Source organism: Mugil cephalus, chromosome 15 (genome assembly GCF_022458985.1).
Source record: "Mugil cephalus isolate CIBA_MC_2020 chromosome 15, CIBA_Mcephalus_1.1, whole genome shotgun sequence".
Taxonomy (NCBI): domain Eukaryota; kingdom Metazoa; phylum Chordata; class Actinopteri; order Mugiliformes; family Mugilidae; genus Mugil; species Mugil cephalus.
The window spans coordinates 11,332,790-11,617,702 of record NC_061784.1 but is presented as its reverse complement, the minus strand read 5'-3'; the positions used below and the strand labels follow the sequence as shown (position 1 = coordinate 11,617,702).

The window sequence follows — 284,913 nt, the reverse complement described above, 5'->3', positions numbered from 1 at the left end:
AAATTCACACCGAGTCTTTGTGCATGATTGACCTACAGATTACTGAAAAGAAAATTATACGCTAGGATTGTACGCAGCTAATGATAATAGAGGTGAAGCTATGTATGTGTTGCGTGTGTGCCTGTCAAACGAAAGAAGCGTTTGACTTGTTTGGCAAAATTAACACTCGTGCTGTCGTGGTCTCTGTGTCCCTGTGCCTCACGTACGCGTGAGACTGGATGTTGTGACACCAAACCGTATAACAGAGAATTTAAATGTAAACTGAAACGCTGCTCTCATAAAAAATTAGTTTCTGAGCCACAAAGAATTAAATCAGACAATTTTCCACTGGAGTAACTTAAAACTAAAGTAAAATGTCACAAAGATTTGATGCCATGCTCATTAAAATGATCCAAACTGGGTCATGGAAGATCATGTAACCTTCAAGCAAGTGACACAATTCATGCTTAATACCATTCAAGAGCAGATGTTTGAGGAGTTTACACAATATGCGCAATAAAGAAAGAAAAAAGACAGAAAAAAAGCACAACTAACCATAGCCCCTCTTTTTTTAATGCGGGAACTCTGCGCAGGTGCAAAGCGGTGCCGTTATTTAAAAGCACGATTAGAAGGCTTTTCTCCGGCTTATCCTTTTTCCTGTACCATCTGTCTGTTCTGTCGAAAGCTGACACAATAATTTTGTAAAAGCTCCGACTGAAGTGTCACCTCAGAACGCACCAAAGAGCCAACGACGGCGGGATGCAGAATGTTGTTGAGTTTAACCGATGAGCGTCAAGCCGGCGTACAGTGGATGTACAATGTACGAGTAAAAAGTTCCTGTGAGTTCCTGCAGTGGAAAAGGGCTTTTTGTTGTTTGCCATTCAGAATACAGCATATAAAACCTCGCTGATGGCCCTTTAATCTCTATTTTGCCTGAATACCTTCTCAAACTATTACCACAATTAAAGCATTGATTAACCTGGCCCTACTCTATTTTCTACAAACGAACCAAGGAAATGGGAAGCCAGCGTACCTTTTTTTCTTTGATTGGCTTTCTTTTATGGTATTGTCCTGCTTAAAGGGGATTGTTACACAAAGGACTGGAAAAATCCATGCTTTTTTTTTTTGGTTTTTGCTTTTCACGTACAGTACGAGTCCGATCGTTAATTCGCACTCACCCTTTAACACTCCTTCTGTGACGTGACGTGACGGTGGTGCTACATGAAGCATCACTTAAGGCCTGTCCCTGCTCCGGCGGCGAGCACAAAGACACATACGTGCTGTGAAAGAGTGAAAGAGAGCGAGGGCCGGCGCCAAACGCGATGGGCCATGGGCTCGACTCGTCGCGAGCGTCAGCAGCATTCGGAGCTCTCGGAAGATGAGGAGAATAGACCTGTTATTGGGCACCGGAGTCAGAGTCAGCTGTTTCCACCTGAGAGGTGCTAAATCCATCCTTTCTGCCTCCCACAGCCTCTTTCACTGGAAATAAGGTCATGCTACTTTGAAACACTTCCAGAGCTGCAGCTCGGTGTTTGCACAATACCTTTTTCTAATTGGAGTCATGTGAGGGCTGCGCTTCCCCTCCGCTGCAATCACTGGAGTTGCAGGATGATAAACAACGTGTAGACTGTCGACTCTTGATGTAGCGCTCGTTAAATACGGGGGGGAAAATAACATGCGCCGTTGAAGAACAGTTGTGAAACAAACGGAAAAGGAGCGAGGACTAATCAAGCAGGAGCTGTTCCCGGCGCGTCGCTATTACTGCATTTACCAGGCACATCCACCGCAATAAAGTGCGCAGCCGAACCAAACGAGGGTTTTTTCTCGTCCCCCTCTTTTCGCAGGATTTTAACTGCTTTCTTCTTTCGGCTCCCTTCTATTTCCTCAATATCCTTCCTCTCGATTGTGTGAAGAGTGGCATTAAATATAAATAGGGGGAAGTGATGGGATGAGGAATCTAATTGTTTAGACACCATATTGAATTTTAGAGGTCTCTATTGAATTAATAGGGCATGATTTCATCATTAAAAATTCATGACGGGATTGCGCGGATGTTGGTTTTAATCCCGCAACTAAAAGGCCGGCGGGCCCAGGCTAGCAGAGGCACAAAGGGAAATAAAGTCACCTAAAAGAGAATTTTTCTTTTTTCTTTAGGAAAATAAGAAAAAATTACTGACATTATTTAACTGCTGACAGAGTGCTCTCAAGGGACGATTAAAATAAAAAGGGGTGCAGCGCAGGGGGTAATCAAACCCAATTCTTCCGAATCAAACTGAAAGTTCACTCTGAAGTGCCACTCTGCGCAAAGACGAGGGCCGTAACTTGCGTCTCCCTCCGGATCTTATAGATGTGCAGCACACGCACGACATTTCCCTAGCGTTACTCACATTTACACACACACTGACTCAGAGGTAAAGGAGACTTGTACCCTTTCTTCTATCCCTTTAGGAAGGGATTGCAGGCAGCAGTTCCTATTTATCAGACTGCCAGCCATCTGAAATCAAATTTCCCCTGAAGACACCATGAAATTACAGATATTTTCTCTCCCAGTCCACCTCCCTGCCAAAGCCCACAGGATAAATATCACAACTCTAAGCCTTTCAAGCTGCTATAAGCTGGCACGCTGATGACATTTTGACCAGCCCTGTGTTTCTCCCCAAAGCCTCACTCTAAGTCACACGTGCACTCTCTTTTCCCTCTCACGCACACACATACAACTTTGCACGAGCGTACACTGTGTCCGGAGTTTCTCCTTTTTTTTTTTGTCTCCCTCTAGCCCCTCTCCTAGTGACAGGCTTAGCAGTGCAGTGATCCATAGTACTAGCCGCCTGTTTATCCAGGCTAAGTGCTCTTTGCTGTGCCACTCCACTTTTCTCTGTTGTCTCAGGCCTGTTTGATTGATAAATATTGCAGCCAGCAGGCAGAGCCAGCGCCTGACCTTAAGATAATGGAAATAGTTGGTGAAGTATATGACAAACGGCTAACCGCTTACATACCCTTACCACCAGTATCGACCATGTTTTGGGAAACAAGCGGCAGCTGAGATGGATGAAATCAGGACAATTCATAGTCCGGCTCGGCCTTGCTTAAATGCCTCGAACGTCCATGGTGTCCTAATGGTGATTTACCCATGGACTGAGAAAGACGTTTGAGCACATATCCGTTTGTGTTTGTTGCCCAGTTCATTTTTCTGTTTGTTTGTGGTGGAGGTGGTGACCCAGTAGCTGTGTGCTTAGGATGCACACCGCATGGGTGTTGGCACTGTCAGCAGAGAGGCCTTTGGTGGATCGATGGCACTGGACCTTTGCTGCATGTCACCGTTTCCCCCCATATTAACTGTCTGTCTCTATTATAGCTATCAGTAAATAAAAACTGTGACTGGGAATGCCTTGAATGAAATAAATGAATGGAGATGATTTGGGTTAACCTTTCAGTACTGAGCAAACAGCAGCTTGTTAGATGAACTTAAAACTAAAATGCTTTTTTTAAGATTGTGACCATATGCATGGTTTTGTACCTTTTTTCATGCTGTGGTGAAGATTTTTTTATGATGCTCTTTGTCCTATTACAGAGGTAAGCAACATATGCTAAATCAGGGGTCTTCAAACTTTTTTCAGGCCAAGGACCCCAAACTGATGGAGAGATTAAGTAGGGACCCCTTAACTACTATATGTGTTCTATATTAAACTCAGCCTTCTACAGTTTATACATATACATTGTTATTATCATTTTGCATTTTAAGCTGTAAAAATAATACACCGCTTCAAATATTCTTTTTTTTTTTATCCCCAAACATGTGCAACAGTAGGTTGGTCATGCAACTGCCATACATATATGGATAAATAATTGACAGCTTAAGAAAATTATTGACACATTGTATCAGTGAATCACCAAGCATGGTGATGGGAGTGAGCTGCACTGTTAGCTTCTCTTCTTTAATCTTAAAAATTAAAATAATATATATAAAAATGTCTAATCAACCATAGGTATCTAGGAAAATAATAAAATGCAATCTGCACTACTGTGTATCATCCTAAGTGCCAATCCACATGATTAACAGAGAATAAATGTTGCTTATTACCCATTAGCATCCCATTACTCTTGTTGCCAATCCAGGTTTTATGTTTAGTACCATCTGAAATGTCTCGTTCCAAACTCTCATGGATTTTGATTTCACCAATCAATAGTCCAATAGCCAGTTGTCATGTGTGTATTGTTCAGTGTTTCACTGTCGAGATTTAAGCCATCTGGATGGGTACAGGTTGTGTTTTTTATTCACACTAATAAAAAAAATAATTGCCAAGTTACCGTTCCCATGTTCTCATGTGTGATTGTTAGTGATTCTGTGTGAAGAACAGGTTTTTGTGGCTCAAGACCGATCTATAGACTGACCTAAAAATAAAGCGCTTCCTCCTGGAATATCCTCCACCACGTCCTGCCATTCTGAACGGAAGAGATTCAACAGGGTGTAGAGGTGAAAATGTCTTTTCTGCAGAGGAAGTCACCCATGCTAACCATGGCATATCAGTGAAGTCGTCAGAACTTACAGACCTCTACCAGCAACTCAGATGTGGCGGGAAAAGAACCCGTGGCTCCATACAGTCCTGGCTGCCGGTTGAAAGAGCTGCATGTAAGACATGACATCATTTGCCGAGAGACATACATGAGACATACAAAAAAGCCCCTTGGTGTACCCCGTGCGCCGTGTGCGCGCGTGTGAGACAAGTCGAAAGAAACAAAGGAAAACCCAAGTTGAGTGACACAGCGGGAAGCTGCAGTTACATACTGAGCGATGGAAAGACTTTAGATGCTTCCCAACTGTCTCTGCGATGCAAGACGTACAGCGATCCCTTGAGGGGTTGCAAGCTTGGTATCGAGACAATGTAGCTGGAGCCTAAAAGGACTTATTTCAAATGTCAGACAAAATGAACACGCAATTGTGTTCAAATGTTGTTCGCTGATCCATTGCCATATATACACTGATGGACCTCGCAGACCCCTACATCAGAGGAAGGCAGTAGAAAGCACAAAATGTCTCGTTTCTTGCCATCTACTTTTGAAGTAAATTCTAAATGTGGCAAATCTGTATTTTTGGATATGGACGTATTTCTCATAAAATTATGAGAAAAGAAAAAAAAAATGGATGAATAAATGTAATCTAGCCCAAAAACTGCTGCTCAAGTTTAGTGATTTACTCACAAAGCGCCGAGTGCGCCTCAAGTTTAAATGATTACTTGTCTAATGACTTCTCGTGCTAATTACCTGATAAAGCATTTAATTAAAAAGTTAAATGATTTTTGGTTCTCAACGTCGGAAAACAGATGCAGAACGAGACAAGGTATCCCTTCTTGTTTTCAATTCCGTCCTGGATTGAAATTGAAATTGAAAATTTGTTATATTTTTTGTGTTTGGGCTGGTGTTTTGAGTGTTTTTCTTAAAGGATTTACACCCGTCTCTGCACCAGAAATGTGGCCTCTGTGGATCAGGCTTGTACCAGGATGCTCAGGAACAAGTCTGATCCACAGAGGCCCCTCCCCTCAACCCAGAGGACCCAAAGGCCCCCTCACTGACAACATTCTGTTTCCAGACACCACAGGTCACCCTCAGAAGACCCATGTCCATCCACTGATGTGGCACAATTGTAGGAGACCTACACGGTATTAGGCAGTGGTCATAATGTTATGCCTGATCAGTCTATACGTGTAGGCAACTCAAAGTAAAGCAATATGAAAATGAATGAAACTCTGCTCACTTCAACACGCTCTCTGCAGTGTGGTGGTGTTATCACTTTGGTCTAACCTGCTGCTGCACTGCTCCACCTGCAGGCTCCGAGTTCCCCACTGGGAAGTCATTATCATCAACCCCCACACTGCTCCTGTTTGGTGTATCCATACAAGAAGTTATAAAGACAAAACTCTTTTCAAGAATCATTCATTACTATCAGGTAATTAAACAAGGTCAGTATATCTAAACGGCCCACTGAGTCACTGGTTTATTTACTTGGATCGGGTTACGTGTCTTCAGAAACCCATTCCAGCGCGGACACACAATATTAAAATTGCATCAGTGTTTTAGTCACCGGTGATCCTCTTCCTGAGTCATCAAAATAACCACTGAAATAGGTTCACCAAGGGAAGTTGGAAAGCTGAACCCGTTCTATCAAATTTCCCCACAGGAGAGATGGGTCTGACTTCCTCTTATATGGGACTCATTTGATCTGCAATCTCATCCCATATTCTGTTATATAATATCTCTGAGGCACATGCCAGGCTTCGGCTCAGTAACTGCTTCTTCTGCTCTCCAGTCTCTTGTCCATTTATTTCACTGTCTCCTTTCTTCCAGCTGAGCCCACAGGGGCAGTGACCTCATCTAAACCCAAACTCTGTGACCACTGGGCTTCCTGCGTGTCTGAGAGGAGATGAGAGTGCCAGACACCACTCTTATTAAACCTCTGTTTGGCTATCAGGGGGTGGGCGGTGGGAGGGTGTTTGGGGAGGGGGGTCCTCTTTTGTCATATCTAATGTTACACTCTAATTGGCTCCCATAGGTCTTGAGCGGAGTTTAAAAAAAAAAAAAGTGCACATGCAGAGATATTTACACAAATGTGATAGAATATTTGAAACTTTCCGGTAAGGAAATACGATCTGTTTGCCAAATCTATGAGCCAGAATCCGCGCAGTACGTCTGAAAGCGGAGGCACGTGGAGCCGTGTTATTGATGACCTGACCACACTTCTTCCAGACTTCTAGACGTTAACTGGAAACCATCCTAGAAAAAAAATGTATTTGGAGTGTTTTTTAGTGACTTAGTTTGACCCATATCCCCATCCACTAACATGGAGGGGGCGGAGCTTATGACCTATACTGCAGCTAGTCACTAGGGGGAGCTCTACTGACTTTTGCTTCAGAGCCGTATATTAGAGAGTCTGGCCAACTAGGGAATGGACCACCTGAGATATCTCTCTATGCTGATTGGTTCTGACCTGGTCACGTGTTTCATTGGCATAATGTTAGCCACCTTTAACCAATATTCACCCATAGAGAGGTGGCATTAACAAAAATAGAGAAACTTATGGGGAGCAGAAGATTATAAGGAAGAACTCAATATCAATTGATTTCTCCCCATTATGTGAGGTAAATGTCAATTTCTCTCTTTGACGTTTCTTAAGACTTTATATTAATTAATTATATTAATGTGTACCTTAATCTCAAAAAAAAAAACCTTACCGCTTTACAAATGAATTAAGCCTGAAGTTAACCAGGCCTTATGCTAGCCTTATGCTAGCTAGTCATCTAGACTAAAGGCTTAGAAAAATAGCAGCTACTGTCATACATACTGTGAAACCCATGTGCGCATGTAATTTATATCCATGTAGAAGAGCCAAATTTAATTGACACATAACTTTGCCCGGGTTACTACTAAGTTATTATGGCTAGCATGCTAGTGTCATAATGTTAATACTAAATAACAGTAAGACTAGTTTAATTTTCACTATTTCTGAGTGTTTAGAATTTTCAGTAATTTCAAACTTAACGGTAATGGATAAACACACTGTTGGGCTATAAAGCATTTTACAGCCTTAAGATATTTAAAGTAGTGAGGGCCTTTTACATGTTGACAGATGTTGGCAATAACATTTACAGGCTTGTTAATGGTGAAAATAAGTCATTTATTTCAACGTAGCACATCCGCTCTACCTGGGTTACACTGCAGAATCTTTCCTCTGATGTATCTAACATGGCGTCCATGATTTGAGTTGACCATCTCTAATATACGGCTCTGTTTGGCCTCATTTTTGAGGAGCAGTTCCGTCGTCCATCTTTATACTGTCTGTGATTACAGATCACATGTTGTTACACAACACAGGTTGCAAGTGCTTTGCGAGGACAGAAATACAATGTGGCAGCTAGGTGTTTCCGATATTTAATTCGTCAGATCATTGGGTTAAGAAATACCTAAGGTAGGTAATCATCGTCTGTGGGCGAAGTTATTTGGAAAGGTGAAGATCCACAACTGGTGGGGTTAATCACAGCCCATGACCTACACATGTTGAACTCCACTGTAAATCAGGCAATTGCACGTAGCAAGGAGCGGTGCCATGCATTAATCGTGGGAGACGACGTCGCTAATCACTGTAACAGAGGTTGTGCCAGTGGTACGTTTAAGTATCACGGCGAGACGGTAAAATTACTATCCATAGCGGCACGTAATTTAAATTAAATGACCCCATAGATTCATACAGCATGCCAGGACATCAGACTCTCGAGCACCTGCGGCCGTGGACGTGTTTTCTCAGGTTTTGTTTTGTGACTGCCTTTGTTCAGCCATGTCCTCAAGGAATTCCTTCAATATTACAATCGCCCCTGAAATAAAAAATGAATAAAGTGGCATCATTTAGGAACCTGGCAAATTATATTCCATTTCTGCTTACCGTTGACTGAGCCCCGCAGGTTTTATGTGGCCAGTCTCGCCCGCTAAATCATCTTCTAGCCTGCCATCAACCGTATCCTGATGGCACATTCACAGACTATAGATTAATTCACTTTCTCATATAACAATGTTTAATTACACAGCCGTCAGAGCAGCACCATCACAGGCGGAGATTTATGCGTGTTTGTCTGCAGATATGAAGTCTATATAACAGTACGCTGTCATATTCATCATCCCAATAGATGAAACTGGGTTTAATTCCTCCCTCTGTTAGGATGTAATTACAGAGGTTTACTGAGATGGAGAAGAATTCTGACAGAAATATGCGCGCGCACACTCAGAAATACACACACTACGCACACAAACACAAAGACTCACGTCGCACACTGGTGAGAATTAACGCTCTCTGTTGTGCTGCATTCGCAGACGCCTTTCTGACGAATACGAGGGTCCCAAAATAAGTCCTTACCTCTTCCGCGCATTCCCATAGGAATAAATTTGTGTGATTGCGATTCAGGAAGGGGAGATTTCTATCTGGCTAATCCTATTTGCATCATTGCAAGTCTTTCTTTTAGACTATTCTGAGCACAAGTGTCAGATTAGAGCAAATAAACCCGCTAATATAAATGGAAATGGTTCTCAAAGTCGCTCACAAGCGCTCTTAGAAGAAATCATTATTGTAGTTATTAATTCTCCCGCCGATGCCAATCTTCAATGGCCATCGCGGCCCTTGTGGTGTTTGAGGACACTCTCATGCAGTCCCTCCAGCTTTTACCTCAGGCTTGGCTAATTGGTGTGAGTGTTGCCATTGATTGAGGATGAGAGGCGGCTGTTTATATCCGGGCACAAAGGAGAAGCCAGTCCACAGTAATTGGTCAGGCTAAAGTGAGTAGAGGGCAGAGACTGAGGGCTAGTTGAGGGGAAGTTGTTTGTTTATTTATTTAGTTTGCGCGTCTTAAGAGGAGACGTGGGTCGTGACGTGAGGTGAGGACGCGCGAGTGGGTCAGCGGGGAAGCGAGTGAATAAACACACTCGTGCTGTAGTTCCGACGTATTGTCAAGTGACTTGCCGCCCGTCCACTCTACACACACACATTCACATACACTCCATCCTCTGCCACCTCTACCGTCAAGCTGTCTTCACCATCAGTTACATTTTTTATGCCCATCAATCACCGGCTCTAGCCCACGCCAATCACTCCACATCTGTCTCCAGATACCTGTCGGTCTGTCACGGCTTTTTTTCCCCACCACCATTTCAAACCTTTATGATACCCTCTCCTTCCCTGTGAAGCCCAGCTTGGGTCGCTGTCTGGCCCTATAATTTCTCGGCTCAGTTCTATATGCAGAGGCGAGCGAACCGAGGCACATTTGCAGCAGTCTCTCGCTGTTCCAGGCAGAGTCGAGGCGAATAAAATAACTCAGCGTGTCTCGGAAATACAAATAATTGCGCTCGGCGCAATTAACGTGACGGCAGATTGAGGAGAAGATATTTAAAATGCGTTTGACATGACCACGGTGGAGAATTAAAAGCGGAACGGGTCAACGTGGTCATCAGGTGTAGGTGGGAGGCATTTGGAAATCAGCCATTATGACGAGAGAAACAGTGAATCAACTGCACAGGTGGTGGAACGAATGGCAACTATCAAAAATCAATCCCGAAGACTGGACAAAGCTCGAAGGCATCCCTCAGAGCAACTCCTCAGCGAGGAGGGGAAACACACCCTCCCCGTCTGGGTCTGGAGATTTGGATTGTCAGGATGATGGGTAACGCTCGGCGGGGTCGTTACATCCAGGGGGTGTAAAAGTAGTTCGAACACACCGGTGGCAGACGGCTCTGGAGGTTCACAATTGCGTATTCAGCAGCAACCAAACTGTGCACGAGGAGCTGGCACATTTTATTTTGCAGACGCATTACAAAGCCGCACACAGTGAGTGAAGAATAGGGTGATGACTGAGCTTTAACAGGGGCATGCCCCATATGGTTAAACAGGCACACCATGAAGCAGCTTCCCCTGCCAGTGGCCCTGTCAGTGGGCGCCGTCTGTGTGAACGTTACTCTTCATCCACTAATTATTTGTGATTGCAGCTGAAAGTGTTGCACGCTATGTGACAAAGAGGGCTCATAAGCAACGGGAAGAGGGAAAGAAAGAGCGCTGCTGAATGATTATGAGCCCCGCAGTCCAAGGACGGGGATGCTGCTGTTGTTTAGCAGAGGGGAGTCGAGAGTCCGAGCCACAGCCGCTAAGGTTGTGAGGAGTCTAAGGAAGGACATTATTGGCTTACACCTAATGCGTCTCCACGGGTGCACCAATCGAATGACAGCATTAGCGCAGATTGTGATTGCGGTTTCACGGGCAGCGAGTATCGGTGATGGGGGGGATTAAGAGGAAAATGTGGGAAGTGAATGGGGATTTTATTGAGTGCGTGTCTTTGAGACAGGGAACTTGATTCTGGATGGGTCCAGTTTTTAGGAAGATGCTGGCCTCTCGCTTCATCAAAGAAAGATCTGCTCAGATCCACCCATAAACAGGGAAGTGATGAGCTAGAGAAGAATCTACTCATGCTTCTCGTCTTGTCTTTAAACTTTTCATATGATTTTATTTATCGTCTTCTCTGTGGTCTTCACAGAATAGACAATAAAGATGACTTTGTGTTGAATGTTCTTCATGATGTCATGTTCTGCTGAAATCTACCCTTCTTCTCTGTCTTCGTTTTTTGCCTGAAAAATTGGCCTACACAAAGTCCAAAAATCTGCAGTTCCTTGAACGGCCACTTTAGACAGGTTCAAAATGCAAGTCGTGCCCATGTTTAAATGCCCAACTTTACACAGTCCAAAAGCAGTTTTGGTCTCCACAGCTAATTTCTCCACCCACGACAACTTTACGGATGGCGAATTCCTTATGTAACTCCCCCATTTAATTTATATGAAGGTTGATATTTACACATAATTTTGGGCGTGGGTGCTTTGCACGCCAGGTGGGTGCACTCAACGGTAGCTAGCCATCTGCCTCGGCATCACCCAGCTGGGAATTGGGAGGAGTCAGTCACCAAGATGGCAACAGCCGGTGCCACCCACACTGAGCTTCAAAACTTCTATTCCACGGGTGACATCAGATATATTAGAAAACTGAAGAGTCATTTCATGTGCCTTATTATAGATTCAAGTGAATCAGTTTCACATGACTATACTTATACTACAGCTACTATGTACACCACCACCTTTACAACCGTAAGAATGAGAGAATCAAAAATTATCGCAACAATACTTTCCCCTGATTAAATTGCTGGTGCAGTTTTACCGCTCGAGTGTGCACTCTTTTTCTCCTTCTTCTTTTTTTTTTTTTTTAAGGTATACCCTCTAAGATCGATGTTTGTTTGTTTGCCTGGTAAATTATTAATTACTTGCTCGAGAAGTAAGACATTCTTTGAAGCTGAGCTATACAACGTTGCAGATTCCCTGATGATATAAGGAGAGCCCCAACCCTTAGCGCCTCTGTACTTTCCATATGGCCGGAACCCAACCAGGCTAAACATTGTGTGATGTGCCATAATAATATTATAGATTTTAAACCTGCGAGAGACACGGACTTTGCCTTGAAGAGAAAGTCTGTGCTTATACAGCCTTCAGACAGCACATCCATCTAACCCTCCTTATACCTTTGCAATTCACTGGTGAGCTGTTTGTTGAATAATAGAAGAGCAGTCCTTGGATGAAGTCAGCTCATTGCATAGATTTTTTTTTCTTCTGTACGAGTCAATATTCTTCTCTTAAGGACAGGTATCACGCTGAAAAGAATGTGTTTTGGTCTCTCAGGGATATTTAGCATTTGTGTACCAGCATTAAGCGGCTGATAGACGGTAAGAAGAAGTAAAGTGTCCGAACAAACATTAGAAAACTGCATTTAAGCGAAGAGGAAGAATAAGGAGGAGGATGTGGTGAATATGATTTGATTATAAAATGAAAAATAACTGTGTGTTCTTTCTTTTGTGTGTGTCGTCAAGTTGGTCTCCAGGTTGGCGTGTGAATGAAGCACGCAGGACATTTGACGCTAGACCGAGCAGGAAATTTTTCTGGCTACAGTCCCTACCTGGATAGGGAGAAGTCCTGTCGTGCAGACCTGTGATAGGTGAGAGACAACAGAAGGTGGAGAGGTTGATGTGAGGACAAAACGAGGTCCTAACATCGTGGTCAGTAGGGTAAGAAACCTGAAGGTCCGCAAGCTCAGGGGATATGACTGTTTGTGTGTGTGGGCGTATGTATGGATGGATTCATATACACAAAAGAACACTCTGCCTACCATCTGGACGCGAAGCAGCTCCAAGCCTTCGCACCAGGATGCCGGGGGGGTTGTGGGCACTGGGGTCCTTCCCCTAGACAGAGGGCTTGTAGGCTGGGGAGCCATCTGCAGGAGACGACCTGTAGAATTGCGGTTTAGACATTCACAGTGTGGTAGCGGAAAACAGACGGGAACCCTCAATGATTTCTTCCTACATTAACACATGCACATGTGCTAAGACAAACTGTGTGTACTCAGACACAAACACACACACTCACATTCTGCCATTTAGCCAGAACCCTATATTTTATTCACTGCTTAATACACTATTACACTGAGCAATGGTTTCAGATTTCAGATTATTTACTTCTCTGACCATTGATGGAAAATGTTACTTATGAGTGAGTGAATTTGAGTACCAAACAAAACAACAATCTACGACAGAAGTATTTGTGCACCGCCTACCACTGGTAGAACATTTCTGATAAAACTACGCATCCTCCAGTTAAAGTTGTACCTGTTCACTTTTGCTGCTGCTACATCTTGAGGTTAGGATGCACAATTTTAATTATTTTTATACAATTTGCCCCTTCACCTCCACCCATAGTTGAGATATTCCACCTAAAAACATACTCCTGTAAAAAAAAAAAAAAAAAAAAAAAAAGGGCCCAGTAAGCAGCCATGTGGAACTTCAATATACACATAGAGGAAAATCCTAAAAAATCTCCCACTGGCTGAATTTTGAGATGGCAAGATAACAACGGTTTAATCTGACTGCTTTATTTTAGACTATTTACTTTCTATAGCGTATGATTTCTAACCTTGTTTCTCAGAGCATGGGGAATTTTCTCTAGAGCTCTCTGTACACGGGGCGAGTGATTAGTCAAAGTTAGAAAGAGAATTGTGCAGGTCTTTTTTATATTCAGGTTTTTGTGATTGTGAAGAAAGTTTGAAGTTAGTAATATTTTACATATTTTCATTTCAGGTAACTGAAACAAAAAAAAAAAAAAATTGTGCAGTCACCCGCTACCTCAGTCTCAAGGGCTTCAAATTCAAAAAGGCCTGTGAGGACACGCAATGCTAAGAGAGGATGCACCTTCTTAAATTATCATGAAGAAGTAGGCTGCTGAACTCAAGAGAGGGTTCACTGGTTGCCATTTTCACCGCGAGGCTGATATCATCACTGCTGTGGACCACTTTCTGAAGATCGAGGAGACTGAAAACTGCTGGACTGGTAAATGTAGGAAGGAACAGTGTTGAAAATTGTGAAAAAAGTAAAAGAAGTGAAGAAGTGACTCCTTTTACTTTAGGTCAAATTTATCAATTATCCTTGTACCTCTCTACTACATCCCACATTTTTTAACATTTTGCACAAAGCATGTCAAAGTGGAGCAAGGCATCAGGAAGCAGGTTGAGCATGCTTGAAAACATACTTATGCAAGCCATGATTTGATATGAGCGAAAAATTATCAATTGCAGTCAGTGGGAGAGAAAGAGCCTTGATGGCTTAAATACAATAATTTATGAGCCTATTCACTCGCAGCACATGGTTATTTGTGTTGCAATAATGAGCGTAATTATCATTGTCAATGAAAAGGATTTTATCTTAAATTTATGTAAATGAACCATGTGGTTATGACAGAAGCTAAATGGCCTTATCAATGGAACCCTCTCCTTCACTGACACAAAATGACTGTTTACTGGCTATGAGGTTTATTAGCTGAATACCGTAAATGATGGCCTTAGACTTGTCAGGGAATTGCAAGATGAGTGATAAGAAAAGCCTGAGGCCTGAAGTTCCTTTTTGGCCTCTGACAAAGTGGCAATTCTGAACTTGTGGATGTGTGTGTGTGTGTGTGTGTGTGTGTGTGTGTCTAATTATGTGAATGAATGGTGAATAAATGATTATCAACCATGCTACTTGGATGAAAGCTTAGAGTAATTTATCCAAAAAAAAATTCTTTTCCCTTGTCTTCACATGGTGAGACAAGTCTAAATAAATTGTTTGCAACCTAAAAATGAATATTTCAGACATATTAATGCATTTAACTTGATGTTAATTATTGTTATTGTGTTAATGATTTCTTTATCTCACAGGATGCTGCTGTACTCACGCTATTACTGTATATTGGTTTGATTGTTGTTAATTTGATTTAGGAGATATTCCTTGCAGTTTTTGATCTGTTTATTAATTAAATTTCTTCCTAATATACAGTCATTACTTATTCATTTATAGTATTTGATTGCCAGTAAATTAAATTATGAAAAATATCTAATTGTGCTAATTATAACCTATATTATCCTGTGTGAAGGAATCAGATTTGTTTCTCAAATCAGATCTTTTGGACAGATCGTTAGTAATTACGTACCTATGCTGGTGCTGCTGGTGCAGACCGTTCTGAAATTGATTTGAATCCAGACTTGACATGTCCAGGAAGACTTTCTTTTTAGGCTGCCAGTGTCATTGCAGCCCTGTTGTACCCTGAAAGTAGAAAGTCACAGCTTGCTAGCAAGTTTACTTAGAGGTATATTTCATTGACAAACTAATTATTAACTTGATACATCATAACCAGGCTGTTGATATCAATACACCATATAGTTCAATAATATGCACTCTGTGTTTTGGATGTAGAAATATTAGATTAAGGCTCATTTTGCATGTAGCAAATGTGTGTATTTAAATAATAGAGAAAATAGAATCAAGGACAAAATTAAGGTCGCACCTATGAGAGGTGACTCTCTTCTCTTTAAGAGGCCTTTCCTGGGTCCGACATCCTCTTTGATTTAAGTGAGTGCAAATTTGAAAGACTTCTGAAGTTCTGTTCATCATCGCCTTTAAATTACATCCTGATGTCAGATGGGGGACAAAAATGACGGATACGGAGTTGAGGTCAATAACTCATCAAAGCATTCGATTACCCTGTCAACAGTAATAAACTGACACGAAAAATGCAAATGTTCACGGTGTTTATTTCATGCTGCTCGCTTATTGAACAGCTCTGTTACGTGAGCAGTCTTGTCAGAAGAGGGAGATAAAGTTGTCTCAGTTAAGCCACGGGTGAAGCCGGAGCTGCTCCAGTGAGGGTCGACGCAGCGGGTCAATAGCCAAGCACTGACGCAAAACGTCCCGGCAGTCGTGCGACAGCTCCTTGCTGATGCGAACTTTGTTCCTCAGGAACTTTCTCGTCTCGAACCGATTGTGAGTGTGCAGCATCTCGTACAGAACAACCCCCACCTTCGAGGTGCCATTTGGGACATTATTCAGAATTAGCCTCTCGCATATAGACACTATATTTCAAACCTCATAAACATACGGCAACATACAAGTTGCTCTCATACCTACAGTTAGGAGCCTAATACCTACTTGCCATACTGTCGATGGGCCAGCCCTGTATGTGTGGCGTTGGTACCATTCTGGCAGAATGTGGGCAACGGTACCACAGAAGATCGTGAACAGCGACGTCTTCTTTGTGAAGCAGCTGAGGCCAAAATCAATCAGTCTCAAGCGTGGGACAACGCTACCGGTTGCCATTAAAATGTTCTCCAGCTTAATGTCTCGGTGGAAAATGTTTTTCTCTTCGAGCTCCACGCCTGCCTCTACCAGCTGCTTCAGGACCAGCCTGGCCTCTTCCTCAGGCAGAGACCCTCCTTTGTCTTCAATGTACTGAAAGAGGTCGGCGCAGGGGTCTGGACGTTCCAGGATCAGGATGAGCTTCTCGTCCAGATCATAATAATCCAGCAGGGCGATGGCTGCGGATTTCCCGCCTGCGCCGCGTGCTAGCTTTTTCATGACAGCCACCTCAAGAGGGAGCAGCCTTGTCTTCTTAGAGATGTCTTTACAGAGGACATTGTTCCTGGGAATGTGTTTTATCGCCACAGGGAGATTATCTGCTCTCCTGTAACCAGCATAGACAGATCCGTGGCCTCCTTCACCAACCACGTTCAGCTGTTGGTATTTAGACTCAAAATCCTGCCTGCTGGCTTTCACGGCGCTGGATTCCTTGGTGCCTCTTTTCTTAGGTTCAGCAGTCCCCTTTGAGGATGAAGTGTCCTCGTCTCTGTCGTCCAGCTCAGAGACCCTCTGCCTCTTGCATGGCCTATATCCAGTTTCGGAGACTTTTCTCTTTGCCGCTTTCACCATGGCTCCTTCCGAGGCTTCAGACTCAGAGGTTGCTTCTCTCAGAGCTTGAGGACGCTCCTGCGCAGTGTCGCCATTCATGCTGACCATCCAGTAAAAAAAACTTGTAGAAGTCTTCGGGGTGTTTCAGCGTTGCGATATCTGGTTGTCTGGTGATGATGGAATGTGGTGGTTGTGAGGTCACAACCTGTGGGTTTCTAGAATTCTGATGTGTGTGTGTGTGTGTGTGTGTGTGTGTGTGTGTGTGTGTACATATAGAATCTCGATCTTTGGGCAAAAAAGGAAACAGTGACTCTCCGTAAATATTTGGATGGATGAGATAGATAGACAAATAGATGGAAAGATAGATAGAAGATTGATGGATAGTAGATATGGTGTCTCCATTTTTTATGCGACTCCCTCTTCTTGTCCTGAAAGTGTGGAAGGTGACTGTAATATTCCACCCTCTAGCAACAGTCAGGGAATGATAATGTGCCTGGGTTAAACCCCTGCATAGTTATAGCCTTCATTCAGGACTGTTTTACAAACGCAGACACACACACACACACACACACACAGTGAAGGGGCTGTTGAAATGGTAGAGGTGAAGGAGAGACATGATGATAATATTCATACGATATAATACAGGGGCTTTAAAGGGGAAGGACGAAGTCTTGAATAATGGTTACTATTAAGATAGCTGTTATCACACAGTCTTGGCCTCTGAAGTGTTGTTCACCAGGAGTGGAGAGATCACACAGGCCTCTTATGGTCAACATTAAGAGCAGCATGCTCTCACAATTAGTACTCAGGTTAGGTACTGCAAACACACGTGTATGCTCATGCATACAAACACGCGCATTGGCACATGCAGCCCTAAGTCTCCGTGGTCCAAAAGCAAAAAAAAGGGAGGAAGAAAGAAAAGAGAAACACTGACAATGGCATCGTGGGCAAAGAAACCGAGCCACCCCACTGGTTAAAAGAACCTAAATGCCCTGTTAAATATTTATTAACCTCTTCTGCCTCACCAGCGTTTATTCACACACCTCAAAGAAAACAATATTTCCCTCCACTTCCCCAAAGCGTACCCGTTTTGCCGTTTTTAGAGCTGTGTAGGAGGTGAAGCGCGGTTTCGTCTGCGGTTTGATGCACCAGCAGAAGAGCCGCTGCCTTGAGGGATGCATGCACTTATAGATACTTATAGATACATAAATAGAGGCCCACGTACAAAATCCACTTAATAAAATGGAATACCGAACACTTGTTTCTTGATGAACTCTGCTGATTCGCCAACCAATACTTCCATGTGGTCAGTTAACTCCGCGGCGGAGATGGGGAAACACATGCTTTGTCGAGCTTAAGGACTTTTTGCGAATTAAAGAATGGAGTCCAAATCGAGTAATGTTGCTGGTGCATGTGGCTAATTTTGTGCTCCCAAACCTTGAAATGAGGGTGTAATGGGAATAACTCCAGCCACGCTCTGATGACACTTATGTAGCCAGTGCGGGCCTCATGAATAACCATGAATGCTATTCAGTAGAGATCTGCAGTCAACATTTATACCATTACTGCACAACTTATTTTACTTACATGCTCAAATATAGTACTCAGGTTTTAGTTCATTAATTATGGAAGAAACAAATAGCTATTTATTTTGTTAAAAAAGCATATTGTAGGAAGGAACAATGAATATGCTGTATACTCAAATCAGTCATTGGGTTAGGTTGAAGTTGTCAAAATGATAAAGGCCCAGTTGGTAGTCATTTTTTGAATACAGCAGTCATTCCTTCCATTATATCTCTCTTTGCTAAAGTTGTGCTCAGAGAAGTTTGATCAGTAATCTCAATCTTGCACAGGCTACAAGACTTTGAAATAACAGTGCAAAATATGCAATGGGACATTAATTATTATTGTCATCAGCCACTTTATTAGGTACAACTTGCTAGTAGGACCCCGTTTACCTTCAGAACTGCCTTAATTCTTTGTGGCATACTTTCAACAAGGTGCTGGAAACGTTCTGAGATTTTAGTTCATACCGACATGATAGCATCACGCAGTGGCTGCAGATTTGTCGGCTGCACATCTATGATGCCAATCTCCCGTTCCACAACATCCCAAAGGTGCTCTACTGGATTGAGATCTGGTGACTGTGGAGGCCATTGGAGTACAGTGAACTCATTGTCATGTTCAAGAAACCAGTTTGAGATGATATGAGCTTTGTGACATGGTGCATTATCCTGCTGGAAGTAGCCGTCAGAAGATGGTCCACTGTGGTTAATAAAGGGATGGACATGGTCAGCAACAATACCCAGGTAGGCTGTGGCATTTAAACCATGCTGAATTTGTCCTTAGGGGCCCAAAGTGTGCCAAGAAAATATCCCCCACACCATTACACCACCACCACCAGCCTGAACCGTTGATACAAGGCAGGATGGATCCATGCTTTCATGTTGTTTTGAGTTACTGTTGCCTTTCTATCATCCCCAATCAGGCTGCCCATTCTCTTCTGACCTCTCACATCAACAAGGCATTTTTCGTCCACACAGCTGCCACTCGCTGGATATTTTCTCTTTATCGGACCATTCTCCATAAACCCTAGAGATGGTTGTGCAGCAGTTTATGAAATACTCAGACACCAACAACCATACTACGTAAATTCTCTTTCTGACCCTGAACTTCAGCAAGTTATCTTGATCACCTCTACATGAATAAATGCATTGAACTGCAGCCATGTAAATGGTTGATTAGCTATTTGTGTTAACAAGCAATTGAACAGGTGTACCTAATAAAGTGGCCAGTGAGTGTACATTACCATTCCTAATCAAGGAGCGCTGAATGCACTACACCATGTGATTTTGTGGGGAAATTAATGTATACCAAACTAAGAATGCAGTGCATCCCCTTCGTGCTAACCTACTGATCCACACCGTAGCCCAATATGATGCTGCAATGCTCGGCCACATACGCTTTGCCACAATCTTTTTGCTGTTCTTGTCACGATTAACGGTGTTGAGGCGAGGACCCAAAACGCAGGACGACAAATGAGGCAGGGAATATGGGAAAAAGGGGTATTAAATGGAAATAAACGGGAACACAAAGCGCTGCAGAGGGCAGGTAAATCCAAAATAATCAAAAACACGATGAAAGGACAAAAGAAAATCACAGGAACGCAACACACAGGGAAGTAACATGAATGACATGACAGGGAACAAAAGGCAGGCAGGGCTATATGTACGCAAGAGGGCTCAGGGATGACAAGACACAGGTGAAAATAATGAGGGAAATCAAACCAGGTGAAACCAATGGGCAATCAACACACGGGGAGGCACAAGAGACAGGAAATCCAGAAATTTAACAAAATAAAACAGGAAACTCAATACCTGATCACAAAATAAAAGACCGACACAGAACCATGATAGTTCTGTGTCCACATAGAGATGTATACAGGTCTCACCTGTCATTGTGAAAATAATAGTGTAATCAGACATATTTTAAAGACCAATAAAAATCCTAGTCCTATAAATCCCACTTGTATAATATTTTAGTGGATTTGTGATTCAGGGTGAGTCTGACGACTCCATTGACTCTCGGCAGAGCTTCTGTTCCAGTACAACCTAGGTGTCAGTGAAGTAGCTTTGGACCAAAGCAAGATATGCAGTACATGTGTTTCTACACTTTGATAGTTTTGTTTGAAGCTTCTGGGAAGTTTAAAAAAAGAGAACATACCATGCATGAGTAAGTCAGAAAAGCCTTATGGCATAATACAATGGATTTTTCTGGACTACATACTTACTTACACTTGGATATTTGTAGTATGGCTTAAGGGCTTCATTCTTTGAGAGGTTTTCTTGTATCCATAAAGTTCCATGCAACCTTGTCTGAATGCTGTTAAAAGGTTAAGGTGACCTGGGAAACGTCGCCCCCATCAGCTCTGAACACTTCCTGGAGGCTACGGATCTTTTGGGTAGTTCTCAGGTGTAAAAGCGTGCATTTTTACGAATGCTAAAAAGGCTGCCGGAGAATAAAAGCATGCATGCTTCACTTCCCCCAGCGGTGCCACAGTATTAGGAGAGAGAGACAGTGCTACAATAGTCTCATAAAAACTTAAGCAACACAGAACAAATTGATCAAAGACGTGAATAAACAATTTCTAAATCTGTTTACAAGAAGTTGTGTTCACTCGGGACCTTATCCAGGATTAAAACGAGCACAAATGAGAAGGGGTAAATACAACAACTACAAACTAAATTGTAGCGGGACAATTTTACATGTAATGCAAAATGTTTTCTATCATATTTTTATACTTTATATACTGTACTGTACATATAAAGTAAGAAATGTCTGATTCAAGTCCAAGAATAAATCTGGTGAGGTAGGAAGACTCCCCAAGAGGCCCGTTCAAAATCATCCTGCGTACAGCCAGCATTCTGACACGGCACTGGAAACGTTGAGGGTTGTGAGCCTGTGTCAGCAGCATCTGAGTCGGGCTGGGTCAAACATCCCCGTTTCTAGCACTAAACGGTCTCAAGCCCAAGCATACAGCTAGACTCAAGGGGAAATGTCTCTGGGTCAGCACTCACACAAAATGTTGTCACACAGCTCTCGCACAGTTTGTAATACTTAATGAGATTGTGTGTACGTCAATTTATTCAGCTGGCAGTTGTGCAAGAGCAGAGAAGACCAAAACTTTCTTTCATGCTGGACAAGCATTTTGCCGTTTCCCCCGAGGCATGCCGGTCCTGACCTGACATATATATCGCCTGCAAAAAGTACCAGTACAAAGTTTTTGTTCATTCAGATATTAATTTATTAAATGAGTGCATTTTGTTAACTTGGGTCCGTGGCTGCACTTCTGAATGTAAATAAAAGATTTGATATTAATCTACTCTAAAACTACCTTTTCTCTGACAGGGAACATTAAAATATAGACACGGTAGCCACCAAACCAACCAAGAGTTTAGCTGTTACATGCAATTACTGATATGCTAAGAAGTAAATAGCAAAATGTAACATGTTGCTTTGAATGTATGTAATGGGCGCGTAGGACAAAAGAAACTCTTCCCACCTCTATGGTTGTAGCGAGAGCCCATATAACGATCAGCCACAACATTAAAACCACTGACAGGACAGTGACATTCACATGACAGGATGCACAGAAAAACTTTCACACTTTAGGAACAACTAAAAGGTGTGGACTTGGCCTCCAAATTCACTCGATCCCAAACTGATAAACTATCTGTGGGATGATCCACAGAGGCCCCTCCCCTCAACACTGTTTTGGCAGCCAAAAGCTGGACCTACACTGGGAAGGTGGTGGTATTTGCCACATTTGCAATTTTAACTCGAATAAAGAGGCGCTTTCCAGATTGCTACGCCTTGCAGGTGCCTTATAAGCCCCCGAGTGCGGTTAAGTAATTTGGAGCTCGAGTGGAAAACTATGATAAGGTTGCAGAGAGCCGTATCTTTCACGTTGAAATGCTTTTGTTTATCCGTGGCAAATGTGTATGAAAATTCATGATGCATTTCGTAAAGATGTCTGTCGGCTCCTCTCCCTCCCTGTGGGTCCCTTGTTTTGCCAAGATTTATACCACAGACTTTGTCTGATTTCCTTCTTTGCAAAACTTGCAGAACTGTTTTGGCAGCAAAAAGGGACCCAACACAGTATTAGTAAGGTGGTTTTAATGTTATGTTTGATCGGATTTAGATCACAGAGCATCAATCTTAGCTGATGCAGATGAATAGGAACGAGAACCCCCTGGGGTCTAGATGATGATCGGGGTGGAGAAGAAGAAGAAGTCAGTAGGTAGCTGGAGAAGACCTCTTTAGGAAGACTTCCAGGATGGACTGTCCATGGACTGTCCGTGGACTGTGGTCTTTAAAGCACAGGGACGAGGGAATGATCGACTGGAAGAAGGCGGGAAAATACCTCATTGGGTGGAAGTAATGAAGTCCCAATGGAGGACTGACAGAGTTTGACAGCGTGTGAAAATGGAAGAGATAAGAAAGTAGAGTGATGTTGCAGTGAAATAAGCTGTTGTGGACACTGTACGTCCGTCACTGAGGTCAGTTTTCTCGATTTCACATGGACTCACATCGACTTCCTGGAGAAACCTAAGCATAACTTTAACAAGCCTCCAAAATCAGAATTCTCCTAGCTGCACCAACCGTCCCCAATTTACTGGGGTCTGAACAAAGTCAGCTGTGTGCGTCCCAGAGAGAAAAGTCTGACTCACATACAAAAAAATAAATGACCAAAGGACAAAAAGTGACATTATTTTCTTTTGTAATACACATTAGATAAATAGCCTTTATGAAGTGTAATTAGTGCAGAATTGCAGTTCAGGAACAATAACAGCAAAAGGCAGAAAAGATTAACCACAGGAACCTATTTGCTTTTTTTTTTTTTTTTTTAACTCTTGACACAAAAAGCAACGCGCGAAAAGGCTATTAGAAAAGATATGTCAGCGTTCATACACAGGTTTTGTGAGTAGCAATTAATTAAGTACATCCATCAGAACGTTAAGGGCATTGTGTTAAAGCTGGACACTCAAGTGCAGCAGATGTGCAAGTAATAGTCCACTGAAGCAGCATCTAATTTTGGTAATGTTCTCGACAAAGAGATGTTTAGTCTTTTTATCTGCACAGTTTAACTTATGCCTGTAAGTACGAGTTGGGGACGCTGTATGCGACAACAGCTTGCAGCACACATTCATGATCAACACATTCAATTTGTCATCACTTTTTTGTTGCTATCTTTTCAACACTCAATACAGCTGAGTCAGAGACAACACTCTAAGGTGAGCAGCTCCGATCGATCCTTTATTGATTTTATGGTGCTGACGGTAATTGTTGGAGAGTCTGCCCACTAAACACTGGCTTATCCCTGTTACCGGCAGATCAGATTTACTTACCGAAAACCCTGGCATCATGCTATGTTAGCAGAGATTTGGAAATACAAAGGTCACCACATCGTCTAACCACATTTTGCACCCACACTGAAATCGTATTAACAATAAAGTCGTATTGGGGCTCACGGCAAATCATAAATCCGGAAGTAACCATGTTGGAAGCAGTCGGTAAGGTAAACAAAGCGGTCTGAAGTAGATGGTGGAAAATGGTCAATTGTTTTTGGCTGTACCAATCGGACAGACCACGAAAAACATTTGGAATTTTATAGACTGTCAAAAGTTATTCAGTGGAAACAACATCTGAATTTCTTTGGCCGATTTCTTGTCAGGTAATTAAAATACTGATAGCAGCGACTCTTAACTACTTTTGTAGTGTAATGACAATAATATAATTCATATCAAGCTACTTGTTTCTAAAGGTGATCTTTGCTGACCTGTCATTCCAATAGATGGCACCCTACTTGGTTCCTCCTTTTGATAAAGGTCAGACTTTTTACCTGGAATACAATGAGAAATACAGCAGACTTTACCTCTACATTTTAAGAACGTGTTGCTACTGTAGCAAGCTATTAAAGGTGGTCAGATGATGAGTCAATATGAGTCAAGATGAGTCAATAATGCCATGTGTGGTAGCTTGATACGAGTTATATTATTATGTTAAAAGTCATCATTTCTGTTAAGAGTCAACATTTCAATTACCTGACAAGAAATGGGCCTAAATTCAAGCTGTCCAGATTTTTGCCTTGTAGATCCTGGTTTATCTTAACCGCAAGGGCCTCTTTTAGTTAGATTTTGGTATTGTTCTCTCTGATAGTGTATAAAAGAAGCCACAAACACAATAATTCAGTGGCAATAATTCACCATTTTCCATGATCTACTTCAGTCCGTGCTCTTTGTTTACCTTGCTGAGAACCTCCAAGATGGCAACTTGAGATGTTACAATCCCTTGTGCCAAGATCCAATCTCACAGTCAGCTACCAACTAGCAACCAACATGAAGACACCAGCTAACTAGCCTAGCCAACAACAGTAGGTAAGAAGTGAGGGGATATGCGACTACATGTCAACCAACACTTCTCCCTTGTGCCAAGATTCAGGTCAAGACACAATTGTAAGCCCAGTCCAACAGGGGAAAAAAAAAGACACCAGCTAACTAGCCTAGCCTACAGCAGTAGCACGTCATTGGGGTTTTCAAGAGGGAACCTCCCTTCACTGATGTTTCGTTAAGTTAGGCCCACGACACATCTCTTGCCCATTTTGTAGCGTTGATATTGCAGAACACCCATTGAATCCTCTGGTCTGACATTCAGACAGGCATTTTATTGTCCCGTTAGACTCTCTCTGTGTTCTGTATACAAACTGCCACATGGTAATTGCCACATTTGCAATTTTAACTTTATCTTGCAGGTGCCGTATAAGCCTAGAGTATTGGTAAGTAATTTAAAGTTCAAGTGGAAAACTATGATAAGGTTTCAGAAAGCTGTATCTTTCACGTTGAAATGCTTTTGTTTATCCATGGCAAATGTTTATGAAAATTCATGATGTATTTTGCAAAGCTGTCTTTCGGCTCCTCTCCATCCCTGTGGGTTCCTTGTTTTGCCAAGATTTATACCACAGAATTTGCTTAATTTCCTACTTAGCAAAATCAAGTTAAAAAAAAAAAAAATGTTAAAAAAAAAACTCTTTCATCTGAACATCCTTTTCCATACAAAACTAATATAGCAGAAAATTATACTTTATTTTTAAAACCCACGACCCACTGCATAATGGAAATCAACGGCTAAATATATACGTTCACCAACAGTTAAATATATACACTCATGGCTACTTGTGAGCTCTTTAAATTTCTAAAGAATTTAAGAAAACAAAATGTGGTGTTGGGAATCCAGTCATTTCATGTTGGACCAGAGAACACCACAGAAAAAAAATAAATAATGTAGCCACTATAAAAACTGAATGACACTGTCCCCCCCAAAAACAGGCTCTATTGTGGAGCTAAAGCTTCAGGGTATCTACCCCTTTATCCACACATGCGGCACAGGTATTTATTTTGGCATTTTGTTCACATGAATGCATTTTTAGGTCAGACAATTTTTAGGCCACTGCACCTTATGGAAACCTTCTTCTAGGATGCAGACACTCTGAAACAGCATTTACAATAGGGATGTGAAGACAGGAAGAATAGGAGTTTTGGCTTGTGACGTCAGTGTGCACTATTATTATTTTTTGTAGTAGCAGGCATGCAAAAAGGGTGGCTGGTACTTTCCTTGGACTTTTAACGTGTTTGCACATACACTGGACCTGGTATTTTTGTGGATGTTACTCAGACATGTACCACCCACCTGGACCAGACCCAACCAGACACCACAAGACACCCTCCGAAGGTCCACGTCCATTCTCTGATGAGTCACAACTGTTTTAGGTATATTAGGCTAAAGGGTCCAAAATGTTTGTCTTGCACCAAGCAATTAACATCTCTCCTCTAGACTTAAGCATTTTAAGATGTGGGTCTATGGAGGCTGAGTGTTTTTGGAGCTATGGGAGCATTGAGTACATGAACAGGTAGGACAGATTGTGTTTCAGGTTGAAGCAACAGCTGTGTCACAGAGAACATAAATTAACCACTGTAAATGATTTGCAACCTTCTGCAGCTGATCACCTTCTTAGTCAAATTTCAGAACCCCTTGCGTGTTCAGTAACAAGCGTAGCTGTTACGGTCGTGAGAATTCAATCTAAAACTGATCTCAATTCAGTGGGCTCCGTCAGGATGAAATTTGATGAGCGTCGCCAAAGACAAAAATGAAACAGCAATGGGGATCGATCAGTGTGACATAATTCAGCTAATAGCCAGTGACTGCATTACTGACTTAGCTACTACCTCACAACAAAACAAACAAATCTCTTTGTTAAATCTCTAAGTTACAGGAACATAAATCCATAAGCTTTTGGTATTCCTTTTGTTCAACTTTAATATAAAGGTTTATCCCTACTGCTGGTGTAAATGCCATAATAAGCCCAAGGATATATGCACCTCTTAACGGTAGGGATGTAGAAAATATCTGAGGAACATTTATGTTTTTATGTTTATTTTCTTCCTTTGTCCAGAAAGAAGACCATCTCGCCATCTATGGGACGCACACACACAAAAAAATAAACTCAATGCAAAGCATATTGGGAAGCATTTGCAAATAAGCAAACAATATTTCTGTGGGAAATTGAAATAGAAAACAATATCACTGTTTTGTTCCCTTTGTGGCACCCTTTTCAATGAGTGGTAATTTATTGCAAGTGTGTTTTTGAACCTCACTTCCCAGAGATCCACAAAGTGTCCCATGTGTGTCGCCGTCAGACAGTTTACCATTATCTTCGCCTACGGTCTCTGGCAAAACGATAACTTCCGTTGTGATTTTGCATCTCTCCACAGGCAGCCAGTTCCATTGAAACAAAAGCAAGAATTTTCACATGATGCTCATCAGCTGGTCAAAGTCTCACGCATCCATTCGGGTTACCTTTAAGAAGCAGTGACTTAACAGACATTAATTAAAATAAAAAATGTTGCTATGGCACTTAGTATCACTTAAGCACCCAGTCAACTGGAAATTGAGTTTAACTGAATGTTGAACTTAAAACCGAACCAAAACAAATTAACTGTTCTTATGCAGTTACAGCTACAACATGCAACACAACCATGCAATACAAATAGGAAGCTTTGCCTAAAATGTATTATTGTAAAAAAAAAAAAAAAAAAATGCGTAAGTGTACCTTGGAATATTGGTGCAATTTGAGTTGGTAATTTGATGTTGTTCTTTGGTTTATGGCACACCACTTTCCTAGGATTATATGGATCTCCCTCCAAAACAATTGTGACTCATCAGAGAATGGATGTTACGACTCCTTAGATGGTAAATGAGAAAGGAGACATAAACACAACAATCAAAATCAAGACTGAGCCAAAAAGTTGCGAGAGCAAAAGAAAATGTTTTATTGAACGGAAAATTACCAACACTGAAACACTATTGTGGAGGAGTGTGAGGTGGTTGTGCCAAATTAAAGCAACAAAAAAAAAAAAAAAACCTGACTTTCTTACCTACAAAATGGAGAGTAACCAAAAATAAATACAAAGGTGGCATCAACCCTAAAACCTAGTGTTTATATACAAAGTTCTGCTACGCGAATGAAAGAAATCTATGCGGTACCCCACACTTACCTATTCTCACAAATTCACTCCACACCCTTTATTTTATTTTTTTTTTGGTACAACAAAAACTCACTCGATGGAACAAATGACCAAGAGCTCAGGCAAACAGAGAGTAGGGTGTGTGCCCCCAAAACACTGGGTTTGGTCCTTTTATACCAGAGCCCTGGATGATTGGTTGCAGGTTAATTAGAGAACCTGAGAGCAGAGAGAGAAGGGGAAGGGGGAGAGAAACACACATACAAGCAGGTCTGTGCTTCTGACCCTGCCTGTCATGTGATAATGGACGTGGGCTTTCTTGTTATTGGGGGTCTTTGGGTCCTATGGGTTGAGGGGAGGGGCCTCTGTGGATCAGACTTGATCCCACAGATACTTGATCACTTTGGGATCTAGGTAATTTAGAGGCCTCGTGCTGTTTTTCATGTTTTTCCAGTTGTTCATAAACAGTTTTTGTGTGTGTCTGTGTCAGGCTGCATCCTGTTGGGGATGGTTGCTGCCAACCAGCGTCATTGCTATGGGAGGCAGAAAAAAAAAACAAAAATGTAGAAACTAGAGGTGCCGCAGGAAAGTCAGGGTATCCAAAAGTAGGGGTGGGCGACACTGGGAATTGTGTTATCGATCCGATACCAAGCAAATACAGGGCTAGTTTCGCCGATACTGTTACTTTTTCTTGAAACGTCATGATCATTAACTTCGTAATCTTTCCTTTAGTTAGTTAATTATGATTATAATAAAACACAGCACAAATATTTTAGTCAGTTTCCATTAACTAATTATAATATAAAACAACTGAACAGTATAAAAATTAAATATTTCCCCTTTTACTACACACAATGGTTTTAGTGCAGAATAAAAAAAATTGCACTCCCATGAACTCTTGAGGCATAATTCGCTGGAAGTTTAGAAGAGAAACAAAAGTATCGATCTCATCACATGAGTATCGATTCCATACCGATACTGGCCTTTGTATCGATACCATCGATATTTAGATCGATACGTCCAACCCTTTCTAAAAGCACAACTACAAAAATAGGTGAGAATAAAAACCAGGACATGAAGTCAGGAACACAAGGAAATCAAAGGTAGGAAAAACACGGTAAACATAGTGGACAACTCAGAAGGGAACAAAAGGAAAGGAAGGACAACATATACACACATAGGCAGAGGGGTTAACGAGACACAGGTGAAACTAATGTGGGCGGAGCACAGCACAGAAGGAGAAACCAATCCAACAGTCAAAGGGGGCAAGCCCAGGAAGTAAAGGAAGAAAAATGAGACACACCAAAGAAGAATTAAAAAAAAAAAAGAAGGAAACACAGGGAGGAAAAAAAAAACAGTGACATAAAATATCAAAATCAAAAATCATGACAGGGGTAGCCTGGTCTGGTCTAGGTGACATGACACATGAATAAGTAACATTCACATGAAAGCCAGGTCCAAAAGTTTCCCAATTTCACCTGTCAGTGGCTGACAATTTAATACATATGTGTGTGCTCGCTTTATTTCTAAAAAGTGCTGCCTCTATCAGACATTTAAGAAACAGAATGAGAACGCTACCACTTCCACTCAGTCAATTAGGCACTTTTGAAAATATCTATTTGACAGAAATCTCTTAAAACACATACGATACATTCTGACTAGTGTACAGACAATGAATGAAGTTCTCGACCAGCCAGCAAAGAGAGAACGTAGCTGCTAACTCACAGAAGCATCTTAGTGTTGACCTTTTAGTAGCATCGGATGACAAGTACTGACTGAATACTGAGTAGCTGGGCTTTATGAAACATACATTATATCAGTAGTGTGCATTATTATTATTTTATAAATAATATATTTGATTAGTTATTTATGTGGCAGCTCAGTAGTAGAGCACAATTTTCCGGAGAGAAATGAGAAGCAGCCATCTCATGCCCCTGTTCATGCAGAAAATGACAGACCAAAGGTCACCAAGATGAAAACAGGTTTCGCTGCACATTCAAAGCACGCACAGCTCAAAGCAACCGTTTGAAGCGGTGATTTCCGACTGGAACCTTTGTCTTAGGCGGCATGTAGAGGCGTAAGAGGGTAGGCTGAGTTATATTGCTCAGTGTGGTGCGTAGAAGGCATCCAGTTGAAATTAATGGGCCAAAACAGAAGCTAAACAAGCCAAAGGTGATGAGGTGTCCGCTCTGCAGCACCTGCTAAGCAAGCAGCAGGTGTTGAGGCAAACAGGTACGCCTGTCAGCTCCTATTTCCACCAAAACCAGTGCACTTCATTGTAACACAGACGTGAACATAGTTTCGGATTTCTCTGCCTCAAGCATATCACTGCTTTTTTCCTTTTTTTTTTTTTACAAAGAGGCTTTTAAAGACTTGAGACCTTTATTGCCCTTGACCCTGTCTTGCTGCATGAATAATATCCCATTAAATCTCCAGTGACAGTTGAACTAAATCATGGCCTGCCTTTAAGAAAGCCATTGACAAGGAAGAAAGCTAAGTCCTTACAATTTTCTGGGGCCAGATGGGGGCTGATGGAGTGTGAAGCACTTTGGAAGCTAAACATGGAGCCCTTTTACCTTGTACAGTAACTCAAAGAGGTCCATTTGAAAGCCTTTCACTAGTCTGCCAGTCTTTTATTGGTCGCAGGATATAAAGACAGACTTTATGCAGAACCTTAAAGAACAGACACTCAGCAATCTCCCAGCCCTTGGCTAAGACTGTTTAAAGTCAGTTTAATAAGGCTCACTCAGCCATATTATGACAAATCACAAAATTGCTGAGTTGTATTTAATGCCATTCCTAGGAGATCAATTTACAAATTACATTGCTGGCTCACAGTAACTCACATACAAGGTCTCGGGACGATTATTCTCATGTTCTCCGTGTGCGAAAAGGTGACTCATGTTGTAAGTACACACTGTGAGAACACTGGACATGACTGGCATGTACTTTCGACCACCGCCTTTCGTCTCCCTTGCACAATGACTGCATTTGTTTTTGCATTCTGGTGTCTTCAGTCGCTCAGTGCATAAAACCATTGGCTTAAAACAACTCTGAGGTAAAGCAGACTGCACATGCTTCACTTCCTTGCTGGCAAAACCCATTTTCAGCCAACGATGCCAGTCGTAATTAACGAAACAGCTACCTTAAACTCACCTCAGAAATCTGGGCCAGGCAAATTTGCCCTCCCTTTTCCCAGCTGCAGCCAAACTCCAAGTCTGAAACTTTATTCAAACACGGTCTCCCACTCACCACTGTGGACCACAGGCAAGAGACGTATATAGTTATTAACACACAGACGAGCCTACTCAGTACGCTGTGATCTTTTGAGGGGAAGTAATGTATATGTATGTGTGTGTATGTGTGTAAAGTGAGATGAAAAGAGCAAGATGTTTGTAGAGGCTGCACTCCCACTCGCTCACAGCAGGAGGTCTACATAGCTTCAACTGCACAAAATGTAGGACAGCTCACAGAACTGCCATATATGCACAGCTCTTAGACTAGTGGAGTTTAGCATTGGCGTATATATATATATATATGCATGTGTATATAAGCGTTGAAAGGTGAAAGGCATTTGAAACAAAGCAGGTTAGCTGCAGGCATAATTGTGCTTACAGTTCACCTGTATAAAGCCTATGAATATCTCAGAACTATAGAACACATCTGACATATTTTTACTGATTGGATCATTGCAGTATTTTGTTTGTATAGTGGTATGTTAACTGTATCTAAAAAGCAAAAGGTGGTCAGGCATGATAGTATTTTGTAAGAGGTCTTGTTTCCCTCGCAGAACAAAATCGCGTTACTAAATAATTAACAATATGAATGTTGCTCACAATGCAAAAACAAGTCAGATGTTTATCTGACAAAAAACAAAGACAATGCCCTCCAAATGGGAAACACACACACAGCAACAGCAACAGCAGCAGCAGCAGCAGCAGCAGCAGTGTTGCATCCTGCCAAAATGGCCAACCTGGCCTTCTCTCTCAGCCTTTTGTACTAACAGCCTGGATGAGCAAGTGGGAACAGCTGCGCCCAGTAAGATGGAGGAAGAACCTGGAGGAAACACAAGGGAGTGAGACAACAAAACACACACAGGATACAAGCAGAATACTCACGTCTAGCAACACAGGTGACTCAAAATGCTAAATCACCTTTATCTTTTGCTTATTACACATTCAGACTACACTGTTCCACTTCCTGTGAACTAGTACTGGTCCAAAGTCCAAATAGGCCGTCATCCATTAAGTTAATGCTACATTATTACCTGTGAACAAAGGCTGGTGTTATGTGCTGAGTGCTTCTGTGCATTTCTTGAATGTGTCTTTTCACTGCAGCAGGTGAATGAGTGCAGCTGATACCACTTGTTTGAGAAGACCGGGAAAGAAAGTACAGCAATTTACCACTGGGCAGTTATGCGCAACAACTTCGCTTCATGTTTGCTGGTTTGTAGCTCTTTATGTTGTCCAGTTTCTGTTTGTGGAGATTGATGTTTCTGCCTATAACTGGTTCAGACCATACTTCCATCACAAAGTGTGAAATGCCTTTGTAACGGTGGTTTCAAAATTCTGAACTTTCTTTATACTGATGACACCTTCATGTATGCACCGGAAACCTGTGTTTTTTGTCAGTATGAACTTTCGTCTGTACTTGCATTCTTGTGTTATTTTGAAACATCATCTGTTGCTGCCCAAGTCAAGGTACGACCAGGTACGACCATATCCAGTCCAAATAGCTAGCTAGTAGCTGATGGCTAGCCTGCTGGCCGTTTTTTTGTTCTCTCTCTCTCTCTCTCTTTCTTTTAGTTGGACTGGGCTTCAAAATGTGTCTTGTCCTGAATCTTGGCACAAGGGAGATTGACGTGCAGTCGCATATCCCATCACTTCTTACCTACCTACTGCTTTTGGTTACGTTAGTTAGCTGGTGTCTTCTTGTTGGTTACTAGTTGGTGGCTGACTGCTAGTCTGCTGGTCGTTTTTTTCAGTTGGACTGGGCTTCTAAATTTGTTTTGCCTCGGATCTTGGCACAAGGGATCGTAACATATTATCCTGTATAATAACGAATGTCAGGGCTCGGTCCAGCCTGGTAACCTAGAATGCATTTTGCACAAGTCCTCCTCAAGTATGTTGCTGTTCCAGTTACAGAATGACTGTCCTGTGTCCTCCTGTCTTCCAAAGTTAGTACTTCAGAATTGAACCAAGTATCCAACTCTGAAGATGACGTACTCGGTAGTAATGCGTCCCACCAGGTTGCAGGTGACAGTATCCTATGCTTTTAATAGCATCCAGTCCTCCCAATTCTAATCAAGAATTTCACAAAATCATGAAGAAAAAAAAAACAGTTTCCAATTATATCGATGTTCTGAATGAGATTAAATTCATATATGTAGCTTGGTAACTTTTTCAATTGAAAAAAACAACAACAGATACATATATACATATATATAACACGCACACACACACATACATATAGTAACACAGAGAGAAAACTATGAACTTTTCTGGGAAAAAAATATTTCAGTGGATATTAATCTACAGATAAATATGCCTCATGTAAGTAAACACTGTAAATGTCAATACCGTTTATATTGCTTATGTTTTTTTGTAAATGTCATCATGTGCCTCTGTGTTTGTAACTTCCTTCTTGTAAAACCCATAATACAAAAACAACACAATAAAACACTTATACAGCAGGTATACTCTTAGTAGATTAGGTTTTTGGAGTACCTGCCTGCATAAATTTGCATGCTCACGAGGAGAAATTGGGTGACATTTGGCAGCTCAAGTACCTCTTGTTTGGAGTAGCTGTGATGTTCGGTTGGTGTTATCAGAGGTTTCGTCAAGCATTAGTCGCCGTTTTTGATGCCACTGTTAGATACAAAGCTGACGTTTAATGTGTATTCAGTTTCCGGAAAAGGTCTTCTCCTTGTGGTAATGGCAAATACAACGTGGCATTATCAAACGCTGAGGGGCATAGAGAAAATATGAGTAAGACCATTGTTCAAAGACCATTGTCGCTTAATGTGTTTAATGCAGTCATTGCGGTAGCTTATTTAATTGCCTGATTTTAGTTGCCGGTTGTCTGGTCCCACTTCCCTTCTCTGGCCTGCAGGGATGATAGGCTTCTGCTCGCATAGACATTATCTTCGTTCAGTCGAACAGAAAGGAATTAAGTTGTAGACAAAGTATTTAAAACTTGCTTACCAAACAACATTGAACCAAAAGAAGGGAAAATGAACGGCTATAAAGTATGTTCAGACTGAGAGTAATGGTTCCACGCTGCTTATGAAGCTAAAAGGACTCATCTCATCCCCTTGCTACCCTGCAGTGTGAAAAAGCGTCTGATTTATAAGAGACTATCGATGTATAAATCAAATAATGATCAGTGAAATCCAAAGCAGGAAGGCAATATCACACCAATACAAAACATGATTTGAGGAAACCTGACGGGGTACAAAATCCTATCACGCCATCTGAAGACAAATCCTCCCTCATATGGGAAGCCTTTCAATTGAAGTAAATGAATGATAATGTGGCTTGTAATTGGGGTTAGACAAAGGTTTTGACATAAATGGTCTTGTCACAGGCCTAATATCTTCATGTCATGGCTGATTATTAATAGGTGGTGGTAATTTAGGCCAGGGCACATATCGCCACATTCTGTTTCACCGCTTTGATACAGATTATATGATAATATATCCCTCTGCTTTTGTGCTAATAAATTAAGTTTTGTGCTTGTGGACACAGTGGGACCTGTTTTTTATTCTTTATTTTTTTTCTTTTTACACAGAGATGCTTTGTCTGTTCTGGTTTTTGCAGCACTTGGCCGATGTCTGATCTTGTCTCTCTCGCGTTATATCTCCACAGCCATGGATGTACGGTTTAGATTGTCGGAGCTCAAGAGAGACTCAATGAAAGAGTGTGAACACGGCAACATATATGTTATTTCAAGCTTGTTAAGAGACAACAACTGTCACCCTAAAGTCCACCTAATCCTGTGACAAGGCAGGGAGAAAGAACGCGTGTAGATGTGTGAGACGGCTTTGTGTGTTTTAGCCACGCATTGTCAGCACTAGTCTACACCACCTGCCATTGGGGAGCTGATGCTATGCTTTTCTTCAGCATTACTTCGACGTGGGCCCTCATGAATGTGAAATTTATGCATGCATTTCCAACTCTCTTTTTGAAAAAAAAAAAAAGTTCCCTCGCCAGTCAAAGACGTCAACACAGCTACTCATAAGTCACATACACTATTTAAAAATAATGGAGAGTAAAATATGTATGCCTTCAAGCTCATTTAAACCAAGTCTTTTGATTGTGCTGTCTCGCTTTTCTTTTTCATCCGCTCGCTTTCTTCCTTTCACGTTGCCGCACACACGCACGCACTCAATGAAACCTGCTCGTGTACCTCCAACTCCGGCATTTTCCCTTTTGAAAATAATATTGTACGTCAGTAACCACCATCTTGATTTGTTGACAGATGTGACAAAAATAACAGCCATTAGGAGATGAAACGCGTGAAGAGGATAAGTGGCTGATCCCTTCCCTCAGCTTATCAAAGAGCAGCTTATATTAGGTACCACCTTCTGACTTATTGTTACTGATGGAGACATACAATCTCCCCCCCGCGCATCTTATTTGTGGTGGGAATCGTGTTTACTCAGTGCTCTCTTGTCCCTTGCCTTCCCAACCATATCAGCCTTTATTCCAGACAATCTGAAGGTGCAGACAGACTCAAATTATGACCACCTTCCTAATATTGTGTAGGTCTGCCTTGTGACGCCAAAACTGTTGGGGCTCATCAGAGAATTGACACGGGTCTCCTGAGGGTGTCCTGTGGTGTCTGTTGTTGGTAGGGGGCTTTGGGTCCTATAGGTCAAGGGGAGGGGCCTCTGTGGATCATCCCACAAATACTTGATACTTGATCAGTTTGAGATCTAGGAAATTTGAAGGCCAGGTTTTTATTTGTTTGTTTTCTAATTATTCCGAAACCAAGCTGCACACCAGGTCCAAAGACATTGCATCCTACTGGGGATGGCTGCCGCCATCCAGGAGTGTCATTGCTATGAGGTGATGGTGCCTGGTTTGGTATATGTGGGTGGTGTATAGCTAAGTAACATCTACATGGATGCCAAAGCTCCCAGAAGAACATTGCCGAAAGCATCCCCCTACCTCTGCCGGCTTGCCTTCTTCCCATAGTCTAAGTAATATCCTCATGAATGTCACAACATTGTACTGTCACAAGATGATCTATGCTATTTACTTGACAGTGGTTCTAATGTTATGTCTGGTCACTATATATATTGTATACGAAATGAAAAATACTAACTCCATTTTCCTCTGGTAGAAAAGTTTGCTGCAAGTGTTTGGCTCTTTATCAAGTTTGAGGGCGCTCTTCATCCCAGATGTGTCTGTGCTGCAGAATGCCAAGCAGAAACCATATGGAGGGAAGTAGCAAAACAGTACCGGGCCAGTTTCTTCTCCACTTGCATACGCACTGCCACAGCGTGGGATGGTGCTGAATGAATGCAGAAGCAGTCACTCCCTAACACCGTGATCACTCTTCTTTCACCTCCACCCCACAGCATTCCTGTATTAAATTCAGCCGCCACCTATTTCCTGAATCCATTATCAGCTTAACTCTATTCATCTTCGGCGCGCCCCGCGGTTGAGGGACAAAGCAGTTCCTTATACAAACTCTGGTGGGTGCTCTGAAACCTTGGATCTTCTAAAGCTGGGCCCCGATGTAACCATGCCAATCTCCAAACTTGTAATCATTCCGGGCACCTGATGTGAGTGAGTCCACAAGAAAGTGTATGTGTGTGCATGTGTGAGGTTTATAATTGGGTGTTTTTCAGTTTTATTTTATTTAATTTCATTGTGCGCGCGTGTGTGTTTCATACTCACGTCTGTTTTCTGGTGTATCAAGCCATCTGTGGCCGCTGTCACGCAGCACATATTGGCAGTAAATAAAGAAGACGGCACTTTCTGAAGTGCACATGTTGCCGCGTTACTTTTTTATTTCCAGGCTTTTTTCTTTTTTGAGCGTGTAATTGGCATCAGAGAAAATGTAACACCTCGTCCACTACTGACCAAACACAGTGTATTAGACAAAATGTTCATTCGACTATTGGTTGCTACTTTAAACACCTGTCATCTTGTGTGTTGTAGTGTTAACTTTGTAATTGATTGTTTTGTACAATGCACATGCCACTCTCGTGGCAGAAACTGGTGTACGAGGCCTGACTCATACTGACTGACTGAAATAATGAGACTTGCTTCATCTCGGAGGTCCTCTTTAGTAGCTATTCCCGTCCCCAGTCTTTGTTTTTGATAAAGTACATTGCCATTCAGCGCTCTTGTCCCAGGGGGTAGTCTCAGTACACAACTCTAATGGATTAGAGGTGGAGGTATGAAAAGAAAAAGAAAAAAAAAGTGGTTCTGACAGACGGGAAAAGGAAATAAAAAGAGACGACATAGCAAGTTTTACTTATTCAATTTACATTTGAAGCTTAAAACATCGCTGGACTGTGATCATTTTGTGTGGTCCACGGTATAATTCGATCGCATTCCCGAGATCTGCTCTCACCAGACGATGAGGCTGGGGATTTTTTATTTATTTATTTTTTTTGTACTTTTAAATACATGTGCGTGCATTGTCTTGAGCTTAAACCATCATCTCAATTAGTTTGCGCGAATCTTATTTCGTACGCTGAAAATAAACCCTGTCCCCTCCAGCTACTTCGCTAGCAGCTACTCCAGCTACTTCGCTTGCCCCAGAAAATATTCAACCTTATTCTCTAAGGAGAAGGCATGAAGACGGGACGGGGCTCAAGCGACGGAGAGAGGTGTGGGTAGAAGTAATTTTCGTTTTCAGCCGTTACATATTCAGCAGTGTATGGGAAAAGGCAAGCGTGTTCTCTGGTGTGTAACGTAATAAAACCACTATTGGTGACGTAGTTTGTGGTTTGTCCATTAGTTTTTATTTTTAATTATAATTTCAGTTCAGATTAATAAGAAATTATTAAATTCAGAAGGGAAGTGAGAGACGAAAGTAACAGAGAGAGGCGAGGTGAGAGCATAGTCATAGGGAGGAGATAAACAGGAACAGGGAGAGGGAGGAAGAGAAAGAAGAGATGGATTCGTCATAAGTGATACTGGCTTTCCCCCCTTTCCCCTCCTTGTTGAAACTTGGCCCATTAAATTCACTTTAACGTTCGCTACATCTGTAATGTGGCATCTCAGCACACCCTCCACCCTCCCTCGGGACAGCGGGATAATCTCAGCTAAGCCTTCAGGAGAGTGGGATTTTATCCCCACACTGACAGATACAGAGAGAGGAGGGGAGTGGGGAGAAAGACAGAGGGAAAGAACTGGCTAGTGGGGGATAACAACGCAGATAATGATTAAAAATGTCTTCTCATTCCTCGTCTGCTTCTCAACTTTCCCAGATGCTTAATCATTTAAGAGGGTTGTTTTGCACCTCCGTAATAATGTATAAGATGGACTGCACTGTATAAAAAACATGCAGCTATACTGTGTGTGTGTGTGTGTGTGTGTGTGTGTGTGTGTGTTTGAGGGAACAGACTACTTTCTTTGTATTTCTAAAGTGTAGATTTGCTTTTAGAGACTTGCTGTAATATTCACCAAACACTGAAACAGTTGCATCTTCTTGATGAAAGGTTGCACTCTGCTCCTAATTAAGCCCCTTGGAACGGCGCTCTAACAGGGCTTCGAGGCGATTCTTGGCAAAGAGGCTACATTCAGAATTTAACATCACGTGAAGCCCTCCGCCGCACCAACACTTCTTTGTTTCCCCCCCCACACACACACCCACACATACACCTCATTGTAAATGAACAGCTCTAAGACGTTACATTGAAATTCTTCTTGAGGGTCACCAACTCTCAAAGGCCCGTGTCAGTAAATTAGTTTTCTTCCTGTGTGTGTGTGGATGCAGCTGAAGTAGCGCCACATGGAGGAGGATTCAAATGTTTTGTTTGTTTTTTCGGATAGCGATTGAGAAGCAAATATTGTTTACTTTAATATCTATTTTACAAATTACGGCATTCAGTGTTCCTCTTAAAATACAGGATGTTCTTAATGACGCTTAATGGTAGGGGTATGCTGCTGAAAGAATTTGGGACCAAGATGTCTCTGTGCAGATAATTTGTGGCTAACGGTTTGGGTTAGGGTCATATTTCATGAGTGTATCTCTATATTTGGTGTACAGTCAATGGTGTCAATCTGCTCACTGTAAACCTGGTAAGGGACACTGAAATCCCCAAAGACAATTAATTTAAAGACTAAATATGATTTACTTTACTGGAAGTAAATCTTTTTTTATATATTGTATGTTTAAAATTCTTCACGTTATCACTTATTGGTGAGGGTTTTTTTTTTTTTGTTGCAGATTTTAGATTTTAGTTTGAATGCGACGTATTTGAGATATTAACATTTTAATTAAAGGACAAACAAAATAAGCAAAATAAAATTCAAACTCAGTGGGCTTATAAGAACGGGTGGCCTTGAGGGGGCAGTACAATGGCCTATTTTAAAAGTGGAACTGCGGGATTACATAAGGGGCTAAAATAAATCTGTATTGAGACGTGAAAAAAAATATTAAAACACACACACAAAATGATGGTAATCATCCTTGGAAAAAAAAAAAATAGGTGTATTTTAGTGCTTAAGCTCGGGCCATGTCCCGTCTACTAACATGACCTACACTGCAGCCAGTCATCAGGGGGAGCTCTGCTTGCTCTGGCTTCAAAACAATTTCCTGTAAGGACTAATGAAGTATTCTGACTCACTTTTGAGGAGCAGTTTTGAGGAAAAGTTAGCCATAGGTGTGAGTGTGAGTGTGAATGGTTGTTTGTCTCTGTGTTAGCCCTATGATAGACTCTCACCCAATGACATTAATGTCCTGAAATCTCCACTGTATATATTCTGTATATATTCTGCCATATATGCGCAGGACATGGTGCGTGCTGTCCACAGCACCAGACTTTGTTTTGGAACTAGTCTTGCCAGTTTCTGACAAGATTATAAATGTGTCACATAACTGTATGTCAGCACACATTTCTTCAAATCACAATCTTTCTTTTTTGCTGTGTTCCGCACCCCAGTGTTCTGCCACGTGCAGTATATGGCAATTTGATGCATGTGGGGACAAATTTGATGCCTGTCTGTTTGCTTTTGTTCCTGCTTTCCATCGCCACGGGATTCAGTGAAGCTATCAAATGCGTTCAGTTTTAGAAAGAGCATACATGGCAACCTTGGGGGATCTGAAAGGAGAAGCCAGTGTGATACGACTTTATGCTTTGTATTGCAGTAACGAATACACAGAACAAGAAAAAGGTTAGGGCAAAACAGAGGACAGACATAAAATGAGAAATATATATGTGCTTTGCTCAATGTACACATTTCTTCAAACAGAATACTGTAGGTGTGTCAAAGTCAGGGCACACCATCCATCGTTTGATGTTGACGAGCAGAACAAAGACCGTAACTAGAGGCAAACAATGTCATGGGTACGACCCAGCAGACACCTTCAGCACCAGCAAGACAGACTTGCTGCTGTCACATACAAGCAAACAGCGACTGACAGGAGGAAGTGGACAACGCCACCAGTGGTAGTGAAAGTCAGTATGGGAGGTGGGAGTGTAAAGAGTCCAATTATGAGAAACTGTGCAGGGAGCAACAGGCATCAGGAACAAACACATTTTGCACATCCCCTATCTCCAGCTTTATGGGAATTGTTGTCAGATAAAGATCAGAAGAAGGACAGACAGAAGTAACAGAAAGGGGACTTTCAAAAATGTGCTGCAAACTACATTCCTCCGCTGGAGACATTGGTGGGGGAAGATGTGCTCACTGACAAAGGAGTCGCTATCGATAGGATCAGCTAGCGTCCCTTTTACAAACGACAGGGCGACTGGAGATTTTTTTCTAAATCTATGACCACAGAAAGTACATGGCTACTTTATTGTTATGGAAAAACAGGGCGTTCAAGGACAGCCCATGAAAGGGTGCAAGAAAGGAGTTGGTAAAAAGACTACAATGCAGTGAATTCTACAACATGATTTGTTTGATGCTGAATAAATTTCGGTGACAAATAGATGCAAAACTTGTGAACAGACTAAACGTTTTAATTTAGAACGTGTCATTTAGCTCCCTACTTTATGGCTAGGAGCACTTTAATCGGACATCTATTTCAGGGTAGGTTTCTCACAGTATGATCGAGTGACTGGCTTACAAGGCTATCTAGCAAGGCCTCGTTTGGCCGAAAAAAAGTCAGTATTGTATGGATTTATGGCTATATGAGATGAAAAAGCAACTTTATTAGAATTCACAACACCAATGTGTGTAAGATAGAATTCCTCCGACCTCATTTAGGAGCAGGGTTTTCCATTAGTCAAGTGTTGTTGCTGCTTGCTTAACCAAGGGGAAAATGGGTTTTTAAAACTGCCACTCGTGAATATGTTCACCGTGTGTGTCTGTGCGATTATGTTCATATCACTCCGTGCACATACCCATCTCTGAGGTTGTCTGCGGTGTGAGGATGTGAGTACAGATTCGTGCTGCAGATCAGAGCAGCACGAGCAATAGAGCTCTGTCTAATGGATTTAATGCTGACAGTGGGGTTCAGCCGGGGGATTTGACAGTCATCGCATTATGAGTTGAGGTTCTGAGTATGGAAGCATGGATTATTCTAAATGGATCATTCGCAAACTGGAAACACATTAAGTCTGTAGTGGTGCATACAATAAGGTCCGAGTCAACAGGGTCAATATCTGGGTGAGCCACGTCCTTTTGGAAACATTTGTTGTAATGTTCTCCAGAATATAGCGCCACAACACCCCCTTCCCTGTCGACATCTTTCTGCTAGACCAACTCTTTTTGCACGCTTTTGCACAGCTTTTTGCACAGCAGGCATACAGAGGGCACACTGTTAACACCATCAGAACAAAATTAGTCCATCACCCTTCAGCAACACCAGGTACTCTGGGTCCTGCAGGGCTTTGACATGAGGAAAGCACGAGTACCAGGGAGGGTGCTGAAGTCACGTGGCCATCGGCTTGCTGCAGTATTCATCAACATCTTTAACCGCTCACTACAGCAAGCCACAGTCTCCAGGTGCCTGAAAACTACCATGATCCCTGTGCACAAAACCTTCACCATTGCAGGGCTGAATGATTGCCGGCCTGTAGCCCGGACAACGGTCTTAATGAAATGTATGTAAACACTGGTGTTGTGACATATCAAGGCCCTGATTCCACCGGACCTTGACCAACATCAGTTTGTCTACAGCTCCAACAGATCAACTGATGACACTATCTCCATAGCCCTCCACACCGCTCTCAGCCACACTGAAAGCTGTTTGTTGCCTTCAGCTCGGCATTCTACTCCATCAGCCGACTGGTCAACACACTGCACAAACTGCACCTCAGAGTGCCCCTCTATCCGTGGATCATGGACTTCCTGACAGATAGACCTCAGCACGTCAGGATGGGCACCTCCAGATCCTCCACCACGGTCCTCAACATTGGAGTGCCGCAGGGCTGCGTCCTGAGTCCTGCCCTCTTCACGTCCATGACTGCGTCACCACCAGAGATGCTAACAACGTCATCAAATTTGCTGATGACACAACCATTGTGGGACTGATCAGTGGAGACAATGAGGCTACATACAGGGAGGAGTTCCAGAGCTGCACCGTGGCAGAGAAAAAAAACAGCTGCAGCAGGTCATCCAGACGGCTGAGTGGATTGTAGGCTCCCCACCTCCACATTCGGACAAGATCTACTTAATCCGCCTCCTCCTCCGACAAGCCACAAAGATCCGAAGGGACCTCACTCACCCAGGACACTCAGTCATCAGCAGCCTCCCCTCTGGTAGACTCATGAGTCATGGATGCCCTACATCAACAGACTCTAGCACAGCTTTTCCCCCATGTGAAAAGGCTGCTGAAGCAACGTTAACACCGCCCCGTCATCAAAGAGTGTTTGGGATTACATGAAGAGACAGAAGGATTGATCTGTGATTAGTTCTCCAAGATGTTTGGAACACCCTACCAGCCAAGTTCCTTCAAAAACTCTGTGCAAGTGTACCTAGAAGAACTGAGACTGTTCATTCACTGCATTTTCTTAATTTTTGAAAATAAACTATTCTCACTTAATTTTTGAAAGCATTCTTAGTTTACAGCAACAACAACACAACAACAAATTGGCTTGATACATTCTGAGAAAAGAAAATCGCATATTGCCGAGCTTAGGTACATAAAAAGGCCTGAACAGTAATTGATGACGGCAAGGTCCTTTTCACGGTAAAGAGAAAAATACCCCCACTACATCCAGCAAAGTGAAGAACACTCTCCAGGAGGTAGGTATTTGAATAGAGTAACTGTAACCAGTCTACCATAAAGATGTTCCCCAGAGCAAATACAGAGGGTTCACGACAATGAGCAAACCATCCATGAACCTCAGGAAAGACCAGATTAGACTTATATAAACCAACCAACCGATATAAATCAACTTGTATCCTAACAATAGGAAGACAAAAGCCTTGAAATAACCCAGGCATGCATGGCTTCTAGTAGCAGCGAATGAAGAGTTTATTGATGGTGTGACAGAATACAGAAATAGAAGGATGAATTCGGTCACATCATATAGGGATATACTGTCTGCACAGATGCAGTTAAATTTCAACAAAGTTGATTGGATGCCACCTCAATGACCCAAATTATACAGTGGAAGTAACCCAGGAGTTATTGAGGCTGAAGAAGCATAATATTTTCAATATGTTTATTTGTCAAATTAAATCTCACCCCCTGAGAAACAAGGACTATGAATAAAAATGGTTGCAATTTGTGAGCCTGTACTCATTAAATAACTAACAGTGTAAATGACAAAAAATGAGTCAGAGCCCCAAAACATATAAGTAATATTTAAGTTGGTCTTTGTCATTTATCTTATTCTGATTTATTGGGCATCATGATGAATCCATTGTTCTCTCACAGTAGTTTTGTTTTTATTATTATTATTATTTGTCCAGTCATTCCAGACACATACAGGCCCTTTTCCCCCCGTTAGTCAATTTTATAATGTTTCATGGCAAATCCCATCTGTACTTCCAGTGGCTATCTGACAGACATCTGACAGCCATTTGTGATGGAGTTCCTGGTGCTGTCAACAAACCGAATGCAGAACACTAGTAGGAATGTGTGCTGTAATTTAAAACTGGTCTAGAGCAAATTGCAATGAAGGATCACAGAATGAGACAAGAAAAACTGCTGTCAGGGGGGGACCCACCCACCAACACAAACTAACACACTCTTCAAGATGAGTATCATTTTGAGCCTCACTGGAACAATTAGAGTGTAAAGGCAGGCTGAGCTCCTGTCAGCACATCTTCACCAAGGATTAATTAATTCTACTCTGGTCTATAAGGACTGAAGATTGAGAGTAAATTAGGCTGAAAAATATTTTTGTCACAACTTCACAACAACTTTGATCAACTTTAAATACTCACATGCAATTGCAGTGTGACACAAATGTTGCTATTCGGATAAGTTTGGCCTTACCAAACGTGGGCATCAGTCAAAACAAAGACAGAACAAATGTGCCTAATGTTATTTTAAACTAACAATCAAAGTTTTAAAAAGGAGTTTTTCAGGGCTGGGAGCTGAAGTTGGTGGACTTAAAAAGGCTTCTATTCTCCTCTGTGTATGATGTAAAGTGTTACATGAGCTGGTTATTATGAGAGTGTGCATCTGTATTTCTAACTATGAAATGTACACATTTGCTCCTTTGAAAATGTTCAGTCGTCCTCCTTTCAACACTTTGGTGCCATGTGAGAAGAGTTACACAGGCAAAGAATAGATGTGCAAAGCCCTAGATGCCCTCAGCACAAACCGACCTTCCTTCCAGCGTCAATTCCTTATTTGTCAGTCCCAGACGCCAGGGAAAAGTGTGAAGGGAGCCGCAACGCTTCCTGAGACAGATGGAGATTTGCAGCTGAGAGGTGATTTTACACTCAAGGGATCCTTTGTGTGTTAGCAAAATCTTGAGAAGAAAACTAAAAATGTGTTAACATATTTGATATGCACACATATTCTGCAATATATATATATATATATATATATATATATATATATATATATATATATATGGAGGAATAAGTGTTTGTCCTTTAGAGGAGAAGATGAAGGTGTCTGGACCCGAGCTGATTATCTCTGTGATGATCATCAGCCAATAGTAGCTCACAGCAATTCATGAATTTCATATTACGTTCCAAAACACGCATGTTCTTCAAAGCACTTGAACAGTACAAATACGCTGGTATTTGACTTCACTCTACCAAAGCATAGAGAGGACTTTTCAATATATCCTCATGTGAAAAGTTCACTTGCTCTATCTGAGGCAGTGTAGATATTTTTTTTTTTTGTCTTTTGCCTTAGGCTTTTAGCAAAGTTTGCCGAACTTTTTTTTTTTTCATCTGTCTCTCTCTCTTTGTATCAGAAATAAAAGCAAGAGCGGACTTGGATTTTCTCAAAGTATCATGGGATTGCGTCTGCAAGTCTTTTTGTGCCCCCCTCCCCCCGAAAGCCCTCGTGGTTTTTGTTCGTACTCATGTATAGCAGAAGTATATGTGCATGTGTTTTTCACACAATACAGACATGAGTGAATTGTTGATAATCATAGATATAATTATTTGTTTCTCACTCAGCATGACATTCTGCTGTGAAGGTGGCATGCTATTGTTTTTTTAAATGCATATCACAATAGATTACTGAAGTATTTTCAGACTTCTGTGAAGCCCCAGGAGAATGTGGCTCTTGAGGAAACAGACAGGATACACTTTGAGCTTATTTTTTGTTGTTTTGTTGTTGTTTTTCACTGTAGTTTTTATTGTGTGACGTAAGACCAGTTGCACTTGTCATTAGGCCCACATGTCGTTTTCATTCACCTTGGAATTTTCTTATTTTCACTGTAATGTTCTCTTTTCAAGTGGAATTTGACATGGGATGATCAACCAAGAATTATTTAGAGTTAGTTTTACTGAACTTAATGGTTTCAAAAATGCATTAATGTTCATTCAACAATGATAGAAATTTATAAGATAGGATTGAACGATCAGGACACCACTGGTTTTAATAGTTCATCTTCAAAAAAGGAAAATGGCCGGCGTCCAGGAAAAGGATCATATGATACGATTTAGAAGGATCTACTGACTGAAATAAATGAGATAATATATATAAAAAAGTACTCAATGTTTTCATTAATGTAGTATATATTTACCTAAACAAAAAGAAAAGAATGAGCCATTCCAAGGGCTTTCCAAGTTGCTCTACAGTAGCCCAGACTGAATAAACCGAACACTGGCACTAAAGAGGACTTTTCACGTTGTTTTTGCTTCTATAGTTGATTTTCCTACAAATTTAGGAAGTTGGTTGCAGTCTGGAATCTTGCCACTAGATGGCTCTGAATTATATGCACTGGTCCTTTAATGACACAGTATTTTGAAATGCAAGGCAAAGGTGAGGTTAAGTGTTTTTTGGATTTATGCCTCATCAGATACAAATCTCCAGTCATTAAAAAGAGAAAGAAATACATTTACAATACAATGTTACAAAACATTAAACATTTTTTGTCAGGCATAGAAAATAACTCATCCCATAGTTTGTGCACAAAACTCTGAACAGTGGACATTGGTATGTCTTTAGCAGCAGCAAGGCTGTTCGTCAAAAGACAGGGAACGCACACAGCACAGTGCTGAGTCCAGGATGTACAAATTAAGGACTATTTTACAACAAATTATAATAATAATAATAATTAAGGTCAATTACACATGTTTCGTTATTTTCATGCAGAAGAAAGACCATGAAATGATTCAAAGTTACGGCAGCTAATCTACACGGTACATTCAAAACATTAAGTTTAAAAATGTAACCTTCTCCAACCCAACATTCCATTTTAAATAACCCTCATCACAAACAGAACTGAAGGAACTGAAGGATTCTCTGTAGACATAAATTAATTTTGATGGCTTGTAGTCTTTATGTGACAGAATAAAAACAGAGAGAGAGAACAAAATTGCAAAAATCTTTCTGGGTTCATATTCAGTAGTGTAGAGGCTGAATGCTGCTATAAGTACTGTAGACCAACAATTATCAGCTCATCAAAATCAAAGATACACCAGTTTTTGGAAACGTGACACTTCAACAGCCATGTATTCATGTACTCTCACATACTGTTCTATAGAGACGCTCTGTGTTTGTCACGCATTTCAAAATGTTTAAGTGCATACTTGTGTGCAACTGCTCATGCTCAAGCTTTCAGTTGTGCACACTCAGGGCTAAACCATGGATGTATGAATATTAATGTACACAATTTGTGCTTTCTAAGTGTACGTTTCTGAAAAGGGCTTTAGTTTACAGTAAAAAAACAATCATTACATTTTAGACATGTCTGTGTGCACTCGTTTCCTCGGATAAGGGTGTAAACCGAGCTACATTATCAGTGTTGTCAGTGATGTCGGGTGGTTTTGGGCAACCAGCTGCTCGCCTTTGAATAAAAATAGAGTTGGGTGGCTCGACAACTTTTGGCCTTGTTTGTGATCATTTTGACATTTTCTCTAATTACTTCTTCATGCTGGTTTGAAACAATGACAATGTGCATTTACTCTTCCCAAGATAGCGTGCGCACGCATGAGCCCTCTGAATGTGTACGGCTTGTGCCGCTCTCTGAAGAGTAGGGAATCTGCCTACATGACGTCAGAGTAGCCAGATGTTCGCAGCTGTGGTGGTTGGCTGCTGCAGTTAATTCCTGAATGATTTCTTTTCACTGTATTCATTTTTTTTTTTTTTATGACAGACCTACCTGTAAGCAATCTGTGTGATCAAGGTAACAAATCAATCGATCAATCTAGTATTAGTATCTTGTATTCTGGGCGATTTTGTGTGCATTTTGGCAGTTTTTTTGAACAGCTTATGAGCTGAAAACCATCAGCTATATCTGGCCACACTGTATAATATATTATAGAGCAGTAGCTGAATGTTATAAAGGGTAAGAAGAGGAAAGTGGACCAGAGGAGAAGCTTGATGTTTAAGAATAGATGAGGAGAGACTGGACTTTGGATGATGGAGTAGGGTGCTAGATAGGTCAACGATTTAAAAAGTGGTGCTTTCGAGTCCCAGAAAATAAATGAAAGCTTCAAGCTGCTGCAGTTGAAGGTCATAACCTGCAGCATGGTCATAATGTAGTATGCACTTTGGATTGCTGTGCTATGCGGTTGGATAGAAGGATATATCACTATTTCAATGTGGTCAGTGCTTTCGTGAATAGGGCTGTACAGACGTTTCTGCTGTGAGATCGGCTGCGTAACGTTCAGGATGTTGGAATAAAAATAAACCAGAGGATCAAGCTTGATAATTCTAGACATGCATTCTTAGAAAACACGGGGTTTATTTTTAATTTAAATATACGGTTTGGTGCTTGACATGCACGTGTGTGTGTGTGAGGGAGAGAGGAATGTATATTCATGCCCCTGCAGTTAAAGCTTCCTCTTCTTCATTACTCCGGTTGTATTTCTACGCACGCATCTTGACCAATGAGAGAATGATCTCCACCTTGAAACAGATTATGTTCCAGGTCTTTAATATTTAATAGTTTTGATCAATACCGAAGCTCGTCTCCGTTAGAACGTTTCTCAGCTCCTCCCCCGAGACAAAGAAAACCTCGCCTCGAGATGAGAGAGATACGCAAAGCGACTGACAGCCACACGCACCCACGGCTTCACTCCGGCGCCTGTGTGTGTGTTTGTGTGCATGCACGCCTGTGTGTTTAGTACCTCGTGTTGTCAGGTTGATGCCCCCGGGCGCGTTATTAAGCAGCAATCCTAGTGCCCCAGGCCACAGTAAGACCTTTACTGTGCCCTGATGCAGCCAGGGGACTGTTTTTTTGTGACTGTGTGTGTGTCGATATTTGTATATACGAGCAGCGGCAACCGTGTGTCATTTTGTGTGTGCGCCTAGTGCACTGAGGAACATTTGAGCAATGCATCAGGCTTTATGCAGAGGGGGGAAGAAAGAGAAACGGAGGAGGAATTTTGCGTTTGTAGTTACACAAAGTTTCCTCTGGAGATAGCTGTGTCTTCGCTCTCGGGGTGTGTTTGTCCTTATCAGGGGGGCAATACTTCACTTTTTCCCTGCCTCACTTCAAAATTTGCTTAGATTTCTGAATCATTCCAGGCAAGCGATGATAAGTCTCTTCTATCAGAATATTTCAGCAGTGTGCCCATTGTGCGCCAGACTGCTGCCGGCACATCAAACCCTAAAGCTATGTTAACAAGTTTGCAGCACAACTAAAAGCGGCGAGTTTGAGGAAAGACGCGTACGCAGCGAAGACCAAGGACATCCATCCGCACGTACGTGTGCGTCTTCGCTGGCCCGCAGTCACGGCTGCAAAATTGTTCAGGTCAGAACTATTTATTGGGCTCCTGTAAATGTGTGTGTGTGTGTGTGTGTGTGTGTGTGTGTGTGTGTGTGTGTGCGTGTGAGTCGTCCCCACACCATCCCTTTGCTAAATGTTATTGCTCGAGTCAGAGATTACACTCTTTATATCCCTATTACCAGCTGCTCTCTCACTTTCTCCGCTTCTTCACCTCATATTCATTTCCACCTCTCCATCCACCGTTGGCTTTCATACGCCTCCCCCTCTCACAACGTATCACTCTCCCCCCTTTTAATTCCCCGCCTCTCTCGGGAAGCACCGGAGTCACGGGAAAGGGCTTAAACATCAGGGTAAACGGGGTGATATTGCATTTTGACATGCCTCATATTATTTCCCCTTCAATTTCACCGCCCGGCGAAGGGATGCAGGACTTTCTTTCTCCACGCATCTCCCCTTCTCAACCGCGCTCCTTATCTTACCTGTCGTAACGCGTTGCAGGTGGGAGGGCACACAGTGGCTGGACATATTGCACTATGCTTTCCAATTCCCTCAATTTTTTATTCATTTACTGCCTGTCTTCTGTACAAAAAAAAAAGAAAAGAAAAAAAATGAACTGCAACAGCATTATGGGATAGGAGCGAAACGAGCAGGGGACAAAGAGACAAAGCAATTATTCATGACAAACTGATGTTGCGCCGCGCGGCCAGCGAGAAAAGGGTCAAGAAATCTCATTTTCCAAGTTAAACTTTAGCTCGGACTTGCTTTGGCCTCTTCTTCAAATCCATTCGCCGGCTATTGATCATTTGGTTTCCACCAGACTGGGAAGCACATATACGCTGTGCAATTACACTGACATTTCAAAAGGCTACTGATTTTTTTATTTATTTATTTATTTTTTTAGAGCAGTTTTATTGCAGTTTTTTTAGATGAATTCAAATTACTTCCTACACATTATGTACCGTTGTGCCATGAACTAAAACCTCCAGTAATTTGACTCCAAACTGGAAAACGGACATGAATTATGGGTTCTTAATTTATTCATGTGAGCGCACATAGAATCCACAATCAGTATAGCTCTTATACATTGCACGCGCATGATCTTACACACATTAAGCTCATTAATGAGCTCTATTGATCGACTTGATCGATGGGAAGCGAGTTTGTTTGTTTTTTTGTTTGTTTTCTTTCGGTTTCACACAGATTCTCACACAAGCTCCTCCTTTGCTACTCCACTGACGTGTAGTGCTTATTTTTATTTTACTTTACCAAATCTCCCAATCAATACTTCAAACTCAGAAAACACATCAGCAGAATATATATTGATGGGATGTCTAAGTTTGAATGATTCTGATCCAAATCATTCCTCCTGGTGATTATTTCCTGGATAAAAAATAAATAAATGAGATACCCCCAAGGCTGGCCTCTTAAAAGTAAATAAATATAAAAATGAGCCAGTCTTTTGAGCGGGCGTTTGAAAGGAACGGATCCACAAGATCTGGCTCTCTTCGAAGAGCAGTAAATCCCATCCATAAAGCTAATTTCTTTATCTTGACAAATACATTTGCGTTGGTGTCAAAGGGACTTCTTCTTTAATATCCAGCTGTTTTGATCAACCCCAAAGCTTTGTTAGAACATTTCTCGGCTCCTCCCCTGAGGACACTTCTATTCTGGCTGCATCAAAGACCCAACGAACTGTTGTCATCGAAGCTGACTTTTCCAGCGCTAGCCCGCATAGGTTCTTTCATTTTTTTGTGCGTTTTTTCCACTTCAAGAAGTTAATTTGTTTGGAAAATTTGGCCAACCGTCAATCGGTTTAAAGTTTTTACATGTTTATTTATCGCAAGCTTTGGGCTCTTCGCAGGTGTCTGTCCAGTTGCCAGCCCTCTACATAAAATGACTCCTAAAACATGCATTATGGATCGTAATTGCTAATCATCCACGCAGAGAAACCCTGTTTCTGCAGAGTCTCTGCACCCAAACAGTGCTGGCATTTAAACAAGATGAACGCAAGCTGTTTGTGTTTGTTTGTTGTTTAATGATGCCCCACAGCTATCTTCTAGGTGATCATAAATGTAAATACATTGATTTCTGGCAAAACATTTAGAATCGTTTGAGAATACGCTGCGAATTTTAAATAATAAGACACCACATCTTCCCTGCTCCGCAATGGGATTTGTGAGGCCTGGGTTTATTTTGGGTGACACGAGCAGCCTAGTATGGAATAACATGGAGGTAAGTAGCGTTTTATACTACTACATGAAAGTCTACTTTTCCTCAAGAGCAACCTGCACCATCCTCTGGTTACATTATGGTTGGGCTTCCGGTATTTGACAGTGGACAACTCAGATGGCAAACATTTGAATCAGTTTCTGACCACACAGGCCTGCTGTCCTTCCGTCGTCTTTCTGCTGTTCTATCTACTTGCCTCCCTTGACTGTCTGACAGGCAGATGTTTGGGCTGTGAGGTGAGGAGGTGACTCCACTGGGAGTCCTCTCTCCAGTAATTGGCTGTCACACACAGCTTCCCAAAGTTGGCAAATCGGATTTCTTGGCATCCGTGAGCACAGGGGCAAGGCCAGGGATAATATAGCAGGGTGAAGGCTTTAACTGCAGGTGTAAGTGTGTGTGCTTAACCTCTTACTAGCACTCCCTGTCCTCCTCTCACTTATCTACCTCTTTGCCTGTCTTCCTTTCACTCTTACTCTCTTACTCTCTAACCTTATCCTGATCCAGTACGTTGGTACTGTCTTGCTGTGTCCACATTTTGTTATTGTGCCTGTTTTGCTTCCAGGGGTCACTCCCTAGTTGCCGACTACCGGGGCACAAATCCGCTCTTTGCCTTTTCCGTCATTCTTTCCTTGCACTTTTGATCAAAGCACATTGCTGATCTCTCCAAAGATTACATTTTTTTATTTTTAGGAAAAACAACAACAGAAGAAACACACCAGTCAAGCTGCACTGGCAACAAATAAAAAGAAAAGAATCTTCTCTACCAGGCACTAAATGACCAAGAGAGTAAAACCCAGAGAGAAAATGTTATATACATATGTAATATACATATGTATATATAGATATATACTGTATGCTACTGTATGTAAGGATATGGAGGAGCCAGAAAATGGCACGTGAACCTTTATTGAAACTTATGTGGACCACAGTGGGATATTGTAATAGTGCTTATTGTTGTTGTTTAATCTTAACCATTTGTGAAGTGACTGCTTAGAACGCTGACCATGAGTACTAACCTTTAAGGCCTAAGAGCTGGTGTCTGGGACCTCACTCTTGATAGCAGTTTTTGTGTGGACATGTTTAGGTTAAAAATGTACATCATTGTATTTTTCAAAATTCTTACTTCATCACAGTACAATTTTTTTAGTGCATAATAATTACGTGATCGCAACGTGTTCTGAACTGAAATTCGAGGACATTTACAGCTTGGAGAGAAAAGAATGAAGTGTTATCAAGCTGGAATGAAGAAACAGGGACAACTACGGTTTCATTCATTTTGACATACTTATTCATTATTTAAACATATTTCTACTGCTATGTCTGTAATGTCAATGGCAGTGCGGCCAGCTGCCATAATAACTGTAGTTTGCGGGCATAATTTTTTTCTCATTCATAAGACGCTAAAATTGGGGACATTTCCGGGGAGAGCTCTAGGGCGCCAAAAATGGGTACTGTCTCCAAAAATTGGCAACGTCTGGTCACCAAAAAAAAAAAAACCCAAGCAACTGAAACGGCACCTTTTTTGGCATAAGTTCTTACATGTCTTCATGGTCTTCTCGTTGTGCCTACATTGCTACAAGCGCTACATTGAAAATGGTCCAGTCTGAAACAGAGTCTCACACTACAACGTTTGGAACGCTGTATAATCAAATACACTGGTATGCCAGTATGTTAAAAATTCATATCATAACGGAAAAAAATACCAGTACTGGGTATGAACTGGTGCACAAGCACAAAGAGTTCTCCCTTGTCTCGCTGTTGTCCATCTACACACCATCTGTTGAGATGTTCTGTACGGGAGCGTACCTATGTTCCCTGGGTCCTGTGTTCCCCTGGTCCCTGTTCCTAACCCTAGGCCTAACCCTTTTTTTTTAAAAAAAAGGGTCCTATGTTCCCCGGTCACATACAAAGCAGGGAACATAGGACCCCGGGGAACATAGGGACGATCCCTTCTGCACTGCCGTGTAAACTCCAACATGAGCTACCCAGTTCCACTCCCAACTGTATGAAATACATAGAGAATCTCAACACACCAGGGCAATCACCTCCAAGTGTTGTACTGGCATAGTTACAGAACAATACAGACACATCACTCTTTCCCTTTCACTCTTACTCTCAGGTATAAATGCTTTCGATGGCACAACCCCCACGTTGGGGGGTCAGAACAGACCAGTCGCAGGAGTATAGATCATGCATTAGTTTTGTTCAGTTTTACTAATTTCTTTGTGTTAACAACACCTTCTTGTCCAACCTTAGCTCTGCACCTTCCGTTCATTCGACTCGATATCAAAACAATAAAACCTCCACTAGAACCATCAACATCTGGTCTAATGTTGCTTCCCTTACTTCCCCTAGCAGAGCTGGGTCTATACACCATTAAAATGAACATCGATGTACACACCGCATGCAGGGCAACCTATGTTGGGAAATACTTCAGCTTAAAAAACACAAGGTCCTCTTAGGGGCAGCGTTTGTTTTGGCAGATTTAGGCCAGAGGAAACAAGGGTATACCCTTAAAAGAGGACGCGCTTTCTATAAAGACACCAGGCCTCACCCTAAACTAACAACTACTCATCATTTTGTAGGTACATGTATACTAATGCAAACATACTCATAAACACAATAATCACCTTCTGCAAATAAATAATAAATCCATTCTAATTTGCTGCTCTATGTTCTATGCACTCTTCTATGTGAAACTCTGAAAAAAGGGAGCAAGGCTTTGAGAGTCAGGAGAGCAGTGACTGGGCAGGTAAGGAGACCTGAAAGGAATATTAAACAGCTGGAATAGCACTGTCACATTTATGCAGATTATAAAGCACGACCTGAACATTTATCCCTGCAGCTGGCATTACCCTGGGTCAAACTGCAATAGTACCGTAGGACACTGATTAGCTTCTCCTAACCTTCTTCTTACTGAGAGGCGACTATGTGTAATTTCATTCAAACTGTGCAGCACTAATTTTCCACGAGCTCAACCAGTATTTAAAGCTTACATCTCTGCTGCCTGAACTCATGTCAGAACCACGTGAACAGCATGCCATGAGAGGAAACCATGTTTTTATTAGAAACCCAATACATTACAAAAAAATATACGTCTCTTATTGACACAAATGCGTATGCGAAAACATGGTGGAAAGCACATAATATTGGAAAATGTGTAGGAAGAACTGGAAGTCCACTGAGAGAAAAGCAGTGCAGCTCTGTAAACTACCCTATATGCATGCACCATATGTGGAGTATCACCTAGTGTCATGAATTAAACTTTTAAAGTTCCTGTCCCACGTGTTTCTGCTCAGGCAGAAAGTTTCTCGTTGAAGCGTACGTTGCTTTTATGGGGTTTAGCTACAACAACAAGACTATGTTTTATCTTTATTGCATTGGGTGCAGAAAATTTCAAGACATCCATTTATTTGTTTTTGATGCAGTTAGTAATGATCAGCCAGAGCTCAAGACGACCAAGATACAGCCGTATATGAGCTTGTATTTGCGTGCAATGGACTGACAGTATGTGAAAGCCTTATCACCTGTGACAGCTGAGATTACACTATATGGTATATATTCTTTGTCACAATGGTAGTGGTGGGGCCACTTCATTACAGCTTTGTCATAGATAATAATAAGGTAATAAAATAAATATGCTGGAGATACTTGTGTAGTAATACTGTGATAAATTGTGAAGATGACAACCCTATGCTAATGGGTGCTCATGGGGATGGCTGCTGCCATCAAGGAGGGTGATTGCTATGGGATGGGGGTGCCTGGTGCCAGCAGGCTAGCCATCAGCTACCAGTAGCAACCAACAAGGAGACACTAACTGACTAGCCTAGCCAACAGCAGTAGACAGTATGCGCATCATCATCAAGGTTTTCAAGTGGCCCACGACACCTCAAGAAGGCTTAACATTGAGTTCCAGCGTCCTGGAGTCACTCCCATCCATGCAGCCACCACACAACCGTGTGACTTTCAACCGAGAGATTAGCTTAGCCCTACTACTAACTACTAAAACTACTCAACTAGCTTAACTTATAGCATGCTCCTCAGCTAAGATGTTTCCTCCTTAGCCACAGCCACTTGCTTGCTCGCTCTGCTGCCAGGGACAGGTTATTTACTGCAACCCTCTGTTCTCTCTCGCGAATGCCCAGCTCACACAGGAGAGCAATGGTGAATTTTTCCACGAATAAACAATATGAAAAATTGCTTATCATGAAAACGTAATGACTTTTCTCAAACAAATGTTCAGTGCTTCTCGGTGACCATAACCTTAGCGAGGATTTCTTATCCGTGAGAAAATTTTAAAAAGTAAGCACTTCCTGGATGCTACGTGAGTCAAAAGTTTCAAAACAAACTTCTTCACTCGTGACAAACATTAATGTTTACCTCCATCATAACTAGCGGGTATTGCATCTTACAACTGTGTCCCTACTGTTAGCTTCATGGTGCCGTAGAGATCCCTTGTAGATCCAAAAGTGTTCTGGGACTTTCCTAGACAACAAGACGCCAGCTGCCGCTAGTTTTGATTGGATTTCATGCAGCTCGACTCATTCTGTTGTGATGAATTTTCTCAGAGAAGGCTTCCTCTTTCGCCACATCTTGGTGTCCAGACAGGATAAGAGCGAAATCTCTTTTTTCACACAGCTCACGTGTCCGCACAGGGAGACTATCTGCTGCTTCGGGGCAGCCGGAATATGGTTTCATGGCAAAAGACTAAAGATGATTAAAGGCTGTGTCAGTGGGACAAAAATCTGAAAAAGTGTGAAATATGTTCAGATACACTTCGTACTCTATTCACTTCACAAGGGCATGTACTTTTTTTTTATTTAAGCCTTATATTCTGTGTTAGGTAATGTAATGTCATCTCTTTTTCAAGGGTGACATGAAAAAGTCAAAGCACACACAGAATCCCAAGGACATATCCGGCATAAAAATATAATAAACAATAACAAATTAAGTTCAGTATATTCATGAATTCAGAGAAGTAGGTTAATAACTAATACCTTTTTATTTGCTTGCTAGAGGCTGAACTACCGAACTATCTGTGTTCATGGGAGTGAGAAATGTATTCCTAAAGCCAGAACAAACAGTACTAAAACCAGATCTTGTAAATAAATCAGGCTGATCCAGAGAGGATGAACTGGCAGCTTTCCCAGTCTATTCTCCATGGAGGAGCTTCAGATTTTAAATTTCGATAACATCTTGATAAGTTTGGGTATTAGATTTTTTTGGCAAAGGTGACCATAAAAAGCAGTTATGAGAACCGTCTGGGGTTATGGGTATATTTTCTGCAAGATTAATCTACAGCACCCACAGATTTTTACGTGATAACAGCTAATTGAAAAGCCCAGTAAAAGGTAATACAAATTGTTAAGCTTCGTGTCCACTTAAAGTCAAAACAGCCTACTATTAAACTGTCCATTTCCACATTTCCATCCAATTTCTGTAATTACAGCTGCGGCCAAGCTGTTATATTTGCTACTATTTTTGATTCGGCCACATTTAATCTGTCTCTGACGTTGAGCTGCATTCGGTGCTTAGCGCCACAGCAAGAGCACATTTCTTTCTGTGATCAAGCAAAGACTCTTTATGTGGCTAGATGAAAGGAAGAAATTTGAACTGGTTTGATAACACCAAAGGAGCCAGCAGCAGACCTGTCAATATGGGAATCCGTCTGCCCGAGGCGGTTCTGGAAACATGAATGCACCCAAATGCGGAGTGTAGCACAGTGTTCAAGTGTGAGATAACCTGATGCAACTTAGCCCACTACATTCTGTGCTCTGCCTCAGGTGCCCACGTGTTTTCACTAGCTCGGATTTCACATTTCCCAGAAATTAGAGCTGCGTATTGTGCTGGTGAGCATGCAAATCATGTTTACCACTCGCGAGGACGGGAGAGCTCAGAGGAGAGAACGCCAAGCACAGGTGTGACCAGAGAGTGAGACGGAGGCATGAGGAAATGATGAGAGAGAGACAGAGCAAAAGCAGGAAGGGGCCAAGGGGATGAGGAGCCAGAGAAAATGACACGGAGGGAGAAACAATGAGAGTTGCCTTGGAATATTCTGCAGGTAAGCTGAGTGTGTTTGATGCAGAGATGTTTTTTTGGTATAATTGGATGTGAATGCATGTGTCTCGGCTAAATGAATCGACGTGTGCACACAGGCACACGATGTCACATAGGCACATTTATTTTCTGAATAAATAAATAATAAATAAATGACTTCTACAGTGTTGCCTGTACAAAAAAAACAATCCACAAACTTTGTGGCTGCATACTTCTTTATATGTAAATTTGCGTGAGGCAGAGACTCGGCTTTACATCCTCTGTCGCGGCAGCTCGAGCTAATGCATTAGAGTCACAAGTTAATAATTAATAACAGGTGTGTGTGAAGGTGGTAGCATTCGTGGATCGCTGTGTAGGTGACTGTGAGGAGTGCCAGGAGACCTCATCTACGCACAGCTCCTAATGTGGAGCTGGGAGCTCACAAGTACCAAGCCTCGAAGGAATTTTGCCTCTGCCGGAGATGAATATAAACTCTCCTTTTTCTATCATCTCTCAGCAAAAGAACATCACCCTCAGCACTTGTTCTGGGCGTGCATGCAGGGTGTCGGAGGAGCCGTCCTCATCCCCGAGCAAAAGTGAAATTGTACAGTATGAATTACAGTGTGCTGCAGCAGAGGAAGACCGGATAACGCCAGATAAGAGCGTGGATGCAGTTTGATAACAACGGTATTGATAGCGATCCATAATTTTTATCGGACTTTTCTTCTGTGCCTCCTCTACTGGAGTGTGTCCAACACTGATGGAGTTTAGTATTTTCTCAGGTAAAGGTGATGAAGAGATGTAGAGGTGACATAAATGAAAAAAAAATAAAAATAAAAATAGGGGAGAGCCTTGAAGCTTATGTAAGAAATTGTGGAGAAATTTCATTTCCTAGAACCGAAGTGACAAATGTAAAAGGGGATAAAGTAACTGATGAGAAGTAAACAACAGCAGACATAAGTCTGAAACTCTTCAGAAGGCAAAGAATAAGTATGAACCAATACTCCCTTTTTGTTAGACCTAGAATAGATGCAGAAGTACAAATACTTACTGCCTAAGGAGTCATTTCCAGAGGCTTCTATTGATGGGCACTGAGATTTTTGGGGAGCTCATTTCTGGACCAAAAATTCCCAGAACATATGTCTATTTGATGAGAATGTTATGCTACATGCTACTAGCATGTATGTTTTTTTTTTATAGACTGCTTAAAATGCCCAACCACACTTTCTTCTATGCACCAATACAACCATGTAAAAAGCTGCCTGTTAACCACTGGTTATCCAGCTTGAAGGTGCATTACTGGCACCTACTCACACCACCTGCACCTTTGAGGTAAAGTCATATTGGCTTCCTTAGTACAGGGGTCTTCAAGTAGGGACCGGAGGGACAGGGACATGCTTGGACTGACAGGTCTCGGCTAGTGTGGTGCCCCGTGTGGAGCCACACAGTTAATGTGCATTTAAACAAATTTTGGGGGGAAATGTTTAAAAGAAAAGTATGAAAAATGTCTAATCACACAAAGATTTTGCGACCCCCCTGCAGTACCCCTGTAGATCACAATTACACACACATCAGTGCAATGTCCAACCCAATAGCAACTGTATAAAAGGAACAAAAAAACATGGTTCCCTGACCAGATTCTGAACGTCATGTATTGTAGGATCAACCCTATCCCTGTCTGCACGGTGTGTCCGCAAATTAAGTCCTCCACAGCGAGGTGAGTACTGGATCGCGTGATTAATTTTATAGCAGAGAACTTTATGTGGTTTTACAGAGCTAATGGAGGGCCCTAAGAAATAGAAAAGCATCTGAAAAATGTCAGACCTCTGTACTTGAGAGATTACTCTGACCTCAAAACAAGCTGAATTTTGCCAAAAAAAAAATCAAAAAAAAAAGGCTACTACGAGAGTAGATTAAAACAAAGATCAGGGACATTTATCATATTAATAAACTGCACTTTTACATGCATTTAAATCCTATGTACTCCAGTGATAATGTAATAGTAATAGACCAACTCAAAGACAGACAATGGCGCACCACTGAGCAACTTAAGCTGAAAGTACCCGCAGCCACCAGACAGAATCATCAAGCGAATGAATGAATTATCAAGCAGAATGTGAACAGAGATGAGGTTCTTTGCCTCATCGCACCTCGTCAGGAAGCATCAAGCTCAGCGTAACTGTGAGTAGGTTGTGACAATAATAGGGCAGCAGCAGCTGTGGTGGCGCTAGTCGTAGTGGTAAGTGACAGCGTGAGGCTGTCTTCCCCCCCAAAAAAACATCAGTCATCTCAGCCAGTGCCTAATTGTGACATAGAGTTTATGTACTTTAGAGGAGCAAAGCCTTCTAGCTGCTGTTGTGACCTGACTGGTGGGAGTCGGTTCTGTTACTTCTACACAAAAGTTGATTAAGGATCTTGGTTTATATTAAACCTGACCATCCAAGTTGCACAGGTTTGTTAGGTGTCTCACTGAGAAATGCCAAGCAATCTCAAGACATAGCACGTAATTACCTTACAAAATGCAACCAACCTTTCAACGATGTCTATAACTTTGATTTGGACAAATTAAAGACACCCAGTCAAAATCTTCCCCATCTAAAGTGACAGAGACAGATGATGTCGTCCTTCTTTGCAGAGGGTCAAACAACTGGAGGGCTCGGCCGCGTCTGTGCAGCAGCAGACTCGGTTTGACCCTGAGCTGTTCATCCGCTTATTCATTTATTAATTTGTGAAAACCAATAAACTCAACTCAAACAGGTTTCACAGGAAAACCCTATTTTCTCCAAGTGACTGACTAAAGCAACAGATGCTGAAGGCGCTTTTCCTTTTTTCTTTTCTTTTTTTTTTTTTTTTTTTGGTAAACCATGTGTGCATTGTTTCCATCAGGTTTCCCCCAATGGAGTTCCAGCATTGCACCAGAGGGAAAAATCACCCTGTTTCATCATCCAAAGTAGCAGCAAAAGCTTAGTGCCCTCCCGTGGGTTAAATACTGGGCCTGCCCGTGGCGAAGTAAGTAAATTATTAAAATGTTTTGTTGCAAAACTCAAGAATGCATCATTCCAAGTAGTTGCCCATCACTCCCCCATGCTTTCGGCTCACAGCCTTTCGATTTGTCTTGTCAAAAGGAGGAAAGTAAAGAGAAGGATAAAACCCTATTTGTCAGCCCGGCCTGTTCTCACTTGACATCCTCTCTGTTCCAGATTACATCAGCAGTCTCAGTAGATGAAGCCTCCATCAATATCTCCACAACAGTAACTGGGCCCTTTCTTCTTCGTCGTCAGGTGCCTCACATCTTGGGGTAGATTAAGAGAGCGCTCAGTTATTCTGGAGGAAGTAGGACACATGTTTAATGTGTAATCTGTCTCCTTTTTAATCCTCAACAGACATGAGGGTTCTTTAAATAAAATAGGCATAGTGAAAAGCTCCCTCGCTTGATATTGAATATTAGTTTTTCAAGCGCTCAAAAGATACATTTCAGTCTTTGAATGCGTTGCATCTCTAATTTGCAAAGATAAATCATTAACTACAAGGCAGCCAGAGTTATAGAGGTGTCGCTTTTAGTTTTGAAATGAAGCCTCAGTGGCGGTTCCAGGGTTACAAATGTTGCTGTGAATAAAGATCAGACACCTTGGTTTGTCACTCTGCGTGCGTGGCGGCGATGTATGTTCAACACCGCAAAGATGAGGCTGATTTTCCTGAAGCTCCGTCTTTCTGATCATTTTTTTAATCTAAACTACACAGCTGTGCATGAATGCCGCGATACCAAATCCTCATGAGCAAAAGCAATCCTCATTCAAAACCAACGTATGCACGGTTATGATCACTGTTGCCATCTTTTGCACTTACTTCTTATAGGAAAAAAATCTAATTTCAGGGAATCTGAACGCCTTCCATTTTTAGTTACTAACATGTCTTGGGGAAGCATTTCTGATTCCCAGAAATCAGTAAAGATCGCAGGACAGCAAAATATTTCAGATGCGCTAAATATCGAGGTACTATATCGCTGGACATTTTGCTGAAAATAAGAATATTATTCAATGAAAGTGACTGAGCTCTCTTCATGATTTCAAACGACAAAAAAAACACACACACACATTCTAATCAAACTGAGCCACAGGACATCTTACATTTTGAGTAAAAAATGTGTCGCGCAGAAGTTAGTCAGAGATATTTCATGCACCTCTCAAGTTATTAATGAAATGTTCAAAGACATTCTGCATGGGAGAAAAAAAAAAAAGAAAAAAAAATTGCGCCAGAAGATATTTGACTGTTTCCCCACAAACACTGGGGAATCGAAGTGATTTAACTCGCCACTTTCTGGGACATGAGATGCTTTTCAGACTCCGTGGACGCGTTCAGGGTGGGGAATGAACCGCGGAACGGAAGCGTTGGGCGGCTGATGGATTGAGCGAAACAGAAAGGGACGCCCAGGCCGACGGGCAGGTGCCGGCTGATGAATAAAGCGTTGACCTTTGCGAATGTCAGTAACCGCAGCAATTGCAGGTCCCCCTTTGTCTGTTCATTACGTGGACGGCGGCTTTTAAAAGGAACATCTGAAGATTTGTACAAGACAAAGACGAAATGCAATAATGCCGTCGAGCACCGTGCGGTGGATAATTCTTGCATAGCATCGCTGAGTGGTTTCATTTAAATCTCAGAACTCAGGCTTGGATGTATTGACTAACTTAACAGCCTCTTTTGTGTTGGAAACACACCACTGTACTCCAGCTTTTCACAGAGAGTAGACATAAAGGCTCAACTGAGTCATCTTCAATGATTAATTTTTCCACAGAACCTCTATCCTTGATACTCTGTGTTTTATTCCTGTTTTCTTTTGTTTCTTTTGTCAGCTGTGGCTACATAAACAATCCATACTGAATAATAAAGATGCCTTGGGTGTTTTTTTTTCTGAGGTGTTAAAATCCCCCGATTAATACAATCTGTTACGTTTTATTTTAGAATGCATTGTCAACATATTGCATAAATGACAGAAAAAGAATATATATAAATATATTTCAAATAATTCTGTTTACGAGGGAAGTTTTTAGATCTCTGTGTTCGTGTTCCTCTGTGGCCCAACAGCATTTGACAGCACTGGGATTAGAAAAGAGAACATTATATTATGAAAAATGTGAAACAAACGCTCATCTATTGTGCACTGCTAAACACCACCTCGTCCTATAAATACCAGTTGCGGGTCTCAGGATGCTTTTCGAATCGCGGACAGTTTAAAATTCACGTTAAATAGAGATTTTCAAAATCAATGTCAGAAGCATTTTAGTAAATAAGACGCAGGTCATTTGTTGCCATAAAAAAAAAAAAAACAATACAAAACAAAAACAAGATATTTTGCTGCTCACCTGGTGACGAGCCTGTTATCTGCACCTCCCTGATCTGTCACACTGGCCCACTCTCCCCGACACTTTGCTCGGCCAATTAGACAGGCAGCCACCTCGGAGTTAACCAGGCACTCAGAGAGCCACGCTGAGGGGACATGGTGACTGTCACTTCAAATCATGAAGTGAACAGAAAAATGTTATTTCTTTTATGGTGGAAGCCTTGGGTGAGAAATGATGAATCATTCCCAAGCTGCTTGCGAAATTCTTTTCCCAGCCAGGGCAAAGTCAACGAGGTAATGTTCAAAGGCGCCACCAGTCGTGACCACAAACTCGCGGCACCTACTCAGTGCCGACGTCAGCAGCTGACAACGTTTAAAAGGCTTAAGTAAAGCGAGAAGTTCAGAAGGTCCCAGTAATGTATTAGAAAGGCAGATTAGACTTTCTGTACAATTACTTTAGTATACAATCCCGCTTTGCAATGTGCCAGTGACAAGTTATCCAGGTCCTGATATATTAAAAAACAACAACAAAGAAAGAAACAAAAAACGTAAAACAACTGAATTTTTTGCGCTTTTTTGCATTGTCATCTGCCAACACATAGACTATATGGTCAACATGTTCCCACTTGCATTGGCCAGACTGATGCTATTTTCATTTTCCCAGGGGCACAGGTGGTTATTATAGACTGTAGCTATATATATATATATATATTTCACTTAATAGATCACAAAATTATTATACAACAATTCATTTGTTGGCAATGGCTAAATAGTGACGGATAAATGGAAAAGAAAAAGTACTCAGTCCGAACTGTGTCCTGGAGAAAGTTCTGATGAATGTCCTAGTATCAGTAGTGGTCAGATGAAAGCGAAAAGCTGAGCTGAACACAAAGTTCTCTTTGCTTTGGATTTACTTTTACCAGGGAACCAACCGAGTGGACTCCATTATGCTTTCTATGGTAGCACTCACACTAGGCAATCAGACCCAAGCCCCCTATAGTCCGGATTCTGTGGCTAGTGTGAGTGCAGCTGTACCGTGTTTCAAGACGGTACACTTCCCTGGCAGGGTACAGTTGGAAGAGGTGTGCTTACTCATACCCCTTTCACTTAGAAAATACCAGGTCAACACAGGATTTTCAGACCCACATCAACCTGCCTTTGGTGTGCTTCAAGATTTCCAGCAGTCCTGGGTCTGACCTCCCGCTTTGAGAGCTGCATGCCTGTTTTTTTTCCTCCCTCTCATATGTCATTGCATCGAAAACGTCATAATTATACATTTAATTACACTACACGGCAAGGTAAACAATGGACAGCATAGTGTATTTTTTTAATGCTTTCAGTTTCTTGCAGAGCAGCTCGAGGATCCCACGGTCTTGTAAGTGCGCTGCCATGATCAAAAGAAAAAGTGTGCCATATCGCAATACAAGCTGTATATAAACACATTAGCGCATGCATTCCCCAATCGGTGCCATTTCCCAAACAAGATGTAGGACTAATTCTCCGTGCCCTTCAATTCACAATCGTGTTGCAACACATTCGATTTGTTTGACTGAAAAAATGGACAAAAATCTATGCCTTTCAGAGATTGGTCTCTTATGGGAGTCGACCAAAACTTTGCTCTGTTTTTGCGTTGCTCGCAGCCCTGGAGCTTCTACAATGACGCAGTTTGACAGGCCGTCCAATGACAAAATCAGAATGTGACAGGCACATACATCAATGTCATCGAGTAAATTAGCAGGTTGATATGGCATTCCTGTTCACACTGTAGCCAAGCCGAGCCAAGCCTATAAAATCTCGAGTCGATTGCCACGTCATTCAACCCGGGTCGACTCCCTCACATTGGGTAGATGTGTCCGATGTCAAAGGGGCTTTAGGCACGGTACATTTGGTCACACACACATACACATATATATATGCGACACACGAAGCGTAACCATGACGCAACCTTTTAAGCAGATTTCAGACTGAGTAACTAAATTGTGAGTAATTGACAGTAGATGATCATTATTTCATTATTTATACTTTTTGTGACATTTTTAATGGGTGGGAAACATTGTCCTAACAGTATATGAGTAAATACCATTGTGTTTCTGGCACAATATTTCAAGCCTTGGCTGGGTCCTTAGTCCTGACTCGTGACCACACATTTCACAGGGTTAACGGCATGGGAAAAGAATAACAGAATAACTCCAAAAGGTCATGTTTATGGAAACAACATGCAGGACCATTTGCAAATTACAAATTCGGTTGAATGAGGTAATACGCAGAGCGTCGAACTACACAGCAGTAGAGGCACCACAAGCAAAATTCAGCAGTTTAAGTCAGGAGATTGTCCTGTGTTGGTCCTTTACACATAGCTGACTTGTTGTTCCCTTTTTGAAATATTACATTTGTTTTAGTAGCTCTTGCTAGAAGTAGGGAACTAAACTACTTGGTTAAGGTTAAGGCTACAAGACATCCTTAACATCACTGAGCACACTTTAATAAATCTTCCAATCCGCAACGAGCCTCTCCTCCATTTTCTTGGCTGCCCCAGCCAGACTCCAGCACCGACTGGAATGAGTACACAAACAACAGATTAGGGTGCTGCACGCATTATTGCCTCAAAAACACTGTTCTCTAAATATGAAAAAGCCCTTCGTCTGAATGATCTGATTCTGAGTCTAAGATCTCTCACAAAAGGCTGAATTTCTTCGTCTCTCTCCATGTTGACCAGAGGGAAGAGATGCTCTGTTTCTCTACCAAGGCCAAATATGTTAACCAGGCAGCGGACTCCAACACTCTGGGACCTTCTCCAAACCATTCTTGGTACCTGTCCAATGTTTGGCCGCCTACAGTATGTACTGTATACGGTTGCCCGGGCTTGCAGGTGGCAGAGTGGAGACAGATGTTGAGCCTTACATTTCCTCTTGTTAAACGTGTCTGCAGGGAGATTACTTTCCCCCCGCCAGTGATATTAACAAGATACCGTATTAAAACACGACTCGCTTTAAACCGTCGTGTTTTGTTTGATTCCCTGGTGGGAGTCATGTGGCCACAGTCAGACGGTCTCTTGACTGGACCAAACTGTGTCAAAATGACAACAAAAGGTGACACAAGCAGCTCCTTTCTGTTTGTCTTGTTCCTCAGTGAAAATCTGGACGACACGACTTTTTTTGTTTTCGTAAACTGTATGTACTTTTTTTGCGAAAAAAAATTTAAAAACTTTCCAGGTGAATTTACTTTGCTATGAATCAAAACTTCTTGAACATTTGAAGACACTTGGCTTTTGTGATGGGGTGGATGAGCCTCGCTCCCGAGCTTATATAGATATGTTGGTAAAGATGCTACACATCAAATAAAGATGCTATTTTTTTGTCTTCTCTGATACTGTGTCTAACCTTTTCTCCTCACACTACTCTTTCTCATCCCCCAGAAAAACCTCCTTCTCTCCCCTGCACCTAATTTTCTACACACTGTAACCTAACATCACCCCTGCTTTACATTCTCTTTCCACTAGCATAATACATTCTTGTCTTGGGGTTTTCTCTCCAGCTTGAAGGATGATGTTTTTTTTTCTTTTTCGAATGATGTAAGATTGCTGCAGGTGTGTAACACATTGTCTTCAGGGGCTGAGAAAGACAAACCGAGAACCCTTGCTGCCATTTTGCTGAGAGTTCTTTGTGCTTGTTTACCTGTGTTGTTCGAGCTTAGCGGGCCTATGACAGTTCGGTCAGCCTAACCTTCTCCATCTCTGCCCTCCTGTTTACGTCTGCTTCTCAGCAAACGCCGATTCATGACTTCTGAATGTTTAACGGCCTTTCCCACCCCCACTCTCTGGGGAATCTTAAACTTTTTTTTTTTTTTTCCTTTCTCGCCCACATCCAGCTTCCTTAAAATTGCGAGCACGCTCATCCAGAGTCTTTCTCCCTCCCTGAAAACCTATGAGGCCCACGTTGGCATAGCCTCTGCTGAGGTAAAGGCTGCCACCTACGAGATATTCACCATCAGTGTCTCACCACATGTTAAGTACGTGGGTGAGCAGTTGTCTGCATATATATATTGATGGGAAGGGAGATGTTGAGATTAATCCCATGGAATCTGTACGTTACTGCATATATTTAAGAATCGAGTGACAGGATAGACATAAACTCCCTGTGTCATATGTATGGCTGCAGTTTGCTGCAATACATTTTGAATTCTGCTTTTTTTAGTTAAATTTTCTTTAACACAACTTTTGGCAACAACTAGTTAAGAGTATGTAGTAACTAGGCAATAGTTTAAATACTGTCACAAAGTGACTACAAGTTCTCCTGGAACATCCTGGGACTAGATCTAACGATGTTCTCTAATTGATTTCTCCAGTAAATATGCAAAGGAAAACTGCATCTTGCCAAAAAAAAAAAAAATAGCAAAAGCTGCACAAGCAACTGCAATGCGGACATCGCTGACAGCATTTCTTCATATCTCAGGAAAATGTGAGATTCAAAGAGACTGGGCGAAAGACACCGTGCACCGCCTCCTCTGCCTCAAGGCGATCCGAACCGACCTGAGGGATTCACGAAGATAAGTTGGACGCATTACTGTCACAGTGGATTAATTTGTTTCCTGCTGCAGGTGCTGCCCAAATAATCAAAAATCGGTCGACATGAATAACAAAGAAATGGCAGTCGTAGTGTACCAATTTCAAAATCCATGAAAGCAGATACGGGTACATTATAAAAGTAAAAAAAAGTAAAATTTGAAAACAAGTTTTGTACATTTCAGTTTTGAATTATTGTCTAGTTCTGTTGATATATTGAAAACTACTCACACTTCAGCAAGGAATTGTCCATTATTAGAAAGTCTAGATATGCATTTACACACTGTCATGGTGCGGATAAATAACTGAACTGAGGATTTTTTTTTTTTTTTTTCTTTTTAATTTAACGCAGAGATGAAGGAAAATGGTGTATATGAACAGTCATCAGCAGCACAGCGGGCGGGACACCTCCAGCTCAATGCACCATGTACAAGTCACCCAGGATAACAAAGCAGAGAATGCATTTGTAATGGTAAGAAACATGCGACATGTCATTTATCTTACAATAACATTTAAATGACATGGTTTTACTGCACCACGGGGGTGGATGGTACGTTACAAAACCAGAAATAAACATCAGTGAATCCCACATAGTTTGAACGCCCCCCAGAGTGAGGGAGTCCCATCCTGAAATCCTAACTTCCCTTTTACTCACCTGTTCTCTATAAGACTCAAAATCCCCTCCAACTTTTTTGCTCATTGCACTGCTGCACTCTCACCTTTTTGTGTTCCCCGAAAGATCAATAAAGATCTCACCTTGTTTTCACGTTGGATTGAATGCGGACAATTTTCAGGAGCCAGACAGCGGGATCAGACGATGAAAGCATCTGGAAGATTTTTTTTTTTTTTCTGATACAGGAGCCAAAGAGAGAGTTTGGAGGGAGCCAAAGCAAGCATGAAACATTGCAGTGCAGCTGAGGGGAGACGCGTGGATTTGAACTAGGAGTTGTGTGGAGTGCAATCAAGTCTCTGGCAAGGTTAGCTGGAGGACACCAGTTTCAAAAACTCGCCTGGAGAGACAGGAGTGAGAGCGGTATAATCAGTGAGGTTACAAAGTTTGTGGGAGAGTGGAGGTGGATCATGGTTGTGAGTAAGTGCTCGGGATGTCATCAGCTTTCTCTTCGGACTGGCTGACAAAATGCTCCGTGGAACAGAGAACAGGCTCCTGAATTGAGCATCTTTTACTGTCCACTTGAGAGGATGGTAGATTTTCAGGAACATGACTGTTTCCCTCATTTTCCAAATAATATCATATGAATTGTCTCGTAAAGTCCTAGCGTGCTAAGGACGCAAAATTAGAAATAGAAACTTGTATTCATGTCCGGCTTTACAAAGTGGAAATGCCTATCCTATCCAGGCTGTCATCGGGTGAGAGGCAGGTTAAACCCTGGACACGTCGTCAAACTATCGCAGGGCTAACACAGAGACAAACGACCATTCCAACTCGCACCTACGGCCGATTTAGAATCACTAGTGAACCTAACTAGCATGTCTTTGGATGGTGGGAGGAAACTGGAGTACCACTGAAAAAAACCCACGCAGACACAGGGAAAACATGCAAACTCCACACAGAAATGTCCCGGTTTGCTTCGAACCTTCTCGCTGTGAGGCGTCGGCGCCAACCACCACGAAATACTTTTTGTTTCAAATCCTCCCCTCATCTCATGCTGTCCTGCATCTTGGTCCTACCACACAACCTACCCCGAAAAAACGTCCTGACAATAAAACACAGTGTTTTTCACAATCGCTCCCGTGTTAAAAGCATTCCTGCGCACTTTCACATGCGTAGCCATAACCACTTTTCAAAAGGCCTTTCAAAAAGCACGCTTTATGGATACACCACGAAAAGCAGGCAAACATTATATTCCGCTAAACAAAAGAAAAGGAACTGGAGCACAAAAGACCGTAGGGAGAAAACCATACAAAAGAACCAAGCAAGCACTTTAAAACGAACACTCACAAATACAGATGGCGAAAGTGGGTTTTACACAGTAATTATGTGAGGCAGGTAATTACTTTATTTTGTTTGTCCGAGGGTTTTTTAGAGACTCCACAGCTTAATATCGACGCTCGCGGCGGCCACTGGTGCAACCCCCTTCAGGGAAAGTTCAAATATTTCTGATGATGTTGCCATTACGTTAAAGAATATATTACGGCGCACACTTTAGCTTCCCATTCATATGGAAGGATAGGTCAAAGCATGTCAATACGGCAGACGTTTATGACATTCAAGAAAAATGAAAACCCTTGAATTGACCCGGAAGCCCTTTCACTCAACGCTAAGTATGGAAGCAGCTGCTTCGCATTATAGAAAACGCACACTCTAAAGCGCTTTTCTACCTTATTGACATTCATCCGCACAATGTTTTTCCATTTGTACGTTCACACATATATTCACACACCAATGGTGGCGAAGCTGCCGCTCAAGGTTCTCGCCTGCCATCGCAACAAGTTCAGATTCAGCGCCTTGCCCAAGGACGCTTTGGCAACTTCCTTACCGTACCAACTGAGCAACAGTCACAAAACATGAAACCTAAAAAATTCAACACATCCCTCTTTGAAACGCACCACAATCCACGTCATCATTACGTTCCACAGTACGTGGTGCAGCTGACTTACTGTATACGTGTCTTCTACGGAAAATAAAAGAAAGTGGCTATAGGTGGCAACAATGTCCACGCCGAGCATTTTCATTTCAGACCAGAGTGGTGAATTTAGTTTCCAAAATGCAACGTGACAGATGTGCTTTCATTGTTCATTGGCACCTTGTCCATTTTTTGCCTCCAAAACACAGATCTCAGAAGTTCACGGATTGTCCTCAGGGGCTCTTTGACAGTATGTGGGGAGAAGAGGGTGCGCGTGTAGGGGGGCATTGATAGCAGACTAGACTGTCACCAGGGGCTGATAGCAGGACTAAAACCACTGACTCTCTACCTGACTCACACACACGCACACACACACACACAAAAGGGGCTGAAAGAAGGACAAAGCCTAAGGCTCTCAGTAGGGAATCCATCCTTTTCGAAAGATGGATTTCAAAGTGGAGGCACCTTGCATTCTCTACCTTTCCCTCCCTTATCACCCTCTCTTTTTCTCTTTTTCCCTTAGCGCTGCAAGGCAAGAAAAAAAAAAAGACGTCCTGCAATCTACAATCTAGAAATACTGTCAACTTTGCATACATATGCATTTAAAGTCACGCATTATGTACAAGAAAAAAAAAATCTTTTCTGTGTTTTTTTTCCTTTTGTCAACCTTTCAATCCAGGAACAAGGGTGTGCAGTTAATGGCTATTATTAAGTATAACTACATAATCCAGGTAAAATACATACTAGTTTCTGTTGCCATGGCAAAGAAAAACAGTGAAAGTACAAAGCAAGAAAAAAAAAACACCTGTGGACCTCACAGATGACAGAAACAAACAGGGTCAAATGAGAAACTACAAAACGACCTCCTATACATTAGCGTGTCACGGACACAGACCTGGGACAAACATCCACATTTGTTTGGGAGAATCCTAATTATAGCCTTTAACAAAAATGCTGGCAGCTCTTTAATTGCCAATTAACTCAGGGTCACTGCTGTTATCTCGCAATCGTGCCAGCCTCTCTGCTTTACCCCTTGGTCTTCTTCTAGGAAGAAAAGAGGGGAAATTTCCCTTGCTCATTCCCCTCATGTGCAAACCCAAACCAGCGCTTAATGTGTTGCAGTCCTTTTGAAAAGCTGTGCACCAGCAAGGGACATGACAATAACGAAATGGTTATCGTTTAGTGTCACTACTACAGAATTGTCTGCCTGCCCTGGCTGGTCTGCATTCTGCTCGACTGCCACTAAATCACCTTAACCCTCTCCCAAGAACAAATGCACACTGCAGCCCATTATGACCACACACACATACACACACACACACACACACACACACACACACACACACACTACTGCGAGCCACTAAATCGCAGAGAACAAATGTGACAGGATGGCTAATCTAACTGTAAACACATTTGCAGTTAATCCTGGAACAGAAAAAGCCCTTAGAAAATGCATAATAGTAATGAGAGCAAAAAAAAAAGAAAAAGCAATTCATCTCTGGAGAGACAGAGAGCTTAAGGTGAGAAAATGGATGTTTGGTTTAATTCAAAATATCCCAAACTCATACTCGGACTCGCAAATATACACCTACACAAATGCCATCGCTGCATATTTAGTGGTTTGCGCCCTTATTTATCACCACTTCGGTTATTTAGTAGCTTGAGCAGATATAGACTTATTAGAAAAGCAAATGCACATGGCCTTGCACTACTGCTGCAAGGTCTATTATCCCAGCATGGTAATGGTCCGTATTCAGATTAATGTAAAAAAATAAAAAAGAAACATACTGTACTGTGCAAAATTTTTAGGCTGTTGTGGAAAAAATGCAAAACTGGAAATGTTGTTGATAGTTTCATCAAATGCAGTAAATGAACAGAAGAGAAATGTAAATCAAGTCAATATTTAGTGTGACCACCCTCGTACCTCAAGACTGGATGGATGGATGGATGGATGGATGGATGGATGGATGGATGGATGGATGGATGGATGGAGGCGTCCTCATTTCCTTCTGTCTCTTCATGTAATTCCAGACACACTCAATGACGTTGAGATCAGGGCTCTGTGGGGGCATGAAGATGGTTCGTAAAGACCTTGGCTGTATGTTTGGGGTCTTTGTCCTGCTTCAGAATAAATGTGGGGCCAATCATACACCTCCCTCTGATGCTATTGCATGATGAATAAGTATCTGCCTGTATTTCTCAGCAATGAAGACCATTCATCCTGAACAAATCCCCAACTCCATTTGCAGAAATGCAGCCTCAAACCTTCAAGGAACCTCCACCATGCTTCACTGTTGTCTGTGTTATTGTACTACTCTCCAGCCCTTCAGTGAACAAACAAACTGCCTTCTGCTACAGGCAGATATTTCAAATTTGGACTCATCAGTCCAGAGCACCTAGTAACATTTTCCTGCACCCAGGTTCCTATATTTTCGTGCATAGTGGAATCTCTTGGCCTTGTTTCCATTTCATGAAGACCTCAGACTTCTCTGGACAATAGATGGCTGTACCAGGGTCCCACTGGTTTCTGCCAGTTCTGAACTGATGGCTCTGCTGGACATCTTCCGATTTTGACCTTTATGTGTTTTTCATCGGCTGCACTAAGTTTCCTTCGCCAACCACTGCGTCTGCGACCCTACAAATTCCCTGACTTTGTGCGAGTATACCTATGAGGATTGATGTTGGTTTGAAGGGAAAGGGTAGTAACATCTAATATTTATGTGACTTGGACTTTTCTTTTGTTCGCTCATTCTGCATTATGTAAATTGATAAAAAAAAAAAATAAACAATCATTATTTATATTTTTGAAAGCATTCTTAGTTTATAGCATTTTTCCACACTTGCGTTAACCTTTTGCACAGTACTGTGTACAGACTATACTGTATATAGACAATTGTATTAAGGCATATTAGTGCTGGCAAGAAGAAGGACAGCCAACGTTAATTTGTGCAATTATAAAGCTGAGAATGCAGCGATTCTAATGCACATTTAATTTTATATAGTCCCTTATGTGTGTTAGGCTATGTACAGATCACCAAATATTTTTCTCCTATACATACTATACACAATGATCAACAACATTATGATCACTGACAGGTGAAGTAAATAACATCTTGTGACAATTCACTGTTGTGCTGGGAAGCGTTTGGCCCTGGTCATTTACTTCTCCTGCATGTGGTTTTAACGTTGTGGCTAATCAGTGTACATATAACACCGCGCAAAAAAACGAGCGGGGGCTCTGCTCTGTTTACGTTCGCTCCACATGGTGGAATGTCGATTGACCCGTGCAGTGGCAGGTTCTGGCTGCGTAGGAGGGCTGCTTGAAATGTTTTGTGAGAGTTAAAGGATGGACAGTCTGAGCGCATCTTTCAAAGTTCACTCCACTGTACGGCAGATTGCAACATGTATACGGATAAAAGCTCAACATATGGCAGAAGCCTTTTCCAAGCGTTCTCAGTGGGGTTCCAGCTGCTCCTTTTTCCATCAGTGCCTATGGTGACATGATTTTAGTGCCGGTTGTAAGAAAGCAGTTTGGTCGCTATGGCAAAATCTCCTCACTGCATAATGCCGTTCCCGGGCCTCGTCAATGACGACAACAAATGGTGCGCTCCCAAAATAAACTGGGTAAATCTTACATTCAGATTTTTGTTCTGGGAGTGCCAAGTGTGTAGATGTGAGAAGACGTCTGATTAATTGTTTGGATCGCAGCTCATACCAAATTTAGGAAAGCGTCTTTCTGAAATCAACGTCACATATTGAATGGTTCAGGATGCATACCCACATTATTACATTATTCTTCAAGAGTAAGAAAGGAACTACAACCAGCTGTGTTCAAGCCCTCACTGAAGCATATAAAAAGCCTTTAAGTCTAGGTCTAATAAAGAACATGATGGTAAATGTGGCAAAGTGTTTTTCTTTCAAGTGGGTTGCTTAGTATTTCAGAGGAGTTCTTTAAATGTCTTCCTGAGTAACAACTGAATAGAGGGCAGAGTGGCGGTGGAGGAAAGGGGAAATGTTCAGCTCAGCAGGGGAGGTGCAGGATTGGACCAGACAGGAGAAAAGAGGCATTAAGGGCAGTTATTTTGTGAAATGGCTTTCATAGAGGAAAAATGAGTAAATAGGTCTGTCTATATTAATATTCCTCAACCTGTTTTGGTTTAAATGCATAAGTTCATGGTCTTTTCCTTTGATCAATGTCATTTGCAGCGATAGGAAAGGTTAAAGGGTTCAGAGATTTTATGGATAACCTCTCTTTTCCATTACATAGTGGGTATTTATGATTATCCTGACCGGACAAATCACAGCAAATATCAAAGCCGCAATGACAAGGTTTATAAACCTTCACGCAGCAAATATCGCACAGTAATATTTCCGCATCATTTAAATTGCCTCGCTTGGTCTCCCTGATTAACCTACCTGATCCTTGGCCCAAGACTAGAGTGGATCAAAACAAAGGTCACATGTTGTATTTGAGAATTTGTTTAACTACACGAGAAAAAAAAAATCCTTCCACCACACTAAAACAAAAAGAAAAATATTAAACCAGACTAGGGATGTCCTCCACGACAACAGATCTCCTTTAAAGGGAAATGCTGCTGTGATATCTCATGTCTAAAACAGATACAAGAACAGTTAAGAAATATTTTGTCCCATATGTAGATTAGAACATGAAGGGACATGGTGGTGCGTGTGCACTTTCGATGATCTTGTGTACAAGTCTTTTAGTGGGATCGAGAAGGGGTTCAGCAGCATGTTATATTTATGTAAAAGTATTTCCAATAAGTCTCCGGAGGCATGAACACACTTTTTTTTGGGGGGGGGGGGGGGGGGGGTCCAGCCACTGATTTACCCTGAGACGATGCTACTGGCTTACCACAACACCCTAACCTTTTTAATGCATTCACACTAGCATTTGTGTTATCAGGTAGCCTTGTGGCGTTTGCCTCAGGAAAAGATGACAGGCCGAGCATATTAGCTTTCTGTTGTCTGAGGTTGCGCATGTTCATGAGCTTCACAGGTTCAATATTTATTCAAAGTCAAAGTGGTCATATAGTTTCGCCCCGTTCTCTGAATTTTCTACTGGGGACTTTGTTCAGCTGCATCACTTTGGAGATTTATGAGAACACCATATTTGCAGAATGAACACGAAAGTCTGACGTACACTACACGTGTCACTGAGGATTTATGCTTTCACGCGTAATATACAGGAATAAAACATCGCAGAAAATAAGTTCAAACCTTCTGTTCTTGAAGGTCAGTACATTATGGAAGACTCATTCAGAGATCCTACATACATACCTCTCCACAACATGAAATGAAATGCACCAATCAATTTGCCCTTTTGTGTTTCCTTCATTTAACTATCTGCCCCGAAAATTGTTCCACACTAGGCTATACTATAACCTAGTTGAATGAGTATGAGTAACCATCTCTTTGGGAGAACTGGACATGTCACTCCCAGTATAATTCAGGGACTCACTGTGAGTCATCATCTCAATTAAAGACATTGCTGTTTGTTACCGTTGAACACGAACAGTTCTTTCACAAAGGCAAAAAGGTCCCACAAACAAAAGGGCCTAAATTTTTTCTAATAAACTTGACATCGTAGTGCATTATGAATTAAGATTTTTAAAGGTGTGCTATGAGGAATTTTATTCTATATTTATATTCAGGGGTCTGCTAGAGAAGTTTGCATGATTCATAGTTAATTCATACATATATATATATTATACTGGACCTTTATGCCACCACTCAGGTCATCCTGTTTTATTTTAGCTCCTGTCTCTTTAATGCCCCCAGTCTACAAGTCCACTTTCTTCTGTTCATAAATAGGTAATGACAACTTCCCACATCCCTACGTACATGTTCGACCCTGAATCAGATTTGGAATTTGAGACTGGCCCAGTGGGCAAGAAGCCTCAGAAGTTGGTTGGATAGCAAGGAGTATGGTCACTCACTGTATTGAGTTAAACCCAACAAAAAGAGAAAGAAAACGCCGAGGTACATGGGATTAGGAAAAACAGGCTGGAAAACTGGGACAAAGAGAGGTTACTTGACAGAGGGCTCCACAAAGGGAAAGTCAGCACCATATATCCGCACACGGGATGAGGATTTGACGAAACACTGGTGAAGTTAATAAGGGACAAAATTCAAAGTCTGGCTGGAAAACATTCGTGGCATCTCAAGGGTATAACTAACTTGGTTTTTACCAATAAATTCCTCCAAACAACTTTCTCTTCCTGGGCCAAAAGAAGTGGTGTGTTACCATTACCGTAATGGCAGCTTTCTTTTTTTTTTTCCAGAAAGTGCAACTTCCCAGTGTTCAGCCACACTTTGAATTCTGTCCATTGGTGAGTTATGGTAATTCAAATACCACGGACGTATGTTTATGCCTTAAGGGGTTAATTCAGCCATTTTGGCTCTCTGAAAATCTAAAGTGACAGAAATGAGCTACCCGACCTTAAGGCACCTCAGCGGCGTCAGATGTGGCCCTCTGTCACGCCTCCAGTACACACTGCAGATGGACTTAATTAGACGGACCCGACGCTTTGTCTCTTCCATCTTGCATCCAGAGGGCCACAGTGGGGCTTCCATCTCCTCATCTAGCGCAGGTGAAACGGCGCGCTCGGGCACCGACGTGCGCGTCAGATGTGAAAAGAAGTTTAATTCTGAGGGCTCGCGGTTTTTCCTTTCTATCAGCGACCCTCCAGATTCGAAAAAGCTCTAAACCCTGGGATTGTTTAGGAACTAACAAGCTTCAAACCGGCGACGGAAAATGAACACCAAATACCGCAACCTTGCCGGGCAGCACGCAGATGCGAGGGTCACTCATTTAGATATGCAAATGCTGGTACAAACGTGGTCTCTGAAACCAGTAGAGCACAACAATAGGCCGAGAATAATGGAGATGTGTTCAAAGCCCTGTCGATATTTGTTCATAGATTTAATTTGCTATTCCTGTTCTGATTTATTAATTGCTGCATTCGGTGTGCGCGGAGGCTTTGTTATTGTTGTCGTCCTTTGGCTGTTTGTCTGGACCAATTACTGTTGATCCTCCCGGGAGTAGACTGGACTCTTCAGATGTCTGCTATAATCTATTGATTCCTTTCATCCCCGGCTGCTGTTGCTGGTGTGTTTGTGTTTGTGTGTGCGCATGCGAATCGCGTGCGCGCACGAGGGCGTGTTTGTCAAAGACAGATGGGGGTGGCTGCTCGCGTCTATGTGTTGGAAATGAGTCGATCTCATTTACACTGGTCTCCTCGTCTGACGAAGAGGGGGGAGAGGCGGGAAGGAGGGAGGGAGGGCGTCTCGCTCGTGTATCTGCTGCCTCTCTCCTTTTTTTCCCTTCCTCACGGTTTTTCTCACATCCGCTTCGAGCGTTCCGTCATTATCCCCTTTCTGCTGCGTTTGTCCCGCGCGCTCGCTGCATCTTCCTTCTGCCTGCTAGCTCCACATTTTTAACCGCTCCGTCTTTGCCCGTCTGGCTGTTCACTCTCAACTTCTATCTTTGGCTGTTTTCAATTATTCTGTCCATTTTTAGTCCGTTTCCATTTGATTCACTCTCAGCCTCCGTCTCTTCTCGTATCTTTCAGCGGCTATCGGGGAGCGTTGATTCAGAATCACGCTCACCAAAATGCTGATCTGTGCCGATCTCATAATTTTTGTGTAACATGACTATCACGCCGGTGTCTGGCACGTAGGCTCCTGTTTAATCCGGAGGATGTGTGATTTAGCTTCAAAGCCCACGCAACAGCCCCTGTTGCAAAGGCTTTTTGCCGTTGTCATAATGAAGGTCAACTGCAAATAAGGGGAGCTGCTGCTGTCGACAGAAATGTGTGGATTTGTCTGTGTATATGAGCGTCAACGTCACATAGCTGTGTCTTCAGCCTAGAGTTCATATAAAGCAGAGTTTGCACACTTTTTATAATTAGAACACAAATCAGCCATAACAATAAAACCAGGTGAAGTTAATAAAATTGACCGTCTTGAGGCAATTAAATGTTCTACTGGGAAACTTTTGAACCTGGCATTCCCGTGTATGTTACTTAGACATGTACCACCCACCTAGACCAAACCAGGCAGCCCCACCCCATGTCATTGACACCTCTTGATGGCAGCAGACATCCCAAGCACGATGAAAAATATGACAAACAGCACAAGGTGTTGACCTGGCCTCCAAATTCACTAGATCACAAACTGATCAAGTATCTGTGGGATGATCCACAGAGTCCCTCCTCCCCCACCTCCAACCCATAGGACCCAAAGGCCCCCCACTAACAACATCCTCTTAACAGACACAACAGAAAACACCCAGAAGACCCAAGTCCGTTCTCTAATGAGTCACAACTGTTTCGGAGGGAGATCAACACAGTATTAACAATTAAGCCGTAACGTTATGCCTGATCTGTGTATATTTAGATTTCACAAGCATCACGCAACCAATTCACTGAAATAATGAACTGAATTCCAGTCATTAAAGACCTAAACGCAAGACAGAGGCAAGTGGGATTGGGATGAGCAATGTACAACACGCAGTCGATTTAATAAGAGCTTACAAAATGAAGAACAAAAAGCTCTGCGGCGACGGCGCAGGTAATATCCAAATATAAGGCCAATTAAAGTTAATCCATCATAGTGGATACATTTAAATAATCCCGAAAGGCGAATGTGTGAGACACGTAGCGAGCAAAACAACCTGGAATCACAAGGTGAGACAGGCAAGGCTTCCAGCAACACAAGCAAACAAGAAAACAAGAGAAAGACAGGATTATTTATACACACACACGGAGACACACAAAGGGCTGATTGGATAGCAAGGAACGGGGTGAACCTAATGAGGGAGGGAGCACAACAGACAAAGAGACAAGGCAAGACAGGTGGGAGCAATCACGAGCGAAAAGAAGCAACGGGACACAGGTGAAGATAAAGGTGGGGGGGGGGCAGTCCGAGGTGGGGGACAGACACGCAACAGGACGTGGTGGCTGGGGTCTTTTCAGAATAAAACAGGAAGTGAGCACGGGCGAGAATGAAAACTGAGCAGAGACAATCCAAAACTCAATATGTTAAAGAACAGAAAAGTTTTTGCCGACACGTTGTGATTCCACCTTCACATGAAATCTTGCGGTGACACTTTTACACACACACACACACAAACACAGGCAGCACTGGAAAATCACTGTTTTGAGTCGGCGGTAAACAACTGACATATAGTGTGTGACCATGTCAGAGTGTCTGCTCATCAGGAAGGACATTAGCAGCTGTGGTAATTAGTCATTAGAAATACACACACACACACACACACACACACACACACACTGCCTCTCCTCCTTTTGAGTATCCATCACACTGAGCAGCTCTGATGTGAGTGGATGGATTCTGCTTCTACAGTAGATGATATGACTTTAAGTGATAAGCTCCCAGAGTGGAAAATCAAGCGCTGTCTGGTCTCTTTACCATGGTCATGATCCCATCACCTCACACTCATTATACAATTTAGAGCAGCTATTTCGATCAATCACCGCCCATTGTTGCATCACTGTAGCAACCTTGAGGCTTTCAGAGCCTTGGGGCTTTTTAAATAACTGCCTTAAAGAGATGGAATAGAACCACAATGATTGTGTCTTTCAAACATTTTCCTTATGCAGTCTCACTTTTCAGTCTACCCTCGCATTCAGTTTTGTTCCTTAGGCAACGATCATTTTTAGCGGTAATTATTTGTACAAAAATGCTTCACAGGCATGCATCTATGAGGTACATTTTATATTTAGTTAACAGGTACATAATGGAATTCAACATGAGTGACATGTTTTTTTTTTCCTTCTACTTTCTCGTCGAAATGTTTTGACTCAACTTCCCGACTTTTAACTTGTCCTTGTTTTGGCAAGAAGTTGCGCAACGCAAGGTTAGCTCGCCGGCTTAGATCCCGGCTTCTAAAGTCCTGCGTGGAGATAAGGTGCTGTTGCTGCTCTTGTTGGATACAAAGCCGCATTAGCAGTAATTGCACAGAGCTGCCTTAAAAACAACCATTTTGTAGAAATGTTTTGTTTCATTATGTTCTAAAGGCAAGTGTAAACAGAAGGGAAATCAAACACCTTGGGGCAGAAGTTGCTTTTTCAGCAATAGCAGCGAACCAAGGCTTTGTGGCAAAAAAAGCACCATTTTTGGACTGCAATTAGAGAGACTTTAATCACTTCTGACTACTCACACTATTTGTGTTTTCAACAATGTTTGCTTTCTCCTACTTTATGAAAACCAGCAGTTCGCACTGTACGGGCACCCGCATCTGTACGAACGTGTACGTAGCTCACGTATAGCCCCTTTCTGGCCGTGGCCTCCTACACATTTGTATTTTGCTAAGACATAAGGTAATTACAGAGCTTCAGTCAAAATTTAAACAGTAACAGTAACAACAATGATAAATAAATACATCCCATTATAATGTTTTCATAATTATAGCGCAACATTCCTCCAGCTTTTTCCTAGTTTCCTCCAGCGACAACCAAATGGTCGCCAATGAGGCGTACCAACGGGGTAGAAGTAGAGGCGACTAAAACATTTGAAAAGAAGTTTTCCTCGCACAACTAAACTTGAAGCAGATATAGCAAGGTATTTGGCACTCAGATGCCCCCAGCGAGTCCTTTGACTGCCCCACTCAACAAGGTCAGGTTCGCGACTGATTACATACTCCCCGCGTCCCGCTGTGCAGCAACTCTCCTCAGCAGAGGGAAACACAGCGGTGGCGAAGCATCACCGGGCCAAAGTCAGTTACTTGCATGAGTCAGTCTCCGCAAAGTGTTGCCTTTGGCAGTCACTTGAAACCACTTAGATAAATGTTAGCAGAGGAAGCAGGAGGATCGGTCATTTTCTCTGACGCATGACGTGAAGCTCAAGCAGCAAATGATTACTTTTAACGTGTGTAGGTTTGAGCTCCCCGCGCGCTAGCCCGCGCCCAACCACGCTAGTTGGCTTTGAATAACCGTTCATCTTAGTTTTATCCTCAGGAGTCAGCAGAGAGCAGCCTCTGTTGTCCCCAAAACGTGCGACTTTCTTGGACTTTGCAAGGGTCCGTGTCCATAATGTGCTGCAGTCTCCTAAGCAAACTGACATTTCTACTAACAAGTTAACTTTTTCTTCTCCTCTTATTCCCATTTTATGCAACAAGGGTGCTTTTAGTTTACTGTCACCTATTGTGCTCTGATCTGAAGACCATCTGAGGTGATGCAATGAACATAAAAGAGAAGATAAGGACGCTTATCTTAATTACAGTTTCCTGACGGATGAATAAGGTCTGCCTTATACAGCACTTGACAGAGGCTTGGGTGGTAAAATTCTCAACAACTTCACAGACTGAAGTCACAGTGAGGGTGACTGAGAATAAAAAAAAAAAAAATGAAATAGGCCTTAAGTATCTCTTCTAAACCTCTTTTGGGATATCCTGTACAACAGGATTTTAGTTCAGGGGGCCACAAAGAGCCTAATTTGATCTCAAGTGGGTTGGACCAGTAACATTACACAACCTCTAAATGACGATAATTCCAAATGTTCAAAGGACTACAAGTACATTATGAAAATGTTCACATTTAATGAGCTACCCTTTTACAAAACATCTTATTAACAACCCGCATCATCAGTTTCAGCCTGGATAACGTTAGGGTTAGACTAAACTGTGACTGAAATTCCATTAAGTTAATTATTATTGGGGGATTCTTGTTAAATGTTTATGCTAACGCCAACTGCTAGCTAACTCAACATTAGTCGTATGTTTCAGGGGTGTCCAAGCAGAAGTTAAATTTGCTAAGTTAACCTCCACAGTGGTTTTGTCTAATGATTTGTGTGCCTTCGATTTTTCTTTTGTGTAGACGCTCGGGTTTCTCAATTAGGTCCATGTAAATGTCTGGCGATTGCATGGTGGGCAGTCATGTAAATATCATCCATCCAGTGAGCGAGAACATACGGGTCTATGAATGAAGTCCCATCAGTCAGAGTCAGTTTTTTAACATTTAACATACAGTCTAGGGGAGTGAGTATATTAGTAAATTCTGTAAAATATGGGTTTTCCCCATCCGTTCTTGCAAAACCAGTGCGTTGAAATATGCTAACAAGTTAGCATGTTTAAGATGTTTTGACTCCAACTAAGCCCCGCCTCTCAAAAATACAGCACCCTGCCAAGGGGTCTATAGCAGCATTAAGAATGTATGGGTCTCTCTGGGGTGCAGTGAGACCTGGTCAGTTTAATAAACAGCTATGCTGCTCAGGAGACCTCAGCCTCCCATACATTAACAATACCACTGTGGCCCTTAGTTCCCTAGTTGTTACCAGGAAATACATTATCACAATGTACTTCTAGAAGAGCATATAACATTTATTTTTGACCAGGTGAGTCCCATCTTTGAATTTAATATTAAAACAAATAAAAAATATTTTGAATAGATTCTTAGTCTGTGGTGCCATGCCGTGGTTTGGGTCAATTTAAACATTAAGAAGAGAAGGGAACTGGAGAGAGAGCTTCAAAAATAGCCTACAATACCGCTCTAAGTTCACAGTGTCTTGACAGTACTCACAGTTCCTGGGATGCAGAATGTTGCATATAGTCTGGCAAAACCCTCCTTCAGCAGTGTCACGTCATTGTGGTGAAGGAATACGTCCTGAAGCTCCTTCCACGTTCATAAGCCTCCAGAAGATCCTCAGCAGCTTCGTGCAATAAGTGTTTCCTAAGTGCAAGTCTCTCACACTGCTAGCACGACGAGCTAACTAGCAACGATCCGCACTATGGTACATTCAGGAACATTTTGAAGATAGGACATTCCACATACTTAATGAACGTCCCCAAATGCCAGTATTCTTGTGTGTAATTTCTGCATTTTGCACTTTGCAAATTTATGCCACAGGCCAGATTAGATCCTCTGGTAGGTTGGCCTTGGCCCACGCTGTATGTTGGCTGCTTTAAAAGAAACAACACAATTTATAATTCATGAAGTTGAATGACAGTTGCATGTGACAAATATTACACACTTTTAGTTGGCTAAACTGGGGCGTATCTGTTTCACAATCACTATCAAAATTTGGTAGTAGATAAAGCAAGGCTGTGTACTTTCTGAACTGTAGCCACATTTTGTTTTTCCATTTTGTGGTAATAACAATGTTCCTTTCAATGTCTTTTGTGACTTACAATGACAAGTGATCATACAGAATGTTCCACTCCTTTAATGTATCCTGAAGTATGCACCTATCAGCAAGTAGTGACTTAACAGAGTAGCAAATAAACCCTCCTCACTATCATGTCAAAAGGAAGAGGCCTCGGGGCAATCCTCGGCTCCTAATTTCAGACAGAATAATAATGTTAACTGTTCATATTTAATTAATAATATATCTAATAATTGTGTTGAGAAGCATTATTTTACACAGATGGATTTCCCAGGAAATCCACTGATTTGTGCTAATTAATATTGTAGCTGGGTATTCAGTATGTCAAAGCAACTGCATTCAGGAAACCTGAGTGCAATTCTTCCTCACTGTCACCTCTGTGCTTCCATCGTTGCCTTACACTATTCCCCCATCAACTTCAGGCGTTTTTCCCCTCGTTGTTGTCTTTGATTCTTCCCCTTCTTCATCTTCTTCTTCTCTCTCATTCCGTCTCTGTCTAAGACAGCTTGGGCTGCAACACTCTGCTGTGGGATAACTTCATCGCAAAGCAACCAACCACGGGGATCGCAGGATGTAGAGAGAGTGAGAAGCTGAAGATTAGGGAAAATAAGTACAGCCTTGTTATGAAGCTGTCTTCCTTCTAGTTTCCACCTCTCTGCCATCGTCTTTCACTAATAGAGAGGTCTAGAGTCTGGCATTAAATAAAGAGACGCTCACCTACTCCAGGGTCCAAAAAACAATAGAAATATCTGTTTTAAAGAACCCTTGTCGGTTCAGTATTTTACCTGTAGAGTATCCACTGGGTAGGGTGCAACATTATCCCAGAGATGATAGAAACAGAAACCTCAAAATGTAAATTGCCGCCTTGATGGAAGCCTCGGCCGTCTCTGAAGCTGCATCAATAACCAATTCGTGCTTGCTTCCAGAATTTGTTTTGTTGAGGAGGCAGTTAAATTAACCATCTACTTCAACATTTGTTTGAGGCACATTCGTCCTTCCCTTCAACACTTTCTGTTTCCATCTTTCTCTCCCATTGTGCCACCCTATTCCCTCTCTTAAGGCAGTGTGTTATTAATGAAATATAATAGGGAAGAAGAGGACATGGATAACGCTGAGCCCATTAGGCTATGAAGCAGTCATCCAAGTATCATTTAAGTTTCTTTAATTGAATCCCAACAGGCAGAAACAACTCTATGAAGTCAGTCTTTGGTCCTTGTGTTTGTGTGTGTGTGTGTGCGTGTGTGTGGAGTGTGTGATCGCATGTGTCTGCGGACATGCATGTCAGTGCTTGTCTTGTAGCTGCAGTGTAATATCGTCTCTGGCGGAAAAGATGTTTCTCTTGGAAAAAAAAAGGGGTGGTTGTTGTAAACAAGAAGAGCTTGAAGACATTATGCCCCCAAGCTGCTGGGCTTTGCAGGGGTTCACAACAAAGAGTGAGAGATGTAATGGTAGAATGTGGCGAGATCTGCTCTACATATAGAAAGGGAGTGTTTAATTAATATTAATTAACACAACTCAGCGCTTGTATATACATAGAGGTGTGAATTAAATTCGAGCAACGAGTACTGGTTCACTGCTCAGTCAGATTTCTGGAGTTGATCCAGAACAGAATTCTCAAATGAGAGCGTCCTGCGGAGAAACATACTTAAACACTCCCGTAAATAAGTATCACAACAGGGAAATTGTATTTAACACTCGCGCCTGCAAATCACGTATTCCAACTTGGCCAAACAAGTGACGGTCAAATAATCCGGTGTTGCTGCTTCGTGTTTGCGTTTCCCATACTAATGTTTGGCTCCATCAAATCAAGCCTATCTGTTTGTTGACGTATTCTTTTAAGGGAATTTTTCAAAAAAAAAAAAAAAAGAAGAACATGCCGCAATTAAAGGCAAAATGCCTCCCAGCCTAATTGCCTCTAAATGCACGAGCTGCAAAAAGAAAAAGAAAAAAAAAAAAACTCAGCAATTCTGAGTTTGCAAAAAAACATAAAATTAGAAAAAGAGAGTTCACTTCAGGATCTGCACGCCAAAAGGCAGTAATATTCTTTTACAGATGTCAGAGACATAAACAACTGAACATTTTTCCACTTTGCTCAAAGCAGGGATGTCATGGTGAAAGCAAAACACACTCTGTCATTGTTGTCTAATTATAGTAATTGTGTAGTTTCTTGAGCCATTTCCCTTTCTGAACGTTATCCACCGCTGTGGTTCGTCTGGTGGATGTTGCGCTTCCTGATCTGGCGTTCAAAGCGCATCCCGCTAACGGAAGTGTCATCCGTCGTGCTGTGTATTGTGACATGGCGTGCGTAGGTGACAAAGGCGTCGTGGAGCAGCTCGCCGTAATTCCTTGAAAATGTACATGTATGTTGCGTAACTAAGAGGATCAAAAGGCGAGGGAAGAGAAGCAAATGAAACAGAGGACGATGATAGCGCGGTGTTAGAGACCTTGGGAGCATAATGAAACGCAGCCTATGTGAACGGGGAATACAAACATTTCATTACAGCAGCTGCACTATTCCAGGTTCACCTATTACTTGTATCCTTGTCTCAATCTCCCTGCTGTCACTCACAAGCCACAAATGCACTCAACACATGGCTCATGGCTGCTTAATGAAAGAACCTGAATAATGTAATAGCCTCTAATTCCCTTAGACTTTAGATTTTCCATCCAAACATCCCACAAACAAACACCCCTCTGTGAATTTCACAGGAAATAAATGACTGTTCACAACTTCTTTTTTTTTTTTTTTTTTTTTTTACCATTATATTTTTTCTCTTTTCTTGTCCCTCCGCCTTGCTCTGAGCTTCCTGCGAGCTACTGACCCGAGAGGAGGCAGGAGAAGCAGGATGAGAGAGGTGGTAATCAAATGCAGGTAATAATGGGTAATTGAGGTCTTGTAGCAGAAAAGTGATGTCCACGAAGTCCCTCGGCTTCTCTCATTTATCCCCAAAAGTTCTCACATTCAACCTAACACTCTCATCCCCAGAAGAACGACACCTTTTTCCTTCAACCTTTCAGGAGGGAGACCTAATCTCATCCATTACTGCTGCTATTTTTTTTCCTTTGTACGGCAGGGTTCATCCTCGTTTCTCCTCTCACGTCTGCAGATCTCCCTCGCACTCTCCCCAATTTTTAATCGCCCCTTTCAACCGTGTTACTTTTAGTTTTTGCAGTTCTCGGGTGAAGGAAACAGAAAAAAGACTGAATGTGAGGTTTTTGAGATTTGATGTCTTTCTGTTTTTTGTTTTCTTTTTCTTATTAAGAATAATTAAAGTATTTCCTCGACCAGTGTGTCTGAATTTGTCCAGTTCAGTGATCCGGTTCTTTCGTATAAACAAAGGGAAAAGTGTGAAATCCAAGTTATCTTCTCTAACAGCAATTTGTCGATCATTAAACCAGGAGTCGGCTACACTAGCTAGACAGCAAGAGGCAACACTTGATAACACAGCAGCATTTAAACACACTTCGTCTACAAAACATTGATTAAGGGTAGTGAAACATCAAAAATATCATTCAAACACACACTGTCTGTAAAGGGTTAACGTAGCCACTGTGTATGAAAATTGATGTAGTTAGTGTAGAAGGGCCTTAAAAAAGGCATTTAAATGCAGTACCACTGATGACCATTTGGTGCTAGCTCCAAAAAATCTCTCCAATGTGTCCAATGGATGTCCATTAATGGATGCCAGGTAACAAATCTGGTCTCTCGTCTAAATATGGTCACCTGTGGCACCAAAAGGTGAGGTTTCAAAAGGGTAGCTCACAAACCAAGGAGTGACACGAGTGGGTTACACCAATATGCATATAAAACTGAAATGGATAAAAGAACAATGAGCAAATCTTTTCACATACTGTTGAAGGCAGCCACGAGATCTGGTCTCTTTCAAAGAGTCAACAATCTTCTCATTACTTTGTACAAAAAAAAAAAAGAAAGAAAGAATCACACCCTCTTTAATTAAATAAAATTATTATTAATGCTAAACACACAACTTTTGGGTTTGGTCATCAGAGCAGTAAAAACATGTTCTTATTAATCCCATATATTTGTTCCACATTTCATGTCTTGGAAAACTGGAAAACGTTGATCTGATTTGCATGTGCAAACAAGTAAGGAAAGTACAGAAATAAGGTTTCTTTGTTTGGCTTTAAAATTTCTCTCCAATAGCACTGTTTAGTCTGAGGGTTTAAGTGCTGCGGCCCTTCTGTGGCCGTGTAGAGGCTGCTGAAAGGCACTGCCACTTGAAAACAGACAGGGCCATTAAGGTGCTTTCATCGTCTCCACAACCATTATTTTCCCAATGCATATTCAGCCTCAGAATAGTGATGACTGGACTAATTCACTTAGGATAATTAAGTGAAGTGGGTTTGTTGTGTCATTTCACCCGTTGCCTGTCTTCTCCATCCCTTCCTCTCTCTTTTTTTATATTTTAGTTCTTTTTGGCACAACCCTCCAGAGTAACAATTAGACTGCTGATCCATTGAACAGTACAGACAGCATCTACCCCCGTCTGCTCTTTCTACCTCTTCATTAGGAGAAATTTATCTTTCCATCGCTTTTTATATAGCTGAAGAAAGACCTATAAGGTTGCCATGGAGATAAAAGCTGCACAAACTGCATCTATAGCAACCATACATCCTCTAATGGTGACATTGTGTTGTAGTAAACCATGTGACATTCCTGCCGTATTTTAAAACACCTTGTTATGTAGCCAGGTGCATTTTTTCCACCCGTCGCTTGTCTTGACTTTTTCTCTGGACTGCTTCTGCCCCCTACTGGGTCTGCTAATTTTCCTTTATGATGTTATTCTAATTTTTCCACTTTAAAGCACAATAAGCAGCTGTTGAGTACAGCTTTAAATATGCAACCTTGTCTTTAACAAGATCTCATGTCCTCATTCAGGGGACCGTAGCTGCAGAATGTGCTGCTCATCTTCACAGTGTCCTTTCCCGTGTCATATTCAGTAGGACACAGCAGTAGTAGCCATCTGTTGTGACTTAACATGCGATTTCACAGGCTGCTTTTATTGCCTGAAACTATCCCGGCCTCCTCGGCCTGTCTTTATGAGGCACGGCAAGGACAACTATCTAGTAAAGTGTGTTTGTGAATATGCCTGCGTGTGTGTGTGTGTGTGACGAAGGGAGAAAGACGAAGGGAGGGTCGGAGGGAGGGAGGGGAGGGAGGGAGGCCACCATATCCCGGAACAGAGGCTGCCACCGTTAAATCACCCAGCTGAATACCCATAAACACTGAAATGCATCATTTGCAGAGGTAAGCAGAGACATGCCATCATTAAACCGTTCCAGCTACTTGACTAGATTTCTCAAATATTTGTCCTCTAAATAGAGTCGCAAGATTATTGGGTGGGCTTTTTTTCTGCATTAATTAAACCTCACTTCACGCACCCTTTTGTATTACGTTCATTTGGATTTTGGCTTGATGAGGTTTTGTCGAGGAGGACCTCACACACACCACTGATCTCTCGTATGTTATATTTAACATATGATATATTGCATGTAATAAATATATGCAACAGTTGGGTCAGCGCTTCCCTCAGGTGACCTCATATCTGCGAAGGTCCTCTGGTGAAACTTGAAGTATAAATTGGATGCAGATATCATCTGAAAGGTGGGGGCAATGAGGAAATGTGTGGAGCGGACTAAAATGGCACCTATAATTGACCGACGCATGTCAGTGCTCAAGAATTCTGAAGCAGATTACAGTCTGAAGAAAAAAAAAAAATCCCATTAAAATCCAAACTGTAAAGAATCGAAGGAACCTGGCTTTAGACCAGTCCCTGCGCTGACATCTTCACTCTGACGCGTTCACGTCCTATCAAATTTAGCATAAATATAAGCAGCCAACTGAGGGAAAAAGAAAAGAAGAAAAAAAAAACTGAGCATGTCAGCCTGCTAGTGCTAATTACAAGTAGGGTGTGGTGGGATTTTTTTGTTGGCTCTGATATCTCCCATTTGGCGTCGCAAATTGCAAAGTGCTTGTCAGCTGGCGAGCTGCAACGATCCCATTGATGTCACGGTTGCAAGGCAACACGAATTAAAATGATCAGTTATAATCACACGAGTAAAACCGGCTCCGCTCTAGAAAAGTCGGTGATGCGGGTTAGCATGCGTCACACTTAGATCCAGACCTGTGCTGTGTTGAGGCTAGCCAGAACAAAGAGGTTCACATTAACAACCAGAAAGGCAGACGAAAGAAGAAAAAAAAAGGAAAGAAAGTCCACCGTCTGCTAGAATTAAAGAAATGGGGCAGTTGTAACTCCAGCATTAGCTATTGATTTGAGTCGAGTTTACTGCTTGGGGAAATCTTGCTCCCTAATTGTGCCCATTTCAGAAAGGTTCCCTGCTCACTGATCTAACCCTGTCTCCTACAAATTAGGTTTCTATCTAAATATGACACACAATAATACACACAATAATAAGGGAGATTTTAAACATGAGGTGCCGGCGCTTTTATCTCATGTCAGCATGTAAGTATGTTCACTGTCACTGGAAACCATTCATCAGAGGCTCTACATGATCTCTACATGTTTGTTACTAGGTTAAAAATGTAAAAATAGTCTCCATTAGTACATCTTAACAAAGTGCTTCTTTTGGCGTAAACCTAACCACAGATGGGATTCCATTTGCAAACGGTCGACAAGGCCAGCATACGCACCGAAGGTTTGGTGCCGTGCATCATCCACTTAACCACCTGCTGCTGACTCCAGAGCCGTTCACAACTCAGCTGTTGCTTTACTCATTCAAAAGACGTCTCTGAGACATAATTCGGCTGCTAGTTAGGCTGCGCGTGAATGTGACTGGAAGCAGTTAAGTTGCATGGAAGCAATCGTTTTGGGAGACGTGGTTCACTGATATACCAATTAAACCGTGCAGGCCGACGCACAAACTTTGCATTTAGACAATCAAACAGTCACACTGATCAGGCGTAACATTACGACCGCATTGCTAATATTGCGTAGGTCTCCCTTGTGCCTCTGAAACGGTTGTGACTCATCAGAGAATGGACATGTGGAGGGGCCTCTGTGAATTATCCCACAAATGCTTGAAGAGTTTAGGATCCAGTGAATTTTTGACATCGTCAATGTTATTCTCTTCTATTGTCAGTGGTTTTAATGTTCTGGCTGATCAGTGTAACTGTTAAGACTATGCAGTATAAAATCAGATCACGCGAAATAAGCCGTGGATACAGTTACGCAGCTCCTTTGTCATCATCCTTGACACTTGGTCGCTCTGTAAGCGTCCTCCTCAAGACGAGTTCATGTTTACATTACACCATTTTCACTGGTGTTTAACTGAGGGTCTAGATTGAAGAATATGTGAAAGGTGGTCGTAGGACAAGCGCAAAGCTGTCAAGTATTAACCATCTGATGACAATTTAAAATGCTAATTTAAAGAGATGTCTACAGTCTAACCCTTAGGTCATCAACAATCAATCTTTGGTTGATTAGACATTTTTTATATACATTTTATTTTCCTACACAAATTTAAATTTCCTTAAATACACAGTAACATGAATCTAAGATATTCTAGTAAAGGGATAAAGGATAGTTTAATATTGAACGCAAAATGAGAATAATAATTAGACTTTTGGTCTAATGAACAGGAAACAAGGATTAACATCCCAGTTGAACTGTCATCACTGTTTATGTTATCTTTATCTGCTCCTGTGGTATACAATTAGAGTGTGATGTCAAAAATGTCATTAAAAAAAATAAATAAATAAAAGTATTTCAACAGAATACAAATGTCTTGTCTTTTTGATCTGCTCCAAGTTCATAAACACATCATTTACTTGTCACGCTTAAACGATACAGTAGATGGTATCACCCCTGAAGGAAATAATAACCCCGATATTAAAATTCCTCGTTGCTTGTAATGAACTGTGGTGCATTAAAGGAAGATTATATGCGTTTTAGGAACTTAATCAACATAATTAGCTCCCTAAATATCTTCAAGATAAACACAAGACATTTTCAGTTAATAAAATGTCAGCCTCTAATTAACCATATAATTGCCTCGTATTAATCCCACTCATTAATATCATTCACATACCGCACAGTATAGGTTGCGCATTTTAACCATTAAATCTCGAAAATGAAAGCGATAACAGCCTTTTGCTCGCTGGATTAGTATGTACAGGACCTGAGCTGCCTGGTCTCACTGCCTCCTGCCATCGACCGGGGCCTTCAGCTTCACAAGATGATTCGACTCATCACACACACTTCAGGAGGCGAAGGCTACCTTGGCTTCGCGGGTGAGTCAGAATTTGTGTGCGTTTAAGCCCAGTGGGTAAGTATTTATTTGTGCTTTTCTTTGTGTGACTACTTCCCCACTTCATTGCTTACAAAAGCACAGACTTAGTGTGTCCGTTTGGGTGGTTCTGCTTTGTATTCGTGTGTCTGATGTGTCTGGCTCACAGGAGCAAAAAGGATTTTACTTTATTTTTTTTATATATATATATTTTTCACGTCAAGTTCTCTCTCTTTCTTTCTTTTTCTGTCTGTCCTTCTCACCCACATCCCTTTTGTTGGTCTCTGTAAATATCTGTTCAGCCCGACTGTACTTTCTGACCTTGACGGTGAACCCTCCAGCGCTGACTGAGAATTACAGGTGGCTGTGGAAAAGGGAAAGCCAAAAGCAGCTGAATACCGAACTGCACACGTTTAACCAGGGCAAGCTCTCTCCGCGTGCGCTCGCTGCGATAATCCGTCAGGCACGCAATAAAGCGCACAAACAGAAAATAAAACATATGAAAAAAATACTAAGAAGAGAAAAAGATTTCCTCGGAGGCAGGAACAGACACTTTGAAAGGCGTCTGTGATCTAAACTGGGTTTCTACTCAACGATGGCGGCGCTCTGTGCTTGTGAAAGACGAATCTTGTAAATGGCAGGTGTGTCGAATCTGTAATTGTCATCTGTGTTTCACTGAAGATGAAAACAGAAGCAACTGTCAGCATGTTACCTACGTTGTCTCAGTTCGTTCGGGGACCAGTTATCCGTGTTTCAACACACCGAAGCCAATACGAGGGCAGAGATCAGCTTTCCTTTCAAGTGATGAAAGGAAATGCTGAATATTATGCTGAACATTATGCCAATGTTAGCCACATACAGTGCCGCCTAAAAGCACTTGCAGCAGAATTTTTCCCTGTTTCAAAATTACTCAAAAAGTCAGATAAATCCTGAACGCAAACAAAGAGAGCCCAGTCTAACTAATGAAAGGAGAAATGTTATGCATATGTACATATCTGTGAGGTGCAACAGTAAGTGAGCTCTTTGTTTTCAGTATCTGTGCAACAGTAACAGCAACTAAACATTTCCGGTAACTGCTGGTCAGTCGTCTACAGCAGCTGGGATAAAGAACTGCTTCAATTCTGAGAAGTTAATGGGTTTCTTCACATGAGCAGCTTGCTTCAGGACCTTCTTTCACGACATTTCTATTGGATTATGGCCAGGACCATTAGGAAACATACACGTTGTTCATCTTTAACCATTCTTTTGTGGAACGACTTCTGTTCTTGAGGTCATTGTTTGCTGCATGACCCAGTTTCTTTTAAGATTTAGCTCACAGACATGTGTCCTGGCATTTTATTTTAGAATCGGTTAGCAGAATTAAAAATACATTTGACAGGCCTCACCCGTGGATATTTCCGTTGTCAATAGTCTTCTGGCTTGTCCACATGATGTTTAGCAAACTCCAGATGGGCAAAAATTTTCTTTTTGAAGAGCAGTGGCTCTGTCCACACCATGGCTGTTCTGTGTTCTCCTGATGATGGATTGATGAACATTAACATTAACCAATGTGAGAGAGGCCTTTAGATACTTAGAAGTTACCCTAGGTTACTTGGTGATCTCTCGAACTACTACGTGAGGCTGGGTGTATAGATCTAAATATCGATAGCATCGACACCAAGGCTAGTATCGGTATCAGATACTATAAAAATCCCATGTTGGATCAGATCGACTTAACGGCAAAAAGCTGACTATTGTCAGTTAAAAGCTATTAGTTAAAAAAGTGCATATTTTGATCAAAGAAAAACTATATCAGAACCCTTCACCACTGTGATGCAGATGGTTACATCTTTAAATGTGACATGCACACAACCACTGACTTTCATGTCACGCATCCTTATGAAAATATTGCTGCTTTTAATGTCAGCACGATCAAATTGAGCTAACCGTGAATGAAAAAAAAATGCGTCGTGTCCACAGATTTAGTGTGTCTGGGTGTTTTTTGCTTTGTAGTTTCGTAGTGTGGCACAGTAGAAAGGTATTTTTTTAGAATAGTTGTCCTTATACATTCTGCAAGGCACATCTTAAAACAAGACATCAAGGTGCCTTGTCAGCTAAAACATAAACCCTAGTACATTAATAAAAAAATAAAAAAAATGCATCTAATGCATAGAAAAGTTGTGATGTCTATGCTGAAGATTAGGGAGATAACCAAGACTTTAGCCAACCGTGCATTGATGCACTGACATATATATATATATATATAAAAGTTCCTCGTCTCCCCAAAATGTTCTTGACAATGCTGCAGAAAGTTTGAAGGCTTTCAAGGAAGTCTGAAGCTAAGGAAAAATGTCCCCTTTGTTTTTACATTTTAATACCACGTTACTCTTTGCTTTAAGTATAGACAGATGGAGGTCACACAGGTTCTTCTGCTTTGTCGTTGGCAATTTAATAAACTTGTTGTTTAAGTGACTTCACTCTTTTGTAGTTCCTTCTCTGTCAATCGTTATTTCTCTCACTCTCACACTCTCTGACACACACACACAGCTGTCTAGGAATCCCTGGAGACCAATTTGCTCCAGCAGCTGGCATACTGTAGGTGGTATAGGCCATGGGGCATTTACCCATTTACCAAAGTAATGAGGCTTACTACTATTCATGGGTCTTTTCCTCCTCAACTGTAACAAAAAAAAAGGAAAAGAAAAGAAAAAGAAGCTCAATGCTCCTCCATTTTCTCCCACACACTGGGAAGTAAAGATTTTTTTTTTTGGTCGACTTTATCTTGAAGAGTCCCTACAGCGGACTAAACTAAGTTTCTGCACCCTTGTAAAGCACAATGAGCTGAAGAGACAGCTAGTCCCACACGGGGCTGTCGCGGCGCGAGAACAACAACACTGCTGTAGTTTTTGATCACCACACCAGTACATTTGTGTGCTAAACAGCCCCCAATGGAAAATAAGGTAGTACAGCAAATACTTACTCAAGAAAGCAACAAAGATTGCCAAATGCAGGGACAGAACTGAGACGTTGAAGGTACAGTTTTGTAGCCGCAAGGTAGACATAAGCAATAGTAGACATCGGTGTAAGTATTACTGGACTACAGTTAATAAATCTGCAGTTGCAGATGTTGGTAACATCCGTAATGCGTACGTCTCTGACAGATGCACTTTGGATGCTTCGATTTTTTCAGGAGCAACTGACAGTAAAGTGAAATCCTTCACTGTTGGGACTTTAATAATGATCGCGTGCGTGTCTCTGTGTTGTGAAACTATCAATTAGGCCTTGATATAAGTGGAGTCTTGATGCAGTGCAGTGACAGCAAAGAGACACTGACGTTGACGGCAGTGCAAGTACCCATCAACAAGCAAGATTATTCGTTGGCAGAATAAAAGTTTGACTTAATGATAATTAAAGGGTCATTCACACAGGAGGAGATGAGCGGTGATGGCGCGACAAGAGACCACCGACACTTAATGGCGTGCAGTGAGTTGTAGAGACGATGGGCGCAAAAAGTGGACATCACCGCGTTGAACTGATTGCAACTTTTGAAGCAATTAAGGCGATGACCAATGGAGGATACAGTCGACTGACATGTGACACCATCACATGATTTATCACTAAATTTACCATGCTGGTACCATGCACGGAGCATTGAGTAAACAGGCAACGATGTTGATGGTGGTTTAGCAAGAGAAGCAGTCCATACCATAGTGATATTTATATGTTCTTGAAAACATTTAGGATGGGAAATATACCCAGCCTGGAACGTCCACTAGTGACCAACTGTTAGCTAAGAACTGATGGGTGAGCTTTATTAGCTCTTGTAAGCTTTATATGTGGGCAGGGCCTTAAACCCATTTTTTTTTTTTTTTAAAGTTTCAGAGATATCATTTATTGTACAGTAAAGTATTTGAAGTTCACAAAAATGGCACATAAAAGGTCAGAAATTAAAAATAACCTGAAAATAGATATATCATACCTTACCCAGTGTCCCAGTAACAACTCAGAATAACATTGGGTTTCACACTCATCACAACTCAAGGTCCCATTATGGAAAATGCCAACGTGCTTCCTGCTTCTCGTGTACAGGAGAGTAATAGGCATCAGCACAAATGAGTTTCTCTAGCTATTAGTCATAATAGTGGACGATATAAAACAGGAACCAGTGGAAGAAGGGGAAAGTCATGCTGAAGTCAGGAAGAATCCTTTATTATTGGGTAGGTGCATGGTACGACAGCTGAGAGGGAAAAGGGACTGGAAGATTCAGGCAGAGAAATGAAAGCGAGTTGCAGCCCCACCGGAGACTGTCAGCCACAGTCTAAGGTCTGAATCTGAATTACAGTCCAACACTCAGCCATTTGTTTACTTGGTAGAACTCACCCTGCTATGAGAGGAATGGCAGATGAGTGCAGAGCAACCTTTGGGGATTTGTAAGTCACATGTAGATGAGTTGAGAGATTTGTGGATGGGCCCAGAAAGCGCCAATAGTAACTCAGGCTGAAAAGGGAGAATACAGGCTTGTCAAAAAAATATGGATAATACACAGGAAGTTGTGATTTAGTGTTGGAGTAACAAAGGAACTGGTATTATTTAAGGAATGGGATGTAGTCATACCATGTGTTAACAAAGCCATGTTACTTAGACATGTACCACCCACCTAGACCAGACCGGGCACCCCAACTCCATAGCAATGACACTCCTTGATGGCAGTAACGCTTTAGAAATAATTCAAAAAAACAGCACATGGTGTTGACCTGGCCTCCAAATTCACTAGATCCCAAATTGATCAAGTATCTGTGTGATGCGCTGGAACAAGCCTGATCCACGAAAGGTCCCTCCCATCAACCCATAGGACCCAAAGCAAACTAAAGCAAAAAAACCTGTGTCAATCCGGGTTTTTATCGACTCAGATTCAGTGTGAACTGAGCAGGTACATCAACATCAAAGTCAATGACGTTGATGTACCTGCTCTGTTTTTGAGCTGTGAGGAGCTCTTCCTGTTGGTCCTCCCCAAGTCCTATACGAGATTTTTGTCCATTTTTTCAATCAAACAAATCAAATGTGTTGTTAAACGGCCGTTAATGGAAACCCATAGAGTGAATTAGCCCTACGTCATGTTCGGGAAATCGCACCGGGAATGCATGTGCTATGTAACACAATGATCCAACAAAACAGTACATATAATTAAATGTAAATGCGCTACTAACTTTCCTCCTCTCACCATGTTCCAACTAAGCCTCGTCTAATCTAAATCCCATGACACACGACAGTAACACAGCGATGCCATGGGTACTGTAGGATGTGGACTTAATGTCAGATTTAATGTCTTTATTTTAGATTATTAAAAGTCTGATCAGTGTTGAAGGACGGATGTTAAGAAGACAGGCTCCTTTTAACCGAGTCTGATGGAGTTTGTGTTGGCTGTGATGCTGAGAGTAGACTGAAGCGGGAGGTGCCCACTTAATAACGCCAATGACAACATCAAGTCCCATCGCTCCTTTCTCAACACTCGTCCCATCTTCAAACATGAAAGAAAGCTTCCACCATACGAACTCATAAATAAGAGATAGTTACATCAGATCCTGTGAGCGAGTCATCTGTATTCTTCTTATCTTCTTTACCCTCTGTGCATGTTGCAAAAATGCCTGGATGTGAAATTTAAGCAGCACAAATGTCTCTCGACAAAGCAAAGTTCAAGCGAGAGCTGTGGGACTAAAAGTTCTTTTTTTTTCCGAATTACATTCTGCAGAGTTGTTGGGGCCTTTTTTTTATGTTTCTGATTCAACTTCTATTTAAGGAGAATCTTAATTTGAAGGCAGAGGTTTCTGTAGGGAATTCTAGAGCACATTGTTAGTTCTAAAAAAAAAAGGATTTCTTCTTTGACAACTTATTTTTCATGGAATAAAAATGTGTCAAAACCTAAAAATCAATTTTGGGGTTTATCATGAATTTCTTTCATTCTCTAGATGATAGTTGAAGGAGAAATGCCACTGTATTAATGCTTCCTTTCAAGCTAAACCAATAGAGTATTTCAGTGAATAAGTGAGTGCATCATGTTCTGGATGAGCTGCTGCTTTTTAGTGGCAAGAACAAGAAGCCACTGATGCTAGTGCAAATTATATGGCTGACAGTTGCACTAGGACGGAAAATATTTTTGCATGCACGACTGCTGCTTTCAAATGGAGCATGTGAGCTAGTGGTTACAATATGTTGGAAGTTGTCTGTGCACAAGTTATTTTGGAATTTATTTTCTGCATTTAACCCATTCAAGTGAGCACACAGAGGTGATCAAACCAGTCACTTCACCGCCCCAAAGCTGCTTCTCAAACCACTAGTCCACAGCTTCCTCTTATGAAGGTAGGTGATGTTGCTTTTAAATGGATCTTGTAAGTTTGTTGTTAAGACAAAACACTTCAGGCAAAAACAAAGTTTTTTCCCTACTTATTAATTTTGAGATTTTTTGCTATTTTGCTTCAACATGTCTTCTTTCAAACTAGTTATAAAAAAGCAGTCAAACGGCATGTTTATGTGTTCATTTCACTATATTTTGTCTGTGTTGCGCCTCTAATTTACTCCCTACTTGGCTAATAATAATAAGCCAGCTCGTAGCATTGCGAGCTACAACCCGGTATATGAGGTACTGTTGTGAAGCTCCTTTTCTCCTGCAGAAGGCTGTCAGGTCCAAATATGGTCATATCCTGTGTACTGGCAACCAAGCATGATATGTTTTGAAGGATTTGAGTATTTGGTACATGGTGGTTTTCAATAACAATATACATGATTTTGCAATGTAAAACTTTAAAGGCAGATTTCTCATATTGAGTTATTCTGCATACTCTGAGCCAGAAATCTCCTCTTCAGTGGCACATACCAAACTTTCCAGATTTATTTCCTAACTACATTCTGCAGGTTTTTACAGACGGTATTTTTTATATATTATTCAGAGCCTGATTTATATAATATTTTACCCCTAAAAACATGGCAAAAATTGATTTTTTATTTATATGTATATATATATATGTATTTCTTTTTTGGACTGTTGAGAGTATTTTGTGATTTACGAAGTGATATAAATAGACATCCAAAATTCCCTTCTGTACCTGGTAACTGGAAACCTAATACTTTAACGAAATGAAAAAAGAATTTTGAACCTCACTTTAACCACTATTCAGATTTCTGTTCTGGAAATGTATGCAAATTACCGCATATTTAAGTGGACAACTCGTCATTTGGATATTTAAATATAAATTTAGAAAAAAAAAGTAATCAACTAGAGAAGTTTCATAGCGATATCTATGAGTTAAAACCCAGGACTTATTGAAAATTTCCACTTAAAAGGTTGTCGATGCCACAAAAAAAAGGACGTTCAGGTGGAATTTATTCATGAATCCTGACACTGTGAGGAAGCTAGCCACCGCGTTACAACCTTAGAAGTTCTATTTGAAGGCAGCAATAAAGGAGTTACTGATGAAAACTGGACAAAATTTGACACGCTTTTCTTTTTCCTTTGTCAAAAGACTAAAACTAAATTAGCATCAGGTGATAAAATAATTTCTGCCGAAATGCTGAAGTGTGTGCCAATTAAAGTCACAGAGAAGTTAGCATCCCTGCCTTTGAATCAACTCCTTTCCTTCTGCTTCCATCTTCTGAGTCCATCAAAAAGGGTTCATGATATAGCCTATACGGTATGTAAAGATGTATTAACTATGTATTATTTCTGTTGTTAATATTACAGACGTGATGGATGACCAGATGGATATTGCTGGCGCTGCTTCACCCAGAATGGCAACTCCATTCAGAAACCAGACGCAGACACAGTGAACAGTTCTCACTATTTATATTGAGTTGGATGAGGAATGAATGAATGTTTTTTTTTCTTCGTGAACACATTCTCTGTAGACATAGAGCAGCTGCCCAAGGGGCGCCCGACTCAGGACGATAAGAAATAGTAACAATAAATGATGGGGAATTTACAACAATATCATATGGATTATTTAAGGATAGATGGTCTCAGTTTCACTCAGATGTGAAATTGAGAACTGATTTTTTTTTTTTTTTTGCATGCTATGTTTCCTATACTATGTCCTTTCATTCAAAGGTAATTCACTGACAGCCCCTATTTTCATTGTAATACAGCCAGTTACACATCAATAGGTTGTGTGTGAGTCATAAATCAGTCTCACCTATTTCTGTCATGTCATATTAATTTACAGTTTATTGGACAGGTTGTTGGACGTGTACTCAGACCATTAGGATGCAATCAATGGCCTGTTTACCTTTTCCCTTTAGAGGAATCTTTCTCAACCAGTAAAGTTTTCCCCCAGGGAATCATGTCTTTTCTCCTGTTTCTCGGTCTTGAGGTTGAATTTAGTGTGGAAGTGGAAGTTACTGCAGTGGCATGCACACACACGCACCCTCATCATCGTCATTATCCCTGCCGTTCAGTGGAGCTGCTGTAGACATTCATCATCAGAATAACACTGTGGCTTACTACTGTACATCTATTACTGTACTCCAGCTATTCTTCACGATGGCTCCCAGCAACTTTAACCCTGCTGTTGTTTCCACTAGCACTCTTTACAGCTGTTTGACAGTCTCAGCTTTATCCAGCTCAGCAACTAACTTTTTTTTTTTTTGTGCATGATTGTAATTTTAAGCTAACTGAGACAGGATATTACAAATTTGATTGAAAGCAATAGATCAAATATCTCATTCGGGATTTTCTTTCAGCAATTACAGTGATGGAGAGGATGAAGGGTAAAGGTACACATGCCATTTACGCTCCTCTCCGTTTCCAAAATGTAAGCCTGAGTGAGACTGTTAACTATACTGAGCTGCTTTGCAGTAGCTTGACTTGATGTCTCTTTTGTTTTCAGTCCACAACTGCTCAGCGAAGAAAGAGCTGAATACTGAACGCATAATTTTAATCAGCACATGGAGCTGATAAATTTAAGTTCAAACACGTTAGACAGTTTTCTTTCTACAGAGCAACAGAATGTGGACCGAGGTTCAGGTTGTCATTCATTCATTCATTTTCTCTAATCCAGGGGGTCTTCAACGTTGCTCAGGCCAAGAACCCTCAAACTAATTAATTTAAATGAAAATGAAAAAATATATATAAAAAATGTTTTATCAACCAAAGATTTTGCGATCTCCCCCCCTGCAGTGCCTCTACGGACCCTGTAGGGGTCTTGGACCCCCTGTTAAAGACCTTTGCTCTAACGCTTGTCCCCTGGAGCCTGTCCCAGCTGCCACTGGGCGAGAGGTGGGGTACACCCTTGATAGGTTGCCAGTCTTTCACATGGCTAACACAGAGAGACAGACAATCACACTCACACCTACGGCCAATTTAGAATCACCAATTAACCTAACGAGCATGTCTTTGGGCGGTGGGATGAAGCTGGAGAGAACCAACGCAGACACGGGGGGAGAACATGCAACCTATTTTAAAATCTGATACCAAATCACCTTAGCGTGGCTCAAATTGTGTGTATAAAACTAAAAAATAACAACCACTCCTTGTCATCACCGTCCATCCTGCAGCAACATGATAATCAGTTCCGTGTAATTTGTTAATAACGGAGAGAAAGATCATTTTTAAAAGGCTTGCAGTTTCTTTCCATCCCCTCCTCTGGGAAGTAACCTTTCCCTCCGTTGGACCCGTGTTGTCTCATTATGCATGGAGACTGACTGGGTACAATGTCATGCAGGATATTAGTCGAAAACTTTTCAGAAGCCAACCTCTGCCTAAATGCTTACCTCTGCTTGCACGCGCTTTCTTTTCCCTGCTCTCCTCGTCATCCATCTCTTCCCCAACTCTCAAGATGCCTGTGGCCTAGCAGCAGCAGCAGCAGCAGCAGCAGTTTGTGTTGCCACAAACAGAGAGCAGGCAGGAGAAACCCACCATGACAGGCAGATAACAATGCTGCAACACCACACTAATTGGCCCGGGGCTTACAGGGAGAGTCTGCTGTTCGGCAGTCTGGTATTTTGGGATGTGAGAACAGACGGAGGGTAGGTGGGGAAGTGGAGTGGGGAGTGGGGGGGCAAGGAGTGTCAGTTTTGATTATGGATGAGTCGTGAGATAAGCTGAGTTAGGACATGTTTTTGTGAGGTGAAAAGAACCATGTGTATGTGTGCATCCTTTGCGTGGGAAGCGTGTGGATGTACACGCCATCCACCCGTGCCTGTCTGCCGCACAAAGCTCTAATCAGAGGAGATGGCTGATGTTTTAGCACTGTTTTTATTTATTTATTTATTTATTTTATGAACAATCAAAGTGGGTTCATATTTAAATACAATCACTGCTAACATATCTTTGATGCAACTTCTACAATGCTAAAAATGTTTTGTTCCTTTATCACCTGCAGGAACCAGACAAACAAGGCACTACAAAGTAATCGTCAATATCAATAAGTAGTGTGTTATATTCTTGAAACTAGGGCTGGTTCCTACTGAATACCGTTATTTATTTGTTTTTTTCAGTTATGATATGAATTTTTGATATCATACTGGTGTATTTGATTACACAGCGTTCGGATGGTACAAGGCTTCACTGCTAGGCCCAGTGAAGGTCCATAGACTTGTGCTAAAAAGGTTGTTTTTTTTTGTTTTTTTTTAGGGCGACCACACGCACCGTCATATATAGGTGATGACAATTCTAAGGGCCCACAGCTCATTAGAACCCACATACTGTCCCCAGTAGCATCTTTGACTAAATTATGATACATAAACTTAACTAATATGTATTCATACTAATGAATCCAAGCTAAAACAAAGCCACACAGTCACGCAATATTTTAATTGTAATAATTTCTCCCTTGGCCCCTTCTTAAAAGTGGTTTGGTCCATGGTTGTTTCTTCCATGTGAATTAAGTGAGCGTGACACGCAAACTCCAGCAGAGGAAGAGAGGAAGATCAATTTAGAAGACACCCCAAAAGACACAAATCTGAACACCAGAAAAGACTTGAGAGGGAGGCCAGGAGTAGGAGCAGCAGAGCCAGAGACCCAGGACATCCAAGGTTAGCTGTCATGAGAGGCGGGCTACACTGCCATTTCATTGTAGAGCAACGATTCCTAGTCTAGCTAACTGAACGTTACTGATTTGGATGCTATCTGCAGCAGTCTCGGCATATTTCACAAATTATCTCTGTGGACAGTGCCCCAGAAAAGCATAAGCACCCTCTCAGGAGGCTGCTGAATTCTTTTATGACTACTCAGTAATTCTGAGTATCAGGCGAGGGTCAATTACTTTTACAATAACTGTCATGATGTGTTCAAATGTAACCTTGTTTGTTATTGGTGGGACATTTGAATAGTCTAAATACAAAAAAAAGTTAAATAAAGGAAAAAGACAATTTAGAACTTTGGACAGTTTACACTGGGATGATTTTAATATTTTTATTTAAACTGTCATTGTCCCCATTTCTTCATTTCATCTTGATAACATTTGTTTATTTATTTATTTATTTTATCTCTAAGCTGTAAATGTCTCCAGATTTCCACATCAGCAGGCAGTGCTAACACGGGGCCATGCAAAGATGTTTTATTATTAGTTTGGGATTATTTGGGATATTTATTCACATCACAGTAAAATAGTCAATCTACTGCATTAATTTGCCTCTCAAACAGTAGAAAATGTTGTGAAAACATGATTATGCAAGAAAAAAAAAGAAAATATGGTCATACTGCCCAGCCCTACTTGAAACTACATTATATCGCTAGCAACTACGCAATAAGACTCAAAGTCCAGGACTAGTCTCATAGCAACTTGACATAATTTCACCCAGTGCTTTTAAACTTTCTTTTTAGTCCTGGTAGCTGCTCAGAAAACAAACTGCACCATTAATCATAGGCTAAAGGGAAGGCTGACCTTTCTGACTTAAAACGGTCCACTCGGCAGCTCAGAAATTGAGTTGTATCAGGGATTGCACCTTAAGTCATATACTGTAGCGCAATAATCAACAAGAACTGGGACTTGTGTCCGAGGTCTCAAGAATGAAAGTACCTCGGCGGCGTGGGATTTGTGGCGATACACCGCTCAGTCTGAAAGAGAAGCTTCTGGTCTTCGCATTTCTCATTCAGCGATAAGCCTTTTATATATTACTCTCGACCCTCTCTTCTGCTGCGCTTTTTTTTTTACGCCCCCCTTTGCCGATTCCTCCGGGACGCCACCTGAGAGTTCGTCAAGGTACGAGGGTGTGTAAGTGGATATGACAGAGGGAAGGTGATGCGCTCAAGTGAGAAAAAGAACACAGTAAATTCATTACATACGTTTATGTCTGTCTGGGTATGGTGCAACAAATGGTGTCACTCTATCTCTAGGAAAACCTCCTGAGGCTGTACGAGGCGAAACTACTGCATCCTTGTCAGGTGGCGCTTCTTTTTTATAGCGCCCACCAATGGTTGCTTTAAATTAAATATTAAATGCCTAAAAATACACAACAACACGCGATTCAAGGATTTCATATTGAGGATGAATTGTGAGGGTAGCAGGTCCTACTGTGGGGCAACACTTCATTAATAAGCACAGGCTTGTTACTGGCTTCTCATATTTTCTTATTCGTCTTAAACTGTTAATAGGGATAGGACTCAATTCCCAAATTAATTTCTTGCTATTTCTGATTTCAAAATACATACAAACAGCAACTACGGAGGCATATTAATTGGAAAATGTCACCAGGAAAAAGGATTTGAGGATGCAGTAATAGAATTTTAATGGACTTGTTATATATTTAAGAGGAAAAAGCAGCCCAAAAAAAAACATCATTTATTTTCTTCTGTATTCTGCAAAACACAAGTCAGGTTCCCGGCTGCTCGTCAGGCTTTTTTCCTTTCCCGCAAATGGCTTCAGCTGTATAAAGTCATCTCTGCCAAGACAAACAATGCCTTGTGACAGTCTCAAATCTTATCTATTTTCTCTAAATAAAGTGACTCTGTCAAAATCCTAAAGGTCAACCATGGTTGTTTTCATCAGTCTTTCAGAGCAGCCTCCCGAAGACCTTTCACACTGTGATAGATTTGAAAAGATATAGGTCTTTCCTTGTTTCCTTCCTAGTCTGCATACTATTCAAAATAGACACAGATCTCTGCGGGGAAAAAAAAATATTTTAAAGATAAAAGGGATTTCCATGCAATCATGTTAGATTTAATTTCTACTAGATGTCAACATCTTCTCCTATGCTGGAGGAGGGTTCAAAGCAAACTTTGATCCTAAGAAAGCCCCTCCATATACTACAGTTCCTTATTTGTCTGTCCAAAACTGTCTACTGCCTGTGTCCGATCTTTATTGATCTACACTTTTCTTACTATCACAAATGCCATCAAGATTTCACAAAACGTCAGGTGTTAGGAGGAAAGGAGGGCGAGGACTTGATTTGGGGGAAGTGAGATTGCTTGACTGAGTAGGATCTGCCTCTCCCTTCTTCCCGGGTCCTTTTGGGAAGTATGAGTGAATCAATAACCTGTCAGAGAGAAAGTCTTTTCACTTTTTGGCCAGTTCGCCCACTGCTGCCGCCGCCGCCGCCGCTGTTCAACTCAACTCAATCTACCTCTCCCCTTGTTTTCAGGCTTTCTTTCAAACTCGTTTTATTACCTTGACTCTATTGAGTGGGCCTGCCAGCTCAAAGAAACATTGTCCCCCCTCTTACGCTGCTCAGACTGTTAATAAAAGAAGGGTCACGGTGTCAGAGATGCTCAGCAAATTGGATGGTGGAAAAACCGCACATTACAGAGTATGAGGGTCCTCCTGTAAAACCGAACCTCCCCTCGCCCTTCCTCCGGTTTGCCGCTTCCTGTCTGCCGCCGCTGGCTTTTGATCCTGTAAACTGAAGACGTTTTGTCGCTTTAAAATTGATTGTCTGAGCTGTGGGAAGACGGACCGTCTTTGCCGTGAATCAAGCCTGTAAAGCAGTCACTCAGGAAAACGCAGAAAGCATCTGAGACTGAGGTAATATCAAGAATCTGCGCTCCTTTTTTTATATACATAAAATATGTTTGGATATAGCATTAAATAATTAAATTTTCTTAATCGTTTCAGTTAATTATTAAAAGAAAAACAAAGAAATGAAACACGCTCGCTTAGCTTTAAATAAACTTGAGCTACAACATGAACCGCTGTACTGTGAGCGTTGCACGATGACTGTATTATCAAATCTCATAAATGATTAACCGCATGTGGCATCATTTTGATTAATAATGACATAAAATAAAAATCTAGTGGAAATTACCGGTGTTTGACTCTCGGCTATAATTATACTCCAGGTCCACCGAGTGTGTGACGGCTCTTTGCTGGCAGAGGATGGCTTTGGATAATATTACAGCAAGAACTATAATCTTAAATGTTTATTCTTTTAACAAGCATCTCTGCTTAGCCACTAAGCTTTTCTACATGAATACTTTGAATGCACTCTCATTGTATCCAGGTGCACTCTGATACGGCATAACGTTATAACCACCTTACTAATATTGTGTAGGTTTCCCTCGTGCCTCCGAAACAGATGTGATTCATCGGAGAGTGGACACGGGCCCTTCTGAGAGTGTCCTGTGGTGTCTGGAAACAAAATGTTGTAAGTAGCGTCTCTATGGATCATCCCACAGATTCACAGTGAACGTGGTAGTAGCCGCAACAGGCTGATGGGCATAAGAATACATTTATCTGCTTATTCCTGCTTCTCCCTCCACCTCCTCCTCATCCTCTTTCCATTCCCTCATGCCCTCTTTTCTTCCCCTGAGTGTCAAGTAGACGGGGATATGAGCTGCTCAAGGTCTTTCCTGTTTAAAGGGAGATTTTCATTGCCACCATCGCCTCAGTGTTTCCTGTCATTCGTTGGGTTCTGTGAAGCATCTTCAGACAACTTGGATTGTCGTAGGTGCTGTATAAATGGAATTGAACCAAAGTTAAAATATAAATATATATGTAAGAGGTTATTGCACAATTATGTATAAACCATGTATGCAAAACTAGATCTTTGCCAGATGGGTGTGTCAAATAGAAATATTACAGCCCCCTATAATGGATTTAACTTGTCACAGTGCTAAGCTTTAAAATAATGGGGTTATACCAGGGTTTGTTCATTCATTAATAATGTGAAAATAAGATGCCAATGTGTCTTATTCCCGACTGCCGATTTTGGTTCAGATTGTATAAATGTATTTCCCTCTCGGTATACCTCAAGTCCACTTGCCATCTGAAGCCAACAAGGTTAAAGCCCCGGAGAGGCTTACCCGCGAGACCGGCAACACCCCTCAGCCCAGGTAATCATCAATTGTCAATCATCCATCACTCAGAGCCTGTCAGTACGCCCATGGCTTCACGTCATCGAGGTGATTGATGACCTGCGGGGTTTGTTTCTACCAAATGCTGCACACTTTCTCAAGTGCAGTTTGTCCATGTGTCTATATGTACTGCACATACGGTACGTAATACCGTAGACTTCAGCGGGAAGTGCTACCTACCGCGATGAAGTTAAACCAAGTGTATCAAAGGAGGAGCCCAGATATTTTTCAGAAGCTATTAACAAAATGTTTTGTCTCCAATCATAAAACACACATGAAAAAATTGTTCTCCGAAGCAATGAAAGACAATGAAAAAAAAAGGCTTTTTCTTTGAGCCCCACCCTGTCTTCATTTCTTCAGAAGAACCACACGCACAGATACTACCTCCCTGTCTCTTAAAGTCAAGCTTTCTTCTCTGTGTTTTTTTTTTTTTTTTGGATTGTTTATTTTTTCTGCTTTCCCTAGTTTTCCTTCAACTCTCTTTGTGAGTTCGTGTGCACACGCTTTTCTTCATCTTGTCTGTTGCCGCGCTCAACCAGTGACTAGACTTCACCGAGGCTCGGATATCGGAAATAAATGAAATTGACGGATTGCCCTGCGCCGCTGGATCAGTCAGAGCAACACGGTTCGGTGTAATGCAAGCAATTGCCTCTGCAAACACAATAATTTATGAGAAGCTCAGTTTTTTTTGTTCTTCCACTTATTTAGACTTCCACTCATTGAATTACACTGGACTATTTCCTCCTGTACACAGACACATCAGAGGCGCATTGTGTACAGTCTTCCCTTTTTTGTTGTTTTTCTTTACAGCGCTCTCATTTCAGCTTTGTTCCACACAGTTAGCTCCGACAAACATTCAGACGACAGCTTCCACAGGACTCTCCTCACGCATTTGATGCACTCGCTTCGGGTGACACGCTCAGCATCGGTGGAGGTTACAAGTATTCGACTGCATGTGTTTAATTGTTACCTTTAAGTGGCAATATTGATGGACACATAATGATTAATTACCACAGTCGGTCAACATTTACATAAATTAGTTTCTAAATGGTGTCTACGTTGGCAATTAGAACTCCAACCTCCACCCAATCCACTGTTGACTCTTTGCAAAAAAAAAAAAAAGAAATGTTTGCTATCGCCTGAATGTGCTGACGTGCGATTATCTTGATCACTTGGAGTGATAAATCTTTATTGTAATGACTCCAGTTGCCGCAGTTCAAATTGCCTGAGCCACTGTCGTGGACTGATATTAGTTTAGGCTAACAGGTTACACAGATTCTTGTCCCATGCGGCGTAGACAGTTCCTTATCAACTATTTACGTGACAGAACGAATGCCAACTGAGCCTCCTGGGCCGAAGCCAGCCCTGACGCGGGTTTTTGGGAGGCTGCCACTCGGCGAAAATGCAGCTCGGGAGCAAGGTTAACTAATTTTGAAATGGATGAACCCCCGGCGCGCCGCTGATGCCCACTGGCTTCACCGCGGCATTGGTTATGTTGATGCTTTTGTTTGCTGATGATTTATGGCTTGTAATTTCTAAAGTGCGCACTCACTCATCACGCACTAACGGCCGCACTTTTCTCACGACATACGTTTACGAAAGCCGGCGGGCGCGCGGCGCACATAAACGTCTAATATATTCCGTAAACACACGCACATATCCTTATAAAAGGTGAGTGTTAAGCCAGGCACGCTCCTCCATCGACCCACACAAAATGCCTGAAAGCACATTGACCGTGGTAGCCCAGTGGGACTGCAGAGTCAATATAAACCAACAGGAGCGATGATTGATTGATCCCCTGCTACCTTACTCTCCTTCTCGGCGCGGCCTCATCATGCCCTCCTCCCATGCCCAACCTTCTGTCTCACAGGAGTCTCGGCGGGCTTGTTTAGTCTTGTATCTTCGGCGCAAGCGTATCCAAATTGGATCAAGATCTAGCGGACATGGATTGCAATTCACACCTGGCATTAGACAGTGTCTCCGACCAGGTCCACACTGAGGCAGCTGAACCTGAAATGTCCATTCACACTAAGCCTGGAAATGACCCAGAAATGGATATTTTCCCAAAACAAAAAAAAAAAGAAAAAAAATCAATAACCTGACTCCACTGCTGTGATTTGCTCAGTGCATCAAAACCAAATATATATTTTAATGAACACAACAATCATGTTTGTTTATCTATAATGGTGGATAGTGTAGGTGCACAGAATGGAGGCCACTCTTCAGATGCTAGCAGTGGTGCACAGTTGTCTTGCACACTGAAAGACAGGAGGAAAGAAACAGACCTCCTGGTTTGGACAGGAGAATAATAACCTTTACTTTTTCAATCTACCAAATTTATTATGGGCAAATATTTCCACACGAAACAAATGTCGCTGTCTCGGAGTGGATGTGCTCCAATTTGTAAGGCCATCTTTAAATTTTAATTATTAGTATATCATATGCAACCTGCAGGCAATGCAAATTTGGTGGTTCACTCCCAGTGCATCCTCACTAGGATTTGCATTTAGAGCCACGTCGGATGACACACGCAGCTGTGTACAGATTTTTTTTCTTTCTCATCTTACCATCATCACCGTCAACATTTCTCATAAAAGAGGTTGAGCAGCAGCCGTACGTGTAAGGTTCCGTCATTGCATATTTATACAGAGCTTTGACAAAATCATAAATGAGTGTAGGTGTGAATTAGTACGTAGAATTGGAGAGCCAATGGCTCAGTTCTCGCCCGGTTATTTACTATGTATTCTGAGGAAGCTTTATGGTTCATGAACTCCCATCTGGATCCTTTATTAGGGTACATATTTTAATGAGCCCAACACAGAAAGAGAGACAGGATGCGAGGTCAGCTTTAAACACAGTGATTAGCAGTTCAAAGAGAACAACCTGGGTTTCATCTACCTCTCCTCCTCTTGGCCCTCCCTCCTCGTACACTCAGTTCCTCTCATCTTCAAACGCCCGGGTTGAGGGTGTAGGTAGAGGGATGGCCTCTCCTGGGTCAACCTACGGGGAGCATTGATGGCAGGAGGATGGAAGGCTGGAGGGCAGCTTTGTTGCCTGCTTGGCCTCTCCCCTTGCTGGGCAGTGATTAAATCAAGGCCCTGGTGTGAGGCCTTCTGCTGGGGCAGCAGTGGGCTTCTACCCATGCTGAGCATCGATGTGACCCTAAGAGGAGACGTTACAAAGTGCCTCTGTTACTTGTTTTCTGAACGTTGATTTCTTTTTAAAATCCTGACTGTGGTCCAAAGCACAAGTCACTTATCTCTAACCTTCCCCACATCTCAAATTGTTACCTGGGCTGGACATCAAACACCAGACCAGATTGGGATATTATACTGTCAAGTAGATATACTTCACACAGCCCCTGGCCTTGAAGAACAAAAGGCACTCACATTATAAAGAAAAAAGACATGAATCTGAGCAATCTGATGATTTAAACTCTGCGAGTAACGGTCATTATTTTGGGGCTTCCGGTGTAGCCAGCAGATAGCGGTTATCTGGGCCAGACTTCCTGTTCCGTGCGCCGGCCATTTTTCACAGTCCGGTTTACAACTTAAGATTAAATTGAATGGACTTGGACCTGAGAGACATCATCTATCACCTCAGTTGATATTGAGATATTTTCTTGTCAATGCGACATGTTGGTTTGCCTGAAACAGGCACAACGGTGCATTCTACCTCTTGCTTTTGACATTGACTGTTTACCTGCATGCAAACAAGGGCAACAACTAGAAACTAGATAGCTTCTAGCACCAAAGTTCTGTCCCTTGCCTTCAGGTTTTGCATTAACATCATATTATCACGTATTATCATGTTGCATTCAACATTAAGCCATTCAAACAATACAAAGGTTCAAATATTGACGGATTCAAGTTTTAACATTAAACATAGCTAAATGTAGTAGGGACGGTGAATCACCAAGCCATGCGATGGCACACATACTCCCACATTAGTGAGATGTCCGACCCTGAGGAGAAGCACACGACTTATCTAACTTTGGATGAATGGACGTTGGTGGGAGCGAGCTTCTCTTCTGCTGATATTGCAGCGTGACTCTGGGATTTCACCTGTGGGACCGACTAGGCTCTCGGCCAGTTGCGGGGAACCTGACGGAGTCAGGGTGTAATATGTGGCCTTTCTGACTGCGGCCTCGTGATTGGCCCAGCAGCCTGTACTGCGTGCAGGGGGCTCAGATTGACAGGTCTAGTGTGGCGTTCTGTGTGAAACAGTGCGTTGTTGAGACAGCTCCTGTAACAATGAATGACTGACATGCTGACTGAGAGATGACGTCTTTTGCCTCCATTTATACCCTAACTCAAATATATTGGAATATGTTAATGTGTATTTAAAGAAATTTAAATTTGTGGGGGAAAATTGAAAAAAAAAAAAGTATAAAAAATGTCTAGTCAACCAAAGTTTTTGTGACGCCCCTGTAGTACCTATGCTGACCCCCTGTTGAAGACCGGTGTTGTAGAGAGACCAACTAATTACCAGACCCTGTATCCTAAAAATTGAAATGGGTTGGCTTCTGTTCAAGAGTTCTGGATTGAAACTGGTGGGTGTAAATGAGCTGTTTCTCTATACACCTAGTACTTATGAGCAATCCCCAGTTTTTTCTGTGGAGCTGAAAAAATTAATACAACAGAATGTGGTTGCCCTTGGCAAGTCCCTAGCTGAACCATGTGGCTGTATGAATGGGCCAGAATGCATATATATATATATATATATGTATGTATATATATATATATATATAACCCATGTATTAATAATAATTCCTCCAAAAAATAGAACTTTTGGACAACTGTAACTCCTGCAGAGCGCTACCAAGTGACTGCTGAGCCTCAGGTACTTTTCCCGTTGGATTGTCAGAAAGAAAGGTGGTGGGTGCATTTCGAGAAGAGTTATCCGCGTGTAATAACTCCGCAATCAAGAAAAAAAAAAAATAGGTCTTTCTGTCTTTACGTGTAAACTTTTGGGAGATTCTAACCCCCGCCTGTGGAGTGGTGGTGAGTGATTGCTGTGCCCCGGGTCCCGTTCCTGATGGGCTGACAGAAAAGAGGGGAGAAATGCATTCGGGGAGAGTCATCATTTATCCTTATGTAATTACTCCGAAATCAAGGTGCTGAAATATCTGTACTCTGGCTGACAGAAGAGAAAGCCCCTGAAGGACTGTCTGAAACATACCCTGACTAGGAAATGAGGGGGGCAGAGAAGGGAGGCGGAGAAAGAAACGATGAGAGGGAAAGAAGTCGATACAAAGTCAAGCAGTTTTAAAAGAGATGGTCTAAAGAGCAGTCAGATACAATGATTAATCAGCAGACAGTGATGAAGAGTGGAGTGGATAAAGAAAGACCGTGAGTACTTTGTGAGGTGAACTGTAGTCAGATAGTTATTCTGAAGCGCATGGAAATGAGGCCGTTTCTGCATCATAATGATTTGTGCTATTTTAAGGGCCGTGGATTGTTGCAGGACAATGAGCTAATATGAATTTGAAACCGTTTTTCTGGATTCATCAGAACTTTGCAGCAATCTTTGTTGGTCGGCCAAGCGTCGAGTGGATGCATCTGCCGCGGAAAGAGCGTACGTTTCCGACTGTGTGCAGTCGTGTACGACAACACACATAGTGCTTTAGTTTATACTAAAATGTTGTTGAAATCCCCCCCTTCTGAATTAGCCTCCCTTTCATCTTCTAAACATCCGCATTGAAAATTCTCTCTTTTCATTTTTTCCTGCAGTAATTCTCTCAAACAAGAGTGTCCTCACCCGCCCCTCGCCGCCGAACGAGAAGTTTAGCTAACACATCCAGCAGTAATCTCGCAACCATTATGGGCATTGCGGGGATGAAAGAATGGTAAGCGAGCTGATGAAAAGCACGGAGGGCTTTCGCATCTTCTCCACTGTGCTGTCCGCTGATGATGGTTGGGAGGGGAGGGGAGGGAAGTGTGTGTGTGTGGGGGGGGGGGCTTTGAGGATGTTTGAGTTGATCATTAAAAATAAATCCTCTATTCCCTTCTCTTCAGTTTGTGTGCAACACAGTACTTTAATTACTTTAGTTCAACATGCATTTTTAAGACACTCTTATAAGCTATGCACACACCGAAATGTGTGTGTGTGTGTGTCAGTGTGCGCGTGTGTGCGCGATTATGACAGGAAATGAATATTTAAGCACTGAGCCGCAGGTGTAGGAACCGCAGCCATTTCTTGAGTCTTCTTGAGCGCATCATTTATTTACCAGTTTGAGGCTTCAAAGTGGGTTTAAACATCATCATTTTCTCTCAGTGTTCTCTTTAATCAGGCACATCATCTCCTCCACCCCCCTTTCCTCAACTTTAGCCCCCCCATCTGTTCCGCTCGCAGGTGCTGTGGAGAAGTTCTCGCCGCCGCAGAGTCTCGGAAAAGGGATGCTGGCGTCACAGATCAGGGTGTGCTAGTTCTCTTAAATCCACAAAGCAAATCCAGTGCATGCTCCCGAGCACATTGAGGAGGGGATAAGCTGTCAGAAGTGGGCAGTGTTTGAGACACATGTATGCAAAGGAAGTGGAATGTGTGTGTGTGTGTGTGTGCGTGCGTGAGGTTTTGGGTGAACGTGCGTGTGAGCAAACGTCCTGACAGAGTTTTCGTGATTAGGCTTTGATGTTACCTTGAGTGATAGGTGAGGGAAGAGTGGTGGAAAGGTGATGTTGCTGACGCAGTAGTTTGAGACAACTTTCTTCCTCGTATTTTTTTTTTTTTTTTAAAGCCACTTTTCTCCTAAAGCATAGCACGCACTCACACACACATACACACATGAAACAACTGCTTCTCTTAAAAGATAGGAAGGAGGGTAAAAGAAAAAAAAATAAGGGCAGATTGGTGGCAGCCCAAGGGATGGGTGAAAGGGAGCTGAAAGGAAGTCTGAAACGGGTGTTTTCATTCTAATGCGTGAAGGAGGCAGCTGGAGGTCACCGCGGCGTTCACGGCTGCGGGTTAGCACCCAAGACAAACACTCCGCTGTAATCAACTCACGCTGTCACATGTGGTAAGCTCTGTGATGTGACACGAGCAGCCAGAGGAGGCCTGGGAAGAAATGTAGAAGGTCTCCTCCGCCGCTGGTTCTCGCAGCACGTAGAATAGCATGTGAGAGGAGGCGACGATGCTAATTGATCAGGACGCCTTTTTTAAAATCCATAGACCCCTTCATGGCCTATGTCACTGTGGCGTCAGGGTGTTAACTGGAAGCAAAACAGAAGCAAGCTTGCAAACACTGTCACTTTCAACCATGAAAAATGCTCTTGCTTCTTGCTGTATTTTTTGGTGCCAAAACCGAAAAATCAAAAACACTAACTTGAAGTTTTATCACATTATATTAATATGTAATACATCATCAGTTTCAGCCTGGATAACATTTTGGGTTACAATAAATTGCGACTCAAATTACGTTAAGTTAATCATTATTTGGGGGGTTCTTGTTACACGTTAATGCTAATGCTAACTACGAGCTAACGTGTTTCAGGTGTGTCCAAGCAGAAGTTGCATTTACTACTTTACCCTCCACAGCGTTTTCACTTGAAATATCTTTGTTGGAGAGGCTTCACTTGATAAAGACAGACTAGGCCTTATCCCCTCTGTGTTCTTCTTTGGTTAAATCGTCCATCCAGTGAATATAGGCCCATCAGTCAGAGTCAACTTTTAAAATAACACTCATGGTCTCGGAGTTTGAGTGTGTTAGTATATTCTCTAAAATATGTGTTTTCCTCATCCATTCTTGCCAAAACAGTCCAATGAAATATGCTAACCACCGTTTACAAGCTAGAGTGTTTGAGATCTTTTGCTTCCAGTTAAGCCCCGCCCCTCAAAATAAGTCAAATTGTTTAGAAACCATGACGAGGTCTATAAATAACTGTGAAACCGTGCACTTTGGCGTTCTTTTGTGTGTAAAAAGCCTGTGTCCCCGGTAACGGACGTGGCTGCAACTTGATGCCGTCTTGTGATTGGCAACAAAGAGTGTGTTCGCAGCACCTGCACTTCTCTGCTGGAGGAGGAATGATGATGTAGTCTGATGGCACAAAGGATGCAGAGAATCTAAACAAGAAATTACCACAGCGAATCCTGATCCCCTGTTGGAGACGAGAATAATTAGATATTCACAATGGCTCTTTTTTTGTCCTCCTTCTTCTTCTTCTCTTGCAGCTTTGTCCACATGTATCACAACATTAATCTTCTGTCTTAAAAGGACGCTATTACCTGGGAGCACTGGGACGTTCGTAAGAGCTAATTCAAAAATGAAATATCTGTCAAAAACATTGTAAAAACACGATCGCAGTTTCAGAAAGCCAAAGCTGGATAGGGATGAAAGGTCTGCTTTAAAAACTGATCAGTTTTGATGTCTTAATTTTGTCTAAACTAATTGCCTCGGATTAATGGATGTCCTCAATAGGAGGTGGGGGCTGTGACGCTCTCATGCTTCCACTAAAGCGCCTCTTTCTTTTCTTTTTTTTTGTCCTCGTTCAGTCTTTGCCACCTCTTGACATGCACAGTGTGTATTTAATAAGCCTGGTTATTCAACCCTGATGTTTGTTCCATCGGTGCAAATGAAACCTTGGCTCCTGCAACTTTGCTTTTATAGTTACTGTATCCTGCGGGAGCAATTTAGCATGACATCCCTCCCGCTGCACCACCGAGAGGCGACAGACACGTTCGGCTTTCTTCTCCCACAGTCACCTGCACACAAACAATAAAATAAAACAAAGCGTGTAATCATATATATGTGTCGAACACATATTAAATTACCTTGTTTCTTACATAAATAATCACCTGAAACAATCACACAGTGGCAGCTGCCTCTTATAGATTAGAGAAAATGATTTGATGAGCTTTATGAGCCTTTGAGTAGCCGGTATTGATGTCATCTATATTCATCCTGCCTTGTTCCAGATACATTCACTGGATCAGGAAATGTCATTGTATTTCATTAGCATTTATACATGAGTGAACTATGAGCGTACCTTGGCCACAAATAAGACACTGACGTTTCCCTTACAAGGGGCTACAGCGCCTCCAAGTGGATTTCAGATGAACTCATGGCTTGCGGTTATCCACTCTTATCCACCTGAATGCATCATTCTCCAACCTGCCTATTTTATTCATATTCATTATCAAACTCTCATTTAAGATGAATCAACTTTATCTGTGTCATAATTAGATTGTACGTGCAGTCAGATGTTCACCGATCAGCCATAAAATTAAAACCACTGAAGACAGAAGAACTGAATAACATCAACCATTTTGTTACAATACAACGTCCTGCTGGGAAACTTTTTGTACCTGGGGTTCATGTGGTTCTTACTTAGACGTGAACCACCCACCTAGACCAGACCAGGCACCGTTGGTGTTGTGGTGCAGATGCCAAACAAGGTGCTAGCCTGCCACCTGCAACAACCTTGGGTTAAGTTTTGCAGCTGAAGTCATTTTGGCACGTGGAGGGCATCAGACCACCAGCCCTGTGATTAGTGGACTAGCAGCCTGCCAGAGACATGATATGAAATGATGAGTTATTTTACTCATGGGGAATGTACGTATATGTATCAGGAAATTATCACGACAGTCGTCTTTATCAGCAGCCACTGCTAATGCTTACTACAAAAAAATAAATAAATAAATAAATAAATTTTATGCTTCTCTGATGAATGGGTTATGGAGGAAAACATGGCTCTGGGATGTTAAAACTGAACTGTTACCATTAATGGGAAGATATTTATCTCCAATTATCTCCTTAATGGTAGAGGGTCATCTTGTTGTTAATTAATCACAACATATCACTCCGGCTTCGTCTGTGGTGACACTTTAATTTCAGCAGTTATTAACAGTGCCGCGGCGTCGACTATACACCGTGTCTCCGTAATGGCAATGTAATGACCCTCACTAACGGCGCCTCACACGTCTGGCATTTATTAAAGGAAGTGAACATTGTGGAAGTCATACACATGCACATTATCTGCCGCTATCAGGGGAGACATATACGCTCGCCTCAGTGCTTCTGTTGTCTGTAATGTGATTAACCACATATGCAGCCAGGTGCAATTTCACAGGTACGGATCTGGATCTTTCATCTTCACAAGACAATGAAAAGAAGGTTAAAAGGGGGTTGCTTTTCTCTCTATCTATAGGGCAGCTGACTTGTCACGGTAGAAGCGCAGGCGTCACAAATGGCAAATATGACAAGACTGCTGGATGCATGCACTCCAGTAAGCTGAGCGAGAAATGAAAGAACCCTGGTAAATGTGGCTAAATTAAATTCAGCCATAACGAAATGTGTTATTTGTGATGTTAACATGTCAAGTTGGTATGAAATTACAGCTGTAAAACTGTTTAGCACAAAATGCTGCTTCCACAACGAACGCACAAAAAGAACAGTGAGATGATTTAAGCGTCATATTATGTAAAGCATTTAGTTTGGGAGAAATGATAACTGACTGCACATTCCAGCTGCTTTAATAGGACATCCTTGCCTTTTTTCATTTTATACTGTATATATTCATATCTCCCCCTGGTATAAATGAATAATATTGTCAGTCATGCCATAAATGCAATGATTACAACCTATGATTCCAGTGCTGGGAAACAAACAAACAAACAAACAAACAACAACAACAACAAAAAACAGCCATTAAAAGAAACTGTGTGGAAACAAGATGCTTGGTTTATTCATGTAAGATTCGTTACGTAAGATTATTATTTGATTTTCTATTAAACAAAAGTTTGACGTGAAAAGTGATGAGGAAATGCAAGAGTCAAAACATGTAAAGGTGTAAAACAAATACTGTACTGTACTCTAAAATCTGAAAATGAAGGGAATAACCTAAATAAAGCAGGTGCAATATTTGCACCAGATGTACTTTCTTGTTTTCGATCACAAATAAACCATTTCCATTACACACTGGCAATGGCTGATGACAACAAGTGGTACAAGGCAAAACTACTACTATTATTGTGGTCTAAAACAAAGCATTCAACTTGTCAAGACGTCATTTGAAGCTCCATAAAGCGTCATAAACCAACGCTATGCTCTGACAACAAATAATTCACATTTCTAATCATTCTGCTTGTGTTTTGCGTTTTTTTATATATATATATTTATATATTTTTTTGTATTTGTCACACGATGCGTGTATCAATTTTGACCACCCGGGGGCGGAATTGCGTCGACGGTGTCTGTGCTCACCTCCACCTCTGCAGTAGAAGAAGAAACGAGCCGTCCCTCTGACAGAAAATGGCTGGCCTGGAGTGTGGCGATACAATTATTACACTGCGAGCATAGTTTAAAGGTGCCCTGCGTTCACACGCTGCTGTTGTTGCATTTGCAAGACAAGCACGATGTTTAAAAAGGCGAAACGAGTGAACTTACGGCGGAGGAATGAGTCCGACGAGGATGAGAAGGAGGAGAGTCAGCAGCTGGCGCCGACATCGTTCGGGCCTGTGGTGGAGATCCCGTTCATGGAGACCTCCAATAGTAGCATCACCGGAGCACCTAGCGGCACGGATAGCTTTCATAGCAACGGCTTCCCGGCTAATATTAGCATTTTGAGAGCTGTCAAGAAAGAGAAGAAAGCGAAAGAAGCAGCACCATTGCCAGTTCCTACGAAAGCTAGCTTGCTGAGTTTCGACGACGAAGAAGGTAAATTGGGAGTTAAACCTGCGCTAAGTTAGCTAGCCGGCCAACGTCAGCGTACGAAAACGTGCTGTCGTGGTAAATTTAGGCTTTAACGTTACCATTTTGTTTCAGCTAATGACACGGAATGTGTGTTTATTTTGTCTTAAACCTCTGAAGATGCGTGCTTTTGTTGAGTGATGGTGTTTCTTGTGAGCGCCGATCTGCACATGCGTGTTGTTATTAATTAACCACCGACTTTCTTTCTCCTTTGACATGTTGGTAAACAGAGGGATCCGAGGTGTTCAGGGTGAAGAAGCCAAATCACAGCAAGAAGATTGTCAAACAGCTGAAGAAGGAATACAAGGAGGATTTGGAGAAGTCTGGATATGTCAAACACGAAATCAAATCAGGTGTGTTTCCCCTAATGCAAACAAGAAAGGCACAAAGCCTAGAAAAATACTCAAAAGCTTGATGTTGCATTGCCATCTATAGGGATTAGGGTTACATCATGTTTCTGGAATATCTTTTGAGTTCGACGACTAATTTAGACACATTTCTACGTCTGCCTATGGTATTGCCCAATGGTACTTTCCATGTGTGGAACGTTACATTTATTTGCATCCCGTTTCCTTTTTCTCAGAGGCTACACCTCACCTTGCGGGTGCCATAAAAGAGGAGATTACAAGTGGGACGTGTAGCGAACAGGGGGAGGAAGAGATGGAGGTGGACAGTACCGACGAACAAGATGACGAGGCGAGGGGGCAAGGCGGTCAGGCACATGGTCAAGTGTCGAAGGGCAACGTGGGAGCGTCATCATTCAACACGCTTTCCTCCCTTGGCAGCTTGAAACCAGGTACGACAATAAATTTTGGTCGGTTCTTCGCTGTACCTCTAAATCTGTTAGATGTAGTTTTCGTTAGATGAATGCCTTCTTTTCTCTACCACAGGGGAGATCCCCGATGCAGCGTTCATCCACGCCGCCAGAAAGCGCCGTCAGCTGGCCAGAGAGCTGGGCGGCGACACCCCTCTGATAGAAACAGAAACTCCAAAGAAACGCCTGGTGCGAGAAGACCAAGACGGCAGCGACGACGAGGACGAGGAAGAGAAGAGGATCCGCTTTAGTGGAGTCAGGAACAAAAGCCAGAGACAGAAGATAGCAGAGGAGATAGGTACCGTACTAAATAATACTGGTGTATTGAATGTCCAATGATTATATTCTATTTTTCCCAGCTGAGGTCTAGAGCTGTGGTCTCTAACATGTCATTAACATGTGCACAGGTATCGAGGGCAGTGATGATGAGGCGCTGGATACAGGTCAAGATGAGGAGGTGAGCCGCTGGGAGCAGGAGCAGATTAGGAAAGGAATCAGCATACCCCAGGTAAGATGTACACAATCTCTGAGCAACTCCCTGAAATGGATCATTTATGTTTTTTTAATTTGATATTGTTTCATGCTTCAGTGCTATTGTGTAATAAATATTACAATCATTACAATCTGTCGTTGTTGTTTAGTAAATAAAACATTTTTAAAGTAAATTTAATTTAGTTTGGACCGTTCAGTACAGTGTCAGATTATCAGTACATTAATATGGCCATTATGAACTGGATAGCAGAAGTGCTATTAGTCTAAGTTGTAAACGTATTGTATCTTGTTCTTGTTTTTATGGATTAGGTCCAAAGCAGCCAGCCGGAAGACAACACAGTCTACTACCAGAACAGCTATGAGACGCAGCCCTATGGTGCTTCCTACAGCATGCCTTTCACCTACAGCACAGTGGCCCCACAGACCGGCAAGCCAACTGGCCGTGCTGACAATGGCTCCGTTCACTTCGGGGCTCCTATTAGTGATCTAACCCCGGTATCCATTGTTCTGGTAAAGAAACGCCTGCAGGATAGGTAGGTTCAGTAGAAGACCGCAGCACCGTCTATTGTCACTCCTCAGCTCAGCTGCTGCCATCTCTGTGTGCTCTGGTCCTGAAGACCCAGAAAAGCCACCCACTGAAGAGAGGCCCTCTGTGTTTTGTGCTTAGTATTGTGTGTGCACTTTTAAGATTTCTGATTACTATTGGTAAATCAAATCGTATCGTCTTTGTTTGACTCATCTGTCTCTAATGTCTTTTTCCTGTATGTCATGTGTCTGTAGGCTCAACCAAATGCACGCAGGGCACAACGCGAACGTCAAGCGCTTCAAACAGATCCGAGAAGACCTCGCTGCTTCCGAGAGTGTCATACAGCAGCTGGAGGGTTCGTCCAATGACAATGCAGATCAATATAAATTCTTGCAAGAGATGCGAGGGTATGTTGGAGACTTGCTTGAGTGTTTCAGTGAAAAGGTAAGGGAGAATTTATCTGCCGTCTGATTAGCTGTTTGCTGTTTTGTGTCTGTGCGATCTCTGACCACTTAGTGTGAATTAAGGGATTCGTTCCATTGCAGATTCTGTATTTGATGCATTGACCGATTCAGGAGTTAATTTTCAAGTGGACATTTTTATCATTAAGGCTTGTTAACAGTGCCAACAAACCAGTGTCACTGCACTCAGTCACTTGGAACAGTGTCTATTTATTTCCAAGCTGCACTATAACTGCTGTCATTACAGTTGGGAGTGTAACTTGGAGTACTTTATGTACAGAAGGAAAATCCTCTTCTTAAATGCATGCATATTATTTACAGCGCATACCGTAAGTGCAGGCATTTACTTTAGATTATGCTTCATAAAACACTGACACAAACTGTTGTATGTTCACCTGAAGCTACTTGGTAAATGCATGGCTGAAGAGAATAACTTAGTCTTGATCCTGCAGCAGCAGAGCAGCACCTGCATGGAACCAAAAGAGAACCGGCCTTCCAGCTGCCAACTTGTGCTCAGAACATTGTGATTTAAACAGGACATTAACCAACCATTGTCAGCATGACTTAGTGTGGAGTTCTATAATACGGTGTAAACATGACTGGAACTGTATACTGTCATTGTTGGGTGAAAACGTTTAACCCTAGTACATTCACAGAACAGAGAGTTTAACACGCTTCATTCGATAAAATTAAATATTTTCAGCCTCAGTTCTTTGCTGAACGTGATTCCATAATGTCCAAGCTCTCCCTCAATGTGGCGCTTTAGGGATACCGTGTTTTCACCCGCCACCAGTGATGTTTCGGTTCCAGTTTCATACAGTCCGTCGAGCTCCTTTTATCCCTCCAGCAAGACAATCCACGTGACTCGGAGTCCCACTTTTGCTGGGTCAGAGGTCACAAAAGCCATCATATCTTTCAGGTGCCTGCTGTCCTGGAGCTGGAGGCTGCCATGCACCAGTTACTAAGGCAACGGGCCTCACGACTTGTCCAGAGAAGACAGGATGATATTAAAGATGAATCGGCGGAGTTTGCAAGCCTTTCAAGTCAGTCCATCTTGAAGGTTTTTATGATTTATTTGAACGGCCTCGTTAGTTCTCTGTATGTGTGTGTGTGTGTGTGTGTGTGTGTGCGTGTAGTTCACAACCTTTTATCACATTATCCCCATGAATATGATTAAGGTTAAGTGATGTGTGATTGTGAGCGAGCGAGCATGTCCGTAACGCATAGGAAATGTTGTATTGAAGGAGCTGTCACGGCTCCTCTTTGACGGCTCGGCTCAAGTAACGAGTCACTAAGTGTAGATGACAAAAAATGATGTGTTAGTGACTTGTCACCTGACACTAAGACTGTAACATGCCTGAAGTGGCCAGGTAAGTGACTAGTATATTAATGAGCTTTATTTTTGACAAATACCTCCCATTACGGGTCGTAAATAACGATTTAGAAAGTTTAAAGCATTCTGTATTATTCTGAATCTGTCGTTCTTATGTGAGCTGCTGAGTTCCCAAAATAAAAAATGGGGTTGTGGGTTGGCTCAGCTTTACATTACTGGCTCTAACACGGCCCCTGTCTCTTGCAGATAAAGCTGTCATGGCTCCTAATCTAGACCCGTTTGGTCGAGACCGCGCAGCCTACCAAGAGCACATTCGTCAGAGGAGGATAGCTGAAAGAGAAGCAAGACGGTATGAGTTCAGCCGTCTGTGTTTGCGCTTCACGAAAAAAAAAAAAGAAAGCTTTACTAATCTGTTTTTGCAATCTGTAAAGAATAAGCTTGCCACGCTAGAGGTCTTAAGTTGTGACTCGCGAGAGTCGTTTTGGCGCCAGGCCGCTAACAGACTATCACGAATTCTGCTCTTGTTTTTAATTTGGCTGCTTCTTGTTTTTGTGGGCGGATGCAGAACACGGCGGCGGCAAGCGAGAGAGCAGAATGGAAAGAGGGCTGAGCACAAAGAAGGCTTATCATCTGATGATGAGGAAACCTCTACTGACATCACCAGCTTCAACATGGAGAAAGGTACGTCCTTAGATGAGCGTGGTTCGATTTAACGCGATGTAGCGGAGGCTTCAGACAGTCTGACGAGCACCTTTCTTCCCATCCAGATCGTATCATCAAGGAAAGCAAGAAAGTGTTTGAGGACGTGGTGGATGAGTTCCATTCCCTCGACTGCATCAAATCCCATTTCGAAGTGTGGAGGAGAAACTACCCCGACTGTTACAGAGATGCTTACATAGGCCTCTGTCTGCCCAAGCTCTTCAACCCCTTAGTCCGCCTGCAGCTGATCACGTGGAACCCTCTCGAGGTAGCGCACGTGTGTTTTCTACATAACGGTTTCCTGTTTGGGAAGAAAATCAAATGGGAAGTTCTGAAACCTGCTTCGTCTTTTTTTTTTTTTTTACTGTTCAGGCTCCGTGTGCGAACTTCGAGTACATGCTCTGGTTCGAGTCGCTGCTGTTTTACGGCTTCGAGGAGAACAGCACGTTGCAGAGAGGAGACGGGGATGTCAGCTTGCTGCCTGCCATCGTGGAAAAGGTCATCCTCTCCAAACTGACAGGTAGAGAAACCTGGACGGCAGCGCCTAGTGCACCGAAACAGATCTACTCGGGGCCGGTACATAATGCGTCTCGCGTGTTTGTGTTAGTGTTGGCAGAACAAGTGTGGGATCCGCTCTCGAGCAGCCAGACAGCCAAGCTGGTGGGCTTCATCCACAGACTGTTAAGAGGTTATCCCACTGTGCTGCACGGGGACAATCGATACACACAGGTACTGCTCAGTTCCTCTGCTTTTGTGTTCACCGTGGTGCAACTGTTGTCATCATCTTAACTTCCTCTTGTTAGGAGCTGTTGAAAACAATCGTCTTGCGGACGAGGCGGACTCTGGATGAAGACGTCTTCCTTCCACTCTACCCCAAAAAGTATGCTATGTAACACAGTAGAAAAAAGTTTCTTCAATATGAAAGAGAATTATTTAGAAGCTTTAATAATAACGTGCATAATCTTTTTGCTTTTGCTCAGTGTCTTGGAGAACAAGAATAGCGGTCCCTACTTATTCTACCAGAGGCAGTTCTGGTCCTGTGTGAAGGTACGTGAGGCAGTGTTGATTTTTAATTAATTCAGGTACTGATTCAAATGAAGACGCTTAATGATTGTTGTAGATTGAAGTTGATTTGCGTGACTGGATGTCTGACTAAAATCTAAAAGAACACCGTGCGCATTGACATTATGTGCTCTCGTGTCCCTGGTCTGCATGATTACGGTTTAACACTCTCCTCCTCCGTTCATAGCTGCTGGGTAACATCCTGCAATGGGAAGGTATCTTATCCACTTCCTGTCTGAAGGAACTGGCGTTGGACAGCACCCTCAATAGATACATCCTCTCTGCGCTCCAGACAACAGATACGTCCGAGGACAATGTGGAGAAGTGCCAGAAGGTAACACACACGCACACTTTTTACTACTGTCTAAACAAAAACGTATATCTAGTGAATGAGAACCAAGATTAGCATTTGTTGATGCTACATGATAAAGAAGTTTACTTTTTCAGGGTAGAGTTCATGGGCATGAAGGCCAAAGGAAACAGAGTTGTTTATTTTGCTGTGGCTCCTTTGCACATTCTTCGGAAAGACGTCAGCGTGAAGTCTGTGGATTGACTTGGCAGACGATGTGTGTTTCCCAGCATGGTTTCGTAGACAAACATGTACATCCTGGTACATACCACTCTCATTGTAACCCACGCGAGCGAGACAAGTCAGTCAGCGGGCATGACGTCGTCATGTCTACACGTGATATACATTTACAGCTATCAAAACATCAGCCTCAGCTTGAGAAACACACCAGTCAGCTGTTACCATTTGCGACTGAACGAGGTGACGGAGCAAGCGTTTTCCTGATATCTTCTTCAGGTGGTGGAGTGTTTGCCAGTGCACTGGTTCTCTGGACTGAAGGGCCAGCAGACGTTGCCTCAGTTGGAGCCGTTCTGTCGCTACCTCACTCACCTGGCTAACATGCTGCACCGCAGCAGCTTGGGACGGTCCGACGTCGAGCGTCACACTTCCAAGTAAGGCTTTCTCTGTGCATGCAGCTTCAGATGGCTTGTGTTAACTAGAAACGTGAATCTATTCACAGCTCCATCTGCTGGAATAAGACTGAAAGTGCATCTTGAAGCCTTATATTTATTTAGATTATTCCCTTGATGATTATTTTTAGGCTGCGTTGTGGTGTGATGAATTTTGGCCATGCTACTTACTACTACTATACTACTAATACATCCCATATCTGACCACAGGGAACAGGTCAAAGAGGTTGTGAAGATGTTGGGCCAAATGAACGCCCTGGACCACATCATCAGCGTGGCAGCAGAGCATGGCATTAAAGACATCAAACCGCTTTTGGAAGTGAGAACATAGAGGACGACACGACCTAAGCAGCTTTTCATTTAAGTGTTTGGCACATTTCCAGCCACGGGATCACCAAGTTGGTAATCCAGGAAAAAATGTGCAACAGCGGACTCGAAATAAAACTCAACGGACGTGACCATGAGTAGAAAATAGAAGTTGGAGACACATAGTTGTACATATTGTGAATATTGTATAGAAAGTAAAGAATGCTCGTGTATTTGACCCCTGCTATTCGGTGCACAACGCTCGGTTCGGTATGAAACTTCGATTTGTTACATCCTGTGAGTTAAACAGTTACCTTCACGTCAACAAACTTACACTCCCGGAATAAAAATACAAGAGCATGACCTCCACGCGGATAACGTCTTCTCTGCCAGTTGTCCGTCGGCTTCAGGGAAGTCTGGAAAGCTGGGCAGACACTGAGTCAGTGTTATTAATGCGTGAACCCGCACTACGCACCAAGTGCGAGTTATAACCGGCTTTCCTGCAGACAGGACCTGCAACGTCAGAGCTCGTTGTCAACATAAACACCAAGTTCTCTGTTGCTTTTGTGCAATGACATTCCATACAAGGTGGCTATGTGCTCATCATTGATGCAAAACAAAAGAAAGAATGAAAGTAATTCAGTAAAAGGTGATATTGGTAAATCATGACTATGTCGTATTGCGTTTTAATTTTTTATTCTGTTTATCATTGGGAGAATTGACAGTACACAGCATCGTAGTGCCTTAACTGTCTCAATAAGAATTATTGCCTGTGAACGGGTTCTAACTATTTTCATTTTTGCGAATGAAAACTGCTGTGACTCCAAAACCAAGGTTGATACCGAGCCATGAGTTTTGTGTACCGCGACCCTCTTGTGATAACAGTGTTTATACACCTACACAAGGCAGAAGATGGAACGAGGCCTTGCATCGTCAGCTAAAACAGACTACTCATTTCTACTACGCTGACAGTTGAATGCATCATTTAGTAGGAGTCGAATTCAGTCAACTTCTAGTAACGTTTTGGAAAAAGGGTGCGATCTCTGGGTGGACGCTGCGTTCACCCCGGCTATGTGTAAAATCTGTCACTTCTTTCACACTTCTTTTTCTGTATGTGCCAAACGTTAAAGGTATTTTCACCCTGGCGAACAGTTGGTGTGACAACTGACACGGTCGTTGCTTGATCCATGGTTCATCCTGCAGTACTTTTCTGTCATCTACAAAATGCTCGATTTGTAAAAAAAAAATGAAAAAAAAAAGATCTGTTTTAGTTATTTGCCTGTGAATAAAATGTACATTTGAATGATTTCTCTCTTGTTGCAGTTACGTATTACCACAAAGGTGCATAAATCTCAATTTATTTCCAGTATTTCTCAGTTTAAGAATACTGAATAATATCTACTCTATAGCCTAGACTGAACTGGATCTGTTTTCTTGCTACTTTTTGACTAGACTGAGCCTCCTTGGGGCAGACTTCTCCAAAGCTGCACAATATCAGACAAAGCTGTTACTATGAAATCATGGGCCATTGCTCAACTGTTGTAATGAACGGGCGGGGTTTGTTTGCCTCCGTGTCCCCCTCCTCTCCTCTCCTCCCCTCCTCATGCTACATGGAAAGCAACCCTACACCTTAAATTCCTCTTTACCACCTTTAAAGACGCATCTTTCCAGACTATCGTGTGGCGACGCATTCACTTGGCTTCCAGTCCTCTCAAGGGAAACTCCGCTTCTGGGATCTCTTATAAAGGAGATATTAAAAGGTAAAGTTCAGCTGTTTTGGTTTTTACTTTGTAGCCATATGCATGAAAATAACCGAAGAGTCGCTGTATAAATAGTTATTGTGTCCTTGTCGCAGCCTGATTTTAGACAAAAGAATTTCCGTACCGTAAGTTGAGCGGGTTCGTGAATGCAACTTGAAGCGCGCTCCAAAACACATGCTTGCTTCACTCCGATCGCATATCTACTGCCCTGTAGTAGTTTCCTGCAGCATGCTCGTGTACACTCAATGAGGTTTCCAGAGCCTCTGCTGGAGAAACCGCAACTGAGTTACATAATTTCCTTCTTTTGCACAGAAGTACTCGCAGTTTACGTCGGTTGTGTCTTCATTTAGCAACTAATGCAAATGCATCGTCTGCAAACATAATGATGTAGGGTTGGCTGTCAGAAGCTGCAGAGCAATGGCTACTGGATTTTAAACTGTCCAGCATTGTGAGGTTTTGCTCCGCGGTATGATGGGGGGTGGGGTGACTGTAATCTGCGCTGGAGTGAAGGCAGCAAGTGGCCACTGCCATTCACAAAGCAAGCAGCAAGTAAGGAGGGTTGGAAAAGTCTCCTTAGACTTTTTATAGGGAATAAAAAAATAAGATTTCTTAAAATCTGCCGATAAAATAACCTTTTGTGAGAACTACATTTAGGATTCAACTTATTGGTGTATACCATGTAAGAAGTTAACTCCAATTTGTGTATCTGAAAATTTGACAATTCAATCCTCGTATAAAGAAGCCATGGAGAAATTGCGGAACAAAAGTCTTACGTACGCACAACAACACTACAAAACAATGTGCCACTGTTTTAGATGTTCTAGGTTCGAACACTAATAGGCGATTTAGGCCTCTGCGTCAATGTGACACCGTAGCTACGGCGACAGCCCAGACCCTACGCAAACCCTTGGGCCGTAAGCCTGGCATGCACCTCCCCAGGAATGTAACCACGCGTCACGGCGACGCAGACCGCAAGAGCTGTGATTGGTCCGCCTGATAGTAGCGTGTTTCACATTGTTTTGGATCGCGTCGAGGAAAGGTTAACTGAGGAAGTTCGGAGATGCAAGCATTAGCATGACTCATCTTAGGCGAAATTTCGGCGCAGGTTTCAGTCGCCGTTGTTGAAAGTGAAGCAGTAAGTAGAAAAAGTGACACAGTGTCGACTAGCGTTTGGGTGACGTTTGGCCAGACTGATGAGTACACAACTATAAGTGGCCCGTGTCGGCCACATGCATCGATTGCGTCGTCTAGTCCATTATGTTTAAGGTGTTAGGGTCTGCGTAGGTCCTACGTAGGCTATGAGCGATGAGCTGTCGCTTAAGCTACCACCTATACTACCACCTATAACATGCCCCTAATTCTAGAAACCATAGGTTCTAGGTTCACACACTAATCCACCCTTAGTCCTAGAACTTTTCTTAGTGTTAAGAAAAGTTCAGGGCTGCAGTGCATAAATAGCTCCGCCATGGGTTTGATCGATATCGAATCGAACTCAGAGCCGAGCAGGATTTGTTGTAGCAGAATCATTTATGTACCACATTCAGTTGCTCAGCAAAGGTTACTTAGTATTGCTTTAAGTGTCAGTGCTTTATAATAACAAGAAATGAACATGAATTGTATACAACATCAGTGTTGTGAAGGGCAGTAAAGAATGAGTCAGTAAAAAGAGCTGACCTTTAAAGTCTTGACCGCATCAGTTGAGACCAGCTCCAGCCAGTCTAACTTTAGCCGGGGGGGAAAGTGGGTCAATTGTGGACAAGTTGCTGACTGCAGGGCTCGCGGAAGCTTTCCAGGTTCCCCGAGATCCTGGAGACAGCTTTAGCATGCTTGGGCTTCATGTTTCCTCTTTATTGTAGCCTCATCTTAAGTATTTTTATACCTATTTTACATATGCTCCATGACACCAGCATAAGCATGTAGTTTAGCGCAATAGTGCGTAACCTGTGAAAGCAGTGTGTTAAATGTAACCAGGCTGTGCCTGCACTAGATTGCAGTGTGTACAAAACATGGATCAGTGGCTTATTGGGATGTTGAGTAATAGTAACACACGGTCACATTGTTTATTCATGCTCACGGAGGTGATTAGATGCTGGAATGAAAACAGACTGAGATTCTGAGAATGAACTTTGTGTTAAACGGCCAGCGATGTCCTCAACCAGCCTTTTAATTGGAAGAATAACAAGCTAGCTGTACCGTACTTTTACAAACTACTCTTTTTAAATATTTTTTGGGCTAACTAAAAATAAAGTAGTGTTACCTCATATGCTGTCTATGGGTAAATTAAGAGTATAAAGCCATATATACATCCATAACTGTATACCACTATTTTGTCCCAAGGTCCCATGTTCAACTCTAGTGGCTTAAAGTTCCTTAGTTCCTTTCCGTCCATGGAGGTGGTGACTTTGCTGATCCTGACCTGTTGATTGACTGACTGACTGACTGGCTGACTGACTGACTGATTGACACTGTCCAAGTCCGCACATGTGACAAGTTCAAGGTGACCCAATGGGACACACTTGAAACTGCCCCCATGGCAGTCAGTCAGAAAGTGACTTGGCACTTCTGTATGTTTACCACAGCGGACTACAGCTTTACTTGATCTAATGAAAACTGCGTGGGTCGATTAATGCAGGTGACACCATGGCGCTATTACAAACATGATTAATTAGACAAGACTAATGCAGGTGTGCTGTTATAGTTTTACACCAGTCATGTCTGTCCAAAGATGCATGAGATGGCAACAGATGGGAAATGTCAATAAGTAGCTGTCAACAATCTGCTGTTGCATGCCGTTCCCTTTTCTCAGGGAACCCACCTGCTATATCTACCCACTCCCTTAGCTGGATACCAATAGCGGATGTATCCTTTGGACCAGTTGCTTATAGACTGCATGATTGTAAAAATCTAGGCTTTATGTGGTCAGATCACCTCCAAAGCAAAGCTTAACATTGCGTCAAATGTCAAATGCCTTTGTTCGATGTGGCTTTCTATGAGATTGTTGTCTGTAAAGCCTGTGAACTGAAAGCGTAAGAATGAATCAGTCAAACTTGTAAAACACCTCTCACTGACGTTAGTTAGGCTCGGCGTTGAACGTGTTGACAGTGGCAACAAGAATAGGTGTATGTTTAAAATTCCCACATGTTGTGGCTGAGAGGGAAGCTGGAGCTGGAAGCCCCAACGACCTTCTGAAATATAGTCAAATAAGGACAAGTGATTTCGAGGTGAAGAGCGAAACGCACCGAGCTATCACGAGCCCGCGAGATCGAGAAGGAGTTTGACGGTTAGGCAGGAGAGGGAGACGGCGGGAGTCTAGACGCTGGTGTTGGAATGTCTTGGGACAGGCGGCGGAGGAGGGCGCCGTGGCTGAAAGGCAGCATGTGAGAGTGACAGGAGGGCAACGAATGTAAAGAACTAGAACTATGGATGTACTGGAACATGGGGGCACTGCAGGAGAGGAGTGACAGTGAAACTGAGAAGTAAGTGAAACTGGGAGCACTTGGTGTGTGGATTGATGAGGAGAGCAGAGTAACAAAAAGAGCCCACACTCACTGTAGACGAAAGGAGACACATCCCCCTTTGTGAATTTACACCTTTACAGCTTCACTGACATAGATCTACTCATTAATTTTTGTTTGTTTTCTCTTTTTTTAAATTAAATTATTTTCCTGTAAATCCAGTCATTTGGTTAGAAAACTAGTCCTAAGAGCTCATAGCGGACTTTGATTGGTTCTGAAGGCTCACACCTCCTTCCATGTTCAGCCACTGCCCTCTCCCACTGCTGGGTGGTGCCTTTACTTTTTTAACGTCTGATGTACTCCTTGCCAAATGTTTTTAAAAGGCCGGCATGCGTGTGTGTGCATGTGTGCATGAACCATGCTTTGTTCTAAGACCTGAATTCTCTAACATGTGTGCAACTTTAAACACTGTTCCATTCTGGTCACTTCAAATAAAGTTTGCATTCAACAATCCTTGCACTTGAATAAACGAATTACACCAAACCAAAGCTTATCTGGTGCGACCACTCGTTTTCTGTGCTGCATAACCGTTAAAGAGAACGTTCCCGCTCCTGCAGATGAACTGCGCGACGGTGCAGCTGCAACAGTGTGATTACATAAGAGTCAGCACACATCCAATTCACTGCTGTAAAAAACGCATTTGTGAAGGTGTCCGTGGTCACCCAGCCAGCGCTAGTGCTGCAATTGACCGTGCTTGTTGCGTGCATGTGCGAGTGTGCGCCGCTTGGAATAGCCGGGCCATGTGATTCCCTCAGATTCTATTTCTGACCGCCGACCGTCGAATGGTCCACAGCTTTCCCAGCAGCTTAAAGAATAGTTAACGAATCTGTCACCGTTCTTTCAAACTTTCCGTGCCAGATCAGCTATTGAACTCAGTCTGTAGGTGGTTTCAAGTGAGTACCCGCGTTTTGTCTTATTCTCCCGAAACCGGCTGTGGTCATTTTGTCCTGATCTGCCGCAGGTGTATTTCAGCATGTTTCCTGTTTCAAACACTGAAGCTTGGTCTAAGTGTTTCCTTCAAGTTAAGCCGTCATTATTCGGTCTGATCAGTTGTGTTAACAGAAAAGCATAATGTGTGCTCCCTGTGGGTCGTGCGGTTTGTATGGGCTCCTTTCTTCTCTGTTTGTGTGCACTGTTGTTTCTGTAAGCGCGTTAGTAGCACCCCAGGATATTTGAATAGTGTTTTTTTTTTCATTCACAATCATTCCTGATTTTACAACATTGCGGCATGGGAACTGCTGTTACAGGGTAAACTACTATTTATTAATCTTGACAGAAAAACACATGTGCCTCAGCTCAGCAGTCTTACGGCTGCTGGTTTAATCCAGTTTTTAATGGATTATGCACGGGATGTTTTTTCATCAGTGAAGGAATGTAGATGTAAGTGACAAGCATCAACAGTTCTGAAACGTTACTCAAAAACTGCACTTACACTGAATATAGGAAATGTTTTACTTATAACACAATATTCCACATTTAAAAATAACAGCGATGAAGCATAATTTAGTCTGTAAATGCCAGAAAGTGTTGTCCATCACAATCTAAGGTGAAGTTTTTAAATACCCCTAAATATTATTACTATTTTTATATCATGGAAAATGAATCTAGACAAGTCATATGTTTGCTTTGCTATGTATGTTATTTAAATGAATCATTAAGTCGTCCCTCCGCCACTCCGATGTAAAGGCACACCATAAAATCTGTGCTTCAAATATCAGGCAATGAGAGAGGCAGGCGCCTTTAAAATTCTTTCCACGCGATATCTAAAGAACATCCAGAGGGGTTTCACTGTTGAGTTGGAACGCACATTTAATTTCAATGACGGAACGCAAACAATAGTGAGCCCAGTTCCAAATGGGAGAGGATGGCTTTGATATCTTCTGACTTATTTAGTGACTAATCGTGGTAATATGGATCTGGCGTCTTTGTTTCCATACAAAGCCATGCAGGCATTTCTTTTAACCAAGAGGGGTGTCACCTTAAATTACCCTTATGTAGAAGTTTCCATGAGCTGTGACATGACTGTTGCACTGTCCACACGACCTCTCTGGGTGTATGTTCTCAGGTCAATGTAGTCCGACAAGGTGCCATTAGAAATGCGTTGCATATGGCTCTGCCTTTTTTTTTTTCCATAGGACATACCACTGAACCTGAGCCCAGCTTGCATTACTGTGGGGACATTGTTTATATCCCTGCACCTTTCCGTTCCTACGTTTGCCCTTCATACACACTACCAGTCAAAAGTTTGGACACACCTTCTCATTCAATTCAATGAGAAGGTGTGTCCAAAGTTTTGTCTGGGCAGTGTATTTCTTTCCTCTTCAGAATATCAAGTATTACCTCTCGGGTGTGTGAGCTCAGCACTGGGGAATGTGCCTGAGATGTTGGACAGATGACTGACCCAAAGAATCTTCAGCCTCATAGGAAAGAAGTCCTACAGCTGTGTTAGAGCCTCACTACGGTTGAGAAACTATTAACAGTGGATTTTTAAAAGATTTTTATTTTTTTTACAGTTGCATGAGAAACATATCATGCTCCAGTTGAGAACTCCTGCATTTTTTATTAGAAACTTCACAATTTTACACCTCTTGTGACAAGAAAACCCAGTTCACTCATCAGAAGGAGTGGTGCTGCCTGTGCAGTTGCGTAATAGCTTATCCACCTCTAGGGGACATTTATGAAGTTTGACAAAACACTTTAAGACTTGAACTCTGTAACAGGATGCCTGCAGTACAGACTGGAGGTGCGGGATTAAAGGAAGAAATTATGGAGGCATGCAGGAACTAACAAAGGACCCAAAGTCAGGACATATAAGGTTCTGATGCTGCAATGTTGACCATATTCTTGGTTTCAGCAGTGCAACTCTTTGACCCCAAACAAGGGTGAACGCATACAGTCTTGGCTTTGTTTGATGTCTTCGGAGTGGGAGTAGGAGCATGTGTTGAGAAAGTGCCTTTGTGTCATGAGTTATGTTTCTTCTCCTTATGCTGAACAGTCTTCTCTAGGGCCATTCGTTCCTCCTCTCCTTTGAGTTGAGTTGCGTTATGCAACATATGTCAGCAATATATCCAGCAACAAGATGGATTATCCCTATAGGCCCCTGGTTTTTTGGCAAACAGTCACACATTGTGGATTTGGGTTGCGTTATGTAACACCCTAGGAAACCGTGTTCTACTTACAACAGGTTTGTCAGGCACAAGTGAACCCCTTTTTAAGAGGTCTGCAACACACAGCCACTGTACAGCCAGTATTTATAGATGTTATTGCGAGTGTAGCTTTTATGCACACCAAAGACACATAACGTACTACTCTACTAGTGTGTCACACTCTTTGTGAATGTTTATGTTGAGATTTGGATCTGTTAGAACACCAGGAAGAGCTGGATTGACTCCAGCTAATGGAAAGACCACTGAGGAAAAGAACAAAACAACAAACAAAACAAAACAAAACAAAAAAAAACAGGACAAAACTTGAGTTGAAACTTTGTGGTTGTATGACTCAGAGTTACATCTTACTTCCATCTTTGTTTAAATTCATATTGTACATTTGAGGCAAAGAAGGCTAAGGGAAAGTGGCAAAGTGTTTTTGAAGAACACTATTAATCTCACAGTGAAGTTGCCATATTTTATTGTATCAGACATTTGTGTGAAATCTTGTCATGTTTACTTTGAGTCCAAGTGGATTTGTGTCATAACTGAAGGGAAGTTCCTTAGGTGTTCCTCAGATATTACATCAGCAGAATGGGATGGGACAAGTGTGTTGTCACCGTTGATCACCTAGAGTCCAAGTGGTTCTTCTGGGTGTTCTTCTGAGCACCTACAACTCAGCCACTTTAATTGTTCAGATCACTGCCCCTCATATGTTAACCTCTTTGCCTCTCATTAGGATTTGTGTGGCCTCTCCCCTTCTCCCCTGTGACCTCTGAACCCCAGAAGACCTTCTTGCCCTCTCCTCTCTGTGAGCCATGGAGAAGCTTCTGCATTTTGGGAAGCAGCTGCTGAGGGTGAAGGTGGTCAACTGCAACTCGGAGGACTCCCGTCTCTCCAGATGCCTCAACACCTTTGACCTGGTAGCCCTGGGCGTGGGCAGCACATTGGGCGCTGGTGTTTACGTGCTAGCTGGTGCCGTTGCACGAGTGAATTCAGGTAAGTCGATAGTACTACATAAGATAACAAGATGCCTTGTGAGACCAATCTGAAAACGTAATTGTACGATTTCGATTTCCTTCCTAGGTCCTGCTATCGTGTTGTCTTTCCTGATAGCAGCCTTAGCCTCAGTGTTGGCTGGTCTTTGCTATGCTGAGTTTGGGGCCCGAGTCCCCAAGACAGGCTCAGCTTATCTTTACTCCTATGTGACTGTAGGAGAACTCTGGGCCTTCATCACTGGATGGAACCTCATCCTCTCCTATATCATTGGTAAACACAAAGTGACACTGCTTGTCATGTGGCAGTTAATGTACAGGAAGTAGTTTGTTGTTATGTGTACCTGGAATTATCAACAGGTCTCTCTGTTGCCTCATTGCAGGTACCTCCAGTGTGGCGCGAGCATGGAGCGCCACCTTTGACGAGTTGGTAGGGAAGCGAATAGAGATGTTCTGCAGAGAGTACATGTCAATGAATGCACCGGGTATACTGGCAGAGTATCCTGACATGTTTGCTGTTCTCATCATAATCACTCTCACAGGTTGGCCTCTCTTAGTCTCTGTTACTTTTGCTGCACACTGAGAACATTTCATATTTGCTTGTTATTAGATTTCCTGATTTTGAATTTGTTTGTTTTTTGATTTTCTCTTCCTTTGTGCTGTACAATTCCAAGGTCTGCTGACTTTTGGGGTCAAAGAATCAGCGATGGTGAACAAGGTTTTCACATGTATCAACGTCCTAGTCTTGTTGTTCATGGTGGTCTCTGGCCTGGTCAAAGGCACTTTGAAGAACTGGCAGCTAGACCCTGAAGAAATCCTGCATCCCAATTATACAAATAACTCCAGTTTCAAGTAAGCATTTATGCTGAAAAGTCACTTTGTTATATTTAATCAAAACCTTAAAGTTAACCTTGGTCAGAAGACTTCATCACAAACACAATTTTGTCTTTTGTAATTTGGGTAACCTTTTTAAAGGACCATTTTTTCATATAATCATTTTCTTCTTTATCTTTCCAGTCGGACAGATGTTCTGCCAACCAAGGAGAGTTTAGGAGTGGGTGGCTTCATGCCGTTTGGTTTCACGGGCGTCCTATCTGGGGCTGCTACTTGTTTTTATGCCTTTGTAGGATTTGACTGCATCGCCACCACAGGTCAGTGCCGGATGATGGTCAGAAACACTCACTATGTTGGTCCTGTTCTCCCTCTGACGGTCCCATGGGTATGATTCAGCTTTGGGGATGTGTGTATAACTCAATGTGGCGTTGAAACCATTTCAGTCTTAGGCTTGTCTAAACATCCAGGGGGATTATATAAGAGGGGTAAGGCAGGAAAAATGCTCTTTAGGATGCTTGGCCCATTTCTGCTCTTGGCAGAATGCCAGACACATCTTGGTTTTAGGAGGTAAATCGTGGTGTGAAGTGTGAAGAAGATGTTACCGCAATTTCTTATAGATGCAGATATTCTCGTCATGCATATGATTATGTTTAGTTGGTTTCAGGCTTCTGGGTTGCCATAAAGGAACTTTAGAAAGTTCTTGCAGCTTGCCTGCACTCTGGCCCACCACTTTTTCCTGACATGAAGTTAACCCTGAAATGATTGACTGAGTTTGGCTTGTAGGGGCACGTCTGTCACACACATTCTCAAGCACCCCTAAGGTGTTACATCATCTTTGCGCATTTGTGTGTGTATTCTGGCTAGAGTGAAGTTGGTATGAAGCCATTATCCCCTCCACATCCACACACACATACGCACATAGATATGCACGGTGCATATCCACACAATAAAATCACTGTCCCGCTTACAGCCTCTTGCCTTACGATAATCTGGGCCAATCAGTGGTAGCCGTGTACACGTCAGTCTCATACACGTTCCTTCATCGCGATCTCACTGCAGAACAAGACCCGAATGTTTGCTGAGGATCTCTGTTGCGTAATCAGCAGCAGATGAATAGTTGGGTGTTTCAGCGGGGAAAATAAGCTGCTTGCCTAGCTAGTTACGAAACCCCACATTAAATGTTTCTGAAATGCATCTGTTCACCCAGTTTTCCACATTCAAGATCCAGTCTGTCCTGCCATATAAGGAATCCGCTCAAACATGCAATGAAGTTTGAGTGATTAGTTGCCGGTTAACAGTGTTATGGAGGGATTTCAGGCTGATGTAATTAGAATGCACAAAATTGAGAAAGTACAAGTAGGGGACCTGTTCCACTGAAACAGTTTACACGCTTGAGTAACAACTCATGATTACTCAATGCAACTAATGCAGTTTTGTTGTCATGTGTTAGCGGTGACTCTGGAGATGATATGTGTGATGGTGACTTAGCTGAACCCGAATCCTGATCATTTGAATGTTACAGTTTGGTGTCAGTTTAATTCGCCCTGCAGTAAACTCTCATTTTTATATATATTATCTGACCTTTGTCCAATGTCTTTAATACTGAATACGTTTTGCCAGTTAAAAGTATGTATTTGTTTTCCATGTGATAGCATGTGGGTATTAGGTAGCATTTCATATGGCTAATTCTGGAAAAGCAAATACACAATTTGAAATACACAATAAAGGACTTTTGTAGTAAATGTCATTCTCTCTTTTGCCCCTTAAATACGTCTGTGACTTTCTGCGCCCCCAGGTGAAGAGGTAAAGAACCCCCAGAGAGCCATTCCTATTGGTATCGTATCGTCGCTGCTCATATGCTTCGTAGCGTACTTCGGGGTCTCGGCTGCCCTCACCCTCATGATGCCGTACTACCTGTTAGACAGCAACAGCCCCCTGCCCGTAGCCTTCAAGTACGTGGGTTGGGGAGGAGCCAAGTATGCAGTAGCTGTAGGCTCTCTTTGTGCTCTGTCTACTAGGTAAGTGCCCCCACACATTTGCACTTGCGTTGCTTTCCCAGTACTTGTAAATGCACACTCATGGACTCCAGTCCTGTCTCATTTCTATGTGTGTGTGAGAGAGTTTATATTTAACTTTAGACTGCATCTGATCCCTTACCTAAAAATAACAGTGCTTCCTAAGAATATAATTGCCCCCTCAGTGTATATATGTGACTATGCAACACAGGGGTCATATATTTCATTTTATTTATATTCACTTTGAAATTGCTTCATAATTTGGGTGTTTTACAGATGTTTTGCTTTGATAAATAAGTATAGTAATTGTACATGATGCGTTTCTGCAAACGTTATGCTAAAGCTACATTATAACATGTGTCTTGCGTTGTACATCTGTTGTTTCTGTGATGTTCTTTGTGAGCCAGTGTCTCTGTTCATGTATGTTTCACGGCATTCTCTTGGGTGTAAGTGTGGATACTATATATCCTGGTCTCCCCTCCCTCACGGTAGCCTGCTGGGTGCTATGTTCCCTATGCCCCGTGTGATCTGGGCTATGTCTGACGATGGGCTGCTTTTCAAGTTCATGGCCGAGATCAGCCCCCGCACCAAAACCCCGCTAATTGCAACCCTCACCTCCGGCATAGTGGCAGGTGAGACACTAACACGCATGTCATAAAAACAGCATCCATGTTCACCGGTTCTTCTTTTCATGCTTCGGGGCTGAGCATGTTCTGACTCCCTTGACGCGGATTTTAATTTTCAAGAAACTCTAATCTAGCATTAAGCATCATCGCGTTTTTTTCGCTTTGTTTAGTCAGTTGATGCAGTTCAGGTTTCTCTATCTCTACTTCTAACACGGCCCGGATGACATACATTGTTTTTTTCTTTTAGCAAACTTTAAGGACCTGCCTTTTGGTGATGTAAAGAGAAACAGACCAAACTAAACCGCATGGTTAACTTCAAGTAACGGAGTGTAACAGCATGTGGTGGACAGTTGCTATTGAAGAGATTGAACAGATAGGAGGAGATAGGTCGCATGCTGGAACACGAGTATCTTTGCCAACCCTTATACTCCTGTTGTTTAACAAGTTTTCAAGTCTTCTAGCCCCAAATGTGCAGCTCCATCTATTCTGCCAATCCTATTCCCCTCCTTTTACTAATCCTTGACCTGACCTTATTCAGTTCTTGTTTCCCCCCTTATTCCTCTACCCTAAATCCACACGTGTCATCCCAATCTGACATTTTGCCCGCTCTACCCCAGTCTGTTGGGTTCCATGTTCCCCCTACCCCGTATCATCTTTGCCATGGCTCGCGACGGCCTGCTCTTCTCCTTCTTGGCCCACGTCAGCGAGAGGAAAGCCCCGATAACGTCCACTATTGCCGCCGGGGTCATGTCTGGTAAGGTGAAGGAGGTGGTGTAAAACAAGTAGGGATGAGAGAAGGCATGCCTTTGTTTGAGGAGGGGGAAGTTAGGAGGATCGGGACGCAGAGTGAGGAGCGTGAAGTTATGAGATGAGGTTGAATCAAAGAAAATCAAAAGCAAGACAGAAAAGGCAGTGCATCCTGAATGACTCGGCTTTGAAGTCTTGCTGCAGTCATTAGAGGCTGCTCATTAGGGGTGAATATGCCAACGGGGAAAACTCAAGAATTCAGGGGGAATTTTTCCAATTTATTCACGTCATCTCGACTTGAAAAGGGTTGAGTTGTTCTGGAGGTAGATACAAATGAGTTTTACTGTTTGTGAGTCACACTACGTTTTGTGGTTTGTTTTCTGCTAACAAACATAGTAGTAGGCTTTATTATGTCCACAAAGTCAAACTTTTTGACCCTGCACAGCAGTTCTTTGTCACCTGCTACCATGCTTACAGTAGCTGCGTTTCCATTACAGTTTTTCGCAATACGAAAGGGATATTTCCGAAATGTACAACTGCACTTTGTACGTGTTTCCATTGAAAGGCGTTTTACGAATGAGCTGCAAGTCTCGTAAAGTCTCGACATCTCGTAATTTTGTCCTCGTCTCGTCAAGAAAGACTTCACTTGCATTAAGCTGGAGGAAATGGACTTTAAATGAACTAGTCATCCCCCTGCGTCATCTCGGGTGACGCCGGTGATGGGGAAATGCACTTTTATATCGATACATCTGAAAAACCAGCTCATGAGGGTGTAAGAGCATTTTAATGATATTTTTGAAATACCATTTTTTTATGGCAATATTTAGGTTTTGCACGTTTCAAGGGGTAATGGAAACCCAGCAACTGACAGTGCTACATTCAAGTACACATGCACATTAGTTGAAAGATGTTAATGTGTTTTTTTTCATTTTACAGTTACTTAGGTTAATCTTTATGTCGTTCTTCTCTTTCCTCTTCCTCGAAGCAATCATGGCATTTCTGTTTGACCTGAAGGACTTGGTGGACCTGATGTCCATAGGGACGCTGCTGGCCTACACATTAGTGGCCGCCTGTGTTCTGGTGCTCAGGTCAGTGATCGGAATTTAACCTGGTTTCTACGTGCTACACACGCAAACTGCAGGAGCAGGGAAAACACTTGAGAGTTGGATCCAGCCTCTTTGCCTCCTTTTAACAACTACTGAATCTCAATAGATTTGTGTTCAAAGAAATTTTGACTACACTGCACTCGTGTTGCTGTAAACGGTAAAATGGTGCGTTTCAGGTACCAGCCCGAGCAGCCCAGCTTGGTGTATCACATGGCCAATACGCTTGAGGACATGGAGCTGAGCGACGGCATCAGCGTCCCCAGTATGGGCATGGGCATCCTGCCTGGCGTCGAGGAGAGGTTCAGTTTCAAGACCTTGCTGTTCCCGGATAACCCTGAGCCATCCACGCTGTCAGGCTTGACCGTCAACATCTGTGCTTCTCTCCTGGGTAGGTTGTCTTTGCATGGCATGTACGCCGATCAGCCAATTGTGACAAGCCATCTGGTCACGGTGCAGTGTTCTGCTTGGAAACCTTTTGGACCTGGCATTCATTTGGATGTTACTTAGACATGTAATACCCACATAGACCAGACCAGGCACCCCCACCCCACAGCAATGACACTCCTTGATAGCAGCAGGATGCAGCCTGACACAGGAACAATTCAAAAAACATGAAAAACTGCACAAGGTGTTGACCTGGCTTCCAAATTCACTAGGTCTCAGACTGATCAATCCACAGAGGCCATTCTGGCCCCAGGTTCATTGTCTAATGAGTCACAACTATTTTGGAGGAACAAGAGTGACCTACACAATATTGTTTATTTGCTTTGAATCCAGCTAAAATCCATCCATCCATTTAAAATAACTTTACTGGTAAACATGTCTTTTGTGCAGAGGTACACATGAAATAATCAAATGTCCTCCAGGAATGCTGATCCTGGCGTTCAGCATACTGGCCGTTCAGGGAGGCACTGCTGTTTTGAACATAGTCGCTCTCAGTGTCATCTTCATGGTGTGTCTCCTCCTCACCTTCATCATCTGGAGACAACCTGAGAGCAAGACCAAACTCTCCTTCAAGGTTTGATTTCAGATCTTTTCAGCACTGCCTCGGACACCTTACAGTTAAATTTTGCCTCGTCTTAACCCATGTTGTCCCTTCTACTTCCTCTGTGACTCTTAGGTCCCCCTGCTGCCTTTCATCCCCGTGATCAGCATGTTTGTCAATGTCTACCTCATGATGCAGTTGGACAGAGGCACTTGGATCAGATTTTCATTCTGGATGGCGCTAGGTAATTATACCGTTGCCGTTCACTTTAGGGTGGCATTTTAATGATATTCCCAAGGCGGAAATTGTTCCCGGTGTCTTTCACTTGTGCATCTCCGGCTGAACAACAGTTGCTCATTCCATTCATACTCTTCCCCAGTGACGCTTGCAGACCGCATGCACACAGTTGGCAGTTCCTGTCAGTGTTGGTGCATTCAATAAAACATTTGACATCATCTTTTGCCTGTTGGAAAATGAAACATTGTTTGTTTTGTTTTTTTAATTTGTGTGCTTTTGGCTTGCAGTAGTTTATTGCATAGAAAGACTGGAATGCAATTACAGTTTCCATTACCTCAGAACTTAACAAATATGTAAATGGATAGCTCCATCTCAAGCTAACTTTGGGTCTGCACATTTCTTGCAAGTTATAAAAATGTTTTACATACATATTATATTTGTTATGTGCTACCTTCTTTCTTTTCAGGTTTAGTGATCTACTTTTGCTATGGAATTCATCACAGCACCGAGGCGGCCGCAGCCCGTGCATCTCCGGACACGGAAATGAACGGCTTTGCGCGGATCCAAGAGTTAGAAGCAATGTCAACAGAAAAGGAGGTGTTCCTGCACGCCGGCCCTGACCCCAGGGAAGAGGACGACGGGGATTTATAGGAGGCATTTGAACTTGCTTCTTCCATCCATGTCAGCCCGACCGGACACCAGTCTGTCTGTGTAGGAGTATTTACTTGGCGGCCTCGCCGCCAGTGTTCCCTCTTGGAGAAAACAGTGATAAGTGACACAAACTAAAATTCACAAACCTCTGACTTTACCCTTCAGCTCCCAGTCGGAACGCAGGCCACTGACGATAACCCCCAAAACCAGACTTCAAAAGCCATAGCTGACACGTTGTGTAATTTCAGTATTTTGCAGTTAGGTCATTGACCCCTTTGTGCTTGGCGTTGAGATTCGGCTGCTCTTTATCGCTTGGCTGTCCGAGGGTGGAGGGCTCATGCAGGAGACGTGAAACATGTCCGCGTTTCGGAGAGGCTCAGAAATAACTGGACACGTTATCATTTGTTTCTCTACATCTTAAGGCGTAGTTATTTCTTTGGAGTGTGTCTGGTTTACGTTGCTGGCAGTAGACCCATGTGCAGAAGCAGATGTCTGGGCGCCAGAAACTTCTACAGTCATAGTTTTCTTTTTTTTCCCCTCTACATCTGCATAATTATAACAAAATATATACAAAATGTCAGTATTAAAACCAGATAGGTACCAGTATCTCCAGTACATTCTCTGTAACCTACCAGTAGTCATGAAAGTGACGAGTGGGAGCTCGCACAATACACAGAGGAACCCACTTGGCTTGTCAGTGATTTAATTACGCTAGCAGAAATCTGTGGTCGCACATGTAAAAGTGGGACAGCAGATACGTATGATACGTTTATCATACAGGTGCCTGATTCTAAATCTAGAGAATCGCATTGAAGGCACCTGAGGTCCAAGACTCGGCCTGGTGTCCTCTTGTGGTTTTACATTATGTTTCAATGCATGTTCAAATCCTACAAGCCCCAAATTGGCAAATTATGAGGCAGAGCCCGCTGTAAAAAAAAAACAAAAAAAAAAAAACAAACAGTCTCTCTCTCTCTCTGAGATACAAATGTCCAGAGGAGGAGGTTAGATGTGAAACCATAAAGAACTAATGCAAATGATGTGATTTCTAATAATTTTCACACTTTCGAATAATGACGGATACTCGGATACTGCGGGATGAAAGTGATTTCTGAATCCTGATAAATGTTTAACAGCAGCGGAAATCAGTGGCAGTAGCTGAGTGTCAGTCAATGTGACATTAGATGACAGAGGGTTTCACAGTGCTGGCTGCTGTGTCGTTGCATCTGTAGCTTGTAACAATGAATTTCTCGTGGAAGAAGACGAAAAAACATAGGAAATGTCTATATGGAGGAATATATTGGTCCTCTGTGTATTTTACTCATGTTTATTGTTGTGTTTTTATTACCCACTTCCATTTCCAGCGTGTGGGTTTTTTTTTTTTTTTAAACATCATCTTGATATTAAGTGAGATAAAGAATGCGATCGGTTAGAATTCGGCACACTCATACATTCATTTCCATACGTTTTTCTCTTTTCATGAACTTAAGGTTACTGTGTCATAGTGAATAGTTTTTAAGGGTACCTAAGCTGGTGCAACAGACCTATTGAGAACATCCCTTTTTATTCCATACGGTTTTCTCCAGCAGTTCACTGAGAATTTCCATGCTCTGTGTTGTCTGGCACCGCGTCTCCTGATTTATTTTTTCTTCTTCCCAGCTGACGCCAACTCAAGTGACCGCACTTGAGGCCATTCATCAGACATTGCGCAGCTCCTTTTGGAGCCACTATGCCCTTACATGACTCCCTTCCTTGTATGCAGTAGCACCCCGTATAAACAGAAGACAACCCTCTCATTATTAACCGTTGTAGCCCCTGAAGTGCACTCACTGTGCTTTTGAGAACGCTTTACGACAAAGTATCCATCAATAAGAAGAAACATGTAGAATCAAAATTGTGTATATAAAATATGTTGTATATTTCTTGCAGTAAATTATTTGTAAATCAGATAAAAGGCTTTTTTTTTTATTTGGAATGACTTGATGAATTTTGCACCTGTCTTTAGGTTCTCTGGCTTACTGTTTGTGTCTAAACGTGGGGAGTTCCTCCTGTTGAGTTTACATGATCTGTGAAATATAAACGTTGTAGCCTCATGGTTGACATAATCACTCCTTTATCGTGAACCTCACATGTATTGCTCATATAACAAAAGATATATACGGGACACTGTCATGACTGTTGTGGCTTAGATGAGTTTTCTGTGATGCAGCTTTTCACAGGAATCGTGTAATAATTACCTGTGTCATCACATTATCACTTCAAATACACATTTCCCAAAGCAGGACCTCCAGAAATTCAGCAGTATCTGCTTTTGTGTTATTATTTAATTACAAATGGACACTTTCACAGCCAGTAAAGACTGATTTCAATGGTTACGTCCTACGTGGTGTGCCTAACTGTGTTGTTGACGTCTGAACTACATGCTATGCAGTGTATGTACGACGAATACAGCATCCTTTCATGCTGCATTTCCTTTACGAAACTCGTGCAACATTATCGTGCTTTTGATGTTTCCAGTCTGTCGCCGGTGTTGATGGCTGCTTCATGTTTACGTCGTTTTGACTGATGTTTCTTTGCTCACTGTCGGCTTCCAGCGCGCTTAGACGCGTGTGTAAATGACTGTCACCGGAGGGCCGCTCATCTTGCTTTCCTTTCGTTGCATTTATTCATAAATCTGCAAAAAAAAAAAAATGTCCTCCTCATGTCAAAGTGTTTGTTGTCCACATGTGCAAAAAAAGGTCTATTTATAATACACAGCTCTAATCTCACAGCCTTCTTTCGCATGGAATTTGTTCAGTTGTCATGGACGTAGCTTGGTTGCATCAGTGCTTGTGTCAAAGACAGTCGAGCTATGTCCATAACAATTGAAACCCCACCTGTTGGAGAAAGTGATGATAATGCAGCTGAAAGCACTGGAAAGTCTGTACGTGGGTCTTGAGGGTTAGATGATGGTATTATGTACCTTCTTATATAATCCCATTACACATGTGGCCTACAGATATAAAAAGCTAATAAGCTAATAGCATAATGTTGAAAAGTTCAGGTCTCTTGTCGAATCCCACAACGAGAGTTCCTCTTGAAACGTGCAGAACCGTATATTAGAGAGAGTCTGGCCAACTCAAGTCATGGGCGCCATGTTAGCTACATCCCAGCGTCTACTTACCTTAAATATCTTAAATGAGACGGTAAAATGCTTTGTAGCCCAATCGCCTCATCAGTCACAGACCTATGTTTATCTTCTCCTCAGTCTCCCGCGATCATCCACCACCAAAAGAAGTTTGAAATTACTCAGAAATAGTTAAAGTTAAACTGTTATTTAGTATTATCATTATAACATTAGCATGCTAGCCATAATAACTAGTTACCGAGTTATGTGTCAATTCAATTTGGCTACAAATACATGGACATAAATTAATGCTCTCATGGGTTTCACAGTAGCAGTAGCTATTTTTCTAAGCCTTTAGTCTAGATGACTAGCTAGCATAAGGCTAACGTAAGGCTTAGTTAACTTCATACATTTGTAAAGTGGTGTTGGGCGTTTTTGAGATCAAGGTACACAAATAATGATGGTATGACTTTATATTTCCTTTAAAAAACCTTAACAAACGTCAAAAAGAGACATTTACATTTACCTTACATAATAGGGAAAATCTGTTATCATCCAGTTCTTCCTTTAAACCTTCTGCTCCCACAACTTTCTCCGTTTTTGTTCACTGGGGAAACGGTGGAGTTTCCTCCGTGTTTTCCTGTGACCTGGGCTGAGCACTGTGGCATACTTTAACTTTTAATCCAATTTTATTCTCTGTTATTGCCGCTTCTCCATGGGTGAATATTGGAGTCGTGTTTCCTTTGGCGCCATCTGCTGGCGATATCAGGTAATTCATTGTTTCTTTTATTTTTCTCAACATTCCCAGCGACACAAAAAAATAAAACCAGAAAAATTGAGCGATGGTTTTAACATGAATATACCAGTTCACCTTAATTAATTAGTTAATTAGTTAATGTTAATTTATGCTTGTCTATTTTTCGCATTTTGTTAAAGCTTTTATACGATACCTGGGTCACTCCTTTAAATAAAACGACATTTTCAGTGGTATTGCTCAAACGATCCAGCAGAGGACGCAAAAGTGTCAAGAGAGGCTGGGGAAAAAAACCCGTCTGAGCACAAGGATGCTCTGCCAGGTGTCGGCTGCAGCATCAGCACCACTCCTCCTTCTCCTCCTCCAGTCTGCAATAGCTACAGCTACATCTCTCTCTCTCTCTCTCTCTCTCTCTCTCTCTCCCTCTCCCTCCGTGCATCGTCTTTGCTAACGGGAGAGTGAGGAGGGAGTGCAGAGAGACGCGCTTGTCTTTTGCAACTCCTGCATCATTTTCACCGACATTCTTCAGTGAATCAGCGCCAGAGAAACCCGAAGGTAAGGTAACTAAAAAAAAAAAAAAAAACGCAATGCACACGCAATTTAATTATTTGTTTATATATGTTTATTAATTTTTGCAACGACGCTCCGGAGGCCGGGATCGATTCCTTGCAGAAGTGTCGCATGTATATTTCGCTGGTAGGAATCGGATCCGGATCTCGCCGCCGGTTCGGTTCGCCAGGCTCTCTTCGGCTAAACGTGGATCTGACCAATTAAATCAGATTTGGTGCAATTCGAGGTTGGATGCGTGAAACTGCGGCTTGTTTCTTTTAAGATGGAAGTTGATCATGTGCAGGTTTTAAAAAAACAAAAACAAAACAACAACAGCAAAAAAAAAAAAAAAAAAAAAAAAAAAAAAAAAAAAAAAAGGGTGGTTGGAGTGAAGTGAGAAGGGAGAGCAGGTTGGTGTGATGGATGGAGCAGGTCAAGTCTCTGTGGGTGTTGTTAATGATCATGCATAGATTATAGGCTTTAGACCTTACCCCAGCTATGATCCACTGTACTCTGCACGGTACGTCCAAGAGAACTGCCAGGAATTTGTGTTTATTTCCAAGGAAACGTTTGCTACTGTTGACACTGTAATGAATCCAGTGATGAGAAAACACTGTAGATATGTTAAATGTGCTTTAGTGTTTTAGATGTATTTGCTTAGAGTGTTTTCCCCCCAGGCTCAGACTTTTGTGCCATTTAGCAAGGAGGCACAAGTTTTGCACAGAAGCCAATACAAAGCAAAGTCTCTTTTTATGTCCCTTCTTTAACCTGTTATCCTTTTTTTGTTCTGTAAGGGCCACTAATGTGAGTCCCGCACACTTGTATCTATCCAGCTATTTCTACAGAAAGCGCGCACAACGGCAGAACTCAACGCCTCGTCCGACGCGCCACTTAGAGGCGTAGAGAGTAGAGTCGAGACAGGAAGGGACGGATCAAATAAAGATGAGGAGGCCCGAGGTCATGTCATTCACACTCTGCTGTCTCTCCCCCCCGATTGATCGGTGTCTGATGATCAGGTTGTCCTTGAGACTGTGGGGGTCTGCTTTTATTTATTTACTGAATGTGCAGTTGCTCTGCGTGTTCTTTCTAAATCCAGCTTTGTTTAAAAGTTTCACGATTCAAATATAACGCGATTCTTCCCTGAAGTTCAATACGAAATGCATGTGTGATTCGTTTTGTTTCTTTTGTTTGTGTGTGTGCCTGTTCATTGGATTTGTCTGCAGCCACTATCGATCCCAATATGAGAGTCTTCACCACATTTATGGATCTGCTAGTCCATCTTGCTAAATCTCGCCCTAGTCCCTCGCGGTCGTGTTAACGGCGCGGAGGTCAACGTCGTCCCGCAGCCCTGGCCCGTCCCACCGCTCCGCCGTCTCCTGCTGTCGTTGCTGCTGTGGATGCTGATGCATGTGTGTGATTGATTTATCACATCTGACCCCTGTTATGTCTGAGCAGGGATCAATTCAGCGGATCTCTGCCAGGAAAGCCACTCGCGGCGGCGTGTTGCGTTTGAGTGCTTGATTCCAGGTGCCTCTGTGCTGTATTCGTGTATGTGTGTGTGTGCGTGTGTGTTTCTGCAGGTAAGACAGTTTGTCACAGAGCCCATGTGTGTAGCGCACCAGTTCGACCTTCAAGGTCATTTTATAGGACAGAACAGAGTAGGAGGAGGAGGAAGGGAGGGAGGGAGGGAGAAAATAGAGATGGTAAGTGAAGTGAAGGAGAGCAGGGAGGGAAAGTATGTCAGTGTGCCTCTCGGTTATATGTGCAAGGTTTTATTTCCTGTTTTAGCTGTGTTTTGCTGTTACGAAGGCGGCTTTCGAAGAGAGCGAGAGAGAGAGAAGACTAGGGAGAGGAAGAGCCTTCAGCTACTTTAATAACGGGACTGTTGTGATCACTCGCAACCGAACTGTTTTCTCGGTGCGAACGTGTACACGCGCGGGTGAGAGCGTGTGGATCCAGCGCCAGTGGAGCCGAGTGTCAACGCAAACGCACATTCTCACATTCACACCTCCTTTGTCTGGTAAGGTGGCGACGAGCCCGTCCCTGGCTCCTCCCCTGCAGTCACAGGCGGAGAGGCATGCCTCCGCTCGCACACACACACACACACACACACCAAAAACACACACATGCACACACACACACCTTCCTGTCCCGCGGGAGGCCGGCACAGCGGACCCTATCCGCTTGCGTTCATGTGCATGTGTGTGCATCTGTTTGCCGAATGTGTGCAAACAGTTGAAGGGAACTGCTGCTTTTTTTTTTTCCTTTATTTTCGTGAATGCTTTAATTACATTTGTCAGCGAGCTGCGGGCCTTATTAGGCAAATCAGCGCAGCTCTACGAACGAAGTCGAAGCGGGCGACAGCTTTCGTAAAGAAAACGTATTTCCACAAAAGAGGGAGGCGCAGAAGCCGTGGTTAACTTTAGTAAAGTCCACGTCATTAAATTTTAATGCTGCTTCTCCACACTGTGTATCTGGGCTCTCTTTTTTTTAACCACTCACTAAAAATAAATCCCTCCATCAGAGCAGCAGCACTTGTGAATCCTCCTCCCAAAGGAGTTCTTTGCACATTCGTTTACCTGCACAGCTGCAATCAGTTACACTGCCAGTTCAGAATACTGCTTTTTTTCTTCTTCTTTTTTGTGCCAAAATCTCGCTCTGCTCTGTGCTCACCTCTCGCTGATCCTTTGCCACGCCTCCCTCCCCCCACCCTCACACCCCCTTGGGGTTTACCACTTGCACATTGCACATGCATACCCATTACAATGCCTCGAACTCCCCGCTCCTACCCAGCTTGCATCATGCGTTTCCATTTCTATTTTTTTTTTAATTAAACAGAAGTGACTCAGCCTGTCTGAGATGCACTCGGCTTTTCTTTTGTCTGGGCCGCCCTCACCTCTCCGGCCACTTCCCCGTCTGGCTGCGCGCACGTCTGTGGGTTCGTAAGAGAGGGGGCGCGTGCGGCAACTTTCTCGCAGCCCACGCAGAATTCCACTCCATTTTCCTTCATCTGCACAGCTTTGCATCTGAAATGATCTCTCTCTCTTTCCTCTTTGTCCCACCTCACACATTTCTGTCCGCCAGCCACGCAAGAGTTAACGTTTTTTCCTCTGCGACATGAGTGAGGGTGGTGGGTGGGTGGAGGGGCTCCTGCTAATAACAATGCGGTGCACTGCCAGCAGCCAGCGTGGACAGGCACCCTCTTTTCTTCTCCCCTCCATGCCACCCCCGTCTGGATCTATACGTTAGCTGCGGGGGCTCCGTCGAGCCACGGTCTCGCGTCTTCCTCCCCCTCCAGCCCAGACGAGTCAGTTTACCTCAAAGCTAATTCCTTGACCAGTTCCTCTTTGTTTTGACTCAGTACCTCACCTCGGCCCCGTTTCCCTTTACATTCACCCTCCCTTTCTCCCAACAGTCCGTCATTACAAGCTGCAAAAGTAACACCAGACAGTGCAGCAGGACCTCGTCTGTACTAGTGCTGATTAATCCTCACTACCTGCCACACGCAACACTGAAAGCCACAACAGTTAAAGGGATGCTCAGTTTCATCAGTCAGTGTGAGTGTGTATGTGTAGTGCACCTCTGTTTTTTGCAAAGCCACATCATCCTCCCAGTGAGAAGCTGCCTCTCTTTGTCTCTGCTCCTGCTGCAGTGGTTCAGCGCGTGGAGCTGTGCGTGAAAGGTGATACTCGTGTTTCTTCGCGTCTCATTCCCACATAAGTTTGAGCCCGAATACACAAGGCGTCTTTGTCTCTCTCTCTCTACATACACAGTATGTATTTTTTGTGAACGCAAAAGGAAAAACCCAGACACAAGCCTTGCGCGCTCGCGTTTGGCCGGACGCGCGTCTGCGTTTGGCTGTTTTTCATTTCTCCCCGACTAATAAATCCCGTTAGCGGCGTGTTATATATTTTCTGTCGATTTCATAGCAGGTAGCAAGCGCAGCCGGCCCGCACGCAATGAGGAAATAAATCAGGTTTTTATTGCAGATGATCTGATTTCCCCATTCTCCTCATTCACTTAGGTGTGACCACCCACTCTGACCCGAGATCCCGCAGAAATCCTGTTAAGGTTTCCTCCGGCTGCACGGAATGATTCCCCTTGGGGTACAAAAAGGTGTCTCACCGTGTGCACGTGGGAGTCGAGTGGTTGAGAGAGGCAGAGTGAGGGGGGGGGGGACGAGTGGGGATTATTTGGCGGAGGTAGGCTGCTGATGTGCCCTCTGTATGGGTGAAAATAGGATTGATCACTTCACCCTGCCCTGATTAACCGTGTGATTAAGCGTGATTAAAAAGAGGCAATGAAAGGATGGGAAATAGAGGAGCGAGAAGCGGAGAGAGACAATAATGGGTTCTTTTTAGAAAGGGTTGAAACAGACAGGAATCACAGAGGGAGCAACGCTTTTCCCGCTTAGTTGTTTTTGATGTGCGTCTACATTGGTGCAGAACAACAGTCAAGCAGCTGGAGAACTCCATGTTTAGTAGTTCTGTTTTTGCTCCCCCCCACTGCACACAATGAGTTAGTGCTCGCTCACCACGTACAGACACGGAGACACACTCCAGTGAATCATCACTTGTGAATTTCTGTCTCCGGGATGTCTATTGTGCCTTGTGAAAACGGAGTGTTTAGCTTATTTCCCTGCTATTTCTGTCCGTGTTGTGTCGCTGACAGAGATGGGAGGAGAGGGAACGGATGACTAAAGCTTAGCTCATTCCTGAATAGACTTTCTCGCTAAGCTTTATCCTGCCGGATGATTCTAGGTGAATAGAATACAAAGTAAGGAATAACCTACAGTATCTTCTCCAAAAAATAAAAAAAAGAAATATAAAAGAACAAGAGGATTGTCGGTTTTTGTGCTTGTTTATCTTTGAGTGCACGCGTCGGTAGCTGCTCGCAAGTTCACACTTGTTCATTTCGAACACATTACACCCTCGGGGAAGAAGTGTACAAGGATACGCAAGGGTGATGTCATTAGAGATTAATTGCACGCATGGAAAGGCGCCGGGCTGTAGTGGAGGAGCTGCGGAGTTTCGCTGCGTTTTAATGTAAATCCCGCACTAAATCTAATTATGTCACGTGGAAACGCTCAGGGGTCGTAAATTACGATTGTGCGCGCGTTGCCGCTCGGCCCATTTTTGGGCCTCCTGCCATTTCGGTGTGCTGGAATCACATGTGTGCAGAAGTATGTATGGATGGAAGAGAGGTGGGACGGTTAGGGGGGGATGCATACGTGTGGCCGGGCTTCCCTCCCCCTTGGGAGTACAGAGCTGTAAAACCTGTCTGCTCTCCGGTGGGGGAGGAGTGGAATAAAGCAAAGTGCCAAAGACAAATGGCTTCTGTAATGGCCACATGTGCTGCTGGACCGACAACAAAGACGCGGAGGGAACGCGCGTAGGCATCTGTTGATGTGTGTCTGCGTCAGGTGTCTGTGTACTGTCGCACCTCATCCATATATGTACGTGTAAAAGCCAGCAACAGATTCAAAGAATCAAATATATGTTTTTTTTTTTTTAAAGAATAACAGGTGAACAAGTGAAACAGAATCCCCTGTCTCTCATGAAAGCCCATACCATGAATGTAGTAAGTGGGGGCAGGGATTTCATCTTAAAAAACACAACCCTCTAGGTCCTTCTTAAAATCTTCTCTGGAACCTCTCCTTCACCCCGGATAAGTAAATTCCACCCCCTCCGCTCTCTATCTCGGAATATTAATATCAAATATAACAATATGTTGAATATTTCAGCTCCTATTTCTCAGCTAAATGAATCCCCCCTCTCCTTCCGCTTCCTAGAAAGCACTGAGATATTTTTGAGGATTGTGGTGAAACTGTGATGAAGATAAAATGGAATGCATGAAGAAAATTTAAAAAACGGAGAGCATATGTTCCCGGTTTAAATAATTTGAGCCCTTTAGTGATAATTAAGGTTATGCTAAAGGATTTTTATTAATCATTTTTTTGCTCTTTTCTCTTGGGTTTTCAGTCGCTTCGGCGAAGGGGCTCTATAGCTCATCTACGTCACGCATTCCCTTCCATCATCCTAATTAGAAAATCTGTAGCCCTCCCGCTACAACTGTCTTCTTCTCTGTATCCATCTGCACGTCTCATCCCTCCCACCTCCGGTCTGAGTCTCAGTCTTTCACCCACACAGACGGATCCCTGCTCGCAGTCAGAGCAAAAAAAAAAAAAAAATCCACTCTTTTCTCAAATCAACACTCAATCAACACCTCTCTGACCGTTGTTTCTCACCTTGGGAAGAGTTTAAACGCAACACTCCGTCAGTTTAGGAGCCTGTCGAAAACAACAAACCCCGAGTCCTTCACTGAGCTCGATGGGCGCTGAGACAGCGTCTCATCCTGCCCCGTCTGCCTCGCCCGCCCACGCGTTTGCAGGGATGCGTTCGGCCCTCCGCTCGACGGTTTCCAGTGCGGCGCGTATTTTTCCGCGCGCGTTGTTGTGCGCCTGGATTGTGAGTGGGTGCGAGAGTGACACACAGCTGAATATGCATGCACTGTGAGTGTTAAAGCTGACCTTCGGGACTCTACCGTCTCTTCCTAAGTGACCCTTTTTTTTTTTTTGCCCCGCCGGAAGATGCAGGGGTCAGGATGTGTGTTCTCTGGGGATATGGCATTTCCATGACAACAGAGACAGGACTGTTCAATTTTTTTTGCTCTCACGTTTCGCTTCCTGGTGTTTTCCCAGCAGAGCTCGGATCGAAAAGTTACCTCGAGAAGAGGTGGAGCTCACCATTGGGTGGAAGCACTCCTGCATTCATAGCCCAGATCACCTCAACATGCATGTACGCAGCCTGGTCCTCTCTAGTGTACTCTAGATATTAAATTAACAATAACATCTTCTAAAAACAGCTTCATCACATATGTTGATTGTGGCTGATTGGTTAATAAACGTGAAAATGATATGAATGAATTTGCCCTAGAGCACATGTAAAGCCAAAATGGTCCCTGCCTACTAAACTCCATTAGCATCTTAATGTGTACGCCGCCAAAAGAAGGCAGTGCAGCAGCAGGGAGAACCTTTCACTATTTTACTGTCAAATCCACACGTCCCTGCTTCTCATCACCAGACCAGATTCTCTGTCTCCTTACGTCCGCCCAGATTGATTTTGCCAGCCATCCTTGTTAGGCATAACGCAGCCCATTCTGGTCGAGCCGCCGTGACCAAGCCGAGCGCTCAGCCTCCCCAGACTGCTGTCATCAGCACAAGCTGCAGCGCTACATCAGTGCCGCAATCGATCCGCCACCGTGTCCTCTCAGAGAATTCTGTCCCTCCCCAAACGCCCAGCTCCCTGTCTCTGCCGTCCCCGCCTCTTCCAATTAAGTCTGCGCGGGCGTGTTTCCTAACTACCTAATTATTTGATTGTGCGCGCCAGTCAGGGGTAAATATTTGCGGTGCACACACACAGAGGCAGAGTGGGGGAGCAGACAGTTTGAGGATTAACGCAAATGTTGTTCGTCTGTTTGTCGACTGCGAAGAGCCTCCCTGTCGCTCGTCAATCTTCAAACAAAAGAGGTATTTTCACCATATTTAGATCGCGAGTTACGCCGAACTGATGCTCTTTTATCGGGCAGGAAGCCGCGGTGATGATATCTCTGAATTGCTTTGAATATGACCTCGAGAAACCCAAACCCAATTTGAATGTTTCCTTTCCCAGGGTGCATTTGGAAAAGGTTTAGCTCGGCAAATTTGGAGCAGTGTCAAACAGGCCACAGGCTGTGGGAGCTGCCATCTTATTAGTCAGTTCACTACTACTGCTGCCACAGGACACATGGAGAAGCCACGAGGACAGACACCCCTGCTGCAAATATAATTAGAAGGTGGGAGATTTATCACACTTTGGAGACTACTCAGATATTCAGTGAGAGGGCTTGGAGACGCACGTTTGACTGCACAACGACCGTCTTGGTCTAAATACACAGTGTTTGCTGCCTACACGGAGAGAAGACAGGAAACAGCTCTTACCTGACAGAGGGAATATGACTGAAATGTAACTTCAGTTTGTTTGAGGCCTGTCTGTGATGTAGGAAGCGAGCGAACAAACAGCGAAAGATAATCTGCCTGCTGGGCCATGAAACGGAATGCATTAATATTTGGTGGCTTTAACGCTTCTGGTTCAAGGCAGGAGATAAATTCCTCAGAGAAATTTAAAGAGACACGCAAACGCCTTTACTGCGGTAGCAAGAACCCGGCCGTCATTTCACGTTGCTCCAGTTCCGCCGTGTGTCTCGTGTTATACTGGTTGATGGACTGGTTTAACGGCGCCACTGGTCACTTTGAAATGGTTTAAACTCAGAGTGACAAATCAGTGTCAACTTTTGTTTTCTGTTCCGATGCATATTGTCAACGAATGGGCTGTAGTTCCAAAGTGAGGTTTCAAGTGTTGCTGCAGATACAGCGACTGGTTTAGCTGAAGAAGTTGTATTGTTAGACAGGCCACGGTTTCAGTGGTTGGTTTAGGTGCTGAAGTTGTGTTGCAGGTGTTCTACGCAATGACTGTTAGGGGTTTGATACATATTCGTATCCAAGATGTTTTGCAGATTTGACTTCATCTTTCTGATCCACTCTCAAAGATAAATTCTTCTTCCTGTATTCGTTTTAGTAATTTATTTTATTCACTTGTTAAGCTGCGTCAGCCATGTGGCATGCTAGAGAAGACAGAGAGAGGAGTGTCGATCTCATGTAGTGATGACACCCACAGGACGGATTTATCTCGCCTGGGGTGGCGGCTCCAGCCCTCGCCGATGACGACCCCTACGCGTAATCTTCATGTTAGCAACAAGTGCGCTACGCAGTGGAACACAGAGGCGATGTTTGCCGGTGGTTTGGAAAATGCTTTTATTACAGCTGATTTCACCCGGTCCTCCTCCTGACTTCTATTCCACAGCATCCCTGGAGGAAAAGAGCTTATTACAAAACAAGAACACTCATTACAGAGCACCTGTCATCAGACATTCCCAGGGTGATTCCTTTTTCCTGTCATGCAAACAGTCCTCTACCTCTCTTAGCCCAGCCGTAAAGTGAACATCTCTAATTGTTGTCCCTCTTATTAATTCTGCACCTCTCATTTAAAACGTGCTGGTACAAGGTTCCTGTTAAAGCTATATCAAAATAAAGCTAAAAGCCTCCATTGTTATTTTTTTCCTACCACCTAGCTTTGTTTCAAATAGCTGCACATTGATGTGAGTCACGCACATATGGAGGTTATGTGCGCACTTGATTTCATGACTTGCTGCTGCCCTACAGACTAAACATAAAACTCCACTCAAGTGGCTCCACGGAGTCAGAAGAGAATTCGTTTCACAAAAGTGCCTTCATACTTGTTGCTCTTTCTTATAGTTTCCTTTGTGTGCCTTTTTTCTTTTTTCCAGACTGAACAGACCTCTGCGCCCCTGAAAAAGACGGCTTTGATAACTCGCAGTACACTCATGACAAGTGGTGAGCTGAAAAGATTTCATGAGATGACATTTCGTCCCTGGATTATTCAACACAAGGGCCATCATCACAGAGACCTAGAAGAGCAGAGGCAGAGAGGGAAGTAGGTTTTGTAACTCCGTAAATGGCCTCGGCAGGTGTCTTTGTGTGCGCATAAAAAAATCAGTCCGACATGAGCGTTCCGACTAGTTTCCAGGGACTGAGAGTCAACGTTGACAGAGGAGAAAAGATTGGAAGTAAAACCCAGATCCAGTTCACCCAGCCTGGGGATGATAACGCCAATCAGTTACCTTTAATCAGTGATCAGGAAGGACAAGGGTTGACTGATGACACGGGGTACAGCCCAAGCTCCATTCCTCCTTTGGTCTCTCAGAGTGATTCCCCAGATAAGTTGGTGATCTGGGACTCGGAGCACCAATGCATGGGACCGGAGATCAGAGACTTTGAGCTTTTGGAGTGTCAGGAGATACACGCATTTTTGGGAAGTCAGGAGGAGGACGAGGAAGAAGATGGCGGGGGAAGTTTACGCGATGGAAGAGACGAGGGTCCCATGTCCATATCCTCATGTTCAACTGCCAGCTCCGCTTCAACCGGCGCGAGGAGAAACGACAACGATGGCAACAAGGTGGAGGGCAGAACACGCAGGGGCAAAGAGGCGCAGAATAGGGTCGCCTGCCATAGCACCGAAGAGCTAGACGCGTGTGTGACGAGCTCAGTGGACAAAAGGGACACCAGGTCAGGCAGGCAGAGAGGGAAGGGTGGTCTGAAGGAGTCCAAGTCTGAGACCAACGTGTTTGTGTCCAGCCTGTCAGCTGTTTCCCTCAGCGGAAGCCTGTCTAGTGCTCTGGATACTAGCGGACAAGCGTCTCTCGTCTATCCCAACGCCAACAACTCTACCTCAGCTCAGACCAGAAGAAGGCCAACTCCTGGCCCTGTAGATGCCAATCAGAACTGTCCACAGACGAATCCTCAGGAGAAACATGGCTGTCCTCAGTACGGCAGCCAGGATCAGAGGCATGAGGGAAATCAACATAGAAGAGGACTCTCCTCTGATGGGGTGCTGGGCCAAAGGAGAAAGGCTGGGTTTGAGGAGAGGGTGCTGCCGCCACGACGGCAGCAACTCGTCAGACCCCTGTGTCAGACGGAGATGGGGAGAGGGCGGAGCTTAGCCGAGCCCACCATTCAACAAACCGAGACAGGGCAACCCCACAACCCGTCTCTAGGTTCACACAGTAATGGGTCGAACATAAAGTTTCAAAGGTCGTCTTTACGCGAGCCGTCGGATTTCTCACACCTGTACAACGCGTGTGGAGTCTTTCAGCTTAGACAACCGTCCCAGAGGGAGGCGGCACCAGTGGAAAAACAGCCAGCTACGACTGCTCAGCATAGCTCCAGTCCCTCAAACCCTTCCGCTTTGGAGAAGACACCCCAGACTCAGCTGACATACAGGAGGAATTGCTCCAGTCCCAACAGGACTAGCGTTGAATCCAGATCATCCACACCTCCGCACTCCCCTCTCAGGACACCCCAGGGCTCACCACGCAGGCAAGCCTCCATGTACCTCGTTTCCAGGAATGCCTCTGGAGTAGTTAGACACATCCCATCAGGATGCAACCCTGCTGTATTGACATCAGCTCAGGGCTATGGCAACAGTTGCTTGAGAGCACCAGTCAAATCTAATATAAGCACAAGTGGAATCCCCAAAGCGCCTCTTAACAACCAGCAGAGCACCCACAGCTCCCCCAGGGAGAGTTCCCCATCACCCAAACTTAAACCTAAAGGAGTTCGCCCCAAAATCATTACCTACGTCCGAAAGAACCCTCAGTTTAAGCCCCAGGCTGCAGACGGACCGTATCAGGTGTCATCTCTGCCATCCAGACTCTCAATGTACACCAACAGCCAAACACCTAAAGACCCGTCCAAGCCTGACGCGGAAACGAGAGCAGCCCCAGTCCTTAGTGCCTCCAACCTGCTGTATGACAAGTACCGCCAAGAGATGCAGACGAACATTTTCCCGCAAGGAATGCTGAACAAGAGCATCAGAGCTCCTGGACACACAAACACCGTCCCCCCTGCGCACACACACAGCCACACGGCACCCCCGAAGCTGGGCAGCAAAGCGGACAACTTCTACGGGGCGCCGTCGGAGGTGAGTGCAGGCTTTACTGCCGTAGAAAACTTTCTCACAATAATAGAAAAAAAAAAGCATTCTGATTTATGTTGCCAAGTCCAACCTTTTCCGTTAGTTTTGTTTCTCCGACTCGCGTCCATATATTATCAGTAGCCATGTATAATTGATCACAGAGCATCTGCATTTTATTCCCACTCTCAGAAGAGCTGCTCGTTATCGCTTTAAAATAATTTTTTATTTAGGCTGATTAAATTGCTTCATCTGGTATTCAAATTCATACGTCGTCAAGCACCAGCATGTGGAAATAAATACTTAATCCTTGCCAGTCAACAGTGAGAGGCCGATTCTCAGAGCCTCGTGTGATATCTCATGTGCATTAGCATTAGTACGTGGTAATGCCGCTCAGAGACAATGCTCTATTGAACAATTTGAATTCATGGATCCCAGTTTCCCTGCAGGGCAGTCTTCCATTTTCTCTGAGAGCTAATGAAACCAGATTTGCTTGTGTTCTGTGTTTCATCAGGCTGCAGATTGCTTCTAAAAAAAAAAAAAAAAAAACATGCAGCAGAATTCAGATCTGAGAAAACACATTCAGCACATTCAATTATTATGGTGTTTGCCATTACATTAAAGGGTGCGTCATATGTTAAGCGCAACAGCATGTAAATAAACGTCAGCAGAAAAATCCCTACAGGCACTCAAAGACTTTGTGTGACACAGACTATTTATATCTGCCGGATGGTGTTTGTCTTTTCTAGGCACTTAAAAGGCGCTTAAAACACAGTATTTTTTGTTGGTATTATTTAACTGTATGAGGATTATGTGTCTTACATCAGTTTATTGATTTTGATTTCCAGGTGGGAAGACCCATGGGCTTTAAAGGCGGCTCTGCCGAGGAGGCGCTGCAGTCCAGGACGGCTGCTCAGGCCGGAGGGAGCGGCAGCCTCCTGCGCTCTGGCAGAGGTCTGCGTCTGGGTCTGGGGGCCGTCACCAGGACGGCTACAGGCTCAGCCAAGGGCAGAGGGTCCACTCAGGGTCAGAGGTCAGCACCGGTCTTCAGTCAACCAGTCCAGCCAGTCAGCCCAGCCCCAGCGGCCAGTCAGAAGGGCCAAGATAACAGAGGTAAACATTTCCTCGCATCGGTATTCTGAGCGGGATTACATTCCAGAAAGTATCGCGAAATTGAGATGGCCTATTTTCAGCTACCTCATGTGTCAGGTTTAATTTTGGAAAAAACCTAAATTTGACAAGCCGCCTTATCTTCCTCCTCCCGTGCAGCAGTCGCGGGACCTTTACCCCCCTCGGCTTGGCTCGAGATGAAGGCATCTCATTAAAATGCATTCTCTGAGATTAATTTGGGCTGATCTGATTGGAAGGCGATTGAAAGAGACGCTCCGAGGCAACTCGCGCTGCTCCGGGAGGCTGCCATCTGCAAAGCAAAATAAATAAATAGCCTGCTCACCCTTTCTCTTCGCCGCACGGCGAAATTTCTTATTCAGACGACTCAGACACCACCTCTGCCTGCTGAACTCAGGTCCCTCATCATCGCACGCTGTTGGAAGGCTGTGCCGTTTGTGGCTTGCATGTATTTTTTTTTAATTTTTGATCTGCTCCTTCCCTGTAGCAAAAAATAAAAAAAACAACAACAAAAAAACACATATACAGACTCATACGTGTCCGTATATACACTACAATATGTACAAACCCGACTCGAAACCGCACATACAGAATTGATCAGCGTAGTGTTACGATGTGCCTGGCTTACTTATCATCATCTCTGTTAATGCATATGCGTAGTGTCTCCTTGCTGCTGGTCCCTCTGGGAACTACAGGCTTTGAAGTGCAAAGCAATTAACACTTAAGTAATGTCAGTATCTTCCTTTTGGAGCCATCCTTACACGATGCACATTGCAGTAATAATCAGCCTTACGTCCTTATGTATGTAAGCCCAGGGTTAGATTTGATTTTTTAAATTTTTTTTTCACCACAACCTTTATTTTTGGTCTATTCATTGCTGTAAATGTAATAAAAAAAAAGTGCTATACAGATATTATAGCAATTACATTGTCAAACTACTTCAACTGCTAGCTTAATTACCATGGAGAATTCTGTATTGTTATGATAATGAGGACCATCCACTTAAGCTGCCGCGACTTTGGCGCGTCAAAGCTCGTAACCATGCCCATCTATTGCTCCAGTAGCGCTGCGGAGGTTGCAGTGCGCTCAGGTATTACATTTTAATAACATGCAATTTACCGCTTTGTGGAGGAAACCCGTGCAGGTTTGCTGCCGCTCACCTTGGTTCTGCGATTAAAGTCATGCGCTGGCAACGGCGCTCGTCCCACTGACTTTTCTGGGGCCAATTCCGCACGCAGTAACTCACCTAAAGTTAGGGTGCCCTCGAAGATGTTTCTCGCATCTGCATGTTTTCAAATGTTACGCCTGGGCTTTGTGATTTATGGAGCGTTCTTCAAATCTGGGGGATGCTGAGAATCCCTATGTCGGATGGACGGTATTTTTGCAGGTGCATTGTATGGAAAATGACTGCGAGGCCACATAAATAGAATACAGTGAAACGCAACAAGAATTAAGGTCAGTCGGTGACATTTAAGAAGACGCATCTCCTTTTTTAGTTAAAGTTGCTATTAATAATGGGTGTTTTCATTCACCAGTGAGCCTCCGCCTGCAATATCTAGGCTAAAGTGGATGTTTGTGAGGCTCCACTCCACTCCCTCGCCTCTCAGAGGGGATAGACAGAGTAAGGGGAGAGGGTGGGAAGGATAAGATGGAAATGAGGACATTTATCTTTAATGGCCCCGACCTTCTCACTCTACAGGAGCAAGCTCCAATCTCACAAACAGGCACACAGGCGGACGTTGTGGGCGAAGTGGGATGAGGTGATAAGTGTGGTGATGCTGGAGGAGGGTTGCACCGGAGACTTTTTTTTCCCCCCTTTTCTGTCCCACTTTTCTTCTGTCTACCAACGGAGCTTTCCTCCTTCCTCTCAAAGATTTCCCTCTCTTTTGTCCTGATGTGGTCGTTAGCCCCTAGCATGCACCGAAGCACAAAGCTGCGCCAAATGGGGAGGAAAGGAGGGTTGCCTACCTTATCTCTGCCTCCAGCGGGGGGATAATGCTCTTCATCTGCCCAGGATCCAGACCTTGCACAGCAGGATGGGGTAGCCAAGATGGGGCTTTTGTCCAAGCCCTGCAGATTTGCCCACTTTGTGTGTGTGTGTGTGTGTGCCTTGGTCGTTCATGACTGCACATTTCATCTGTTTTTCGCTTGGAAACCATAGATTGCAGAGAGGGGTGATTTCTCCCAATTGCTTTCTGACAATGGTCACCTTTTATAGAGCTATGATTACTTTTTTTATCCCCAATTTCTCCTTGATTCCCTTTATTTTCCTCTATCATTTCTTCTCTCTTTCATTTCAGCCTCATTGTCCAGGTTCAAAGTCTGAAAACCTGGATTTCAGGCCGACGGCTTTTAGAAATTTGTGGTAACTGCAGGGGCCCCTTGCTCGTGAGGATAACTTAATCGGCTCTAAATGCAGGCGAACTAGAGTGCGCCGTGCGGATTCTCATCACCGCTGCCCTGAACCGCAAGTTGTCACATTGAATGTCCTGGCTGCGTTGGCGCTGGAGAAACCTCTGGCCGCTAGCCCAGTCTGAAAGCGTGACCAGAGCCAAACGCAGCTGTTCACAGGTTGTTGTTGTTGTTGTGTACAGTTATTATATTTGCCTGCTGTAGCAGCCGGAGTCATAACACGGAGAGAGCCTCCTGGTTCTCACCGAGAGCTTAGTCGACGCAGGATAATGAGCGGTTCACTGGGGAAATAAACATAATAACTGCGTGGAATCTTATGCATAAATTTCTGCTTAATGAGTCCAGTCACACACATACATGTGCACACACACACACACACACGTATATAATCATACCTCCTATTCAGGACGCACATTTAGACAAAGAAGTGAAATTGTAAATACATGGTAAGATATGGTTTATTATCTTCAGGTGTTTGTTTTTTTAATGGTTGTACAATACGTTTTAATATTTTAAAAACGGAATATTTTGTGTTATATTTGGTTCTTTGCTACCAGATCACCAGTTTGTCGCCCATCAAGCTGCTGCTCCTTCTCCTGCTCCGGCAGCACCAGTCCAGCCCCAGGCCTCTGCCTCTGCCTCCGCCTCCGCCTCCGCCTCCAGGTCTCTGCTTCCCAAATCAAGCCAGTCGGGCCTGCGACCCCCGGGCTACAGCTCCAGCCGCCTCCCCGCCGGCCGCCTGGCGGCCTTCGGCTTCGTCAGGAGCTCCAGCGTGTCCTCCGTCTCCTCGGCCCACTCCGTCGACAGCACGCAGAGCGACCCCTGCAGGACGGCGCACCGTGAGTCCAGAATGTGTTGATGTTGAGATTTGATTTGCCTTCACCCTTTCTCGTTTGCCTAAACCGCTGTGTTCCCCTCGTGAATATGGTTTGCATAAACAGCCCCCTCCCACGCTCATTATGTTACGTTGTGAGCTCCACCTCGCTTGCAGTTTACTGTTCACACTTTGTAATCAACAACTGCAACACATGAGGATTAAGAGCGGAGGCCGATAGAATGAATGAAAGTTAGCGTGACATCAAAAAGCAGAGGGCAATGACTTTAGCACAGGAAAAAAGTGATAGGCCACTGATTTAAGGAGCCATGACTCACCAAACCTCCTCATTGGACGGCTCAGCTGGTAACTACTTCTTCTTGTCTTAAAAATAACAGATCACATGACATCACTCCCCAGACTCATCAGTAATTTAACAGGCTCTTTGACAAGGTCTGTGCTGCAGATTCTCTCAGCATTAGCGGAGATAACGGGTCGACTGAGTTTGCATCGCTGACGGCCGCAGGCTCTGGATCGCTTTCACTTTCACGGTCGACTGGAACCCAAAACCCTGACAGCCGAAAAAATTTCAGGGCTGCTCGGCAGGCGGCTCGGTTAGTTGGCTGAATTTTGCGCTAGCTGCATGTGTATTTAATGTGACCTACATAGAGAACGCGCGCTCTTCTTCTCCCAGTTACAGTTGACGTAGGCGCCTCCACTCTCGCGCGTCAGACCCCCTGTTATGTCATCACTCCTTTCCCTCATTCGCCCCTTGAGTGCTGTTTTCATCTCTCTGTGTCTCTCTCTCTTTCATTTGTTGAAAGTGAATCCAAACTGTGTGGCGTCGCGGGGTAGGGACCGTTTCAACTGCTGTGAAGTGGGGGAAAGAAGAATCCCTTGGGTGCCTTGGGTCTCCAGAGCCGAATGTGTTCGCATAAGTGGAGAAGTTTTCGTTTTTGGAAAACTTGTCACATCTGTTTCAGGCATTTATATATTGATTTTATCAATCTTTTTGTCAACGGCCTCTCCATCTTTTGGAGGAAATATTCGAAAAAATCTTGTTGATCAAGAGTGTTCATCAATTTGCAAATCTGTGGATATTTAAATTATGTTTAGTTACGTTTACAAGTTATAGACAGATCAGCCGCTAGATTAAAACCACTGATAGGAGACGTCCAAATTCACTAGATCCCAAACTGATCAAGTATCTGTGGGATGATCCACAGATGCTCCACCTGCTGGATCTTCTACCAACTTCAGTTTTCTGTAAAATCTATTCTCCTGATCTCCTTAATTTTAAACCTCTCACTTCCTGTTAATCTGTGATCTCTACAATATAAAAAGACCACTGTAAAGCAGAACATTAATCTGTTGACACACTATGATGGCACTCAGTCATCTTGTACTGCGGGGCCCTTTGGAGACATCCAATATAGCGTTTAGACTATTTGTTTTTTTGGTTTGTTATGAGCGACAAATGCAGCAGAGACGCCAGCTATGGATTTTTCCTGCTCCTCTTCCACGCGACGTCTTCATTCGTTTCGTACTCTTCCAAACAAATGACCTCGCGAACGTCAATATAATGGGTCGATGGGGTTTGTACAGGGAGGGCCGTGTCCGCCGCACATCACAAGTTCATATTCAGCGGCAAACACTGGGCTTACTGTGATGGTAACAAGTGCATCCGCTGAATCCTAAACACACCCGATGTAACAGGGTCCTGACCTCCTTCTTCTGTGCAGATTTATCTGTAAACACACACATGCACGCATGCTCTCCCATCTCACAAAGCACTTGTAACACCTGTCAGCAGAGCAAAGAGGACTGGAAGTTTTTTTTTTTTTTTTTTTAAAGTAATGCCTCCAGCAGAATGTTCCTCCTCCTGCTGTTGAACCGCTGCTGCTCAGAGCACGTTGGGACCAAAATGGAATCGAGGATGATAGACACGAGGGGCAAAAGATTAAGGGCCTTTGATCCTGGTTTCTGTGTGTGTTTGTGTGAGTCAGAGAGTGAGCGAGGCAGGAGGGGAAAGCAGGAACATTTGCTTCAACTTTTGACTCAGCCTTGTGCTCGTGACCTTTGTCTACGAAGCATTTGAACCCTCCAGATTAAACTGGGTTTGACTGTAGATCCTCTCGGCCTCTACCACTGTGTGAGCTTTAAGCAGAAGGTCGGCTGGTGTCTGACCTTTTTCTGAGGCAATGGGGAAACTTTTAGAGCATATTTTTTCCTATAGACCGGGATCGAGTTGTCGTACATTTTACATTTTAGGGTTTTCCGTAACGACCATCTCTGGCGAAGTGCGGCAACTGCACTTCCTCAAGTGGCGGCACGTCTGGTTCCAAAAGCTAAAAGGCTCAAATTTACAGCAGAAACAAACGCTGTTGGTCTTTACAGCTAATGTTCCTATTTATGGAAACTGTTAGGGAGGAAACATTTGCATCACACATCCTTTAAATGGAGCCGACTCCTAAAGTTATGCAGAAACTGCATGCATGTGCAGCTTTGAGTGACAGGTAGGTGTAGTGGTCAAAGATTAGTAGCCACCTGCACAGACATCACCCACCTGAGCTCCATTCACGCTTCACCTCTTTGACAGGGGTGGGCGATACCGGGAATTTTGGTATCAATCCGATACAGGGCTAGTATTGTCGATATTGATGCTTTTTACATGAAATGTCATAATCATTGAAATATCAATGTCAAACAAACCTGTTTCCAACTCATTACAATATAAAACAATTTAACAGCATAAAATTATATAATTCCCCCTTTACTAGAAACAGAAACGGAATATAATGCCAGTAACAAAGTCAATTGAGCAAAATAAGTAAACAAAAGCAACAATGTGATAATAAATATAAAAATTGCTCATAGAGAGAAATGTTGGCTCATTCATTTTCCAGTATCGTTCCGATAACGATACTACCCTTGGTATCGATACTGTTGATATTTAGATCGATTTGCCAAGCCTTACTCTTTGACTGATTTCGAATTTGAGAGTTAGGTGGAGCCTCTCATCATTATTACTGTTATTTAATCACGCTGATAGGGTAAGGCTGACATTTCATTCAAAGTGAACTAAAGAGAAGCCTTTTCTAAATTTAAATATTAAATATTGTCAATTTCACCCAAAAATAATTGCATCTTTTCATCACCCAAGGCTGTGAATCATTTGGGATGTATTTCCTAGTGACTCGCCTGAATCCATTTGTAGAGGATATGTTAGCTTTTGTCACTGAATTGATAAACAGTTCAGTTAGAATTTTCAAAAGCTTTACCGAACCTACTTACTGCTGCATGCATATCCTGCATGTGTGTGTATGTGTCTATACGTGTACGGGATGCGTTTCAGCCGTACCCAATTTTCCTCTTCCGCTCCGGGATCTTCGCTCCCCTCTTGCCGCGCTCGTGCAGGGATCAAAGAACACAGAACTGACAGATGAGCTTTCACACATCCTTCCATCAAGGATGTCAAGGGAGAAGCAGCAGCAGCAGCAGCAGCAGCAACACACTACCGAGTAGTGCAGAGAAGAATAGAGAGAGGCCGGTTGCCCGTTTTCCCCATTGACCGGCAGCCAAACGGACTCCATTCAGACCCTGGATGTTATAGATAACAGAAATCATTAAGGAGCAATGGGGAGGTAATGATTGCAGCGCTTCAGTAAAGTGGGTTAGAGGAAAATCCCTGGATCTGGAGTTTATGCTACTCTTTGTTGTAATTCGTCAACCGGCCATGATCAGTGGGTTATATGCGCATGCACGTGCATTGTAAATGTAACTGTAAATAGAAAATAAGGCTATATATGGGTAGTATACACTGTATAGTCTATTTTTTGGAGTAAGATATCCAAAGTCACATTGAACTGAACTGCTACAGCCATGATTGATTCTTATCGCCTGTTTGCTTATAAATTAACATGCACGATGTGAGTGTGTGTGTGTGTGTGTTAGTCCAGTGTCTGGTGGGCTAAAGGTTACTCCATATGGCATTGATTAGCTATTAACCCAATCCACGCTGACATCTCCTAAGGTGCTCCGTGGCCGCGCGCGTGCTTCAGAAGGAGAGAGCGCCCATGCGTGTAAGACGCGGGGCAGATGCGCTGTTAATTCCGCCGTGATTGACAGACTCCGAGGGGCGAAACCGGCAGGCGGAGGCAGACGAAGCCTGCGCCTTTGAGCCGCGCCGAGTCCAAGACGGAAACCCAATCGCCCAAAACAAACAGAGCCTTATCACCGCCATCCGTCTTTTGCTTAGGTGATAATGAAATAATGGAGGCAAGGAAGGAGTGAGCGGGCAGTCGAGGGGGAGCAGGAGAGCTGAGGGGATGAAAGCAAATTCGATGAGTCAAAATGAGCAAAGAGGAAGAAGGGGAAGGGGCAGCGTGTGTGGGGGGAATAAGGGAGGCGCAGAGTGGATGCATACCCCAGATGCCATGGCTCAGATCTGGTGTGTGACTCATGCAAGCTCACTGTGAACAGATGGTTTCTGTGGTGCATGTGCGCACACAGTTATGCGCAAACATGTACACACACACACACACGCATAAACACACACTAGCAGAGCAGCAAATTAGACGGGCCAATTAGATATGGCTGCCATTCTGTGGACGAGGAGAGAAAAACTAACATGGCAGAGGCGTATTGAAGCAGCAGAGCTGTGACAGTGAGGATGGGCTCAATGGGCCTGTTCATTAACTGGTAAACTCCCAGCGTATTTCATCCTGCTCCGTGTTAATCAATGTTTATGAGCCCGGGCCGATGGTCCAGACTTACAGCGACAAGTGTATTGAAATCAGATAAACTCAAAACGCGCTCCGTCTAACCTTTCACTTAGCCCCCGTCTCCCCAAGACGTCAAAGATTCACTGTAGGCGACGGCTCGGGTTCCGCAGTTATTAAACTCATCTAAATCTGCGAGCGCCTTCTCATTTTTCTCAATTCCTATAATTATTCAGGAGACAGCCCAGGAAAGCTCATTACTGTCTATATTGTCAATAAATGACTTTGTGCAGGCTTTCCTCCCTGGCTCCTGCCTAATCAGCCTGGTGTTTTCCCTACCCTTATCAAAGCGCAAAAAATAGTTTGTCATTTAGCTCTCGCATTGGCTCTCACAGTTTTCATTTATTTCCCACTGGGGTTCAGTTAGTTAATACGCTGCTATCTCCTTCAAAACAAACTGCAAATATCCCTTGAATCGGATCATTTTAGAACAACATAAATAGCGTTGTCGAGACGTTTTGGATTAAAATCAAGCGAGCATAAAAACGACCGGCTGAGAACATTTCAGTGCCTCGCGTTGCGTGTGCTCCTTGAACCTAAATGAGTATCTGTTGGTCGACTGTTTTGTAGATTCTTCTACACTTTAAATTTTCATTTTGTGTGTGTGTGTTTGCGTTACACCCACATAATATAAGCCAGTGTCATAGTAACCCCTATGTGTTTTTTTAATTGAAATGCAATCGAGCCTGCTGCTGGAAAACAGATCACTTATATTTTTTACATATTGCTTGTTTTATTCTTTGCATTTTGTTCTCATAGAGGTTTAAGGCTTATTTTTATACCAGAGCCTTCGCTATGTGTGCTCTGAGTTTAAGGCGGCGCCATTCAGGAGTGGATGTTTGCAAATCTCCCAAAAGCAGAACCAAAAATCTAAACTTGCTTCTTACTGAGCTGTTGAGTCGTTGAGTGAGATGATCATTTCCTGCAGAGGGTGACCATCAAAATTCTTGCAGCCTTCTGTTGATCTGGCCTCTGGTGCCTTGTTCAAGGACACTTCAGCAGGGATGATTCTGGCTGTCACTGAGTCTTGAACTCAGGCTGTGTGGTTAACAGATGGTCACCTTAGGACGCTCTTTGTTTTGTTTTGTTTTTTTGTTTTTTTTTGCCCTCTATTTTGGACCCACAACTTCTACTTCTTTCCTCACTTGGATGAATCATCTTGTAACTTCTTCCACTGTGTCTTTCCTTATAACTGGTACTTCCGATTCAGACTCTGACAGTGGTGCTGAATATTATTCTGTGATCAAACTGACACTGATTTAGTGAAGGCTCGTATATCCAAGAATCTCTTTGTTTAACTCCTTTGTTGACCAAAAGGAGAAAGACTTGAATCTGTAATCTCTATACAGCTAAAAGGAGAAAAGACATGTTGCATGTGATCGTTTAAACAGATTTCCATTCATCTCATATCAGGATGAAACATAATGTGGACACTACAGTGCGTAAATAACGTATAGTACGAGCGTGGGGGACACAGTGGCCTTCACTTTATTACCGGCGGATGGAGACAGACGTTTCAAAGCCAGCCTTGAATAAATGACAGGAAGCAACTATTAATAAGCAGAACAAATGAAAGCCTCCGATGAATACAATCGTCAAGCTTAATTACACGCACTGTCTTTTGCACCGAGAATCCACTGAATGAAACTGACATCTGTCTGTGATAACACGCGGACTAATTAATAAGCTGAAATCAAGTTCAGACTTTTATCAACTAAGAATGTAAATTCACAACACAAGCACCGGTTTTATTGCTGGTATCACAGCTTTAAAATACACCAGTCAGGCAAAACATTATGACCACTTTCCATATATTGTGTATGGTCTCCATTGTGCCTCCCCAGAGTATGAATGGATCCTATGAGTTGAGGGGAGGGGCCTCTGTGGATCATCCCCACAGATACTTGATCAGTTTGGGATCTGGTGAATTTGGAGGCCAGGTCAACCCTGGTCTGGTCTAGTAACATCCACATGAACGCCAGGTACAAACATTTCCCAGCAGAACACTGGATTTTCACAATAAGATCAATGTTATTTACTTCTCCTGTCGGTGGTCATAATGTTGTGGCTGATCACTCTAGTTTCACAGCAGTATTTCAGAATCACTCGCTGATTATGATTATGATTTCATATCAGCCATTAAAGTACCCAGTACTGTAATTGTACCCAGTACCATGCCTGGTGCACATGTTTTTTTAAATTTCTTATAGTAGAAAGAAAAATTCTAGTAATACCACAGGACTTGAGCGTGAAGCAGATTTACATTGTGGAATTGCTCTTTTACTTAAACAAAGAATCGTGATTAAACAGATTAAACAGAAAAGCTGATAGCAAAAATTAATTGCTGAAATAAATCAGCAACTGTATAACTTCCCCGTCTTTTTGCACGAAACCCGCCGCCCAGCTTAGCACATATCTCCCACATCCCAATGACTGCATTCATACAGGATGCTTCAGTCGCATATAATACAGTATCCCCTTATTTCCCAGAGGGTATACATTTTTCAAGCCTAAGAGCTATTTCTTTGACTCGTCAGCACTGCAAGCCGTGCAGCGAGTTCACTTCAGTAGCCAGTGTGTTTTGAGAGCGTGCGCACCTGGAAGGTTTTGATCAATTCCTTTAGGACGGCAGGAGAGTTCAGTTTGCAGAAATGTGCGAGGAAAGCACGAGTCAGTTCATGCTGCAATCAAATGAAAACAAGTCAGAATTTTGCCATTTTTCTACCAAATGATACCGGCGCAGACATATATTTTTCAAAACTCTAAGAATGGCTCATTGTTTTCTTGCCGGCTGCCTGCTTCCTCTTCAGTCAGTGAGGACTAACAGAAGTCAGCATTTTCCTGCCGTTATTAGTTTTGCTGTGAGGGCCAAGCTGCTCCAATAAAATGGCCTCCCGCTGAGCTGGAAAAGAAAAATCCTGCTGTCTTTTGTTCTCGGCTGTTCAAGGTCCCTTTTTAATATCGCCGGCGTTTTTCATCCGTCTTCGTAATATGCTAAGCTTGCCACCGGCTCCGTTTTCTCTTCCCCTGCTCTTTTTACGTCCTTTCGTGAGCTCGATCCTCTCCATTCCTCTGTTATCCATCATCGGCTGGCGCTTCGCCAATCAGCCACGCACATCAGCTTTCTTTTGCCGTTAATGAGATGCTTCCTTTTTTGTCTCCCTTTCCCCAAGCCCATGAATTACAATCTCCCATCTTATGATTCCCAGAATTTCTCAGTTTTGTCTCTCGGCCAACTCATTTATTCTTCCTCTCTCTGGTGTGCGCTGTGGGAAATTTGGTGATGCAGATTTGACCTTTGACAAATGAGCGCACATCTGCTCCTATCAACGAGGCAGGTGACCTGTGTCGACTCAGATTACAAAGAACCAGTTGAATCAATGTAGGAATTTAAGTTAAATGAGGATCTGTGCATTAGGTTTATTGCAGTGTAAATAGATAGATAGATAGATAGATAGATAGATAGATAGATAGATAGATAGATAGATAGATAGATAGATATTCTGCTTTATTTTCTTTGAGCATCTATTGCCCGACAGTATTTACTTACCTATATACCTGTACTGACACGGTTGCCACAATGCAAAATTAAATAACATGTTCTGCAATTTCCCTGTTGTGGGACAAACAAAGATTTGTCTGTTCTGTTCTATAAGTAGTTCACAGTGTGCTCATGTGTGTGGTTCGCTCATCCCATACACGTGAACAGGAAGGTGGGACGCTTTTTTGTCTTCGAGGCAATCCGCACCCCTGGCGTAGCTGCTCCTCTGAATAGACGAGGCTCCCCGCCGCGAACTATTCTGATCCCCTATGCCTGAGGAGCTTGGCGTAACATGAATCAAAGCAGACCTAAAGAAACCCTTGATTTTTTTTTGCAGTTTTCAAAGGATCGTGTTCTTTTTGTTTACGCTGTTGTGCGAAACGTGGTTACGGGACGCACAGAAGTTACGCACGTCAGTAACGAGGCAGCTTGCACTTGCAGACGGCGGAGTGGTGTAAGCAGTCTGTTGGTTTGTTACTGATCAGTGATGGAGAAATGAGCCACGTGCACACAAGCTTGCAGGTGTCAGAAGCAGACGATGGCGAAAATAAGGGCTATGTGTGAGTGCGCATTGTGCTTTCCTGTGAATGTTCCCTTTTGGAATTTCCCCTGTGCAAACATGTATGCCAGACTGTGTTTGTGCGACTGCAGGATAAGTGTGCTGCTGATTGAGATTGAGAGCAGCAGCAGCAGCGAGACCCAGAGGTTACAACCCATTTCTCAGTCCAGTGAACCTAAATTCAGATATTACACAGCCACCCATAAAAGACTAAACTAATATGTGATCTCAAGAGAAAAAAAAAAAAGAAGTGGCAATTGAGATATAGAGGAATTTCAGCAGGAACTCTCAAGGTTATCCCACCTCATCTGCTGTAAATTATGAAAGAAGATGAAAAGCCAATTTGAAAAAGAGTGCCGTTTGTGTTGCAGGTCTGAGTGTGAGCGAGGAGCCTCCTCTTCACAGGGTGGCCACAGGCCCTGCTTCCACGGATCACCAGAGAGGGGCGCCATGTCGCAGCAACAGCCTCCAGCCGCCCTCCACCCCGGCGCTCCCCAGGCGCTACCTGCCACCTCAGCCCAGAAGCTCTCCCGGAGGTCAGTGGCCGTTTGCGGATGAATAATAGATTCTCAGCCTTGTCCGTAGTTTGTCTCAGCACATTTTCTGCATGAAAAATCTCAGATAGACTGAAACACCGTGTTTTAGTATACACAGAAATATGGTTAGCCGACACAGGGTATGGCGGGTAGACGTAAATGCATCACTTCACTCACAAACTCACTTACAAGATGTAATGAGCTGTGTTAAGAGATGTCAAGTAGTCCTTTTAAGTGCATTTAAATCATCATTTTTTTCCCAGCCATTTACCAACTTTCCTCTAATAGTGGCTGGTATTCAATGAATAGCCAGGTCTCTTATAATGGCCGGGGTCGTGGTTTACAGGAACAAATACAGGCCAGATGCGCCAAAAGTCAGCCAACAATAGATGTAGTAACAACAAGTGCCAACAGATGGCAGTAGCTACATTCGAAGTGCCATGCGAAACCAGATTTCCAACGAAACACCGGCAAAGCAACAGAGCGCTTTCGCGGCGAGGCGCAAAGAAGAAAACTTGACGCGAACTCCAAGAAGGAGAGGAAGCTGAGAAACGCTTTAATATTTCCCCGCGAAGAATAGATACTGGTACGCTATGGCCATTTAAGTTGCCGTAATTTTTTCATTTGTGTATTATATCGTTTATTTTCTTTTATTTTTAACCTTGGCAAAAATGGATCCTGTCTATTTATTTTTTTAAACTGATACAATGGTGTAATTTATTCATTCGCCTGTTCTGACCACCGGTGCTTAAGCGTTTATTCATCCCGCCTGGCTACTGTTGCGTGTGTGGTGTAAAAAAACAAAAAAACAAACAAAAAAAAGAGTAAACGATAGGAAACTTTAAGCAAATAAACCGATACGATGCAAAGGGAATTAGAAATAAAAGCCTGCCTCCAATATTGAGCTGGTATTCTGTGCGGCAGAGTAAAATAAAGGCCCTGCCCACTATTAGACGAAATACGGTATTTCTGTATACCTCTGCCCGCAGCATTTCCTCCTGTACTGAAAAATGCCTGAAATCAAACAGCTTAAAGCAGGCTCTGTGATGAAGCGCAGTGAAACACTAGAGCCTACTCTGAATAAATCTGATCCTCATGTCAGATCACACCTGACATGGTTAACGCTGATGCGACACACATTCTGACTGTGATACTTTTCACACGCAGTTGTATTTCACGCACGGAGTTAACACCAGAGGCCCTATAGTATCACACCTCACTCAGTCACGTGTGGGGGATGCTAGCGAGTATTTACAGCGCCTGCTGGAATGAAGGTTTTATCGTACACTTGTATGAACAAAATTCATTTCAGACAGCGAAACAGTGCAAGGATGCCAACAGGTTCTTGGTGTATCATGGATGCAGACAGCGTAGAGGCTGTGAGAACATCTCCCTCTCTCTCTCACCATGTGGGTCCTGCGCTGTGAATTATTGATGCAGAAAGTCCCTGTCAAGTTTCAAGCCAAGCTCAGACGCTGCTTTTTACATGAACAACACATTCGGTTGTTTTAGTCCGTGTAGCTTAGAACAATACCGACGTGTTAAAAACAGCCACATCTTAAAAACAGACTCCTGCTGAACCCCTGAAAGCTTCAGAGGAAACCCTCCGTGCCGAGAGCCGACAGCGAGCTTCCACTTGAGAGTCGCGCTTGTGTTTCTGTGCCCGCAAAAGAGGAGCATCCGAACATGTCATTTGCATAACATCTATTCTTCTGATGCCACATAAAGTGTGCTGTACACCGATCAGGCGTAACATTATGACCAACCTCCTAATATTGTGTAGGTCTCCCTTATGCCTCCTGTTTTGACTCATCAGAGAGCGAACACGGGCCTTCTGAGGGCGTCCTGGCGCTGTTACTGTGTCTGGCAACAGAATGTTGTTAGTGGAGGCCTTCTGATCTGGTCTGGTGTAAGCGGGTGGTACATGTTTCCCAGCAGAACATTGCCACAAGATGGTCACTGTTATATACCGACAGAGGTTTCAGTGTTGTGGCTGATCGGTGCATATTCAATGTGCAGACTATGATCCAAACGTAAACAAAGCAGAAAAAATCCTAATAATCTAATGGGTCTCAGATTGACCGACGTGTGTCACGGGTGGCGGCGACGAGCAGCGCGTGTCGCATAACCAGCAGCGCTGTCGTTGCGTGAGGTTATTTTAAGCTAAAGAAGATCTAAAATAAAATAAAAAAGTGTGTGCAGCTCATGCAAATTCAGTGATTGGAAGCTCACTGGCATCCGTATTGGCAGATCCTCAGAGCTGCCGTATCAGTATCACTATTGGACGTGAAAGCGCGGTATTCAGCCTTAATACTCAACACATTTAAACAGATGTGTCGCATTTAGATTCAGCTGCGGGATCCTGAACTGCTGCATGAGTGATAGAATCGCGCATTGACCCTTTGATTCCCCACCAACTCTCAGTTTGTCTCATTTTGCACAGAGCTTATACACGCTTTTTGTAACAGTACACTGGTGCAGCGTGACAGTTTGTGTGTGTGTGTGTGTGTGTGTGTGTGTGTTGGCAGTAATGAGTCACTCAGAGAGCCACATTTGCATGACTGCATCAACATGCACAGGGAGCACGCACGCTCGGTGTCTCTGCGGGGCCTGAAGTATCTCTCCAGGGTTATGCGGAGATTTGTTCAGGATCAGAGGCTTCTCTCCCAAAACAGGTCTAATTAGTTTCTTTTCCAAGGCCTCTCTTTCCACCCCTCTTCACCACAGGCTCCCCGCTAACCTCTCCAAACTTCCTTCTTTCCTTCCTTCCTGCTCCTTCATTCACTCGTACGCTTCTTTCGCTCCCACTTTCCAACACTCCGAGTTTTCGGCGTTAACACGTCTCACATTAATTGCTTCCTATCCAGCTCCTGGATTCACACCCACACGCCGCACAGAGTCTGCGACAGATTTAATGTGAAGCACGCGAGGGCACAGACACCGTTTATAAGATTATCCCGGGCTCCTGGTTTTTGCCCACCTTCGCTACAAAGTGTGTCTCACAAAGAGCAAGGACGCCATAGGCGCGTCTCTCGTCGTGCGCTTCTCTTTGACCCACACTCCTGTGGGACGTAGTTATGCTGCGCAGCAGGGGGGGAAAAAATCTGTAGATTGAAGAAGATCAGTAAAATAAAGAAAATTCAGCGAGAAGAAAAATAAGTAAAGAAATGGGAAAAGAAGAGCATGAGATGTTTGGTTGGTTCTTGCGCATGTCTCTGTGTGAGGATGTTTGAGTGAAATGTCGAGTGGGATTTTCCGAAGCTAGTCAACGCCCGCTGATTTCTTTATCTCGCCTGCAGTCGTCCGGAAGGAGTTTCAGCGGAGCTCAGAGGTCACGCGCTCCCTCCCGTCGTCCCCCAAGAGGCTGGCAGTGGTTCCTCCCAAACCTCAGTCGCCAGGTGAGTTGTTCCGTCGTTACCAAAACACCACAGGAATAAACCGGGAAAGTGTCAGTGCCTCCGTCGCTCACCGTGTCACAGTAATTGGACTTTTTTTTTTTTGTGCTGCTGTCATCATTAATGTTCTTGCTAGCACCTAAAGTTTTGCCAGCATGAAAAGTCAAAATGTATTCTTTGGAAGAGTTCTATACCAGAAACTCGGCGAGAGGTAAGCAGAGTCCAGTGCTTTCCTGATGTGACTCCTACGTCACGGGACAAAAGTGGACAAGGTACAAAACCTCATCATGTTTTACAGCTGAAACTTGTTTGTTTATGCTCTCTAACTTTTCCGGTTTGATACGCGCAAATTCTCTCAATAGTAATGAACTTCAGCGCTGCAAATTAGCAAGTACTCGTTTGAGGACATTGGGACTTCATTGCACTGAAATAGTTTTATTCACTTAATGCACAATGGTGACTTCATTGCATTACAAAATGATAAATAATCTGTGTCCACATATGAGGACTTCTTTTTTTTTTGATAAGATGATGCTCAGTTTTTATACTTAGGTTCTACTGATCCTTAATATCCTGGAGAAATTAAAACTGCGTTGCAAACAAATCTTTAGGTCTCAGGAGGTTAACCAGCCAGAAACAACAGCAGTTAGCATTCATTTCAAATATCTGCCCCTAAACAGTTTCGGAGTAAGAGATAACACGATGCTTAGCAATTTCATCCACCACTGCAGAGTCGCTTTCCAAATGTTTCCCTGCGTTGCAGAGCTGACGCACATCTCCTCGGGCTCCTCTCTTTTCTCACCTTTTCACAAAAGTGCTGCTGTTCACTCTCCTCTTTACCGCTTCTTACTTGTTCTCCCCAGACCTCGTCTCCTCCCACGCAGTCACTAGAATAAAACCGGGTTTCTTCTCAGCTCTCATTCCCAGCGTTTCCTCTCGTTTGCTGGGCTTCACGGGTACAGACGGTAGCTCGCGTCGTGCCCTGATTGCCAGCGGAATGTAAGCGCGCTGAAATAAAGCTGCCTGACTAATGACCACGTTTACGTCTCCTCTCCCTCGCCGCCCGCCGTCACCTCTTCTGGTTATTTCTCGCGTTTATTCTCCTCGCCCATCTACCCCTGTGCCGTTATCTGCGTGCCGCCTTCACACTCATCCATACAAACTCGTTTAGAATTCACTATCCTCTCTCTTCAAGTAGATGGTGAGGAGATGGCCAAGACGCTTATAAGGCACGAAAGCGCACCTGCTTTTTTTTAATTCACCTTTCTGAGTTCAGTTTTTATGTTTTTCACAGAGAAACTCCCAGATCTTTGTGTTCACCGTACACCTTTACCCTCTCCCCGCTCTCTAAATTGGCTTGACACGTCAATCACCGCGACAGCCGTTCAGCATCTGCATGCACCCCCTCTCCTCGCTCCTCCCCTCACCCCTGCTCCTTATTGAATTCATCGCCTCTCACCTATTTTCTCTCTTTTTTTTTTTTCATTTCGTCCCCCTCCCCTCTCCACCCCTGCGTCCCTCCAACCGATTCCTTGCTCATTACCTGGGCTCCTGCACCCCGAGCCCGGCCTCGCGTTGTCATGGAGACCGCTCCCTGCGCTTCGCCGCTCCTGAGTGATGCGGCTGAGGCAGGTGATGTGGAGAGGCGGTGATTTCGCGTCTCGTGCGCGTGTAGCCGTTCGCGCGCGCACCCTCGCTCGCCGATTGTAAATTTGAGCAGAATATTCTCCAGAAGACGTGTCTGCTCGCGTTGTGTGTATATATATATATATTCTAGTATGTGTTCCCGCTGTGTGACAAGGTGACTCACGCAGAGGTTAATTGACTCGTCGTGTTTGTCAGCCATGACTTACTGGTTCCGCCCCCCTGAGGAAAAAACGGCTTGTTCTTGTTTGTCTGGCCTTTAAGTGATCTCCGATATTAATGGAGGGAGCCTCCAAATAAACGTTCTCCAGCGGTTGTAGTTAAACTCATCGCAAATAACGCCTCCCCACACCATCACCACCCCCGCCACCACCGTGTATACCGTATATACCGTGACAGCCTCTGTGGGTTATTACTGATTGAGTTCAATCAGTATTTGATATCGATCTCATTTATCACGAGATTAAATTGGCCATCATGAGGAGCACCAGACTAGCAGCTTCACCAGGGCTTCCTCCGTAGAAAAGATTCAATTAACTGGCTATCATTTATCATGTGAACACAGTCATTAGCAGTAGGTCAGGGCAAATCCCTTCGGATTTAATGCTCATCAATTTCATCATTAGAGATAGATGTGTCTTTGTTGGATTTAAAAATCTGTACTCGATTAATCAACGACGTAGAGAATATGTTGTCACAATATTTCAATGTGTTTTTTTTTTTCTCCTTAAAAACATATGCTCACGCTCATTTCTGATTTAATTTAACCTTCTGTGCTTTCTTCTTCTTCTCTCCCCTCTGCAGTCCAGTCCGGGCAGCGGCCCGCGGCGGCGGTGCGGGGGTCGGCCCCCTCGGGGTCGCCTCTTCGCGTGGCCCCCCTGAGGCCGCAGCAGGAACAGCAGGAGAGCCTGCAGAAGGAGAAAGAGGAGGCTCAGCGGAAAGAGAGGGAAAGGCAAGCGGAGGAGAGGGAGAAGGAGGAGCAGAGGGAGGAGGTGAGTTGTTGAGGGGCGCCTCTCCGTCGTTGGAGTTCGGCACCGTTACACGCTGATCCGTTTTTATTCTTGCAGGTTCAGAGGCTGCAGGGACGCTGCGAACAGCAGGAGAGGCAGCTGAAAGCTCTCAGAGATGAGCTGAAGATGACTTCCCTGGGTCTAGAAGCTTTCATCATCACCACCCAGCATTACTGCCTCAAGGTAGCGAACTGGAACGAGTGCATATATTATAACAAACCCACAATACCACCATGATTACAAGCCCGTTCCACGCTGAAGCACCTTTTAAACACCTGGATGTTAAAAGTGCTTTTAAATTACCTGAGAGTTTACACGATCGTCCTCATGTCACCATCACCATCATCATATCTATTTCATCTTCCAAGAATTGCAACAGTTTACTTCCAGTTTACTCTCAGGATTGTGTTACACTCATGTGCATCGCACACACTTGAACTCAAGGGCACATACAGAATTTAAGACGGCGAGTGGAGCTTCACATCATGGTCAATGAGCAGCGCGGCGAGCGAGAGGGATCGCGGTTGTGGACAGGGTCTACTGGAGTTCAGTGTGTCACTGTGGTGGTTTCATTGAGCGTCTGATGGAGTGATCTGGCCTCCGAGGTGTTGCAGCCGTAATGCTCTGCTGCCAGACTGTGGAGGGGACTGTCTTAGTTCTTCACAGGCCTCCAGCGTCTGTATATTGAGGGCAGAGCTCCCTCTGCTGGCGTTAGTTGGACGCAATGCTGCGAGGAAAAGCGCTCTGTAAACACTTACCTCTTGTGTAAACAACAGCAGTCTGAGGGTTTAATCAAGCCTAAAAATGTCCAACAGTGGTGAGGAGGTGTGGTTGACTCCGTTGATAGGGTAGGTATGAAAAATAAAATCTAGATAAAAACACATTTTTAGTGATAACGGGCATAGAATCAGTAGACTTAATTATAAAAATCTGATATCTGTGAACTGTATGAAATTATTAATAATGTTTTACATCAAAAGAAAATCTCTGTTAAATAAATAGGACGCTGTACTTTATATGTATCCTACAAATTGTGTGAAAACTCAGGCCCTAGTTGCTGATTTTTGCACTTCTATCTATCAATCTATTTGGTATTAATGAGGATAAAGTGACACGGCTTTCATTAACTTCTGTGATTCCTAACCCGGCCGGATTCCTGCTCGATCCAACCCGTAGAGTTTAATTAATTCACTGTCATTCACTGTCTGGAAAATATCTCTGCTGCCTCTTCTTCACCCATTTTCTCCTCTGCTTAAGAAACTCTCTCCTCTTAACAGATCTCCTTAGGAGGCCTTAGGGCCTCTCTTAAGAGCCAAGATACTCTAGGAATACCTTTTATCTTTACCAGGATCTACTCTTAACTTTGAGGGGAATTTCGTTTTAGAAAACATTATGATACTAAGTATTTTTCTTAGGATTTGGCCACTATGAGGAACTTGCGCTAGGAACCTTTAGTAATACAGCCCCTCATTTCTTATCTTATCTTCATTTTACGGTTCAGACTGATTTGATTTTGTGGTTCTCTCCATGCTAGATAAATATTAATTCAAAGGCTAATTATAGACGAGGGAATGATAAGGGGTTGTTTTTATCCAACGCTGTCATTCCTGTAATGTGTTTTTGGCTCTGCCTGGTTGTTAAGCCCGTGACTTTATTAGTGAACAACTCCACCTGAGTCATGCAGTTTCAGCTCAAAGCACGTGCGCGTCTTAGTGTGGCCTCGCCAAGCCCTTTAGCATCACTTCAGGTTTATCTTTTGTTACCTCATCCAACAGCTAATAATAATGACTGTTTTTAATGGTACATCCTGATCCCGGAGTGTCACCCTGAACTTGAACACGTCTGATTTATTTTCAGAGTAAAACTACAGAAGAAAATCAAAGGCAGTTGTCCCAGGAAATGCAGAAGATCAGAGAGGAGATGGGTGAGTGGGACCAAACAATGGGCTTTCCCACTGCTTTTCCTTTGTTTTTGTTGAGAAGGCACAGGTGTTAGTTTGGCACTTTAATTGTGGCTCTGTGCTCACCGTGTCTCCCAGTAGACTGTGATAGTGTGACAGATGTCCCAGATCTCCTCAGCATTATTCATTATTGTTGAACTTTACACGCACAGTGATATATCAGAATGTGCGCAGTAGCTTTAAAAGATCAATAAACATTTAAAAATGTTGGTTTTAAGTATGCACTTCATCCATTTGATGCATACAACCCTTTCCTGTGCACAGCATTCAACTCGGTGCGCTGCGAGAGACTGAAGAGGGAAAAATCAGCCCTGGAGGTGGCCTTCGAGCGAGAGCTGCAGGAGCTCCAGGTGCAGCAGGAGGCAGAGCTGGCTGCCGTGGAGGAAGGGCTCCGGAAGTGTCACTCAGCGGAGACGGAGCACCTGAGGGTGGAGCATCGGTCGGAGATGGAGGAGCTGAGGACTCAGCAACAGGAGCAGGTGAGAGGAAGGGGCGACGTTGGAGGAGGTCTGACCGCTCACGTGGAACCTGATCTGTCATTACACGGTTTCACTGTGTGTGTGTGTGTCCCTGCTTAACGTGATGTGGATGATGTGTTAGATGGAGGAGATCACAGTCAGCCACCGGGCGGCCATTCAGGAGCTGAGAGACATGCACAACATCACCATGGCAACGCTGCACGAGGAGCACGCCCGTACCATGAGAGGTATGGTCTGAGGCCTTGTTTAAAAAAAAAAAAAATGTGATGCAAGCACTGCTGGAAATTACTCCAAGCCTCTTTATTGTCGTTCTCAATCTTCTCAACCTCTGTGCAGATTTAAGGAAAGCACACGAGCAGCAGAAGGCGCTTCTGGAGGAAGAATTTGAGAAACTCAGGCTTTCTCTACAGGTACTAATAAAACAGAACCTTTTTTTTTATTACACATGTAATTGTATAATGTGACACCTTTGTGTGTACACTTTCTTAGGACCAAGTGGATACTTTAACATTTCAAAACCAGACTTTAAGGGATAAAGCCAAACGCTTCGAGGAGGCTCTGAGGCGGAGTACAGACGAGCAAATAGTTGTGAGTAAAGCAACTGCACGTATTTAAACATATAATAAACAGCGCACATGGGAACGGAGCCTTCTGTCCTGACAGTGTAAACAATGTCTTTCTTATAACCCTTATAAACGCCGTCTATCTTTGCTGCAGGACGCTCTGGCTCCATACAAACACATCGAGCAGGACCTGAAGAGCCTGAAGGAGGTGGTGGAGATGAAGAACCAGCAGATACATCAGCAGGAGAAGAAAATCTCCGACCTGGAGAAAGTGGTAGGCTCAAATAAGCCGCCCTCGCCGCGCATGCGATCGCGCGTCAGAGGCCGGCGTGCCTGGTAGATTAACGATTGCACTTTTGTTTGCATTCTAAATTCGAGCAGGCTCAGAAGAACGTGTTCCTCGAGGAGAAGGTGCAGGTTCTGCAGCAGCAGAACGAAGATCTGAAGGCTCGGATCGAAATGAACCTCGTCTTGTCCAGGTGAGTCACGGCTTTTCCTCACAGCGAACGCTCATCCTTATCCATCGGCTGCTTTGAGCAAACATCACGTTCTCTCTCCGCAGGCAACTGTCGGAGGAGAACGCCAACCTCCAGGACTCCGTGGAGAAGGAGAGCACCGAGAAGAAGCGTCTGAGCCGGAACAACGAGGAGCTGCTGTGGCGTCTCCAGACCAGCCCCCTCATGTCCCCCGCCTCCTCCCCGCTGCACCGCTCCTTCTCCACCTCCCCGGCGCCGTCGTCCCCGTTGTTCTCCTCCTCGCCGGTGGCGGGGTGCGACTCCCCCACTCACTGCCACGGCTGTCCCCAGCAAGCTCAGTACTGCTCTCCCTCCCACAGAGCCAACCAGAACATGTCCCCCGGGCCGGCCACGCCCACTCACAGGGCGGCGGTCAATCAGAATTACTCCCCCGGCCCGGGCACCCCCACACACAGGGCCGGCCGCTGCAACGCCAACGCTTGTCTAAGCTCCCTGCAGAGATAAGCGCTTTTTATCGGTTCGTTTTCTAATCGGACTCATTCCTTTTTCGTCCCTCACCGTCAAAGCACCGAGGTCACACGGCCTCCATCTTTTGAAACACAACTTTATACACAGAAATCCGACGCTGAAACTGAGAACAGATGAGCGCAGCAGGGCAGTTCTCTGTCCTCCATCTACACCATCGATGTAAAGTCTTGAGCTAGACTGTAAATACTTTATGACAGCGACGCTGAGAGTGTTGACATGCGGTTAAATCTGCATGGGCAGTCAGGTGAAAGTACAGACGAGAGCAGAACACTATCAGAACGCAATATTCTGCAAATGATTGTTAAAAATACAGTCACGTCCTTAGTTAAATAAGCTCTATTCTCTTCATTGGGATTCTTAAACGCGATTCTGTTTTAATGGAAGAATAGTTTTTTTTTTTCTCATCTGAAAAAAAGAAAAAAAAATCCCTACAAAGCGCCTTACACTCCGTCCTGCCGGCTCACCAGCAGAGAGCGACCAGCGTTTCGTCTCTAATGGACTCTGGATGTAGAGTTTGTTTCAAAGCAAATTAGCGTTTCTATCCTCCTCAAGGTCCGCGTGACGTTTTCTAATTCGTTCTGTGCTGATTGTTTTACAACTCTCTGTGGAGACCCCAGCCATTTTACCTGCAAAATATACAGGCCTATAATGTTTTTTTTTTTTTTTTTTTTTTTTTGTCTAAAAAAAAAGAAAAAAAAAACCTTTCCGGGTCTTCCTACAGCGTCTCAACACTTTGAGCTACTCGCCACCTCTGGGAATCCCTCAGGTCAACTCGCAAAAACTACGTCTGCCATTTTTTTGTATTTACCTCAGTGGGAATGTGCAGTGTCTGTTGTGTCTGTAGCTCAACAGCAACAACAACAATAAAATAACAGTGAGCTCAAAGCTAAGCGGGGCGGGGGGAGGGATGGGGATGGGGAGGGGGGGCTAGCACAGGAATCACTGTCTTAAATGTTGTCGTGCGTTTCTTTACGATGTGATGTTTATATCTAAATGATTTGTTACATGTATTTTGCTGCTGAAGCAAGCATGTACCGTGACAGTCTTCCAGTTTTAACGTGAAACTTTATCTTTATCGCCGTGGTTTGTCTATTTATGAAGCCTGAGGCGTGGAGGAGAGAAAAAGGCGTTTGTGTAAAATGACCACTCACGGGACGCGAGTGGATTGTGTAAAAGAAAGCAGATGCACTGCGAGTTATTTGACGTGTTGTCCTCGCACCTGCAGCTGTGGGCAAAAGTTCGGCATCCCTGCGGAAACTCCACGTTTTTATTGAAGGGTCAGTGCGATGCAAAAAAACTGTAACTGTGGCAAATGGAAGAGTTTAAGCTCCGTTCTTCATCCTGTCCACATTAGGCCTTAGGACTCGTTAGAATATGAAAAAAATGTTAAGAATTAATGTAATTCCTCCACGGATGCACTTACTTTTGCTTACAACTGTACATAGACGGTGTTCATGGGACTGTCTTATAATATATGTGTCTATAAGCTATGGAGCTTTATATATCTATATCTATATATATGGATATATAAACAGGTTAACCCTCTGTTTACCTCTTCGTAGTGTACTAGATTAGTGTAGACCTTTCTGAACCTGTGTTAACCTCATCATAACCTCTTCTGGTTCGTGTGTCCTCCAGCCGTCGCGTTCGAGACTTTTGCAAACTCACACCGAGAGCCCCTCAGCGTGCGAGAATCTACCGTTCAGGGAATTATTTTCTAAATTTAGACTAGATATCCTTTCCGTTTTTCCTTTTCTATAGCTTCTCGGCGGAACATTACACAAGAAATCTCAAGATATTTCCCGGGATGCTTTTCCACTTATATATAGATCGCAGCAGAGGAGCTGACCGTATAAAAATGAGAGTTATTTTATAGCATACAGTATTTCAGAGCTGCCTCCCGTACTGTACTCTAACGACAAGCTCGCCCTCAGGGTCTTTAACTGTCGTCGCCTGGCTTTAAGCGAGTCAACCTTGGAGACTGTAACCTAATGTGGTGATGCGCTCACACGTGAACAGAGCGACCGCGCAGGACAACGAGCTGCTGTAAATAGAGACGTGGCCGGAAAGAAAGGACGAACACGTAGTTGGATGTCAGTAGTTAGAATGATAAAGGGAGCATGAGTTGGGGTTAGAAACTAATGTAATATTGTGAATAGTTGAATAGATGCATGGGGTGGGGTGGGGTGGGGTGGGGTGGGGTGGGGGATGGGGGGTGGCCTGGAGCAGATCCTTAAAATTTCCTGCGACGGGGAAAATGTAACCTCCCACCAGCATGTAAAAGACAGCATTTCTGAGTTCCCAGTTTTTCAGTCCTAGACTTGTATCTGTAATTGCTATACCAGCACTTTTGATGGTCTTGAAAAGGTGATTCTTTTTTCTTCTTTTGTCGAGCTTTTTGTTTTTCTATGACGCGTACACAGGGTTTAAAAGCTCTTAAACGAAAGAATGTCGAGTGCAGTTTAGGATTCGGGAGACGCGTCTCAGTCGTCACAGATTTTGTACCTGCGCTACACTAACGATTTTCGAGAATGTCTTTGCGCGACGGTGAATTAGAAGAAATATACCAGTCAGAAAGTCACTGTGTTTTTCAGATAGTTAGAATTACAGTCCGACCACTGAACGGTTCTTTTAGGGTTCAGCTAAAGATCAGGTGCAAAAACCTACAGAGATGCAACTAAACCATTGTTTACAAATGACAGCGTGATGTTACCAATTTCATCTTAAATTAACAGTTTCCACTGACCAGGATTTCTTAACAATGAACTGGTATTGTAATGACCCTTTCAATGTGTCCTGTGGACATTTGTGTCTCACTATGCGCTGAATGTCAAAAAAAAAAAAAAAGTGCATTTTCTACGAGTCATTCGTGTGATTTTGTTTAATATAGAAGGACCTCTTGTCTGACCACTATGTAGCAGCCATTTAATATGTAGCGCCTGGTGGAGCCTCCCCACGAAAATATGTGGGAAATGCATTTCATTCATTAAGGAGTGAAATGTTGATAACTAAATGCTATCAGTGCAATGTTTTTTCTCAATGGCTCGTCGACTTTCAGAACTGGAGTTTGAATTTTTGGAGGATATTTATACGATTACTCCTTAAGATTTGGTCCAGACACAATTTAACCGAGGTTCATTTGTTCTGGCACTGATTGTATGTTTGAATGTAAATACATTTACAACATGAGTTGTGTCTTAGTGCACCGACAGAGTAATAGAAGCATGTTTTTTTCCCCCCCGTCTTTGCCGTTCCTCGCTCCCCCTTTCTCTTCTTTTACCTCTCTTCATTTGTGATGGTCAAAATGTAACCGTAGCGTAGACGAGATCTAGAAGAACGAGGAATGAAATAGTCCATCAATGTAACGTGTTCACAGTATGTTGATGCTTTTATTTGTACCTTTTGGGGAGAGCACAGTATTAAAAATATTTAAGAAAAGATTGTAAAAATGCTCACATTCTATTGAAAGTCCTTGTGTGCAATCGCTCCTTTCAAGTGTGTTTAACTGAACGTGCGCCCCAGTTCCTGGTGGTCCTCAGCACGGGAATATATTCAGGACTGACTTTGTTCACAAATGTCACAGTGTATTTAAACTGAGATCAGATGTTTAGACTTCTCAGATCCTGATGTGCTATTATGCTTATTTAAACTGCAAATCTTCTTTCTTATATTAGAGCTCTCAGCTTTAATTACGAGTTCACACATTTATTGGAAACATGCTGTTTAAACACCTAAAGTCAATGTTGTGTCCATTTTCAAACTTAACCACCCGAGACCCAAGCTTTTGTTTGCTATGCATTTTTAATTTCTTCCAGGTGTTTGGGATCAGTAGGATGTAAAAAGTATAAAAATGAAGCATCGTCTTTCAACGGGATGTAGTAGTTTTTAAAAAAACAAAAAACAATGTCCTCATATGTGGACACTGGGATTATTTCATTATTTATATTATTATAACGTCACTAAATATGTGACACAGGTATTTTAATACCTGTACACGGCTGAGAAAAAAAAATACATTTTGAACAATGAAGTCCCGACGTCCTCAAAAAAGTACTTGCTAAATAGCAAGGTAGTAGTTCAGTGCTATTGATAAAATTTGTTAAATTTGTACGTCATATCAAAGTAAAAAAAAAAAAAAAAGGTTTAAATGTAGCATTTCAATTTGGTTTTGTTCCTTGTCCACTTTTGTTGTGTGATTGTCTGTAGAATGAATTCAATGAAATAACCGCTATCATGTTTCTACCAACTAGTGTATTGACCCTTTGCCACCACTACATGGCAGACTAAGGTGTCCACTAATGAGGACAATGGGTTTAAATGAAGTAGAATAAGCTGCAATAAAACCTAAACCTTAATGTCCCCATATGAGGACGCAGAGTCTCAGGACGTTAAAACCACATGAACACAACTTCTCTATATGGTTACTGAGATCATACAAATGCATTTTTTTTTTCTCCTAAATTGCTTCCTCTTTCATTTTTTACATTCTTTCTAATTTTCTATTACTTCAAGTAGGTGTCCATAGGGTTAGGGTTAGTGATGGCATATATGAGAGAAATAAAACTAAAAATGTAATTTTCCATTAGGGTGACCCCTTAAGACGAGGAAACAACACCACAAATTCTCTCTGTCTGAATTTACGAAGCGTAAAATTTATTTGAGGCATAAAGTGACACATGGGATTCAAGAAACAGGAGGAGGCAGAAGCTAAGCAAAAGACGATAACATTTAGCTAAACATTTTTTCTTTTTATACATTCACGCAGTTCCATCTTCAGTTCAGTTTTATTTATATCGCGTCGGTAGCCGCTGAAATTGCCTCAGGACCCAAAACCAAAGATCACATATAAAATTTCCTCTAATTTTAACACGTTGGTTATCAGCCCCGGCCTGATCGCAGCTCTTAAAATAAACAACAACCACTCAATATTATCATTATCTACAACCTGAGATGTATTCTCTTATCATAAATGCGCCGCAATCCCGATCAGTTTTTTTTTGTTTTTTCCCGCCACCATCAGCGATCTCACTTCTTTATGAAGTGACTAATGATGTCCATGGGCAGGGGGAAGATGATGGTGGAGTTCTTCTCGGCCGCGATGGTGTTGAGAGTCTGCAGGTAGCGGAGCTGCAGGGCCGACGGGGACTCCGCGATCACCAGGGACGCCTCCTTCAGGGCACGAGATGCGTTCATCTCACCCTCTGCCGCAATCACCTGCACATCAGGAGAGATGGATGAGTACAGTGCGCAAACGTGAACACCTGGAAGTAATGCACATTTCCTTTTTTTTTTTCCCATCAATTATTTAATGCTTGTGTGCGCACTGCTTCTCGCATGTTCTGACCTTCGCCCTGGCTTCTCGCGCTGCTTCCGCTTCAGCAGCCATGGCCCTCTGCATCTGAGTTGGCAGCTTCACATCTTTTATCTCCACGCGCTCCACTTTGATGCCCCAGTTGTCTGTGGCCTCATCCAGGTTTACCTGGAAAAGACGAAGAGAGGACGAGCTTACATTTGTAGCTAAATCGAAAGGCATCTCTTTTGTGCACCCGGACAACAATGATGGGATGACGACAAATCACACAGGAAGTATAGAGACAAAAAAGAGGGCTCAAACTGAAGTCTAGTCAGTGGCATTATTTAAACCTCTAAATTTGTAACTGCACCATGGTTTTCTAACAATTTAAAATGGATGTTGAATGGATGTCTGTTCCCTGTGAGAAATGTTTGGATTCAGTACCTGCATGCTGTGAGCGATGCCCTCGCGGTCAGACAAGACCTCGGCAAGGTTCTTAGTTCCCAGGACGTTTCTGAGGGTGGTTTGAGCCAGCAGACGGGTGGCAAAGTCCGCATTGCTCACGTTGGCCACAGACGCGATGGGGTCACTGACCCTAAAGTACACCACACCGTCCACACAAATGGTGACCGAGTCCTTGGTCAGGATCTAGAGAGGAAATGCAGTTTAGTGTGCACGTCCACATATTTTATAACGCAGCGCATTTTTTATTTTTTTTTATTTTTTTCCCAGACAACTTTGCATTGTCCTTTGTGCCATCTCTACCTCTTGTGGCGGGATGTCAAATGAAACGGTTCGCAGATCCACTTTCACAAAGGAATCGGTGCACGGCAAAACAAAGAAAATTCCTGTGAAAATAATAAAGATAAGCACGTTGTCTCAAACTCACGGATATTTTAAGCGGCTGATATAAAAAGCTGAAATTAAAAAAAGCAGTGCAGAAATGATTCGCTCGTACCTGGTCCTTTAGCCTTCCTGTCTGTGATACGGCCCAGTCTGAAAATAACAGCGCGCTCATACTCCTGAACGATCTGCAAGACCATGAGAGCACAGCAGGTTTCAGTTCGCACACTTATTTGCAGTGAAGGAAAATGTGGTTTTCGCACCTCAGCCCACTCACCTTCAGACAGAACCAGATGGTGATGGGAAAGAGCAAAAAGCTGAAGATGCCAGAGAGGATGACGATGAACCAGCCAATGCAGCCCAAAGACCCTGTCCGTTCAGCTAGTAAAGGGAGAGACAGATGTTTGAATATCTCTGACAAACCGTAACACTCATAAACACAGGGGGAATTGACAGGACACCAAGGACACTCCAAGGCACCTGCCTTGGAGCAGAATAGGATGTGAACAGGTATGTATGAATAATAAGACAAATTCGGATTTATTGGGAAGATATCTGGCACAAATGATCAAAAAACTATTCTGAAATGATATTGTATTGTCATGTTATATTGGGAAGTGGAGTATGGATGCCTGAGGATGTCATAATGTATGTATACATACAGTTCACTGTACACCCTTAATTTTCATAACCAATCAGAAATACCTAACGGCAGGTTACAGGGCAAGGACAAAACGAAAAGAAAAAATAACACGTAAAGATTAAATTGTGAGAACAGGTACTAGGTCCGGTATTAATCTTTCGGCTCGTTATCTCAATAACGTCTTTTATATCAGCTTTCAGCCCTCAACTTCAGAGAATGTCAACATGTTCTACACTTGAAGCACAGCTTACGTAACAGGCTTGTACTGTAATAATTACTGTCTTCGAGATCATCTGAGAATGACATGGACTGACTGTACCATGACTGTACCACAGTTTTCCAGCTTAGATCTGACTCAAACAGCCGTTTACACAGCAAACAATAAATCAGTTTACTCAGAGATCTATTTACCCCATTCACGCACCAAACAATGGATCGCTTACTCATTCATCAACGACGATTACTTTGTTAAAAACTCCCTAAATTAGACTACTGTGTAAACTATTGTGTAACTACAGTCACCTTTATGCAAACGTGACTCAAATTCCATTTGATTTGTTATCTAAAGAGGGGGGGAAAGGTATTTCTTGATTAAACCACAGGAAACCGACTCGCAACAGCAGCTTCCTGATGTTGCACTTGAACCAAAGGAAACCACTGAAAAACGTTGCAGATTCACTTCCACCGGTTCCCATGATTTATCATTCAGACGTGCCTTGGGTGCAGGTCACATAGGTTCTGTTAAACAGACCATTGTGCTGGGAGGAAGGAACTTCCCTTATGTGCGCATCCACTTCACATTTCACTGTCACTGATAAATATCAAACTAAAAATAGAAGTAAAAGGCGTCACATGATCTTCTCCCAGGGGTTGTGACTAACCTGTAGAAAGGCACATCTGATATGAAATAAAAACCTTTATCAACAACCAAATGAAGACATTTGAATAATGGCAGTCAAACGTGGCAGCTCCCGCTTTTCTCCCCAGCTTCGCATACACAAACTCAGAGTCACATGCTCCGGGGACTGTTTGTTCCTGCGACATGTGATTTCTGTCTCTATGACAATAGTATTATACTATGTACAGGTAAGCTCTTAAGGATACAGAATACATAACACGCTCCTACTCCTGTAGCCCAGCTGCCCCAGGGAGCAAAAGAGCTTGATCATTTCTAATATAAACATATTAAAGTTTAGCTTACATATTAGATCATCTTTGCTCATCCCTCGCCTCTTCTGGCTTTCCATCTGGTCCTCCATTTCCATGTGCGGGTCAAAACTGAGAGGAGGAAGTGTCCCGAAGCAGCTGAAGTGCAACTAATCGGGAGGAGGAGACATGGCCTTTTAAAGGGTTGCCACATAATGAGGCTGAAGCTGCGTAGGTGTGGCTCCGCGAGCAAAGTACAGCAGTCACACCCCTGAGTGGTCAATGAACAATCTCTGAGGTTGTAAAGTGCAGAGAATGTTTGAGGCATGAACCCTGAAAGACAAGTCTGTAAATAAAGGAAGTCACGTACAGTGCCATTAAAGAGTTATGGGTAGTATTAAGTGCATTTACGACTGCATAAATGAAGGGTCGTTTTCTTTCCACGATGACTTGAAAAGTTGTTTTTAAGTAATTTCCCTTTTACACTTCCTCGCTCTCTGTAGATTGAGGAACTATGCCTAACATCAATGGATATCTTTAAACAAGGACAGGTTTCTTTTTTTAGTTAGGACAAATATAGTAGTAGCAATAGTATAATAATAACCTATAGATATATATATATAGGCTATTAGGCAAAACATAAAGGGGATCAAACTGAAATCCAATCAATGGTATTATTTAAAATTCTAAACCATTGTTTTCTAACAATTTCGTGACAATTTGTCATGCTTTTTGTGGATCTTATTTTTCTACAAGCTTCATCCTTCCTGTCTGTGATGCAGCCCAGTCTGAGAACCACAGCGCGCTCGTGCTCCGGCACGATCTGCAAAACCCCCGAGAGCATTTCCGTTCCCGTTTTGTGGGAAAGGAAAATATGGTTTTTGCAGTGGTGAAGAAGAGAGGCCAGAAAGAGGCCAGAGAGGATGACGATAAAGCAACCAGCGCAGCCCAAAGACCCTGTCCCTCGAGCTTTAATGAAACCTAAGTGATTGCTTTAGTAAAAGATATTACTAATTACAAGCTTAGGTCAACTAAAGCGCTGTTTACTCTTCCCTGCGCAGCCCAGTGTTACTGTGGTGGATTCGTTCGTTAGTTTGTTCATTTTCCGTAACCACAGCCATCACAGCATTATTAGATTGGAAATACTGCACCGAGGTAACAGAGTGGAGCTTCAAAACTTAAATAATTAAAATAAATAACATAAATTATAATTGATATTGTTTTGATCTCAAAAGGGGGAAATTATGTTCCTGCAGTTTGACCCATCCATTTAAATATTTAAATATATATGTTTATAAAATTAAATGAAACATTTTTGTTTTTTAATTTTACAGGTAATAGTGTTACATGCTTTATAGAGTATGTGCTGTATATATTATTTTAAATTTTTTTTTTTTTTTTTTAATTTTGCTAATAGGTAACATATGAAGAAACATCCTCCCCCAGCAGCACCACAGAAGATGCAGGTAGGAACAGGAAGTGCAGGAAGTGCCACATCTAGGTAACCCCTTCCTCCACTGCCCTCTGACTAGCAGCAGTCAGTGGAGGGGAAGTGGGTAACCCCCTGCTTGAGCTCTGTGTTGGACTCGTCTAGAAAGAAAAGATGTTCTTCTTTTTAAAAGAACACACGATGATGTCTTCAGCTGGTGGGACGTTGATGGGATGATGAGCTCCATCAACTCCATTAGCAGCTCCTCCAGCATGTACCTAGACCTGGTCTTGTTGTCAGGGTTTCATGTGAGCAGATTGATTCACAATTGAGAAGTTGTGTAATCGATCAATTCTACTGAAACTATGTTTTTTGATTAGCTGAGTAGTTGATTAATCCTGTGGTTATCTTACTAATAAATTCACTAATTCGTTCATCATCTGTAAACATTTCTCTGATAGAGCAGGGGTGGCCACACATTTTGGGCGTTTCATGGGCACCCCTGCTCTAGATGCTCACAGGGGGCTGGAGCCAGTCCAAGCTGTCATTAGGCTACAGGGGTACACGGTGGACAGGCCACCAGTCTGTCATATGGCTAACTCAGCCTAATAGCACCCAACATTATGGGTGGCAATGATAAGCATATGAAACAACATAATTGAACGACAAACATAAGCTAACGAATACGTATCTCCCGTGTCTTTTATCCATATTAGAACCTCTGAGAGAGTCACTTTTGAGTTTTCCTTCCCCCGGAGTTTCCAGCTTCTTTTTCTTTTCTTTTTTTTTTTTTTTTTTTTTTGCTCCTGTAGAGTTTTTAATAAACTCGTATTATTGACTATCACACGAGTCTCATAGTCTCTTGCATTCTGGATTCACCCCCCTCGGCTGGACAGCCATCATCACAGCATTATTAGACTGCAAATACTGCGCCAATGCATAAGCAGCTCACAGCATGGAGCTCCTGTCCGGCTGCGAGTCTCGCTGAGGTGATTCCTTAACAGCTTGGCAGGTAACACAATACACAGCCGTGCTGACTAAAGAACGTACATTTCACGCCCCACTGGGCCTGCACCCACTTGGATCACCTTGCTGCACACGGACACACAGGAAGCGTGGGACTGAATCGGTCAATTGCGGGGACCCTGACAGAGTCGCCGTGTAATATGCGGCCTTGTGATTGGCTCGGCAGCGATAGGGGCGGGGTCTACTGTGGTACAGGAGGCTTAGATTGACAGGTCTTTGTGAAGAGGTGCACTGTTTGAGACAGCTCCTGTGTCACTGAATGAGTGAAGTGCTGACTGAAATGTAACGTCTTCTGCCTCCGTTTATCCCTTTATTAAAATGTGTTGGATTCACGTTAATGTGTATTTAAAGACATTTAAATTTGTGGGGGAAAATTAAAACAACATATAGGAAAACACACTCACATTCCACTTCATCGGGTACACTGGTGAAAAATGAATGCATTCTAATATGACAGCTATTGGCAATTCAGCTGCAAGATTATGTCGGAGTATGTAGTTTGCGGTTCTGTTAAACAGTATAAAATTAAGCACAAATGTGTTTCTGTTATTATGCCCAGCCCATTAACTATGACTGGATTGCCGAAATAACAGAAACGTGTGTCGGTACAACGCAAAATGATTCAACAGTAACACAAACCACAGCCTCCGAAATGAAAGTTAGACCAACAGCCCTCTGACTTATTTGAAACATATAAAATGCGTTAGATTGTATTTGTTTTCACTAGTTCCCTAATTAAATTCCTGGTGAGTGTGTTTTCTATCCTCTCCTCCTCCTATTTTTTAACAGTCAAAGAACCAAAACTGAAATGTGATCTAAAAATATTAAGATAATTACTACTTTTGGGTGCAGATCCCAGTAGGAGCTTTGCACAGAAACTACAGAATCTGTCTTTTAATATAAGAGACATATTTGAGGGCAACTGTGAATAACTTTCAACTGAAATATTATTTAAATTCACATTGAAAATTTTTTTTTTTTTTTTTTGCCTTTCTTATGATGATTATTTATAAATAGTTTCTTTGGTCAATCATTCGCTGGTTAAGGTCGAGCAATTTGATGGCTTTTTGTTTTTTAACAAACGAATTAACTCACACACTTTTTCAGTGTTTTTCGACTCAAAATTTAACTAAAAAATACCTTTAAATTTCAAGACCTCGTAAAGTCGGGTTAAGACCTATTAACACTTTTTAAATTGAATTATCAACTGTTAATACTTTTTAACACCCTGTTGTACTTAAGAGGGCTGCACTGCAGCCTATGCAGGTTGTGATTGGGCGAGAGACGGGGTACACCCTGGACAGGCCGCCAGTCCACGCAGGGATTGTGATGTGTTACAGATATTAATTTAATAGGTTTGGTTGTGGAAAAAGCAGAAGATTTCCGACACTGTTTCCATTGGAATCTCATGACAGGATATTGGCGTGACGAATGGAGCCACATGATGGCTTGCGCAACATTATGGGTGGTGATTATAAGCGTACACGATAAGCGTACGAGTCTGCAGATAATAAACATCTTCATCTTTCACACACTTTCCTCCGCAATAACAAAGCATTCTTTGACCCGTTTGTAAAACTTGACCTCAACTATCTTTATAATTCTGTCTTCATACGTTCCAATAACTTGTCCAGCTCCAGTTTTTTTTTTTTTTTTATTCAAGAAGTGCCTGATAGTTATGGCATCACATTGACTACAGATACAGTAACATCTACAGTAACCAGCAGTTCATTGAAAATAAAACAAACAAAAAAAACAAACAAACAAAAAAAACAAAAACAGGTGCAAATACAAAACAAGCAAAACAGGAACAACACAACGTAAAAAACTAAATGTCTATTACTCTGAAACAATAAGGGGTAACTGTTTCTGAGTCGACCCTGTGGGACAGAGTACTGCTCGGGTGTGTAGAAAACGAAGTTAGTCACACGTGTCTCATGTATGAATCATAAGACGCACACGCCACGTCTGCTCTGCAGTAGTGCTGCGTACTAGCAGTACCGCATCCGTACAGAGAACTTCGTAAACATACAAAATGAGAATTGCTGCCACAAATGCGTCAAACGAAAGATAAAACTAAAACATGAGTAGAGCTGCCAAATGCAAGTTTTGCTTTGTGTAAAACACTCCCTGACACATCATGAGGATTTGAAGTATTTATGGCATGTCCACACACACACACACACAAAAAATATCCCGTCGATGAACTATATTAGGTTCAGGGGAACCATTTCATAATTGTGTCCTTTCCTCTGAGCCTGGACATGAAGAATACTGATGATTCATTGCATGATATCATGTAGGTTTTTTCTAAATTTCCATAATTCATTATTTATCAATGAAAGTTCAAAAGCTTGGTTAAAAGTGGGCAAAGTCATTCTAACATTAAAACCAGTTACAGTCTACTCGTGAAAGCTAACAACTCCGACAACTGATATTTACAAGTTCACGATGAATAAAATCACAAATATGCCTTCTCCTCAACGAAGCATTTCAAATTTACCAGGGTAGTGTTCTTTGCATCAGTGAGTCGTTCTTCCTGTAAAATACACAGTTATGAAAGTCTTTGATCTGTTCTCTGTCCTGTAATCGTCTGGGTTAAGTCTGGGTGAACCACCGGGGTCAAAAGGTAGGTCTACTCAATGTTTAGTAGGCTTCACTGCCAACCCAGCTGGGGGTGCAGGCCTGGTTGGAGGGGAAAGGGGTTTCCTGGGCCGGGAGTGTAGTTGGTGAAACTGTTGGGTTGAGGAGGAAAGCTCTCTAAAGCGGATGTGGGATGAGCCTAGAATGAGAGAAAACAAAAGAAGTAGCTTTAACAAAATGACATCTAATGATACCAATCCTACTGACGACACTTCACATGTATGTACAGGTGTCATACGTAGAGCCACGTGTCTCCGTTGCCTCTGTGTTTTTACTCATACACTGTTTACTACCTGCAGCAGGGCAGACTGCATGGTTGGGTTGTGGAGGCCACCGAGCGCGGCTGGAGAGGCAGAGGGAGAGAAGCCGGGCACCCCGGGGAAAGACAGCAAGCTGGGGAAACCGCTGCTTCCTGGGGGTTGGAGTCCACTGCTCAACCTGCAACATGTACAGTAACATCTGTCAGACTAAAACAATCCTAAAGACTACAGGAACATTCATCTCCGGGAAAATAATCTGATTAATATTCATCAGTCAAGTCAGTGCTGACGCTAGTATGGTAGGCAAGAACCCAAGCTAGAGGCTAGTATGCTAAGAAAACATCTTGTCAGCTGATCAGTTACCAAGAAACCAGCGTCTCCAGGATGTCTCCAGGATGTTACTGCTCTCACTTTAGTCACTACTACAACAAATCAACACATTTCCAAGATGGTCCAACTGCTCCTTCAAGTCTGCATGCATGGTGTCAGTAAACAGCACTGACCAGATTACATACTAATCACTGACAATAATGGTCCGGTGGAACTAGTTACGACTCGGCCATAAAGCGAAGTCTAAGGCCGACACTCCAGACTCCAGGTGGACTTTGCACTTAGTGTGACCCTGATTCACTGTTGGTATTACAAATGGAAAACCAACGTGACACAGTTTACGATGCCATTTTTTCCCAGTCATAAACAAGCCACTGGGAAATAATGACTCTGGTATTAGACCGCAATAGCCGGCAGTTTTATGCTCGTTCATAGTAGATTATGATATATATGGAATGATTTTTGCAAACTCAAAGTTCACATACCCAGGCTGGAAACTTGAGCTGAACGCTGAAGCGAAACCTGGCAGAACTGGTGACGATGATGGAACCCCGACTGCTGCAGCCGCTGCAGCCGCTGCTGCCTGGAGAGGCGCGACTGATGCCACTGAAGACGGGGTCGCCCCCGGCAGTCCCATGAACGAAGACAGCACAGGGCTCCCGGCACCATGCCCCCCTGACACGCCTAGTCCGGGGAAGGCAGTGGGGCTGGGACCAGGCGCGAGGCCTGGGAATATAGAGGGGGCAGAGGTGAGGCCTAGACCAAAAGGCGAGCCTGCGCTTTGGGCGGCGTTGGGCGCCAAGCCCGGGTAGATGGAGGTCGTTGGGTGGTTAGAAATGTTGCTGGCCGGAGGCATTGTGGGCATGGTCGAAGGAATGCTGGAAGGAGGGAGGGAGGACGAAAGGGAAGAAAAAGGGGACAGGCCTGGGTAATGAGAGGGCGATGGGCTTGAAGACAGTGCTTGAAGGCCGGCGATGGCAACCGGACTAGGGAGGGAGACTTGAGGGGAACCTGAGGGGTGCGACAAACCTAAGGAACGCACCAGGGCGGCTTGTGCCGAACCCGGCGCCATCAGGGAGCTGACGGACGGCGTGCCGGATCGAGACGTGCCCTTGAAGGCGGAGGGCACCGGGCTGTTACTGCCGCTGCCGCTACCCCCGTGATGTCGGCTCAGGGCTCCGGCCATGACGGCCTGGGCTTGCGCAGAATGCATGTGGGGGGGTTTGGGACTGAGGCCTGGGGTGGAACAGTTCGGAATAGCTGGAGTGGAAGAGCCGGGAGTGAGAGGCTGCGACCCAGAGGGCGTGTAACTTCGTATCACGGACCCAGAGGGGTTACCTGTTTGTGGGTGCATGCCAGGGAACGCGGGTCCTGACTGGTGGTCTGCGGACTGAGAATAAGCCTTCTGCAGAGCGGAGCCCATGGAGTTCGTCTGCGACAGGGAATCCGGACCACTGCGGGAAGTGGCAGGGGTGCCTGGTCGAGAAACGACGTGGAAGGGAGAGGGGGAGAAGCCCCCGCTGCCGGGGACGGGAGTTCCACAAGGGGTGCCTGAGGGGGTGTGGGCTTTAATGACGGATGAGGGTGTAGGTGTAGCATGGCCGCTGGGGGTCTGTGGTCCCGCCTTGATCACGGATGGGGAAGGAGCAGGGGAGGGAGAGGGGGCGCTGGGATTGTGAGAGGGCACCATGCCAGGGAAAACTGGCGTGATGGGAGTGGTTGGAAGCGGCTGGGCGGGGGAAGCCTGGGGCGCGGGGGTCGAAGCCGTGGAACCGTGAGGAATGAGGAGGGGCCCGCTGTTGACTCCAGGAGTGGTGATGTGTGGATTGCCTGGTTTGTTGTAACCTGAAAGTAAACATCAGAGTTATTAACAAAATAAATAGATGACTGCCACGTAAGTGAAAGGTCGTTAATTAAAAAGCATTTCAATTGAACATACATATACATTAAAATATTTCTTAAACATATTATGGTTACAGTATGTAACAGAAATGTTATGGTTAAAAGCAGATTTCATTTCAAGACAAAGACATAGTGGGTTAATGATCAACACACTACTGCAAAAAAGAGGCAAACCATTCACATACAAAAAAAAGAAGAAGAGAAAGAGCAAGGAGGAATAGCCAGAGCGTCCCTACGTGCAACTTATCGTACAGAAATTCAAAATAATTTTCTAACATTAAAATATGTCTTCTTCTTACCTTTGGGGAATTTTTTTTTTTTTTTTTATTTAGTTAAAATTAATCAAACTTGCTTATGTAAACTTTTGTCCTCTCTGGACATGTGACCAGAAATCTCCCCAAAGGCCATAAAATTCTCTTGTAACTACTGATAAGACACCGTGTTGTAAAAAATAAGTTATTCCAAGCAATGCATGTTAAATAAAGCATTATTTCATCAAGAAACAGATTACTGACATTAGTTTGAAGCTGTTCCAAGCAACCTAGAACTTATCGTTATAAATTAATAATAATAAAAAAAAATTGTACACCGACTGACCAGAAAACATTAATATGTGCAAGATACACTGCAATACAAGAGCCTTCCTGTTTGTATTTACAGCCACTATAAGATTGTTATTTATTTTGCTTTTGTACTGCGGTGCGGTACACTGACTGGTATTTTCTATTTCTCCACAACATCTACTGCATGGAGGACAGAAAAATACTAGAAATATATTAATATAACAGGACTTCTGTTATACTATAATGATATGATGAAATCAAATCCAGCAAAAAAAATCTTCAAAAGTGACAGAATTGAATCAAAAGTTCGAATGAAATTAAATCAAGGGGTGTATTTTTCTGGTCACTCAGTATGTTACAACAGAAGTTAAAAGCACATTCTTCACCTGATAGAGGTGTTAGGCTTGGGCAGTATTGGGCAGTATGTCTTTTTTTCCCCCCATACCTTCCTGACTTTTCACTGGGGAGGACGATATGCATGTATAAACACAGATTTTTACTTGAAAAGATAATATGCGGGCAACGTTTTTTTGTTTCTGTCAATTTCACTATTTATTGTGTGATTAGGATGAGAGAAGAAAAAAAAATGGCCGCGGACAGCAAGGCACAAGGCGCTTTGAAAGAATTTATATCATGGATGCAGCAATCCCCCACCCTCGATAAAAATAAATGAACAAATAAATAAATAAAAACAGAACATGGAAAGGAAACAGAATAGTAGTCATTATTTTGGGAATCAGGATGTCGCAAGAGTAGAAAATCAACCGGGGGAGACCAACAGCTGAGTAATAGTATGTGCTGGTGTAAAATGCTTTTACGGTAAACAATAAAGTTAGATGTGTGTCAATATTTCCATAATTTCATCACCTTTATCGCTGTGACGAAACCCAACCTGCTGCCACAAGAGGGCAGAGGCTTTTTTTTTTTTTTTAACTAGTTCTATGCTGTGCTCTAAGTCATTTCAGCACAGCACTTTACCAGTTTAATTGAAAGATCGGCATCTGTATTGTAGACGGCGCTGAAAATCAGTAGTATCTTGATACCGCCCAAGCCTAAAAAGGCGTTAAGACTGGAGAAGCACAGGTAAGCAGCATGCCAGTAAAATAGACCGCAAGCTTCAAGAAGTGTCTATTTGCTGTCACACGCACACACTTGCTTCCATCGAATCGTACCTGCTACTTTGTGGGCGGAGCTGTAGGGGGGAGGGGGCACGCTGGCTGTTATAACCCCTCCCACAGAAACAAGGCCTGCGTTGTTGTACGCACCTGAGTAGCAGTTGCAAATATTAACACCTCACACACACACACACACACACACAAAAACACCCAACACCGCTAAACCAATCTCTCTTAGACAATCCCAGGAGGCAGAAACAAAACATGCCTTGCTATGTTTATGAGCTTTCGCTGAAAGCAGCCTTAACAAAGAGCCCAGTCTCTGTTTTTATTTAAATCACTGACTGGTTGTATACATACTACTACAGTACTAGAAAGAGCAGGTAAAAGGTAAGAACAGGTGTATTCGACTTTGCTGTTTCTTACTTGGTGCGATGGTGGCATGGGGTCTGCACGGCGGTATGGGGTAAGGAACGGGTCGATGAGGATTGTAGGTTGACGGAAACTAAAAGGAGGAAACCACAAAAAAACATAAAACACGTATCGCGTTCTTTGTACTTTGAATCAGAATAGAACCGTCAATGACATAACACCACTACGACAGCACAACACTGTTGACTGTTGAGTGATTTCACTGAGTGAAACCAAATCAGTGTTTGTTATGAGTATTTCTGCTCTGCCTGCATCCTCAGACCGGTAGACGTGCGAGTGTTGAAGGTTTGAATGAACGTTGAACGGTTCTGTACTGCTACTGGAAAATGATAAATAAAGGCACGTTTGACGTCTTATCTTATCTTATGGCGGTGAAGCTTTTTTATACCAGTTGCTACAAATGTTATGTTATTTTATAATTTTTTATAACGTCGACACTCATCAGAACGTTTGCATTATATTCAATAATGTGTTATATAACTGGGCAATAAAAAGACAATAAACCCTTGTAATTGTTCTCACACATATACTCATATTTTTTTACACCATCACAAGTTTTCTCTGGGTCATGCTGGTATTATTATTTCCACACAGTTCATGATTGCCATTCTTGTGCTTACGGGTTTGAAAGGTCCTACAATCCGGGAAGCAATTCCTTTCCCCTCCATACTGTTGGAGTTGTCTTCTTTCTTTTCGACTTCTTTTTTGACTGGAGGGATTCCCTGTGATTACAAAACAAAACCCACGTTTCAAAGTGTAAAATAAAATGATAACCGTATCTATGACCGGGAATCGTATCTAGGATATACACAAGGATTCTTGTTTTTGCACTTTAACAACGAAAGATCTCCATCTCAAATAACAACATCTGGAACATGAACACTGGAACGCATTAAATTATGAGGATCTACATACCAAAGTCAAGTACATTTTTATCTTTATTGGTAGGGATAGTGGCTAGTCTACAATAAAAAAATATCTTAGATTATGACTCAGGTGTCTTCAAGGAACCTCAACATAGAAGTTAGCATATACTTACAGGAAATGTGCCAGTAACCAAACTGGGTCTGCCTTTTGGGTATGGATTTCCTGGTATTATTCCACAGGAAGAGATCATGGCTACAGGAGCCTTGCAACCAACCTTACAGACCTATTGAGATGAAACATTATCATTAAACTATTAAAATGAATATGATAACCACAGACCATGAATTAACACTTGCGTTATGTTAGTTTAAAAGTTTGACTTCAGTTAGTTTTTGTAGCTGCATCAATTACTCACAAAGCAACAGCTTTGTTTTTTGTTTTTTGGGGTGTTATAAAAAGGACTGCACAGCCTCCTTCAATATCACATGACAAATAGAATGAAAAGTGAGCTCACCTGTTCTAGTATCCTACGCGCACGCTTCTTCTCAGACAAGTGTATCCGAAACATATCCTCCACAGGACGATAATTTTGAGCATCTGAAATGTTTCTGTATAGGAACAGGCATATTTACTTACTGCCATGTTAACAATTCACTGAATCGAATAGGATGACATGACAACACAGGATTTTACTTCCAGGACATTTGAAAATGTACTTACAAAGCTATCAGTTCCAGGACAATCAGTCTGTCTTTTGAGAAGGTGAAGCAATTGAGGATATTTGCAACCTTGGTTGTAGGTATTGCAACCATTTTCTAAAGGCAACAGAGGTGGAAATATTTTACTAAGATATTAAAACTGAAACAGAGGTATGCCAATACCATGCTGTACTAATCACTGGAAGGAACTGCTACTTACGTGCTGCAGAGCTTTAACTGCTTTGATCTGAGGTTCTGCCCATGAAAAGTACTTGAGTATATCCATCACCTGCAAACATTCAAGACGTGGTTATAACTAAGACGAGAGCTGCACCAATCTTTTAGTTGAAACAGCAGAAATTTGGTGCAAATATGGGATGGTAATTATATGTATATGTACATATATATGAAATTGTATTCTTTTACACAAGCATAAGCTAAATCATTGGAAGTAAGTTATTTAACAATATTCAAGATTGGTTATAGGGATCTGTTATGTCACAATGTGACACCTCCACCACAGTTCTGGTAGAACTTGCTGTTTTTCACTGAGAATGAACAGACAGGTAACCCTCACATGTCAGTAAAGGTGTTTGGTCAGTTACCTGTTCACTGGAGAAATATCCATGCACCTGCTCTATGGCTCTGATGCGCTGGTCGGTCAGAACGCACTGAAAAATAGAATGAAGAGTCATTGTGAAGTTGGAAGGATTTCCAGCATTTAATCCGACATAAATATTTGTATTGGACCATTCTTACCTTTCTTATCTCATCCAAGACAATGTCAAAGGATTTCTTATCCATGTTTGCAAAGTTAAACCGACGCTAGCCTCTTTGACAATGAATTGTTACTGTACCACGCAATTGATAAACACACTTATAACCGATGAGGTTAATTAAGATAAAATACATTCGGGTGACTTTCCTAAACCTTAAATGTTTTTCACAGCCAAAGTCCCAGATTTAAATTCATAATTCTGCAAAAGCATCATTTAGATCAATACGTGTTTGCAGAACGTTGTTTAAAAGCCGCATAGTTATTACAGTCCTTGCAGATGATAAAGCTTTCCCACCGATGAACAATGACTTCCAAACAAGACAAGAGAAGCTGTCTGCGGAGCAAAACCTGTCCGTTCCAGATTTGTCCGCAGCTAACAACAAGCTAGCTAGCTGAAGCTAACTCAATTCAGGGGACAGCGCAATAAAACGGCAATAGAGAAGACAAAACTAATATTTGTGCGACTTCTCATTCAATGACAATTTGAATTAATTTCATGGTATAGTACAATAGAGTCTAGACCAGGTAAAAATCCATTAAAATCTAAAAACAACGAGCTAGAAAAGCTGCAGGTGTCGCTAGCTTCTGACAGCTGGCGCTCCTAACGTCAACAGGGAAAGGACCCCTTGAAGGACCCTGATCAGAAAGCACATCTTGCAGCGATTATGTCAACAGTAAAAAAGCTACGGTTACTTGGAGATATGTGATACAATCAAAATAACTTATCCATGACAAACACAACTATTAATATGACAGACTTTGGTTTATTTTATTTTTGAAACATCTATTTTAGTACTTATCTGTAGGCAGTTGAAGGACATCTATACAGCGTACAGGAAGTAAACATGAAATGAGCTTCAGCAGCGGTGAAGCCGAACAAGGATTTTAAATTGTTTTTGTAATAAATAAATAAAAATGGATCGATTTTCGTGGTCAACTGGGCTTTTAGAAATAAACGAAACATTGGTTATTCAACAACGAGGGGTCAGGCTGTATGACGGCGATGATAAGGTATCTTTGTATCCTTTTTTTCTATCTAAAAGCTAAGTTTGTGGCCTGACAGCAACACGGCAGCTAAATAGTAAAGTAAATTTGTCGGCACACTTAAGATTCTGTTGGAGTCATCACGGTTTTAGATTCTTAACTTTGTAGTGTGAGGAAGTTACACGTGCAAATAAGTTAATAACGCACAAGTTATCTCATGTTATTGTACCAGGCGAAGCTGGATGTTGGAGTTGTCCTGTTGAGCACCCATCGGTTGATCTGGAGGGACGTTAAAAATCATGTACGATTTCCGTAAATATGACTTCCTTATATGAAATATTGACCACACTGATCGTTTGGAGAAATTGCCCTTTTGTCTGTTGCGATGACTTCTGTGTTTCTTTTGCCATACGTAGGAATGCTGCATTGCCATGCCACTGTCTCAGATCATCTTCTTTGAGGAGCAGGCTGCAGGAATAGGAAAGAGGTCAGTGTCTTGTGGTGTAGGCAGGCAACAATAGAGATAAGAGCTAGGACTTTAATACAATGTTTGAACTTTGGTTTGGTGATAACTTGTATTTTGGCAAGAGATCATAACCCCTAACTCATAGGTTAGGGGTTATAACTGGGTTAAAAGCTTGGTAAGTATTCTATAGCGAAGAAGAAGGTTCTATCTCTCAACAATTGGTGTCTCTTATTTTAAAGTGCGAAAATAGTTATACACCTGCATCCAGTACCTGCGAACAAGGAGCCAGGCCCCTACCAACAAAGCAAGTACTCCTACATCAAGCTGTCCTTTAAAGAACATGGGCAGATAGAGGTAGGCACTCTTAATCAAGTAGCTTAATGACTTTTATCTTATCTTTTTGTACTTGTAGTGTTGATGGCTTGTGACTGATACGATGTAATTTGTGTTTAGTTTTACAGGAGGCTAACAGAGGAGATGACTCAGAAAAGGTGGGAGAGTACACCTGATTCACAACCGATCTCCTCAAGAACTGGTCCTCAGGTTAGAAACTGGCCAAACACGCATCCTAATTAGATCGGACGTTCCTCCTTTCCACTGTCGCCTGTTTGCGTGAATTTTTAGATTTAGATCCCAAAATGTTTTATGAAATCTGTTAACACATTGCAACATACAAGTGAAACTTAAATTCAACACTGGGTGGGTGATACACTGAATCTTACGTAAACAGTCTGTTTAACTGATATTCCACTGGATGGCAGTGTTGTCTCTTTAATAAGGCCGTTAAAATGATAAGATTTCACTTTTAGGATTTTTCAAAAAGATTCAATATTTATATGCATCAAATCTATGTCCCACAGCAGCTGGATTATACTTATGTTATCACATCACTTACGTTAGGTCATATCTCCAGAAGAAATCGACGTTATTTGTAATTTTTAAGGAAAAAAAATCTAATTAACAGCCTCTGCATTATTCTTGTGTTACAATAGTTGGCATCAACAAGTTTATTGTGTTTGGCTTTCTTTCTACTTTTAGTCTTGGTTCCAATTTTTAATTGCTTTCTCTGTGTGTTTTTCTTCCCTTCGTGGTCGTGTAGGCAGGAAGGACACGTGCCGTGGGAATTGTTGGTATCGAGAGGAAGATTGAGGAGAGGAGGAAAGAAACAGACAAGAACATTTCTGAGGTACTGAGAAATATATCCGAATATTGGGTTGCATTTAAATAGAATCTAAGTTAATCTCACGTGTTATGTCATCGTGTTCCTAGCTATTAGCCGAAGTTTTGTTGTTTAGCCCAAATCATTTAGACTAAACGACTGTGAAAATACTGAGAATGCAGAGTGGTTTGGTTTATGACATTTTTATGTTTTGATCATTTTTTCTGCCACATAAAGTTGTCCCCATTGGAATTTATTGTAATTCACATAAACCGAGCTGACCGCGGCCGTCTTGACACTTGTGAAAGTGTGGTTATGTGACCACATTTGCGCATAATGTATATTTGTCTTGAATATGTGTTACATTAAATCAAAATGACGTGAAACCTAAGGTATTAAAAAAAATGGCCAGGGGGAATGTTCAGCCGGAGGAGGGGTGGGGGCTCCGTGGAATGATATTTAAATTGTATTGGTACCCATAAAATCTTGCGGTTTATTTAACTGTCAACATTTCTGAGCACCATTACCCATTCAGTCTCTGTTTTTCAGGCATTTGAAGACCTTAGCAAGCTGATGGTGAAGGTAAAGGATTCATTTGCATACGCACGTTTTCTTACATTTGGCAGAATTAAACGTTGTTTAAACCTCACAACTATGGATGTCAAACCGGTGTGAAGCTTGTTAAACCAAGTGGGATGTGCTGAATGATTATCTAACCGACAGGCCAAGGAGATGGTGGAGGTGTCCAGATCTATAGCCAACAAAATCAAAGACAAGCAGGGAGACATAACAGAAGATGAGGTGAGAATCGCAGAAACATCATCAGACACAGAAACACAAAGGAGATTCAAACCACTGAACCTGAACCTTTAAATTTGCGCAACTTACTTTTTTCACATGTTCTCTTTTTTTATAGACGATTCGATTTAAATCCTACCTTCTGAGCATGGGTATTGCTAACCCTGTTACCAGGGAAACGCATGGCTCAGGTACACATTATCACCTGCAACTGGCTAAGCAACTTGGAGATATGCTCCAGGCCCCTCTCGAGGTGGGTGTTAACTTTTGTGTGTCATGCATTTTTATGTCTAGGTAGGTTCCTGAACTTATTTTAATCATACTTATTTTCCATGTTAATATCTACATTGCTGTTTTTTTTTTTCTACCACTCCCCTTTTTCCCAGGAACGCGGGGGCATGATGGCTCTCACTGAGGTTTACTGTCTCGTCAACCGCGCCAGAGGGATGGAGGTGATTCATCGCAGCTCAATCGGTCGCATGACTCGGCTTCGTTTTCTTTGTATTCACGCTGTACGCACGTTTCCTCCACTCTCCGCAGCTTTTATCTCCAGAGGATTTGGTAAACGCATGCAAAATGTTTGAGTCGCTGAAGCTCCCGCTGAGGTAAGCGCGTGTCGTATTCGCCAGGTTCTGTGTGTGCACTACATTTCAGGCGATGTGTTTATTAAAGGAATACAGGGTTGGCGCTGGCTTCACAGAGGTCAGGCTCTTCCTGCCTGGCTTCCTGTTGTTGGAAGGGGTGTCCAGGCCTCTGCAGCTGTCATTTCCTGTCACTTCCCAGGGTTTCAAAAGGTTTTCCATTGTTACTGGTTAAAACACCACCCTGAGTTAGTTGAATAAAATAGCGTTACAATGTGTCAAACTGATCTCTATCTCTTCTTTAACTTACATCCCTTCCTGCATCTTGTCCTCTGCGCAGGCTGCGTGTGTTTGATAGTGGCGTTATGGTGGTTCAGCTGCAGTCTCACAGCGAAGAGGAAATGATAGCCTCAGCGATGGACAGTGTATGAGATCTAGGTGTTACACACATGAATTTGACCAGGACATGACTCCGCATTGGAACTGATCACGTGGTGTGTTTTTAACAGGTGTCAGACAAAGGCTCCTTGACAGCAGAGGAGTTCGCGAAGCTCTTGGGTCTTTCTGTTCTTCTGTCAAAAGAGCGGTATGTTGACTCAAGGGTTCCTATCAGTAACAATAAAACACGAAATACTGCAGCTAATCACGTGATTGTTTTTGACTTGTTATTCCTTCTTCCTAATTTACTTCTCTTCCATTATTGTCATCTCCAGGTTGCTGCTGGCTGAGAAGATGGGCCACCTGTGCAGAGACGACTCTGTGGAGGGCTTGAGGTTCTACCCAAACCTGTTCTGACCTGTTTACAAGTTGACACTATCGAGATTGGACTTTCTCGGCTGACGGACGGATGCATTAAAACAATCGCCTGACCTCCTCGCGTGCAGCAGGGTGCCTGCTGCGCACGCAACTCCATTGTGTGCTCCAGTTTCAAATTCAGCCTCATTTGGTATTGAACGGTTGGTTCTCTGTCGCTGGTGGCAGAGCACGCGAAGTCCACGTACCAGGTGTTAGACTGAACGCCGTCTGTAGGATGTTGATATGTTTCCAGGAGTGGTTTATGAAACTGCAAATATTGTACAAGAAGAGAAGGGGTTCCAGATTTACTCTAGTTTGGCTTTGGGTAATATGCTTTGTAAGTGAGAAGTAAATCATCCTCAACGATGGCCAGATAATGGTTTCCAAAGTAAAATGTACACCTTTTTAATAAATGGTTGAGGACTGAAGCGTGCCCTGCTGTTGTGTTTTCTGGTTTCAGGTTTCACTGAATCTAAATGTGCTAGCTTGCCTTTCAAGCTGGTGGATCAAAATTCATTTTCGGCCCTTTTCCAGCAAACCAAATATGGTAAATGGTGTCTAAGGTGCATTTAAGCCGAGACAGGATAGAACAAAATACCTGTCAAATCTCACGCATGTCAGTGATGGAACACACAGCCGGCTGTAAAGCAGTTAATCCCCTCGGAGGAGACACTGTGTTATAGAAATAGAAGTTGTGACTGTTTTGGAGGCAAATTTAAGTGAGGTTATTTCACTTCTAAAATAACTGCCTTTGAATTCCATCGCACAAAATAATGCGTGAGCGTACTGTAATAAATGCCACCTGGTCTAAATAACATACTGGACATATTGAGGTTCTGTGCTTTCATCACTTCAAGGAAGGTAATGGAAGCTTTCATTTGTCCCATTGTGAACTGATCAGAGTAGTAAACAACGTTTCATCTCCAAAGAAGCTTCCTGTTTTGGGCCAACCCTCTCTAGTGGAAAAATGAAGGTCTGCAGAGCTGATTAGATAACCGCGCGCATGTGGCTCACTTACTTCTAAATAAACTCAATTGGTTGGAGAAATCTTGAAAGCCGGACTGAGGCAGGTCTGTGATTAGGGATTTATACAGGACATTGAATTTCGCTCCATACAAACTGGGCACTGTTGCTTGTATGAGGGGATGAACTGATGAACTTCAATGCCCCCTTCAAATAATCCATCCGGGATGGCCTGGTGCCAGGTCGCAAATTTCATTAAAGTTTGCACTTTATTTTGTCATTGTGGAAGAATTGGGAGGAGATAAATGGGCTGTGGTTTAAAATGTTTTATTGTGTTACCCGGCCAATGTGTGTGGGCCTTTTAAAACGCACAATGCTATTATTTATATACGACGATCAGGCATAACATTATGACTTCTTAATATTGTGTAGGTCTCCCTTGTGCCTCCGAAACAGTTGTGACTCATCAGAAAATGGTCAAAGGCCTTCTGTGGATGTCCTGTTGTATCTGGAAACAGGATGTTATTAGTGGGGGCCTTTGGGTCCTATGTGTTGAGGGGAGGGACCTCTGTGGATCAGACTTGCTCCAGTGCATCCCACAGATGCTTTAATTTTCTGGTGCATGTCTAAGCAACATCCACCGAGTTGTCATAAGATGGTCAAACTTATTTAACTCCCCTGTCAGTGGTTTTAATGTTTTGGCTGATGTGATATTTTATGTGTGACTGATTTATGTGTGACAGACACTTGGCAGACTGAACTATAGTATCTGTTTCACATATTTCTCAATGAAGTCACTTTCCTCAGGCACCTGCTGAAGCATTTGATGATCCAGGTGCCTGCTGTTAAAACTGATAACAATCTTCTGAGGAGCTGACTTTATATAATGGAATGCTTACATTGCATTAAATAAGAAAATGTTGTTTATACATATATATATATATATGTGCGTGTCTGTGTGTGTATGTGTTTTTAGGATACCCTTATAATAGGTATGGGAAAATGTCCCATTTAATACAAGGCACCTTTAAACCAGTAACTGTGTTATTAGCTTGGTTAGTTTTGACCGTTAATCCTCCCTGTCAGGAATGTGAAGGGGGAAACTCGGTTTAAAAAGCAAACAATATACATGTGACATGATTTAAGAGAAAGGCTAACATACATTGGGCGGCACAGTGGCGTGGTGTTTTTTTTTTTTTTTTTTTTTTCTTTGTGGCGTGGTGTTTAGCACTGATGCCTCTAACGCAAGAAGGTGCTGGGCTCGAATCGAGGCAGGCAGGGGCCTTTCTGTGTGGAGTCTGTCTGCGTGGGTTCTCACGGTCTTCCTCCCACCGTCTGACTCAACTATCTTTCTTGGCTGCACCTTATGAATGAGCACATTTGTAGCATTTTGTCTAAAGTCACCTGTTTAATTTTCATTCAAATTAGGACTTTTGTGACATTTTTGAACAAATCATTTTTGTGTGGAATTTGATCTCAAGCGGACCGGGCCGGACCAGCAACATAACAGCATAATAACCTACAAGTAACGAAACTCCAGATTTTTTTTCCAATTTGTTTTAGTGCAAAGAAGAAATAAATAAATAAATAAATAGAAGAAATAAATAAACACGTTTCTTAAGTTAAATAAGGGCAATTTGGGCACATTTCTATCTACATTCTGGGTTTTGTCATTGTGTTCTGTCCACATCTCTTACTAAAACACTGCACAGTTATTTATTTTCACTGAAAAATTGCAGTCTTGTATGTCACTGCAAATTCATGCTGCAGACCAGATTCGACCCCCCGACGGCCACTTTTGGTCCGAGGGCCTTATCTTTGACACCTGTGCTCTAGAGGGTAAGCGGTTTCAGAAGATGACAACGCTAACACACGTTGTTACGCTAGGGATTTCCTTTTCGTATCTTTCTTTCTTTTCTTTTTTTAACTTTTAAAGCTAAAGGTTTTTACATTTTGAGCAGAGCAAAAGGTTGAGCTGCACGCGCTCTGAACACCAACTCGCGCCTCCAGAGAGAGAGAGAGAGAGCGAGAGAGTGCGCGAGAGGTCTCCTGGCTCCGTCGTCCCGCAGACTGTCACCGCACTTTATTCGCAGTTTATCACCCAGGAGAAATGCGGTACGAGCGCCGATAGGAAGTACAGAGGTTGCGGGTTCTGCGTCGGGAAAAGTGGGGAGGAATAATGAAGTGCTGAGTCAACAAGACATGTGAGTAGACAGTTTTATTTTCTGGCTAGCACGCGCTGAATAGTGAAGGCGACCAGCGGTGAACGAGAGACTTTATGCCAATTTTAGCCTAAAATACAAGTTTACGTTCGGTATTTCAGTAAGTTAGAGGTGAGTTTTATAACTTTAATAGAATTGATAGTACCTTAAACGTTCTACTTGTGCTTTACATGGCAAGTTTTAAATAACATTTAAATACATTTTATATAATAATAATAATAATAAAGAGTGTAGGCTGTAAAGCACAGCAGATACTTAAAAATCAACTACACCGGGGATAATGAATTAAAGTAATAGAACAACATTAGGTATATATTATTAGTTTAACATTATTCCAAAATAAAAGTCAGTTTAAAATGTCTTAAAATTTCCTTTTAAGAATAACAGACCTACAGAGAGCTTGCCATTTAAACGTTAAGAATCAAACTTTTTTGTCAGTTTAGTGACATCGAAACAGAAAGTGGTCCTCATAATTTTTTTTTCATCGCACACACAAGGAACATTTAAAATAATAGAGTGCTTAAGGTCCTTAAGAGAAGGAATGACACACATACTGTATAACTTATTCAAAAATCTATAGCAGATTTTTGAATAAGTTATACAGTATGTGTGTCATTCCTACTCTTAAGGACCCCATGGCCATGCACCATCTGGTTGGGAGCTCAAAAGATGTCTTCATCTGAGAATGCATATTAGGACAACTTTTAAACCAGCAGTTTGTCAAATAGCATTTTACTATAATAACTGCAAACATGCAAAAACATACTGCATCTCAGAAGCGAAGTGATATAATTTGTTGTTTTTTTAGATAGAAAATACAACCTGTTCTAAAAGAAACAATAGACAAACAAAAAGAAATATGCTAAACAAATATTTGGCTCTGCTCATAAATTTTTGTTACGGACAAAGCCCTCCTGCGGAAATTCAGCTGTGTAGTGACGGCAGCTCCCTATAGCCATTGTGAGGATGAAAGGAACAGGAAGACACCACTGTAAGTCCAGAAAACTCAAGTTCACTGCTTCATTCTCTGGCCTTCCTGTTTTTCATTCCTCAGAGGCGTACGCTGCTCCTTGCATTCCTCCTCCTGACTAATGGCATCCATACACGGAGAAAAATTGTTTCCTTCTTGAGGATTATTTGTTTTTTTGTTGGTGTTCCTGTTTTCCCCTGATCAGGTCGGGAATGGTGGAGTAGGACGGTCATGTGGTGTAGGAGAAAAAAGAGGCACAGACATCGGAATGCCACAGGTTGTCTCACTGCTGCCCCTCCTTCTAGCGCTCATGGGATGTGGTGAGTGAAACCAAAACCATTAATTCAATTAAAAGTCCATGCTCTGCATTGTACTGTGACCTGATTAATGGGGAGAGAGAAGACGAGCAGAAGAAAATCGTGAAATAGTGGATGCACGGACAGCCCCTTCCTCTTCCCACACCCATTTTGCTTTGTGAGGATGTGAGGTTTGCACAACAGGATCTACACTCTACGCAGCACAATAGCTCTTAAAATAACGTACTACTACTTTTCCCCTGAGTACTACTCTAAAGAAGCGCTAATATAAGTACTCTTAAGGCTAATAGTTTAACTTATTGTCTATACACTAGGACATATCTAGCTTACTTAATTCGTAATGGTTTATGTGGATCCACAGATATATGTGGTGAAGATTGAGCTTATTATTTATTTTTTGTGTCAATAAAAGTGACATTGGATATATGTAATATATCGGTAGGCCCATGGGATTTTGTGTTATGACAAAGAACTGTCACTTCCTAGTGATAAGATCACATTTCACCCTGCATTCTGAAAATCTGTAAAAAAAATAAATAAATAAAAAAATACCTTTTATGAATTACAGTTTCTGATATTTTGGTCCTTGAAAATGTCATGACACTGAATATCTGCAGTAAACGGAAACTGGGAAAGACAGTATGGGCACTTGCAAGGTCAGACTAAAATTAAAAAAAAATAAAAAATTAAGATAAATAGAAAAGTGTGTATAAAGAGAGTGAATGATGCCATTTTTTTAGTGTAAGTTTCTGTGCAAGTTCCATGAACAACGGGCTAACGCTGTTACTTTTCTGCAGCATTTGCAGGGCTCAGTGTCTGGCCCTCCTTCCATGTCGCCCTTAGCGACGGCAGTGTGTTTGTGAATTTCATCACAAAATCCAACGGCAGCACCACCAGCAACGCGAGTCTCTCTCTGGTTGACACGGAAAGCAACACCACCCTTCTGACCAGGACTCTCCCTAACAACCGGCCGGCCGGTAGGGAGGAGTTTGACTGCTCCTGTTTCTTGTATGCAGGAACTTTCCGGTTCCTGCTGAGGCAAGTCAGCGTTGCCAGCGTTTCTCGTGCCAACGGCACAGAAATCAGTAGCGCGCAGAGCGTTACCTGGTGGTGGAGTTCAGAACTGCAGGTTCAGTGGCCCACCTTTCACATTGCCGTGGACAGAGTTGGAAACCGTTCAGGGTCTTTTCAGGCAAGACAAACTCGATCTCAAACTTAACCTGTAACATTGTTTTTGTGCTGTAAAACGACGACCAGAATCATTATCGTGCTTTTCTTCTACTGCCTCCTCAGATTGGGATATTCACCAATCAACACTTCCAGGCCTGCTCCAGAGGTGTTGACTCCGCTCTCACCCTAGAGGTCAGCTTCATGGAATACAACCAGATAGGGCGAAACACCATCGACAAGGTCAAAGACCGCACGCAGCATCCGATCAAGCCGCTCCGTTCCCAGAGCGTCGAGCTCTCCTGTGCCTTCCCATTCACGGAGAGAGACTTCATAAAAGTGGCTCTGCGGTCCTCTCACGCAGCGCAGGAGGTGAAGAGCTCGGGACCCCTCTATCTGTCCCGTATCTTCTCCTACAAACTGCTGGTGGAAAACGCCAATGCCTACAAGAGCGGGTGTGAAGGGACCATGACTGTGAAATTGATAACCCCGCCGTGTGCTCACGTCAACGGGAAAGTACAGCTGTATAACGACCCGGGAAGAGGCGTTTCCTCCGCAGTGACGGGGTTGGGACCCGAGGAGCCGCCTTCTCCTCCGCTGGCCTTCAACTGGCTGACTCAGGGGGAAAACGAGACGGAGTTCAACTGTTCTGTTTTCTACCCTGGCAAAAATAAGTACTGCTTTCGATTTGTTTTCAACTTCAGTCGCTCCCCCAGTCCAGCACAGACTTGTCTGGAGGTGTACAGGAGTGCAGGTGAGTTTTAAACTGAGAGACACATTCACATTTGGCAGCACCCAAGAATACATTAACACTCTGCTTCTGTTTAGTGAATCAGTGGTTCGATAAAGGACACTTGAGTTTTGAGTGAGGGAAAGAGTTGCTTTGTTATATTCCTCCAGATTCTCCCAGAATGATGTAATCCATTAGCAAATAAAACTCAGGTGCTAGGTAATAAACAAAATTATTAAGTGTTGTTTTTTTTCTACTCAATGTGTATTTGCAATTATAATGCTAACTTATATTGAATTTTTTGTTTGTTTGTTTTTTAACTTTCACTGTCATTTCAAATGAGTTACTGTAAGTCAGTCAGTTGGTTATGATAAACTAAATCCATTTAGTTCTCTGTTAAAAGCAATGACCTCTTAAAATAAATGCAAGTGGGCAGCTTCCCAATATTCAGAGGAAAATAAGGTTTATATTCTGCAGCACACAGACTTTATTAAGTCTTTCAAGAACATTACTAAATTCTCTCTTTTGCATGATAAAAAGATACTTGCAGCTGTGTCCTCAGTTTTTCTATTTTTAGAAGCAAACATTAACTTGCTGATGTCATGTGATATGGTTGATCCCTTTTCAGCTGTCTGTAGTTTTGTTGTTCAACATCCTCTGGTATTTTACTACCTGAAAGTCATCACAGCTTTACCCTTTCCTGCTAGTCTGTGAGCATTGTCGTTATAGTGGGCTCATTTGGCTCAGCTTAAGAAAGCAACAACACAGTATTAAGGCTAAACTACAAATTAATTTGCAATCTAACGTTTTGTTTGTAATCTGCAGAGTCATGGGGCCCCTGGAAGCCCTGGAGCTTGTGCAGTGTGAGCTGCGGAGAGGGGGTGAGGGAACGAGTGCGCGAGTGTTTACTGCCCTCTGGTGTACGAGGGACGCAGTGCACTGGCATGGAGAAGGAGCAGTCTATGTGCTCGCTGGAAGACTGTGGCGGTGGGTCTCTTCACATTTACTAGTCGTCACATTCAGATTATTTAGATTCTAATTTACAACCTTCCAGGGTAGAACAAGTCTATTTTACATCCATCTGTCAGAAACAATACCACTAACAACATACTGTTACCACACAATGGGACACCCTCAGAAGACCCATATCCATTCTCTGATGAGTCACAACTGTTTTAGAGACATAAGGAAGATGTACACAATATTAGACAGGTGGTCATAATGATATGCCTGATTGTATATTGAATTCTAATTGGTTTCATTTACTCCCCAGCGTCACCTGCTCCTTCTCCATCTCTTCCCCCCGTATCTCTCGGAGCTGCACCCCTGGGTGCTAACATGGTTGTAGTGGTCGGCATCTCCTTTTGCCTGGCCGTGATCATGGCCACTGTCGTGGTGACAGTTTGGAGAAAGTTCTGCCAGACTCCGCAGTGCAGCTCCGTGCGTAGAACCTCCACGCATTCCCCCGGCGGCCGCAAGCTCTCAGACGAGGCCTCCATCTGCGGGCACAGCCTCCAGAGGCCCAGCCTGTCCGAAGCTCACGGCCCGTCGGGAGGCGCGGGCGTGGGCGTCGGCCAGAAAGACAGGCCTCCGCTGGCGAGTCCGCCCCTCACGCAGAGCTTGGCGATGCCACTCTCGCAGGACGCGGACAGATTGTCTCCCACAGGTCAGAAGGTGTTGCCGCCAATATTTGGGTATGTTCAGAATATCGTTTGCTTTCATCATACGTAGAACAAACTTATTTTTGTCACTAGCCAGTCTTAGAAAATAAGGTACGGTTGTCTCTGTAGGTACCGGCTGGCTCAGCAGCAGTTGAAAGAGATGAAGAAGAAGGGTTTAAAAGAGGCCACACAGCTGTACCATGTCTCCTCAAGCCCCGTCCATGACACTGCGATGGAGACATCTGCTTCAGCCACCAGCTCTCCTACGCCGACCGGATTTGTGCACTCTGCGCACACTTTGACCCTGCAGGATGACGCCGACCGCAACCACTTCCGCATCACCGCTCCCTTTTCCGGGTTGCCGCCTCAGACCAGGGTCGCGCCGGACAGGCTGAGTCCCAGAGTGGAACTGGTCTTGGGTCCTCCTGTCTCCGCACGCGCGAGTCGCGGCAGCGCCAAATGGCGTGACCGCACAGCGGACTGGGTGGAGATGGTAGAGAGGAGCGGGTTGGGACGTCCAAGAGGAGGAGGGGAGGACGCGGGAATGGCAAACTCAAACCATCACAGGAATCCAAATTTCCGACGGACCTCCAGCTTTAATGACAGTAGACTCCAACCGCCATCATCTGCACAGTCAAGACAGTTCAGAGAAAGAAGCATGACTCAGGTCACCAATCTTCCTGTTCATGATCAGATTTATGTAGTTGTACTTGATGTATGTATCAAAGGTCATATTGCAGTTTTTTGGTCAAGATTAACAAACATATATTGTTCTTTTTAGGTCGGATCTCGAACTCTTCCTGAGGGAAGTTGCTGGACAAAGGGAGGTTGGGAGCGGCAGCCGTATCGCTCTTACCCCATCCCAGAGCACGAGTCCTCAGAGTGGACTAAATCCAGACCGAAGAGTAACAGCCAGAGGAAGCCCTGGTTAGAGACGGTGGTTCCTTCTCACAATAACACGAACAATGAGCTCAAACACACAGGAACCAACACAAACAACATTTCAGCATCAGAGAAACACGCTAAAGGAGAACTCAGTGGCATCGGGGAAAGGCAAAAGAGCGGTAAGCTCGGAGGTGGAGAGCCAATCTCCGGAATTGGCGGTCCAGGCGTGGGGCCCGCCAGTCCTCATGGGGTGAACCAGCTGATCGTGGATCGAGCCGAGCGAGCTGAGCTGAACTGGAATCGCCGCGGCCCGTCGCCCATACAGAGGAACATCTTGGCCAGGAAATTAAAAGAGGCTCAGTCCTGTTCTGCTGCCAGGGGGCGCCAGCGCAGCTCCACTTTCAGCGTGTCGTCCTCGGAGCAGAGGAAAGACCGCTGCCGCTCTCTGCCGATGTCTGGGGACTACAGCGGCGGCGGCTCTTCCTACAGGCTGAGCGAGGCAGAGCAACGCATGCTGGACTTAGATCTGTCCTCGTCATATGTGAGGGAGGAGGAGTAGATCACACAGGTTTCTAGCCATACGTTGGAAAGGAACTGGCTTTGCTATTTACATTTAGCCTCAGCCCCTGACCTCAACCCTCTCCCAGGGTTATGTGTCCCAGTAATGACTCTACTGTGATGTAATAGCTCTATCTATGGGAATGGGAGCAAAAAGAAAATATTTTTGTATTTTTTTTTTTATTAGTATTTTTTCTGTTGCATTGTTCCATTGTTTTTGTAAAGTTATGATTATCACTTAATTGTATTAAGATCAGTTCTAGTCTATCGTCAGAATTGCACGTTGGGAATGTATTTCTGATCTATTCTGTGTATCAGTCATTGGTACAGAGAGTATCGTAACCATTTACATCTATGCACTGTTGAACACAGAACCCAGTGTTTAAAAACTCTAAACCACAACATTCAGAGTCTGTCATTGCAACCAACCAAAAGTGAACATCAATGAGGCACTGCAGCTGAGATGCTGTTTGTTTTAATGAGTCACTCACAGTGTACACATAGAAATGACTAGTGACTAGCGTGTTATTGACATTTGATAATAAATTTAGAAAATGAAGCAAAAGCAGAGATTCTAACACAAAGAATTAAAAGGTGACAGGCAGGCTGTGACAGGCCTATTTCATAACCTCACACGAAGTCAAGCCTTTAAAACTCCCCCGCTCCACTGCCCACGGTATCCAAGAAGACCAGGGGCCGCACCTTCATGGTGGTGTGCCTGAGGGAATACCAAAGGCCTTTCCAGGTCCCCCACACCACGCCATTGTCGTAGTCGCCCCCGTACTTCCCGTTGCGGTAGAATTTTCCATTCAGGTTGGCTGCGTGGCATCTGTAGAAAGAATTCGGACACGATGGAGGGTTTGAAGCAGAGTGATCGTAACTTGCGCTCGTCTTCGTTCGAGAAGTCGTACCTGTTGTACCACCAGCCTCCGTTGTTCTCCTGGGCACAGCTTCCTTGCAGGTAGCGGTCATTATCCTGTCAATCACCACCATCATCATCATCATCATCATCGTTATCACAGCTGTTCTTTGTCTACCAAGATACAGTCATCGATAGGAATGAATGACGAACCTGGTCCCTGGTGCTGAACTGCATGCCACTCTGACAAGCAGACCACTGCTCCACGATGCCCCCACCACCGGTCAGAGCGTCCCCAGCCTTCCCGCTGTACTGCTTGTACTGAAGACGATACTTATCCTGGAACGGGCATGAGAGCGAGTAATGTTTGCTAAGAAGATAGGAATATCTGGAACTATGATAATGAAAGACTTGCGTAAATGTTTTTTTTTTCTTACTGCCTCGTCACTGATCCTGAAGTTCTCATAGAATGCGTAGCTTTTCTGTCCTTGCCAGTCCATTAGATCTATCTTCACCAGGGGCTTTCCTTTTGCAAAGGAAACACCGACAATTATTGATAATTAAGCAGCCAGGCAGACAGGAGAGACGCCTATTTCAAAGTGAAATGCAAAACATGACCTCGTATTGAGCTGAATGTGGGCTCGTCGTTAATTTGTACGCTGTGTTTGTGTTGGTCGCTGACCTTCTGAGAGCAGAGAATAAATGTGCTCATTCCCCAACCAGAACTCGTCATTCCACAGTTTGTAGTCGCCGAAGCCGTCTCTGTAGTCCACCCAGTCTCTGAAATGAGAAATAGTCTGACTTCTTGCCTCGAGTGGAACAGCTCTATCGATGCGGAGCTGTTTAGGAGCTAGGCGAGCCGCGCCCTCTTATTAACTACCTGTTGAAGTCGACTCTTCCGTGCCGACGCCTTTGAAACACGGTCCAGCCTCCTCCGTCCTGCATGTCACAGTAGACTAAAAAGGGTTCTTGGTGTGATTTGGGTTTGATGCGGTAGAAGCCGCTCGGCGGTCTCAGTCTGTCGTACAGTTCTGAACAGTCTTCGAAGAAAACAGCATTAGAAAAGCACTGGAGATTCCAGATTGTAATACTTGCAACGTTTACTATGAACTAAATGATGTGGAAAAATGTGTTGAATTTCTTTGCACAACAGATTACACACGCCAAACTGTAATTATACTTAAAATAAAAGAAAATATGTGTATATATTTATACATTTGTACCAAATTCTGTACTCTTTTCTTACCTTTGTCATGGACAATTAGACTGCCTGCTGGTGGAAGGGGTTTAATTGTTGTCACATTCAAGTTGTCTGACGCCCCACTGTTTGTGTGGCTCCCTCCAGGGGCTGCATTGGTGTCAGACACAGCCGGCTGAAAACGCCGGAAGTATTTATGCTTCTGCAAGTGCTCAACTTGCCAAGTTGCGATGAAGAGATCATTCTCCAGTTTCTTTATGTTGGCCTTGAGAGCTGCAACTTCTGGCCCACACGGATCTGCTGCCTTGAAGAAAAAATAAAAAAAAAAATAAAAAAGCTCTATAAGACCTTCCTGAAGTGACTATGTCTGAATCTATAAAACAGAAAGAGCAGGATAAGCTACTTACGGATAGCAGGGTGGCTGGGCTCACCAGAGTCAACAGCAACAACACAGGCAAGTCTTTCAGAAAAAAGTCACTTAAGTTTGCCTAAAATTATAAGCACAAAATATATCATAGATCTGAGATTAATGGCAACCAGTCAAAAAACAATACAAAAAAAAAGCAGTATTTCAACCATGGAAAAATCTCAATGCCGTAAGCTTACCTTCACTTCACCGCGCTTCCCCATGTTTTCTCCAGGTTGAGTGTTCTCTTCCTCAAACATTTGTCAGATTTATTTATAGGCTGGGCCAGTTCTGCATGGTCCGCATTAGCGAACTCAGACAGACTCTTCGAACACTGAACTCTGGTCAGTTTTCTGGTTTTCTTCCTCCAATGAGCATCGCTGCGTTGCACAGGTTCAGCCGATCCCAGAGCTGCAAACAGCCTCATGGACAAAGTGTTGAGAGGACTTCATTCCTATCATACCAGAGATGCTGAAGTTTTTGTTCTTCAGATGTGTTGTTTTTCTCTTAAATATTTTTATTAGGAAATTTTTATAAAAAAATACAACCACAGGAAAATTAAGCAACACAAGAATTATACAATGCAACACACAGAAACCGGTTTATCCACTACCCACAGCATTAGAATACCTGAAGTCAAAAACCTAAATTTACCTAAATGGTAAAACAATAAAATATTAATTTAGTAAATATTAATTTTAAAACGTAAGGTAGAAGAATGGCTCCCTCTCCTGTTCGTGTCGTTTACTGCACCGTAAATTAACCCATTATCAGTTCATCTCGCACATGAACAAACAGGTCACGGTTAAAACAATAAAAGACATAATGAGGAATAATTAATACGCGTTAATAAATACCTATGAGCTCAACAATATGACACCAACCAAAGTGTCTAATATACTGCACATTTCTGTCGCCTTTTTTCCCTTTTTTTTTTTTACTTCTAATTTATTTTTGTATTATCTTTATTTAATATTTTTCCATTTTGGAAGACACTGAAACAGATGTTCTTTCAAAATTTTCCTACATGCGTGTTTTTTTTTTTTTTAAACACACATTTGAATTTGATCAATTTATTTAAAATATATTTAAAATATTGAATGTTGTTTTAACCGTTAAAATGTGGTTTGTCTTATTGGAAGCAGGACTATTTGGCGCACCCGATTAGAACCAGATGTTGCAGAGGCGGAGGGAGACGTGATGTGCGAGCGGTCTGCGGGCGGCCTGCTTCTAAAGCTGCTGCTGGTTGTCTGAACGTGCGTCTCTGAGCAGAACAGGAAAGCTCTGGTCAGCTTTTGTTTTTCTGCGAAAGTGAGCTGAAGACGAAAGATGAGTAACGAGTGTGGGAGAGAGACAAAAGAGACAGAAAAAAACACGGCCGACTGAGCGCTTGCACTGAAGTCCAGGAAGTTTCAAAACCGCTACGTCTGCAAAAAAAAAAAAAAACGATGAGGAGTAGTGGATGGATAGAAGAGGGAAAAAAAATCCACCCGGTTAACCTTTGAACCGTCTTCCTTTTCTCTTCTGGAGTAGTCACAAGACGGACTCGTATAACTTCACGAATGACAGTCCAAACGGTAAGCAAGCGCCGCGGAGTTCAGCTGGTTTATTTTTTTATGTACTTTTATTTTGTGTTTGGGAGCTAACTTGTTGTGCGCCGGTAAATACTCCCAAGGAGAGGACGGGACTGTGTGAAGGTGCTTCTACACATTGATGGTTGGTGCTGCTAAAGCTTGTTAAAGCATAACTGAAGGTAACTTTAATGCTGAATGCTTCACTTTCTTTGTTTCTCAGTGTGTTTGCTCGAAGGCTACTTCCAACACTGCTGCTTTAGTGATTTAGGAGACTACACACACAGGCTCCTGGATCCGGTTAAATACTGGGAAGCCTGCAAGTCAGATTTTGTGTTCTTGCCTTTTCTCCCCAGGTTGACAGTTTTCAAACCACTTGGAGCAGATTAACCTCTTTAACGCTTTTGTCTCCACACCCAGATACTCCACTTTCAGGACAAACCCAGGAATAAGACGCACACGCCATCATGTCCTCCGTCTACTTCAACCCAGGCTCGGATTCAGGTGTAAACGGGTGAGAGGCGCCGGCCGCGCTTTCTGTGCTTCGTCTGCTTGGTTTAGAGTCCGATCTGCCACCTTCATCTAACCCGTCGCCCGTCTTTCTGCTTTGCCCGTCAGTAATGTTGCAAAGATGGAGGATGCCAAAGTGCAGATCGATGATGGGAAGGAGGAGAGCGCGCTGCCCGACACAATGTACTAGTAAGTTTGCGTTCTGGCTTGAAACGGGGAGATCGGGAGTGCGTTTTTCGCTCAGAGTCACATTTGCTCATCATTCTTGTCACGCAGCAACGTCAGGAAGAAAATCACGCCCTTCGTCATGTCCTTTGGATTCCGGTGAGTGTGTGTGTGTACGTGTGGTAATGGCCAATTCCCTGCATTGCTTCTGGTTTCTAGATGAAGGTATTTTACTCATTTCTTTTGGTTTTCCAGTATATTCGGAGTGGCGCTCATCATCGTGGACATCGTGCTCGTGATCGTGGACCTCTCGCTGCCAGAGGAGCACAGAGACGCCGGGGATGCCTTGGAGGCCGTGTCCCTCGTCATCTCCTTCTTCTTCCTCGTTGACGTTCTCCTGCGGGTCTACGTGGAAGGGTGAGAGGGGAAGGAAGACTTTGCGCGTTTATCTGTCGGGAAGCCTGACGAACAACACAAACCCTACCTTTTGTGAATCAGTTTTGGCTTCAGGGAGTCGTCGCTGTAATATCTCGAGGGAGTGATGCAAACATTGCCAAAGGCTGGTGTCAGCATAAACACGGTGTTTAGCTGTTGAAGAGGAAGTTATGTAGAGGAAGCTGGGCAGGAAATCTGTGGTCAGTGTTTGGGTAAACCCTGGTGGACCTACCGGGTTCAGATTAGCTGAGTAAATCGAGATCATCTTTTAACATAAATCTTTGCATGTCATTGCAAGATCTGCTTTCAGCATGTTCGTTAACCCATGTGTCATTTTTAGTTTCAGAGTGTACTTCAGCTCCTGGCTGAACATCATAGACGCCTGCGTTGTGGTTGTCACTCTGCTGGTCACAATGATCTACGTTTCCACCAGCCTGACGGGTGCCAGCCTCATCCCCAGGTACACACGGTCCCCTTGTACACCAGGAATAGTTCATGCACTGGTTTTGTGTTTGTTTCTCTCTAAGGGCTACAGAGAGTTGGGTCTGGGAAGCTATTGTAATTTGGAAGTTAAATTTATTGATTTATAGTTGTGATTCTGATAAACTATCGTTAACGTAACATTATAAATAATAAATGTTATTTATAGGCTTGTTATTTAACACGATAATACTATCCTTCTGTACTCTTTGAACCACACATTGTCACTTTGAATACGTCATACATTGCGTATTTTGGGTGTGGTCCCTAATTGGACTTTTTGAACTGTGTACATTAATTTTCTCACTGATTTTCATGTTTCATTGCACTTGTCTCTGTCATAATTACCCTGAAACGAGGCAAAAAAAAAAAAAAATGTAACCTGAGACTTAACCATCATTGGTGTCGTGATTTTCAGAATGGTTTTACATTCATAAACCAGACTGACACTTATCTGACATCTAATACTGATCTTAAATCAAATAATAGTTTCAACTATGTGGTTAAGAACAAGTGTCACCCACCAGTCCGCAGAGTGTTGTTTACCATATTATGGATTTTGTGATACTATGGCATGACCTAGGTGTGTTGAACAGAGATTCATAATTACGGTTTCTTATTCCTTCTCTACCAGGGTCGTGTCATTTCTGCGCTTCTTGAGAATCATCATTCTTGTGAGGGTTTTCAGACTGGCCGCTCAGAGGAGGGAGCTGGAGAAAGTCACCAGGAGGATGGTAAGGAGGCTGAAACTGTTAGGGCTGGCATTGGCGGAGAACGTTGGAGGATTGACTTGACATGTTTTCCCAGGTTTCTGAGAACAAGCGGCGTTATCAGAAGGATGGATTTGACCTTGATCTTACTTACGTCACGGGTAGGCGCCACATTCTGTTTAATGCATAAGACGCCATACATGCATGAGGGGTAGGATTCACAAGGCAGACTGTTATCGCAACACTTAAGTCACAGTATGAAATTAATTTTGATTGTAGTCATTTTGCAACAGCAAATACTGCAATTTACCTATGTTCAACTTCAAATTACTGTATGTACCCAAAGGAAAACATTGTCAACATCTGTTTTATTTTCTAAGATAAGATTCTCAGGCTGTTATCTAACCTCACTCATTTACTATGTCTTTTATATTATAATACAGAATGCACAGATGAATATATAAACAGGAGATATGGAAAAGTTGAATCTTTAAGTGTTGTACTGTACAGTGATAAATGTACAACCTGGTCCAACTTAATTGAATGCAAAAAGTGAAACAGCACCATCTGGTGGAATATACATGCAACAGATTGGAACAGCCTGGTACCAACTTCATGTAACAAAGGATCAGTATTTGGCAGCCAAATATGAATATTGTCACTCAAAATATAGTGATATTATGTTGTATAGATTTGTTTGCCTACACCTGTTACGTGCCTGTCAGAAAAATGTATTATATGGAGTTTAAAAAAGGGCATTAGAATATGTGTTTACTTCTTTTCCTGCCTCTTCAGATCGTGTCATTGCCATGTCTTTCCCCTCCTCCGGGAAGCAGTCCTTCTACAGGAACCCTATCAAAGTAAGTCTGACTGAACTCGGATGCACGCTCATCTTAAAATTCACAATATACCTTTAACCTTCTTCTCTTCCTGTGCAGGAGGTGGCGAGGTTTTTAGACACGAAACACGAAGGCCACTATAAAGTTTACAACCTGTGCAGTGAGTCAACACCTCCTCGTGTCACATGCGCTGCATTCCTTCTTTACTTTTTATGAGGTGGGACTGCACCAACCCTGCCGATATCCTGTTTTGTTTCCAGGTGAGAAAGGCTACGACCCCAAGTTCTTCCACTATAAGGTTGAGCGGGTGTTCATTGACGATCACAACGTCCCCTCTCTGGAGTGAGTAACCACTGCTGTTTGCCACAGAGCCTTTAAAAAGAGCGATCGCATAAACATTCACCTCCTTCAGGTGTGTATTCAGTAGGTGCACCATACAGTGCTGAGTCTGTTTGGAGAAGGTTCAGTCAGGCTTGCAAATGAGTCCGTTGTTCTTTGCAGCCTGTACTCAGGTCTGTTGTCTTTGGACCATGTTTGTGTAGGTTTCGCTTTATGTTGTTATTTTCTTGCTGCAAAATAAATCATCTCCATAGTCGCAGTTCTCGGTGAGATCGTACCAGATTGCTGCATTCGTTTCAGCCTTTAGAAGCCCCTTCAGAACTCCTGTTCCTGGTCCCAGAAACCCTGGTCATATGATTCTGCCACCACCATGCTTTCCATTGGGGATGTTGTGCTTGTGGTGACGTGCAGCTTTCTGTGATGAAAAAACTCAATTTTGGTCACTTAGAGCAGCAGAGATACCACAGCCGCTTGTGTAACCGTAATGAAGAACTTCAGATTAAAGCTAAACACAGGATTCCTTCATTCAGATGTACGGCTCGATGCAGAAACGGAATCCATCACAAACTTGCTTTTCTGCATGTTCAAATATTTCTGCAGCTCATCTCGGTGTGTTTGTCCCGGATCGTTTTAGGGACATGCTGAAATACACGGCAAGCGTGAGGGAGTGGATGTCGGCCGACCCCAAAAACATCATTGCTATTCACTGTAAAGGAGGGAAAGGTGATGTTTAGAAGCTCTACTCACTCGTCATTTAGTGACTTCTTTTAGTTTGTTGCGCCTAATGCGTTGCCGCTTCATTTCACAGGGCGCACGGGCACTCTGGTGTGCACCTGGCTCATCGACAGCGACCAGTTTGAGAGCGCACAGGTACGTGCTGTTGGTTTGAGATCGGTTCCAGTCGGGCTCTGAGACGAGGCCACGTTATTACATTCATTTCTCTTTGTGCACCAGGAAAGTCTGGACTATTTTGGTGAGAGGAGGACAGACAAGAGCCAAAGCTCCAAGTTTCAGGGAGTGGAGACTCCCTCTCAGGTAAGAACAAGCCTCTCAGCTGGCCAAGCCTCCAAAGACTAGACCAGTCTAGTTGTACACTATACAGCTGCTGCCTTTATTTTAGAACCGCACTGTGCTAACTCACTGTATCTTTTTTTTTTTTGCCTTATATTCCTGCTCCTGTCTTGTTTTTTTTTTTTATACTGTGCTGCTAATCTGAGAGTCTCCAAACATATTTTTTTCATATTCCTACGATGACAATATAGTGTTACATTGACAGCCGCTCTCCGTTTAATCTTAGATGCTACCTGGAGAACCAGGAACCACATAAAGGAACAACGACACTAATATAGTGACTATGAACAATATTTCTTCAACCGCATTGTGATCGTTCTGATTAGAGATTCTAATTTGACTGTTTACATGTAACAAAACCTCAGAATGAATTATTAATTAATAATTTCCGTGTAAATGTAGGAGTCGTAGCTGCCTTGGAATATTTAATTAAGCCTCCGTGTAAAGTAGTTCAAATGGGATCATAAGAAGTATTCATAAGAAATGTGTTGTGTTGTGGACGCCAGAGCCGGTACGTGGGGTACTACGAGATCATGAAGACAAAGTTCAACAGGCAGCTGCCTCCACCTCAAAGCCTCAGGATAAAGAGCTTCCGCGTCCACTCCATAGCAGGTAAACCAGCCAACCTGAAGCACTCCAGATTACAGCTACACCCACAGGGAACTCCGCAACACATCACATATCTGCTCTGTTCTTTTTTTTTGTTTGTTTTTTGCTCAGGTGTGGGTAAAGGGGACGGCAGCGATCTGAAGGTGAAGATAATTGTGAAGAAAGAGCTGGTGTTTCAGTGTGTGTGTGCCAAACAAGACAACTGCACAGTAAGTCTCACGCACTCACCAGGTTTTCATGCACCAGGAGACATTTCACGAGTTGACTGACTTCTCGCTTTTTTTTTTAGGTATTTCCAGATGTGGGCAGTAACGCAGCAGTCATCAGCCTCCAGAATGGGCCTGTGGTTGAGGGGGACGTGAAGGTCATGTTTGAGTCGAGCGCTGTGAGTTCTCGTTTTTAACTCGCATACGAAGGTAAAGCTTGCGTTTCCACTGATCTCCTTCGATCCGTTCTCGTTCAGGGTCTCCCAAAAGGGTATGAAGATGTTCCGTTCTACTTCTGGTTCAACACGTCGTTCATAGAGGAGAACAAGTACGTTCCCGTTGCTCTGGTGGAATTGTTTCTGTTCACATTCTTCTTCCTTGACTCGGTACCAACTCCTCTCGATCCGTCCTCAGGCTGTTCTTACCCAGGGAAGAGCTGGACAACCCCCACAAGCCAAAGACCTGGAACCTGTACAAGGAGGACTTCGGTGTCACCGTGTTCTTCTCAGACTCTGAGTAAAAGGTCTTTAGAAAAATTCCATGTTTTAATGAACGAACAGAAACTGGTCAACTTAACACTAAAGGATAACTGATAGACTTTCAATTACTTCTCTGTTCATGTTGTCATCTCTAACGCAGTGGGATTCCATCGCTGACGTACTCAGCTGTTGCTCTAATCAGTTTTGGCACTTAATGTATGAAATATGAGGGATGTGTGAGGAATTGCTATTAAACAATAGTAATGTCTTCCAATGAATCTGTGTGTGCATTATTTTCTCTTATTGTTTTTTTTTAAATGAAAGATAACCCATGAAATTGTAATGCATAAAAGCTGGGCCGTCTTTATCATAGTCCACTGCATAAGAACCAGACCACCCTTATTAATCATCCCCTCTGAAGTATTAAGTCAATTTGAAACTAGACGTTTTTCATTTGCTTACTATGTTCCATGGTTGACTGGTTAAGACCGAGGGGCTGTCCTCGGTGAGGAAACCAGAGAGAAGTTTACCAGAATACAGGATGAGACGTGGTTAATTTTAGACAGGAACGAAGCCTCCTTTGATGTGAGCCGAGGTGTCAAACCATGTATTCTGGTGGCAGGTAGGCAGTGATTGGTGAAGCACGAATTTCACAAAACCCATTTTTTTTTTTTTACTCCTTGCAGCCAAATGAAAACCAGCAGGCGAGCGTTTGACATCTCATCTTTTATTCACAATTTATAAACTCTTTTAAATTATTGCTTATTTTACAAGTCGCGTCGTCGCAGACGCTGATCTGAGAGCCTTTCTTCGCTCGTCACTCAGTCAAACCTCAAAATCAACTAGTCAACGAATTAAAGTGCAGGCAGAAGTAAACCTCAGTAAGAAATACTGCTTCCTTTTTGGGTATAAAGCTGAGGCAGATGGTGCAGCGCAAATAAGGTAGACAAAACATTGACCTAAGTCCCTATGAATAGAACCAATAACATTATTACAACTACAGAATCATTGAACCTTTAAATCTCAGCAAATGCAAAAGATATGAAGCGATTGGAACATCTGATTATTATTATTATTACTTTTGAATCAAGCCCATCCAACTTGATCATCATGTTGGCATTAATGTTTTGTTATTAGGTGCAAGTTTTTCTGTGGAAGACAACTGAAGCAGCTCTAGAAGTTGCGAGAAGGCTGTTAAGGACTAACCTAATAAAAAGGCACCCAGTTCAAGAGAACTGCCCAAACTGTGACAAGGTGAACAGCTCACCTAAACGCCCGTGTGTTTCAATATGGCATATTTGCAGGACAATTTCAAGATCCTCACACAACAGGCATTGCAAAACAGCTGACAATCTAAGGCTTGTTACCAAACATTTCAGTGTAAAACATAGTTAATGCTAAGGCAGAGCTCTCCAGACTAGTTATATTCACATAACCTGTCGGCGTAACGAGCGAGAGCTCGAACAACTTCATCAAACATAGAGAATCCTTATTGACTAATGATTCCTAAATGATTTATTTGGCTCAGTGTCATATTTGGTCGTATTGCTTTTTTTTTTTCCTCGGTTCAAAGTTCCTCAGGTCAACAGAGAGTTCTTCTGACGGCTCGGCCCGAGTCTCCCGCAAATCCTTCGCAACGCTGCAGCTCGTCGTACCGGCCGCTTCGCAGAAAGCAGAGCACCGTGGTCTTGCAGGTCTCCTTGCAGGGCTCCGACACGTGTCCTTTATGGCTGAAGTACCAGAACTTGTCGAACACGCGGTCGTCTTTGACGAAGGTCTGCAGCAGCCGGTCGTGGTCGGACGGGAACAGGCTGGGGATGCCGTAAGCCTCCGTGGCCCGGTACAGGAGCGTCCACTTGGGGTTCGGTTCTGGGCTGTGCGGCGCCACCGGGCTGTGGTTTGCCTCCGTGAGGTTCAGGATGTAGTTTTCGTGGTCGAGAACCAGCCGAGAGCTGCCTTTGTAATTTCCGTCAACATAATAGACGCGGTATCCTGAAAAGCAGACACGACAGACACGGTATTTCTGATAGTTTAAACGGCGTGGGAGTTGCTGTTCAAGTTTAATAAAGTAAGTCAGCTACTTTATGAACTCACCTGGGTTAAGATTAATATAGGTGGTGACACTGGGAGCAATGAATGCCACTCCCAGCGGACGGGTCATGGTTGCCTCATCATAAAACATTTGGAACTCATCCATGTGTGTGTGGCCAAAAAACTGTCCAGTCACTGTGCTCTCATATCTGGGGGATAAAAAAAAAAAGTGTCAAAATGGAATCTGCTGCAACAGAACCCCAACAATTTCAAACACAGAATATTTGAAGTCCTTGGGACGTACTGACGTAAATGGTGATTTTATCACAGGGACACAGTGAAACCCTTTCCCAATGAACCGTCTCACCACATCAGAGATAGTTTCCAATGGTTTTCAGGGTATCATGGTTTCAGAACACGTCCACACATTATCAAACAGACACCAGATTCTCTGTGTAACTTTGAATCTACCATAACAACAACTTTTGTTTAACAAGGACAAAGCACATCTCTCTTTTCTAATTGGTGGGTTGCTTTTACGTGCCTTAAAACACAGCAGAACTAGACCTTTGACACCACACCAGACATCCCAACTGTCTACGTCACAAAAGGAGGAAGCGAAAAATTGCTGAAGTCAGAGATAAAGTTAATTTTACACTTCTGGCAACCTGCTACTTGCACTCCACTTACACTCGTGCAGGTGCCTCTGGAAGGCACGAGAAGCCGCCGCTTAGCGTGTAGCACCTCAGTGCCTCCTCTAAATGACGAAAGCATGTAAACCACGAGATGATTCACAGCCGCTGCAGTTATTTTTACTGCAACATGCACCGCGGGACTTTGCATGTTATTATTTAAAGTTGCTATGAGATCCAACTGGTTAACTGATAAAGTGTTGTTGCATGATCTGCCTTGTGCCATGTCTTCCATGCACACCAGTATCAGCATCAACTAAAAGGTTGCATTGTGGGCATTCTTAGTGGCACTTGGGAAAATGTTGCCGCTTCATCCTGCACTAAGTGGAGTGTTTTAATTTAGCATTCAATGAAATGCCTTCATGTCCCTTCCTCTTTCTTTCTAACAACAATGCTACTGGCTAAAACATTTTTTTCCAGGAAGAGGAAGCAGTCTCCCTAGCTTCCCATATTCATGCAAAAGCAACTCTACCGTTTTATTGAGACTTTAAATCAACACCGCACCTACCTGTTGATAATGTGATAGTAGTTCCAGCTCCAGCTGCCGAGGCACAGGCCAGGTGGGATGTGACCGATGATATGCACCTAAAAAAAGGACAAAATGACACGGCACGAAGGTCACAGCGCCAATAAAAAACCTTTTATCGTTATCTCACGCTCAGCACCAGTGGCTGAACGTAATCAAAAGGAGTTATTATCCGCAATACAGCGTGAAGCACATGACCAAGGTAGTCCAAGCCTCAATAAAATAGCTTCCATCGGTTGCGCAACGTTGCCCCACTGACCTTCTCTCCCTTGTCCTCGCTGGCCTGGAGCACATGTACGAGCCACTGCAGCTGGTTGGCAGGATCGGTGGAGTTTACCATCAGCCAGAAGTTTTCTCGGGCGCAGAAGTTCATGTTGAGAGAGACCACCCTCAGACCGGGCTGAATCTCCACCGTGTAGAATCCTCCATATCTGAAATCAAAAGAAACGGACTTCGATTCAGTTCCGGGACACCAATCAAATTTCCAAACCTTATATAGTACGTGTGGGGAAGACTACAGAGACATGTGACGACTTCCGCTTTAAAGCAGCGGGATGTGAAATCCAAACTGAAAGTTGGGTATTTCACGCACCTTCTGCATTGAGTAACTATATTTACCACAGCACATAGGCTTTTTCCAATGGGGTTGCCTCCCTTGCACAACAATGTAGCGCTATAAACTGGATACAATAAAAGCAAGACTTTTAAGAACCTCAAAGTCTTCAACGCCTGCTCTGGCAGCCACGTCGCCCATTCTTTTGCCATCGTGTCGTAGAGCCAGGAGGACGATCTATTGCCACGAATGAAGGGCGGGGGGAAGCTGTTCACTGGCGTACTCTCGTGGTTTCCTACGGCAGGGTAAACTGTCACATTAGGTCCCAGGTGTCTGGAAGATACGAGAAAGAGGCAGGATTGAGTATCGGTTTGGCTCCATTCCAGACAGATCGGTTTCAAGAAAAAAAAAAACTAAAGAAAAATTACTTCTGGATGAGCTCGGAGACGACGGTGAGCTCCGACAACTGCTGCTTTCTGGTCTGGGACCAGATGTTGTGCGCCGGTATGTCTCCGGTCCAGTACACCCAGTCCCAAGGTCCAGCTTTGGCGGCGTTCTGCAGGAAGTTCTCCACGGTCCGCAGAGGCAGGTCACACTTGCTGTATGTTCCCCAGTACCCAGCCTCCCTCCTCTTCCAGCTCGGGGAGCCAGAGTCTTTACGACAACACAGAGGGTCCTTGCAGTCTGCAGCGCTGCCGACCTCGTACTCCTGCCAGGGGAGAGGTTTTAGAACAAAGTCAGGTGGTCAAATTCACGACAGCCTTTCCTTGTCTTTGCAGAGAAGCATTGTCAGCAAATGCAACTGCCAAGGAGCATCTACTTCATTCAATTTCTGCTGTGGCTCATCGGCAAACACTCACCTTGTCCCAGTGGACGTCGGTGATGAACAGGACCCTGCTCTGTGGAGAACCAGGTTTGGGAGGAGAGGGTGGCGTAACAGGAGGCTTAGGAACCTTTGGCAAGGTGATGTTCCAGGGTGCGTAGATGTCAAACTTGCCACAGGAAGGGCCCACCAACACAGCGCACGCCTCGCTGGGCCACAGGAACGACTCCTGCAGGGCCCTTATGAGATCGCCCCTGAACAGCTCCGTTATGTCGCGACACACTTGCTCTTCAGCCAGGTGCAGACGGACACAGGCCTGGCGGACTGCGTGGGCCACTCGCTCCTCATTTGTGTCGCTCTGAGAGAGGTAGAAAGGCGGAGAAGGATCAGAGAAATTCCCTACAATGTAAACATTAGATCAGGTTCTTAAAATGACTCCTCCCTGACCTACATAACCTTAAACGTCCTGAGAGATGAGCCCAGCTGGGATGGTTTAAATCATCTAAAAATCACAATTCAGGCCGTAACATAAACGCAGACAACACCTTTGGAGGAGTGCAGCATTTACAGAGAACAGGTCAACTTAAAATTGCTTTAAACAATCAATATTAAGTGGATCTGAAAGCGTGCGGTTGCGGTCTATAGATACTGCTACTGAATGATAGGGAGAATCACTTTAGGTCAACAAATAGACCATATGACATATGTGCCAAGTCAGCTACAAAACGCCAGCGAGAAGATTTTTCAGGAATCAGAAGAAGAACTGAGTCTTCTCTATTTGGGTCGCTGCTGTCACATGTCAGATTTGCTCGTGGACTCGGGAAGTTCAAGGGCGTTCAAACAATCAGCTTCCATTAAATTTAATCACAATCAGGGTCAATTCAAGAGCACACCTGACACCTTGATACGAAACGGAACCGCAAACTAAAAGACCTTGAGATTTAAGAGAGCGCATACCCTTAAACCTCAAGGTCTTTTAGTTCGCGGTTCCGTTTCGTTTCACGCCGAGCGGTGTGATCTGACGACATGGATCTAAAATGGGAAAGACGGCGCGTTTGATACAGTCCTGAATATAATGTAATACAATCCAACAGAAAATGCATGACCTCCAGAGAGACCATGAGGGAAAAAAAATAAAATACACCACTGATGAAGATTGATATTAATTGCAAAGTAGCTGGATTTGTTTTAATCACATGTACCCCCAAAAAACACTACTATTATATGAATACTAAATGTATAATGTTGTATGATGTTTTGCAGACATTGGCTTTAGAGTTGCCCCATACTAACGTAACAGTCCTGCACTAAATCTCAAGACTTGTGATATTTTGTTTTTAAACTACAGAGAGCCAAAACATGTCGTGTTGTACGGAGGCACCTTTCAATCATTTTGGCAACCCCACTCTAGTTAGGAGGGTAAGCTAAATAACAGAAAACATATAGTGTTTGATTCAATTCAGTTTAACGGCATCATAAACTACATCATCCTCCCACATTATTATGCAGTTAAAAAACGACTTTATGTTTTTTCAACATAAACTGAACATTATTACTTTCACCAGGAGCTACTTAATGCAGGACTGCAGCCAGTTTTTAGGTAAAATCTGCAAATTTCAACTGAACTATAGGCTGAACTGTTGCTTACATAGTTAATTAGTTGTTGTTTTATATGCAAAATGTATTTTAGATGACCCGTTCAGCCCATAAAATGTATGTCGCCTCCTTATTTACCAACTTAGGAAAGGGGGTACCAAACAATAATAATAATAATAATAATAATAATAATAATAATAATAATAATAATAATAATAAAAAGGATTACCAGAAGGGCGATATCAACAACGGTGAAGATTGCTTTGCAGACGGGGCAGGAGACATTTTTCCAGCTAAACCCGAGCCCGTGGAACCGCTCCACGAACACCGGTGTCCCCTGGGCTCGGGTCTGCGTTGGGTGTCCGGAGGCAAACAGCGGCAGGGTCAGCAGCAGAGAACAGGTTATCAGGCCAAAGGACGACGGCCGGGGAGCCGCCGAGAGCCCCATGTTTGTCCCGACGGCAGGTGTCCTCCGAGAACTAGTTGTCGACGGGGTCTGGGTGAGGACAGTACGGCAAGCAAGCAGAATAAAAAAAACACAGGGCAGACTATGAGTCAAGGAAGTAACACTTAGTCTTCAACTTGAGAAAACACGATTCACACACACACACACCCGAAGACGGAAAATGTTGTGCTGCAAGTTAAACCGACACCCGGGAACAGACAACCTGAGAACAAAGACTCAGTAACTGTACCTCCAAACAACTGCGTCGGTCCCGAGGGCGAGAGCCGGCGAAAAAACAGGACAGGAGCTTCAATGCAGCTTCCTCTTCCACAAATAACGCTGCAAGACAACCTTCTCTTCGGCGTGGACAACCTCCGCCGCTCCGGTAGGTGTGTGACTAGCTGACGGAGCTCTTTCCTCCGCTGCTTTTGAAAGCCACACTGAGTCAGCTGACAGGTCACGTGCCAATGTTTTCCCCACTTTCTTCCGGGTAGGTTGAAAGAAACTGCATGTGATAATCAAGTCAAATAGTGGTAACTTCGTTATGCTTTGTGGTCAGGTTAACGCGCTGACTTCTCAGATTTCTGCTCTTTACCATAACTCAAGCCAAACAATAGAAGAAACATCAAATTGTTTCTGTCCCCATGTTGCATTCAGGGAAATCCGTTAAAGATTAATTCCTTGCAGCTGCGTGCTTCTTTCATCTACGACCATATAGGGTTCACAGGGGACCTTGGAATTGGTTTAACCAAATACACAAAAGAGCGAGAGGTCACACTATAAATTCTTTGGAGCTTTCAGCTCCATCTTGTGGCCTCTTATCAGCGGGCAGGCTGCAAGATGTCATGTGCTTCCTGTGTATTTTCAGACAGTAGCTTTGAGCATGTAAGCCAGGGGTAGCAAACGAAAAAACTCGCAATAGCAGTTACTTTTATTGGAAACATTGCAGTTAATGTCTTAAATGTGATTTATGCACTTTTGCAAATTCATTCCACATGCCAGATTAGACCCTTTGGCAGTCTGTATGTTTGACACCTGTGATGTAAGCTATACAACTGCACTAGATCTAAGTCGCTCTATAGTTGAATGCTGGCCTGTTTTTGTGAGGCTGTATATATTTTTCTGTTTGTTATTAATTCCCCTGGGTCTTCCTCTGTTTATTCATTTTTATCTGCTTTCATCCGAGGTTAAGTTAATGCACTAACCTCTATTTTAATCTTCAGTTTTAACCCCTTTCATGTTTCCACAGCACCACTACGCCATAACTTCAGTTAAACAAAAAATAAAGTTGCATTTTTATACACTCACAAATCAAAAATGTTGCATTCAGTGACATCTAGTAAAGACGACTACTACACATATACTTTGATCTACAACTGAAGTGTACATGGGTTGAAGGTTCACAATTGACCTCAGAGATCTTGTGGCTCTTATCAGTAGACAGGCTGCAGAATGTCGTCTGCATCTGTTATCTCATGTTGTACCGCCTTTTGTATCTTTAGAAGCAGTATGCGCAGTACATCTAAGCTGCATAGACCCATTTTTTTATGGTTAGTACTTTATCGCTAGTCATCTGCCATGATGACTAGCGATGATGCTTCCTCTCTGTCTGTCCACTGAGCCAGCAGAAGGTTCCCTGCATTGAGCTGGGATTTGCTCAAGATGATATAAAAATAAATTGTTGGACAGACTGAGAGTTTGCTCAGTGAACTAAATCACCTCTGTGACAACTAACAAATGTCCTCCAGCTGAAGAAAGCCACAAGCTTTGACCAGCAATTGTCAAAGTATTGTTTTGCAAACGAACATGTGCATTAAATTAAATGTTACGCAAAATGATTATGAATGCGGACATGTCATAAATATAAAACGTTTATTGCATTGGCAAATGCTGACGTGTATAAAAGCATCGATTCTATACACATTTCTTTGGATCAGACTCATCACTGCATATAATCCACACTGGATTAAAAAGTTTAGCAACATTTCAGTGATCAGCCATAATAAAAGAGCGACAAAGGCGAAAGAACATTTAAACCTCAAATTTAACTTATACAAGAGAAGCAATATAATAGTATTTGAACTGTGTGTAGCTAGAAAAGTGGTTTCTGGCATTATTTACAGTGGCATAGCAAATATATGGCAGAGGTGAAGGTAAAGAGTGGTTTGACGATAAAATGTAGTAGAGAAATTGCTGCAGAGGCATTCACTTGTCTTGCATCTTCTCCAAGATTGGGACGATCATGTCAAATTTGGGTCTCTTGGCCGGGTCTTCGTTCATGCAGAGTCGCATCAGCTTACAGATATGAGGGGAAATCCCTGGTGGAATGGTTGGCCGAAGACCCTCGAGAGCCACCTGTGCGAATACAAAGTTGGGTTAAGTAGTAGTAGTAGTTTCATAGTAAACCGATGCTGTATTTAAAATAAAGGCGTGAACATGCAGTACAAGCCTGGCGGTGGATAATTAGTGTGCCCTCTTACCTTCATGCCTATCTCCATGTGTGACAGATCAGCAAAGGGGACTTCTCGGGTAACCAGCTCCCACAGTAACACTGAAAAGCTCCACATATCAGCAGATCTTCTGTTGATGTCTTCGGGCCTCTTCTGCAGAGCTGAAAAACAAGAAGCCAGCGAACAACATAATGCATCTTTTTCATCCTGTAACGAGGCCAAATGAACAGCCATGACTGAGCTGAGACTAAATTATAGAGTAAAGTCAGTTCTGAGCTGAATGACTCATAAAATCAAAGGGAGAAGACGGGAATGAAAAGGACAAAGAGAGAACAAAAAATACCTTCAGGGGCCATCCATGCTGGGGCATACATACGGCCAGGACACTGGAAGGAGAACTTGGCATCTGCCATGCTTATTCTGGCTGTCATGTCCTCATCAATCTGAAAAAATATCACCTTGTTACTGACCGAATACATGGCTAGACAGACTCAGGATTAATCTAATTGTGGCTGCCTCTATGGCAGAGGTGACTTACCATGATGTGCTTACTGTTGAGATAAAGCCGGGAAACCATTGGCTCTAAGGTGTGGAGGAAAGCCATACCACTGGCAATGTCCAGTGCAAACTTCACCGCTTGACTCTGGTCGACCACCAGAGCTGTGAATGAAAAAGATGAAGAAAATGTCATTTAATAGACTGGCCAAAAACAGTGAAGGAAAGGAGGGGTAAGGGGGAGGGGAAGGATGTATCTATTGATAATATCAGTCATCAGCCATTAAAGATCTATCATAAAATTTAGCCATCTGCTTGCAAATTTCTTGAACACAGTAGTTTCATTCCACATAAAAAACAATCTTGAAAACTACCAGTAAAAAGAAAAAATGGTATATTATAATTCAAGAATAATTAATAATCATTCCCACATGCACTGAGCCTGGAAACAAATCACTTACTAGTGCCCTGGTGTAGTATGTTGTAGAGGGATCCGTACGGCATGTAGTGGGTAATGATGATAGGGTGAGGGGATGGAGGTGACTGACAGGCCCCAAGAACAGGCAGAATATTTGGATGAGAAAAGATCCTATGGAGACACAATACAAAATACAAATGGGAGAACATTCCAGTTAAAGACATTAAAAGCTCATCTTCATCTCTCCATCAGCACATTGGTATCATATTCGTATCTCCAATCCTCTAAAGTTAACGTGACCTGATGTGTTTTTGCAATAAATGACAGATATCCTGTTGCCTCTAGAATTTTTCAGCTCATTCATCCAAGCACTTTCATGTTGGCATCAACACTTAAAAGAATGCAAGACCTGTAGCCAACACAAAAGCACACTGCCAGGATCTCCCTACTGCGCAACAAGCCTCAACGTTGTGGTTTCTTTGCCTTGGACCAAGTTTTCATGTAATTTATTGAGTATCTGAGGTCAGTGGGATTGATTAAACACAACATGATCCTTTCATTTATCCCACAGTGTTTTGCCTGTTTCTTTTCCTTCATTCAGTGTAGAGCTGCCGTACCTGTGAGATAGAATGCAGCCGTAATTATGTCAAGAATGAAGAATGATTCACTGCATGTGCAGAGGTCTTTTGGGGGCCTGGTGGAACCTGTCTAAACTTGTTTCACTTTTGGAACAATGAAATTCACTCTTGAATATTTCTGTAACAAACTTGTAGGCAATGACAAGGGACAACAGCTGTGACGAAAAACATAGTGGCATACTCATGGAAAAATACCAGTGTTAATAATTTTAATGATAATTAGGATTCAAATCAGAATTTAAAAGTGAGGTCTGATTATTAAAATGGCTGATTTAAATGGGATATTTATATATGTTTTCCAATGTTTTTTTCTATCTTTGTAGCTGCCGTCGCAAAAGTTCTTTAGCTTTGCAAATAACTACTGTTATGTCACATATTAATCAGCTAATGAGCATCATTTCTGATAAACAGACGTCCAGCTGTAATTTTTGTTGTTGCAGATGTATTTCCAATCACGTACGAGAAATTATTATTTAGTAGGTTTAGAGTTTGCTTTAAGAACCTGTGCAGCAGCATGAATCACAGTAAAGCATGTCTCTTAAAGAGACAGGCGCAAATATCGTCTGTTTTCTTGCAGAGGCTCAACTAAAGAGGTGAATAACAGGGAAAAATACATTAATACGTTTTATTTTCGAACTGTGAATCATTCAGCGTTACCTTGGCGGAGTCCCACAATAAAAATATGGAGCTGAAAATGAGCATGAGATGTGCCCTTTAATTCCACTGCTCCAATGGACTTCATGTTCACAGTGATGACGGGAGGTTTGCGCAATTTGTTTTGCACATTGTAGCGCAATACACGACAAGCAATAAACAGCTGCCTTTCCCACAACATCAACCAAAAGCTATTTCCTTGTCCTCAAATAAAATCTCCTCTCATTACTGCACAAGAATCCTGCACCAGATCCTGAGTACTCTTCGCCGCTGACCTCAATCACCAGCAATCAATCACATCCATCTTCACTTTAGGACTGTGTTTACCAGGGTGTGATTGTGATCCCAAATGTTCAGTGACTCAACAAACATGCTTTAAACATATTTCTAAATAAGTGTTTAAGATTATGCAAGATCCATGATGTCCACACATGAACCATGATATCTCTTTATACTGCTAAAACCACCACAACATGTATTACCTGAGCTTCGGATGCTCCTCGTTGAAGTCTCTGCTCTTCCTGGTGGTCCAGTCTCTAATCTGCAACACCTTCACTACAATCTCGTCCCCTTGCCACCGACCCTGCCATAACTACAAACAAGAGCACATAATCGAGTGAACAACAAGTGGAGCTGAAAAAGACCGGCTCACAGAGAGTAAAGACTGACAGAGCGCAGTTACCTCTCCGGACTGGTTCTCATTGATCTTTGCCAGGAGCGAAAGCTGCTTAAAATCAATGCCAGCCTGCTTGTTGAGGGTGCCATTACCTGAAAGAGCAGAAGCATGAGTAATACAACCTGATCTGATGTGAAGGTTTGTTCCTGGGGTGTGAGCGGAATGTTACTCACGGGGTCGCGTCCGCATGGTGCCCTTCCAGAAAGTTTCCTTGTATGGGACTTTGGTCATACTCTGACCCATTTTCTCTGCCTTTTCTAAAAATTACAGTTGAGAAGAGAGAATACAAACACTTTCAGCAATGTTATGCTTTTCCTTTCGTAGGAAATAACTTTTTTTTTGTGTGTGTGTTTTAAATGCCCATAAATGGTCTCTGACCATGCAGCAGCTGTCTTAGGTGAGGCTTGGCCTTATCCAGAGGCGTCTGTCCATATCGGTTACATACGCACACCTGGGCACCGCTGGCCACCAAGTCCTGAAAAAGATCAGGCATGCACACTGTAGATTATAAGCATATGTTTGGAGTTGAATGTAAGGACGATAACAGAAGCTGGGAGAAAGAAAAACACTGCAGTGGCCATTCCTCCCCAGAAGAGGGCCTTTTAAACCAACAGATCATGCCAAGGAACGCTGTGTACCTCTGCGACTTCATCTTGGCCCCAGAAGCAGGCATAGTGGAGGGGGGTGTTTCCGTGCTCGTTGACTGTATTGGGGTCTGCTTTGCACTGAATCAGCTGAAATTTACGGGAAATAAAGTCAGAAAATCAAACCATGTAAGCAACAAAGGCTGAGGTCGCTCAGCTGAGCGCATCTACCTTAGCCACGATGTCTCTGTGTCCGTGGCTGGAGGCCAGGTGCAAAGGCGTGTCGTCTCCGCGGTTCATCACGTTGATGCGAGCACCTCTCATGATGAGCATGTCGACGACGCCGCTCCTCCCTTCCCTGCATGCCCAGTGGAGGGGGCTGAAGCCATGGTCGTCACTGAAACACAAGCCAGGGAGTGTGAGGAGAAGAGAATCTAACTAGAATGTATTTCTACATTGCTTTATTCAGTTGCTTCATGCACTGGGCGACATCACTGTGAGAGGGAGCGATCTGAGTGACAGAGATCAAAGTGTGCAGTGGGGACACTGAGTCCAGCCGCCGTGCAACAACAGCCGGTGTCCCTCAAGGGAGCCGATTATCCCCACTGTTCTTTGTCATTTGGAATCAACAGTCTAGATTTTCCTTCTGCCTCTCCCTGTTATACCTGTGAATTATACCATATAATCATGGGAGCACCTGATCGGGTTGCTACATGGCCTGATTCAAAAAGGCTTTATTTTCTGTTGTTGACTGGAGACAGGAGTGAATGAATGGGCCGTGGATCAAGGCTCTGTCTCCTGAGTAGGGGGGGCTGTCACATGCAGCAAGAATCTGAGATTGAAACACGAGTGCTGGCTGGAGTGGCCGAAAGTGAAAACGCATTTCTGCCAGGTGTGACCACAGGTACTTTAGCTGCCCAGTTGCGGTCTGATTGCCCAGGACGTGAGATATGAATGGGCCCCACAGGCACGGCAGAGGATCCATTTACCTCAGAGCTCGTCTCTCGTGTGGTGTTCTGGAACAACACTCTCGTTTGTCGGCTCCTCGAGTGTGTCAGCCCAGTTTGCGGTGAGCCGAAAGGGGCATCTCTGATGAGCTGGAGGTGGCTGAAAAGCGAAGCTGCGGGATTATCGCCGTGATGAGGCCACCCTCTCCAGCCTGCTCAAGGGCATTTCATCCCGCTTGCACAGTTCATCGCTTGCAGCTTCAACAGTCATTTAGATTCTCCAGTGGTGCAGGGAATAGGTCTTCAGGCTTTAAAAGGGCTTTAGGCTTTTGATTGTGATGCTGATTTCCTTCAAGTCTAACACACTGTATGAAGCGGTGTTGCGCTGTTGTGGACTAATTTAAAACTTTGAGGTGAACTTGTTGTGCGTAGGAGGGTGTCGGTGTGTACTTTTAACAACACCCGAGCGCATATCAGCTGACAAAATACTATCTGTGCGGTTCTCTTTGACACACATTCAGGTTCTCTTAGACACCACCTACTAATCTTTATTTAGACGGAAGCGCATGCTTTCTTGCCTATAACCCATCAGATGACACTGTCTGCGCTAGCTGGAATGCCAGCGAGCGTGTGCGAAGAGGAACAGCGTACGCAGCTTCGGTGCAGTCTGCAAGGAGCCAGACTGTCACCTCCGTGTGACTACTGCCCCCCCCCCACCCAAGTGGGTCCTTTTCATTACCTGACCCCGAGGCAGCTGCTTCTCGCAGCTCCCTGCAAAGCCACTAACTCTGTCACACTCTGCTCAACAAAAAAAAAAAAAAAAAAAACTCAAGAGGGCTTGTATAGCCAGCAGGAAATAGCTGCAGCACTAACTCACACTAAAGTGAAACTGCCACATTCTCTGTCAATTCTGATGCGGCTCTGCGGACGAACAGTTCAGAGTCTGACCGGCCCTGTGGGCTATAAAAAGTAACGGGGGAGAAAAAAGTCAGGAATGGCGGGGTGGAAAATACACAGTGGAATCCTGAGCTGCAAACTCTCTCTCTCTCGCTCTCTCTTTTTTGTTTTTTCCTTGTGTTTTCCTGTGTCAGTCGCCTCTGAAGGCAAAGCTGAAACAGCATTCGGTGTTTGTCTTAGTGGGCTCTTCACTGGTTCCCGATCACCACTTTTTACCCTTCATTACTGGATGTTTTGATGGGTGTAAAAAAAGGGGGGCCGGTCCACACAGCTAGGCCCCCCCACCACCCCCCTGACTGACAGCAAGAGGAGGCCTCCAGCTTAATGACTGCTCTCACGTATGTTTATGTGGGATTGCAGCAAGCTGCCTGAGGAGCTCTGTCAGCGAGGGCTTGGCCCTGTATGGAGCTGAAGGGAGGAAATGGCCTTGGCTGGTGCGTGGTTGGCCAGCAGCTCGGCAGCCCCTCGAAAGTCAACGTCAACAAATTGCACATATATGGCCTGGCCCAAGAATGAGATAACTGAGGTCCTCAGCAGTGAGGTCTTCGAGCTCCCTTCGAGAAAAGAAATGATGTAAACAGGCAGGAGTGCTCTGTTACAGCTTAAAAGGGTCCAACGGGGGGCCGCGACTCCCGCGCATTAAAAATTCACGTTTGCGCTTGCGAATTCGTCACTTTTGACCAGGGATTGCGGCGAGCGTCTTCCAGGCAAGCGAACGAATATCCCGGCAGATCCTTTTTAGCGCTAACAACCATTTAAGGCTTGAGCTGTTCAGACCTGCGTGGGACGGGCTTTGGGTTATATTATGTTGCCTGAGTCATCTGTGTCACCACACAGCCTCCCCCGGATTTTAAAAGATGACATCATGAGGAGGAGAAAAGAAAGAGGGGGGAAAAAAGCACAAACTGGGCTGGAATTACTGCAGCTGAGCGACGATCAGCCGTTCCGCGGGGCTGCAGAGACAACTCAGCATGGAAAGTATTTGACCACCTCTAAGGTGCCAAGAAATCCTTTGTATACGCACACACACAGACGCAGACACAGACACAGACACACACACGCCGGCACAGAATCCCTCGCCTTCCTTACCAAATGTGGTGCGTTTTCCATCTGAACTCCGATCAATGAGACGACATTCCTTCATTTGTCACTGCGCAGCAGACTTTGCGCGCTACGGCTGGATTCTAACATCCACAGGAGGGAAAGCTGCAGGCATCCTCAAAGTCCCTGCGCACACAAATATCCGCTTACCCCAAGTTGAGGTCATTCTCTGTGTTGTCCAGCCAGAGTCGAACCGCCACAGAGTTCCCCTCTCGGCACTGCGTGAAGATGTCATCCATGTGTGTCCTGTAGAGGTTGACCGTTTGCTCTTTCAGTTTCCTTTTAAAAAATTGGGAACACAAAAGTCACAATAAAGTCAATTAAAGTCAAAGGAAGTCATTGCTCATCTTCTAGAAAGTAAGCAGACTCATCACTCATTGTCTTTAGAGGCTCGGCGTAACTTCCCAAACTTTTTAATGCTGGATCAGGACTAAACTCAGTGAAATTAGTGTAATGGAAATCAAATGCAACTTTTTAAACTGTCTCCCTCTCAGAGGGAGATGCATGCACAGTCCGGCCAAATTCATTTAAACTGTGAAGTCCCAAAATAGCACAACTTTCCCACATTTCCTTCTTCCCCCCGTGGAATCGGATGGTCTGCTGGCCTGTTTGAAATCTATTGTTAAAAAGCCAAAGTCCACAACAACAAAACGTCCCCACACACTGTAAAGTCAACCGTTTAAAACACACGAAAAAAATAAAAGTTTTCAAAACTTACCAGCTCCTATCCGATCGATTTCTTGTCAGTTTCCTTCTTCTTCTTCTTTTTCTTTTTTTTTTTTTCCTTCCTCCCCCGACCGTCTCCTCAAATGTCAGAGAAGGGAATGGTCGCTGCGAGTCCACGCCCCGCTCCTCCGAGCTGATGAGGGCTACTGGTGAGAAGAAGTTAGAGGAGATCTCCGCTACCGGCAGCCATGTCCCGGGACGCTGCGGCCGCAGCAGCGCCCCCTGCTGGACGCAATGCGACGATGCGACGGTAGGAGAGGGGAGGTGGCGGAGGAAGTGCAGCGCAGTTTTTGTTTTGAAGTCTGTGGTCAAGGCTGGGAATGTATTCATGGGAAAGAATACATAAATACATACAATAACAAAAAAAAAAAAAAAACCTCGCATGTCAAATAATTTAGATTAGAGAGTGCAATGCCGTTATCAGTCCACTAAATTTTCAAAATGAGATCTTTCTTCCAAATATGCATGTGAAAATCAAAACTAATCGAAGTCATTATTTACCATTTTGCCTATATTTGAGACATTGGGTTTTTGGAGCTGACACCAATATTTGAAACTTTATATATATGTTTGTTTGTTTGAAAACATACAAAATGACAGATTATGGACCCAACTAAAGAATTCATTAAAAAAAATCCACTTTGTAGAAAATTGATGACTGATAGCTCTCCCTGACACGGTTCGTGACTTATACCTTAGTGACTTACGGTGACTTCTTAAATCCTTTATCCACAAAACCAGACCTCTCTTTGCTGTCTTCTTCATTTTTAGTCCAAGTTGAGGAATCTATTCCTCAATATGAAACCATTGACCTTGTGATGATTACATGTCTAAACCTCATATTTTTCAGTTTCTTTTATTTTACTTGACGTTGCTATTTTTTTTTAATTATCATTATTACACAGTAAAATCAGCATACCCAAATGAACACTGCAAGAGTTGATCTTAACTCTTTTAAAGTGTCTATATGGGTCCACACCTCAGAGTGTTAATTTAACACTTTTTCGAGTGTTGGCACCTTTACATTAAGTAAGTGTAAATTTGACTCTTGTAGTTAAATTTAACACACTGCCTAACACCAACCAGTGTTAGTTGTTTTTTTTTAACACTTATGTAGTGTTGGCAATTAATTCTCTCAGAGGACTATTTCTTAATTACACAAGTGTTACCCCCATCACACTTAAAAGGTGTCAATATAATTCTTATATAATCCTACAAAAAATACTTGGAAAATACACTTTACTAAAATAAAAAGGTAGCCATGTTTCGCAGTTCAAAAACACTTATTTCCAAACTTGCACCACAAATATTAGAACATGCAACAGTGAGGCACAATGTAGCGTTAGCACCACTTTAGTACGCTAGCTAGCAACTCCGAACTATTAGCATCATCTTATCACGTTTTATGAAAACACTTATTTTCAAACTTGCACCACAAATATTAGAACATGCAACAGCAAGGCAAAACGTATGTATGTAGTTCTAGCACCACTTTCTATGTTACAGTGAGGCCAGGCGTGCATGCTAACCATGCTAACCTCTAGCTCATTAAGTAGGTGTTCAGGTGGTTAGTAACAGCGCGGCAAGTAAAGTTTCCGTGGTTCACCGCTGAAAAAATAACTTCGGGTAGCCGAAGAGTAAGTGTATTTAACACCTCAAGTGTTAAATATAATATAATGGATTAACTCTACTAGTGTATGTCTAGTTTAACACCAAGAATTCAACTCTTCTCAGTTTGCTGTGTAGCATTGTTTTTGGTTCACCCTCAGATATTCAAGCAATGCTCATGTAATTTGATCACGTGCAGTTTTTGTACGGACAGGTATTCTGTAAAGTGTATAAATAAAGGGGAAATGAAACTACATATTTGTGACATGTTTAAACGGATGAAAAACAGGCCTCATGAATGCACAGAACAAGGTTGTGCCAGTCTGAATGACTGCAAACACACATCTGGGTATCCTGTGCTGCAGTTTCACACATTTTAACTGACTTTAATTGACATTTGCTTGATGCGGCCTATTTATTGGTAGGCCTCTGCGTTTTACCAGTGTTTTGTTTCACAGAAGACATGTTGACATGTCACAGTAGGAAAAGCACAAGTGTAATCAAATGTATCGTTTTAATTCGATTTCAGCAGCTTTTACCTGATTTTGTTCATAATTGAATCTGACCGACGTGGATTTTTGAGGCCAACACTGCAGACATCTGTTCCCAAATGAATGAGTAAGTCATGTTATTAAACAAGTGTGACCAAAATATGTCCACATCAAGGACATACAGTGCTGTTTTCAGGATCTGGTCTAACCCATTTGTGCAGCAACAACAGTAACTACACATTTCCAGTAACTCCTGAGCAGTCGTCTACGTCGGCTGGGAGAGATTTCAGCCCATTTCTCAGCACAGAACCGCTTAAACTCTGAGATGTTGGTGGGTTTCCTCATTCGCATTGCTTGCTCCAGGTCCTTCTGCAGCATCTCTAATGGATTAAGGACTTTGAATTGGCCATTTCTAAAACATCCATTGTGCCGTTTGCAGAACGACTTGTGTGCTCGGGGTCGCCGTCCTGCTCCACGACCCAGTTTCCCTTAAGAGTCATCTCACGGAGAGGCGTCCTTACATTTCCTTTAAAATTCATTGGTATAATTCAGAATTCATTCCTCCGTAAATGATGGCAATGCATCGTGGCCCGGAGGCAGCAAAACAGACCCAAACAAAGGCATTATACCACCCCCATGTTTCACAGGCGTGATGAGGCTCAGATGCTGGAATATGGCGTCTTTTAGCCTTCAGACATGAGCCTCTCATTTAAACTAAACAATTCTGCTTTGGTCTCATCCATCCACTAAACATGCTCCCAATAGTCTCCTGGCTCGTCCGCATGGTGTTTAGCAAACTGCGGGCGTGAAGGCAGAAGTGTTCTTTTTGGAGAGCAGTGGCTTTGTCCCTGTCACACCATGGTTATTTATTGTTCATAAACATTAGGATTAGCCAGCGTGAGAGAGACCTTTAGATGCTTAGAAGTTACCCTGGAGTCTAAGACTGACCTCTAAGACTATTATGTTTGTTTTGAGGGATCTCTGTTGGACGACCACAGGACGCAACATTAACAGGAAACTCGCTTTTCCGTGCAGTTATACACTTCCAGAAGCATGTGTTGTGAAGATCAGACTATGCCAGATTATTTATTTATTTATTTATGTGCTCTGAGTGATACATGAGCCTGATTATACTGATCGGAAACACTTGAGAACAGGCGGACTCCATTTTTAACCGTGAAACTAGTAATCATGGAGCTGCACTTACTTTTGCGTCTCATTGTATTGTATTGGGTTGTTATTTTCCATGCATATATTATTTTTTTTTTTGCCAATTTGCTGTATATCTGTAAAGTACCGTGCAGATTATTGCAAATCCAGAATGCCCCTGAAATTATGCAAAGTATACTCAGGAAATACGATTCTCTACATATATTAGATTGCGTTAAATATATTCATGTATAATATCAATAATACCAACGGCTTCTGCAATTCTCATGTGTCACAGCTGGTGGCTATTTTCAAATCACTGTGGTGGAGAATACCCAGTGTAGGTTTGTTTATCGTGGCTTTCCAACTGGATTAGAGAGTACAAAATGTTGACGGCGCAAAGACGGGAAGCGATGACTGGAGAGAGAAATGGTATGGGACAATGGTCGTAAACAGTAAGACCGTGTAATAGACAACCCTCCCAACCTGAGGATCTGTTCAGGCATGTGGCAGCAGGACGAGCTTCACACGGTTAATGCGGTATGTTGTGAATGGAGCTGTTGCAAACTCATTTTATTACGGAAGATTATCCACTCCCACACCGCTGAACCTCTTTTGTTTTTCCTTCCACTCAATCACCCAACAACAAACATTTTACATACGGGATTTTTATTTTCGAAATTTTACAAATTTCCAGTATTATGAGTGAAGTAACTCGACTGCGCCTTTTTTTTTATTATGAGTAACTTTCTTGGCTAAACTTTCATGCTGTGTCTGTTCATATTATTCTCCTGCTGGATCACAGGGTATCAGAGTTGCAAGTTATGATTCCTTTCATGATGGATTCATGACCTTTGATTCATTTACTGTCGACCATGTCAGTTTAACACAACCAAAATCTGCCAAAGTCGCCACTTGTAAGGGAAAGATATGCCATTTTAAGTATGGAAAAGGCAGAAAACGCAGACACTTGACACTGAAATGGTCATCGCATGATATCGTATTTATTAGTTGCTAAAAAAAAAAAAAAAAAAAAAAAATGATGGTATCTTTATGTCAATCAATTTACCAAGCACCACTGATGCCTGACGGCGAGAGGCGAAAACACATTTCAGCTGTTTGTGGTGTTAGTCGGGGCCTGCTGTCCTCTATCTTGGCCTGACAGGCGCTCTGATTTAAGTGCTGGAGGCGCTGCTGTTAACACGCCGTCTGAGAAGGATGATGGTTGAGACGGCATCAACAAAGGCGCGGAGCTCCCGGAATCAATTTGAGCACCAGCTACTGGCGGCTGAGACAACCCTGTCATATATGAAGGTCCATTGCCTGCTTCATTGAGCACTGAGGGATTTACAGTTTCAGTGGCAGGTGTGAGTGCTGCAGCTGATAATTTGACTTCCGAGGTTGACGTGGATACAGCGCCATTCACCTCAGCTGGGATACCTAATCCTGCTGGCTCTAAGGCTGAGCCACGGACATCTGCTCCAACATCAGTTAACGAAGGAGATAAAAATGAGGATACTTGTGTGTTTGGAGATGGGGTAAAGGGGGGTTGTGGTGGGGGTGAGGCCTCTGTAATTGCAGTCCCAGCGGCTCCAGATGCTGCCGCCTCTGCTGCCTTGGCATTCTCCGCAGCTTTGCTCTCCATCTCCTCCATGCGGCGCTGCACCATCCGAGGCATCAGCTGCACGTAGGTGCCCATGAGGCGGTGGTTGGAGCGAATGAGCTTCCCTGCACAACTGTCCACGCACTGCTCCTGGACAACAATCAGACACAGTGAATGAGTAACTACAGCGTGCGTTGAATGTCATACTATATACCCAGCAGTAAGTAGAGTGGATTATGGTCGATATCTTCAGTGATAGTATTAAATGTAAAATATTCAACACAACATAAAAGCTAACAGTGCAAAAACTGCCTAGAGTAGCTCGGTAATATGAAACTGGCTCTACTGGACAAAGCAAGGTCACAAAAACCTGACCATAGTCACACCCCCCACCTTCACTAGGCCTAGATGTACAGCTGTACATCATGTCTGATTCTATTTATGCTCATGTGGCTGACCAAACCTCCAAACCAGCACAGATGTGCAGTGGCTGGGCATGTTGTAAAAGGTTTGGAATGAGACATTGAACAATATTATCAACCATAGTGATGATAGTGTCCGCACAGTTAAAACGTAATGACATGACAACGATCAGACACAACAACAGAGCTTAACAATCACAACTGCAACCCCTGGGTAAAGGAGAGTATCTACATATATAATCGACACGGTAATGATGAGATCCACTTGTCGTACCTCATCCATCGTCAGGTTTCTGTAGTTGAAGTTGCTTGTGCATCGCTGAAAGCAGATTTCTGTCATGCGGTTGTAAACCAGAAGAAAATCGCGCAGCTGCAAGAAACACATTCACAGTCACCATCCGGTTGTATATGGCAGGGCAAAAGTCAAAAATGCTGCTGCTGATACTTACATTTCTCAGCTGTTGGTCAGGATCCATCGCTTGTCGACTGGTTAGCTAATATGCTAACATGAGAGTTGACTACGGAAATGAGTAAAAATGTTGTTTTCCCGAATCCTGACTGTCGGGGATCAATACAGACACTTAAACACAGTATATGAAACACACGTGAAATTTAAAGACTCAATAATCACTCAAAAATGGACGGATCCGGGCTGTGGATTAGAATGGCATGACATTCACATGTGGGCTGCCATGTTTGTGACGAAGATCGTCTCCGCCCGTGAAGGGAGGTTTCACTCGGCGACAAATGAAAAGCAGCAGTTTCCGGTTTGCAAATGTTTGAAGTTACTTTCTGTATTCGGCAGCCTTTTTGGTAAAGGTTATAAAAAAAAAAAATAAAGATTACATAAAAAAAAACAAACAAACAAACAAAAACACCATGTTGAATACACACTATTCCCGTTCAAACGAACACTGAGGCGAATAATATTATATTACTATTGTATTTTTTAATAGTTTCACATGTATATGCAACCCAACGACACATTGATGTGACACTGTTTGCGTAATTAAAAAAAAAAGTAAATTACCCCCACCCTCCCAGAAGAAGAAGAAGAAGAACTTAGCGTTTCTGTATACAGTCATGATTTCTCCCTCCACCAGCGTCGCATAGTGTATTTGGGTTCCCTTGTATTTTTTGACAGTTTTCTCCATATTCGAACCTGAATTAGTACTAGTACTTTAAAATACATTTAAAATAACATGTCAGAACGCTTCTGTCAGCAGGTTTTTTTTTTTGTTGTTGTTGTTGTTGTTTTTTTTTTTTTTGGTGAATATTTTTGCGACACTCCGCCAAGAAGCCAGGGGTCGTCGACGTCCAGGCACCTGAACAGGTACGGCAAGTTAGCTACGTGACCAATGATATTAGCACAAATTGGGACAGAGTTGTTTTTATTTTTCAAAAATATTCGTTTGCTTCTTATAGTTTGAGTAACATATTTAGTTTGTTACAGATTGGTCTATATAAACACAAAAACAACAACAGGGGCAATTTGTTCAAACAAAACAGACCTGTTCGTATCCTCGTAGACCTCGTGACCAGGTAAGGAAACTACTGTTAGCTACTATCGTCTTAGTAGCAATAGCAGACTTAATTACCTTCCCAAAGATCGTCACAATCTCTGTGACTTGGCCAAGACATTTCAGTGGCCTAATATAAAAATGTTATGCACTGTCTTGGATTGTAAACATATAGAGTATCTGTAGGTCTAGCTGCAAAAAGACACAAAGAGTGTGGATGCTGCATTTTTCTGTTACAGCTGGCCTTGACGCAACTGCAACCATAAACTCTGCACCATTGAATATTATGCTGTAGCATTTTACCGGGGTCTGTGTTATCTGAACTCACGCTGGCAATCCATACCACGGGAGTCTTCTCTTTGAAGTCCTCAAAAATGAATTTAGTTGGGTTGAGCAGTTCCTTTTATTGTAACTGTAGGTAACACTTTTAGGAGATCATCTTTATTCAGTAGAAAAGGATCTTTTTGTCAAGTTAAATGTCATTTCCCTTTGTGAACCACCCTTTATTGCCATGCTGTAATAGAAAGGCATAAACCCGTAGCTTGAGCGCTCAGGGATCTAGCTGAGGACATTAAAACCTTCTATGTGAGCCATACATCATAAAAGCATGTCAGTACATTAAGCTGTCACTGATCATCATTACCATGTTGATTTAACTATTATTACTATACTACCATTTCTATGCAACTTTAAAATCTTAAACACTTTAAAAGCTTAAGCTGCATTAGAAAAGTGCATTCTTTATTGTCACCCAGAATAACCAACCAAATAACCGTCATCCTGTGCAACTGAAGAAGATGGAGAACAATTTCAAGTAGAGACTAGCACACTATACACACAATACACACTGGCACTGGTTGTGCCGTTTAATCATTTAATTCAGCTGATAAGAAGTTAAACAGGCTACCGTTTACGGATTTAAGTGGCACTGTCAAAGATTTTTATTTAAATAAATTAAATCACTATCTAGTCTAAAAAAAACTAAACTACCCTGAATAAGGCGAAAAAAAAGGGTCTCTTCAGATCATATGTACATGCATCATTAACAATGTAAACTATAAGATATGTGGATGTGAATGCTAAAAATACAGCAGCAAACGCAAACTGAACATTTCCTCCCGCTGCGGCTGACTTTTATTAGGAAGACGTCACAGGACATTCAGTGAGCTCTGTCAGTCGGCAGTGGCACAGAAAGAAGTGAGTTAAAAACAAAGGCCGCCGTCACTTGTGGCATGCTTTGACGGCGGTTCAGTTTGGAGTATTGGATGTAAATAAAGGAATAAGAAGGCAGGCCGCAGTGAGCTGCTAGATGAGGAGCTGCAGGCGACAGGCTTCTTAACTAGGCAGCCTAATCCTCTCACTGTGTTTGGAGTCTTTGCAGCGTGAAGCGTGAAATCAGAGCGCGGTTGCTCACAGAATTAATAATTACCGGTTTTATTATGCTAAAACAACAATAATTAGTTTTACTACTTGCTATTACCACTACAAACTATAAGTGTCGCCAAATCAATCATCAATGTCCTATTTCCTATGAAAGAACTATATCTATTTTCTAACAATTTCCTGTTATTTGTGTGGTCTTATTTTCCCCCTTTGTTGCATTCCTGTATGTCCGTAACACTTTATATCCAAAATGGCAAAAATTAATCCATAGAGCAGAAGTAGGCCGTGGTCAGCTATTGGGAAACTGTCAACAAACAGTTAGTGTGCTGCAGGCATCATGAGTTCATGTCAGAGCGCAGTGTCCTCAGCAGATAGCAGGGCTGTGAATAGTCATGCCAGCGTAGAGATTACAGAGAGGGAAATCATGATTTAAGCAGATGGCGCATCAGGTCATAGATTATGACGTTAATGACCATTATTGTAACTCTGACGTGCGAAATAGTGCGTGGGTGACATTTACCACAAACTGCAACGTGCCCACAGGGGAAATAAAATGGCACCACTTATGTCCCACTTACAGCTATCCCTCTGCCTTTAATTTTTCTCTTCCCCGGATTAATAATTTAGTCCTCACATCACTGAGGAGCGGTGCTGAGGGAAGGCAGTTCTCTGAAGGCTTAACCCTCGCCCACGCCATGGAAAACGAATGTAACATTGTTTTTCCGCACACCTTCCTATGAGACATCTGTTGATGTATGATTACTAGACATCAAAACAGTTAAAGTTCTCCTGTGCGCTGTGACGATTGGATGTTTCTTAGGCTTTCGCAATAAATTGAAAATTTCCACGTGGCCCTTGACCTCTAAATGTCACACTCAGACTTTCCTTTTCTGTTTTTTTATATGCTACATTTAATACACCCTTTGCACAGAAAGTTACACATGTGTTCTTCAGTTGCTCAATACGGAGAGTTCAAGAGGTAGTTTGCCTGCCTCAGAGGGGAAATTGCTCAATTCTGCAGAAGTCCGTTGAATACCGACGATCACATAGTTTTTCACGCTTGCAGAGACAGTAGTTTTCTTGGCGTTTTCATTTGGCCCGGAGTTCAGTTTGAAACATCAAAACAGTCCTAATTTGACATTTTGTCTATACCTGTTGGTCGCTATCAACGCTAAAGAAGCCGGTGAAGTGATCTGCGCCGCTCTGAAAAATGTCTGCCTCTGGAAGCTGCGTGCACACGCTCCCATTGCTGCCACCTGTTCTGTCCTCACCCTCTTGATCTCTCCTCCATTCTCTGCTTCCCCCATCCTCGCGCCTCCGCATGCTCTCCCAGCCCGCATTCTCCCTCTCCTTGTGTATGCTCCTTCCTCTGCCCATCTCCTCCGCCTCTTGAGCTATCTGCTGGCTGTTCAGGTAGATGCTACTGTGTGAAACCATGGTGTTGGTGTCCTTGGAGGGAAGATGAGCGTCCAAGTCCGCGTCCACCTCCAGGAAGGTATTCGCCGGGGGCGTGTGGTGGACTGGCAGCTGATCTTGGGACTTGTTCCGTCCGTGCGTCTGACCCTGCTGATGGCGAGCCTTCTTTTTGCGTTTGTTTGCAATCTTCAGATCCAGCGAGGCATAATTCAGGTCAGGCTCTAAAGGCTGGGCGCACACGACGGAGACAAAATGGGTTTGCAGAACAGTGGTTAGGCTTTTACGATTTGCAGCAACACACACACCCATTTCTTGAATCTCCTGTGTGTTCTCATGAACAGGAGCTTGTCTAGTTTATTTTTAGAATGTTTTGTGCATAATTGTGTTCACTAGTTCACGGTGTCGTTGACCACAACCTATCTTTAGTTCCTGCTGCCTTCCGTTTTGAAAGCACATTTCTTTGCATGGGTTAAACTGGTCTGCATGAGTATTTTTTTATACGAAAATAATTTCAACGCAAGACTCATTAATCACACCAATGCAAATATGACCAGAATATGCTAAAATATCAGCATTTAGCAAACATTTATGGAATATGATTCCATTCATTAAAGAACCAGGAAATATTTTTTTGTGTGTTGCGGCCGCACGTTATTTTAACTACGTTATCCTGTTTAATGGAAATCCAAAGCTTCAGGCCGCGTAAAATGAAGCATACATTAAAAATGTATGTGCAAATTGAGCATTATAATACGGGCTAAGAACATCCAGCGGCAGCAAACATGCGTCGCAACTCACTATAGTATAATGCATCAATATTTCACTCTGCTATAATGCTTTCAGATCATACACACGCTTAAAAGTGTTTGACATTTCATACACATCTTATACGCACACAATTGTGCAACAAAATCACGTGCATTAAATAATGAAAGCACTGAAAGACTTCTGTAGAAACTATGTCCTTGAAACCAAACTAAACACGGCAATAAATTCTTAATGAGTAGCGTGAATTATGTAGCGTGCAAAAACATTGCGTTCAATACCTTAAATATGAAGAGTAAATAGGAGAAAACTTGCAATTTAAGAGTTATGTACATCTACTGGGAAAAAACGTGACACTGTAATAAGCCATTGAAGAGCAGTTACCTTCATACGCTCTCTTTTGCGTTGCATGGTCATCGTCTCGTAGCAAGCCTCTGGAGTAACTGAAATAAAATACACTTGTCATTTTAAAGGGTTTTCTTCTAACTAAACTCCACAAACTGGGCTGCTAAAAAGTTTTAATTTGAGGAAATTTACATAGTTTTTGTAGCATAAGCAAATCTGCACAGTTACGTTTATTTATGCATTTATTTATCTAAAGCTTAACCCGCTCAGGGCCGATTCATTCGGACTGCCAAATATTGAGGTGCCGTACTTTAAATTAATTAATAATGAATAAAAATACAGGATAATGATACGGAAAAAGTTGTAGTGTATGCAAAGAAAAAAATAAAAGAAGTTCTTGTGCTAGGCTGAATCATACATCACTGTTCAAAACATTTACTGATTTCCCCTTATTTTTACAAAAAGGTAACATGAACTCGGCAGTCACGGTTTTCTACTAACTAAACACCACAAACTGGGCTGCTAAAAAGTTTTAATTTGAGGAAATTTACATAGTTTTTGTAGCATAAGCAAATCTGCACAGTTAAATGTATTTATGCGTTTATTTATCGAAAGCTTAACCCGCTCAGGGCTGATTCACTCCGGCTGCCAATGTGGAGCTGCCATACTTTAAATTAATTAATAAAGAATAAAAATACAGGGCAATGATACGGAACAAGTTATAGTGTATGCAAAAAAATAAATAAAAGAAGTTCTTGTGCTAGGCTGAGTCATACAGCACTGTTCAAAACATTTGCTGATTTCCCCTTATTTTTTTCAAAAAGGTGACAGAATGTAGGCTTGCGCTCACCTCCTCTGTCTGTGCTGATGTTGCCATAGATTGGATTTTCCTGTTGCTCACAATCATTGAGGGGATTTTCCTGCTGCTCTTGATGATTCGTGTCACGGAAATATAGCTCTTCGTGCTGTGACACCCTTCACCACGAAAAAAAAGAAAAATGTCATAGTTTATTTGAAAAAAAAAAGCCATTTAATTTATTTGATTTTTAAATAAAAAGGGAAATGGACATACCGAAATACCTATTATTACTTAGCATATACTAATATACTTTACACGAAGCAGTACTTGGCTAACAAGCACTTTTGTTTAGGTCATACTGATAAATGAATACAAATTCATTAAACTTACAGATCTTCATCAGAAGTGTGCTGGTAGCCGGACTCATTTTTGTCTGTGTGAAGAAAATATTCTTCAGTTTAAAGTTTAAAGACAGCACTGTTGTTTGTGTGTAAACTGAGAGAGATTCAGGACCAGCAGTGACTACATTTGAAGCTGAAGGACAAACAGTACGCCAAAAAATACTGACTTTGTGGATTTAAGTATACCTGTGGACGAAGTGGCTCTCAGTTTGATGTACAAAATGAAATTGAGGCACAGAGACATCAACAAGGCCAGACACGACACCCCCAGACCTACTTGTACAGCGAAACATTCTGAACGACAAACAGAAAATGGTTATTAACACCACGAATCTTAAGGAATTTAGATTTTTATTAGTTTCAATCATTATAGGATTTATAAGATGGAAGTTGAAAGCAACATCGAACATCAATAAAATATACAAGCAAACATGCAGATAATTTAGATCCGTGATATTTAGGCAGTGAAGTTGGAGAAAAAACAGAAAGCTCAAACTATTTAAAAAAAAAAAAAAGTTCTAAAATGATTAGCGTACATTACAGCTAGAAGTGTATCTCTCGTGTGCTACGACTCGTGGGACATCTCGTCATTTTAACAAAACACAATCTTCTCGTAGGAACGTCACAACAATACAACTTCAACCATAGTTTAATTTTCGCATTCCCTGTGCAAGGAAAAGCATAACAAATGGTTTAAATGCTAAAAAAAAAATAGCACCTCAACATTAACTGTTTTATTTGTCGTCAACCTCACGTCTTCACTTTCACCTTTTGTTCTGCCACATTTGTGTCATGTGCTGTGTAACATGCGGCCGAATTCTACATAAAGCATTTACACAGATGAGCACTATGTAGAAATAGACATTTGAAAATCTGTATAAAAGTTTTAAAAGTTATTTAGATCCTACCTCCCCCCATATTCCAGCCGCCTCGAACAACATGGGACACCAGTTTGACGCGATTGCTCTCAGGCTACGGGACATCACTGTGTTTAATCAGGGAGGTGTGCTACACTGTAGTCTATTTTTACGCCGCCTTAGTTGCCTCTCTCTTTGAAACCTGGCTGCTCTTCAGTTACAAACAGGAAACAATGTAACCTCATTCTGAGGCAGGCAGCTTCAATACCATTTGAGGAATGCAATATGATTTCACATAGATTGCTGTTTTAAAGCGCTAACTTGACATGGGTTTATAAATGTGGAATCTGTTAAAAATATACAACACTTTAAATGTTAACATATAAAACTCCACATTTCAACGTTAACCCTAAAATAAAAAGTCAAACATTCCGTCCCCAGATGCCCACCTAGTCCGTACAATAGCAGGAACCACAAGGACGCACTTAGATTTGGTGTCAAGTACAGTAAAGAATATCGTTATGTGTTATGTATTGTCTGTGTTCATAGACCGTCAGAGTCTATGTCTATCAGGACTTTATATCTTGCATGCACACAATGCACTGTGGTTTGGGTAGTGTGGTCGGAAAATCAGAAGAAAAACTGCAATTGCAAAAGGTTTCTCAGTAGAGCTAAATACGTGTGTTTGTGTTTAAAATATACTTAAATAAATATGTAACTGGGACAACAAATAAAGCAGAGGCACGTTAATATGGACTGAAAATGTTTTTTGGTAAATCATAAAAGACCTAATCTACGAACTCTGCAAAAAAATGGTCAAGTTCCTAAAGAATTGATCTTTAGTCCAAAAGTCGGTCTACGTACATGTAATGAAATCCAGCGGTTGGTATGTTTGTTAGCCATTACACTCATGTGGTTTGCGGCTTCAGCCCCGCTTTTTACGCTCAAAGCGTGACACTGTGGTACCTGTGGATGAGACTGGTCTTTGATTCGATTGAGCCGTTCGTCAGTTTACGCTAAAGACCTACATTAGAGGAAATCACTGGGCTTCTGGGCAGGAAATCCGAGATTTCAAAGATAAAAAGCAGAATTACAGTGTGGCAGCTCATCTTTAAAGGGCATCGTAAATAAACTGTATTCTGTCCATGTGCAAACTGAAAGCGTATTTACTGCTTTATGAGATACAATAAGACTTCAAAGCTACATGAATGCATTTGAAAAATGTTCTTAAGACAAACGTAGGCTAAACAAGCGCCGCTCATGAAGTAGTTCAATCATTTCAGTCGAATAAAACTTTTTTATTTTTAAGCAGTTAAACACAGTTGCCTTTAGTACAAAACATAAAACAAATATAGTTTAAAAGGGCAAAAGATACAAATTTCCCATATACAATAAAAACCCCGCCTTATTTAACCACATAGATAACATTTAGATAACATTGCCCACCATTTTCTGTGACCGGTGGGCAATTTAAACTGTACACATAAATATAATGCATGTATATGACAAGTACGGAATCCAGCTTACACCTCATTTCTGCACATTTACTGTCACGTGACAAATACATCTTAAGCGTATGCTATCGAGTTACACCTTGAAGTGGGAAAAGACAGTGTTGAAACGTCGGTCTGTCTTGCAGCTGTATACTTGACTGGAGGTGGAGGGGGTTTGAAGGGTGGCGGCTCATCCATTCTACAGAGAGAAAGAGACGGAGAGCACAGCGCTACACAGTTAGCTAATGTACATCCAGGAAGCAGGTAGATATTATAGACACATGCATCTATAGGTATCTAAAGAATGTACTTTTTTCTGAGCATGACGCTGGGCATGTGCAAAGAGGTGTGGGGAATCTAGTTGGCTAGTGAGAGTTTTACCTCTTCTTTATAAGTTGTCTCCTATACAGAATGCCAAGGATTAAAATCAATACAATCATTGGAATGATTGTTAGCAGCAGCAACACATGACTCCGTATGGCTTCTCCTGTAAGAAACAGATTGAAGGAAGGGAAATGAGTTTTAGCACGACAGCAACAGTTAGAGGTGTGTTTCTAGCGTATTGATAATCCAACAACATCCAGACTCCGGTAAATATTAATAAGTGTAATGCTACAATGAAAAACATTTTGCCTTGAGGCGCCTAAGTTTGCCCTGCAGTCCTCCCCCTCAGTTGGTAGTGCACCAGCCCTTGAAGCAGAAGTTCCTTTTAATGAGTTCTCCACCTTAAAAAGGGATCTAGCCTAGGGCTGGAAAAACTGCAGACTGTTTAAGTCACACATGTGGTGAAGATGCAGATGAAGCCAAAAGAATCGTGTTTCATTTTCACCTGCGGGTTTTGCCTTTTGAGCGTTTAAGCTCTTGTGTTGGATTGTTATGTACTTTCCTCGCCTTGATAGCCTCAAACAAACCTACCCATGCTATTGGCCCGGTCTAACAAACAGTAGGCTCAATGACAAGCAAATTCCAGGCAAACATACCAATGTACATAGAGTGAACTAAATACCAGGTCTTAGTTGGCGACAGGCTGGGATTATACACCTAAAAAGGCAACAACAACTGTATCATATATATTATTTTTTACCTTTGTCCTCCATGTCCACTATTGTGACTTCTATTGTCTGTGTTGGGCTTGCATCTGGAATTTCTGGACTGTTTTTCACTGTGCTTGACCTCGATGGCATGGTTGAGAAGATGCCGCTTGGGCGCGGTGTATTTCGCTTGGACTCATTCCTCATCTCGTAAATGGTCATTTGCTTTGTGGGCCTTGTACTCGGAAAACTGGATGCGGTAGACTTGAGTATGTGATAGGTGTCAGGTTGTGTGGCAGAGGAAGTAGTGACTTCGCTGGTGTTTTGACGATCGTCGCGATGATTTTTGGTCCGGTCTGTAAGGGTTGGAAGCTTTGTGGTCTGTGATGTGCTTCGGCTGCTGTTTACTGATTCAGTCGTACCCTGTGGTGATGCTGTCATGAGATCTGAAGGCAAGGAATAATAAACATGCTGTCAGGAACAGTACTGGTTTGATGTTGTCTCAGCAGAATCAAACGAATACATTCTTAGAGCTCCAGAGCACTGACTTTAAAACAAAAAAAACACCTGACCTGGAAAACATTGCGCATTAAAGATGAACAAACTGTCTATTCATCACGTAGACATCTGTAGGCATGTAGAAGCTGTCAAGTTGTTGGCATATCTTGGTGAAATATGCTTAATTGCTTTCTTGCCAAAATCGTACATTTGTAAAACTGTATCATCCAGCACCTCTAAAGATATTGCGTAGTTTGTTTATGCCAACACAAATACGTTAAAATGAAGAATTTTAATTTAACAGGGAGTTATGTAATGGAGTATTTTTTCTCCATAACTTCCTGGAGTCCTTTGCTGGTTGCCTGGCAACTGCTCCCTGCAAAACGAAGTCTGGTACACAAACCTTTGTAATGCAGCCTTCTTGTGTTTGTTGTCGTTTTAACTTTGTGTTTTTGCACGTATATCCCGAAATGTCAAGATATTCTGTTAATGAGCTTCACGTTGGACCTGAATTTAGAGCAGGTGTATCACACAAAGTAATGTACAACAACAGTTTAGAATACCAGGTGCACAGTGGTACATCATTAAAAGAGCGCTTGGCATTTATGAGTGCATGCATAATCAATACAAGTGAAATGACTGAAGAAGCCTTGGGCACAGATTCCTGAGGCAAAGATGTTGGCATGAATTGCAAATTGCATGGTTTTGGTGTAGGTTCCTAGTTGTACAGCACAGTTAATCCAATTATACGTCCGTTTTGCTTATCCCAAAACATGGATGTGGACATCTCTGGTATCCAGGGAGCTGCAACTGAAACATTGAGATTATGCAAACGTGTGCTAATTTGCAAGCGCATTCCAGCTGCAGGTAGTGTGATGTATTACAATACTGTGTGTGTTTCCTGTAGCGTATATCTGTGTGCGTTACGATCCTTAATTTACTGTACTACTCCAGTGTGACCAACAGATTGTGCTCTCACCCCACGTCATGATTCAGAGAGGCTGTTGATGCTCTGCTGAGTCTGTTTGTTCTTGCGGTTTGAATGCAGAGTAGAAATGTAGAACAGGAAATAAGTCTTGACATCTGCATGGCTTGTTTTTGTTCTCTGGTTACATGCTCTCTAGATGAGAACTACGCAACTGGGAATTGTTTTTCTACCTGAAGACAGTTTTGCATCACTGTGCCAAGACATATAACCAGTTGTAGTAGATTTATTTATTTATTTGTTATCTGTGCCTCTTTCCGAATTTATTCCAATCCAAAGGGGAAACTGATTTGGAGCAAATAATTGAGAGTTTCACTTTTTTTTTTTTTTTTTTTAAATCTAACAGTTCAATTTATTCGTGGCTACTGGTACATTCTCATAACGTGGCTGGCAGCTCCAGAATCCTTTGAATCTCTTCCCTTCCTTTCAGCTAATTAAAAATTAAAATTGAGTGAGCTACAGTATAATAACAAAAGTTCAAGTATCAGCTTTCTGGTCCAGTGCAGTTTATTAAGTCATTCAGTCTCTTGGGCCGTCTGCGAGATTGTTAATCCAGCCCCGAGGAAATGATGAAATTGAGTACGACACAAAGACACAGACGGCGGTGAAGAAATAGACAGGCTCACCTGTTCTTAAACTTGTGGTTGTGGTTAGCACCATGATGATGAACTCTTTATGCAGATATTCGTTTCCCGTGTTCACAGTCAGTGTGTAAACCCCTGCATGGGCGTCAGTAACTCGCTGAAGCTCCAGAGATGCATTCTCTGACACCACCTCCTCGCCCTGGGGCAGAACAAGATTATGCAGCACATAAATGCCTTTCATATTAATAAGACGTTTTTGTAATGTAGGTTTGGATGTTAGCGTTAATCCAGTCCATGAAGTAAAATTCACGGGAACTGCCGGAAAGGTGACGGCTTTGCCCCCGAGTTTCCTTTACCTTGGTCCACCTGTACTGTGCATTAGGGGACGCTCTGCAGCGAACTGACACATTGTCTCCACTGCGGACCTCAACGGTGCCATTCACATCACATTTTATCTTACTTTCATCTGCTGAGAAAATGCGAGATGCATTGACATTCTTGAAACCAAGAACACAATAACAAGGCAACAAATGAGCTAAGTTTGGATGTAATACACTCGGAACAGCAGTGTCTCTGACTGCATGCAATCTTCATTATGATTGTAACATCCCTTCAGTTCACTCAGTTCTCAAAGGAAGTGTATATTGTGCCTGTGTCAGGGGAAAACTATATGGCTGATGAGGAAGCAAAAGTACCTTGTGGTAAAGCTCCTAGGCATGCGCTTGCAATTTATTACGTGCATTTATTCAGAAGAAAATGACTGAAGTGATTGGCAGAGACACAGCACTCTGATGCAATCAGGTGTAACATGAAATATGTGGAATACACCATAAGATTAACAGATTCTGTACATTTCTACCCAAATATGAAGTGCTGAGTGCTCTGGTAGATGTATGTAGGTATGGATTTGCACAGACTTGCTTTCTTCTTACCTTTGATTATTAGCTGAGTTGCAACTATGATTGAGCCAGAAGGAAATTGTTTAATGTCACAGGTGTACATGCCACTGTCCTGTTTCTTCACATCGGGAATGTGTAGGTAGGAGCCAATCACCATGTCTGTTTCAGTTTTTTGAAGCTGTATTGAGACATTTGGCCAAAATAAGTGGGCTCCATGACCGAGGGCCCACACAACCAGTTGTGTTTTTCCATTTTCTTTCTTACTCCAGTCAATACTGACAATCTTGATATCAGTACCGGTTCCTAAACTGCAGGGCAAGGTAACGTTCTGGCCCTCTTCAGCTTCCATTGTTTCATAGTTGGAGAACTTAGTATCCAGGAACCCTGTCAGGCACACAAGATAGCATTAGAAGCAAGAAAAGTCAGGACACAAAATCACTTCTTTTCCTTTGACGTTGATAATACAGACTGCAGTCCACCAGGATGCAGGCAGATAAAATCAGAGCATTATATTGAGGCAGCTTGTCACATCAGAAAACCATTCACAATTTAGACTCTTAGTGTACATCCCACAATTGCAGGTATTTTTAGATGAGCGACAGTGCATGTGTGAGTCCGGGATTACCTTGAATAACGGAGGCAAGGAGAAGAAAGAATGTCGTTCCCAGTACATTTCCAGCCATGTTTGAGCTCCCCAAACTTTTCACAATCAATCAGGCCGAATCCATTTGGGGGATTCGTAAAGACAGAAATGGTGTACTGTCAAGTGAGGTTAAAGAGTGGGACAAAGACTGTGAGACAGAACAGGAAGAACTATCTTCACAGGAAGCCACAGAGAGAGAGCGACGGAGTGAGTCATAAGTAGTGCTGTTGCTTTGTGGTAAAAACCTCATGTGCTAAACAAATGTTTGCAAGGCAGAAATCTTTGCAGTGCTTATCATTAGTTTACAATGCAAAGCAAAGCAATGACTTGATTTCATACTACATGATGGTCCAAATAATCCAGGAAGGAACTGTGTGACAGTTTCTTCCCTCAAACCACCAGCCTCTTGTACCTGCTGTAATTGGCCAGATCGTACATAATACACTTACCTATAATCACAGTCATATCATAACCTATACTTAACTTTTGCACGCATCTTTGCACCCTTGCACACGCTGCTGCTCGGTTTTACCATTGCCTTCATGCTCTTTTAGTCCGCTCATTGGTTGGCGCTGTTCTCTTTTTTGTGTGGTGTCTTTTTATAAGTGCATTGTCTCCCAAGGGTTTTGTACTGTCTGCGTTGTATTGTTTGTCTATGCACGGTCTGTCGTTCTTGCATTGTTGGCACTGTTTGGCATTGTCTGTGTATGCTTTATGCCCGGTCCCTTCTAATACACTTAGTCCGATGTCTTTATGCAGTTCCGTGGTCAATGCCCCCTCATCTGAATGTGTACCGCACCTGCTACATATGGTCGACATGACAATCGAAACCTCTTTGACCTTTCCACAAGTCGCCTCTTATGACAAAGGTGTTGGTGGCTCATTTTGAACATAATTCCTTTATTACGTACTAGCAGGCCTGAAAAGAAAGCATGTATAATGAGTCCGATTTAGAGTGTTTGACAAGCTGTCTGTGGGTTCTCAGTTAAGGCTCTATTTAGGGTACCACAACCCATTCGTGTAGCTGGTGTGAGCCATTCTTACACGTGGTGTGTCTTTGTTATCAGTTGGTCAGTTTCTGGTTTCACATCTCCTCAGTTGAAATTTTTCTCAATGAATAAATAAATAATAAAAATTCAGGATGGTCAGATGACACGTTCAAGCCGTCGAAAACGGATGTCCATGTCGCTGTGGCCATCTTGTTACATACAGTCTCCAAAAAGTGATGGCAAGCCGACCACTAGGTGGAAATTATGCAAATATGCTGAGCAGAGTGGGAGAGAGACTTACTCCCTTTGGTTTTGCATGGACACAGAAGCTACTTAACACACAAAGAAAAGGGAGGGAAATGCAGAAATCAGAATACAGCCTCTTTAACTATGAAGCTTGTCACACTGTGGTTTATGGATTAAATAAAGTCTTACAGAAATGATGGGCAATTTTAGCAAATGAGATTTGATTACTCCAATAAATACCTTGTTTAGCCTATTCATTAGAGACATCTTATTTTCTCATTAGACGTTAAGTCATGTCAATACTCAATTTCTAAGGCATAAATTACATCTTCAGAGAAAACTGAATCATTTGTCTGCAGCTTTCAGAGCAATAGCTCCAAATAACTATATCCAATTAGCACAGATCATGAGGCTAAACTGAGAAATTTGTTTAAATCTTCTAACCAAAGGCTACATCTTTGTGCATATCTGATAATGAGCTCAGGAGCTGATTATTTGGAAAATGTTTTCTTGTGAAATTATTCTTTGGAGGTTTAAGATATGAAACATGCTGATGATTTGGGGGGTAGGTTTTCAAGAGTACATATTTTTTTTCTCCAGTATCTAATTTTGCTAATCAAAGAGAACGATGTGTCACACACAAAATATCGCCCAATACCGTCAACCAATCAGCTGTATTCTCCCTGCCTCTCATTTACATATTTTGTGCTCTCCTCTTTATTTGCTGTAAATGATCTCCATGCACCACTCATCCAGATGATTGATCGTTTCACTGTCCCATTCTACATATGACCTTTATGACTCACACTAGGGCTTACAAGAGTAGCCCCCATCCAGTAAGAGATTTCTATCAGTATTCTGCTGTTGTAATGGGGACCCAGCTCTATGGCTCCATTTGAGTGCACCATCACTTCCCTGCGGAGTAATGGAAATCTCAAGGATTTCTGACACAACGTGCCATCGCCCTGATTGCTTCATTCGAGAAGAATGGAGATTTAAAGACAAAAAAGCCAGTTAGCTTTGCTGTGGGTGCTGATCACGTCACACAAATCAGGAATTATTCTCACAATTAAATGATGGTGGTCTTGTCTGGTTCGGTTTCCATTCATTTCTTTGATGTGCTGAGGAGAAAGGCACCCAGTCTCCCCTGTACACGCTGGTAATAGTGGTGCCACACCGAGGTCACACGTGCTTTGAAAGTCTCGGGCTCTCATGATACCCCTGTGACCTACAGCAAATTGCCCCTTTTGCAGCACATTGCACCAGAGCAGTAATTCATGTGTGTAGATATTTGTTAAGAGTGTGCGATTTGTGTGTTTGTGTATCTGCACACCTCAAGGGGGTGCGTGAGACCAGTGTGAATGCACGTTGTACACTGCTCATTAAGACATTAAGAGCCCTCATTCATTCAGAGTGCTGTGTTATTTCTCTGAACGACTGTGATTTTTTAGAGGCAATGTAATATTAAAATCTGGGCTTGTTATGCAGATTAGCTACAGACCAGTCAGAGCCCTGAGACTATTTCATCTGTGCTGCTGCTAACTTGTACTCGTTTCACATTTTAACCTTTCCATCTTTTGTTTTTAAGCGTCGTATTAAAATATAAACTGAACTGCAATTCAGTTTTGCCACCCGTTAGAAAATTAACAGTTCATGGTCTTCATTCATGTTTTCAAATATCTCTGCCAGCAAGAGCTTATACCCAAGAGAGCAAGGGTCTAAATATTTATTTTTGTTGTAGCTGTATCAGAACCCATGGTCAGTTTTCTTAAATGCTGCTCAGCAGTGCAAGCTCTTGAATACATGTCAGGAGTCCAGGGGTGGACGACCTGGAACTATTTCCAAAAGCATTTTTTCCAATAGCATTGGCTTGAAAGTGTTGAGTAAGAGAAACAACACATGAGTGAAATACAATTCCAGCTTATACTTAAACCACAATGCTGCTGGCCTCCAAGCATTGCTACTGAAGAACCAAGACAAAGAGTAAGCTCACTTTCTTTTTTGCATGCATTTAAAACAATAATCAATCCTGAATGGTCGTTACTTTGATAGTAATTTTTCATCTAGTAAAATGGCTCCACAAGGTGATACTCAAGCTAGATGTTCATGTCTGAATGCTAATATTAACATCCGCACAAATGTCAAGTCAGGAAGTGAACATTTATGTGGTTTAAGCTTCTTCCTATGGAAACCAAGAATGTCCGTACAAATTTTAATCACATTCAGTCCAGTAGTTGCCGTAAAGCCTGTGTTGACTGTGTTGAATATTGTCGTGCTGTAGTAGATTTCTAAGCTTCACTGTGGCAGCTTTGGTTGTCGCCATCTTGGTAGTGCATGACTTTGCCTAATTTCTGACTAATTTAAAAAGAGATGACACTTGACACAGCTGGTTGACTTATACTTGCAACTTTTTACAGGCTTAATTATATGTAATTTTAAGCCATTATATTAAAAAAAAGTAAAATTAGCTTTAGAGATCAAATGTTTTTTGTTTTTTTTTTGTACTGGGCTGTAAAATCTGACTTTGGAAGCAGGACAAAGTGGTCATGGCTGCAAAACTTTCACCATTCGCCAATAAATGCTGCTTGAAATTTCAGCAAGTTTAAAGTTACCACAACTCGTGTTGTGGGAATTACGACTTCTGTTTTGGCCGGTGTACCACAGCCAATACATTTTGAGCTAGTGTACAGGACCAATAAGCTAGGGGAAACATCAACATCAAAAAAGGCCATGTGGTGCAGGGTGAACTGAAAATACACTTCCATGTTAAGGCACTAAATTTGTGTTTTATGCCTTCCCTTTTACTAGGTACTAGGTATTTACTCATCCACAAAATCACACATTGACTGTGATTGTTTTCATCTCCTTTTGCCTCAATTGTTCCTTTTTAGTTGCGTCTAAATTTTCTCCATCACCACCACCGTTCGGGAAAAATTTGGATGTTTCTTTTGAAGAATAAATAGTTGGAAACAAATGAGAGCTGCAATGACAAGGCGCCCTCAAACAGCTGAACAACGTTAAACTTTCTGAAAGTGTTTTGGAGTGAGAGCGAGGGAGTGAGAGACAAATTGAATGAGCCATTGTGCTGGTTGAAAATGGGTTTTCTAACTTGTCAGGGCTACAAAACGAGTGGTTTATGTTGTTGGAATAGTGTTTGGGGGTGTAAGGTGGGATAGCAAAAACAGAAATGTAAAAATGTATTTATTGCTCGTTCACTCACCCACTCTGTACGCAAATGACAGGAAGCATCACCAGTAAAATGCCACTTTAACATATTTCCCTTGATCTCTTTGCTGTACCTCTTTGTTCTGAGGAGGTCAACGAGTTCTTTTCTGCAATGGAAGAATGTCATTTTTTTTTTTTTTTTTTTAATATCTAGCCCTGTAAGTGTGAATCAGTCAGCCTCAGGTTATTCAGAGGCACCAAAAACATTTAACCTAATGCAGCCACTCGGTGTGTTTCATTCTGTTGAACAAAAAAAGAAAATAATTCTTGTGAATTTGATTCTGATTATAATAGATGAAACACTGAGTAGGCCAACGTTTTCAAATGGGGGGAAAAAAATGTCAAGTGTGGATGAGAGGTGTCTGTGAACTTTTGATACGGTTTGATATAGGCAGTCTAGGCTGACATTGAAAGCAGGTCAGGGTTAGAGGAAATTCATTACAATATACAATAGCATCATACATAATAAGTAGGGATGCTATCAGATTCAGTCAATCATGCGAGGGCTTATTCCCCCTCAGAATAAGCAGTAGATTACAATGACAAGTCCATATGTTGGTGTTAGACTTTTCATTCAAGAAAACCAGAAAGTTCAAAAAGGAGAGCAGGAGGCGATTCCCTCTTGTAAGATGGTGTTAAGACAGTAGACCAGAGTAGCAGTAGACGAATCTAAATACAAAAGTACATAGAAACAGGAAAAACAAAAACAGTATCTACAATCTGTAACGCGATTTCACAAGCCGACTGACAACTGTAACAAAATCCAGCCAAATCCACGGCTCCTTCGAGACAAAGACTCCATAAATTGTGTACGTAGCAAAAAGACGTGGATCTAATTGGGCGGACAACTTCATTTCAGTCTGAAGTCACGTGCTTTCTTTCTTTCATGTTTTCTCAATGGCTTGCCCCATTTCCCATACCGGAAAGCCCCGCAATAAGTCTATACTTGGAAACGCAGCGTTGATTCATCTCAGAGAAAATCGGTGTTCTTTAAAAGCCATCAAAAACGCCAGCCGAGAACTGATAATCCCCAATTATCCTTTGGATATGAATAAAATATCTCTATCAAACAAAGCATAGGCGCTGAATAAAAGTGACTGTGACAGAAATCTAGAATTTTAAATGTAGAAATGTCTTCCCTCCCCCCCGTCCTTTAGCTATTCTACACAACAAAAGAAATGGCATCCAGCCACTTTCCTCCTTCAGTGGTGAAGAGGAGTTTATTTGGGGTATCTCAAAGATGTTTTTTTTTTTCCTTTTCTTTTTCGAGCTTATAATGCCACTAAAATGGGAGCTTAAAGTCAGGATTTACTTTGCATGAAAGGCATTAAATTCTCTTGTTTATCTTAATTCCCTTTACGTTTGTTTTGTCTGTGATGAGAGATTCTTCTTTTTTTTGCTCTCATGCACTGACAGTGATCGCTCGGATGCCACGTAGTTTATACGTCGGCTGGGTTGTACTTTTCTTTGATTATAAGCACAATTCATCTCGCAGCGCCTCAACACTCCAGCGCATAATGTGCTTCGGTGTGATCTCATTCTTTTAAAGTAAACCCAAAGTATACCACTTGTTAATTTTTCTTGCAATCTGAGGGTTTCTTGATTAAATGCAAGGCCCCCTGGGAATCAGATTTAGTGCACTGAGGAAGAACTAACCCAGCAGATGAGAACCTCAGGCTCCAACTGTTAGCTCATAGCTGCTCCATCCCTCGTGGATTCCCTTGCTCCACCTTGCATTATGCTGTGCGTTATCCTTCAGCAATTTGATTTTGTCCCTCTTCTGAACAGTCTCTCTCTCTCGAGACAATCCGACCACATGTGAAATTTCTTAGTAGCTGTAATTCATTGTCATTAAACCAGGAGTTGTGTTACGACCCTTAGGAGGAGCTACCAGAGGAATACAAGCACTTTTAAATAAGGTAGCTGATATTGTGAGGTCAGACATCTGTCACATTGGGCAGTCAAACAGGCTTGAAGCGACACTGATATTTTCTTCAATTAGCATGTGCGTGCGCCGATCAGCCGCAACATTAAAACCACTGATAGGAGAAGTGAGTAGCATCGACAATTCAGTGTTTTGCATCCGCATAAGCATCCGCAGCAGGATGCAACCTGGCACAGGCACACATACAAAAAAGGTTTAGGGACATTTAAAAAAAAAAAAAAAACATGAAAACAGCCAGACACCACGGGGCACCCTCAGAGGGCCCATGTCCAACTGTTTTGGAGGCACACGGGAGACCCACGCAATATTAGGAAAGCATTCATAATGTTATGCTTGATCTGTGTATATAGTGTATAGTGTGGAGTCCACAGAGACACTGCTCTGTTGAGCTTTACAGCCTGCTTTATCTCCGACTGTTTTAGTTTTACTGGCAGCAAATTTAATGCGTGATTCAATCACAGTGCTCGCATTAACCTCGTTTCCAACAACAGCAAGCACTTCTTTTTAATTAAAATAAGAATTGTTAAACATACTGTACACCAACAGCCTTGTAGAACAGCAAGCAGTTGTTAGTGAAGTTCCACTCAGCTAAAGATCTGTTAATTGTTTTCGGGAGTTGCAATAGAAGCTTTCGTGGTGTACTGTGTGTGTGTGGGTGCTTCCATGTGCTTGAGGACGAGGGACGACAAAACCGCTCTGTCTTTTTTTTTCTTTCACTCCAGTCAAATCCTAGCGTCTGTTTGTGCACAAGCACGTCGACACCCACTATACGCTATACAATATGTATTTTGATGCGCCTCAGTTTATTAAGTGTGTAGCTGCATTAGCAGAAACATAATGTAATAACCAAGGAGTGCAGAGTAGTGGCTTTTTTTTTTTTTACCAAGAACAAAAGAGACACAACAAAGACACGGTTCTTTAGAATTTTTTCTGTAACAGTTGTGTTGACAAATGTATCCATTATTTAGAAAGCAGTTCTGTGATGGTATTTTCTCTTTTTAGTCATTTCTGTGTCGCTTCAGCACAGAGACAAGCACTTGTTTATTTACATTTACTCCGTTATTTTGCTGCTCTTCTTCTAGATGATTAAATAAATATAATGGATTTTGGAGTGATGAGTCAGAAACTGAAATTGTTTCAACTTCTTCATGTGTAATTAGGAAGTGAAATCAGTTATTTCTTCTTGAGAAAACCCCAACCACTTTGGTCCATTCCAACTAACAGAAGTGGGCAGAGAGTTCCCAACTAGTCTGCAGTGTTTACAGTGGCATAAGGCGCTGCAGTGCTGGCTGGGGCATTGGAGTCAAATTGAGACATGACTCATTATCCTTGTGGCTAATTTCACTTCCAGTTTTTCAACAATTGCCCTCCTATTAGTTGTCATGATTGTCTCTGCTTCTGCTGCCTCTCGTTGAAAGCCCTACACTTGAAATCTGGATATGAGCGGTTTTAAGAGTAGCAATCACAATGCCCTCATGATTACAGGTTACACTGAGTTTGTTATTATATAACACATTGACTGTTTAGGAGGTAGGTGAAAATATGAACCTTAGAGAAAAGGAAAAAATGGTACTGTCAAACTAGGGAATTGAGGGCTCATTTTGATCATTTTGGTGTACTACAGTACTACAGTTTTCTATCAACTCATCCAGCCACCCCGATCTCTTCCCTGTGTGAACTTTGTGGCTCTATAACTATAACTATCCCATCATAAGTTATATAGCCACTACAAAAGGCTGTCACAATAACAGTCGGTGGCTATAGGGTTACCATGGGTGTTAATAAGGTACTTGCATGGGGCAATTTTTTATTTGGAATCAGTCAAGTCATTATAATTCATTGTCTGGCCCATGGACATCTGTGAAAAATCTCGTAACAGTTGATGAAGCATTGTAATTGCAAACAAAATGTCATCCGGCTGATGCGTCCAGAGGACAAGGATACATTTAATGACCGTTGAAGTCTGCCATTTTTAGACCAAAGCAGTTGATCAATGGACTTCCATTGTCATCCATAATGTAGAGTTTCAAATCCAAGGTTTGCTTCACTTGCTGATAGTGTCCACAAAATGATCCAGTTTTTCCTCTCAGGTGTTGGATTAAAGGGGAACAAATCAAGAGAAAACCCTTCTAGCAGGTCATTAAAGAGCCATGAGATGTCTTAAATACAGATTCCTTAATAAATGCCTTAAATGCTTTTTAGTCAAAACAGCATGAGCATTTCCAGTGAAAATGCCCCAGTTTTCACCCACTCTGTGCTTCTCCTTTTTTTTTTTTTGGAAACAACTGAACTTGACAGAAGAACATGGTAACAGGGGAATGCTGCTGTGAGGATCATGTTTTTTGACTTTTCCAGTGCATTCAACACCATCCAGCCCCAGCTGCCGAGAGACAAGCTAATAGATATGGGAGTGGACTCACAGCTCACTTCCTGGATAGTGGACGATGTGACTGGTAGACCTCAGTATGCCAGGTTGAGGAACTGCACTTCCTGAAGTATTGTCAGCAATACCCTAGGGGACTGTGCTCTCCCCTGTCCTGTTCACCCTGTACACCTCAGACTTCATGTCATAGGCATAAGTTCTCAGATGACACTGCAGTTATGGGTGTATCAGGGATGGACAAGAGCAGGAGTACAAGAATCTGGTGAACAACTTTGTTTCATGGTGCAGAGCGCCACCTTCTGATCAATACTACTAAACCCAATGAGATGGTAGTGGATTTCCAGAGGTCCAGTCCCCACATGCGTCCTGTAACCATCAACGGGAATTAATATACACTAGACGCTGATGGACATATTCTACCAGACTGTCGTTGTCAGCGCCCTCTTCGACTCTGTGCTCTGCTGAGCTGTGGAGGCAGCACTAAGAGGAAGGGCACCTTGTGTCTGGACAAAGTGACACAGAAGGCGGGCTCTGTGGTAGGGGCAGAGCCGGAGTCCCTGACAGATAGTAATACATACAAGAAACTTGAACAAACTGCAGTCCATCATGAGCAATGTTCACCACCATCTACACGACACCGTAGACAAGCAGAGAAAGTCGTACGATTATGTAACTTAAATATCTTTCATATCGGTTTCGATCGACAGAATCTGATCAATACTCCAATTAAGATGGTGGCTGTAATACACCAAAAAAGGTCTTTGCTAACCTCCAAAAAACCATAACATAAGAAGAAGACCTCGTTATCCAGCCTGGTTTATTAGTTTATTGAATTGGGAGTTTAATTACAAATGGCTTGAGAAAATTGAGTATTCATGGTGGTTAAAATTAAGTGCTAGAAATATGACTATAAGGAAAACTGTTTTTCAAACTTGGGACAATGTGGGTCAAGGCGGTGGAATTGGACATGCAAAGCTTAAAGCCCAGGGGCTATGCACGACTCCTCAGTTGCCCATTTCGGTTCCACTATTCTCACCAGTACCATCAGTGTTACCATGCATACTATAGTTCAAATTCCACTGCCTATATGTGACTTTACACCAACACTCTGAGCAGGGCTGGTTTGGGTGCTGAGGATAGTGACAAATAACTTCTAATATAGGCTACATCAGATAAAGGATACTGATATGTAGAAAAGACGAGGCTAAATTTGTAATGGGCCTGTATGCTATTAATAAAAAACATCCAAGTTTGATGTTAAATTTTATTGAATGTGGTATTGCAGATTCTTAAAAAGTTTTAAACGTATCTTGTTTATACATGTTGACACCCTGCAAGGAACTTTCATCACAGCCAAGATGGCACTTAATGACAGTGTACGCTGCATTATTTTCTTCACTAGAGGGGGTCCTGCATACATGCCACCTTGCTGATGAGCTTCAGGCAGAAGTCTTCACATTTGCCTTGTGCGATTTGCAGTTTACCCTGCTTCTATCAGAAAGAAAGTATGTAGGTCAGGCAGAGTGGATTTTAAGGTTTATGCTCTCAGACCGGATCATTTCCACCAACTTTGGCAGTAGCTACCATTCATGATTTGTTTACTCCCAGGCAAGCGACTAAGCTCTGAGAAGACAATTGCCAACATAGAGGGATTGCTGGCCTCGTTTTACCTCAAATGAAGGAGTAAGTGGGAAATCAATCTAAAATGTGGAAGCACAGTTCGAAAAACTGCTGACCCTAATGTAAAGCATAGGTAAGTTGATGGTAAAACCGTGGAAAAATAAGCTACTAATCGAATAATGTGCTTAGAAACCTCGATATGATCCTCTTTTATTAGGTAGGTTCTTGTCGAGTTCTGTCTCTCTTACATGTTGGTGATTACATAACCACCTGGATATGAACCTAAAAAAATATCTCAAAAACCCTCAAGTTAAATAAGAGCGCTCTCTCCCTCTTTAAAAAGCTGCCAGGGACAGCAAATGGGACGTCAAAGATAATTAAACATTAGGCATCTAAGATTTACAAAGCAGGATCTGTGCCTGACTTTTCTACCCACATCAAGACTACTTATGCAACTACCACTGTTCTTGTTGAGACAAAGAGCCAGTGAGTTTGCCTGTGAAGCGAAGCAGCAGCAGCAGCAGTTCCAGTATTCACACTCTGAGACTGAGAATGACCATGGCTTGTGCATCCTGGCTTCCAGCTGATTACCTGGCCGCCCCATTTGAACTGCGGGCTCGATGCCATTGCAACATATGGACAATAGGGCAGTGCTTACACTTGGAAAAAGAAAGAATGTATTAAAAAATACCTAGGGTAAGCAATACACTTTCCTTCAACTGTCCTTACCCGAAAGAGGACTCATCCTTAAAACCTCTTTAAAGCATTAAAGTACTGTATGTGAATGTTCTCGTAGTGATCTCTTGCAGTTGTATGAATACTGTTCTAGATTTGTTGTTGTTCATTTGAGGAACATCATTTAAAAGTCACAGCAGGGTAGTTTTAGGTATTAGTTCAGGGTAGATGTTGCCATATGACTTGATGATATAAAGGGATGATGAACCAATTCTATCATGTAAATATTTGAAAGTAGATATTAAATTGTTAATATTTGCTTCGAGGCACATTGCACATTCATGCTCTATGTACTTTGGCACCTACATCTGAGAAACATGCAAACCTCTCTTTGGACAATAAGTGAGTGTCTTTTTATTGCTACCCGTAACAGAGTACAAGGAAATACTCATGTGCACCCATGGAAAAATACCTCTTAACATAACCCCCTCCCATCCTCTGCTGAGACTGTAATGTGCAGTTGTGTTTCAGTTTTATAATCCCTGTGAGCCTCATATGATAAGTCTTAGTGTGGCAGGAGCTTGCTATTGCACTGCGGTCCCAAATGCACTCAGTGATGCTATTCCACAAGGGCGTGAGCTGGCTGTCCTCCTGAATGAAGTGCTTGGTGAACTGCTTGCGACGGAATAAGTCTTAATGAACAGTGCAGCTGGCATGATTGTTGTTCTGCTTTAGCCGTTTCTCTCTGTAGCTCCTCTAAGACTGTTGCTGCTAGTTCTGAACCCCTTTCAGCAGTGTGCTTCACTTGGTATATGCTTACTCTGACCCCTGTCTGCCTGTGCTTTCCACAGAAATACCCTTTGTTTCTGTCAATTTCATGCAAAACATGTGTGCTTTAGTGCTGTTATTTATATTAACATTATTCTTTGGAGAATGGATTATTGAGTGGGTCATGTGTCCATAATGTTTGTTCGGGGATCGAGGAAGCAGTGCTTTCTAGAAAATTGCTGCTGCCAATTACTGCAGAAAGGGAGCAGTGCACCGCAAGTATCTTTGCCCTTTTCCTTGTTATTTCTGACATTGGCAATTTATAGACATTACTGTGATTGCATTATTCAGCGTCCGTAACAAGCGCGGCCGATACTAGTTGATATCTACATTAAGCTATTATGGGTACAATGACAATGACGACATCTGGTCTATTCTTTAAGGCGTGAAAACACATTCGATGCATTCCACACCCTGAACAGGCATAAGTTGTAAATGTCTGTGACTGATTGAGGTGCATTTACAATATCTAACCAGCTGCAATTCACATAGAAACCATCCAGATTACGTGACGCGCTGTCCGTCAGGATTCAGGTTAAAAACTGTGGCTAGTTGTGTTCAGGAAAACGAAGGGATTCTCGATCTCCTGGTGTGAGGCTGAACTCTGCACCTCGAGTCGTAAATACAAAAGATGTCCTCATCGATTGCACGGTTCTTAACTGCCTTGTTAGAAACACAATGATCAGCAGCTGAGACAGGCTAGTTTTCTCTGAAACTATAAACCCTTGTTGATGCTGTTGTAAATCTTCTAGGAGCCCATGCCCATTAGCGCAGGTTAGCTGATGTACAGTGTCACAGTGAGTGACAGAGGCCCTCTCTGAGATCAGAGTTATGATGTCTCGCTTTTACCTCGTACGTGGAAACACAATCTCTCTTAATCTTTTTCTCAGTTCTTTTTATTTGTTTTGTTAGATGAAATGTTTTAATTCCAATTTATTCCATGCCAGTTATCCTCCCACAAGTCTCCTACATAAATTGCTTTCTTACATGCACCTTTATTTTTTCCAACCACAGCAAATGTTTTCAAATCAAGAGACCTCTAATAGTCATTTGGTAGGATTTTGCTGTTGCATCATGTGATTGTACTGAATTGCATAACTGCCTGACTGACAGAATATAAAAATGTAGTGAGGGAAATACTAGAGAGCCAGACAGACACATAAACCAAGAGCTTCGATATGGTCCAACACGCGCGCCTCTCTTACTTGTTCAAAGACCCTTCTCTTCCACTTCGCTCCATCTGCCCGATCTCTTCATCCTCTAGTACCATTATTGTGAATGCAGCGTGGCAGACTACGCTGGACCCAATCCACACGTGATTCATTCTAATTAAAGCCCACAGTTAAACTGGTGAATGATTTATGCAGTATTCAGTCTTTAGGAGATGGCCAGAATTTAATCAGGCCTCTCAATTAGAGACTTATTTAATAACAGAAACAATGAGTGACATTTTTCAAGAGTTGCCACTTTTAATTAAGTTACATACGTTTTGCTCGTGTCTTGTTTCTGTAGTTGTTGTACAGTTAAGTGTCTGAATAATAATGGGGAAAATCTGAAGCGCTCAAGACTGCTGCAGGCTCTGATTTGTGTTGTGTTGTCGGGCTTTACCGGAGAGCTGATGTCGCGACGATAGAGGCAATGTATATATATTAAATTATACTTTACGTGCCTGTGCGGTTGTCAAGTGGAGCAAATAAATTAATTCACACAGTGGGAAATAAAGCCCAAGATAAAGAATGAAAGACTGCTTTTGTTCATGTAGTTTCTGGGAATATAATACTATCTCTCAAAGAATCTATGGCTTATATCTAATATCGTCTGGACTAGCTTGTTAATATCACGCATACAAAGGTGACTATTTGACTGCTGAATTTCCAAAATGTATTCATTTAAAATTTACTTTCTGGAGACTGTGAGCACCCATGAGAAATCTGGCCATCATCAAGCCACAATTATTGCTGTATTTTTCACCAGAGCATTGGATTGGCAAAAACAAACAAAAAAGAATTATTAGACAGAAAATTAGCTTATTGTCAGCAGGATCTACTGTGGCGTTTGTATTGCATGGCTTTAAAGTCATTCAGTCAGATTCTTAGATTTTTAAACATCACCCTGCAATTTACAATGATCTTCTTCAATATGCAATATATAAAAACATCTCTAACGTGCAGTGCTTAGCAATGTTTCGGTAAATCCTACCAAACATCATAAAACTGTTATGTTCCCTTTGAGCCCAACAAAGCTGCATTATAAAATAAACTACCCGCTCGGGAACAGCAGGACACTGTTGGCGTGCAGCCTCTTAATATAGTGAAGCATTTGAAAAGCCCCAGGAGTCAATAGAACCCAAAAGCACAGCTATAAAAGTGTGAATTAAACTAATGTTTTTTAAACAGGCACACAAAAACGCAAACTTCTGGAAGGTAGCCCGGTTTCCTAAACATATTTTGAAGTATTGCATTAAGGATATTTTATGGAAAATTGAAAAGGAACACCAGATGGTAATTTCAGTGTCTAGAGACGAGTGTCCTTTGTGTGTGTGTGACCACGGTCGCTGTTGTGTGGTCTGAAAGGAGAAATCCTATAGCCCTCTGTACATTTTTCTTTTATTGATGGCCGTTTTTCAAAGATATATTTGGTTTTTGGTTTGCCTTCTTTCCTTGACATTGACAAACCTCTGGGTGACTCTTAGGATTATCTTCCCCACATGTTATAGATACAGTTATATAATCAGTATGGGCTTAAAGTGCAGACTCTCCGCTGTAATTTGAGGGTATTTACATCCAAAAAGGACGAATGGTTTAGGAATTAAAGCTCTTTAATATGTAGCTGCCTGTTTTTCAAGTGGCCAAAAGTAATTGGACAGGCTATTACATGGGCTGCATATGCTATCCCCTCATTAATCCCCTATCATTAAGTCAGGTAAAAGGTATGGAGTAGCCAAATCATAAAAAAAAAATAGCACATTGGTGAGCTCAGGAACCCAAAAAGGCCTGGACTTCTATGAAAGACAACAGTGGTGGATAACCGCGGCATCCTTTCCATGGTGAAGAAAAACCCCTTCACAACATCCCAACCAAGTGAAGAACACTCTCCAGGAAGATGGTGTATCAGTATCCAAGTCTACAATGAACAAAATACTTTGTGAGAGTAAGTACAGAGGGTTCCCCACTAGGTGCAAACTATTAATCTGCCTCAAATATAGAAAGGCCAGATTAGATTTTGTCTAAAAAACATGAAGAGACACCAGTTCAACATTCTTTGGACAAATGAAACTAAGATCAACCTGTGATGCATGGGCATGCAGGGCCTCCAACGGCACTGGGTCACTAGTGCTTTATTGATGATGTGACAGAAAACAGAAGCAACTGGATGAATTCTGAAGTGTACAGGGATATACATTCTGCTCAGATTCAGTCGAGTACAGCAGAGTTTATTGGACAGTGCTTCACAGTACCAATGGACTATGACCCACAATATACAACAAAAGCAACCCAGGAGGTTTTTAAGGTTAACAAGTGGAATATTCTGCAGTGTCTGGGTCCATCACCGGGAAGAAATAACCACAAACAAGCAAACGAGGCCTTGAAAAGCATCACAGAGAAGGAAACCCAGTGTTTGGTGATGTCCAGACTTCAGGCAGTCAGTGCCTGTGAAGACTTAGACTTTAATGATCCATGAGGGAAATTGCTTGTCACAGTAGCTTAGTTGCACATAAAAGTAACACTCTTAAAAACACAACTAAAAAGAAAGATAAAATAAATAATAATAAAAAATAAAAAAATCTCAACAATACTTAAGAAAATGAACTTTTTGTTCCTGGTAATGTTAATTTGTCCTATTACTTTTGAGCCCCTGAAATGAGGAGACTTTGTGTACAAACGGTTTCTATTCCTTAATGTTTCATAGGATATTTTTGTTTAACCGCTGGAATTAAGCCTGAAAGTGAAAGTCTGCTCTTCCATTGCATCTTGGTTGTTTCATTTCATTCAGAGCCCAAATCTTGAAGATTGTGTCACTGCCCAAATATTTCCCTTCCCGTTATTTAAACAACATGCGACAACACAAAATGTAGTTTTGTTTAGCGGTTATTTTAGTCACATCTAAAGAAACAAAGTGTCATATTAGCTGCTAGGGATATAATAATTCCTACAACTCAGTGTGGCAGTCACTGAATGTTAATGTGTTCATATTGGATATTTACTGCAATTCTTTTATTATTTATATAATGCCAAATAATAGCATAACTCTGACTCAGCAATTCCCCCTTGAGCAAACACTTGGTGACAGGAAGAAGGAGGAACTACCTTTTAGCATAAGAAGCATAAGAGAATTCCTGAAGAGCAGTTTTGAAATGCAGTCTGAGGACACACGTCTGAGACAACCTGGCAGAGTTTGTCAGTCAAAGCAGACGCTCCTTTGGCCATCAGGCTAGTAGGATTTAAACACAATAGTATCCTAAGATTCCAACACTGTACTGTTGTCTTCAATGACAAAATAAGCAGTTTATTTGTGCTCTAAATTTGTGCATTATAAAAATGGAGATGGGATGGTCTATGGAGATTGGCCAATGGGATTGGCTAATTTTTGGAGTTTGAGGTATTGCCATTTTTGGCAGGTAGAGTTGGATTTATTTTCAAGCCCAGAGTTTGATGTTTGGAAAGAACCAGACACTAGAGGTGGGCAACTATCTGCATCAGTCACTTGAGCTGAAATGAAAGCAGGAAGACAGAACATGTGCATTGAGAAGCAAATGCTGAACAGATTTGTGGGTCCAGTAACCTTAAACAGATCGGAAACATGCTGCTCATGCACAAACTACATGAGAGCAAAGTTAATGAATTGCAAGCTTTGCATATATAAATTCATTGCAAATTAAGTAAAGGAGAGGTGCTCAGTGCATCATGGAAGGTCTCCCGACAGCCCTAGGGCAATGGCAGCATAACTAAGGGATGGTTCATGGTCACCTGAGCCGGCCCACCGCTTTTTCCAAAAAGGACATTTTTAAGCCTAATTGACAAAACAGAGAGGTGTCTGCTTCCTGAGCACAAATTGAGAACTGGTTCCGCAGTAGAGGAACTAACGCATCTGCTTCCTCTCATACTATGTCTCCAATGGCAAATTACTTTTAATAATTAAACATCACTGCTGTTAAAACTACAGTAGATTGTTACGGTTCCATTGGAATGTCTTTTAATTAGCACCCATGTTGCTAAGTAGAAAAGTGATATAAAAATGAGTGCACTTCATATTTGTGGGGCATTAGGTCATCAGTGATGTGGACGAGGCGGTGACTCCGTTGGTGATACTGTGTCTTTCACAAAAGAAGTTTAAGTTTAATTTAAAAAAAAGAAAAAAAAGCTTTTTGTCTCTAAGAAAGTATTCAACTGAACAGAGGGAGAACGTTAATTTTCTTTTGAAGATTATAGTTAAGACTGACTTCAAACCAAACTGACTCTGCTGCATGTGTGCGCTCTGCTTTTTTTTTTTTTTTTTTTTCTTTCTTGTATGTTTATGTAAGCGTGCTTATGTAACTGAATGGGTACGTGTGTTTTTCCGTGTGGCTGCACATACATTCTGTAAATGGTGTCCTATAATATATATGGTATGTAGGACACATTGTGCAGTGGCAGCAGAGCTGAGGTAGGATGTGTGAGTCATACATACAGTTTATTTTTTACATCTGTGCATTAAATGCTGTCAAGGTGTAAGGTGCAGTCCACCTCTTTATGTCGCTTGATCTTTCACCTAACCTAAAAGGGTTTTTGGTCTCTGTGTGAACACAGATCAAGCACATGATTACATTAAACCACACTTAATATAAAAAAGAAAAAAAAGTCTTTATCTGTTGATGAATTGACTTGACAAGATCTCTGAAGACGTCCTGTGTCAAGGATTGGGCACCGAGATCTTTTAAGTCCTGTTACTTCAGAGTTGAGGCTTGTATGGATCACACTTGTTTTTTTTCCAACACGTCCCACAGAGGCTTAATCAGACTGAGACCAAGTCAACACCTTGGACTCACTGCTCCTCAGATCTGAACAATTCTTGCAGTGTAGTGTAGCAGACCATATTGTCCTGGCGAAAGCCGCTTCTGCCTTAAGGGATTACTGTGTCTACGGAAAGGTTCATGTGCTCTGCAGCAGTGTTTAGGTGGGTGGTATGCGTCAAAGTAGCATCCACCTGAGTGGTTATCAAGTGGAACATTGCCCGGTAGATTCACACAATCGGATTAGCACAGTGCCCCCAAAACAAAAGAATCAGGAAAAAAAAAGTACTACCTGAAAGAAACAAAGAACCACCCACAACAAAAATTATTTTAATTTATGGTCAGCCACCCTGTATTATATTGACTGTGATTTAGTACAAATTTAACCTACCCCAGGATAATTATTACAATTATTTATTATTAATTATTACAATGTTATTGTAGAGCAACAACTCAGAACACAGTTTCACTTATGCTTGTACATATTGTTAAATATATTTGTGATATTTTTTACCTAGATGCACGTATTCTTGCTATAATTGTCTACTTGCTCTTACGTATTCTTGTTGCCTACATTGCTCTTGGTACACTTCGAGTAGGAGCTGCTCTAACGACAAGTCATTTTCCCCTAGGATCAATAAAGTAATTCTGATTCTGATAAAACATGTTGAGCACATTTTGTACTTTTTTTTTAAATATATATATATATCTTTTAGCAGCTATAGCAGAAAATAAATACTGTAAAAAGGTAGTTGTTCAGTCAAAACACCTTTGGAGTAAATCCAGATGATCTGACCAGTAAGTAAACATACTGTACAAACTATAGATATTGTCTCAGGAACGTTTGGGCTTGAAAGGTTTGGTCATATGTGCCATTTAGGTTAGTTACTTAAGTACCAAAGATAACTGCAGTGTCTGGGTGATTTACAGCCCAATTTAAATTGCCCAGAATGGTCTCATAATTGCTGTACTTGAAACACGGCTTTAAAAATATTTGACTTTATTAGGAGACATGCTAACAGTAACTGACAGCTATCTAAAGACGTTCATCGTGGTTTGGAGGGTTGTTGCCCAGTGGCCATACTGGAGAAATTTTCCATTCGGTCCCATGTTTGTGCAAATTAACCTGTTCATTTGAGCATATACACAGTACTGATCAGATATAACATTATTACCATCTCCTGAATATTGTGTAGGTCTCCCTTGTGTCGCCAAAATGGTTCTGAGTCATCAGAGAATGGACATGGACCTTTTAAAGGTGTCCTGTGGTGTCTGGCAACAGGATGTAGTCAGTGGGTTGAGGGGAGGGGCCTCTGTGGATCAGGCTTTTTTTCCAGTGCATCCCACTGATACTTGGTGGCTAGGTAATAAACGTAAAATGCAGTTTAGAATGCCAGGTCCATATGTTTCCCAGTAGAACAACGAATTTTTAAGATGATCAATGTTATTCACCTCTTCTGTCAACGGTTTTAATGTTGTGGCTGATCAGTGTGCACATGTGCACAGATTTATGGTCGCTTACTTTACTCTGATGACCTGCACCGCACTGGTTTCTTACTTGGTCTGGCAGCGGCAGCAGCTCACATGCACAGGGAGATCACAGACTGCCTCAGACTTGTTCATCAACCAAGTGTCAAATGCCACAGTGAGGACATGAAAGACAAACATCTCACACATTTCTTTTTGGTTTTGTATTAGACCATTAACGAGCCTAATATTTGTGTGTTGTAATCCATATTGTTTGATTCAACACATTCTGCAGTTTGTTAACTGAAAGCCAACGTTTAAATACTGATGGATACTTACCAACCAATGTACATATTCTGATATTAATCGCTGAGTATCTTTGATTTTGATGAAGCCTAATCTGTGATTAAAGTGTCTTGCCTGCTGCTAGTATGTGAACGCTACGCATGAATTTCTGATGCAATTTCACGTTCCAAGACAATTTCTAAAAACTGCAAGAGGAAATACTACACAATTAAATTGTATTGGAGACTTTGGATCCTTAACTCCTAAAAAAAAGGCTCTGGGTTTAAATGACATCTGGAGGAATTTCTTTGATTTACTTTATGCAAAGCAGTTTGAGAATTGACATTTAAACCTGCCTTGTTTATAGTACCTTTGGCGTATTTAAGCATATAAATTTACATTTATGAAAAACAAATTCTGTTTTGGTGTCGGGGCTGATTAGGGCTCTCCTTTGGTTAAAAGCATGTGCAGACTATCCTTGACTGATGATTCAAAATGTTTGCAGACCAAACTGTTGTGGTGGTGGACTGCCCCGGGAAAACTGCCTGACTGCCTAACTGGGGAAGTACTTATCCCTAATGTTGGAGCTGAAACGGACCCTTGAAACCACATTCTGAGTATTGTATTAACAGTTATCATGAATGTCCCGTGAGAGGCCACTGAGAAATCTAATTTACAACCATAAATCTTCAAGACAGTTCGAAATAAAATGTAACTGCAGCCAGTATGTGGAGAAATGAAAGTGCATTGGAAGTGCAACTCTGTAGAGCAATATTGTTGTTCCTGCAGTGCTGACACATAAAAGGGGGGTGCTGTAGTAGCTCCAACAGTTATTAAAAGTAATAAAAAAAGTTCTTCCAGTCTGAAAGTGGTTTCTGATTTGTTAGAGCAAGTCATATTCCACTAGTGTCAACATCAGAACAGGCCTAATCAGCTAGAGTAATAGAAAAAAAGCACCAGTTTGATTCAGGAAATAAACTAAAAATACAAAGCATGTGCCTTTAGATTTAAATTCGTACCTGGTACATGGTAAGTGTTATGCAGTATTTTTGCACTTGTCCAGACAAGACACAAAGTACTTTAAATGAATCTCTTCTAATGGAACTCCAATTACTTTCTCGTTTAATACGTACCAGTGCACTATTACAGGATACAATCACAAAGGAAGAAAATGTTCACAGATCAAAGCTGTGTTTTTATGGCTGAATGAAATCAATTTGCAAACACAAACCCGTTACCACGGTGAAAGCACCTGCAAAAAAATTGCTGTTTGTCCTTAAGGGCAAGACGTGAGCCTTCGGTGAATGAAAAACCAAAAACACAATGTCAATCTCCACAGGGAATATTGGAACACACTTAGAACTCCTGTTAATATTTAAAAAATAAAAAAAATGTTTTCCACACCAGCTCAGGGATGAATATTACAGTGTAAAGCAGCCAAGCAGCCAGAGATTCACACCTAAATGAATAATGCTGTCCTTTCCACTCCGTTCACCTCTAATTTCTGCGTGGAATGAATCTACATAAGGACCCGTTAATATTTTTTTCCCCTTGAGTGTAATGCCAAAAACATTTTGCACATAAAAGCAAGCAAAAAAGACAAAACATCAATAGAAATGTGTCATATGGGAACTTTTACAATCCAGTAGTTAATTTCAGCATATTGATTTTTTTCTTATCTATAGATTTTTTTTTTTTTTTTTTAACCACTTCTGTTATTACATTTTGCCTCAGTCTTGATGTTAAATGGAAAGTACGCTGTGGGCTGTGGGTCTTCCAGAGAAAAAAAAAAAAAAACAATTGCACAAGTCCATCGACATAGGTTGTGCGGTTAGTGTAAAATAGGTAATTTTTCATTTTCTGCTGCTGTGTGTGTGGATCCAATTTTCGAAGTGAACTACAATTTGGCTGGAATATACAGTACCCTATAAATTTATGTACCCATTTTCCATACCTGCTTATCTTGTTCAGGGTCACAGGGGGCTCTATGCTATTCCGGCATGCAATTGGTGAGACACCGGCTCTCGCACATACATAGTGGTCTGTCTCTATATACACTGCCTGGCCCAAAAAAAGACACCATCTGCGTTTAGCAAATAGTTACGAGTCTCCTGTTGGATAATTGCATGGGTGATTATCTTTGAGCTGGAAACAAGTTATTTGACCCCAACTGATACAATGAGTAGCTTCTCATTTCTTAAACAATCATGTGGAAAGACACCTTCTGTGGTGGTGGAGAAGATGTTAGTCTGTTTGAGAAGGGTCAAATCATTGGCATGCATCAACCAGAGACTCTGAAGCAATGGAAGAAGGTCGTCTGGTCCGATGAGTCCAGATTTACCCTGGTCCAGAGTGATGGGGCATCAGGGTAAGAAGAGAGGCAGATGAAGTGGTGCCCCTGTCATGCCTAGTGTCTACTGTACAAGCCTGTAGGGACAGTGCTATGATTTGGGGTTGCTGCAGTTGCTCAGGTCTAGGTTCAGCAACATTATGCCCAAAGAATGAGGTCAGCTGAACCTGAATATACTGAATGACCAGGTTATTACATCAATGGATTTTTCTTCCCTGATGGCACTGCCATATTCCAAGATGACAATGCCAGGCTTCATCAGCTCAAATCGTGAAAGAGTGGTTCAGGGAGCATGAGACATCATTTTCACACGTGGATGGGCCACCACAGAGTCCAGACATTCCTCCCATCATCAGTACAAGATCTTGGTGAAAAAAATGAATGTAACACTGGACGGAAATGAATCATGTGACACTGCAGAAGCTTATCCAAGCAATGCCACAGCGAACGTGTGCTGTAACCAAAGCTACATGTGGTATGTATATACGCTCACAGTAAAAGGTTGGACCACCTTTTTCCTTGAGATATGCCAGTCTGTCTGGCACCAACAACCATACCACGTTCAAAGTCACTTAAATCCCCTTTCTGATGCTCGGTTAGACTGCCAGCAAGTTGTCTTGATCACCGCTACATGACTAAATGCATTGAATTGCAGCCATCTGATTGGCTGATTAGCCATTTGCGTTAACAAGCAATTGAACAGGTGTACCTAATATAGTGGCCAGTGAGTGTACATTTTGAGACAAATGATCTTTTTATGTTGATGGGTTCAGTTTAAAATGAGATTTCATACATAAACAAACACAAATTGATCAACAGAGCTCACACTTATCCAAACCAAATGAATGATTAATGAACAATTTTCAAATGTTTTATGCTGGAGCCCTGTGTGAATCATTATTTTGAAATCCAGTTTTATAAGGCATGTTGTGCATATCCTTAAAGCGTAATTTCACATTTTGTATCAAGTTTTGACCCACATTGTCTGGTTTGCATTCTGTCTACATTACATAAGAAAGGCTTCATAAATAGATCCTTACAAAATGGGGTGATGCGTTCGTGGCCTTTCTTGAGGAACGGACTTTGTTGGCCTCAGGATGAACTGACATTGTTAAATCTCACTTGGGCCATATGTTAATATTAGCTAGAGGTGGCAAAGCAGTTGATAAAGTATGACCTGAGGACGTTATGGTGCTTATGGGATTTGGACTACTTCAAAAAAAAAAAATAAATAGTATAAATAAGCCCCAGGAGGACCCCCCTTCTCTGCTTACCCACACATATATTCACTCAAAAATACTGGATAAACACTTCCCAGCAGTTTTCACAGACACAAATGAGACTCGGACACACTTTATGGAGCCCTGCAGTGGTCACAGATGGGGGGGAGAAAATAAGTATATACTGAGGATACTTCTTACTACACTGACTGCTCAGTATGGTGTTGCATGTGCAGAGGATACAATTTGATGTGTTTGTGCACACACAAATTGATGAAGTTGTGAACATGTTTTGATTATGATTAACTTGTGTGTTTTACATTGGGCATGTACAATATATACAGAGGGGAACTTTGGTAAAGTTGTAAGTATATCCACATTCAAATTGTCCACATTGATGACTCAAACACAAACAGGAAACGCAAATAATGCCGCTCTCTAACCATATTAAAGTAGACAACAAGCAGCGACAAAATTTCAATGAAAACGAGCAATCACCTGACCTGGACAAATGAGTGTGTAGGGACATGCAACAAGGTGCAACACTGAAAGGAGATACTACTGTAATATTCAAGAACTTCATCAAGTACATCAAAAATCACTTCACACATTGGCAGTCTCGTGTAGATTGTGTTACAGCCCTTTGTTTGGAAAATTATGCTTTTGCATGACTTTGGGGAAATTCTTTTTTTTCAAGAACTATTCAATAACTTTACTCTAACACAAGTAGTGCCACCAAAATCTATTCACAAATCAATGGCCTCCTACGGGGTATTCTTCCTGACTTTTTTTTTAATGGTATTGTTGTATTATTACAGTGTAGTTGCACCAGAATTTCCCAA

General features: G+C 42.6%; 15 protein-coding genes across 29 annotated transcripts; 6 read left to right on the top strand and 9 right to left on the bottom strand.

Annotated features, from left to right (window-relative positions):
- Positions 1-15,712: 15,712 nt before the first annotated feature.
- On the bottom strand, positions 15,713-16,901 carry LOC125021385 (serine/threonine-protein kinase pim-3-like). The gene is made up of 2 exons (XM_047607435.1): positions 16,053-16,901; positions 15,713-15,923 (listed from the first exon to the last, which is right to left on the bottom strand). The coding sequence occupies exons 1-2, from the start codon at positions 16,827-16,829 to the stop codon at positions 15,732-15,734; spliced, it is 969 nt and encodes a 322-aa protein (XP_047463391.1). The 5' UTR covers positions 16,830-16,901; the 3' UTR covers positions 15,713-15,731.
- A 101,062-nt stretch (positions 16,902-117,963) lies between these two features.
- paxbp1 (PAX3 and PAX7 binding protein 1) lies at positions 117,964-126,410 on the top strand. Its single transcript, XM_047607822.1, has 18 exons — positions 117,964-118,403; positions 118,667-118,789; positions 119,020-119,232; positions 119,327-119,548; positions 119,658-119,758; positions 120,052-120,275; positions 120,523-120,712; positions 121,649-121,772; positions 122,309-122,411; positions 122,628-122,743; positions 122,830-123,029; positions 123,134-123,281; positions 123,369-123,490; positions 123,565-123,641; positions 123,742-123,808; positions 124,011-124,157; positions 124,629-124,783; positions 125,012-126,410. Exons 1-18 carry the CDS (start codon positions 118,103-118,105, stop codon positions 125,130-125,132), a joined length of 2,754 nt encoding a protein of 917 aa, XP_047463778.1. The 5' UTR covers positions 117,964-118,102; the 3' UTR covers positions 125,133-126,410.
- A 130-nt stretch (positions 126,411-126,540) lies between these two features.
- slc7a1a (solute carrier family 7 member 1a) lies at positions 126,541-143,814 on the top strand. 5 transcript variants are annotated; one of them, XM_047607824.1, is made up of 13 exons: positions 126,680-126,867; positions 134,268-134,527; positions 134,615-134,797; positions 134,907-135,065; positions 135,198-135,375; positions 135,541-135,674; positions 137,153-137,375; positions 137,865-138,004; positions 139,731-139,833; positions 140,028-140,239; positions 140,718-140,869; positions 140,972-141,080; positions 141,540-143,814. In XM_047607824.1, the coding sequence occupies exons 2-13, from the start codon at positions 134,347-134,349 to the stop codon at positions 141,722-141,724; spliced, it is 1,959 nt and encodes a 652-aa protein (XP_047463780.1). In that variant the 5' UTR covers positions 126,680-126,867; positions 134,268-134,346; the 3' UTR covers positions 141,725-143,814. The 5 variants fall into 5 exon arrangements, with proteins under 5 accessions (XP_047463784.1, XP_047463780.1, XP_047463783.1 ...); XM_047607827.1 differs by lacking the exon at positions 137,865-138,004 and adding an exon at positions 138,616-138,752 and having other exon boundaries at positions 126,686-126,867; XM_047607826.1 differs by lacking the exon at positions 126,680-126,867 and adding an exon at positions 130,007-130,343.
- A 1,993-nt stretch (positions 143,815-145,807) lies between these two features.
- mtus2a (microtubule associated tumor suppressor candidate 2a) lies at positions 145,808-182,216 on the top strand. 4 transcript variants are annotated; one of them, XM_047608089.1, is made up of 16 exons: positions 145,808-146,136; positions 155,515-157,727; positions 158,567-158,831; positions 161,816-162,097; positions 171,325-171,489; positions 174,789-174,887; positions 177,333-177,520; positions 177,596-177,721; positions 179,396-179,462; positions 179,763-179,977; positions 180,099-180,204; positions 180,314-180,387; positions 180,467-180,565; positions 180,695-180,814; positions 180,919-181,019; positions 181,103-182,216. In XM_047608089.1, the coding sequence occupies exons 2-16, from the start codon at positions 155,751-155,753 to the stop codon at positions 181,518-181,520; spliced, it is 4,302 nt and encodes a 1,433-aa protein (XP_047464045.1). In that variant the 5' UTR covers positions 145,808-146,136; positions 155,515-155,750; the 3' UTR covers positions 181,521-182,216. The 4 variants fall into 4 exon arrangements, with proteins under 4 accessions (XP_047464045.1, XP_047464047.1, XP_047464048.1 ...); XM_047608091.1 differs by having other exon boundaries at positions 145,808-146,141; XM_047608092.1 differs by having other exon boundaries at positions 145,809-146,136; positions 180,922-181,019.
- Positions 182,217-186,176: 3,960 nt separating this feature from the next.
- On the bottom strand, positions 186,177-189,677 carry stoml3b (stomatin (EPB72)-like 3b). The gene is made up of 7 exons (XM_047607547.1): positions 189,525-189,677; positions 187,958-188,061; positions 187,796-187,868; positions 187,603-187,685; positions 187,282-187,485; positions 186,889-187,023; positions 186,177-186,758 (listed from the first exon to the last, which is right to left on the bottom strand). Exons 1-7 carry the CDS (start codon positions 189,586-189,588, stop codon positions 186,570-186,572), a joined length of 852 nt encoding a protein of 283 aa, XP_047463503.1. The 5' UTR covers positions 189,589-189,677; the 3' UTR covers positions 186,177-186,569.
- A 3,871-nt stretch (positions 189,678-193,548) lies between these two features.
- proser1 (proline and serine rich 1) lies at positions 193,549-202,112 on the bottom strand. Of its 2 annotated transcripts, XM_047607806.1 has the most exons (12): positions 201,494-202,112; positions 201,340-201,405; positions 200,955-201,023; positions 200,757-200,851; positions 200,551-200,644; positions 200,209-200,319; positions 199,790-199,891; positions 199,164-199,242; positions 198,795-198,887; positions 195,643-197,002; positions 194,861-195,005; positions 193,549-194,706 (listed from the first exon to the last, which is right to left on the bottom strand). In XM_047607806.1, exons 1-12 carry the CDS (start codon positions 201,536-201,538, stop codon positions 194,581-194,583), a joined length of 2,385 nt encoding a protein of 794 aa, XP_047463762.1. In that variant the 5' UTR covers positions 201,539-202,112; the 3' UTR covers positions 193,549-194,580. The 2 variants fall into 2 exon arrangements, with proteins under 2 accessions (XP_047463762.1, XP_047463763.1); XM_047607807.1 differs by lacking the exon at positions 198,795-198,887.
- A 216-nt stretch (positions 202,113-202,328) lies between these two features.
- On the top strand, positions 202,329-206,723 carry vps36 (vacuolar protein sorting 36 homolog). The gene is made up of 14 exons (XM_047606943.1): positions 202,329-202,523; positions 202,729-202,797; positions 202,913-202,983; positions 203,202-203,316; positions 203,416-203,505; positions 204,062-204,148; positions 204,671-204,703; positions 204,845-204,922; positions 205,038-205,172; positions 205,306-205,371; positions 205,460-205,524; positions 205,841-205,925; positions 206,010-206,086; positions 206,214-206,723. Exons 1-14 carry the CDS (start codon positions 202,428-202,430, stop codon positions 206,293-206,295), a joined length of 1,149 nt encoding a protein of 382 aa, XP_047462899.1. The 5' UTR covers positions 202,329-202,427; the 3' UTR covers positions 206,296-206,723.
- Positions 206,724-208,958: 2,235 nt separating this feature from the next.
- LOC125021168 (thrombospondin type-1 domain-containing protein 1) lies at positions 208,959-216,079 on the top strand. Of its 3 annotated transcripts, none has more exons than XM_047607105.1 (8): positions 208,959-209,462; positions 210,535-210,770; positions 211,565-211,959; positions 212,061-212,688; positions 213,490-213,651; positions 213,938-214,358; positions 214,455-214,992; positions 215,107-216,079. In XM_047607105.1, exons 2-8 carry the CDS (start codon positions 210,719-210,721, stop codon positions 215,767-215,769), a joined length of 2,859 nt encoding a protein of 952 aa, XP_047463061.1. In that variant the 5' UTR covers positions 208,959-209,462; positions 210,535-210,718; the 3' UTR covers positions 215,770-216,079. The 3 variants fall into 3 exon arrangements, with proteins under 3 accessions (XP_047463061.1, XP_047463059.1, XP_047463060.1); XM_047607103.1 differs by having other exon boundaries at positions 208,960-209,462; positions 210,656-210,770; XM_047607104.1 differs by lacking the exon at positions 208,959-209,462 and having other exon boundaries at positions 209,487-210,770.
- A 148-nt stretch (positions 216,080-216,227) lies between these two features.
- fgl1b (fibrinogen like 1B) lies at positions 216,228-218,916 on the bottom strand. Of its 2 annotated transcripts, XM_047607110.1 has the most exons (9): positions 218,432-218,896; positions 218,233-218,313; positions 217,874-218,129; positions 217,508-217,667; positions 217,310-217,407; positions 217,065-217,153; positions 216,841-216,966; positions 216,680-216,744; positions 216,228-216,597 (listed from the first exon to the last, which is right to left on the bottom strand). In XM_047607110.1, exons 1-9 carry the CDS (start codon positions 218,489-218,491, stop codon positions 216,417-216,419), a joined length of 1,116 nt encoding a protein of 371 aa, XP_047463066.1. In that variant the 5' UTR covers positions 218,492-218,896; the 3' UTR covers positions 216,228-216,416. The 2 variants fall into 2 exon arrangements, with proteins under 2 accessions (XP_047463066.1, XP_047463065.1); XM_047607109.1 differs by having other exon boundaries at positions 216,228-216,744; positions 218,432-218,916.
- Positions 218,917-219,416: 500 nt separating this feature from the next.
- tpte (transmembrane phosphatase with tensin homology) lies at positions 219,417-225,923 on the top strand. Of its 3 annotated transcripts, XM_047607108.1 has the most exons (20): positions 219,417-219,808; positions 219,907-219,984; positions 220,223-220,316; positions 220,421-220,501; positions 220,589-220,636; positions 220,733-220,894; positions 221,253-221,372; positions 222,027-222,126; positions 222,200-222,263; positions 222,898-222,962; positions 223,041-223,101; positions 223,202-223,283; positions 223,915-224,003; positions 224,089-224,150; positions 224,235-224,315; positions 224,858-224,963; positions 225,072-225,169; positions 225,250-225,345; positions 225,424-225,494; positions 225,581-225,923. In XM_047607108.1, the coding sequence occupies exons 3-20, from the start codon at positions 220,270-220,272 to the stop codon at positions 225,684-225,686; spliced, it is 1,539 nt and encodes a 512-aa protein (XP_047463064.1). In that variant the 5' UTR covers positions 219,417-219,808; positions 219,907-219,984; positions 220,223-220,269; the 3' UTR covers positions 225,687-225,923. The 3 variants fall into 3 exon arrangements, with proteins under 3 accessions (XP_047463064.1, XP_047463063.1, XP_047463062.1); XM_047607107.1 differs by lacking the exon at positions 219,907-219,984; XM_047607106.1 differs by lacking the exon at positions 219,417-219,808 and having other exon boundaries at positions 219,815-219,984.
- A 433-nt stretch (positions 225,924-226,356) lies between these two features.
- Positions 226,357-232,735, bottom strand: smpd1 (sphingomyelin phosphodiesterase 1). Its single transcript, XM_047607878.1, has 9 exons — positions 232,562-232,735; positions 232,096-232,362; positions 230,308-230,628; positions 229,876-230,156; positions 229,607-229,780; positions 229,154-229,325; positions 228,877-228,953; positions 227,740-227,885; positions 226,357-227,637 (listed from the first exon to the last, which is right to left on the bottom strand). The coding sequence occupies exons 2-9, from the start codon at positions 232,312-232,314 to the stop codon at positions 227,228-227,230; spliced, it is 1,800 nt and encodes a 599-aa protein (XP_047463834.1). The 5' UTR covers positions 232,315-232,362; positions 232,562-232,735; the 3' UTR covers positions 226,357-227,227.
- A 1,434-nt stretch (positions 232,736-234,169) lies between these two features.
- On the bottom strand, positions 234,170-242,118 carry ilk (integrin-linked kinase). Its single transcript, XM_047607918.1, has 13 exons — positions 241,950-242,118; positions 241,382-241,510; positions 238,458-238,623; positions 238,281-238,376; positions 238,021-238,117; positions 237,816-237,899; positions 237,649-237,734; positions 237,449-237,558; positions 235,718-235,845; positions 235,300-235,421; positions 235,105-235,204; positions 234,792-234,922; positions 234,170-234,666 (listed from the first exon to the last, which is right to left on the bottom strand). The coding sequence occupies exons 2-13, from the start codon at positions 241,468-241,470 to the stop codon at positions 234,517-234,519; spliced, it is 1,359 nt and encodes a 452-aa protein (XP_047463874.1). The 5' UTR covers positions 241,471-241,510; positions 241,950-242,118; the 3' UTR covers positions 234,170-234,516.
- A 4,109-nt stretch (positions 242,119-246,227) lies between these two features.
- On the bottom strand, positions 246,228-247,970 carry timm10b (translocase of inner mitochondrial membrane 10 homolog B (yeast)). Its single transcript, XM_047606515.1, has 3 exons — positions 247,680-247,970; positions 247,505-247,600; positions 246,228-246,958 (listed from the first exon to the last, which is right to left on the bottom strand). The coding sequence occupies exons 1-3, from the start codon at positions 247,704-247,706 to the stop codon at positions 246,317-246,319; spliced, it is 765 nt and encodes a 254-aa protein (XP_047462471.1). The 5' UTR covers positions 247,707-247,970; the 3' UTR covers positions 246,228-246,316.
- A 502-nt stretch (positions 247,971-248,472) lies between these two features.
- On the bottom strand, positions 248,473-255,380 carry LOC125020889. Its single transcript, XM_047606514.1, has 6 exons — positions 254,768-255,380; positions 254,046-254,153; positions 253,849-253,891; positions 253,510-253,634; positions 252,699-252,757; positions 248,473-251,777 (listed from the first exon to the last, which is right to left on the bottom strand). The coding sequence occupies exons 1-6, from the start codon at positions 254,775-254,777 to the stop codon at positions 251,280-251,282; spliced, it is 843 nt and encodes a 280-aa protein (XP_047462470.1). The 5' UTR covers positions 254,778-255,380; the 3' UTR covers positions 248,473-251,279.
- Positions 255,381-255,993: 613 nt separating this feature from the next.
- On the bottom strand, positions 255,994-261,009 carry si:ch1073-15f19.2 (T-cell surface protein tactile). Of its 2 annotated transcripts, none has more exons than XM_047606511.1 (7): positions 260,832-261,009; positions 260,240-260,590; positions 259,664-259,776; positions 259,350-259,506; positions 257,294-257,686; positions 256,591-256,696; positions 255,994-256,408 (listed from the first exon to the last, which is right to left on the bottom strand). In XM_047606511.1, exons 1-7 carry the CDS (start codon positions 260,887-260,889, stop codon positions 256,285-256,287), a joined length of 1,302 nt encoding a protein of 433 aa, XP_047462467.1. In that variant the 5' UTR covers positions 260,890-261,009; the 3' UTR covers positions 255,994-256,284. The 2 variants fall into 2 exon arrangements, with proteins under 2 accessions (XP_047462467.1, XP_047462468.1); XM_047606512.1 differs by having other exon boundaries at positions 259,664-259,773; positions 260,832-261,008.
- Positions 261,010-284,913: the final 23,904 nt, after the last annotated feature.

What these genes read in the sequence shown, in the direction of transcription:
- LOC125020889 (XM_047606514.1), bottom strand. An exon ending in GAGAGCCACTTCGTCCACAG is followed by an intron (nt 253,892 to 254,045) that starts GTATACTTAAAT and finishes TTCTTCACACAG; the next exon opens with ACAAAAATGAGTCCGGCTAC. An exon ending in GCAAAAGAGAGCGTATGAAG is followed by an intron (nt 251,778 to 252,698) that starts GTAACTGCTCTT and finishes GTGTGCGCCCAG; the next exon opens with CCTTTAGAGCCTGACCTGAA.
- vps36 (XM_047606943.1), top strand. Translation starts at nt 202,428, where the DNA reads ATGGATCGATTTTCGTGGTCAACTGGGCTTTTAGAAATAAACGAAACA. An exon ending in GGAGGGACGTTAAAAATCAT is followed by an intron (nt 202,798 to 202,912) that starts GTACGATTTCCG and finishes TGCCATACGTAG; the next exon opens with GAATGCTGCATTGCCATGCC. An exon ending in TAGCCTCAGCGATGGACAGT is followed by an intron (nt 205,926 to 206,009) that starts GTATGAGATCTA and finishes TGTTTTTAACAG; the next exon opens with GTGTCAGACAAAGGCTCCTT.
- LOC125021168 (XM_047607105.1), top strand. Translation starts at nt 210,719, where the DNA reads ATGCCACAGGTTGTCTCACTGCTGCCCCTCCTTCTAGCGCTCATGGGA. An exon ending in GGAGGTGTACAGGAGTGCAG is followed by an intron (nt 212,689 to 213,489) that starts GTGAGTTTTAAA and finishes TGTAATCTGCAG; the next exon opens with AGTCATGGGGCCCCTGGAAG. An exon ending in CTCGCTGGAAGACTGTGGCG is followed by an intron (nt 213,652 to 213,937) that starts GTGGGTCTCTTC and finishes TTTACTCCCCAG; the next exon opens with CGTCACCTGCTCCTTCTCCA.
- ilk (XM_047607918.1), bottom strand. Translation starts at nt 241,470, where the DNA reads ATGGATGACATCTTCACGCAGTGCCGAGAGGGGAACTCTGTGGCGGTT. An exon ending in GAGAATGACCTCAACTTGGG is followed by an intron (nt 238,624 to 241,381) that starts GTAAGCGGATAT and finishes CTTGTGTTTCAG; the next exon opens with TGACGACCATGGCTTCAGCC. An exon ending in CCTAAGACAGCTGCTGCATG is followed by an intron (nt 237,900 to 238,020) that starts GTCAGAGACCAT and finishes TGTAATTTTTAG; the next exon opens with AAAAGGCAGAGAAAATGGGT.
- timm10b (XM_047606515.1), bottom strand. Translation starts at nt 247,706, where the DNA reads ATGGATCCTGACCAACAGCTGAGAAAT. An exon ending in CTGACCAACAGCTGAGAAAT is followed by an intron (nt 247,601 to 247,679) that starts GTAAGTATCAGC and finishes TGTTTCTTGCAG; the next exon opens with CTGCGCGATTTTCTTCTGGT. An exon ending in GAAACCTGACGATGGATGAG is followed by an intron (nt 246,959 to 247,504) that starts GTACGACAAGTG and finishes ATTGTTGTCCAG; the next exon opens with GAGCAGTGCGTGGACAGTTG.
- LOC125021385 (XM_047607435.1), bottom strand. Translation starts at nt 16,829, where the DNA reads ATGGTGAAAGCGGCAAAGAGAAAAGTCTCCGAAACTGGATATAGGCCA. An exon ending in GCCCATCGACAGTATGGCAA is followed by an intron (nt 15,924 to 16,052) that starts GTAGGTATTAGG and finishes GGCACCTCGAAG; the next exon opens with GTGGGGGTTGTTCTGTACGA.
- paxbp1 (XM_047607822.1), top strand. Translation starts at nt 118,103, where the DNA reads ATGTTTAAAAAGGCGAAACGAGTGAACTTACGGCGGAGGAATGAGTCC. An exon ending in GGGACAATCGATACACACAG is followed by an intron (nt 123,491 to 123,564) that starts GTACTGCTCAGT and finishes TCCTCTTGTTAG; the next exon opens with GAGCTGTTGAAAACAATCGT. An exon ending in ATGTGGAGAAGTGCCAGAAG is followed by an intron (nt 124,158 to 124,628) that starts GTAACACACACG and finishes TATCTTCTTCAG; the next exon opens with GTGGTGGAGTGTTTGCCAGT.
- slc7a1a (XM_047607824.1), top strand. Translation starts at nt 134,347, where the DNA reads ATGGAGAAGCTTCTGCATTTTGGGAAGCAGCTGCTGAGGGTGAAGGTG. An exon ending in CGTTGCACGAGTGAATTCAG is followed by an intron (nt 134,528 to 134,614) that starts GTAAGTCGATAG and finishes TTTCCTTCCTAG; the next exon opens with GTCCTGCTATCGTGTTGTCT. An exon ending in CATCATAATCACTCTCACAG is followed by an intron (nt 135,066 to 135,197) that starts GTTGGCCTCTCT and finishes TACAATTCCAAG; the next exon opens with GTCTGCTGACTTTTGGGGTC.
- smpd1 (XM_047607878.1), bottom strand. Translation starts at nt 232,314, where the DNA reads ATGGGGCTCTCGGCGGCTCCCCGGCCGTCGTCCTTTGGCCTGATAACC. An exon ending in CCGACGTCCACTGGGACAAG is followed by an intron (nt 230,157 to 230,307) that starts GTGAGTGTTTGC and finishes CTCCCCTGGCAG; the next exon opens with GAGTACGAGGTCGGCAGCGC. An exon ending in GTCTCCGAGCTCATCCAGAA is followed by an intron (nt 229,781 to 229,875) that starts GTAATTTTTCTT and finishes CGTATCTTCCAG; the next exon opens with ACACCTGGGACCTAATGTGA.
- mtus2a (XM_047608089.1), top strand. Translation starts at nt 155,751, where the DNA reads ATGAGCGTTCCGACTAGTTTCCAGGGACTGAGAGTCAACGTTGACAGA. An exon ending in TCTACGGGGCGCCGTCGGAG is followed by an intron (nt 157,728 to 158,566) that starts GTGAGTGCAGGC and finishes TTTGATTTCCAG; the next exon opens with GTGGGAAGACCCATGGGCTT. An exon ending in ATGAACCTCGTCTTGTCCAG is followed by an intron (nt 181,020 to 181,102) that starts GTGAGTCACGGC and finishes CTCTCTCCGCAG; the next exon opens with GCAACTGTCGGAGGAGAACG.
- tpte (XM_047607107.1), top strand. Translation starts at nt 220,270, where the DNA reads ATGTCCTCCGTCTACTTCAACCCAGGCTCGGATTCAGGTGTAAACGG. An exon ending in CACAACGTCCCCTCTCTGGA is followed by an intron (nt 223,284 to 223,914) that starts GTGAGTAACCAC and finishes GGATCGTTTTAG; the next exon opens with GGACATGCTGAAATACACGG. An exon ending in CCAAACAAGACAACTGCACA is followed by an intron (nt 225,170 to 225,249) that starts GTAAGTCTCACG and finishes TTTTTTTTTTAG; the next exon opens with GTATTTCCAGATGTGGGCAG.
- proser1 (XM_047607806.1), bottom strand. Translation starts at nt 201,538, where the DNA reads ATGGATAAGAAATCCTTTGACATTGTCTTGGATGAGATAAGAAAG. An exon ending in CCATGCCACCATCGCACCAA is followed by an intron (nt 198,888 to 199,163) that starts GTAAGAAACAGC and finishes ACTGCTACTCAG; the next exon opens with GTGCGTACAACAACGCAGGC. An exon ending in TGCAGTCTGCCCTGCTGCAG is followed by an intron (nt 194,707 to 194,860) that starts GTAGTAAACAGT and finishes CTCTCATTCTAG; the next exon opens with GCTCATCCCACATCCGCTTT.
- si:ch1073-15f19.2 (XM_047606511.1), bottom strand. Translation starts at nt 260,889, where the DNA reads ATGGCTGGAAATGTACTGGGAACGACATTCTTTCTTCTCCTTGCCTCC. An exon ending in CACAGTACAGGTGGACCAAG is followed by an intron (nt 259,507 to 259,663) that starts GTAAAGGAAACT and finishes GTTCTGCCCCAG; the next exon opens with GGCGAGGAGGTGGTGTCAGA. An exon ending in AACCACAAGTTTAAGAACAG is followed by an intron (nt 257,687 to 259,349) that starts GTGAGCCTGTCT and finishes CCTTGCCTTCAG; the next exon opens with ATCTCATGACAGCATCACCA.
- stoml3b (XM_047607547.1), bottom strand. Translation starts at nt 189,588, where the DNA reads ATGGAAATGGAGGACCAGATGGAAAGCCAGAAGAGGCGAGGGATGAGC. An exon ending in TTGACATCCCGCCACAAGAG is followed by an intron (nt 187,486 to 187,602) that starts GTAGAGATGGCA and finishes TTTCCTCTCTAG; the next exon opens with ATCCTGACCAAGGACTCGGT. An exon ending in GCATCGCTCACAGCATGCAG is followed by an intron (nt 187,024 to 187,281) that starts GTACTGAATCCA and finishes CGTCTTTTCCAG; the next exon opens with GTAAACCTGGATGAGGCCAC.
- fgl1b (XM_047607109.1), bottom strand. Translation starts at nt 218,491, where the DNA reads ATGTTTGAGGAAGAGAACACTCAACCTGGAGAAAACATGGGGAAGCGC. An exon ending in TCAGGATCAGTGACGAGGCA is followed by an intron (nt 216,967 to 217,064) that starts GTAAGAAAAAAA and finishes TGCCCGTTCCAG; the next exon opens with GATAAGTATCGTCTTCAGTA. An exon ending in AGTTCAGCACCAGGGACCAG is followed by an intron (nt 216,745 to 216,840) that starts GTTCGTCATTCA and finishes GGTGATTGACAG; the next exon opens with GATAATGACCGCTACCTGCA.